Source organism: Pristis pectinata, chromosome 10 (genome assembly GCF_009764475.1).
Source record: "Pristis pectinata isolate sPriPec2 chromosome 10, sPriPec2.1.pri, whole genome shotgun sequence".
Taxonomy (NCBI): Eukaryota; Metazoa; Chordata; class Chondrichthyes; order Rhinopristiformes; family Pristidae; genus Pristis; species Pristis pectinata.
Window position 1 is genome coordinate 38995768 of NC_067414.1, and position 288358 is coordinate 39284125.

Genomic DNA, 288358 nt, shown 5'->3' on the forward strand with positions numbered 1-288358 from the left:
TGAGAATGAAGTGAAATAAAACTATACCTGGAAGAAAGTGTATGTACTGTTTATACATTGTGCCAATTATATCATCAAATATAGAACAGTGTAGAAAAATATTCATATTCAAAATCTCTGCAACTGTTTCTGTAATGTCTCTGTTGATTTCTTATAGAGATCATGCTGCAGGGGCTACACTGCCCTCTACCCTGGTCACCTGTGTGACTGAATCCTTTAGTTCTAAGGAGAAGAGGCAATCTGTCAATGCTTCAAACTGGAATTAGATGAAGAGAATATAATTTGTAAGAAGGAGGTATTTTTCCATCCAACACTTTCCGAAATTTTAAATGTGAATTAACCAAAGATTTGGTAGATGCTTAAAGTTGCCAAAAAAATTATTTGTCTACGTTTGTCATTTAACAACGTCACCAGGAAAGCATCATGTATGACTTGTGCTGCCAGTAAATGTAATAAATGCAGACAGTGCAAGACTAAGCACTGACCATTGTGGTGGCTCCATTCTCAGAACTGTCGGACTCCTTGATGACTCATGAGTAAGTTCTTGTCGTGGTGAGATGAGCCAAACAGATCACAATTCAAAAACAAAGTACCGTGGGTGCCAAAAATATGAAATGAAACAGAAAATACCTGAAAGACACGATAAAGTAGACAATACGTTTGGAGAGAGAAAGCCCGAGTCAATATTGCAGTTCAATTATTGCATTTCTTAGACCATGCTCTCATTCGGGTATTTTGCAGTTGATTCGGTTTTACCAAAGCATAGGCTAGAAGATGAACAAATATTGTCCAAAGCAAAACAAAATTGTAGATGCTAGAAGTCTAAAATAAAATTAGTGTGCGCAACTTCTGCTTGTTATCTGGTGACCTCTGTTTCAAGATAGGTCTGCACTGGATGTCGGGGAAGGTCTTGGTACTGACACTTATTGACTGGGCGTGCTATGGGGATTGGGGTACGGTAAGGGGTAATTGGCCGAGGAGCTGGAGGATAACATGTCTCCTTGTTTTCGTGGAAAGGGGAGAACTAAAAAAAAGAAATGTGATGCAAATCCAGTCCATTCACCTTCCCCATACACTGCAGGGACTGGCTGCACTTCGCCAAAGTAACAATCCAGTAGTTCTCCCCGCCCCACTCTTTCACTGGACAGCTTTTTGAAACTGTTCAATCTCTCTCTCTCTATCCTACTTCTGTCGACACGATCCCTGGACTGACGCACTGCAAAGACCTGTTTTATATCTTTCGCAGTTTCAGTTCTTTGTGCACACTCTCTGGAGTCACTTTTTAAATTCTTGCTAACTCTATGAATCTTTGTCCCGGTTCTTATACAGAGTCAGAGGTGTCCCCGATCCTAAACCCTCCTGGAGGCTCACCATAACCACCCCGCGTGTCTTTTTATGTCTTGGATTTCTCCAACATAAAATCCCCTTTTAGTTCTTTCTCGCTACCACGCGAGTTACTGTACAGACTTGGATTTATTGGAGAAAAACAACCCCGCCCCTTTCGCCCTCCGATTGGTGGCGCTCCTCCTCCTTTCGGGCCAGTCCTATCCTCAAGTCCTGTACGTGAATGGGCGACGAGGCTGTCATTCAGCGCCGGAATCGTGTGATTGACGTGGCGGCTGCCCGGATCTCCGCCCTCTGCAAGCACCGGGCTCTATTTGAGTGTGTGGAATAAGCATTGCTGCCAGAGCCTGGGACTTAAAGCATAGAGACGCGGCGAGTTTGCTGCAAGAGCAGCAGTTAATAAAAAAAAGACCTCCAAAATCTAAGCCACCGCTTACACCATGGGCTCCAAGCTCAGCCACGCTCTCTGGATTATCTGCTGCTGCATTTCTGTACTCAGCACCATTCTCACGCATCTGACGCAGGCTGCAAGAGAAGGTAAGAAACAGAAAAGTCTTCTTTCCCCCCCCGCCCCCCCCCCCCCCTTTCCTTTAAGGTACTGCTTGCTTGACCGATTCGCTACTTCTGGACAGGACATGTGGGAAGCTCCCCGCCGTCTTGTCCCCGTCAGAGTCCAGACTCCATCCCCTTCCCAGTAAAGACAGTGGAGCATCTACCGAGGGTGCAGCTCAATGGGAGTTCCATCACTGGACGCACCGAGTTAGGCGCGCACTGCACACTTTAGATCTACACGCAGATTTGGTGCCACGATTTTGGGTAAATGGCAAAGGGAACACAAAACACATTGGAATAAATCCGTTTTAATTTAACCGTGCAAAGCGGTCGAATGTTTCTGCCTCTTTGGACGCACGGCCCGCTACATTATTCATTCATTTCGTTTTTTTAAAAAAAATCTGCGTTGCCTTCTGTCGCTTGAAACCGTTGCAGTAAGCGATTTGGAAATCTCTCCGACCGACAACCGCGCACTTCCAGATAAGTCAGACGGCAGCAGGGCCAGTTTCTGCAGCTTGGAAGTCGCATCCCCGAGCCGCCGAGTGCCCGATAACGTTGCAAATGCTGAACTGCAACCGGTGAAACGTGGGCATTTTAACGTGGATGCTTGCATCTGCGGGGAAATGTGACATAACAGTTGCTAGAAACAATTGCTGGCGGCAGAGTTTCGGAGCAGCCGGTCGTCCGAGTTCCCCAGTGCTGGGAACGCCGCTGAAAAGTTTTTTTGTGAAGAGCTGGGTTACATTTCGCTTGCTCTGCTGCTTCGAGGAGCGCCGCGTTCTTGTTACAAATCGGCCGCGCCGTCCAAAGGAAAAATCCAACGGTGCCATGCAACGGGAGCAGAAAGTTAGTTTGATCACTATTAAGGAAGAACGGGTTGGCGAAGATGAGAGAGAATTTTACAAATTGCCAAATAATCCGGCCGCCTTGTTGGTGAGAAGACGGCGCTGAGTCACAGTCTGACCCTGATATTTGTACCCGTCTTCACTCCCAGACAGATCCTGTTGATAAAGGCTTTCTCCCATCTCTCTTTACGAATGCAGGTGTCGCAGTGGTACAGTAACGGAATGCTCAGTGGCAAATATGGAACATTGCCAGTTTTTAAAGAGACTATAAACTTGCGTGAAGTTGGTGTACGGACCCGAGCGGCATCACAAAATTACCATACAGTGGCGACTGTTCCCTTCCACTGGCTCGGCACTTTTACTACATTTCAGCATTTCAAAGTAGCGTGAAACACCAAGCACTAAACACTAATTTAACACAATCCGTAAACCGTGCCTGTTGTTTACTGATCATGGAAATGATTTGCTGCCAAATTTACCATTAACACCAAATGTTATTACTCTGCTCAGATGGGGACGATGCGCATACCTTTGCATTAGACAAAATCGTTCAACACTAAATAAACGCGTGGAATAAACGTAACACCTATTTCCGATATTTTTTAAAATAGAACAGTAGTTCCATGAACTGATAGCCAGGTTTGTATTTTAGGCGCTAGCCTGCTGTCGGTGGGACTGTGCGAGTTACCTGTCGCTTGGAGGCGGGCTCCAGTTTCTGTTCGCACATTCTTGCACCTGAAGAGAGGTGCAGAGCTTTCTGCCATCCCCCGCGTCTGACCTTAACTTCCCGACGATAGAGCGATCGTCAAACATTTCGCTGAGAACTGATACTCTCCTGATACAAATTGACGCTGGTTAGTTGCATGCCATTTTCATCCGCTCAGAACTAACTGGGGCCACCCCTGCATTGATCACACATAAAGAGATGCCCATGCAAACCTAAGTAAATAAAATACTCTCAGAGAGGGAGACAGCATAGAACAACATGAAAAGCCAGTGGCAATACATTAATCCTGGTTTATACTTTAACGTGAGTTTATAACGATGCCGGAATGAAGTACAACTCGGCTTTAAGGAAAATCAAGACTAACCTGACTATCGATAGATGAAAAAAATCTTTTACAAATTCAAATACTTTGTCTTTTGATTTTAATAGACGTCAATGTTAACAAGTAATTGTGCAATTGACAATGAAATAAGTGTACAATAGGACGCGAGTTATTGCTCAGGTCCGTTCGGAGACTGTTGTAAACTCCCTACAGTGTGTAAAACAAATTCCAGTGGAGAGTGTCTGTGATGGACACCGCTCGAACGCTTGCTAGCAGACGCCAGAATCGGACTCGAATTCGATCTGCAGTGAAAAACCGCGTCTAACTGTCCGCCCTAAACCCTTGTTCCCAGAAGAAGAATTGACAGTGAATTCTCGTCAATGAGACCAAAGTTAAGAGAGCGAGCAAGTCCTGGCTGAAACCAGAGGCTGTGACATCTCCAGTTTCCTGCAAATGCATCCCGATGGCTAACCACGCACTCACACACACTGTAAACGGTGCTGATATTTTTATTTCGGCCCGATTAGGCAGCCGGGCACCACTGTTAAGAATATTTTACAAGTCGGTGAAGAAACGTATGAATTTATACCCGGTTCATTTGAATGGTCATATTTAAAAATAAAAGGAGGGCCGAGTGGGAATGGAAGGCGGTTCCTTACAATATGAAAAAAATAGTTTTGAAAGCACGCATAATTTCTGTTAAATCGCCAGATTTGGAAATACTGCTTTAATTAGTCCCGTTTGCTTTAAATAATGTACTCTGCGTTTAGGTACCTTACAATAGGTTTTGGGGTAAGTGTTGAATTGAATTTTATCGTTTGATCCCACAATAAACCTGTTTTGTGTTTATGTAATTAGGTGACAACAGTTGCACTTTATTCGTTTGATTTCTCTCTCTCTTTCCAGTAGTTATTTTGCTGGATTCCAAAGCGCAGCAGACGGAGTTGGAGTGGATTTCTTTTCCCGCTGACGGGGTAAGCCTTCAAGGTTTCCAGTTCGTTTTCCCAATATTTTAGCCAAGGCTCGCAACCCTAACCTCAACCTCCAGGATCACATCCTCGCCGTTGGATCTACTTTTCGATTTCTTTCATTACAACATTCCTTAGTGACCACACATCACCGCCTCAATTAGTGAGAAGATCCACTGTTTAAAGCGATTAGCACTAATCTACAAGGGAATGTTATATCAGAAGGTAACATAGATCACACCTTCCATCATTTAGATAGCTGAGACCTGGGACAAATGGAAATTTAATAAATAACAGTCAATTGATTTCCAATACACACACACAAACAATAAAGCTAACATCGTTCTTATCCCTAGAGTGATCTGTTGATTTCGCCTTTCTCTAACTGTTTATTTTGTCAGAAATAAACGTGCAATTTTAATTGCCTTTGGGAAATTTCCATGTAAGTAACTTTGCTAGACCTGCACTTTACTTAGGGCAATTAATACAAATGTATCCTGCATCAAATATATTAAATACTTAAAATAAAAACCTAATTTTAAACAAGCAAACATATTTATATAATATCACACAGGATTTATGAGTAGCTAATTCCATAACAATGGAATACATGAAAATATTTTGAAGTTTTGAATTACATGCAAGATGATGGGGAAATAGACACTTCAGTTGCCAGAGGAGTGTAATATATAACCACGCTATCTGAGTAAGCTGTTTAGACCTTTGTCCTAAATATTTTCCCCTGATAGAATTTTGTCCTGTTTATACCGCTTTCAGTGAGTGGGTCAGAGAGAATTCTATATTCATCCTGGAGCTAAACCCAGATCACAGGCTGGCTGGGATCAACTTTTTCTGCAGTGGTATCTCTGGTATTTATAGGATAATTCAGGAACTGGATAGCAGCTGAAATGGAGAATGTTGTGGTTTGAAAATTATCATATAAATTATGTACTAAATAATGAAAGCAGTAACTATTTACACAAAACATCATTATGAATAATATTTTTTTCAATTATGTGTTTATCTTTCTGATGCAAAGTAATGTAATAAGTGTTTTGCTTTCATTTTGTGAGATATTCTTCTGATGTTAGTTATATGTTTGATTTCACTTTACATTTCTTTTTAAAATTTATACCTCACTGGAACTTACTTTAAACAGTGCAGCAATGCTCCTCTCAGTTTTTTTGGGGGGCCAAAGGGTTGACAGATATTTGCATGTAATCCACAGATAATAACTTCCTGAGCAAAAGTTTCAAGCACATTAGAATAATTTGTTTTGATTAAATCAGGACGTGGATCACATAGTTATCACAGAATTTGTGCAGAAAGAATTTCTGCTAGGCTATGTGTGAAGTTATTCGTGTTTCAAAATTGCATAGTTCTGAAAAAAACCTTTGGAATTATTCCACACAAATATGTGATGCTAATAAATTAAAACAATCAGGATGAAAATGGCAAGAATGAATGTCATAAGAATGCTCTGAAATATACAGAGACTGGTTATTCTGTGATACTGTACCATCTCTACATTCACCATCGGAAGACAAAACTGTCTATAAAACAAGATCAATGCTGTGTCAGAATCTGTAAGAACCAAATCTCCATTTTTATACTTGAGTTGTCTTTGATGAATTTAATTAATATTTGTGCTCATTCGAATGAGACATTTTAATACTGGGAATGGAACATTAAGTATCAGTATTGATGACTCCAAAGACAGGGAAATCAAAAATACAATAACTCTGCTGAGCAATATACTTTCACCTATTCAGCAATTTCCTCACATTCCATCTTTTTATCTCCTCCCAGACAGACTCCCAATTTTGCCAGTTTTAGCCGCTGGTTCCTGTGTTCCTTCAGAATTCACCAAACCTTGCAGCATTTACAATACCCACAATTGCCAAAAAGCCGGTGTTTTAATCTTGTCTGATTGGACTATATTTAACGTCTTAGAGAGGAAATGGCAAAGTTCTGCACCACTTGAATCCATGTAAATAATACTTGAATATCAACAAATCCTATTCCCAATCCATACAGTTTTCAGCATCTTTTCATGTAGTAATCATATTTGACATTTCTGATGGTTGGATAAGTTCCACAACTATTTGCAGCATACAAGGAGTTAATTTACCAGGTACTGCAACATAATAAAGGCACAACTTTCCCTTGACTGGAGTGCCCTGCAGTCAGTTATCCAGCAGAGGCTTTTGTGTGAGCCTTGCAAATCTTGTGATATGGAAACTGCAGAAGGACTTCAGTAACAGGGTGTTTGTCTGAGGTAAATGAATATCAATGCTTTGCACATTCCAGAAGTTGTCTGCACCATTACAGGGGGCTTTTCATAAATGGGATTTAGAAAGGATTGTTACTCAGCTCTTCAGAAAGGTTTCAGTTTATCTTTGAGGCAATCAGATAAAAGAGATGCAATTTTGGCAAAAGGTGGCTATATTGAGTGGCTTTGTTGTCTGAGCTTGTCTCTTTAGAGTGTCTTAGACAGAACATTCTTCTTTACTTGCTCTGGTTCACACAAAGGCTCTTAATGCAGCTACTTTTCTTGCTACCAACAGGTATTACTTGGTGCTGTCATTGTCCTCAACTTGTCTGCCTTCGTTTAATTTGAACCTACCTCTCATTAAAATAATCCTGGACTATAATAGCAAAGGGAGTGCTAAATAGGTCTTTGCATTTTTGTGGTGCAATAAAAGAGAATGTCACCATACAGGTACCCTGCAGAAAATAAGTGAAGATAAAGTATAAATTGTCTATGTACAATATACCACAGGGTGGTAATATTGTGATAACTTAAGAAATGAATTTGTATCATCCTTGATACTGAATGTAAAAAGTCAATTGATGTTTACTGAGCAAAATTATGTTGCCACCCTCAAAATAGAAGAACAACAACAAAAAGATTATTGCCTGGGTATTGTGGGCAATTTGGATATCCATAGGCTTTAATTAGAATATTTTGTTTTACCCAGATTACTTGACCATCTTTCTAAGTTTCCGTAGTTATTTTCTACAAGTATTTTGTTTTGCTGATTAATGACGTAGTATATATTTTAACAGCTTGAACGTCTGTCAGACCCTTTATTAATCACATTGATCATTAGGGAAGGGATTTTGTCTTTTGCCTTTACATTTCAGTTGGCAACTGTGTTCTGGGTTTACTTTTAAAGCAAATATTAACAAACGTTTGAGTATTGGGATACAGAAAAATGGATCTGAAATCAGGTCTCATACAAATAAAGTAAGTAAATATCTTTACCATGAGCAGGGAGAATTAAGGACATCAGGCAACATGTGTCTGCAGGAGAAATTAAATCTGCACTGATTCATAAAATACTTCTGTCCCGATAGAGGGACAAACTGTGAGAACATATGTTCCATATCTTTTCATGTTTTAAGACTTTCTTTTATTCTGCTAAGGCACAATGTGGCTTATACGTTTACTACACTTCTTGTGTAGTTTTTGGAAATTAGAACAGAAAATTACAGCACAGTACAGGCCCTTCAGCCCACGATGTTGTGCCAACATTTTATTAATGAAGAGCTATGTAAAGATGCCAACCATGCACTCATCAAGATCTTAATCAAGAAACATATGAAAATGTGACTGTTCAGGCCATGAATAAAACATATATAAAGTATAGTTTCGCTTCTGTTTCCCACTAATGTCTGGAAAATAAATTGATTATGAAACTTTTTCAGGCTGCAGTTAAAGGGAAGCTAATGAACCTTGAGCCTGTTACACTTGATAAATTCATCTAGCCAGGGTTCAATCCACATTAATATACTGTGAAATCAGAAATAAAAGGCACTTTATCCAGTTCTCTAGTTTCAAAGATAAAAGGATTAGAATTTTGTTTCAAATGACATAGAAAATCCTTCAAATGGTCCATTTAATTTCCTGCTTTCCTTTCTTGCCAAACTTTTCACCCGTTCTTTTGCACTCTTTTTCAGCAAACATTAGTGTGGATTTGCTCTTTGCTGAGCCTATGATTGGGTGCACTGCAGGTGAAGTTAAAATAAATGGGGTGCGTTAGATAATGTAGAGATTGTCTCAAGAGGAGATTGAGTGGTTTAAGCCTGTATTTTCTCGTGTTTCAAGGAATAGGAGAGGATCCTATTGAATCATTTAACGTCTTCAAGCGGCTTGACTTGGTATATGCTGAGCGTCTGTAGCCCGTGGCTGAGAGGTCTAGAATTAGGGATGATAGTCTCAGATTAAAAGACTGCCAGTTTAGCATTGAGATGGGTAAAAATTATTTCACCCAATATGTTAAGAATCTTACTGTGTGAAAGAACATAGAACATAGAATTTTACAGCACAGTACAGGACCTTTGGCTCACGATGTTGTGCTGACATTTTATCCTGCTCTAATATCTATCTAATCCTTCCCTCCCAGAGGGTTGGGGATTCTCAGTCCATGACTCTATTCAGGGTTCAGATAGATAGAATTTTGGATACCAATGAATCAAAGAACCTGGGGATAGTACAGTATTTTAAGATTGAAGTAAAAGATTAGCTATAATTTTATTGAATGGCTCAAAGAGTCATATGGCTTCATCTTATTCCTATGTCCTGATTGTTTAGTTCCAGAATCTCTTTGGGGATTGATATCAGTGGGCCTGTTGCTTATGCAGTTGCCCCCCTTTAATAAGGTATGAGCAAGATAGGATCCCATCTCACTTTCAGCATCACATATTCATTGAGGATTATTGAGGATTGAGGTTACCAGTGAACCAGAGATTCTTCTGGTATCTGGTGGACAGCCCAAAAGCCAAAGGACACAGTCAAGTTATGAACTCCAGCCTTCATGTGTCTCTCATAGTTGCAGCTGCACTCCAATTTCTTTCCTCATTTCTCAGTACAAAGGCAAGTGAGCAGCTGTCTTGTGGGGAGTGCATTCTTGCGATGCAAATAGTCTGTTCAGAAAAAATTCACCTGATCCTGTTTTCTGACAGCTGCATTGCATTCTAGGGTATCCCATAACCCTCAAATACCCAGCAGATGCCCGGGGGTGACCACGGGACTTCCTTAGGCACCAATTGCTCTTTAGTACTCTGCTTAAGTGGCCATGTGTCAGGTTTGACAATGAATGTTGACAAGGGCTTCAATTATGTGGCATGCAACAGTTCAACTCTGTCATCTGATCTTCACAAGAACATTTTCCATATGGAACTTTACATAAGCTCCTTAAAATACAAATGTTACTTAGGTTAATTGTAGTCACTGCCAAACTGATGACCAGCTGATTGAGTTATACCAGAGATCCAACCTTGGTTCCCAACAGCTCATGGGTTAGGTTCAACTAGCCAATGGAAGAGCCATTTACTGTATTATAAACAGCACTGAGTTACAATTTCCAGTCATTGATTTTCCAAGATAAAATATTGAGCAATATATGGACAGATCCAATAATCCTAGAAATCAATTGACCTTTCCTTATTGATCTTGTTGTTGGCGAGAGAAGAGGATGAGTTGCTTAGGTGTAGTGAAGATGATTGATATAATGAGCAGGAATTGCTTTCTGCTGTCTTGGACCAGCAACTACATGTGAATGTTCAGGTAGTGACATATTGGAGTTTTATTAAGAACGTGCACTTTTGCAGAGTATTGGAAATTGGAAACTTAGGCAGGGAATTTGACATAACAGCCCATGGATCCTGAAGGATTTACTATTCTCTACAGTTAATACTGGGAAATATTATAGGCGGGTTAAGCTCGAGAATACAAACCAGTGTTTAGAGCAGACCAGTTTGTTGCAACTGCTAGTCTGTAGTATCAGACTGGTGGTTGAACCCCCATGATATAAATTTATCCTCATGGTGTTTTAAATGTGTAGTACCATGCCTTAGGGAGCTGTTAAACTAGCTGCAAGTTCGTATTACCTGGTAGGGTCTCAAGTGGAATTGAATTAATGACATCATTTCATTGGCTGTGATTCTTTTGTTGAAGGACATGGATTCTGTAGAATAGTTTGATGCAGCTGACATTCTCTTTGAAAGCTTTTGTGTAATAACCTCTCTTCTGAATTCATAACACATTGATTGTATCTCCAATACTCCAAAGCTGTCCAATCTAAAATATTCCCTCGTTTGTCAAGGATAAAAAAATAAGTTACAGTGTCACACAATAGAACAGTAACCCTTGATTTTTTACATTTTCCATTGCATTTGAATGAATACCTTTAAAAGTAAAAAGCTTCTGAACCAGTCTTTACAAACATGGAAGTGTGTTTTCAATATTTTTGGTCTCTTTTTTTTATATTCTGCATTGGGAAAGTTATATCTTGTTCTTCTGCCTTTCAGTGGGAAGAGATCAGTGGAGTAGACGAGAACTACATCCCCATCCGCACGTACCAGGTGTGCAGAGTAATGGAACCTAATCAGAACAATTGGCTGCGGACTAACTGGATTGCAAGAAGCAATGCCCAGAGGATATTTGTAGAAATGAAGTTTACCCTGAGGGATTGTAACAGCATTCCAGGAGTCTTGGGGACATGCAAGGAGACATTTAACCTGTATTACTTTGAGAGCGACTCAGATGCTGGCAGGAACATTAAGGAGGTACAGTACCTCAAAATAGATACCATTGCAGCAGATGAAAGTTTTACTCAAGGAGACCTTGGAGAGCGTGTCATGAAGCTCAACACAGAGGTGCGAGAAATCGGGCCTCTGTCGAGAAAGGGATTCTACTTGGCTTTTCAGGATGTGGGAGCCTGCATTGCCCTGGTGTCTGTACGTGTTTACTATAAGAAGTGTTGGTCGATCGTGGAAAATTTGGCGATTTTCCCAGACACGGTGACAGGATCCGAATTCTCATCCCTGGTGGAGGTGCACGGCACTTGTGTCAGCGATGCAGAAGAGGAAGCAGAAAACCCTCCCAAGATGCACTGCAGTGCTGAGGGTGAGTGGTTGGTGCCCATCGGCAAGTGTATCTGCAAAGCCGGATTTCAGCAGAAGGGGGATGATTGTGATGGTAAGTACTTTGATTTAGATGGAAATGCTACACATGTAATTTATCAAATCTCTTTATAAGTACTTAACTCCAGGGGTTAAATATTATAAAGGTGAAACAAAGCATTATTTAGAAATAACCATAAGCTTTCAGATTGTAAGGCATGGATCTTAAATCAGCTCTTAAGTAGTTGGTGTCCTTGATTCTCACCAGGAAATTATCCATAGGTAGTAATTTTGGTTCTGCATGTCACATGAATGTGTCTGCTTCAGTAATATTATTTTTTATCAGTTTCCGATTAGTCTGCCAAAGGATTCACAGTGTTAAATTAGGAAGAGCGTGGTGTGTGGGTAATTCTGGGAGCATCGAGTTCATTTCAAGCTTTCTTAGATTGTGTTTTTTGCTTCTGTTCTTGACCATGGCTAATTGGGTGACCATGCCGATTCCTTAAACCCTTTGAATGGATAAAAAAAAGTGAAGAAAAGCAATGCATGCAAAAAAGCAGATTTTTAGATATCAGAAAACAAATCTTTTAGGCTTAAATATTTCTTTTGATTACAACCCTTATTAATTATCCTCTTCCTCGAGCCCCACTTCAGACTTTGCCATTTCCAGTGCTTCATCATGTCATTTCTCATGTCGAATGCTGAGAAAGTCCGTAGCAAAAATGATATTGCAAACGTGATCAGTATTAAAGATATTTAAATATTTACAGTGCCATCAGGAGAAACATGCATGGCTGACACTTTCTGATCTCTGGTCCTTGCCAATAACAAAGCAGCACCTAAGGGAGATGAGTGAAGGGCACTGTTACATGTAGACACACAAGTGTGTGCTTCTTGAAGTTGATCCTGCACAGCAAACTACAAAATAATCTTCCAAACAGATCAAGGTTGACCAGAACACCGACTCTTTTCAAAGATAAGCTTCTTTAGCTCATACCTTAAGCTGTAAAAATGTTGCTTTGAAGCACTGCAGACTTAATGTTGCTTGGAATGACCAAGAAATTTCCAATGATTTTAAATCGAAATAGATCACAAGATCACAAGATCACAAAACAAGGGAGCAGAAGTAGGCCATTTGGCCCATCGAGTCTGCTCCAAAGAAAGAAAGGGAAAAGAAAAAGAAAAAAGAAATGAGAAATGGAGGAATGTTCATGAGAGAGAAAAAGAAACTATTCCTTTCTAAACCAATTTCCGGCCTTATCCCCATATCCCTTGATACCTTGACTAATTAGATAACTATCTATCTCCCCCTTAAATGCCTCCAATGATCGGGCCTCCACTGCTGTACGTGGCAAAGAATTCCATAAATTCACTACCTGCTGGCTAAAGAAATTTCTCCTCAACTCTGTTTTAAACCTGTATCCTCTAATTCTAAGATTGTGCCCTCTGGTCCTGGACTCACCCACCAAGGAAACAGCTTGGCCACATCTACTCTGTCCGGTCCTTTCAACATTCTAAATGTTTCTATGAGGTCCCCTCTCATCCTTCTGTACTCCAGTGAGTACAGTCCAAGAGCCGACAAGCGCTCATCATATGTAAGCCCTTTCATTCCGGGAATCATCCTCGTAAATCTCCTCTGAATCCTCTCCAACATCAGCACATCCTTCCTAAGATATGGGGCCCAAAACTGCACACAGTATTCCAAATGAGGCCTCACAAGTGCCCCGTAGAGCCTCATCAACACCTCCCTACTTTTATACACTATGCCTCTTGAAGTGAATGCCAACATAGCATTCGCTTTCCTTACCGCCGATCCGACCTGGTGGTTAACCTTTAGGGTATCCTGCACGAGTACCCCCAAGTCCCTTTGTACTTCTGTACTTTGAATTTCTCCCCTGCTAGATAATAATCTGCCTGTTTGTTTCTTCTTCCAAAGTGTACAATGGCACATTTCTCAACATTGAATCTCATCTGCCATTCCCTTGCCTGTTCTCCTAAACTATCTAGGTCTCTCTACAACCTTCCTGTCTCCTCACTGCTCCCTACTCCTCCACCTATCTTGTTGTCGTCTGCAAACTTAGCCATAAAACCATTTACTCCATCATCCAAATTGTACATTAAAAGTAAAAAGAAGCGGCCCCAACACCGACCCTTGCGGAATACCACTAGTAACCGGTAGCCAACTAGAACAGGATCCTTTTATTCCCACCCTTTGCTTTCTGCCTACCAGCCAATTCTCCATCCATTCCAATATCCTACCTGTAATTCCATGACCTCTCATCTTATTAGCCTCTTGTGCGGCACCTTGTCAAAGGCCTTTTGAAAGTTTAAATACACAACATCTACAGCTTCTCCCTTATCCACCCTACCTGAGATTTCCTCAAAAAACTCCAATAGGTTGGTCAGGCAGGATCTTCCCTTCACGAAACCATGTTGGCTTGGACCTATCTTGCCTTGCACCTCTAGGTATTCCATAACCTCATCCTTGAGGATCAATTCTAATAACTTTCCCACCACCGACGTCAGACTAATAGGTCTGTAATTTCCTTTATGCTGCCTCCCACCTTTCTTGTACAGCGGACCTACATTTGCGACCCTCCAGTCCTCTGGAACCATGCCGGAGTCTATCGATTCCTGGAAAATTATCACCAGTGCTTCCGCTATCTCTAAAGCCACCTCCTTCAAACCCGGGGATGCTCCTCATCCGGTCCTGGAGACTTATCTGTCTTTAGTCCATTTAGCTTTCCTAGCACCTTCTCTCTAGTAATCTTAACTGAACGCAGTTCCATTCCTTGAGACCCCTGACTATCCGGTATATTGCTGATGTCCTCCACAGTGAAGACCGATGCAAAATACTCATTTAGTTCCTCTGCCATCTCTTTATCATCCATTATAATCTCTCCCGCACTGTTATCGATTGGTCCTATATCAACCCGTGTCTCTCTTTCACTCTTCATATATTTAAAAAAAACTTAGTATCCTTTCCAATGTTATCTGCCAACTTCCTTTCATAATTCATCTTCTCTTTCCTAATGACCTTCTTAGTTTCTTTCTGCAGGTTTTTAAAAGTTTCCCAGTCTTCTGTTTTCCCACTAATTCTTGCTTCCTTGTATGCCCTCCCTTTTGCTCTTATTTTAGCCTTCACCTCTCTCGTTATCCACATTTGTGCCTTTTTTCCATTCAAAACCTCTTTTTTCTTGGAATGTATCTATCCTTCATTTTCCTTATTTCTTGTAGGAATTCTATCCATTTCTGCTCTGCCGTCCCTCCAGCTAGCTTACTCTTCCAGTCAATTTGGGCCAGCTCCTCTCTCATGCCACTGTAATTTCCTTTGTTCCACTGAAATATCGATACACCAGTTATCAGCTTCTCCTTCTCAAATTTGAAACTGAACTCAATCGTATTGTGATCACTAGTTCCTAATGGTTCCTTTACCTTTAGTTCCCTAATCACCTCTGAATCGTTACACAGCACCCAATCCAAAACAGCCGATCCCCTGATGGGCTCATCAACAAGTTGCTCCAAAAAGCCGTCCTGTAGACATTCTACAAACTCACTCTCCTGAGATCTACTGGCTTGCTGGATTTCCCAGTCTATTTTCATGTTAAAATCCCCCATAATTATCTTAACATTGTCACTCTGACACGCTTTTTCTATTTCTAACTGCAACTTATGGTCCACATCCTGACTGCTGTTAGGGGGCCTATATATAACTGCTATTATTGTCCTTTTACCCTTGCTATTTCTTAGCTCCACCCATAAGGATTCCACTTCTTCTGACCCAATGTCCTTCCTTTCTATTGATTTTATATCATTACTCACCATAAGGGCCACACCACCCCCTCTGCCTACCCGCCTATCCTTCCTATACACTGTGTACCCCTCGACATTTAGTTCCCAATCACATCCGTCATAAAGCCATGACTCGGTGATTGCCACAATGTCGTATTTATTAATCTGTAGTTGTGCCACTAGGTCATCCACTTTATTCCTAATGCTACGTGCATTTAAATAATAGTACATTTAGGCCGGTATCTGCTACTGATTTTGTTGTGCTTCTATCGTCTAGCAAATTATCCTGACTTTTCACCTGCCTGTCCTTCTTACCATCCTCACTGCACACTATCTTGGACTTGTTTCTATAAACCTCCTCCTTTACCCTAACATCTTGTATCCTAACATCCTGGTTTCCATTCCCCTGCCAGATTAGTTTAATCCCTCCCCAACAGCTAAATTAAATATTCCCGCCAGGATATTGGACCCCTTGGAGTTTAGGTGTAACCCATCCTTAGTGAATAGGTCATGCTTCCCCCAAAAAAGGTCCCAATGATCCAGAAATTTGAAGCCCTTCCCCCTGCACCAGTCATTCAGCCACGCATTCATCTGCCAGATCTTTCTATTCTTACTTACTTTAGCACGTGGCACAGGTAGTAATCCTGAAATTACCACCTTAGAGGTCCTACTTCTCAACTTTCTTCCTAACTCCTTGTATTCCTCCTTCAGGACCTCTTCTCTTTTTCTACCTATGTTATTGGTATCTACATGTACCAAGACTTCTGGCTGATCACCTCTCCCCTCAGAATATTCTGGACCTGGTCCATGACATCCTGTACCCTGGCACCAGGGAGGCAACACACCATCCGGGATTCATTGTCGGGTTCACAGAATCTGTTATCCATTCCCCTCACTATAGAATCCCCAATAACCACTGCATTACTCCTTCCCCTCTGGACCACAGCACCAGCCACGGTGCCAAAGTCCCGGTTGCTGTGGTTTTCCTCTGTCGAGCCACCCTCTCCAACAGAATCTAAAATGAGATACCCATTTTCGAGGGGGACTGCCACAGAGGTACTCTCTACAAACTCTTTATATCTTCTGTCTGTTTCCTGCTCACTCTCCCTAATCAGCCGAAGGTCATCGAGCTGCTGCTCCACAGTCTCAACACGTTCCTTGAGGAGCTGCATCTCGATGCTCTTTGTGCAGATGTAGTCATCGGGGAGGCTGGTAGTCTCTCCCAGGGTCCCCACATCTGGCACTCCAAACATAAGACCAATCCCAGATGCATACTGCTATGGCACTGTCCAATACTATCTACTGAGATAAGTAAACCAGTGACTTACACCCGCTCTATAACTCTCGCCTATTACCCGGTCTCGCTGAAGCCCGTTGAGCCAAAGCCCAAATCACTCTGCTCCCTCTCACTCCGCTGCCTGGATGAAAACAGAACTGATAGTACGAACATAATCACAGTCTGTATTTATTGCAAAGCATTGGACCTGTGGAGTAAGCACATGCTACTTGAGGGAAGCTTTTAGTTTTCACAGCAAGGAATTATGCATGGAAGAGCAAGTGTTTCTGAAACCATTTTCCCTTGATTCATGAATTGTCAGTGCTGGCAGTGTTTGCTTTGAGGATGTTCAGTGTATTGATATCATTGCATTTGGTGGTCTGCCCATTCTCACCAGTGATTTGGTCCACTTCAGGTCTATGCACAAGTTTGAGTTGGCCACAGATTTTAAAAGAACTTCAAACCTTATGTGTTCGTTGTGTACAATTCTTGCAAAAATAGTCACAGAAATCCTACAGAAATAAGGTGCTAAGCATCAGGCTAATAATATCTAACAGAAATCCATTCCAACCAACTTTCTCTTTGCCCTTCAGTTATATATTGTAAATTCACATTCAGAAACCTTTGGTTGAAATCTTCATTGTCATTAGCTTGGGGAAAATGAGAGTAAAGCTTTGAAGCAGCACCCAGAATGCTATTGATTAGAGCGCCCACTGTTCAAGAAGTCTTGATCATTTCCAGCTTTGAATTTAGCCGGAGAGTGAATGGTGTCAAACAGATGCCTTTCTCCAGCAGCCCGTTAGTTTGATAAGGCTTCCATCTGGGTGGAACAATCAGTGGGTTGGGCTTCTTCGGCTGATGATGGAGAGGTTGAATATCGTAGAGCCCATCCTGAGAAAGGTAGAGATGGTGAGGGTGGTGAATGTAGGCTGGTAGCAACCCAGATGATCCGTGTTGTCCATTGCTTACACAAAAAAATCCTTTAACAAAATCAAAATCTCACCCTTCCTAAGTAGCTTGCAGTGGTTCATTAAAGGGCAGCCAATTACGCCCAGCAAACAGGAATGAGAAAATGAATAGATAATCTGCATTGGCGATGTTAATTTAGGGATAACTGAAAGGCGAAGCATATGTCAAAGATTTCAAAACACTGTTTTGAGGAAGAATGTAAAGGTCTCTGTAATTTCGAGTTATCATTACTAAAACTTGCCAGATGCTGCTCGACCCGTTGAGTTCCTCCAGTAGATTGTTGCTCCAGATTCCAGCATCTGCAGTCCCCTGTGTCTCTAACTTGCCATTCAACTCATTTGCTGGTTATAGGATTACAGTGCAATTTTTTTTATATGTAAGATCTTTATTTGTCACATGTACATCAAAACACACAGTGAAAAGCAACTTTTGCATAGAGTGCTCTGGGGGCAGCCCGCAAGTGTCACCACGCTTCCTGCGCCAACATATCATGCCCACAACTTTCTAACCCGTACGTCTTTGGAATGTGGGAGGAAACTGGAGCATCCGGGGGAAACCCACGCAGACATGGGGAGAACGTACAAACTCCTTACAGCGGCGGGACTGCAGCATTTGTCTACAGAGTAAACACAACATGGAGAAACAATTCATTATAGGTGAAGTGCTTGAGATCATTCAGTGAGATAACAACAAGTACTTCTTAAATGTCAGTCTAACTTTTGAAAAAAACACTATTTTATGGTTGGCAATTAGGAAGTGAACCTTTCTCAAATTCAGCCAAGTTGCCTGAGTTGAAAGTCTTTTAGCTGTAAATGTCAGACATTAGTTTAAGCCGCTTTAGTAAGTTTCTGACCTGATGTATATTTCCAGCATGTTTTTGTATCTCCTTTATGTTTCTAATTTTGTGTTATTTTGCCTTTGTATCAGCAGAGTTCCCGCTGGCAAAGGGTCCACAGCATAAAACTCTCCTCACTAGCAAATTAGCACATCATTGATTGCGGGGAACAGCTTTTAGGAAAAGATTCTTGGTCTCAATTTCAGGGTGGCACCTCTATTGCACCAATATAGGGCATTACCATCATCTTTTGTTACAGTGTCTTAGGTGTGATTGCCAAATTTGTGCTAATTTACTGTCTAGCTTCCAAAAAAAATGGTCTGAATGACCTTCTGAAAATCAAGGTGAATGATATAGTGAGTTGAATAATATTAATTTTAGGCATTCAATGCCAGCATCAATTACTTTCAAATCAAGAAGATAGAAAGTCATTCCTGCTTTTTGTAGCTGCCAGAAATGTCCTCAGAGTTGCTTTTCCTGCACAGTATAATTCATCAGAAGTGTGGCTTATGATTTCTTTTGCACATAGTTTTTTTGGGGGGGAGGGAGATTTGGCATGACATTGGCTTTGGGCCTGAAATACGAGTTGGTGTAATGTGGAACTGATATATGCTGACACAGTGTTGTGACACTATGTTCGATTTTCCCTTCCTTACTAAATTCTTGCTTCACTTGTGTCACTCAGGTTAATGCTATGTGTGTTAGGGACTTCCTTGTGAATTGTGCAGGATACCACCATAAACAGTAGAGCCTGAGGAACAGATAAGGAGCAACTTTAGAAGGAAGGGTGTGGGGCAGCTCTTCCAATCCCCCTGAAAGTACCCTTGGTGCCTGTCTACTCTGGCCCTTGCTGTTTAGTTCGGCATGCCTGTGGGTGTAGTCTTCTGCTGGGAGCCAGGCTCCTAGCACTTTGGTGTGGCTGAGTGCAGCACTGCACAGCATAGGGACTGTCACTGTGCAGATAGACAGCTGCACTTACAAATCAGTTGGTGAGGCCCCATTTTCCCACCTACCCAAACACCTACTGTAAAGAATTTTAGAGAATATCTTTAGCAATTAGAAACATTTGAAATCACTAGATACCAGGAAAATAGTAAAAATAATATTTAAAGAAAATAAAAGCATTAAAATAATACACACACACGCGCGCGCGCACACACACACACACACACACACACACACACACACACACACACACACACACACACACACACACACACACACACACACACACAGAGCAATTGAAGACATAGAACTAATTAGAATAGCTGTTGTGACCTTTCTTCTAGCAGCTGATTTCTGCCATTCAGTTCAATAGACCGACTGCAGCCATTCTTCCCAGTCTGAAAGCTGGAAGGTTTGAAGCAGTTCATGCTTCACCTTTGGACAATGAAGAGTCCACCAAGTTGTGTAATGGCTGCCGGCAGCACAGGTGCCAGGTTGAAGATGCTGGCTTGGTTAGACACTGGTGCTGGAAATGTGGGTGAGTTCCTGTGTTATCTCTTGTGTGGAGTTAGAAGATCCAACTCAGTACATTGATGCTATGGAAGTTAAATTTAGAAGCTGTTAGACCAAGAAAAAGGAAGCTTTTTCTCTTTTCAATGCAAAGGATTCAAATGCACATAAAATTGTTGAAAGTTGTAAAAATGCAATAACTCATTAAAGAGATTTCAGAAAAAAATTGCAAAAAAATCATTAGAAATACTGAGGGTTTTCAACTTTCATCGTCATATGCGCAGATATGATCTTCACACCAGAACAGAATTGAATTTGTCTGTGGCACATGGCTGAAATGACTGCAATAGCTTAAAATGGGTGGTAGTTTATTGGTGGTCTGTTTTACAGTTGTCATTTAAGTAGATAGAGGTTTGGCAATGTAATTTAAACAGCTTAAATGATTGTGGCAATTCACATGAGGTGATATTTAACATACAATCCATGCAAGTCAATTACATGCAGATTTTCTCAAAAAAAAGAACTGTACTCAGAATCAGGGTTATTATCACTGACATATGTAATGAAATTTGTTGTTTTGTGGCAGCAGTACAGTGCAAGACATAAAAGCATAAAAATTACAATGTTACAAAAATATAGTGCAAAAGAGGACTAATGAGGTAGTGTTCATGAGTTCATAGACTGTTCAGAAATGTGATGATGGAGGGGAAGAAGCTGTTCCTGAAATGTTGAGTGTGAGTCTTCAGGCTCCTGTACCTCCTCCCTGATGGTAGTAATGTGAAGAGGGCATGTCTCGGGTGGTGAGGGTCCTTAATGATGGATGCCGCCTTCTTGAGTCACTGCTGATGGTGGGGAGGGTTGTGCCCGTGATGGAGCTGGCTGAGTCTACAACCCTCTGCAGCCTGTTTTGATCCTGCACATTGGAGCCTCCATACCAGACTGTAATGCAACCAGTCAGAATGCTCTCCACCGTAGAGATTTGCAAGAGTCTTTGGTGACATACCAAATCTCTTGCGCTGCAGTTACATTGCAGCTTCCCAGGAAATTCCAAGGCATTACGCTGTTTCACCCCTGAATAAGCCAGACAATTCTGACAGTTTGCACAATGAAAACAGCAAATGGTATGGTGCATGAGCAGTTAACAAAACAGCAGATCTCACGAAGTTTAGTCAGACATCTCTGCAGGATATAGTACAGGGAGTGGGAATCATTTATTTTGAGTACTTGATACCTTTAAAAATAAACGCATAATTAAAGATGCTGACCTTGAGTTAAGGAGATGTAAAATGTGCTTTGATTGCACTGTTTCACTGAGTGCACAGGTGTGGCTGCTACTGAGATGCTTCCATATTTTAAGCTTTTCTTGGAAGAAAATTCTTTTGAAGGATTATAGCAACAGCAGCCACCATAAACCTCGCAGCTATTGTGTTGTGTCCCTGGAATCACTGTTCCAGCTGCATAAAAGCAAGTTTCTATTTAGGTGCATTTATGCTCAATGGGCCTCAATGAATGAGTCATGTTGTGGGAATCTTCTTGTTGTGCTTCAATAATTTAATTAACCATGATTTTAACATTAAACATTGTTACACTTTCTGAGTCTACAAATAACCTAGTAGTCTTGGTTTAGTCATTTTTTGACCTCTTCTAGTATAATTTATTCATTGGAAATTTCTCTTGCTAATTCAACAGGATCTTTTAGTTTTACATATGCTGAATATGGATGTATCACATTACTGGTTCCCCATTTCCTGATGGTTTACTTAACAATTAGAAAGACAGACTTTATTTTGGGTGAACAGCTTTCATGGTTCTATTGGTAAATTTTCCACTTGCTCTGTTACTAAGCCGCACAAGTTTGGAAAGTCACTGAGCAGATATGTTGTCTATGGTGAGTTAGGGCAGCAGTGGGAGCCAGCAATTGCCATTCAACTTATAGGTCCTCCCAAGCTTATGAATACCCAACCTATGCGTAACCCATACATAAAAATGAGTGTTTGGGAGACCGGTGGTACGGATTTGCCAGCTGCTGCGGTGCTGCAGGCAACTCCTGCTGCCTGGGAACTTGATTCGTAGTTGCATTTCCAATTTGCGAACTGTTCAGGTTGCAAACAGTTCACAGGAACGGAACCCAGCTGTAACCTGGGGATGATCTGTACTATCCTCATCATAAGATGCACAGATATGCTAATCTCACCAGCACAGAACTGAGCTTGTCTGCAGCACTTTCCATGGCTGAAGTGATTGCATGCATTTGCTGTCTAACTTCACACATGGAGGGTGGTTGCTCACATACGGTAGGAAGGGATCCTCATGCTTATAGATGGTAATCATACTTGAATCAACACCTCAGGAATGGAGGGGAGGAATGAATAAAAATAAATAAGCTGAGTGCTCTAATTGGATTTTTGTGTAAATTATTTTAATAACCCAGGGCTGTTAATTTAAAACTACAGTTTTGTTGACATTACTATTATTGCAGAGGAATGTTGTCTTTGCACTTGAGTATAGCAGTGTGCAAGCGCACTTTCCATCCTTGGCACTGATCCAAGACAATCATTTGTGGAATACGCTATTCTGGAAGCAAGCCAACACCTTGTTTACAGCAATTCTTTCTTTTAGTAATCCTGTTAACATTTGGAAATGGATAAAAACACTGACTGGGAAATGACAAAACGTTTTTGGAGATTGTACTGAATAAATGCTCATAAGGCAGTGGGATAGACAAACTGCAAAGGCAGTTGGAAAATTAATAGGTTATATTACTTGATAAATTCAAAAGTTGCTTTGATCCATTTAATCTTCCTTGTCAAAGGAATGTTTTTACCCTGTGTAGCGTTGTTCAGGATCTCTTTGAATTACATGTAGTGCACAATGGCATGATCAGAACCATGAGATCTCATTTCATTAGTCGTAGTTTAACAATGTACTGTCATCGCTTTAAAAGAAAATCCTGCAGTACTGTAGATATAACTAAGACTGCAGTATGAGGGTACTGAGGCGATGGTTCAACTGAGCAATCAGACCTGATCTTACACTGAAGCTTCTGAGACATGCTTCGCACCTGAAGCTTGTCCAGATAAATGAGGCATTTCCTTGATTTTAGACACTGCTTTATGAGCATCGGCACTACAGTGCATTCTGGCTCCAGGCTTTGAACTGTTGGCTGAAGCTTGGCATGCATTCCCTACTGTGAAAAATAGAAGAAAAATAGCAAGACAATTTAATGCGAAGGACCTGTTTAAAAGCAACTGAAAATTATCATATTTATTCTGCCATAAATGCACTCTGAAATTTACTGTTTTATCTTGGTGGGAGGATCATAGATCAGCCCTGAGTCTTGTTGAAGACGATGGGAGTTTTATGTTTCTGATTCTTTTTTCATTTGCCTTATGGCCTGATGCTTTCCTTGTACACAGTGCTTAAGACTGCCTTTGTAGATTGCTATTAGTGAGTCTTCAATGTTGTACTTTGATTTTTTTCCCTGCAGTATGTAACACTGACATGCTGCCTGTTTCCACCTCCCCCCACCCCCTATTGAAGGTTTTATAGAATCAAGTAAATCCTGAATCATTCCATCTCAGCAGCAGGGGTGAAGAGTATGCTGTTGTGAAGTAAAGAGCCTTTTGAAAGTTGTACTTCAAGAAGACATTTTAGCTGAGGATAAAGAAAGTTATAAATGGTGGAAAAAAAGCACTATCAAAACATCAAGTCATTCCGAACTGAAAAGTTGCAGGACTCTTTTCCTGAACTTTTATCATCGGGGATGGGGGCATTTTAGATTACTTTCAGGCTCATCAACTCTATATGTTATTAAATATAAACTTCTCCATTTCTTAAATGGCTTGTAGTCTGTATGTAATCATAAATTTCATTCTTAACCTTTCTTTAATATTGGTGCAATCAACTATAGCAACCTACATAATTCTTTTAATGTTTTTATTGGAGTTCTCCAATTATTTTGCTTAAATTTGGTTTTGTGGTAGCCTTCTTATCCCACTTCACTCAGACTTGTTTGGATTGAATTTCAAGCCTGTTTATCAGCTGTTGTTCATTTGAAGTGTCTCAAGTTCTTAAGAAAAGCAACAGAACTGACAGTGTGACTTCCCTGTTGTTAATGTGGATTGAGAAGGTGGCACCAGGTGGAAGTAGAGAATGGGCTGGAGAAAGGGCTGTATGTTTAGCCTTTGGACGTGGAGTAATAATGAACAAGCTTCTACTGAAGGATCTTTGACCCCCACAGCCCAATCTCATTTGGTGCTGGTTGATCTGCTGTGTGCATGCAAAATTTATTCTTATTTCCGATTTCTGGCGCCTGCCATATTTTTCTTTTTGATGAACAGCAAAGTCATAATCAGTTTCTCGGGCCCCTCCAATATAATGATTATTTGCAGAATGCATTCTGCTTTCAGTGCCAAAATCTTAAGAAGTTTCTTAAAAATGTTATTGTGCGATGGATTGTTTGACACCGTGAGTGGAGAGCATTGTCCCTTTGCTGAGATTTCTTGTGAACTGTATTTGTGAAAGTCTATCATTTTCCACTTTTTTATTTTACTATGCTGGTGAAGGGAGAAGAGGAAAATTCCAGTCTTTACTTCTGGAGCATAGGGTCCAATGGAATTGAGGACTTCCGTTTGATTCTTTGATTACTGCCATGTGAAGTGAGTTTGAAGAGTTTCAAATCACTTCCAAGTTAACATTTTCATTTATGTAAGCTTTTTTTCATGTGGCAGTGAGCAGATTTGTTAATGATTTAAGCCAGTGGTTCTGTAGAGAACTACTTGCTATTTGCCATGTGTTGTTCAGCTTATCTCTGACTTCTGCACCTCTGTGTTGAATTGTGAAGTCTGGGGATGAGCTAGACTCACTACTGACCTGATGAAGAGTGGGGTCAAATGTATATTGCATCTGGCCCCTCAGCTTTATGCTGGGAAGGACTGATGTAAGAAGTAGGACTCCATTCACTAGAATAGGTTTGCCCACCCTGAGTACAAAGTGTAGGTAAGTTATTTATTTTATCTTAATGTTTCTAATAAACTAATAGTATGCCATTCAAATTTTTTATTTCTTAACAGATTTTTAAAAATTGTTTATGTCTGTGTAAACAGTTTAAAATACCTCTATCAGTAAGCTTTCAAAAGGATGTTCGAGATTGCGATTCACAATCCGTTACCTGAGGCCGAGTCACTGATTTCAGCCTGCTCCATTGTGAGCTGGTATGGAGGGTGAGGTCGGGCAGCTCTTCAAATCTGGAACACATTATGCAGATGGATGGCACAAGTTCAGGAAGTGAGATAAATCCAAGTCAATCCATGTGTTGCTATTCAGATTGCTGATGGCATAAAATTCATGACCTTACCGTCATAAATTCCGTTTCCTAAAACGGAAAATGTTATTATGCAGATTGGAGTACATCGTGGACAAAGATTGTTGGAGAGAGATTTGCTCTGGATTAAACGATGAAGTATGTGACACAATAGTGTTTGATGTTCATATTACACCTCTTGTGTTTATGAAAATGATAGGTGGATGTGGAAATCGGTTATGGCTAATTTTCAAGAAAGTTGCCAATGGGATCTAGACACAACTAGGAGGCAAAGGTTAACCATAAATTATGTTACAGAGCTTATTTCAAAACTTTGGGTGAACTGCCAGCTGGCTGATTTCCAAAAGATCACTTTCTGTCTGCAAGCCTTGCCGGTATTGCCTTGGGTAAATCCCAGGTGATGGAGGATAAAGTGGAGGATTGGGGCTCAGAGAACATCATGAGATGGGAGAAAATCATGGAATGGAAGGTTAATTTCAGGATTACATGTAATCCTAGAGCTACAAATATTTGATATTCAGGAAAAGCATGAGCATCATTTTCTAAAAAAACATAAGAACATAGGGATCAGGAGCAAGAGTAAACCATCTGACTCTTTGAACCTGCTGCTCCATTCAGCAGAGTCATGGCATTCATCCTGTTGATCCCTGGATGAATTTTTAAGTTTCACTGAGGTCACCTCTCACTTTTCTAAATTCTAAAGAATTTAGGTCTACAGGTCTAAGTCCCTCCTCATAAGGCAAATCCACCATCCCAGGTACCAGTCCCGTGGATTGCCATCCTTTGTTTTCATGTGGGTGAATCCTTTATTATTATAGCAAGTGTCGATTATCCTGGTGCAGTTCCTTTATAACAATTATCGATTCCAATTGTGCCAGCAAATAAAAATTGACTGCCCCGTTTTAATTTTTTTCAATAATTGTTTGAATGGGCACAGTATAATTATTGGAATATGTCAGTATTGAAGTGGTTTAACGTGTCACTGATTGAAGAGTCTAATTTCAACTATTGGTCAGTATGTAACTTCTTTTGAGAAAGTAATTTATTCATAATAGTTTACTGGGATATGTGATAAGAATGGGAGTGAAATTACCTTGTCTGAAACAATTAACAGCAAATCAGCAGCCCAGTGTAATACTTCTCTGATTTTTTTTCCCACTCACTTTGGTAAAGAAACATTTAAGTTTGTTAAGTAGGTTCGCTGCTGCCATTTTAAGTTGCCATTTAAGTAGAATGTCTTCCCTTGAAAGCTCACAAATTAGTGACCCATCTAAATCGTTTCAGCTTTTCTCCTTCTTTCAGTTTTTTCCCCAGCTCCCTGAAGGTAGCATCTTGCATCGGGCTGCAGAGAAACAGCAACCTTCCTGTGGTATGCTCATATGGTCTTCCAGTTTTTATGCCTCACCAGTATTGAAAGGCTGTTTAGTCAAATGTGACATAGCAACTGAGCCTAATTTAGCCCTGATCTCTTCAAGTTTCCAATAGGGATAGGGATGCCATGTTGGAGTTAGGAACCCTGGATAATTCTCCATTGCTACTCCTCGCCCATGGCCTTTGAATACAATTATAATGTTGCTACCACTCAACAAGTTTCAGGAACCAAACATGAAAACTTCCTCACCTGTGAGTCTCATTGTCACATTAGTTGTTGCTTTTAACCACAGAACAAGTACAAGAGTCATTTCATTTTAGAGTCAGTCCAGATAAAAGGTCTCGACCTGAAACATTGACTGTCCATTTCTCTCCACAGATGCTGCCTGACCCTCTTGAGTTCCTCCAGTATTTTTGTGTGTTGCACCAGATTCCAGCATCTGCAGTCTTTTGTGCCTTCATTTCATTTTTCCTTTGTTGCCTGATTGATGTAATATTTACCAGAAGGCATGCAATCATGGGAAATGAAAATCAAAAGACAAACTGCAGATGCTTGAAATCTGAAGTAAAAACAGAGAATATTGGAAAAAAACTCAGCAGTTAGGCACCATCTATGGAAAGGGAAACAGTTTTGATGAGTTCTGACGAAAGGTCCTGGATCTGAAACACTAGCTGTTTCTGCCTCCACAGATGCAGTCTGGCATCCAGTCATAGGAAGTGTGCTGACTTTGAACCAGAAGCTGCCATTTCGGTAGCCTTCAGGTGCAGCATTACATTGGTTGCTAACTTCTTGTTTGGAACAAGTTAAAGTTTTGGAATAAGAGAAGTGTATTCTTTCCCCCATTTAGAGGGATCTTGTGTCCTTGGCCTTGCAGAGATCCAGTGTAGAATTGAAGGCTGATTTATTGAAGAAGAAAAGTTGTACTAGTTTTCTAATGGATGGATGTGAGCTTGGCCATGGTTGAGGCCTTCCAGGGATTATATCCTGGAATTCTCGTGAGGAGACAAGGGCATAGTTTGGAGGTCCACATGGCAGGAGGGCCACTGATGTATTTTTCTTTATCCCCAGCCTGCCCAGCAGTGACTGGCTTTGTGGATTCCGTGTGTGCAGAAATCCACTGGGCCCATGCAGATAGGATGACCTTCCACTTGCCCAGCATATGTTGGCAAGGTTAGTGGTAGAGGTCACCATAGGACTCGCCCTCAGCATCAACTATTAGATCCAATCGATGAAGCAATTTTGTATCCATTGCTGCATCTTAGTGCTGTGTGACATAACAATTTCAGATGAATGTAATACTGTGCCATATTACTTTTCGCAGTTTGCTCTATGTATGCAGGATGTTGTGTTAAAACATCCCACAATCTGTTACATATCTCAGCCCACTAAATTAAACCAGTTTCAATAGTTGAATGAATTAGCACTTTGTTTCTTCACGTTTATACTGAGTATACATTGAGAACAAGTGAATTAAAAAAAAACTATGAAGTAGCAAAATAAAATAAATAAAGGGATTTATTTTTCATCTTCACCATCAGCAGAAAGGGGGATATGAGGCAGGGTTCAGTATGTAGCTGTGAACTAGCTGGCCCGTTCCTTTCCATTTAATTTAAAGGATGGGGATTTGAACAGTTCTATCATAACCAGTTGATTCTCCCAGGCTGGTTTTCATCTTTGTATTCTGGCCAGGAGATGTTTAAAGGATTGGGAGCCAGTAGTAACATTCATTTTCTTGAGTTAAAAAAGACTGATAGGAATTTCTTTGTCCTTTTGAAAAATTAAAAGGAATAATTGTAATAAGATTTTAAATATGCTGCAAATCAGCATAAAGTTTGTAACTTATAACAAGTAAGCAAATGTTTTTCCAGTATCTTTGTTGAATGATTAAACAAATACATAGAGAAAAAAAATTACAAGAATGCCTATTTGAGTCCCGTGAACCAATAATGCACAGTGAATCAGTGTAACAGAAACTGGAATCAATAGCTTTTAATGTTTTACACAGACCAATAGTATAGGTTTCCTTCCTGGAATAGGCAGTGCATTCTTAAGCTTGGATCCTATTTAAAACATTGAGCGGAAGATGACTTGAGCTCTGTTTATTGAACATGTAGTAGCGTCTTCCCAAAATACGAGCAATGTCATTAGATTCATTTTGCCTTTCAAATACATTCAAAGGGAAATAACAAAGGGGTGCCCAGTGGTGAGATTTGTGTTCCTCCACAGTTTCTTCTCAATTGTGACTTTACCGTCTGTGAGAAAGGAGAATTGTCATTTCCTCCAATGTAGAAAGGACAATTGGAGAGTCAGGCAAGTGGAATTCTTGCCTACTTTATAATGAGCAATGACAGAATCATGTAAACAGGCAGTTTGCCTGAGGTTTTGTGGGGAGATTGAATGGAAAGAAAGAGATAATGTACATTTAAGAAAAGGTACATAAATGAGACAAACAAGTGGAATTTGACTCCAGTATAACCTGGTAAAACATGGGCATACATTCAGACAATATAGCAAAATAATGATTGATAAACTAAAATAGGAAGGATAACTTTTTTGTCATTTACATATTATTATATCAGAATATAGCTGCCATTTTGACATCAATATGTTTCTAATTGTTATTGGCAGATTGTAATTCAAAATCTATAATTTGAGTATCTGATCCATTATATAATTTAAAATGTCTGGTCCTGTGTCCATCAACAGCTTGAATTAAAGTAAATGTTTAATGATCATTCTAGCTGATTGTAGCAATAAGTTGAAGATGCAAAAAATCTGTATGGAATGGATCGTTGCTTTACAGAGAAAAAAAATCTTGAAAGGAACTGCAGGAGATTTAATGAATCAGCATTTTAGTCACAGAACTTTTGTTTTAAACAACTGCCTGAAAACCAAATGCAGCATTGTGGAGTCGAGGACAGAATTAATACAACTTTAAACATGCTGCCTAAAATATTAAACGGAAATGAGCTGTGAGTAAATGAGATGGGCTGCCAGTCATGTCACTCGAGCAGTCTCCTCTGAGCTTGGCTTCAGCTTTCACCAAAACGTGTTGTGATCAGCTCATTCATCACAGTCCGTGGAAAGGGGCCAGCTCATCTTTCACTGCTTCCCGTCTTCTGTCAACCTCTTTCGCACAGAACTGCTCTTTGTACTCAAAAAAACTTTCCAAAGTATAACTTCTCCTCCACCCCCCACCCCCCACCACCCCACCTCTTTCACCTCTGTAAAGTAGAAGGGATACTAAGGAACATGGGGGAATAAGGATGTGGTAACAATTTGCACCAACCCAAGTTGTAACCAGCAGCGGGGGCACTTACTTAGCATGGCAGCTGCTGTGAGCCATTAAATAATATAACGCTTGAAAGAGTTTAAATGCTCTGGCTACCGGTCAGATTTTCTTTTGACATTTTTGAAAAGAGCCTTGAAGATTTGTATTTCATTACTTTTGTTAGAAATTGCCAAGTGGGTGAAATTCCATTGGACATTGTTGAGTAGGTAGGATATCACTGTGTTCAATTTTCCCAAATGGGTGGAGAGCCACTGTCATTTTAAGTATTATCAATTGGGTGACGTTTCAATGCCATGTTGGATATTTCAATATGATTGAACTTCTCTCATATTAGACATTCACAACCTAGCTGAAATCTGCCTGATAACAAAATGCTATATGAAATCTCTGTATTGTGGTTGATGAAACAAAGTTTTTCCTCTCAGAGGTTTAGCCAGTTATGAACAGCCATAGATTGTAATTTGATAATTACATACAAAGCATGTACTTTCAAAAACCTATTTTCGCTCTTTCCATCTCTTCCTTCTACCTCGTCTGTAGAGTGTAGATAGCATAGGTCTGCACTTTATTCCAAGTCCTGTGCACATGCTTCTGGGATGACTGCAGCAACAAACTCACAGTCATTTGGAATGTAAAAAGTACCATTATCCCATTTAAGCATGAGTTTTAAGGAAGTGGGGTGTAATGGTTTTTCTAATAAAACAAGAAATATAAACCACTTGCTGAGCACTGAAAGAAAAACAGTCCAAAGGGAAATAAAAGTATTTAGTGATCAAATCCATCATTTATCTGCTGATCGGTATTTATGCAGAAAGCCATGTCACTGGCCCCAAGTGTGGTCTAGATTGTTACTGAGATAACTCATTTCTCCAACCAGTAAGAGCACTTTACTAGCTTAGCATTTAAACTTTATATTTAAAGAGGAGTAGGCCATTCAATCCTCAAACCTGTTCTGCTACTAAGTGAATCATGTCTAATCTGTACTTTAAACTCTATGCATCTTTCTTTTCTGTAAGTATTAATACATCTTAATTCATCAGTTTGTTTTTGGAGGGGAATGATTTCTTGCTTTCCACTAGGGTTTCTGACCTGCCTCTTAACATCATCCTTTAAAAGCAGGGCTCTAATTTGAAGATAATAATCTTTATTTTGGTATTTCCCCCCAGAAAAAAATATTTATTTCAATCCACCATATCTAGTCTTATAAACAGCTTAAAGATGTCAATAAATAACATCTTAGTCTTACATACTCGAGAAAACACAAGCCTACTTTCTACAGCCTGTTTTCATAACTTAATATATTTAGCCCCCATTTTGGGTATTATTTTAGGGATTGGGTGGTGGTGGTGGTGGGCAAAGAGGTGAGCTTGTGCCTTGTCAACTACTCCTGGTAAGCAAGGGGTAATTAAAAGTCCCCATTTGTAGATAGTTATGCTTCCACTGTGATAGTAAGAGTTTGGTGAAAGATGTTTTTTTTATACAATACTGATCAGGGGCAATAAGCAAGCTGTACTGAGATCACCTTAGTTTATGCCTGAGAAATGTACTTTGAAGTCTACAGTCTTGTCAAGGAATGGTGCAGGATGACCCAAAAGAAAGAATAGTTAATTGAGGGCAGGATATAGCTCATTTATTAAGGGGCTATTCTGTACAGGCTGAAATGTTATATATTTATTACGTCAGCCTTGACTCTTGTTTTTGTAAATGACAAAGAACACCAAATGTAGGGCACATACCCAATGGGTCGTTTGAACACAAAACCTGAATCGACCTCCCAAATCATTAAGTTGTCTGTGGAAGTATTTATCAATGTCTATTTGAAAACCTAGCATTGTGTGAAATATTTCTGGATTGTAAAGGGTTAACTTGCTGGATCTTAAAATGCAGGATAGTAAGTCTGTTTTACATATAAATAAAATGGAAATTCTGTCTCCACCTTCCAGAGAATGATTGCACATGCAGAAAGGCTCTTTCAAATCAGAATTTGATTTACTATTTAAACTCTCTTCTCTTCCTGGTTATCTGTTGGTACTAAAATATTTCTGCTTGAACAGTATCAGTCATGTTATTACTAAGCCCTATATAAATGGCTTGTGTTCTCTCATCTGTAACCTGTCTTTCCATTGTATTTGGGACTGGTGCAGTTAAAATAGTGGTGGGTACATGAAATATAATTAGCAGATGAACACTAACTATTTTAGCAATCAACAGAAAGCATCAAATAGCATTTCACTATATACTTGAACCTCTGAAATAATCCTGTTACAGATGATTTTTTGAAAGTCTGCACAGTGTATGAAATTCCCTAGTGAAAAAGGTTCAAGCACTAATTGTCATTTATCACTGAGTGTGGCCTTTGAGGGAATAAGCCAGAGAAGTGTCAGAACACCATGCTCAGTGACATAGTGTTCAGCTGCCTTGCCACAACCTATGCAGGAGACTGCAGTAAGCAAATTTAAAAAAAAGCACTTTGTGGGATTTAGTTATTTGAAGCTTGCAGATTTAAAAGGGGTGGAGCTTAGTTCATGAAGATGTCTGGACCAGTTAGCCCCAATAATGATGAAGGGAACTGAGAAAGTTGGAGAGTTCTTTTGTTGTAAAGAGAGTGGCTGTGATGGTGATGTACACAGGGCCAAGGTCAGCCAGCATCATCATCCATCTTCTTCAGTGGCAGCTTTCTGTCAAGCCCCAGCTAACTTCCCCCTCAGCCAAGGCAGTAGGGCTCCTATTGTTGACACCAGCCAATTCCCAGCCAAGTGTAAATGAAGTTAATATCCACTGACCTAATGCAAAGCCAATGACAGCCCCCAGTGTAGCCCTGGAAATAATGGAATTCAACACTTTCAATACCAAATCTAAGTGGTTTGACTAATTTTACTAAGGAACAATTGTAGTTATTTTCAAATTCTCTTCAAGGCCTAATGTTGTATCTTGTGTTCCCTTAAGGATCTGAAAAACTAGCAATGCTGAAGCAACATGATCTCTACTTGATATTGTTTCTGTACAAATTTTACTGGTAAAGGTATATCAAATTCTTCAAGAAAGGAATTTGATATGTGTTTCTTTCTCTAATTAATTATATACTAAAGTGGACTGGGTAAAGATTTTAACAAAACTCTTTAGTATGAGTAATATCACAGAATGCAAACAAACATGTTTAACTGACTTTGACTTCTCGTACAATAGATTCCTAATCTCATTGAGCCTTCATTTGGAGGCATTGGGAAAAGATTAATTGGCAAACTACAAAGTGGGTGAGGGTAAAAAGCAAAGCTCTCAGTACTCCATGATACTGTCACTTATCATTATGCAGTTGGTCAGAGTCTGCATATGTTCTATGTCGAGGGACTGCTTTCAGAATCAAAATCAAGAGCAAAAAGAGATAAAACAGAAAATAAAAGTTGTTGACTGTTGTTCTGATGAACCCGGGAGGATAGAGGTTGTAGAATTGTGTTCTTTGAAACAGCAACATAAGTTATTAATATAGGGGTTGACAATGAATTGCCGATGGTGTTTCAGCAAAAGTATAGGCAAAAAGAGAAGAGGGTTTAAATAGTAATTCAGATTCTGATTTGAAAGACCCTTTCTGCATGACAGCTATTGCCGGGAAGGTGGAGATGGAAAAAAAAGTTATGTGTTCATGTAATGTGTCTGAGAGCACCAAAATGGTTGGATATTTCCTTGGGACTACACCAGCTTTACCAGTGCAACATCACTGGAAGTTGTTTAGACATGTAAGTGGTGTTTCTGCTAAACTTCCAGCGAAGTTGCAATATCTTAAAATCTCACAGAGTAAGAAGCGGACTGCTTGTCAATGCTGAATTGCAGCTGATTATGGGGTGAGAGCCTGTATGCACAGAGCATTGGGTTAGCACTGTTTGAAATAATTTAAAATCAGCTGCACAGCTGGCAGGGAGAGAGGAGACATTTCATGCTTGCAGTCTAGGCTGGATTTGAACTTTGGTCTCAGAGGTGAAAGGGTTACGTGGTAAATCATTGCACCACCCAATCCCTCATGTCCTTATAGTTTTTAAACATGAGCAGCAATTGAAGTTAGAAACTTGTTGCTAGCCTTCCAGAAGTCAAACAAAATACCAAATTCAATTGCTCCAGAGTTTTATGTTAATACAGAAGTTTTTGTGTTATTAATTGAAGCTCTCAACCTCTACTCCAGAATGGCAGACTGTTAACCATGAGTCAACCTTGTTTAATATACAACTGGCAGCTGTAGCCAGCTACTGCTTCCTGCTCAGCAGACCAGTGGGAAGAGGTATGGTCTGGGCATATTTTAAAGAAGAAAAACGTGAAATAAAATAATCCATTATTTTAACTTGAGATTTAACTTAAATAGCTAGAGCATTGGATTCACTTTCCATTTCCTGTGATATTGTGTTGTTAACAGATTCAGAGTCACCCATAACAGGTTCTGTTCCAAATAAAAACTCATTTTATTTTCACATGTGAACAACATCAGAATTAATTCACATCAAAATTATATACAATTTTCCTTGTAAACAACTTCAAAATCACTTCTTCGGAAAACACATATTGATTTTCTTCACCTCATTGAGCATGTTTACTTGTACAAATTGAGGAAATTTTCTTTCAGTTCAATATTCATTTGAAAGAAACCTTCTGTTGAAATAATTCAAATTAACATTGTATGAAATCCATGAACATTTTCCAATGAAAGGAAGACTTTTATAGAATTACATTGAGGACTTTTAACTCCCAGAGGAATGGGTGGCTTAGGGATGGGTATAAAGTAAAATATTTTTAAAATCTTGACCGCCTCCACCAAACCAGCCACATCCAGTTTCAACAGAGACAAGATGATGTGCACTTGGCCAATCTCTATTCCCCCATCTCCCAGTCTTCATGATTTCCCTGCTGATTCCCTCCGTCCTCTATGATCTCTCCATCACAGATCTGCATCTGAAGACCTTTCCTAGTATTCTCCTACAACCCTACCCCACCACTCACAAACCTCTCCCTTCTTTGTCATTATTTCCTATTTGCAAATGAAAAAAACCAACTGCAGATGCTAGAAATCTAAAATAAAAAAATTAAAATGCTGGAAATATTCAGCAGGTCAGGCCACATCTGTGGAAGAGAAACAGAATCAACGTTTCGTCTTGGACCTTAAAGGGGCCACCTCCAATAGTGTGGTATCTGCTCAGTACCGAGGTACTGCTTGGACTGGTAAACTAAATTTTGTCTCCAAGTCTCAAGAGTAGATCTTAAAACACTGTCTTCTGACTCAAGAGGTGAGACTGGTATCAGTGAGCCATGGCTGACACACATAATGAAGCTTGATGTCAAACTACAAGGCAAAGACAGATGGAGAAGAGGGGAGTGGGTAGTCCAAAGGAGGTACAATTGTTGACATAGAACAAGTGTGCAGAAAGATGCAAAAGAAAGAGGCCGACGAGTGAAACCTTAAAAAATAGGTGAAACCAACTGAAAAGAGTGGAAAGAAAATCTGAAGGAAATGCAGTGTGGTCAGTGACTCGCATTGAATTGTCTTACACTTCCACTCCGAGTCAAGGTGCCAGGGAGTTGATGTACTGAACTGGACAATTGAACTTGATGTTTATTTTAATGAAAAGTGTTACTGGCTGATATTTATTTATAAATGAGACACAAGGAAGATAGGCATGAGATTAACCTAAAAAATCCGAAGGCTGCTGTTTTAAATGTGCCACAGCCCACCATTAAATTCATGGAATTGATGTCTCTTTGCCAGGATCACCATTATATTCCATTGAACATTTCAGGTTGAAAACTCTTTTTATTTCAGATTTCCAGCAATCAGAACAGGGTCTTCATCCTGAAACCTTAACTGTTTCTCTTTGCATAGACGGTTCCTGATCGGCTGAGTTTTTCCAACATTTTCTGTTTTTAATTCGATTTGATTTGCTGTGGTGGTAAATGGTTGTTTAGTGCATTCAGTCAGGTCTCAGATGCTTAGTTTTGTTTTGCACTGAAAGTTATCAGCTCACAGTTTCAGCAAGTAGCCATGCAAAAAAATCTAAGCACCTAAAGCTGCAAGGTCAAGCCTGACTAGCCAGAAGCCCAGCTACAGTAAAATCTGGCTCCTTTGTCAATGACAAGGGCTTAAAAATGTCTGTTGAATTAAATGCCTAAGGGGTTCAGCAGAGAACTCAAACTTTCCCTTGGCTGTCAAAAATGTATCCTTTTTCTGAAAAAAAATTGAAAGTTTCAAAAGAGGCCAACAGCTGGTCTGACATCGTCACTTAGCCCAGCTGTTCCTGCCAGGATGAGGGGAAGGAAGAGTATGTGGTGAATGTATAGATAATATCTTTGGTGGGAGATAGACCCTTTCTCCTGGTGATTAGTCTCAGTGGCAGTGCGGGGAGGGCACAGCAGAACCTATAATCCACTCTTTTTTATTCCGGAATAAAAACTCATTGATATTCCTGCCTCGGTTCTCAATTGTTGTGCATACTGCAATTCATTGCTCATCACGCTGTCAGCAGAACTGTGATAACAGCCCGAATCACAGTTTCCTTTTGCCTGTGGTTCAGAAGGGAACTGCTGCCAATGTCCTTTTTGCAGGTCTGCTCGTTTCTGACTTCCACGCTTGCATGGTACACCGCAGAAGCCAGAAACAAGCTGGAGGGCAGATGTTGGCACCCCACCTCCCCCAACTTCCTTCACCCCACACACAACTCCTCCCTGTCCACAGCTAGATTTACCACAGGGTGCAGTGCAGTGATGGAGCCCTGCTGTCCTGAGCTGAGAGGCTGGATGCACTTTGCATGTAGCTACTCAGCTACATGCCAGGGACAACTGATGTAGTGGTGTGACACCATTCATTCGAATGGAGTCACCTACAGTGATTGAATATGTAAGTGTAGGTCGTGGTTTATTTCTTTTTAAATGTCTCTGGTTATATGAGGCCTTGTCACTGTTAGTGCACTGCTTCACCTTGCAGAAAAGCCTTGGAATGAAGACTCAAATCTTCTGGAACTACAAGTAAAGGTGGCTGTGGGAAAAACACAGACAGGCTTTAAATTGATTTATATCAAAAAATAATCTGTTGATAGGAAAATTCTGCAGGGAAGACATTAAACACGAACACTACAGTAACCAAACAGGTCTTGTAAGAAAGAGAAAAATGAAAATTAGGTTTTGGCAGGTAGGAAATATTTACACCATTTTATATGTCCGAGGAGGCTTGAAATGCATGTGTAGAATTTAACCATTAGTGGGGTGAAATCATTTTGATGTAAATGTAGTAATTAGATGAATCACCAGATGAAAAGGACAAATGATAGAATTACAAGAGCAAAATACAGTGAGCACTAGTAATCTGAAATAAAAAAAAGTTGCTGGAAATACTCAGCAGCCGAGGCAATGCTTGTGGGGAGAGAAACAGAATTAACATTTCATGTTGTTGAACTTTCATTAGAAATAGGAAAGGTTAGAAGTAAACAGGTTTTCCGTAATTCTGTGTTTTAATTCACTGAGTTTGTTGCTTAACTTAAAGTCTTCCTTCCTATGTTATGTTGCATCTCTGTTAAGTCAACCGGAATAATCATGCAGACTTTCTTAACCATATGAAAGCTATGCTACCTTGATTTCATTCATAAATATCTCTGAACTTAAAGAGATTTTCCATCACTGCTTTTTTTTCCATTAGCCCATGTCATAAAATCAAACACATTCCCCACATGATTTTCTGAACATTGAATGATGAAAGGATCATGCAGGGTGGTATCCAAATTTGGGCTGTGATCTGCCAGAGTTAAAACTCCTACCAAGAATGACAAGCAGAAACTTACCCTTACGATGTCTAGCATCCGCTTATCTAGAGCTTACCTATCGATCCATCTGTCCCATTTTTTGTCACACTGAATTATTTCAGCAAAAATATCAATAGCAGTGATTTCATCCTAGCCATGCCTTCTGCTATCTTCATGGCTGAACAGCCGACCATAGGTAATAAGTTTCGGTGGGATAGTGATGTGATAAACATCTTCATCAGTTAATCTGACTAGATTCTGTAACGTGTGATGAAATGAGGATTTGGGTTATGGCCAGTTTTGCACAAGAAAGTTCCACACTCCCACCCATGAGATCTCTACTTACAACTTGTTTAAACTGGAACTTTTATATCCCCAAAATTCAGGCATATCTTCTTTGTTACTTTGATGTTGTATATTATGATTATCTATTTTACATTTTACTATTATCTTCCCACAGTGATCTGAGGAAAATATTATTCTTTGATGCTAATTCTTTCCTTGCATCAGACTCAGCTGGAATTTGAGGTGACTAATTATGTAGCCATTCATTCAACCTGCTCCAACTATCATGGACGCAGCTCAGCTGACCATTAAGTTGCATACGGTGGGGGGAGGGGAGATGTCGACAGAGTTTGTATTCCATTCACTTATACTGAAAGACTTGGCAGAAGCTGGCCCAGTGGCATTATCAATACTGCATCAAGATTGAGATAGAATTGATGCTGGAGAATGAGGAAGTACCACTCTTAGAGTCATGGAGTCATACAGCACGGAAACAGATCCTTCGGCCCAACTGGTCCATACCGACCAAGATGCCCATCCAAGCTAGTCCCATTTGCCCGTGTTTGGCCCATATTCTTCTAAACTTCTGCTATCCATGTACCTGTCCACTCTTATGTTGATATTTGGAGGCTGCCTTAGAGTCAACGGTGATCAGAACATAAATGGCTTTAGTAAAGTAAGTTATATGGTGCCATTTTCTTAATGGTTACAGGTGACCAACTTTGGTGCCAACATGCATTGGTCATCAGTGGGCTTTTCACATTGTTGGGTCATAAACACATTCTTCTGAGATTGGAAATGGTTCGCATTATGAAAATGCATATAAATCCATGTTTTGGGTCATTTTTCAGCCTTCAGTAATATTCTAGATTCCTCTCTACACTGCTCATGGGATAAACTGAGAGTACTAGCAGCCAATACATACCAGAAACTATCGAAGCGAATGCAGTTTTGTAATGTAAATGGAGTGTTAGATTGGCTTATTAACACCACTCATTTCATTATTCAGCAAGTCCCTGACTGCAGCCTACTGTGAGCATATTTACTCAGTAAAGATGATTAACTATGGCAACATAAGGCTCAGTTGTTTGCCAAAAAGCCCAGAGCAGTGGTGATGAAAATATGGGACCATTCACTGGCATTCTGTAATAACTGCTAATCTTTGCAAAGCTGTGGTAGTTCACTGAATGAAGCATTTGTCTGTGGCAGATTGTGATCTGTGCAAATGCACAGTTAATTTAATTGAAGTAGTGTGTAGATTTGGTTTTGAAGGAATATATTTCCTTCTTTCTCTCCAGAACCTTATTTTCAGCTACTGTTAATACTGCTATTTGTTTCTGCCATTTGTTTTACCTGTCCTTGTTCTTTTCCAACTCGTTTCCAATCAGCATTAAGAGAAATCCAGTATTCAATTGATTGTGCTAAACGTCCAGGATAGATTAAAGGGAACACAGTCTATTAATGTAGCAAAACTATTGTAGTCTTTTCTGTCCTGACTTCCATTTGTGTTTAAGGATTAGGTTAAAACATCTTTCTTTTTGAAAGAGTAGTGCAAGTGCCATGGAGTTGTGAATAATAATTGTGGCCCAGCGCTATCTTGAGTTCAATGAGAAGGGCAGCACCTAAAGATGAGTTGCCAACCTGGCAGTGCTGCTAAGATGCAAAAATAACATGAATGGACAGAACTAAGCGATCTCATAACCAAAGATCACATTGAAGGTCTGCAGTCTCACCACATCTAGTTAAGAATGTTGTTGGACACTTAAACAGCCAATGGGAGGAGGAGGTTCCTGGAGCATATCTGTCCTCAGTGATGGCAGAGCCCTACACGTGAGTGTTAAAGGTAAGGCAGAAGCATTTGCACCAGTGTTTAGCCAGAAGTGCTGAGTGGATGATACATTCTGGCTTCTTCCTGAGATATTCATTATCATAGGATTGAACCAATTTGATTCATTGCATATGATCAAGCAATCACAGAAAGGCTATGGGAACAGACAATGTTCCAGCTGTATTGCTGAAAACCTGTGTTCTGGAACAAGTCGTGTGTCCAGCAGTGGGAAATGTGGAATATTTCCCAGGTATGTCCTGTCCACAAAAAAGTATGGCAAACTCAGTTCAAGAAGTTACAGCTCAGTCACTCTATTCTTGATCAACAAAGAGATGGAAAGTGTTGTTCACAGTGCTATTGAGTGGCACTTACTTTCCAATAACCTTCTCACTGATGGCCAGTTTGCGTTTTGCCAGGAACACTCGGCTCCAGACCTCATCACAGCTTTGGTCCAAATATGGACCAAAGAGCTGAATTTCAGACGTGAGTTAAGAGTTGCTACCCATGAGATCAAGGCAGCATTTGACCAAGAACCCTGGTGAAACTGAAGTCAATGGATAGTGCTCCAATTCATGCACAGACAAACAGACCATTTTGGTTGTTGGAAGTCAATTATCTAAGCCCCAGGACACTACTGACCATTATCTCAGGCCAAACAATCTTCAGTTGATCCACCTCTGGTCTTCCGTTCCACATAAGGTCAGAAGTTGGGATGTGTATTGATGATTATGCAATGTTCAATTCCTTTTGCAACTCCTTGGTAAATTAGGTTGTCCATATCTGTGTGGCAGCAAGACCTATTCAACATTCAGATGTGTGTTGATTAGTGGCAGGGAACGTTCATGTCAAAGAAAAGCCTGGCAATGACCTCTAACAAAAGTGAGTCCAGTTAGCTGCCCTTAATATTCAATGGTAATACTATCACTGAGTCTCCATCGTCAGCACAGTGGGAGTCACCACTGACCAGAAGCTCAACTGGAAGAGCAACATAAACACCATGAATGTTAGGGGAGTTCAACAAGATGAATGACTCACCTCCTGATATCACATCTAAAAAGCACAAGTCAGGAGTGTGATGGAATACTCTCCACTTGCCTGGATGAGTCTAGTTCCAGTAACACTCAAGATGCAAGATCTAGGAAAAAGCAACCGACTGGATTGGCACCCAGTTCACCACTCTGAACGTTAATTCTCTCCAGCAATGGTGCATTCTGGCTTTGGTATTCACAATCGACAGCATGCACTTAATGTCACTGCCTAGGCATTGTTCATTTCCGACGGCACCTCTCAAACTTATGACCAAGAAGAAAGACGGAAGCAGGTCCCTGAGAACACCACTACCTGCAAGATCACCTCCACATTCACACCAGCCTAACTGGAAATGTTTCGTCAACCTTCATTATCATTGGGTCTGTATACTGGAAATTCCTGTCTAAATGCATTGTGGGAGTACTTTCACTGGGAGGATGGCAGTGATTCGAGAAGATGGCTTTCCACCACCTTTTCAAGGATGGTAAGGGGTATGCATAAATGTTGGCCTTGCCTGTGATGCCTACCTGTTGACAAAAAAATAAAGAAATAACCAAACTCTCTTGATATGGTGGAAGGTGCCAGGAGGACAGGCAGAGAGGTAGTTTTAAAGTGGAAATCAGTTTTCCAGTCTCTATCATTGTGTAGGAAGGCCAGTGGGAATGTTGGATGTACACTACCTCTGATGAGGTTAATATTTGGCATGGAAAGATTAAAATGGAGATGGTGAAGGAAATTGGTATTATTGTCATCTTTTCAAAGACACATAAAAGATACCTGTTAAGCTAAAAATCTAGTTTGTCCAGCTTCCTTTTGGCTTTACAGTATTACAACTTAAACATTGGCATACTGTGTGTGGAGAGGGGAATGTAGCCAGCACAGTGATTATTAATCCAGCGTCTTTCAGAGAGACGTAGTTCTAGCTTATCAGACCACTTGGATGTGTTTGAATTGATTTCACGAATTTCATCAATGCTCCACCCTCAACCTCATCTGCCTGATATAGCAGTTTGATTCAACTATAATGGCCTCAAAATCCATTCGCCTTCAGTAGTGCAAAATGCACTTGCGCTAAGTAGTAGTAGCAGTGCATTGTACTCTACCTCTACAATTGGATCTATTGAAGTTGACGGAATGAATTTGGGAGAGAGAACACAATGCACTATCACACTGAGCTGATTCAATGTAATATACAGTTTTTAAAAAAAACTACTTAGCAAAAGGTTCTCAATTTACTTCAAAACATGAAAGAGGGACATTTTAATTAAATTTTTTTCATGTACAAAATGATTTGAAAATTATTTCAACAGAACCATTATGGAAAAGGAAAGCAAGTAGTTTTTTTTGAAAATGGTCACACTAACAAAACTACTTACTGGGCAATTGTAGTAACCTGAAAGATTTATTAACCTAATGATTCCACTAACTAGTGATCATTTGGATTTAATGATCCTGCTAATTGAATACTATATGATTTCACTAATTAGCAATGACATGAACCAGATGGTTTTGAAAGCCATTGATCAGACTAAGTACATGACTTTGCTGATTTGTGGTCAGACTCATCAAATGAAGCTCTGTGACACCCTGGAAAGTGACACCTGGAAATGCTGGAAAATGATGGTGTGAAATACTGCAAGAAAGAAAAAAAATGGGATTTGAGGATGTTATTGATTTTGTATCAGGCCACTTTGAACTGAAGTGCCTCAAGCCTGAAAATGAATATCCTGCCAAATCACAATTTTTTTGTGTTTTTTTTCTGATGAAAATGACATTTCTTGCATTGGTTCAAGTCTGTCTGAGCTCTGAACTACTCATAGCCTGTCTCCCCACAGACTTTTAAATGCAACTTTAGAAGAATGGGGAAGGACAGAATCAGAAGATACAGCTTTCTATTATAGTGTGGAAGGCAGCTCAGTCAAGGTGTCCTTAAGCAGAACAATGTATAACCTTGTGGCTCAGAAATGGATGTAATAATAATGAACATCGATGAGTTTTCTGGAAAGGATTTTTTTTCTTAGCTCATTGTTTGCAACATTATCATCTTCCCTAACTGCTTCTGCATATAAATGTAGTGAGGCATCTTGCTGCTTGGAAGGCAGTTTGTGCTTTCACATCACGGCTGGTAGAAGATTAAGGAAAAAAGAACCTGCTGGCAACTGACTAAAAGCAAGGTGCAAAAAGAGAAGTGTTACCAAAATTTTCCTAATTGTTGCTGCTGCTTTTGCAGCATGAGCTTGGATCACTCTGCAGTTGGCTCGACTTCAGTGGAACTGAATTTCAGGATTGCGTTTCTCTCTATTCTTGTCTTTTCCCTTCATGATTTTAAATCCCTCTAATAGATCCCTTTTCTACCTCCTCTGCTCCAAGGGAAAACAAAACAGCTTCTCCAATCCATCCATGGAACTAGAGTTCCTTATACCTGGAAGCATTTTAGTAAATCGTTTTTGTACCCTCACTAAAGCGTTTCCTAAAGTGGCACTCAGAACTTTCTTACTCTTGTACTCTGTGCCTCTATTTATAATATCTAAGATTCCATATGCTTTTGGAAGCATTTTTACCCTGCCACTTACAATGTACATATACCCCATCTCTCTCTGTTCTTGTACCTCTTGGAATCATGCCCTCTTGTTTATGTTGCTTTCTCATTCTTCCTGTGAAAAATGTGATACCTCACATATCTCGGCATTAAGTTTCATCTGCATCGAACTGCCCATTCTACCATCCTGTCTATATCTCCTTGAAGTCTTTTTATTATCCTCTTCACTGTTTTTTGAAATCTGAAAATTTGGAAATTGCTCTCTGTAAATCCAAATGCATATCATTAACATTTATGAGGAAACCTATTGGTCATGGTACTGACTCCTGGTGAATATCGCTGGACTGAATATCGCATCCTCCATCTGAAAAACAACCTTTCACTATAGCTGTATTTTTAGTAATTAAAGCCAATGTTTTATCCATGCAGTTACCATTTTATTTATTCTTTAGGCTTCAAAGACAAGCCTGTTATGTGGCCCTTTATCAAATATCTTTTGGAAGTCTATGTATATCACGACGACTACATCTTGCTCATCAACCCTCCCTGTTAATTCATCAAGTTCAAGTTTATTGTCATAGGCACACATACACAGCATATAAATGCCATGAAAAATTAGCTTTCTGCTGCAGCACAGTACATTACAGACATATGTTTAACATAAACTTAAATTAACGTAAATTAAATACAACTAACATGATAAAATAAACATAACGATAACGACACTAGTGCAAGTTGAGAGAGAGAAAAAGAAATATAGTCCAAGGTAGTATTAGGGTTTAACACTACGCTGAAGACTCTACCAAGTTAGTTACTCATGATTTCCCTTCAGCAAATCCGTGTTAATTTTCTCTCAGCAATACCTGCTTATCCAAGTGATTGTTAATTGTGTCCCTGATCGTTTTCTAGTACTTTCCTCACCAGTGAGGTTAAACTGACAGGTCTGTAGTGATTGGATTATCTCTACACCCTTGCTTGAGCATGGGTATAATGTTTGGAATTATCATCAGGCACCATCCCTGAAGCTATCAATGCTTGGAAGATTATAACCAAGGCTTCTGTAGTTTCTTGTATAACTTCCCACAGCAACCAAGGTTGTACCCCCTCTGGACCAGGTAGCCTTGCGACTTCAAGTGAATCTCCCCTTATTCTTTACCACTTTTTATTATTTGTGGACACTCCAGCAGCATCTTCTTCCTTGGTGAATACCAAACTATTGCACCACTGTGCTGCTCTACTTTGATTTATAACATTAACTCTGCTTCTCTTTCTGCAGATGCTGTCTGACCCACTAAATTCTTTCAGCGTTTTCTATTTTTATATTGGAAGTATTATATTTGGTGTTGTCACCAGTCCCTGTGATACCCACTAGTCACGGCCTGCCAAGCTCAGAATAACCCATTTATTCCTATTCATTATTTTCTATCTGCTAACCAACTCTCATTCTACTCTAATATATTCCCCTAATTCCATGTGTTTAACTTTGTTCAGTAAAGTCCTGTGTCGGTCATTCTTGAAAGCCTTCTGAAAATCCACAAATACCACATGCACTGGTTCCCCCTTATATACTCTACTGGATAGATCTTCAATGATCTCTAAAAGATTAGTCACACATGACTTCCCTTTCATAAGTCCATGTTGATTCTGCTTGGTCACATAATTGTTTTCCAAGTATCTTGATATCACATCCTTTATTATAGATTTCAGCATTCTCCCAACCACCAGCATCAGACTAACAGATTGGTGGTTCACTACTTTCTCTCTCCCTTCTCAAATTGTGTGGTTGTATTTGATACCCTCCAATACCATGCCACTATTTCAAGTAAAGTAGGGAGTTAAACAGTGTACCAGCTAAAGTTCCTTCCTCAGCCAAGACTCCCAATAAAAGGAGATCATCCAGTCATTCATTTGACATGTTTTTTGGACTGCCATGTCCAGTCCCTTACCATTTTAACTACTGTATTTCAGTGTAAAGTGCTTTGACACTTTTTAAGGAAGTGACAAGATGAAATATACATTTAGTTTTTATCTGTCTTTTCCTCTCCGACCCATACACAATAAAAGATGTTTCTTTGATATTCTTCACAGATTTCAGAACGTTATTAGATTTCCAGTGGTGTTTATTAATGGCTGAGGAACTTCAATGTCATCAAAAATTGCATTTTTCCAAAATTTAAGCTCTATTCCCTCCATATTTATTTCCTAAAGTTAAATTAAAAAGTCATTAAATAATTCAACAATAATTTGTGGCATCAGCTAATTTTAGTCACATATCTAGATATCTAGAAAAGTGCTGGAAGTTATGATGATAACACAATTGTATATGTTTTTTAATTTAATGTTTTAAACTAAATTCTGGAATTTATTCTGTTTTAACAAAACTAATACTTGAGCTTGAAATCAAATTAATAATCCACAAGTATCTTTGTATATTTGATAAACCCTTTACTCCCTTCCCTACTGATTTAATGCAAATTCTCTGCAAATCAATTTGCTGTAGACAAAAGGTACAAAACATTTCAATCCAGTGGGAATAAGGGATTTAAATTCTGTGTCTTTTCTTTTTACATAGTGCCTCACAGTTTGCAAATTCCAATCCGCATTCTGTAACTATCAAGCTAGTGGATGATTTGTTGCTTATAAAAATGTGTATGAAATAAGAAATGCTAGTTCTATGATATTTTGGTGCATATTTCTCTGGCTAATTATGAAATCCTTCTGACTTTTTTTCTCTTCTGCATTGCCCTTGGTAATTCTGCCTAGGGAGGTGAATGTTAGTGAGGAAGATGAAAGAGGGCTGTCGCAGTACCAGCACATGGAAAATTATCTGTTGGACTTTTTGATAATGGCAGGTAAAACAAAAAAAAACAGGAAAAAGAAAGTCCTTGCTAAAAGCATTGAGAGATGTTCAGTGAAAGTGGTCTGCCAGGTAATGAAGCTGTAAGTGGTTCTCTGAATGCTTCCCCTAGTGTCCATCAACCTGTATCAGGGATGCTCTCAGAAGTAACCTTGCTTATACATATCATTCACCACAGAGGCAAACCACATTAAAAGCAGCTCTGTGGTAGTTTCTCGGAAGGAGCAGCCTTACAGAGTTTTTTCCAGGGGTTTCAATAGGAATGAAATGTTACCTCCTGAGCAAAGATGTTGAAGTTTGGAAATTACTGGAAGGAAATCAGAGATGTCTATAAAAGAGTTCGTGAACCAATTGTAATTTGAAAGAAGTTTCCAGGTAATTTAATGCTCTTCTCATATTACTCTTGTAGTCACTTAACCAGTTTTCTTAAATGCAACTTAGTCCTTTACTGAGAGGATGCTGTGTTCCTTTGGTCTGGACACATGCTTGGCAAAGTATTGCATTATGTAAGTGATGCCATTACTAACTTATGTTCCTGATTAAGACCTCTTTCGAGTAAAGAATGTGGAGGGCTTAATTTTTTTTAATTTTTAATTTTTAAAAATTTTTTAATTAAAAATATTTGGGAAAAAATGTTTATTTTTTCATGGATAAAACTTCACACCCATTATAATTGACAACAATGCAAATATTGCAGCTTGTTTTCAGAATTTTGCATGCAGCATTCAGAGCTGGCATATAAGCTACAGACCCATTTCACTTGTTCATGAGATGCACAGTGGCATGACAGTGGCGAATAAAATAAAATACAAACGAATGGTCGAAAGAAAATGAAAATTTGTGGAAGTTACACAGGGTGAAGGATTTCATTCCAAAGGCTGGGTTGCCGAGCAGAAATTTTATGAACGATCTCACATGCTCAACCAAGCAGCCAATAGCCTTGGTAAAAGAACACCAACAAGATATTGTAACTGACAGGATCACCTTTAGTGCTAAGTCCTTTTCCTGCCAGATTGTAAAGTAGGCTCGCTTCAACTCATGTGTCTGTTTGAATAAGGCATGAATAATGAAATCCAATATCTTCTGAAAGGGCGCAAAGATAAGGTCAGCCTTTATCACCGTGTCTAACAAATGGCAGGGATCCTGCACATGTATTTCTGTAATATCAAACCAGGTAGATCTCAACTCGCAGAACAGCTATATTATGTAACTTTCAGAAGCAGTCCACAAATGTGTCATGTCAGCCCATGACTTTGTTGTTATTTTGATTTAGCTGCATATACAGAAGCTGATAGCTAATTTTATTTAATAATTGAAATTCATCAGTTTTGCTCAATACAAACAAAAGCTAACAAAAAATGCACCCTCAGGCTGAATCAACAGTAGAAACCAAATAATTCAAGCTCTCAGTACACAGTACTTCAACAAGCATGAATAACCTAATCAAATAAGAAGTAAGTTTAACTGAGCTTCGTCATATTTTGCACTGATTTCCACAGGATACTGTACATAGGAATGGTGGGGATGTTTAGAGTGGGGTTGCACAGTCATATAGAATGTGCTCTTCATATGTCTGCATTTTGATTAATTGTCCAGCTTGTCAGAAATTGTGTGTGTGCGCGCATGCGCGCGCATGTTTGTGTGTGTGTGTGTGTGAGAAAATCAGCTGCAGCATTAAGTGTTTGCCCCAGGAGTAAAAAAGGAAAATAAAAATAGTGTAAGTGAAGCAAAACTCTCTTCTAAAGATCATTATCAATGCGCACCATTCTTTAATGGGGTAAAATGAACCTAAAACAAAGTCACTGCTTGGCTGGATGCTGCTGTATTCCCACTGGGATAGGGGACGCTATCTCCCTCTCATTCTTTTCAAGGTGTCCCTGATTTTTCAAACCAGTCTACACTGGGCTGCTTGGACTTTTTTTTACACACCAAAGTCAGTGCCTCAAGTGTTTCTTTCTTTTAATCCCCTAAACTACTGCTGTATGGACTCTTCCAGGGTTGAATAATAGCTTTGCAAATGAGACTTTTTCGCATTAAGCGGCTGCTGCTTATTTTTTTAACAACTTTTCACAGAAGCCTTCATCTCTGATGCTGCAGTCAATTATACTGTCACTAAAAGAAAACTGTTGACATTAATGTAAAGGACCAAAAGGTAACAATAATCAATACCTATCCAGTAGCATGAATATATACAAAGGCAATTTACTTAAACTGAGATAGATTAATTTAACAACTCAAGACTGGAGTATTTCAACCCCAACAATTTTACTTGTTCTCCTTCGTGCGGTTTAATTTACTTAAATTATGTACAAAATATTTCTACCTTGTTGGGCATCTTTTAAATCAACATCTCTGCCATACGGAGCTCTCCCTTTGACTACATGTAACAGTAAAAGTGAACAGAATACTCTTGGCATTGGTGCCATCTTGCAGTGGGAATAAAGCTCAGTGGCAAGGGTACTGGCAGACCTAGGATGCTTCTAGCATTGATTCTTGATCTACCATAGTGTCACTGATTATGGTGGTGAGTGTGATGTAATCTTCTTCAATGTTCCTGGACTGGTGAGGAAAAAGTGCATCCTTCCATGGTTTTAGCTGAGAGTGTATACGAAACCAGCAGTGAATAATCTTCCTAAAGTAAAATGGGATTAGTGTAGGATGAACGTAAGTAGCTGCTTGATAGTTGACGTGGTTTGATGGGACAAAGGACTTGTTTCTATAACTATCTGAGTATTTTGGACTAAAGTGGTGATAGAGTAGCTGTTCCAGTGGTGGGTTGCTGTAAGTAGTTGACGGTATGAACGACAATTTTATCTTTTTCACCTTTAAACCCTGTGGAATGTTTGCTTTGTTCTTTTATTGAAAACAAAGGGGAAGAGTGAATGAGCCCTTGGTTGGCAATTTTTCTAGTACCATTCATTTTCTCCTTCACTGAGGGTGAGATTACATTTTAGTGGGCATGGTAGCAATATTGTTCTAGTGGAACTCCATAGATACTGAATTGGTGGTTTAGTAAAGTTACAGTGTGATGCTGGTCATTAATTTTGTTTTTTCCAATCTGTGCTCTTTACTAAAAGACCAGGAACTCTGTATATTTGGCTTACTGCAGTTTCCATGGTCTGTACTGGGGGTTTCACATCAGCAAATACTCCTGATAGTATTGACTTTATTAGTCACTAATTGCCACATGATTTCAGTATGGATGGCAAGCATTTCATTGAAATCTTTCATGGAAATTCTGCCTTCGTAAGCAAATTAACTTTCCTATCTACAATAACATTTTGCATGGAGCTGTATACTTGGGAATTTCTGCACAGGATCAAATGCTTATGGGGGAGGGGATAGGTGGGGTGAAAAGCATTCTGAGTTCCAAGACATTTGCAAAAATCCTCATAGTTTCTGCCCAGCATATCTTCCTACTTAATCATAATTTTGCAGCTCGTGGAGGAGGAATAGCCTACAGGTCCCATAATCCTTTGCAATCAGACAAACCCTGCTTAAACCCAGCTGCTCCCATGATGCTTCAGGGCTTGGAGTTTGATTAGTTTCATGAAGTGTCTGAGAGTGCAGGTACATGTGGAGAGTTCCAGGTATGGTTAGAGGTATTCTCAGTGTACATTGCTGTACCTTGCCTTGGATAAATTCACCAGGCTTTGTTTCACTCTCTGTAGGTGCAGAATTCTTAACTATTTATTTTAAAATCAATAACATGCTATTTTAAAGGTTTTGGTATTTTACAAAATATTCTGCTTTGTAGGTTTCTCCCCTTGACTCTGGTCACCCAGAGTATGTAGCCAAAATCAATTTTTTCCCCCAGGGTCGGGGTATCAAAAATGAGAGGATATAGGTTTATGGTGAGAGGAAGGAATTTCAAAGGGGATATGAGGGTGAGTTTTTACACAGAGATTGGTTGGTATCTGGACTGCACTGCCAGAGGAGATGGTGGGCTCAGATACAATTACTATGTATAAGAGGCATTTAGACAGACACCTAAATAGGCAAGGTTCATAATATGGAAGTCTTTCTCGAAACCACTGAATGACAAAAAAGGATGGCTTTGGCTTGTTGAGGGGGGAACAATTATCACTCAGAGAGAAACCCAGGCACAGGTAAATGTGTGATTACTGTGCTCCAGTTTGGAACTCAAGTGCTGTGTTCTAGAATGATTACTGATGATTACAAAATGATTACTGGGTTCCAGAGATTGGAACCTGAGTCATGGGCTCCAGTCATATGCCACCATCCCATCCTCACAGATGAAAATCTATGCCTTCCTCTCCATGTATTGTTGATATCCTATCACTGATGTGCCTACCTATTGAAAATGTCTCTCACTTTCTCTCTTTTTTTCACATTCTTCCCCTTCAACTTTTAATTTTCCATTTCCTGTCCCTTTTCCTTTCCATTTTGCCTTCTCCTCCTTTGGCTCTCTCCTTGGCATCTCACCAGGACCCACCCTCTCCAGCTCTCCCCACTCTTGCAATTTTTACACCAAAAGCCATTTAGTAAGGAGTCATCAAAAAAGGGCTTCTTACTTTTCCCCGGTGTCGTGATGAGACGAGCCACTGAGATGTCTTGTCACTTTTTGGACCTTCACACAAGCAGGATGTGATGAAGTCAATGTTGTTACAGAGTGCTTTGCATCTAGTGTAGATCTGCCGTTATACATAAACAACTCTCTCAAGCTGTACTGAAGTTACAACCAGATACTTCATCCTCAGTTGGATGTGTGCTTATTCTTCATCTAAAATACTGTTCCAATGAGATCAATGGAGCTGAATTTCAGAAGCAAAACACAACCGACAGGTGCTACTACATCTGGACATCTAACACACATGATCAAAGATAATTTCTAGGCAAATCTGTTTCAATGATGTTATTAGGGGAATAAATACTGACTAGGACATCAGGGATAACTTCCCTGCTGTTCTTTGAAATACTGCCAAGAGGTCCTCCACTCACACCTGACAAAGCAGACGGAGCTGTGGTTGATTGTCTCATCAAAACTAACGGCACAACACTATCTCGTGTTTTAAATCCATCTGAGAAGGCAAACAGGGCCTCAGCTTCCAATGGAAAGGTAGCACCCCCAATGGTGCAACATTCCTTCAGCACTGGTGGCCAAATCTACAATGCAGAGCTTGAACCTATATCCAACTGACAGATGGATATCTGATCAGAGAATGCTGCCAATAAAAGAGGCTGCTATCGTGGTAGGAGGAATATTTCTAGTATTTATTACTTCAACAGCTGAGTAATATAAAAGCACTGTAAATTAGTAATTGGCAAAAGATACTTCCTTTTCCTATCCTCAGGAGCTCTATTATTTAATGTCTCCTGAGCATGCCATGAGCTGCTCTGTTGATACCAGTGACAAATCCCATCAGCAAGTGGCTCTACTGCAATCCAAACCAATTCCTGATGCCATTCTGTAGGCAGCTGAGACTGGAAGCTCAGCACTGGCTTGTTCTTGCTATGTAATTGGGTCAATAGTAAATCTGAAATAGTGTAGACTAGACAAGACCACTAAGTGGGCTTTCAAAGACCTCCACATTTCAGTTTATTTTGCTTTCTTCTGAGAGGAAAAGGACAGCGAGCCTTAGAGCCATGAAAACATTTCCTGAATAAGAATGTGAATAAGCCGAATGAGTATGTGCCACCCCTTCATGCTTTATACTCCAGTAATATTTATCCTGCTGCAACACTTATCTTACAGTAACATTTATACAGTTAGAATTTTTATTTTGGTGTTAAATACTGCAGTAAAATTTACACTGTATTTGTAAATATATTTTGGTAAGATTTATAATAATAGTATTAATACATGCATAATATTTATGGCACTAATATTTATATTACAGTAATATTTATGCTGCAGGAAATGTTACACCACAGTGGTAATTATGCTAAAGTAGAATGCATGCTATAATATATCTCGCAGTAATATGTATTTCAGAAAAAAATTATACCGCTGTAATATTTATCCTGTGTTTATAGTGTAATAAGATTATATCGCAGTAATATTTTATGTTGCAGTATGATTTTTACCATAAATACATCTCGGTAATATTTATGCTGCCATAATTTTTATACCTCTGTAATATTTGAATTGCAGTAAGATTTATTCTATTGCAAATACTTGTATTGCAGTAGTAAGGACACTACAGCAATATTTAAACTGTAGTAATATTGATCGCACACTAATCTTTGTATTCCAGCAATATTTGTGCTGCAGTTATATTTTTATTGCATTAATATTGCTATCATGGCAATGTTTATCCAACACTAACGTTTATACTGCAGTAATATTTGTGCTGCGGCAGTGTTTATATTGCAGTGATGTTGGTACGTTAGTAATATTTATCCCACAATAATATGTATATTGCAGTGATATTTGCTTCAGTGCTGGCAGGATACTGAGCAAAATAATGGTGCAACGGGACCAACCTCCTGTTCTCAGCTGTAATGCTAAATACACAAGGCTTGAAATTTGCTTTCAGCCTGCTTTCCAATGCTGTTTGATCATGTTATTTTAATCAGAAAGGAATGTGAAAAATGGAGGTTGTTGCACTCTGACTTCAGATGGGGGTTAAATATTATCATTTAATCACTGACACAAACATTATTATACTGTGCTGAGATAGCAGCACAATCATTTGAATTGTTTTGAGTGAACCCTTAACAGCACACTCTTTGTACCATTAATAAAAAAGAAACAGACCATGCCTGTGATTTTTTTTTTGAAAGCCATCTGTGGTTGATCTGTTGAAATTTTTGAAAACTCCAATAAGAAAGGGGGTTCTGCAGCTAACATTACAGAAGAGATGTAGGATATGTTTTCTAGTTGCTTTCTGAGCCAGGCAGTGTTACCTGACACTGCAACTATAACTGGGAATCATACAAGAAGGAAACAGGGCAAGGAAAAGGAAGGTTAAAGTCAACGATAAAGTACAGGATAAAGAAGAAAGATTTTGGTCAATGCTATTCATGTTTTCTGTCTTTATAAAGATAAGGTTAATTTTAAAATGGATAGAAAGTTACTTGAGGTGGATTCGTAACTTACAAGTTACGAATTTATCTCTACTTAGAAGTAGAGATTTATACTGGGGTAAAATTGTAAAATTATTCCTGTAACTGCCAACACCAGTTCTGATAGTTACAAAGTGGATCTCTGCATACGCAGATGACCTTTAATCCAGAAGGATAACATTTAATTTCTGTGAATTTCTGCAGCTTCAAGATGGGTTACTGTTTTGTCGCAGTTTATATAATTCAGTGAACCGCTGTGATTTACCCATTTGTATCACTTATGAACTATGATTTGTTTGTCATTGTATAGACACATGCATATACAGTATACATCCTGACACTGTGTAAGTTAGAGAGGTTCAAAATTAATGAGATAGAAATTCCTGGCATTAGTTGATATATATCATTATTTGGGTTTTAGTGGAGTACTTGGCATTTTTTTTGTCCTGTTTTGAAATTCGAGTGAGGGTGGTTCTTGCCTAAATCTAAAGGAGAAGCGGTACTGTTTGGAAGCCATCTGTCATAATACCCAGCATTTCCACTTTCATTTCCCTTTATATTTTAATGCAGTGATCCTTATCTTACTAGCATTTTGTATTGACAGGAATGGGGCCCGTGTTTACTAATCTTCTGTATAAGTAAATTAATTCCTCCATTGGAATATTCTGCTCCTTAATTAGTGGCAAACTGCTACTCTGAAATTCGTCTTGAGTTGTGAAGGCATACAGTAGATAGCTCAGGTGATTTGCCTCGTGTTCCAGTATCTGGGACATAATCAATACTAGAGCAACTACTAGATGGAAGTCTCAATGTGCAAAACCTGCAGTCCAAAGAGGAACCAAGAATTTTGAAGCTGCCACGGTTTTGCATGTTGATGGACAATACATGTTTTGTGCATGTTAATTTTTATTCATAGCAATCGTTGGTTTGGCTGCACTTGGAGCATTGTGTGCCGTTCTGGTCGTCATGCTATAGGAAGGATGTGATTAAGCTAGAGAGGGTGCAGAAAAGATTCACAGTAATGTTATCTGGATTGGAGAGCTTGAGTTATAAGGAGAGATTGCATGGGCTGGTTTGCTTTCTCTGCAGTGAAAGGGGCTGAGAGGTGATCTTGTAGAGGTTTATAAAATTGTGAGGGGCATAGCTAGGGTAGATAGTCACAGTCTTTTTTCCCAGGCCGGGGAGTCTAAAACTAGAGGGCGTAGATGTAATACACAAAAAGTTCTGGAGGAGCTCAGCAGGTCAGGCAGCATCCATAGAGGGAAATAAACAGTTGACATTCCGGGCCAAGACCCTTCATCAAGACTGGAAAGGAAGAGGGGCAGAAGCCCTCTCACCTGTACTTGCCTATCCCCTGATCTCACCTATCCCCTGCCTGTGTGTACTCCTCCCCTTCCCTCCCCCCATGCCCCCCCCCCCACCTTCTTATATTGGCTTCTGCCCTCTTCATTTCCAGTCCTGATGAAGGGTTTTGGCCCGAAATATCGACTGTTTATTTCCCTCCATGGATGCTACCTGACCTGCGGAGTTCCTCCAGCATTTTGTGTATTGCTCCAGATTCCAGCATCTGCAGAATTTTATGCATCTGAGGCATAGATGTAAGATGGGGAGGGGCAGATTTAAGGGGTATCTGAGGAGCAAGATTATCACATAGAAGGTGGTAGGGACTTGGAATGAGCTGCCAAAAAAGATGGTAGAGGCAGGTACAAATACATCGTTTAAAAGACATTTGGACAGGAGTATGTGTAGGAAAGGTTTAGTGGGATATGGGCCAAATGGGATTAGGTTAAATGGGCATCTTGGTTGGTATAGATGAATTAGGCCAAGGGGCCTGTTTCTGTGCTGTTTAACTCTATAAATCTATAAGAATATGGATTTAAGTTGGGAAATATCACTTGGCACAAGTTAAATTATCTGGTGAGTGGGGGGGAAGTAGGAACTCTTTTCCTGTCTCTCTCTACTCTTTTTCCAGGTTGACATAACCTTTTTTTTGTGGCTCGAGGTCAATCTTTGTTTGATAGTGCTCCTGTGTGGCATTTTGGAACACCTTTTAAAGTTGGAGGTGCTATATAAGAGCATATAGTGGTTGCCTTCATTTCATTGTATTCAATATAAGACCAAGTCCCTTCACCAAGCTCACTGAAGGTATTTGGGGGGGGGGGGGGGGGGGGAAGTGGTGGAAGAGGGGAAGGTTTGCCAAACATTCATTCAAGGAAGCTTTAGATTTTAAGAAAACAATTTGCTGCAAAATGTTTCTGTACAGAGAAGTCCTTGCACAACAGTGCAGATCTGGTTGAGTGGCCATAAAGTGCCACTACAAGCATAAACACAAAAATGCAATGATGATAAAAGAATCATCCTGTTAAGGTTATATGGACCATCTATATAAAGGATCAGTGTCACACAGTACCTTAGAGTTAAATAGAGATTATTTCAGACTGCTAAGTGATTCAACTTGAGAGTGCGTGTCGTGTGTAACAATGCAGCTGCACAAATCACCCAGCATACAGCTACATTGCCAGTGCAGGTCTTCTTGGTAACTCTGTTAAGTAGATGCGTACACTTACTTAGTTATAGGTGTAAGGCTATCAACATTTCCTGATTTTTGTAATGTTTATGAAACTGAGGTATATTTTAGGAAAATTGCATAAAATCAAGACATTTCCTGCAGCATTGTAGCAGGGGTTTGACAGGAGCCTCTAAATCATGGTCAGGAGCTCTGTATAGTGTACTTGCTGCATAGCCTGAGGGTCATAGGCAGCCCTTATCCTTTTTATCTGTGACCCTTGGTGGAAGTGCTATTCCATGGGTCCTTGAACTTACAATCATAGTCCTTGCAGCTCTGAGACATTCCCCATTCTAGGGGTTCAAAATGGAAGAAGAAAAATCACAGGAGTGCTGGTAGAGGCAGATACATTAGGGACATTTAAGAGACTCTTAGGTGCATGGGTGATAAAAAATGGTGGGGTATGTGGGAGGGAAGGATTAGATAGATCTTAGAGTAGGTTAAAAGGTTGGCACAACATTGTGGGCCGAAGGGCCTGTACTGTGCTGTAATGTCCTATGTTCTTCATTGGGTGCTCAGAATAGACTGGGAGAATTGGCGGTCATTGAAATGCTCACTGCATTATAACTAAAGTGGGCCATCATACAGGATAGCACAGAGTGAAAGGGCGAGGGTAGTGCAGCGACATATAAGGCAGGCTCTTAGTGTGAGCACTGCCATGCTTCATAGAATAAAACAAATTGTGACTGCTTAAAGCAGGCCTGCCTTTTTTGATCGAAGGCTATGAACAGCTAATTGATGTTATCACTGCAGAATGATATTGTCACATGGTGAGCAGGCAGTTGCAAGAACAAGAGAATAATTCTCCAGCTCTGAAATAGAATTACAGACTTTGCATATTATGAATAGAGGATACAGATTCAGATATTTTTATCCAACAGGGAACCTGACTAAATAATGCATGTAAGCTGAGGCAATATAATGTTGAGACCAAATGCTGGATAAAAATTCAGTTCAATAGATTTCAATTATGTCATGCACTTTTATATTTAAATATATATTTTTTGTATGTTGAATAGATCAGACTATAAGGAAAAAGGGACAGGCATAGTATCCAGTAAGATAAACCAGAAGTCTTTCATTGAGGGGGAGAAGGAGGGCCATGGGAAAATTGAGGGCTCAGATTTGGTAATGGCCAATCCATAATGTATACTTTATTTCTGGAACCATACCCCTGATTTCTCAAGCTTTCCTCTCTGCAGAGGGCACTATACCACATAATCATTACTAGCAGGACTATGGCCATGAGGATTTCCTTTTGTACTTTTTAAAATGTTCCCCCCTATCTGGAAGATGTTGCTGTTTGGTTTCTCTGACCACAAGTACCTCAGTGTAACCTTTTTGGTGTGACTACTGGCAGAACAGCTGGCAAGTTGCATCTTGTTTTCATTCACACAAATGCACTTTTTGTGTTAACAGCAACTACAACAAATTCAACACAACCAGAACATAATAAAAACAATTCAAGGCACTGCATGGGGTATTACTGAACAAACAAAACAATAAAACCTTCTATTTAAGTGGAACTTCAATACAACAAAAACAACCTAAGATGCGCCACAGGAGTGTTATCTTCTAAAATCATGCTGAACCCACCATGGGGATGAAGTGACAAGTGAACTTGTCAATGAACTCATTGAAAGTTTTCGATGAGTGAATTATAGGATAAAAGAGAGGCAGAGAAATGAAGAGGTTTAGGAAGCAGATTCCAGTGATTAAGACCTTGGAAGCTGAAGATATAGTTGTCAATGATGAGTAATTAATTTCAGGGATGGATAATAGTTCAGAATTGGAGAACTATGTCACAGGTCCAGGGCTAGAGCAAACTGGATAGGACGAGACCATGGCGGTGCCAGGAGTTGGTGAGCAAACACAAATGTAATGAATGATTGGAACCTGTGCTGACAAAATCTAGACTCAGGGATGTTGAGGCCACTGGTAGGACGAGCACTGTCTTCAAACTGATACTGGCTATCAACAGGTGGTGGGATTGCATTCTGACTGCTTCACTGTCTGGTCCATTTAGTAACATTCTCAATTTCCAAGTGACATCACCCAGGGTGAAATTTCACAGGGGTACTTTGATAATCATCAACTTTGGCCAGAGAGCAGAATGCTGTCTCTCTGTGGTTTGTTCACCACTATTGTTGTGTTGCAGTGAATAAATGAAGGATCCTATGGATGCTCGCCAAAGAGTGAAGCAGGATTAACGAGCAAATTCAGTGGTCTTCTGGTGTAAGCAAGTCCACAGTGCCATGATTCAAAGCTAATGACACTGATGATTTAGATAGAGGTACCACTTTGACGTGAAGGGGGTGGGGTACAAGAGGTTGGTTAAAGTTGTGGAGACATTCAGATTTTTACCCACATCTGTGCAGTATCTGACCCTGGTCTACAAAGCCATATTATGGAATAGCATGTATATGCAATTGAGGGAGCTGGTGATGGATGAAATCCTGCTATTCATTTGGTAGGCTCCTGGTTTTGGAAGGCAAGTCAGGAAAAAAAAGTGCTGCTCAGAGTTATTTATAACATCAGTCAACAAATTAGTACATATGCTTTTTATATGCCATAGAGTTACACAGCACAGAAACGGGCCCTTTGGCACAGTTTGTCCATGCCGACCAAGTTGCCTACCTGAGCTTATTCCATTTGCCCACGTTTGGCCCACATCCTTCTAAACCCTTCCTATCCACATACCTGTATAAATGTCTTTTAAATGTTGTAATCCTCCCCTCACTCCTTAAACCTATGCCCTCCAGTTTTAGCATCCCCTACCCTGGGGAAAAAGACTGACTATTCACCTTATCTATGTTCTTCATGATTTTATATACTTCTGTAAGGTCACCCCTCAGCCTCCTATGCTGCAGGGGAAAAAAGCCCCAGCCGATTCAGTCTCTCCATATAATTCAAGCCCTTCAGTCCTGGTAACATCTTTGTGGTTTTTTTCTGTACCCTTCCTAGCTTAAGGATATCCTTCTATAGCCAGGAGAGCAGAACTATACACAATACTCCAAATGTAGTCTCGCCAAAGTTTTGTACAGCTGTAATGTGACGTCCCAACTCTTGTATTCAGTGCCCTGACTGATGAAGGCAAGCATGCTAAATGCCTTCTTCACCAAGCTGTCTACGTGTGTTGCTTCCAGGGAACTATGTACTTGTACATAGGCTCAAGGACAGCTTCTATCCTGCTATTATAAGACTCTTGAACGGTCCTCTGGTACTATAAGATGGACTCATGACCTCACAGTCTACCTTGTTGTGGCCTTGCACTTTATTGTCTGCCTGCATTGCATTTACTCTACAACTGTAACATTTTATTCTGCATTCTGTTATTGTTTTCCCTTGTACTACCTCAATGCACTGTTGTAATGTATGGATGGCATGCAACACAAGGTTTTTCACTGTACATCGGTACATGTGACAATAATAAACTAATTCCAATCGTATCCCTAGGTCTCTCTGTTCTACAACACTCTCTAGGGCCCTGCCACTTACTGTGCAAGTCCTGCCCTGGTCATAAATGCGACACTTTGCATTTGTCCGAATTAAATTCCATCTGCCATTCCTTTCTCAGTTGATCTAGATCCTGTTGCAATCTTAGATAACCTTCTTCATTGTCCTCTTTACCACCAATTTTGGTGTCATCTGCAATCTTGCCAACTATATTCTCAGTTATATTGTTAATATAGATGACAAACGACAGTGGACCCAGCACTGATCCCTGTGGCACACTGCTGGTCACAGGCCTCCAATCTGAAAAACAACCCTCCACTATGACCATTTGATATGATTAAATATCTCATGGAAGCTAAATAGTATTACTCACAAGAGGAGTAGCAGTTTTGATTCTAATGGCAATATGGAGACACTAATATTATAATTGGTTAATTTGTCCTCAACTTCATTTGGAACCACTCTGAATATAGAACATTGTTGACTAATATTTCCAAATACTGATATAATTCACCTTAAAAATATAAAAAGCAGGTGGTCAACGTTTCGGGTTAGGACCCTTCTTCAGGACACTATGAACATTATGCAATTATGAGTAAACATCCCCACTTTTGACCTTATGATGGAAGAAAAGTCACTGATGAAGCTTTGATGGGCCTGGGATGCTGCCTTGAACTTCCACAATTAGATCTTAGGGCTGGAATGGTTGACCTCTAACAACCACAACCATCTTCCTTTGTAGTGGTACGATTTAGTCACTGAAAATCTTTTATAAGAAAGTAATGAGAAATCGCCACTGCCCAATCAGTTTATCCTATGTCCTTTGCACTCGTGCCAAATCCTGCTACCTTGCACTTCTTCTATAACTTTGTGCCAAACTCATGCCCATTAATATGAAAATGATGAAACTGCTGTCTGTTTTGAAAGGATCACATCATCACTATCACACAGTAATGTTTTGGAAGTTGTAGCTCTTGCCACAATCCACTTTGTCTGTCAGGAATTCAAAGAGGGAATCAGCCTTGGAGATATTGTGAAGTTAATTTTTCATCAGTCTGTGTTGCCAATGTGCCCAAACACTCAATGGGTGGGTTATCTGAATATTTTAATCAGCCTAGACAAAGTTACAACCATAATTTAACAAAAAACATTATTATACAGAAGCCACCACTAGTGGCGCAGAGTCGTACCTCCACAAAGGAAGATGGTTATGGTTGTTACAGGTCAATCATTCTAGCCCTAGAATCTAATTGTGGAAGTTCAAGGCCCGTCAAAGCTTCATCAGTGACTTTCATTCCATCATAAGGTCAAAAGTGGGAATGTTCACTCATAATTGCATAATGTTCATAGAGTCCTGAAGAAGGTCCTGACCTGAAACATTGACCATGAAACTTTTCTTCATGGATGCTGCCTGGCTTGCCGAGTTCCTCCAGCATCATTCGTGTTTTTCATACTGTTCACTTCCATTTGCAACTCTTCAACAAATGATGCTGCCCTTGCCTGCGTGCAGCAAGACCCAGACAATGTTCAGATACATGAGTGAAAGTTGTTCAAATAAATAATTTAATCACTGAAAATCTGGCCATTTTGCCTCATGCTGAAAGTATTCTGACTGATTAAGTAGCCAAATTTAATTGATGAAATATTTCACCAGAAAGATATTATGTTAGGATAATGTAAAACAAAACCTGAAGCAAACCATCTCTCAAATCACAGTAAGTCTGCCATTTGCAACGGAGCTGGGGTAACAATACAGGCTGGCATGTTGCAAAGAGATGTAAAAATCCTAAACTGCCATTCTTTTGTACATTAGATTGGAGCCAGCAACACACATTGTTTACTGACTCCTTAATCGGCTAACTCATCTCTTTAGTGCCAGTTCCTCATGGCCCTCAATTCCCTAATCTTTCGCAAATTTATCTACTTCCTCTTTAAGTACTCCAAATGATCTAGCCTCCACAACCCTCCAGGGTAGACAATTTCAGAGATTATGCACCTTAGTTTTAAAGATTTGAGGAGAGGAAAGATCAAGGGAGGGGGGCTGAAGAAGAAAGAAAGTTATGATGTACCTATGACTACACTTTGGAATGTCCTAAGTTTATGATAATATGCTGTAAACATGCAGTCTATTGTTTCTGAGCTAGACAGGCCAATAACGTGACATTACATTATATGACTTTATATATGCTCATACCACCACTTAAAGATGCAAGCAAACGTGTGAAGTGTGGCCACTACTCTCTAGCCTAGAAATTACACTCATTTTTGATAATAAATTTAGTGTTTTGAGACACTCAAATGGTACTTGCAAAAGTTGCAAAAAGAATGAGTACTTCATTTGCAAGTTAACAGAACATCATTGTTAAATTTGCCTGCATAAAGCTGCATTGAAACTGATGTAGTTGGCTTCAGCGCAGTGGTCCCTGTTGATGCATTGCAGATTCTCACAGTTGGCAACATGTTACATGGAAAATATGATCTTTGCGGCCAGTTCTTATGGGGATAGAACACAAAACAGGGTGCAGTCTTCTAGCTGCACATGAGTGGTTCTGTGGAGATAATAACAATGTTGCAAGATGGTTAGGAGAGTGATCTCAAAAAGTCAGTAGAACCTGGACAAGCTGGTGAAGAACAGTGTTTGTAAGAGCCATGTTCTATGTGAGTCACAGGGACCCTCACTGACTACAGCCAAGTGTTTCCTGGCAGGAGGTTGCCAGGGATGTTTGCATAAGATCTTTGTATTATCATATACTAACGTTTATACAGAAGAGGTCATTTGGCCCATTGGGCCAATGCCAGCTCACATTTTGTGGTTCTTTAACTAGAAGGGTTTTGGGCAAGATGTGGTTAATAAAAGCTGGTTATTCTGTAAGTAATTGTTTGTTACATAAATGTTGATGCCATTTGGGATGGTTTTATTCTGGGGAAAAAAATGTAATGGAGAATGAAAATCTTATGAGAGGAATTTTCTGATGGGAGCTGAGCCACCCAGAAATTTGTGTAAAACTGCTTTGCTTCAGGTTAAACCGGGTTTTATAACAGTAGATGTGTGTTTTTTGGAGTTGAGTTCTGTCCTGTTGTGTTTAATATATAATGGATAACACATTTTTATATTTTAGTGTATTGCTACACAAATAGCACTTCCTGTTCTGTTTGATCAAAGCAATTATAACTGGCATAAGCTTTGACTATTTTAGTATTTGCATCAAGATGGTTACATTGTTCTCCCATTATTAAGAGCTTACATATATCTTGCCTTCCACTATCATTGTTGTTTACTTATATTTTTGTAATTCCAACAAGATCTTCAAAATAGATGGTTTTAAGATGGGTGATGATGTGGCATAAGAATGTATGAGGTAGAAGCAGGAGTTGGCCATTCATTCCCTCATGCCTTCTCTCCCATTCAAAAAGATCTCAGCTGACCTTCTTTATCCCAGTACCTGTACTGACTGTATATCTCTTGATTCCTTTAATATCTCAAAAATCTATCAGTGTCTGCCTTAAATAAATTAAGCACCTGAGCCTCCACAGCATTCTTAGGTGAATTCCAAAGATTCACTACCCTCTGCTTGAAGAAACTTCTTCTCGCCTCTATTATGATTGACTGACCCCTTATTTTGAGATTCTGTTCCCTGGTTCTAGACACCCCAGCCAGGGAAAACGTCAGCTCTGCATCCATCTTGCCCAACTCTAACAATTCTGTATATTTCAATGAAATTGCCTTTCATTCTTGCAACTTGGGTGCATAGACCCAGGCTGCTTAATCTTTTCTTATGTGACAAATCTTTCCTTGTGTGAGTACCAGGCTATAGGCTACTTGCCTTCTTTATGCTGTAATCAACACCATCTCCATGTAGGTGAGCAGAATCCTACTCACCAGCTGGAGCCCTGCTGCTCCCATATCTCTGTCGTGCAGCAGTCTGCTGTCAGCTACAAGTCTGAGAACTCTCAGCCATTGGCAATCAACTTTCAGCTCAAGGATTTTGAAAAACAGCGTTGAGTGATGAAGGGATAATTGATAGTCAAAATACATTGCTAATCTATGTCAAGTACAAAAGAGTAAACTTGATTCATTTGGGGAAAACCTGAAAAACGAAGCTGTAAAATTATTCCTTGAGAAGGAGCTGAATGGCACCAAAGGACTCAATTGTTGAAAATGTCTTAAGTTTCTCTGTTTATTACTATTTTGAATTAAGTGTTTCCAATAATGTTTCATAAAGAGTTTTGAAGAAATATGCCTTTGCAGCATTGAATGAAATTCTTTCTATTGCCACCTTGTACCACTGCCATCCTGTGGCTGTCTCCCTTCGCGACTGTGAGTGGTTACGATCTGAAATCCACTGACTGAAAGGGTAGTAAAAGCAGATGCTATGGTAACCTTCAAAACTGAATGGAATAAGTACTTGAAAGTGAGAACATTGCCGGGCAATGGGAAAAGACCAGAGGAATATGACTAATTTTTTCTGAGGTGGCACAGCCACAAGGGCTTTCTTCTGTGGGGTGTGGGTGCAGAAGCACGTCTTTTTGGCATCTTCATCTCAAATGAATAGTTCTTTTGTATCTTTCTGATTTATCCCAGATCACTAAGTAGTTTAAAATACAGCTTGTTTTCACTCTCACAGTTATTCAGAGGCTTCATTGCCAATTTGTCTTGGTTCCCACTAAAGCAATTAATACAAAAGCATTGGATAGGCAGCAGCTTTATTACACTCATGCACCTGTGGTTTCAATAGAAGCTGGGTGTTACGTAAATAAGCCATTCCAATGGGCAGTTAATGCTGAGCAAATCAACACTGCAGTTGTTTGGTTAGGGGCGTGATGCTTAAAATTGCACAACTGCTATTGGTGACATTTAGAGGTATTTCTTTGATTCAGAAGAACCGTAACTTTAAGCAATTTGTTAACTGAACTTGGAATGCTTATTTTTCTTGTGGGATTTATCATTGTCAGAAAGTAAAAGATTGCCTTCTTTTTTCCATCTAAGTGTTGCTCTTGACATCCTCCATGGGCATGGTTTGCTGAGTGTGTTTGCCATTTTTGGTGGAGTGTTTTTGCCACTTGTGCTTTGCATCAGGTTGGTCCCAGATTTCACCCATATTCTGTGCTGAGCTTGCTGTTGTTAGGAGGAGCAGTGGTGTGGACTAGTTTCAGCATCTTGAGCAGAGACTGGGATAGTGTAATGAGAAAATACCCCCTCCAGATCAAGGGTCTCAACCCAAAATGTCAACTGTTTAGCTACCTCCACAGATGTTGAGTTCCTCCAGCATGTTGCCAGAAAATCTTTGTTGCTCAAAGTGAAAAGACATTCTCTCTTCAATCAGTAAACTTTTAGAACAGCATTTGCATTGCAGAAATGCTCACTGACTACATTCACGAAGTTACTGCCTTAGGTCATGTTAAAGTGTTTGCGTGTGTGTACACGTGAGACGGTGTATGTATTTCTATTTTTACTTCAGCCTGATTTTTTCCAGTTGCTTAATGGAGAATTTTACTTAATTTTTTTTTGTATCTGTGAAGTCTGGCATTACTCTGTCTGTATTAAGGTGATTGCCAAATTTATAACACAGAGCAATGTTTGCTGTAATTTGGGTACATTGGTCTTTCAGTCCAATAAAGTTTTCAGTTCCATTTTAATGTTTAGAAAATCCTAAGAGATTACTGAGATTGAAATAAGCATGACATTGCTTATTTGGCCATTATCGGAGTGTTTTAGATATTATTAATGAGGAATTGCAGTGTTTTATCAATATCTTAAAACTTTTATTTACATTCTGGTCTTAACATAAGAAACATATTAAAGCATTCTACAGATGAAGAGAGGATACAAAAGGTGAAGGAAATGAGACAGTTACAGTAAAGGGAAAGTTTATTTATGGGGAGCTTCAGAACCAGGTAAGGATGGTGTAGCAGAAGGATTTGGAAGGGCCACCGCAGCTGAAGGATTGGTTGGAGCATGAGTGAGAAGTAGATTAGTGGAGGTTGTTTTCAAGATCATAAAGCTTGGAGGAGATCAGAAAACCAGGTCAGGCATGATCATAAAGAAGTTTAACATGAAGATCAAGGATACTTGAATCTTTGTGATACAGGAAAGCAGCAATACATGGTTGGGAGGATTGTGAGGGAGGTCCAGGGCTTTGTGTCTCATGCAGACTATGGATTGGATCTAGAGTTAGAAGCTCAGCTCAAGGACAAGCACAATACTTGACGTTTGAACCTTGGGGTTAAGCAGTCTGGGATAGTAGCCTGCAGATGATCACACAAGAGGAGGAGGATTTCCCTCATTGGTTATCATCACACTGATTATTTCAGTACAATGACCAAGTCAATTATTTTAACAGGCAGATATAGTGATGAACTCTGATGTTAATAAATTGATTTTTTGCCATTAATTGACATTCAGGAAAATTATTGAATTAAAAATCTGAATTGCTCTTGAACTTCGTTGGTTAACTTCCACCAGCCATTTCAACCATTAACAGACATTGCCAGAAGCAACTCCATCTGTATCTGAGGGTTGGCTGTTCTGGAATCCAAATACAATTGTCTTCAATCAGCTGCAGCCTTTGTGCTTGTTTTCTTTATAATGTGGTCTGTTTTGGAATTTTGTTGGTAAACCCAATCATTTTCCAACTTCTGCCTTCCTATAATTATCATAGGAAATGCTCTGTTTCTGGCTGCTTTGGGATGATGCTCTTTATTTTGTGATTGACGGATGTTAAAAAACTCTCGTGGAATGCAGTGTGACTGTGCAATGCATTGTTTCTCCAGTTGTTAATCCCTGCTTCCTCGTTCCATTGCTAATGATCCAAAGTGAAGTGGGAGCACTTGGACCATTCTGTTCTCTGACTTCCATTTCAGGAATATGACATAAAATGCAGACCCCATGATTCCAGATGATATTTTCTGTGTCCAGCCCATCGGTGTTTAGCCTGATGTTTAGGAATAATCAAAAATAAATACCACATCCTGAGAGCTGGAGATAACATTGTGACAGCTCTATTGGTTGCCAACCATTTTCAGATTTTTGGAATTCTTAAACCTCTATTTTGCATTCTGATGATTGTTGCAGGGTAAGTCCTGCTTTTTGATAATCCCATCAAATGTTTTCTCTACTAGCGCAGCCAGTCACTGGAAGAACCAACCAACTGGCAACATCTTTATCTCAGTATTGAAGGAATTGATTTCAGAGTATGGAAAGCAATTAGAAGTGGAAATCTTTGTGGTGCAACTCACGCTGTATTAGATAAAGTAGTTTTATAACATTGTGTTTAAAATATGACACCAAGGGAACAGAACCCAGAGCAGAACAATAGGGATTTTAAACCTTCTGTGGTTGGAGATAATCAGCAAGAATGATTGGATCGGCAGAGCTCCAGATAGTCCCGGAATGTGCCACGGAGCATTCTCGAGCTTGTTGGTCCAAAGCTTTTGGAAGCCCCCCCCATTCCTTTTAAAGCTAGTTTAATATAGTCTATAATCCCTGTATGTAGTAGCTGAAGAAGCAAATCATATTGTTGAACTGCTTTATTTTTCATTTTACATTGTAGAACATAACTAATGAGATGCTGAGTTCCTTCAAATGACCACAAAGTAGGCAAGTAGAAAAAATTGTAAAAGGCACATTGATGTAAGAAAAATGGAGGGTTATGGGCTGTGTAGGAGGGAAGGGTTAGGTTGATCATGGAGTAGGTTTACACAGGTTGGCACACCATCGTGGCCCGAAGGGCCTATACTATGCTGTACTGTTCTATGTTCTATCTGAGAATGGTCCCATTGATGAGGGTGTCTTATTGAGTGACTGATTAGCTGCTGACCACATTTCAGCAATGTGTTCCAGTCAATTCCAAAGGCTAGTTTATTCAGCAAATTAAGAATTAATATCAGTATCATATTTATTATCACTGACTTATATGATGTGAAACTTGTTTTGCAGCAGCAGTACAGTGCAAAGATAACAAATTATGATAAATTACAAAAATAATGCAAGAAAAAAGAAATACTGAGGTAGTGTTCATGGATTCATGGACCGTTCAGAAATCTGAAGACAGAGGGGAAGAAGCTGTTCCTGAATCGTTCAGTGTGATTCTTCAGACTCCTGTACCTCCTCCCCGATGGGAATAACGAGAAGAGGGTATGTCCTGAATGGGGATGGTCCTTTGTGATGGATGCCACCTTCTTGAGGCACCGCCTCTTGAAGATATCCTCAATGGTGAGGAGGGTTGTGCACGTGATGGGGCTAGCTCTAGATGGAACTAGCCTTAAATAAAACATTTATTTTATTTGAAAGGAACAGTTTTCTTGTTTCTTCTTGACCTATTGATAAAATCTAATTTGCAGAAACTGCTCATTTTGGAGCCTTACATTCTTTTGACTTCATTACCATCTTTTAATTACTGAGCAATGCAAGCAATCTGTTCAAAGGATTTCATCTCTGATGCTAAACAGTAACTTTAGGGAGAAAAGTATTTACACTCAGCATAGAAAGGGACCAGAATAATTGGTTCACTTTTAGGTAGGGCAGAATAAAATGAGAAGCTATGTCTTTTAGCATAATTTTGTAAAAAATAATACAATTCTAATACATTGACTTTAATCATTTCACATCTTCAATTGTATATTCTGTCCTCAGCTGCCCAATTATTTGGTGAGGAACAATATATTTTGGACATTTTTATTGCACTTTTTTCTGTGTAATAGCCCTACTAACCAGGTATATTTGTGTTTTCTGACATGAAGATAAATATGGGAGCTCAGATAATTAAGTGTGTAAAAAAAACATTAAGACAAAACATGTCATTATTGATCTACATTGTAGTGGGCCTGAAGAACAAGTGATACAAAGTTCAGCAAAAAAGTCAACTTTTTTTTTAGTGACTTAATTTCTTTTGATAGAAAATTGATGATGAACTTGTTTGCATGAAATTCCTTTATATGCTATTTTAACCTAATTATTTAAACAGGTTAATGACTGCGCTAAAATAAGAATGTTATGTGAATTAGCAATAGTACATTCCCAAAGGAGACTAACCCCTTAGTGTTGAAGGATTTCATGCTTTTTTTTCATATGAAATACTTGTTGCATGATGTGTCAGGCATGGGGCAATGGATAATTGGGTCAGAGGAATATAAAATGTACTAAGCACCATTTACAGAGCAAGTGGTCTCTAGCAGTGCCAGAACTGCCTTTGCTTCTCTGGAATGGAGTCCTTCACTGCAGACTGATAGCAGCAAGTGGGAAGCAGACTAAGAGGCTCTCTCTTGTGAAATTTAAAGTGCTCATTTCAAAATATGTGTAGGGAACCATTTATGTACAAAGATAAATGGACATTATTTCGTTAAATCATTCAGCCTAATCATCTTGTAGGGATGAAATAACAAATAAAAGAACAGATTAAATGAAGTATTTTTCTCCTAATATAGAGGACTTTCTGTGTTGAGAACTTCATTGATAATCCTCACTATGAACATGCATTTTGATAATCGGTGAAATATCTGTGGTGGAGCCATTGTGTGGTTTAGTTTCATTTCCAGAAGTCTTAATTCTATTGACTTGTCTCGTATTATTAGTTCCTCCTGTTTCCCTCCACTATCTGTTTACCCTGGTTGCTATGTTAGTGACCAAAACTCCAATGACCTTTGGCCCTGAATGTGAGGCAAGGTCGTGATCCATTCAAACTCAATGACATGTTGGTATTGCTCTAACACACACACACATCTCTTACAAAAAATGTGTTGCATTGCAAAGCTGTGGTGCACAAAACAGGGTTATTTTCTAGCTTTTATAATTCATCTATTGAATGCTTGGATGAGGTTGCACAAAATGCTGGTCAAAGTATCGGTCAACGTTAGCTGTTTTCATCATATCGACCATTTCTCATTGTTTTTCTCCTTTTAAGCTTCTTTCATACATCACTTGGTGGCTCATAAAATACAGAAGGCTTAGCTAACCTGCCTGTTATTTGCAAGTAGTGCACATCAGGACCAATTGATGGGGGGGCAGGGGAGGCAATGATTGGGCTGGTGGAGGGATGTTGAAGGTGGATTTGGGGTGGTTGCTTGTTAAATATTATTTTCCTTTTTAATGCATGACACCTGCTGGATCTCTACACCCCCACACATATCCCTGATCCTAAGAAAAACAGCTATTAAATCCGTCAACTGTCACTGTGTCCATAATTCATATTTGATTATTCTGTTATTGATTTCTCTTCCATATCACCATTAGACCACCTCCTTTAGGGAAGAATAGTTTTCTTCCCGACCGCAGAAAGAAAAGAAAATCTACAGTGCAGTTAAATATTTCAAACTCTTAATCCAAAGTAGCTATGGTAAAGGGCTAATAATTCAAAAGTCTGACCTCAAATTCAACTAGTGTGATGTGATAACTAGTGCATGAAGTGACCATAAGAGCTGCCATGTCGCACGTTTTGACCAAGTTTACCACTAGCTTATTCAAAATGCAGGTTGAAAAGAAGTTTTGAGGAAGAAGGCACATTTGTATTTTCCAGTTGAGCATTTTCATTCTTTAGAAAATATTTGTTATTTTTCAACACAATTATTTTCAGTGTTGATTTTAATACCCATTGAGGAATGGATTTGTTTTGGGGGTAAGGTTAAAGTTAAAATGATAAAAATTTGAAACAAGAAACTCACCAGGTCTACTTCTAGTTTTAACAGAACCAGACAAAGGCAGGCCAGTCAGTCATGGAAGTCTTCAGATGAAGCTGGGAGCCAGATCTATCGGGTGGTTGTCTCACAGCACATTTAGTGGTTAGGAGTGGGTATGTTTCCTCCGAGTGTGACAGGCAAACCTGCAAACTCTACCTAGCACACATCCACTACCTCCACAATCCCAAACCCTACACCCTGAAAACAATATGATCAATCTCTTTGCGAGTACTAACCTCCAATCTCTTCACTCCCTAACATGCTGCTGCTGCTGCTCCCCCTCTGACCTTTCCCTTCCATCTCCCCTGTCTCTCCACAATGTTTACCCCCAAAAATTATTTTATGTACTTCTTGAGTTGCAGGATTTCTCTTTCCTCTTCAAAGCCTGACAGTCAAGCTAGCTTTCAGTCAATGTATGTGTTTTCTTTAAAAGCATGCATCCACTGGAGTTAAACTCCAGTAATAAGTAGTATTGCCATACCTTCAAGGCCTAATCTTAACGAGTATAGGGACTTTTTCTCATATTATTACTCTCCACACTTGGCCATTTAGAGGGGATTCTGAAATTGCTCTGTAGTGGTTAGTGTTAACTTGAGTAAAGGAAGCTTGCCTAATGTAGAAGATTTTCTTTCATTAACCTTGGATAATATTTTTTTAAGTCAAAAATAGATGAAAGGAAGCCGTAAACTCTACCATTGAATTGGTCTATCTTGTGTTACTTGTGACAATTTCTTTATTGTGGTAATGCAACATGTTTTGATTTATATTGATTTATGTGGATCTAATAATATGGTTAACTCTTACTAATTTCAAGAGTCATTCCCAATATTTCCCTCAATTCAACAGCCTTGATGGTAATCCTTGAAGCACCAATAATCCTGCAGAATATGTTTGCTGCTTGTTTCTTACTTCTTAATGCCGGCTTTTTTTTGCTTCCATCATTTGGTAAGTATAAGGCAGTTAGCCACAGAATGACATGCCTGAAACTGGGAACTCAGTGGAGCAGGAAATCAACCCACCAATCTGTGGTACATTATACCACTGTATCACCCCTAGGTGTGGACCTGCAGAAAAAAAATAAGAGGCACCAATGCAATCTATTTAACTTCAAAGAGCCCTATTTCTGTTCAGCAAGCTTTTCTGAGAGCTTTTCTGGTTTAGACCATGTAGCATTTTGCTTGCTGCATTTGGTGGGCTGAAGGGCCTGTATTGTGCTGTATGGTTCTATGGTTCCTCTTCACTGTTGTAGAACGGGACCACATTTATGAGAAATCTTGACCACTGCATTGAGGGCTCCCAGATTTGAGATAAAAAGCCAGTGAAAGTCAGGATGGATAAAAAGCAGTAGATTAGAAATTGGATTGCATAGCCCTGAAAAAAAAATCAGTGCATCTGATCCACTTATGATTGCACCTGGAGTAAATCATGTTAGCCATCATTTCCTGGTGACATTATACAAATTATGAAATTGGACCAGGCTAGTGGCACAAATCTCAGTGCTTGAGATTTGTCAGCATTGCTGACTTTCGCTGAGTGCAGGCAGTCTTTGACTATACTCATGAGTCCACAATTATTTCCCCATTGACCTGAACCTTTTTTTTTAAATGGAACCAGTTCCCACTTCCCCAATGTGCAGATGGTTGTGGATCACTAGACGAATTTTCTGATGGTGAATGTCAGTAGACATGACTTCATCTGAGGGAGTCAGTTGTGCTGGATATTTTCAGTGCTGACACTGCCTTGAGGGAAGAATCCTGGGGAACAAAGACTTCGTTCCACACACCATTGTACTGTCTAAACACAGTAGCTCAACACAGGTACAGGTGATCCACCAAATACCAATACAGCAGTGAAAAATGCTTTATATCTCAGAAGACTGCGATTTTGTTGCTTGAATCAGTGTGGTGGCATCCAGCTATACATGCCAGGCAGCTGCAGAGACTTTGCCATAGCGTGCTGTATTCTGCATAACCTTTGCAATCAGAGGATGAGCAGCAAGGAGACAAAGAGCCTGCAGAGCAACAAGATCAAGCAGAGCAGGAGAAAGAAGAAAAATACCAGTGGAATTTCCTTTCTTGGTAACCACAGCCTTGGGTTCAAGTGAGTGGAAAAAGAAAGCATCATCTATTTAAAAAAAACTCTGTAATAAAGAGACAAAATCATGGTTCCTAATGCAAATTGTGAACCCTACATATTTCAATCTTTACCAACCATATATTAGGCAGGGAAGCCATGGCTTACAGTGGTGTGAAACTCACACAGATGTATCATATGAGGGCGTAAAGTTTGTTTCTGTAGCAGATGGGTTTTCTCATTCCTGGAGAAGATACCTGGAGCTATTGCCATCCATTTCCTCTTGTGATGGTTCTGGTCGGTCTCCTAGCCCTGTTGGTGCAAGGATCTCCCTTGTGGCATGCATTTTGTTGACTTGTATGCCCCCTTGAGTGAATCTAGTAACTCCCCACCTCTTTCCTGCAGCCTTTCTCTCCTCCTTGGCTGCCATAGAGAGTGTTGCTGCTCTCTACCTGGCTCATAGAGTGAGGGTTTCTTAAGGGTTGACATTGGAAGGTGTGCAACAAAGTGTTGCAAACCAGATATAATTGGACTTGATCCCATCGAGAAACATACCGAGACAAGAGACTGCAGGTGCTGGAAACTAGATCAAAAAAAACAAACTATGGAGGAACTCAGTGGGTCAGGCAACATCCACTTGATGGAGAGCCAATGTCACAGGTGAGTTTCATTCTATCCTCCAATGATGTCCATAGAAATTAAGCTTCCAGGAAAGGACTTCTGACAATCATCAGGAAACTTTGCCTAAATTTTCCTCAAACATATTCTATGGGAATTGAAGTCAACTGTAACCCCAGGATTCCAGTCATGTCTGGCATCAGCTGCCTGGGGATTGAGTTACAAGACCTTTTGTGCCAGAACCTGATCCTTGCTGTGCCAAAAAATCTTTCCCTGCTATTATTGATGTGCACTCTTTGATTTGGAGTAGTCTTGAAGACCATTCCTCTTACTGGTGTGCAAGTAGACTATTCCATTAAAATTCATTTTTGATCACCATTATTATTAAAACTAATAGAAAGTAATCCAATTGCAACACCAGCTAAAATTTGGTATTAGTATTCCCAGTCACACCACGATGACTCAACTGTGTATGAATATTGGTGACTGTAATGTGTTGTGAGCATTAATAACGCAGCACTTTAAACATTTCTAATATATATCAGGTCATGGAATTTTACAGTGACTCGGATTGTTCATCAGTGTACTTTCGGAAGTAACGCCACAGTCATCAATCCTCTCGTGTCAATAGCATCACACTTGAAGGACAAGGTGTGCATTGGAACTCAGCCAGCCATGTACGAGAAAAGCTCCACACACTAAGAGCTCAGGCACAATGACATTGTGAAAGTTTTCTGAGATAAAGGTTAATTCCAGAAGGATAGATCTTTGAACTTGCATGGATTTGACAGGCTCTGTGCAGAATGTTTCAATAATGACTGAACATTACGTTCTAGGCACTCACTGGATAGTAACTCTGATCTTGAATCCTTGCTCATCCAGTTTAGTGTTGAGCTATGCAGTTTTAAAAATTATGGTTATCCCTTATGGATTCACAGCAAATTTATCTTTTGAAAATCACAACAAAATTGGAAGGTAGAAAAAAGATATACAAAATTAAGCATTGAAGATGATAAATAATTAAATACTAACACAATCTGCAAACTTAAACTAGTATTCAGATAATGGTTGTAAATTGACAATTTGCATATTTTGGGGTTTCATAGAGAGAGATAATAAGACTTGTATTACAATGTTCATGATGTCAGTTTTCACAGCTGAAGGGGACCTATCAAAGAGTTGTCACTGATGTAATGTAGGAAATGTGCCAGCAATTTGTTTTCAACAAGATCCCAGAGAACATAATAACATAGACAATTGGATAATTGGCTAGAAATTTATTTTGAGTCAGTACCACTAAATGTTATAAATAGTACTTGTTTGATCTGGGAGATGGAAGAGACTCTAGATGCTGGAATTTGGAGCAAAGTATAAACTGCTGGAAGAACTCAGTGGGTCAAGTAGTATCTGAGGAAGCAAAGTGTTGGTCAGCATCTGGACCTGATGCAGGGTCTCAACCCGAAATGTTGACTGTCTCTTTGCCTCCACAGATGTTGCTTGACGCACTGAGTTGTGCCAACAGTTTATATTTTTTTTCTCCTAAATGCTACATTCCACTTCAGATATTCAGTTCCATTGACTTCATTGGAACCACATTTTGGAAGTTGAGTAGAATGTGAGTTGAGTAATATAGCATGTTTAGCATTACTGGGATTGAATTTCCAGGTAGATTAGTTTCAGTGACATGTATGCAGGAAATGGTGGAAATAATTAACAGGTCAGACAGTATATTTGAAAAGAGAAACAGAAATTATATTTCATGTTGATGACCTTTCATGAGATAACCCATCATTCAGCTCATTGGTCTTAAACGATAGCCTTTTTATTCTGGCAACATAGATGCTTCCTGACTTACTGATCATCTCCAACACTTAAAGTTTTAATTTAAGATTCCGGCATCCCCGGTATTTTGTTCTGCTTCTTCTGAGCTGAAATTTGGTTAAAATATTTGCAGGGACTTCCCAGCTCATCATCTTCAAATTATGATGTAAATTTTTTTTTTTGTCATCAAGAGTTAAAAATCATAATTACATAAGAGCAATACCTCCATTACTGGCTCATCACTCTCCCTGTTCTATACTAAAGATTAAACCTGGGATGTGTTCAGTTCTGTGGAGAATCAGTTAAACCCATGGCCATCAAATCATTCAGAGCCAAGAATACTACTGCTGAGCCAAGCTTGACAGCCTTGTTTCATTGCTACCTAATAACCATTGCTTTGTAGGAATAGTCCATTATTCTGTGTTTACTCACATGCATCAAAGTTTAGAAGTAAACAGTGAGCAAACAAGGTACCATGAGTTAGTGTCAATATCTTCCTTACTACAAAACTCTTAGCAAAACATTAGATATTCAAAGGTAGTCATTTTATTTCGAGGTTAGTTGGATATTTTTATAGTATAAAGGGCTGCTCAGTGATTGGGCTAATATTTGTCTTACTATTTACAAGAAAGATATGGATATTTAGTATTGATTATTTGTCCCAATGATGTCAACGGAATATTTCACCAAATATTTCTTGCACACATCCCAATAGGCAGAGCTTGGCAGAAAGAAATGTTTTATTTCTCCAGAATATCATTTTGCAAACTAAGTATTGGCCTGCTGCATTCTCTAATATTTTCTGCTTGTAGCCTGATAGAATATTGTATTTTGATATGGTATCCAATATTCTTGTTACTTTAGCTGTTACGTTTGAAGTGATTGTCAATTCTGAGCATGTATAGCATCAAGTTCAAATCCTGTAAGGTTTAGAATCCTACCGGTTTTCCAGTAAAACCACAGTGAGGGATTTGTATTAATTTATTTTTGGGAGAAAAGAGATTCAGCTATTGTAATGTCAATGGGCAAACCACAATGAAGTGAGAGGATTTTGCTACTGACCTAATTCCTGGCATGAAGTGATTTATTTTCCCTACATTAATGGTGAACACTGAGGCATCATAATGACCATTAATGAGCTGAAGGGGTGTTAGTTATAGGTGATGAATGCATCTTGTCTTGACTTCCAGCACCTTACCTAGTACATGAGCTATGCCCTGATTTGTATTATGTGGCCACCTTTTCTTGTTTCTCATTTATTTTTCATGATGTTCTTAATGAAACCCACGCTGAACTTTGACCATATACCTCTGATGAAGAGGCTGACATTGAAATCATGTATTTCCTTTTACAGCTTGTGGGTGGGGATTCTATAAATCATCGTCACAGGACCATCAATGTGCTCGCTGCCCAGCTCACAGTCACACAGACCGGGAAGGCTCCTCACGATGTGAGTGTGAGGATGGCTACTACAGAGCCCTTACTGACCCTCCCTCAGTACCTTGTACAAGTAAGTTCACTCATTTTTCCTTGTGCATCATGGTTTTCAGATACATCATGGATATGACTTCCTATTCAGCTAAAGGGCCTGATTTATGGCTAGTAATCCAGTTAATGGGTTATTCACTTTTCCAGTTCTAATAGTCCATTACCTGACGACAAAAGCAAGTAGTGTTTTTCCTATGTTCTTGCAAGCTTTTGAGACCTGCATAAATTCAACATTGCTGCATCCATTGAACAGGGGTGGAAAGACCATAGAGCTGGGTCCTGATATCTAGTTTGGTGCTGCATGTATCTGCATTTATCTCAGTTGGGACTTCAGGTGCCCAAGCCCAGCATGGAGATCATTTGGTATCAGTTGTTACTGAATTTAGCACTTACTCTTTGAGTGGAGAGGAGGAGAGTGGGAGACAGGTCTTATTCTTCTGTGTTGCATTACGCATTGGAATTACAATGATTGCACTTGAATAGGATATCTGGCCCATTCTCTGGAGAGCCAATATATCAATTCATACATTCCATAACCTAAAATACTTCCTAATAAAAGTAAAATTTTACAAGTGCCTTTGAGTGATTCATGTAGAGCTAAAAATATGATAATTCACATCATGGCCAGTTAAAGAACATATCTGTGTTTGATGGCTTGCCTTTAACTGATGTTTGTTTTCTGATTCCTAAGGACCTCCTTCTGCACCACAAAATCTCATTTATAACATAAACCAGACCACAGTGAATCTCGAGTGGGGCCCGCCAGCAGATACCGGAGGCCGAGACGATGTCACCTACAGGATAATGTGCAAACGATGCAGCTGGGAACAGGGCGAGTGCATGCCCTGTGGCAGCAGCATTGGCTTCATGCCTCAGCAGACAGGACTGGCAGATACATATGTGACTGTTGTAGACCTACTGGCCCACGCTAACTACACATTCGAGGTTGAAGCCGTGAATGGTGTCTCAGACCTGAGCCGCACCCAGAGGTTATTTGCAGCCGTCAGCATTACCACAAGTCAAGCAGGTGAGATGGTGAGCCAGTAAGGGTCAAAATAAGACTCATACACAGTCTGTGTAATGATTAGTGCGGCAGAAGTTATTTTGCACTCACAAATGAGGGGTTAGTAACTTCTCTTTACTCAGTTGTATTAAATGCACAACAAAGTAGTGGTTCCAAGTTTTATTGAGCTTCTAAAATTTAGCAGCTGCTGCTCTATTGCAAATGACTGTGGATGAATTTCCACTCTGTGGCGTCTTCACAAAGCACTTAATGTTTATCTTTTGCTTAATCTCCAGAAACCTCTTCACAATTTAAACGTCTGCATTGCTTTTACTGGTTAATTCTTCTTTGCATCAATCATCCAGTGCCAAGCCTATAAATTTTGTATTATTTACTTGAAGGTCAATTTTAGGTGGAGCTGGTGGTTTTTGAATTTTAATTGCCATCAATCATAGTGTTTTTTGATACCTGAAATTAAGTCAGTTATTTTGAGTATGAGGGTCCTTCAACTAACATATGAAAAGAAAATGAGTGTCACCGTGATATTATGCCTGAATTCTCCTCAACCCACTCATTTAAAAAAAAGAGGCTTCAGTTTCTCTCTTGATTTCTCATAACTGTGAGCCTCTCATAACCACTTTAGCAAATCACTTCTGAATCTTCCTGCAATCATCATAAGCTCCTAAAGTAGCAGCAGGTGTACAATTTTGATACAAAAGCAGTAAGATGAACTCCACCTTCTTATCATTTAGATTCTCATAGGGCCATTCTCATTTTGTAACTGTATTGGCTTCTGCTCAATCCTCAGTGCTATCTGCAGAATTAAGAATCTGTCACTTGTATTTGTGAATATTCGATTTGGACCATCATTCACTGTGCAAAGTAACAATAGTTAAATCAATAGATCTAGAAATTCTAGAGCCCCGGGTAAGTCTGGGTTAGGTGATTGTAGCATCAACTTGCTGATAACAGTTTTGGTCGGCTTAACTTGGTAGTGCCTGAAGCCCAAACCTTGGGCACGATTGTACAGGCATTCTGCTTTCTCAGGAGTGAAAATGTGCCACCTGGGGAGAAAGGACTTGTAGTTGTTGGCCCAGTTGGGGCACAGGAAGAAGTCAGTGATCAGAAATCGGAAGACGGGGATTGGGGGCAGCAATTAGGTTTGTGGATGGAGGAGTGTGGGGCAATGACTGGTAAGTGGCCAGAGGATTCTGGTGAAAATCAGGGCATCAGGTCTTCAGGAGGTAGAAGTACAGATCAGTGAATGGAGGATTTTAAGCCAGGGCAATTGGAAGATTGAGGTGGCAGCTGTAGCTGGAGTGTGCTGACTGACACCAAACACTTACAGTGTTAATCACCTTAAGTTCAAGATTGGATAGTCACTTTAACTTGTTTTTGATAGAATATTCACTTGGAGACATTTTTTTTACAGCTCTTCCTAATTTCTGAAGTATCTGCCTCTTGACAATTTCAAATTGTTTGTGTTTTTCTTTATCTACACGATTATTAAGCATAGTGAATATTAAAGTAGAAATGATGGATAGACACAGTAATGTGTTTACATGACGTTCCTCTGTGAGCTGTTTAAATGAGAGTATATATTAACAACATTTGAAATTGAGGTTTAATGCAGCTTTTCTGCTATTGGTGAATCACAGGTTAAACTGGAAATCCAATTTATAATCAATTGGGAACAGCAAATGCCCATCACTGAAAATAGTTAATGTTGTTTATCTTAATTTCATTTGGTGAAGGAAGTTTGTAGTTTGCCAAGTGTTTGTACTTATTTATAGCACATAGCATTTGTGCTCTTATAAGGACAAAGCAGCCTTACTGTAGCCTTCCAATGTAGCAGAAAGTTAACAGCCGTTATATGGTGTAATGCTCCAATTGGTGTTCCATTAGAACTGCTGTCCTGGACGTCACAGAAGAATTACTAGTTTACATAAAATAAATCATTCACAGTTCTGTTTTACATTTGTTTCTAAAGACACACTGCAAATGTAAACCATATTGAAATGCATCGATACGTATCAGAGAGTGTTGTAACTGTGACAAAGAAAGATACGACTATCTTTTGTCTTCACAATCAATAAAAGATTGTAACAAGGTTTTTTGGATGGAAGCAACAGAGCTTTAAAAGCTGAGGCACCAAAACTATTTTTATAGTTCTTTTTCCCTCTAGTCTTAATTGTTTTAACAGGTTTAGTTTGTTACAGGACATGGTCTGCTGCTTACATTAAATACAAATATAACACTGTTGTCACCATAGGGATTATGTATTGGTTATTCAAAACACGTAGCCCTTTGATTTTGCTATTTACCAGTTTGGTTTGAAAGTGTTTAATCTTAGCCCATTTCAGCTCACTAGAGATATGCAGTAGAAGTGTGCTGGAGACCACCAGACTATTTTCAAAATGTCCTTGGCATGTGTAAATAGTTTTAAGCCAACTCTCAGATATGCACTCTCCATAGCTTAGTCTCCCCAACCTGAGCCAATGTGGGCTCAAGTCATCTCACTCTATCAGGCAGGGCAAAGGGCTAGTGTTGTCTTGGCAACTATTATTTGTATGGGTAATCCAAGTACCTATTTGGGCCACCAGAAAGAATACAGTCTAGTTATAAAACCAATGGAGGGCACCATTGTAATCCACCCAAAGATTTATTTCAAGAATTGTAAAGACATGATAAATAAAGCAATGATCAGCATTTTTACAGTGCTGATTTGATTTATGTTGTTGAATGTCAAAATCAGGACCCTGGTCAATAATGGCATGATAGAATGTGCGCAGCTAAGGAAGCAGAGGATTTTTAACTGGCACAAGCTGATTTATCATTAAGCTAGCTCAGTGAAAATGTTTCTGGGCAGCCAAATGGAGATCAATTAACTGCTAAGTCCATGGGAAAAAAATTAGCAACCTTGCTGCACTCCATTTGCCGAGAGGTCAAGCACTAAGAGAGAGATAATTGCTGTGAGCAAGCAGAATGAATCAGGGATGAGCAGAAAGTGATGATGTATGTTCAGTGACAAGGTACGTGACAGAGATTTACGCCTGGGCCTGTGACTGCTAGTCTCGGCAAGGACACAAGGACAAGGGAAGGAGACCTGTGAAAAACAATTAGTGCTTCTTCCAAGCAAGCAGTTCTTAATTAGCCATGGCATGTCAGCAACAGTATATTAGTGTCCCCAATTTTTAAAAAAAATATTTCCCATTAATTATATTGCAGCAGTAAAAATATTTGACAGAAGTGCCTATTTTGCATTCTCTACTTGTGTCACAGATAACTGAAACACAATGTTTTAAAAATATTAGAAGATGGCAGCTTCTGTAACCCTTTATTGTATAGTCACTGAGGATAGTAATTAGATTCCTAATTGATATAAAGGATGTAGAGTTCACACCTAACTTGATCTGCAATTAAAAGATGTATGGATCATCCATATTAATAATCTCAGCAATGAAAGCTCTTAACAAAGTGGTATACACTATTATTTGGGGTTGTAGAGGAGTAATACTGGTACTAGAGTGATAAGAAAAAACTTAACATCCATTGTCCCATCTTATTCCTACATATATTGGCCCTGATGTTATCTTCAAACATTCTGCATAAACATGGTGCTTGATAAGGCTTTCTAAGTCCCACACACAATTTATTTGTGATAATTCCACGTGTTTAAGGCTGTCTCAAGTATATGAATTACTAAGAAGAAATAGACAATATGGAAATAAGTCTGTGTAATGACTGTGTATTATCTTTTTGTGCTCTGGTAAAAATAGTATACCAAAAGGAACCAAGTTAGTCCCTGATATGCCATTATAGGCATAATTAGTCACTAAAGCTATCTCTGAACCTGATGCCACTGGGAGAAAAAAATTCCTTCTTCTGTAATTTTAGTAAAAAACGAGTGAGGACCAGGAAATGCCATTTTGCTGCAAGCATTATAGAGGAGAAAAATTTATTGACGGGAGGGATTTCATTCCCAAATGTTGATGTGTATTAAGGCTGATGTTCTCTGCATGGGAGCTAATATTTTGTGACTTCATGTTAAGTAGTCAAGAATATTAGTCCTAGTTATGTGTTTATAAGCAGATCGCAGAAAATACTTTTAATTTGAAATAAATAATGTCGTGGGTTTGGAAGAATTTGATCTTGGAGAACAGATCTCTCTTCCATTACACTTCTTTGGCTCTGCCAGTCAACATAGTCTGAAATTTGCTTGGACCAGTGCTTTGCTTGCATATTCTGCTCAACTAGTTCATGGTTTGAATAGGGAGACCCAGCAAGAACTTCCTCAATGAATCAACCATATCTTGGTGCGGTCCAACACAACACAGAAACCCCACACAGAGAGACGAGACTGCAGATGCTGGAATCTGGAGCAAAAATCTGTTGGAGGAACTCAGTGGGTCAAGCAGCATCTGTGGAGGGAAGGAATTGTTATCATTTCAGGTTGATTCCCTGCATCAAGTCCTAATACAGGGTTTCGACCAGAAATGTTGGCAATTCCTTTCTTCCCACAGATGCTGCGTGATCCGCTGAGTTCCACCAGCAGATTGTTTGTTGCTATAAATCCCACAGAACTGCCTTTAACAGCCAGTGAAGCTGAATCTGCTGACAAGGCTGTCAAGCAGCTTAAAATCTTGTATCTCTCGCACTCATAAACATTCAAAAACTATTGAAAATTGAAACTTATATTAAAATATTTTCAAATGTATTAACTTTTGTAAAAGAAAACAATGGTTGCACTGCAGAACTGCCAGAAAATGGCAGGCAGTTCATCTTCCACAGATGGGTCCCATGAGGGGTGAGGTGTCTGGGTGTAGGCAGAATGATTGTGCCAGTTGGCCATGAGGAAGTTTGGAACTACACATTTGGTCACTATTGTCTGGATGTCCAGAATCCCCAGGCACTTACTGTGGTTAAATCTAATAGTTGCGTGCAGAGCTGCCTGTTTTATTGTCAGGGGATATTTTAGTCATTATCTTTAATCCCAGATGTTGTTTGCTTGTTGAATAGCTGTGATTTTTTTTTATTATATCGCATACCACAAAAGAAACAACAAGCAATGATCTCAAAAAAAAATTAATGAATGTCACTGGTTCATTAGCTGTTGTGCCAGGTGTAAGAGTCTGGTTAGACATTAACTAATCCCTCAGAGGAAGTGTCTAAGTCCCACTCAAGTCTCATTTTCTCGAGGCTGGGGAGGAAACGCTTGAGTGATTTTTAATTGCACTACCTTGCTGACCTGGCAGTGTTATGCTTCCTGACTAGAGGTATAGTTTGTAAGTTTGAGAACGCGTATATATGGTGGAGAGAGAAGTTAGATATGTGGGAAGAGGTATTGTGTTCAAGCAGGTCACCTTTTTTTTACTGCCATGTGTTCCTTTTTCCTACACTTGCATTTTTCTGGGCTTGTGCATACCCTCAAAATGCATACCCTCAAAGGAAGATCTGCAAAGTTAATTTTAAGGCTATGTTAGTGTTAATTTTCCAAAAGTAATAAGCAAACTTAAAGAGACATCGCAGCCTTTTAAAGTTTCTGTGAAACCAAGGTCAGCCAAACAGTACAACTAACTTGTATAAAGATACTTTACATCTTTACTTAATGAAAAGAAAGGAACACTTCTTTTCAGGTGGTGAGATACACTTTTCAAGGAGATTCTGCACCATATTTAAATAAAAATACTTTTGTTACTTAAGAAAAAATGCCACAATCTAAGTAATTTACTGCCCAGGAAAAGGCATTCAGGCCATCATTTCTGTGCTGGCCAAGGAAGAGTTAATCCTGTTAAAACTGCTCTCTGAATCCTGGTCCATAACCTTGGGAATTACACCCCCTTAACCCCTCAAGGTGGAGGCCACAACTCTCAAGTATTGAGACTTGTGGCCTCCACCACTGTCTTTAACCACTGAGTTCCAGATTGGACATTTTGAATAGAAACAGGCCCATTGGCCGAACTCATTCATGCCAACCAGATTGCCTACCTGAGCTAGTCTTCATTTGCCTGCATTTGGCCCAGATCCCTCTAAGCCTTTTCTATCCACGTACCTGTCTAAATTCCTTTTAAAAATTGAAATTGTTCTTGCCTCTACCACTTCCTCTGACAGTTCACACTGCCAGGCAGTAGAGGCAGGAACATACCCGCCACCCTCTGTGTAGAAAAACTTGCCCCTCATGTCCCCTTTTAAATTTTTCCCCTCTCACCATAAATCTGTCTGCTAATTTTAGACTCCCCTACCCTGGGAAAAGGACTGTGACCATTCACCCTATCTATGTCCCTCATGATTGTATATACCTCTATAAAGTCAGTCTCCTACACTTCAGGGGAAAAAAGTCCCAGTCCATCCAGTCTCTCCTTATAACTCAAGCCCTCCAGTCCCAGTAACATCCTTCTGAATCTTTTCTGCGTTCTTTCTACCTTAATCAGTAAATCATTTACTTTAATTTTGAAATATCAACAGAAAATTCTGGAAATGCTCAGCAGGCCAGGGAGATAGAAAATTAATGTTGATTTAATGTCAGTGAAATTGTTTCTTCACATATATTTTCCATCTTGGGTCAAACTCCTTTAGGGAATTAGTTAACCAGGACACCAAGAAAACTTTCTTCCCCTTCCTTAAAAAGTATTTGAGTTCTTTTCTACTTCTCTGAGGTGGCGGCTAAGCCTCAGATTAACATATCACTCTTTCAATATTGCACTGGATTGCTAGCTATATTATGTACTCAAGTCTCTCATGAGAAGCTTGATCTCATGATCTTTTGGTGAACAGGCAATCACATTGTCACTGAACTACTATAGAACTGTATTCATCTTCTGGATAACAACAGAGTAAATTTTAACAACAAGGCTGGGCTGCCACTCAGTGTTTCAAGAGCAATGCCAATTTTCTCCTTGAAATATTTAACTTGAAAACTATTCAGTGACATTAACATTCTTTGGTTATCTCTAACATCAATATGGCTTTAAATTTGTAAAGTTAAATAGCAAACTAGCTGCCAGTAGGTTGAATCCGACATTTTTACTTTCTGTGGGTTCAGATGTAGCACTTGACAAGAAGAATTAGTCTGGCATAATTACATGCAAGGAAAGAAAATTGATCCAAAGTATAATCGAAACCAGTTTGTGTGCATTATGCCAGACAGATTTATCATTGTGTACTGATGCCTCCCAAGACAGAGGGACTTGCATTAGGAATGTGTAAGAATTCCTGAATGCATGTACAAATGTGAGTACAATCTTTTTATGGCTCTAAAAACAAACAATAACCATTTTGACTGAATGTGTGATGGACGTATCCTCAAGCCTTGAGACCGTTGGCTTATCTACGTATACCCTCACCATTACTGTTTGTGGGTTCTTAGATTTGCGTGGAATAAAACACAGAATGTGCAGAGCATTACATGGGAAACAAGAATAACTCCAAATGATGCCTCTGGTTTATTTGAGGTTCTTCTTAGACTGCACACATGCATACCATAATACACACACAATCAAATACATCATGCAATGGTATCACACCTGTCTACATATGTGACACTACTTTCTCCTTTTAAAAGAGTGAAACTAGTTTAAGAACATTTATAAATTTACAAATTTAATCAATTCACTGGGTTTTGGATTCTCTTTGAGCATTATAAATGTCTTGATGTTGCAAGTGTTGATTCAGGAGATCCAAAGGAATGTTAGCATTCATCTCTTGAATCTTTGAAACTATGACTTATAGAAGCTCTTGGGTCACTGAGGTCAGGTAATCTACATGAACCTTTTGTGAATCTCCCCACAATACTTGCAAGGTAAACCTTCAAATTGTTTGTTTCCACAATCTCAATACCATTTTCTCATCTCCAACCTGCTAAATGGTATCAGCACACAGACATTATCATCTAATCTGAACCTTTTCTCTTAGTATGTGTCGAGATGTTTGCTTTGCTTCAACTGCCTTTCTTCCACCTTCCCTTCCAGATTTTGCTGAATTTGACCGAGTCACGTTCACACTGAGTCTTCTGTGCATAATTTCTGCAGGAGTGCAGTGTGAGTCTGTAGCTCAGAAAAACATCTGCAAGTTGATGCATCATAAGAAGGCCTGATCTGTCTTGTATAATTTATTCCTTTAGTGTCTCTTTCACTGTACGTTGTGATCCATCTATTTGAGGTTGGATGATTAGAAGATATGAAGCAATGTTTGATCCCATTTGATTTCACAAACTGTTCAAATTGAAGTGATTGAAATTGTGGACTAGTATTCCAAATAATCTTCTCAGGAAGACCATGTGTCATGAAACTGGATCTGATTCTTCTGTGCTGGGATTGTATGACCCCAAGTGCCTTACATTAATCTGTTTCAAAATAATTGCCCACCAGTACCAGAGAGTTAGCCATACTTTTCTCTCAGTAGCTTGTGACACATTAGAATGGCATTTTCAGCCACTACCAAAACTGAGTGCCACTTTCCAAGGAAACAATCTGCAGTCTTGGCAACTGTATGCTTGCAGGCTAGCCCTTATGCACCCTTATCTCTGTTGGGTCAATATATAAAGCTATGACCTGCTGCTTTAATGGAAGCAATGCTCCAATGTTCCAAGTCAAATTTCTGTTATTCTACTTTGTAGTTCTTTGATTATAACTTTTCTGTGACCCCATTTGATGAAGCCCTGAGATGTATATAGATCACAAAATCTGTTTGAATTAATCCAGCCACTCAAAATATATTCTTATAATTGCTTTAATACTGGATCCTTCTGCATTAATGTTGTCATCTGAACTGCTGTTACATGAAGATAACCCTCTGCTTCCTGCAGGATATATATTGCATTCCCATTGTTTACAAGAGTGTCTTTGAGCACGAATCTAGGTACTATATCTGGAGGCACAAGATAGTGCATCTACTGTGGCCCTTCTGCTTCGATGCACAACTACCTACCGAATATTGAAAGGCCTGGATAGAGTGGATGTGGATAAGATATTTACAGTTGTGGGAGAGTCCAGGACCAGAGGGCACAGCCTCAGAATAAAAGGATGTCTTTTAGAACAGGGAAGAGGAGGAACTTCTTTCGCCAGTGGGTGATGAATCTGTGGAATTCTTTGCCACAGGTGGCTGTGGAGGCCAAATCATTGGGTATATTTAAAGTGGAAGTTGATAGGTTCTTGATTAGTAAGGGAGTTGAAGGTCATAGGGAGAAAGCAGGAGAATGGGGTTGAGAGGGAAAATAAATCGGCCATGATCGAATGGCAGAGCAGACTTGATGGGCCAGATGGCCTAATTCTGTTGCTATCTCTTATGGTCACAACAGGGGAAACTGCCTGTAGTAAGTGGCACATTGAAGGAGGAAGAGAGAAAGTAAATTTTTATGGTGGCAATGGGAGCAATGCCAGAACAAGTATTTCAATGTTCCTTTTGAAATATCTACAGTGGTCTCTTTAAGAGAATCATTATGGAACAAAAGGAAGCCAGTCAGTCAGGCCTATTCAGTGTCTTTGTCCTGTTCTTTCCCCATTTCCCGACAAATTACTTCCCCTCTACTGCTGTTCCAATTCCCTTTTGAAAGCCGTGGTTAACTGTTGTTTCCATCACCCCTACAGGCACTGAGTTCCAGATACTAACAGGATTTTAATTAGAAGCACTATTAGCAATTGGTAATGCAATTATTTATTTTACACTGACATATGATATGTGAAGATCTCAGCCCATTTGTCATTAATCAACATTCTCGTCTGCTGGTAGGAATACTAGGATTCAGAAATCGGGGGTTATTTTGCTGTACTGTTAAGTCCTAAAGCAACAACTCTCAATGGACATGACTGCTGCAACTAGTCAAGCTGAATAGGCTGACATCATATGCCAGGAGTGGTGGAATGACTAAAGGAGCTGGAATCCCATTTCTTCACTAACATATTATAGCAACGGATGTGCTCATCCGTTGGGGATGAGTGATTGGGGATGTCTCCAAAGAAGATAGAAAACCTGACCAGCAGAATGTGATGTTATCTGCTCTACTGTTGCAATGGAGAAGAAACCAAGTTTCTCTTTAGTGGCAAACTCCATGCCAGTGGCTCAACTAAGGACTTTAACACTGGAGCAAAACACATTCACCCTACCATAAAGACCTCCTTCCTCAGTGGAGGCCACAACATTTGCTCATTACGTATGTGCACTTCAGGGCGGCACAGTAGCCTAGCGGTTAGTGTAATGCTATTACAGCGCCAGCGATCAGGGTTCAATTCCCGCTGCTGTCTGTAAGGAGTTTGTATGTTCTCCCCTTGACTCTGTGGGTTTCCTCCGGGTGCTCCGATTTCCTCCCACATTCCAAAGATGTACAGGTTAGTAGGTTAACATGGGTGTAATTGGGCGGCGTGGGCTCGTTGGACCAGAAGGGCCTGTCACCGTGCTGTATAAATAGAAACATAGAAAACCTACAGCACAATTCAGGCCCTTTGGCCCACAAAGCTGTACTGAACATGTCCCTACCTTAGAAATTACTAGGCTTGCCCATAGCCCTCTATTTTTCTAAGCTCCATGTACCTATACAAGAGTCTCTTAAAAGATCCTATGGTATCCACCTCCACCACTGTTGCCGGCAGCCCATTCCACGCACTCACCACTCTCTGAGTAAAAAAAAAACTTACCCCTGACATCTCCTCTGTACCTGCTCCCCAGCACCTTAAACCTGTGTCCTCTTGTGGCAACCATTTCAGTCCTGGGAGAAAGCTTCTGACTATCGACACGATCAATGCCTCTTATCATTTTATACACCTCTATCAGGTCACCCTTCATCCTCTGTCATTCCAAGGAGAAAAGGCCAAGTTCACTCAACCTGTTTTCATAAGGCATGCTCCCCAATCCAGGCAACATCTTTGTAAATCTCCTCTGCACCCTTTCTATGGCTTCCACATCCTTCCTGTAGTGAGGCGACCAGAACTGAGCACAGTACTCCAAGTGGGGTCTGACCAGGGACCTATATACGGTAGCTGCAACAAATAAAGTTTAAAGTTTAAAAAAAAATGTTAAACATGTGTAGCATTTTGAAGGCTGCCAGTGCATCAGCCATAGCGACCTTGTGCTTGGGCAGGACTGGTACACCGCAGCACACATTTCAAACACAGTTGAGTTCTTGAAAATCATGTAGCACATAAAGGAAAGAATGCACTATGAAAATGAATTTCTAGATGAGGTGCTATGCTGTACAATGGAAAACAAGCTCATTGTTTGGATCATATATATTGGTGTAAATATAGCATGTGGTATTATTTCTGATATATTGTTCCAGACAGTGACGTTAGTTGGGAGTTGTTAACTTCAAAAAAGCATTTCTGTGGATAACACTGCCTGTAGGTTGCATATGCAGGTAATGGCACAAAAGACCTGGAGACATTGCAGCAGTATTATTGCCATCAGAGTTTTTGCTAAGCCGTTTTGTTTTTTTTTTGCAGCAGTTAAAATTATGATATCTCAAAAGTGTTTTGAAGTTGTGATATTATGAAAACTTTGTATCAGGAGATACGAGTCAAAAGTCTTCAGAAAAGATATTTTAAAATCGTTATATCATGAGAATAATGAGTTTAGAAACATAGAAAAACTACAGCACAATTCAGGCCCTTCAGCCCACAAAGCTGTGCCGAACATGTCCCTACTCTAGAAGTTACTAGGCTTACCCATTGCCCTGTATTTTATTCAGCTCCATGTACCTATCTAACAGTCTCTTGAAAGACACTATCGTATCCGCCTCCACCACCATTTCCGGCAGCCCATTCCACGCACTCACCACTCTCTGAGTAAAAAAACTTACCCCTGACGTCTCCTCTATACCTACTTCCCAGCACCTTAAACCTATGTCCTCTTGTGGCCACCATTTCAGCCCTGGGGAAAAGCCTCTGACTATCTACCCGATCAATACCTTATACACCTCTATCAGGTCCCCCATCATCCTCCGTCTCTCCAAGGAGAAAAGGCCGAGTTCCCTCAGCCTGCTTTCATAAGGCATGCTCCGCATTCCAGTCAGCATCCTTGTAAATCTCCTCTGTACTCTCTCTATGGCTTCCACATCTTTCCTGTAGTGAGGCGACCAGAACTGAGCACAATACTCCAAATGGGGTCTGACCAGGGACCTATATAGCTGTGACAATACCTCTCGACTCCTAAATTCAATTCCCCGATTGATGAAGGACAATACATCATATGCCTTCTTAACCACAGAGTCAACCTGCGCAGCCACCTTGAGCATCCTATGGAATGGCTTGTACTGGTCAGCTGCAATTTCTGGGCTTTCCCTTGAATGAAAGGCCCACATTTGGAATGCAATCTATGTCCAAAGGTGGCTGACTTGCATCAGTCAGTACAAAGCAGCAACTTCAGTTCTATTATCCACTAATTAGAGAGGTTATCTAGAATGGTAAACACAAATTAGGAACACTGAATTACAACCACTTTAAGAAGAGGAAATATTACATTCTGACAAAAAGAATTTTGCGAGTTCAGTACTTCTTGAAAAAGTTGCTTGTTTTATGGAAGGGATTGGATTATGGAGTAAAGGTAATGAAACACACTTTTGTGCTGGGCATAATAATTCAATAAAACTTCAATACATCTTGCATTAAACTTAATAAGGAACTGTCACCACAATGAAACTTTGTGCACGCAAAAATAAAACTGATCTTGAAAAAGGAATTTGGAAAGTTAGTTATAAAAAGCTTAGATACTTTCGTAGTCTTGAGATTCTTCACAGTCTCTAATTTTTACACGTGCTGCACTGAAGTTCAGGTGCTGTATTTCATTGCTGTTTACATTTAAATTTCATCTTTATTTTTACATCTTACTGACACCAATTTTCTGCTGTCTAAAGGATTTTATTCCAAATTTTAGTCTTCGGACTTAGAATTCACATTTTCCTTTTAGAATTTAACTGAAAATAACTTGGGGACTTGTAGGGCTTTATAACACTCCTTACAGGTAAATGACCTTTATTTTAGGAGGGTGATCAAGATCTGGGAGAGGGTGCAGAAAAAATACACACCGCAGGATAAGAGGCTTGGGTTATGAATGGAAGAACTAGAATTGCTCTCTGTGGAACAGGGAAGGTTAAAGGGAGATTCAGTTGAGATGTTCAAAATCTTAAGTAGTTTTATTGCAATTTGTACAAATAAGTTGTACCTAGTATCTGAAAGGTCACTCACCAGAGAAGATAAATTTAAAGTGATTGACAAATGACTTGGGCAACTTTAGAAATGCATGTTTCTTTATGCTGCAATTTATTGTCACCTACAAAGCACTGCATGAAAAGGTGGTTGAAGCAGACTGAATAACAATTTTCATAAGGGAATAAGTAAAATATGGGGGGAAATATGGAGCAATGGGGAAAGAGCTCTGTAAAACACTGGCATTGGCAGGATGGGCTCAGTGGCCTCTTCTGGGATGTATTATTTGGATTTTGTTCTTTGACAAGTATACATTTTTAAAGCAAATGCTAAGTTATTACCAAAAATGCTGCTAAACCTTAATTCTTTTCTTGGGTAAAGAGAAAAAGGTGGCCTACAATATTTGACGGAGTTTCACTGTATGACTTTAAACTGCTCTGCATCAAGAGTTTAAGAAGTATTTTGGAAAGCTTTGGATGAAATGGAACAAGGGGAACATCTGAAAATATTAAATATTTAATTGACCTGTACTGCTTCTGCTCTTGGGTAAATTATCTCCATCTGATGCTCTCCAGGTGGCCTTAGTAGCGCAGACCCAGGAATTGGAACATAATGAGGTTCCCCTTTTGGATCTGGAGCTCTGATGTGATTGGCACTCAGTGACGTTTTCTGCGAGGTTCACAATATATTGGTTCTTGAGCCCAAGTGTGATGTCCCTGCAGTCGAGTAATTCACCAACTCTAATGTAAACTCAGCTTGAGAAAATAGAAGTTACCTATCAAATGGAATCATACTTTGGCACTCACAAGAGGGGAAAAACATGGGAAAAATCGTAAATCCAATATAATTCAATTTTTTTTAAACTTCAGCAGTATTTTGTTTTTTACATTGAAATCATATGTCAAAATATAATTTGACATCTATTAAAATGGAGTCTTGAATTTTTTTAAGAGCATAAAATACATTTCATTATCATGTGGTACTAATAATATTATCACAGAATGAGCTTGCTATGGAAAAAATATGTGGCAATTCCTGTTTAATATTGGAAGAATGGGCCACATACCTAGCTTAGTGGCAGTAACTGAACTACTGATCAAGTTTGATATTGGTCACCGGTAATTGCACTATATTAGTGAGTGAATGTGCATCCCATTTAATGATATGCATTGATAAAGATGGGGAGATCATCTTGTGGGTTAAGGTTTTCTGAGATACTACATCATGCATATACCCACTTCATGAGAATAATAGTCTGTCCTTTTGAAAGAAACATCCCAACTGTTTACTGCATTATTACCTGCATTTGCCCCTCTCGCTAACATCCCTCTGCATACTCGGGGCAATTCTTTCAACTGGTGTAGATTTCATGAAACAGAATTGAAGCACAGAAGGTGGTTGTTTCACCCACTAAATCCACATTTCTATGTGGAGCAATCCCATCAGTTCCACTCTCCCACTCTATCCCTCTAGCCCGCAAATTATTTTCCCTCGTCTATTAGTTCCTTTTCAAAGGCCTTCATTGACTGTTTTCACCCTGAGAAGCAATGAGTTCCAAATCATTGTTCTTGTAGTGCTTTTAAAAAAAATCTTCTCACACCCCTCTTTTCTCACTTCTCCTTCACTTTAAATCTGTGTCCCCAGACATTGAATTATACGGCTAATAGGAGTAATTTCTCTCTATTTACCATATTTAAACTCCATAGTCTTTTACACCTCTATCAAATCTTCTGCAAGCCTTTACTCCAAGAAGAACAGCTCCAGCTTCTCTAGTCTAACTTTGTAGCTGACATCCCTTATCCCTGCAATCATTCCAGTAAATCTACGCTCTAGGACCTTCATATTCTTTCAGAAGTGCAGTTGTCAGAATTGGAAGCAACAGTCTGGTTGTAGCCCAGTCAGTGTTTACAAAGGTTCAACATAACCTCTAAGTCATGTGTGCAGAATACCCTTTCTCAATTGCAGCTCTTGACTCAATAAACCACCTGCCAACACCAGTCACCTTTCCTGACTGCAGTAACTCTGGTGATTGAGGAGGTCTTACTTTAACTCCACTAGCCATAAACAATTGTGATTGCAGTTCCCCTTTGACCTAAGACTCAAGTTTCACACTACTCCCTACCTACAGAGTTCAGCATATTTCCCTCCTTCTGTACAGTTTCCATGTTAGCTGTTTGATATATTTCTTAATGCGACAAAGTCACAACTTCTGAATTACATTTTCAGGTGGTCAAATACAGTTGCAATGGAATTACACGTTACTTCAATAAAGGTAAAAGTGGGAAGTCAGTTTCAATTACAATGGGGCTCATTCTAGCTGGGGAATGAAAATTTAACAAAATATCCCAGTTTCTGCTCTCTGTTCATACATACAGCTTTCATGTAGCAGTTTTGATTATTTGCATAGCTGTTATTTGCATAGCTGGGGTGATCTTTCTGAAGGCTTTCTTCGATGAGCTACTGACTCAATAGTTTTTGACTACTTAAAATCTATTTTACAATGGTATTCTGCATATTACAACGTTCTGGATGGTCAAAAACCATCTGGGTGACAAACGTGTCTTCCTCTGTTCCCTCAGCTTGTTCATTTCACACAGCCTTGGTTCAGTCAGGACATGTTGAGGTGATAAACTTCTTGGACTGCAAACTGTGTCCTGTACAGCTGACCAGCCCCATTAATGTAGGTGGTTAGTCACTCTTCCGACTGGTATTGCTATAGTGTTTGACCAGACCTCTGTTTGCATTTTGTTAGAACCTGTCAGAAAATAAAACTACGGTGAATGTGAACAGAGGGCTTGCTGCATGTTGTTACACGAGGAATTGACTGGCTCCACTTGGAAATCTGCAGTGTGACTGGTGTACAAGTAGGAATCCAGGTTTTTTGTAGAGCTGAGTTCCATTCGATCAGAAAAATAATCACTTCAGGCAAGACAAAAAAGGATAATTTTATTCAAATACTGAGCCGTTCGAGCAAAAAGGATATTGTCTCTTTAATCTCTAAGCATTATTCACAGGGGAGACACAATCATATTGATTTATCACTCCCATTTTGATGGACACAGTTTCAATAATATAGCACTAAATGGTGTAGAATGATTCAGTAATCTAGAACCCCATGGCTGACCGCTTCTGCTCCTGCTCACCTCCTTCCTAAGCAAAGTTGTGGACTGCTTTTTCACAAACATTTATTTTAGTAGTTTTACATTACCTCATCCTTTCTCTCTGCTTTTAAAGTGTGTTTCAGTGAAGTAATTTGATGAGCACTGTCCAGCATAATTCAATTCAACAGCTGCAGAAACTGCCATGCTCTCACAAGGGAAAGGCCTGCCTGCGTTAACCTGTAGCTTTTTTTTAAACGGTTTTTGATTTATCTGTCACCTGATCCATCAGCAATGAATAATTTTCATGGAGGGTGCACTTTAATTACTTTCCCATTTAACTTGCATTATCATTCCCTATCTTGGTAATTAATCTCCCCTCGTATCCAATTTCGGCCTTTATTGCTGGCAGACGGGCCCCCTGAATCGTGTGTGCTCGAGCGGGCGCTTGAGTGTTATTTGACGGAGAGGTTTTCAAACAAGTTTTCACTTCGTTAAAGTGCTCAAATCAGCGTATCTCCAGTTTGTTGGGGTGGCATCTCCTAAAGTGCACATATGACTGGCACTGTGTGGCTACTTTTGAGCATCTTGGCTACCATTCAGATTTCCTTTCAGAAGGTAATGGTGTTTACTGTTATCACTAATGTTCTCTCACAACATTGACAGGTGATCAATCTATTTTCCAGCTCTTGATGTTTAATGAATTTGACTCCATGTGCTCCAATTATGTAGTTTGTTGTTATTTAATTTCAGACTTTGACTCAACGTAAACATTTTTCAGTGATTTTATTTTTAAACCTGTTGGTATATTGTAAACATATTTAGAATAATTTCCTTCCAAACTAGCCAGCTGCTGTTGTTTAGTTGATGCATCGTAGAGATGAGTGTTAACTGGCCAGATTAAGAAAATTGGTTCCATTCAGTTTGCTTTGGTTTGAAAGAATACACACCTAATTAAATCCTAATCTGAAGGATGTTCATCATGCATAGTTCAAGGCATATCCTAATAACGAGATACCAATGTTCAAATGAGAGCATTCACCAATTCAGCAGTGCTGGTGAAGTGTCCCAGTTGAGGGTCACCTGCATTTTCCTGAATTTAAGTTTCTCTTGTGTCCTCGTGTCTGAACTCCATTTTGTCCTCCATGGTTCAGTCTCTTCTCACCTACATCTGTGACACTTCGCATGCCCTCCCCCACTTCAATAACTTCCAGTTCCCTGGCCCTGACTGTTTCATTTTCGCCATGGGCGTCCAGTTCCATCCCCCACCAGGAAGACTTCAAGGCTCTCCGCTTCTTTCTTGATAGCAGACCCAACGAGTTCCACTCCGCTGCCACCCTCCTCCATCTGGCAGAACTGATACTCGCCCTCAACAACTTCTCTTTCAACTCCTCCCACTTTCTCCAGACCAAAGATGCAGCTATGGGCACTCACATGGGCCCCAGCTATGCCTGACTTTTCATTGGCCACGTGGAACAATTCATGTTCCAAACCTACATTGGTAGCACTCCCTGACTCGTTCTCCGTTACATTGATGACTGCATTGGGGCTGTTTCCTACCCATTGCAGAGCTTATCAATTTCATCAACTTCGCCACCAACTTCCACCCAGCCCTCAAACTCACTTGGTCCATCTCCGACACCTCTCTCCCCTTTCTTGATTTCTCTGTCTCCATCTCTGGAGACCAGATTATCTACCAACATCTTTTACAAACTTACTGACTCCTGCTGTTACCTTGACTACACCTCTTCCCACCCTGTCACTTGCAAGGATGCTATTCCCTTCTTTCAGTTCCTCCGTCTCATGATGAGGCATTCCGCTCCAAGACATCCGAGATGTCCTCTTTTTTTATCAGAAAAAGTTTCCCCTCCACTGCTATCAGTGCAGCCCACACCCGCATCTCCTCCATTTCCCGCACGTCTACCCTCACCCCGTTTCCCTCCACCCCCTGCCCCCTGCCCCCTCCCCCCGACATAACAGGGACAAGGTTTCCCTCGCCCTCGCCTACCCACCCAATGAGCCTCTGCATCCAACACATCATTCTCCGTAAATTCTGCCATCTCCAATGGGATCCCATCACCAGGCACATCTTCCCCCCTCCCCTCCGCTTTCAGCAGGGATCACTTCCTCTGTGACTCCCTTGTCCACTCGTCCCTCCCCACCGATCCCCCTCCTGGCACTTATCCCTGCAACTGTGCTAAGCGTTGCACCTGCCCCTACATTTCCCTCACCACCATTCAGGGCCCTAAACAGTCCTTCCAGGTGAGGCAGCTCTTCACATGTGAATCCGAGGGTGTCATTTATTGCGTCCAGTGCTCCCGGTGCAGCCTCCTCTATATCGGTGAGACCCGACTCAGATTGGATCACTTTGTTGAGCACCTTCGCTCTGTCTGCTGGAACAGCCAGGATCTCCCAGTGGCCAGCCATTTTAATTTCACTTACCATTCCCACATTGACATGTGTCTCCAGGCTCCTCTACTGCCAAGTTGAGGCTAGACGCAGATTAGAGGAACAATACCTCATGTTCTGTCTTGGTAGTCTCCGACCTCCAACATTAATTTCTCTAACGTAGGATAACCACTCCCCTTTGTTTTCCCTCATCCCTCTGGCCCCTTTGCCCCTTCCCTTTCCCCTCCCCTGCCTTCGTGACCTGCCCATCACCCACACCTTCCTCCCTCTGGTTCCCCACCTCCTTCCCTCTATTCCATGGTCTACTGTCCTCTCTTATCAGATGACATCTTCTTCAGCCCTTTGCCTCTTCCACCTATCACCTCCCAGCTTCTCACACCATTCCCATTTCCCCCCCCCCCAATTGCCTACCATCCCCCTCTCATCTGGATTCACCTATTACCCACCAGCTCCTGCCCTTTCTTTCCAGTCCTGATGAAGGGTCTCAGCCCAAAACGTCGACTGTTCATTTCTTTCCATAGATGCTGCCTGACCTGCTGAGTTCCTCCAGTATTTTGTGTGTGTTGCTTCAGGTTCTCTTAACTGCTTTGTGCAGTTGAAATATATGAAGAATTTAACCTGCATTTCTATAGTACCTGTCATAAACTCATGATGCCCCTGAGCACTTTGCACCCAAAGATGTACCTCTGAAATGCAGTCCCTATTATAATGCAAGAAATACATCAGTCAAAAAGGACACTGCAATGTCTATATTCAACAAACAAATAATCTGCTTTAGAGTTGGTGATTTACCAGGACACTGGAAGAATTCTGATGTCCAACTCGTACACAGATGGCTGCATAAAAACAAGGATTTGCTATATCCAGTGCCCACTTGCCAAAATGGCAGCACAACAAGTTGAATTCCACACTGGTCCTTTTGCCTGAAAATTTGGCTGTGCAGAAGCTTTTGTGTATATATAACTCCTCCCAAAAAGAGATCAATAGATTTCTGGATATTGAAGAAATCACTGTATCGGGAAAGGGCAGGTAAATAGTGGTTGAGGAAGAAGATCAGTCATGATCAATGAATGGCAGACTTGGCTCATGGGACTGAATGACCCCATCCTATTCCTATTTCTTACGTCATTATAAATGGGAAAGATCTCTGTGCAAAGCAAGTGAGCACAAATGATACTTGTGCTGAATAATGTGTTAATGAAACTTTACCCAAGCAGAAATTGTTTTTAAGCTGAGACTTGCCACAGACTGATCTGTCAGCTTCCTTGAAATCAAACTGTTAGCCAATTCCATCAAAGCAGCCAGGTTCGGGTGGCTTTGACTTTGGTCCAGCAAAGTGCTCACACTGTGCAGGTGGGTAGTGTAGCATGTTTAATGCGGTTCCCAGGTTCCCACTTGAGAGGGAGGGTTAGGAAGGCTCTGTCATAAAGCAGTCAACTGTTTCACAGATTAAGAAAAGGTAATTTGAGCTAGTTTAGGTCAGCTATAGATACTTTAAGAATTGCTGCAATCAAAGGAGGGGAATCCAAATAATTATTATGTGTATATAAATAGACAGGAAAAAATAAATAGTTTGTCTGGTATTAATTTAGCAAATAAATAAATGCACATATTTATGAATTTTAGATGTCAGATATATGGTACATGAACAGACAGTTATAATTCTGTGAACAGCAAAGAAATAAATTCACATACTGCTTTATTTCAAATCATATTTCAATTCCTGATACCAACCATCCATCTGAAAAATCCTTATTTCCCCTTTGGGCTTACAGGGTAAATTTTATGAAGTAGTCCATTAATTTTAATGGATGAGAAATTGGCAGGCTATAAATTGAGCTGGATGGCCATATTGGAGATATGTGCTCCAATTGCACAAAGCACCATCCCAAACCATAAACTTTACTGTGCTGAATTTTTTTTAAAATGGAAAGCAGTTAATATGTACAATAACACATAAAGAATGGGTTTCAGTGATGCTTCACATATTACAACAACTTCGATCTTACGGACACTGGCAAGTGCAACATTAGGGAATGTCATCATGTGTCCTCAGTATATGCTCAGGTTTGGTACATTAGCAGTAAGGTTGCTACCTTCTGCCTATGCTTATCATTATGACAAGAAGGAGGCCATTCAGCCCATCTGGTCAGTCCCATTCCCCCAGTTAGAACCATAGATTAATGATACAGTACAGAACTAGGCCCCTCAGCTATATGTCCATGCTGATCATCAAGTACCCATTTGTATTATTCCCATTTGCGAGCACTTGGTCTGTAGCCTTCTATGTCTTAATTATACAAGTGCTCACCTGGATAGTTTTTAAATGTTTTAGAAGTACCTGCCTCCACCACCTTATCAGGCAATGTTTCCAGATTCCAACCACCTTCTGGGTGAAAACATTTTTCCTCAGATCCCCTCTAACTTTTTTTCTTCATCTTAAACCTATGTCCTATGCTGTTAGACGTCTGCTATGTGGAAACATTTGTCACTGTTCATCCTTTCCATATTTGTCATAATTTTGTATATCTCTATCAGGTCCCCATTCAGCATTCTCCACTTCACGGAAACCAAGCCCACCCTCTCCTGTCTCTCCTCATAACTGAAATGCTCCATCCCAGACAACATCCTGGTAAATCTCCTCCACAGCCTCTCCAGTGCAATCACGTACTTTCTATAGTGTGGCATCCAAAAACTGCACACAGTAGTCCATAGAACATAGAACATTACAGCACAGTACAGGCACTTTGACCCACGATGTTGTGCTGACATTTTATCCTGCTCTAAGATCTATGTATCCCTTCCCTCCCACATAGCCCTCCATTCTTCTGTCATTCATGTGGCTATCTAAGAATTTCTTCAATGTCCCTGATGTATCTGCCTCAACAACCTCTGCCGGCAGTGCGTTCTACACACCCACCATTTTCTGTGTAAAAAAAAAAGAACTTGCCTCTGACATCCCCCCTATAACTTCCTCCAACTGTACCCTAACCAGAGTTTTATAAAGTCCTTCCATGACCTCTGTGCTCTTATATTATGTGGCCTGACTAATAAAGGCCAGCATCCTGCTTGCTGCCTTCACCGCCTTTGCTACCTGTGCTGCCGTCTTTAGGGATATATGGACTTGCACAACAATGTTCCTCTGTTTCTCAATACTCCCTGGGGCTCTACCATTCGAAGTGTGGCTCCCACTCTTATTTGACACCCCCCAAAGTTCATCACCTCACACTTATTGGGATTAAGTTCCATCTGCCATTGTTCTGCCCAACTTGCTAGCTGCTTAATATCATTCTGTGACCAAAGACTATCCTCCTCATTATCAACAACACCATCAATTTTTGTGTCATACTTACTGCATTCATATGCAAAATCATTCATGAGCATGATGAACAGTAAGGGACCCAGCATCAATTTTTGTGGTATATCAGTGGTCACAGGCTTCCAATCACAAAAGCAGCCCCTCCACCATCACCATCTATCTCCTATGAGCAAGTCAACTTTGGATCCAGTTTGTCAACTTGCCTTGGATCCCATGGGCTCTAACCTTTTGAACCAGCCTTCCATGTGGGACCTTGTCAAAGACCTTATTTAAGTCCTATTATCTTCCTGCACGCTGAAATTTATCATCTCTAACATTCCCCATCAACATCCCTTTGATTCTCTCGCTACTTACCTATGTGAAGGGGTAATTTACAGAATCCAATTAACCTTCAAATGTAACAATCAGGACCAATGCTAGGTCTCAACCCAGAAGGTCACAAATTCCTTCCCCCCCCCCCCCCCCCCCCACGGATGCTGCTCCACCCAGTGAATTCCTCCAGCAGATTATTTGCTGCTCCAGATTCCAGCATCTGCAGTTCACTTGTGCAGTCTTCAACTGCATCTTTAGGATGTGGAAGGAAACTGGAGTGCCTGGGGGAAACTCACATGGTCATAGGGAGAACATGCAAATTCTGCATAGACAGCACCTGCAAAGTCAGAATTGAACCCAGGTCAATTATGAGGCAGCAGCAATAACTGCTGTGCCATCTCTGTGCACTTGCAATTCCTCTGCTTTAATATACCCGAAGCCTTTCCTCTGCAAGAAATAACTTTTCACCTGTTGGTTGGTTGCTTGCTTTCAAACCCCAGTCTAGAATTTTGTCCAAAGATAAGATCAGGGACTGGGCTGCAGAGACTCAAAAGCTACCAATGTACTTACCTGTAAACCTTGTCCAGAGATTGAATTATGATAATGATCATTTATAATCCAGGCCTCTTGTGTCTTCAGACGTTTTAAAGACCCTTTAGTTTCTGATTCTCAAAGGCTCACCTGCATTGATGGGAAGGCTATTGAGAGGGGTGCTTTAGCTGTGCTCACTGATTTAAAGGCAGTCTTCAGAGCAGAGAACTCTTGCCTCGCCATTGGGTGGGTAAACTTTTGCTCCTTTTCTCTTAATCTGTGGTACCATGCAGTGGAATCAACTGGACAATGGTAATACCTTCTATTTGCATTGGTAAAAACTGCCACTGGCCATTAGAAACAAATTTTCCCTTTGGATGTCAGTGCAATATTCTGAGCTCCTTTCTCTACAGAATCCGATGCTTCTGCTTCAGGTGGCTAAGCTAGTGACCACTCTCTCTTCTGAGTAACTTTATAGGATGCCTAACACTTCTCAGAAGCAAATTTATTTCCAATAATTCAACAGCTCATTCTTACCATTTGCAAACAACCCTTAAATTTGGAGAAAGTACCAAATGTGAATTTAATCATGGTCACTTTATTCAACTGTATAAAACCCTTAGATAGTGCTTTTCAAACCCATGACCTCTGCCAGCTAGAAGGACAAGGGCAGCTAAGATATGGGACCACCAGTGCCTGGAAGTTGCCCTCTAAGCCACACACCTTCCTGACTTGGAAATATATTGCCGTTCCTTCACCGTCACTGGTCAAAATCCTGAAACTTCCTCCCTAATAGCATTGTGGGCATACCCACACCTCAAGGACTGCAGCGGTTTAAGGTGGCAGCTCACCATCACCTTCTCAAGGCCAGTTAGGGACAGGCAATTGTATGTTGGCCTAGACCAAGTCCATTTCCCTTGTATATTTAAAAAAACTACCCAGTGTCCAAATGCTGATGTAACTATGAATGTTAGTCAAGTGCTAATCATCTTGTAAGTTACTTTAATGATATTAGGACTCTAAAGGTGATCAAATTTGTCAGTTTAAAATGAATACTCAACACCCATTGTAGTTATTTTGCAGCCAGTGAAGATGGAGAGTAGCAATGTACCTTCTTGAGATGCATGTCATTCAAGCAATAACAGAGGACTATTTTTCCTTTGGTTTCAAACCGACCAAGTCTGAGTCATTCAGGGAAACTAATTCAAGCCAGAGGGCTCCATATTTTTAAATGATTTTGTGACCCTTTTGCTTTTATTCCCGAAAACACTGGTAATTGTACACAGAGCAAATTTTGAACATCTATGATGCAAGTGCAGGGGAGTGCAATTCCACTCAGTGCTCAGGATGTGTTCTCAGGAATGAGAATTCTCATGGAATCAGTGTTAAAAGGGGTCATTATGGCATTATATACAGAGAGGGATGCATTACTGACAGCACTGCTGTGTGGGGAACACAATGTGAGCCCTTACCATTTCTGCTGCTGTACCAGAAACCTCTCATGAATCGACCCATGAAATGCCCCATGACTTATGGTGGAGAGGCTGCCTTTGAAGATGGGCCAAGGCAGGTAGTGCAGTCACTCAGCACTGAGAGGAGGACTTGGGGTTGTATCCTGGCTCACAGTGTGAGTGTGGGCCATTACTAGGGACTGGCAGCACTTGTTCCTCCAAATCGTACCTGGGAGAGGCACAGATCACCAGCTTTTGAATGTGATGGAAGCTGCTATCTCCTCGCCTCTTTCCTTGGCTGCACAGCTGGTTTGGGAAGAGTGCTGAGTTCACAGGCAGCCTGTGTTATAAAGGGAACACCAACATTTGTGTCAGGTTCCCGGCTAGCAACACGTAGCCTGAGCAGACATCTTTTTAAAATATAGTGGGGTTACAAACCAGCGAGCGCTTCGACTCCAAAACCAAGAGCTGTAATGAATCAGTGCTCTGCAGGGTAGCCCTAAGCAGAAGTACCCGTGTAATAGGCTTGATGTGTCAAAGGGATGGTGAACTGAATGGTTTCTGAGTCTCTATCTGGTTCTGTGATAAGCAAGACAAAGGACAGCTCTATATTATGCAGCAACAGAACATTTTTCTTTTCACCTTGATTATAATCCCACACTCCTACTGTTCTCCTGGTGTTGGCAGCTCTGTCACGTACTGCAGATTTTGCAGGTTTGCAATCTGTGCTTGCCTATCAGTGGGGAAAAAATATAATTGGTTTAGTGTGATGTTTATCGTAAGGTAGTCTGATCTGCATAGATACTCATGAGCTAAACAATGTCTATATCTCTGTGGATGTCCTAATACTGTTGTTTAGTTCTAATTCAAGGAGACTGCAATCTATTGAAACTACTCAGTGTTAATCTTGCTATATGCACTTACTTTCTCTAGCAGCAGGTGACCCATAAAACTGTACCTATTGGACTGCTGCCGGGATTATGGGATCTGTGTCTGGCAGTGTAAATCCTGGGACAAGGCTCAATGACACAGGTCTCCCTTTAAAATATCCTAAAATAGTGCCAATCTTAATATAGCTATTACATCATTAACATATGCATACATTCTCATTGTCCTGGAATTCATGGTGAGATCTCGACGTGTGTTTGCTTTACGCTAAATAAATGTGCTCTGTTTCAAGAAAATCACTTTGCAACTATGTGCAGATGTTGAGAGCTGGTGAAGAAAGACATCTGCGCTCTGGCTAAGTGCCATTTCAAGTGATGTGTGTGTGTATATGAAAATGTTTGATTTCATTTGTTGCAGTGAATATGCTGATAATTGTGTGCAAATCAAAACAAATCAACAGCAGCCAATTTATATGTCTTGTACCATATGGAGGATTTTTTGCTTTCAGGCTTTTACATTTAGAATAAACAGCTTTTCATGTTGGAAGGAGCATTATTGGGTTATCTGTATTTGTGTTAATGGCTCAGATTTTGCTGGCTTCCATGCAGAACTGCCAGCATTTACCCTTGTAAGTGCTGGTAAAAATGGGATTCCCAAGTGAATCCAGCCATCTCAGAATACCAGCTGAACTCTGCTGGTGATTTCCTGACTGTCCTCTATTACTGGGTTCTGCCTGTAAGCACACTGCTCAACATTTGTCCTGGGGTATCTATACTTGCATAAGGTTGAACTGATACAGGATCCCAAGCCCATTTCTTTGAATGGAAATTGTGTGGATCTGAGCAAGAATGGGTGAAGCTATCTTCATGTGGTTAATGCTTCAGAGTTTTTGATTATTTAAAATTTTTAAGGGTTTTAGGTGATTTTGTTATGTTTTATTTTATCTTTAAAAATTTTAATTGTTTATTTCATTTTTAATATTCTTAAACATTTCTGAATATAAGGGGTATTCAGGAGCATTGAAAAAACCTTATAGCTCTAACAGACGGCAAAGTGGGTGCATGGCTTTGCTGTCTGCCACAGTTTCAGCCGAGATTGCTCTGACCCATCCGTGTTACCTGATATGGGATTCCAGGGTACTCAGCCCCATAACTTATCTCCTGGCCTGTGATCCAGATCCAGACCTGGTAGGTTTGACCCAATTTTGATTGTGAGTGGTGAGTGCAGGCAGTGGCAGCTTTACTGATCCAGGTCAGTTTGCAGGAGCTAAGCCAAGCACCCCTTATTCACATAACACACTTGACTGTGGGCATTAACATAGAACAGTACAGCACAGGAACAGGCTCTTCGGCCCATGGTGTTTTGCAGAACTAGTTAAGTAAGTAATCAAATGCCCAACTAAACTAATCCCTTCTGCCTACACAATGCCCATATTCCTCCATTTCCTGCACATTCATGTTGCCTATCTAAGAGCTTCTTAAATGCTTCTGTCGTATTTGCCTCCACCGCCACCCCAGGCAGCACATTCCAGGCACCCATCACTCTTTTTATTTATATATATGTATAAAACTTGCTCTGCCCATCTCCTTTGAACTTGCCCCCCTCACCTTAAATGCATGCCCTGTGGTATTAGACATTTCAACCCTGGGAAAAAGATTCCGTCTGTCTACTCTATCTATGCCTCTCATAATCTTATAAACCTCAATCAGATCTCCCCTCAGCCTCTGCCGCTCCAGAGAAAACAACCCAAGTTTGTTCAACTTCTCCTAATATCACATGCCCTCTAATCCAGGCAACATCTTGGTAAACCTGTTCTGCACCCTCTCCAAAGCTTCAGCATCCTTTCTGTGATCAGGCAACCAGAATTGAATGAAATACTCCTGATGCAACCTAACTAGAGTTTATTGAAGCTGCAACATAACTTCCCGACTCTTGAACTTAGTGCCTTGACTAATAAAGGCAAGCATGCCATACACCTTCTTTACCACCCTATCAACCTGTGCGGTCACTTTCAGGGAGCTATGGACTTGGACCCCAATGTCCAACACTGCACATCAACATTGTTAAGGGTCTTGCCATTAACTGTCTACTGTCTTATTGCATTTAATCAACACTTCATATTTGGCCAGGTTAAACTCCACCTGCCAATTTTCTGCCTCTATCTACAACTGATCTATATCCTGTTGTATCCTTTGGCAGTACTTCTACACTATCCACAATATCACCAATCTTTGTATCGTCTGCAAACTTACAAACCCACCCATCTACGTTTTCATCCAGGCCATTTATACATTATCACAAACAGCAGAGGTCCGGGTACAAATTTCTGCAGGATACCACTAGTCACAGACCTCCAGGTAGAATAAATTCTATCAACCACTACTCTCTGTCTTCTATGGGCAAGCCAATTCTAAATCCAAACAGCCAATTCACCGTGGATCCCATGCATCTTAATCTTCTGGATGAGCCTCCCATGAGGGACCTTGTCAAATGCCTTATTAAACTCCATGTAGACAAAATCTATAGCTCTACCTTCATTAATCGCCTTCGTCACCTCCTTGAAAAACTCAATCAAGTTAGTAAGACTCAACTTGCCCCACACAAAGCCATGCTGACTATCTCAATCTATTCAACAAGGGGAAGATCATAGTAAAGAACATTTTAACATTTAATCCAGCTATAGAATGCCAGAGACCTGGACAGTAATCAAGAGCAGGAACCCTGTCTAATTTACAACATCTATTGAAGCCCTTCTCCCACCATGTCAAGTGACGATAGTAGACTAAGGATGGATGTGGAATTGAATCTGGGATATTTGAGCTCTGTAAGGTTGCAGCTAATCACTAGAGATAGGTGATAATTTAAACAAACATTGATGGCAGTGTGATGGGATAGAATTGGCCATGTGGAAAGCCACCTGGCCTGATTCCACTTCACTGCACAATTACTTCACATGCCCGGCTCACTTGTAAAAGGCTTTCCTGGAAGTTTTAGCACAGAGCCTCAATAATGAGAATCACTGGGGTTTTTGCGAATTTGGAGTAAACTCTGGGTCACCTATCAATGTCACACCTGTACCTAATGCTGGGCTACATATTGCATCCACTTGGAATTTTCAACTAGACATGTCTCTGGATTAACCAAGTGCTAAAGTTCCCCAGTTTGGTACAAAACGGTGAGCTGCCTAACCAGTGGTTCTTAAACAGAGAGCTGGTAACTGCCCACAGAAAAGCCTAGAAATAATTTGGGTAGGGTGTTTGTGGCAGCAGGGGAAGGTAGTTAGCTGATCTCCTCCCCTCCAATAACCCGGTGAGAAGCAGCATGGAACACTTGCTTAGCAGTGTTAGGCAGAATTCAACAAAGGCCAAACCCAAAAATAATTTGATCCTCCTGTTTTGGGTAGAAATACGAAGAAGATCTGAGCTAGCAGCCTGGCAATCACATTGGTAGACCTGGTATAAAAAAGTGAATGTAGGTGATATCCAGAAAGTCTCCTGTAAAACAACAGTCCATTTAAAAAAAATCGCAGTGCATAATCCTGGGTCATTAAAATGCATGGTGACTGTGAAAATGTAATAGAGTATAGGGAACTGGTTCCTGGTGGCCTTACAATGAAGGTCCAACATTTTAATCAACTCATTCTGAAGGACTCTTAATCACCCTCTCCCCTTCCCCACAATGAACGTTATTTAACATTTCAAATCCCCAATCGCATACTTCAAAACAAGCTTTGTATTGTACAAACTGGAGAGTTCATTTATTTATAGAAGTGTAAGGACAGGTCTCTCAGTGGCACCATGTTGGTGAGAAACATGAAACTCAACTTACCATTCATTTAATAACGTCAGGATAATTGGCCAAAGAGTTCCATAAAGAAGTGAAATTCCATACCAAAATTTTAAGTGCTTAGATTTCTCATGTTAGCTTAATGAGAAATTAAGATTTCTTCAGAACTTACGTCTTCTGGTTTTCCCAAATGAATCAGTTGAGTCTCCCTTTGACAGCTGTCTACCTGACAATAACTGGATTGCTTTACGTTACCTAAATGTGAGGATTAGGCCCATTATGTACAGCTCAACACACAGCTGGAGACTGCAACAAAGCTGCAAAGCATCAAGCTGTTCACATGTTATTATATTCCAAATGAACAAACTTGAAAAGCTTATCAAAGTCATCTGAACCCAATGATAGGTTGCTGCCTGCAACCAAGTTGCTCTTCTATTATTTTGTGGTGTGGCTGTCTAAGTACATTGAGTTTACAGGGTGAGTAGATAATGGAGGACAAAATGTTTCTGGAATGATAGCTACATGCAAACATGTCGCTGACCAAATGTGCAGCAGTATTCTCAGATTATCTGAAAGTTTAAAAATTTAGTGGCTTTTTCCCCCACATTGACCATAGTTGCATTATGTGGAATAATTTGGAGTGGTGTGACATTGGACCACATGTATTTGATTGTGATGTTATTCCACAATCTGAAGTGGATGTAGTGACAGTATACTGTGCAAAGTTATTCTGGTAACATAACTGTGCAGTTCTAATTGTGGTAGCATTAGACTGTGCAAATCTAATCATGAAGGCATTATGCCGTGTGAAGTGAATATGGTGATCTATTGATGTGAATCTGATTGCAGTAATACTAGATCGCATCTCTCACTTTGCACTAATATTGCATTACGTCAGTTAGACCATTGTAATATTGTGTTGAGACAATCAGCTTGAGATGATACACCATTTTATTTAGGTGGTTGTAACAGTTTACCACCTCAGTCGATTTATTAGGGGTATTGTAGCATGTGAATGGGATTACATTGATGTGTTCATTAATCAGGTTGTGGTGAAATTATCTGAATTGTGTGATGATGATCTAGAGAGTCCTGAGCAGGGGAGACCAGGCACTGTGCATCAGTGAATAATGTTAATCCTCTAATAAACTATTTGGCCTCTAATTAACCTAATCAAGTAGTCTTGTGCCTGTTTTACAATTCCACCCCTGGAAAATAAGCCCCATTTATTTCATAATGGGCCTTTGCAGATTGAGGGCAGACTTTTGCTCTGTGATATTGGACTGGTCTGTACCATAGAACGGACCTGCACATACCAGTTTCCTTCCTGGTCACACTCTAAGGCAGCATTGTATACTTGAATGTGCCTTCCATCACTAAAAGATTCCAATTATTTTCAGGAAGCTATAAAACTTTATCTTTTAACCTGTGAGTAACCAGTGTTCAATCAATCTTGACTTCAAGAACATAACTCAGTATATGTGCTGTTCAGGTGTGACTAATTCTTTGGCCTCTGTGTGTGAACACATGTGCATACTTTGCTTCTGAACATATGTTGTACGTTTGGAAGTAGACTTATTTTGCAGAGATTTGATCAGGTTGAAGTAGTCAGAGTATTTTACGTGTTTCATTTCCTGTAAAGACCTATAAGAGAGTGACAATAGAAATGAACTTCTGATGTGTTTTGATCCCATACAGTATTTCATTACAATGTTACCTAGATTAATGGTCAGTGGTACAATGTACTCACCAGTCATAAATGACATAAATTTCCTCCTGTCTGGCCCCTGTTTCTGATGTCAGAATTGCTGTGTATATTAGCCAAAATATACTTAAAAAAACTGAGATGTTTTGTCTTTGGAGCAAGATGAGTTTGTAATACATTTTGTATTTTTGTTACAGGCTCAGGCTAATTTTTACAACCATGACTGGTGTCACTGCAATTAGCATAGCAGAACAAATTGCAATAACATAAATGCAGCCCAACAAAATTCAATGCAAAGATGAGGCACCAAGTAATAGTAATTTATTTTAGAGCCTTGGCCAGACCCCATCTGGAGAACTGTGTAGAGCTTTGAGCGACAGACCACAAGGAAGAGGGTTCCATTGCAGATTTACTCTTAATTATACCAGGGCTTAAAAGGTTCAATTATAAGGACACGTTACATAAATCTAACTCGCAATCCCTTTTGCACAGAACAGTATGGGTGATCTTATTGAACTGCTTAAAACTTTCAAAAAAGAAACCTTTTTAGAAAAAGAGAAACTATTTGAATTTGAAGGCAGAATACAAGGTTAATGGCAGGACTCTTAGCAGTGTGGAGGAACAGAGGGATCTTGGGGTCCACGTCCATAGATCCCTCAAGGTTGCCACGCAGGTCAATAGGGTTGTTAAGAAGGCGTATGATGTGTTGGCCTTCATTAGTCGGGGTAATGAGCAAGAGCCATGAGATGATGTTGCAGCTCTATAGAACTCTGGTTAGACCACACTTGGAGAATTGTGTTCAGTTCTGGTTGCCTCATTGTAGGAAGGATGTGGAAGCTTTAGAGAGGGTGCAGAGATTTACCAGGATGTTACCTGGATTGGAGAGCATGTCTATGAGGATAGGTTGAGTGAGTTAGGGCTTTTCTCTTTGGAGCGAAGGAGGATGAGAGGTGACTTGATAGAGGTGTACAAGATGATAAGAAACATAGATCGAGTGGACAGTCAGAGACTTTTTTCCAAGGTGACAATGGCTAACATGAGGGGACATAACTTTAAGGTGATTGGAGGAAGATATAAGGGGATGTCAGGGGTAAGTTTTTTTACACAGAGAGTGGTGGGTGTGTGGAACGCACTGCCTGCAGAGGTTGTGGAGGCAGATACATTAGGGACATTTAAGGGACTCTTAGATAGACACATGAATGATAGAGAAATGGAGGGCTCTGTGGGAGGGAAGGGTTAGATGGATCTTAGAGCAGGATAAAATGTCGGCACAACATTGTGGCCAAAGGGCCTGTACTGTGCTGTAATGTTCTATGTTCTATTGTTTCTCTTTGGGAATCAAGACCACAGGACTATAACCTTAAAATTGTTGGCCCATTTGGGGACAAACTCTAAAAGCACCTTTTCACACAAAGATTTAGTGCAAATCTAGAGTTGTGTTCCTTCAGATATGTGTCGATGCTGAGGCAATTGGAGCTTTCAAAAATATCAAGACATATGGGACAAAGGCATTAGGGGCAAATCAGCAATAATCTCTGGAAATGGAAGAGTCGGCACAAGGAGCTGAAGGATCCACCTGTCTCTAATATTTGCTACTTTCCTACTGACACTTACTATCAGTTACAAGTTCTTAAATTGATGGAGATTATTTTGAAGTTTAAAGAAAAGGTTTTCAATTACCAAAAAGGGCTTGTTGTTCTTAAACTGAGTTACTTGAATAATATGTGAACGACTCCCTTACTTCTTGGCATTTTGTTATCAGTTGATTTAAACACTTAAATTGAAGATTTAAATATTTAATTTGCATTGGGCAACAACATTGCACAAATCTATCTAAAAATTTAGCAACTGATTTTTTTTTTGTAAATTACACTTTGTGATGTTTTTAAATGGGCTAACAGCTTTTTAAAGTTTAAGGGAACCAAATAACATTTGGCCATTTGACACCAGAGTATTAACTGTTCCCTATGAAATTTAAAGAAGCAAACAGTTTTCTGATAAGCCACTTGCCTTGGGCTAGGTTTTGCTATTGGTGGAGGACCATGGAAGATTTTGATCAGCATGCATTAGTTTCCTCAGCCTGATGTTTTTATATTGATGAAAGTACAATAAATGCAAATCAACCAGATTATACATTTAAAGAAATGGGGTTGAGTGCTAACAAAATCACTACCCACAGACTATGCAAGTGTGTATTCTTTTTTTGTTGTTGACTAATTTTTAAAAAAACACAAGGTATAACAAGGTTTTCTTCTCATATTAAAACAAATGAATAGAGATATGCAGACTGGTGGAAAGAGAAAGTCACCACAATTAAGTACTTCACCACTTTCCTTACTGTTATCTTTTCCAGTAAAAAGCTGAAGATACCATAAGTACACAAAAGGCTTCTCAGTAAATGTTAACATTTCGGTTTCACTCCCTCAATAATACATTAATGAATAATTATAAACTTGAATTATGAATTCATTTTCTCTTTTTATGATGATAACTACTTTTCATTTCAGTATTTTTCATTTTTACATGCACATCCAGAACACCTGAATTTTATTTTTTTATAAGTTAACATTTCTTTTATTAGTTTTAAAATGTTATTGGTCATTTTTCTCTGCCCTGTTCTATGAAGAACGATAGCCATTAATAATATCAATTACATTTCTGTTTCTGCTATTTATATTAGAAATCATGCATTGCTGATATTATTACAAGAATGTCTGACTATTTATATCATGTTCTTTGCTCTATTTTACTGCAGTCAAAAAACTGTTTTTACTCCTCTATTAAGTAATCAAGACAAGATTTTGATACATTAGCCATATTTATTGAAATGACTCATGATCTTTTGAGGTTGATAGTTAAACCATCTTATATTCTTGTTATTTGGTTTTACTTTCTCATACATTTTTCTTCTTTGTGGTATGTGGTCCTGTACTGTGGATATATATATCAATTGAAAGTTGTGGAGGAAATTCCTGCAACAGGAAGTTTCTGACCACAGGAAATATTTGCAACAGGAAATCACTGTCCACAATTGCATTACTTAATCAATTAGCCTCTCTGATGGCAGCCCTGTTTCTAGCACTCCCTGAGTGAGCGAAGAACACTAGCTGTCGATTTGCTTTAAATTTATGAAATTGACCCCAATTGAAACTTCTTATAAGCTATTCTGAAGGTTTAAATGTTCCTCATGTAGGTCATAGAAACGGGGCAGAGTTAAAATGAAAACATGTGTTTTTCTGACCCATTCAAAATGTGTTGTGCTTTGATTCTATGGGTAAGTTTGTTGCTTAGCATTGCCTGCAGAGATACAATCCTATAACTTGTAATCCCTGATTTTAATGACTGGGAAATGGAATGGAAAGACATTTAACTACAGACAGGTGTGCAAAACAATCCCTCTATCTGCTCCTATTACATTTGCTGCAGCAATCTTGCTTTTGCAATGTCATTTGGTTAAAAAAAAGGGTCCATTTACAGTTGAGACTTTTAAAAATTCCCACCACCGAAGTCAACATCTAGACTCATTTCTGTTACTATGACGATGGGAATGAGTCTGTCTGTCCCAGAAGATGACACTTCGAGGATGACTTTTAGAGCTGGATTGATTCTGAAAAGACAGAATCATAGGAAGAGATTTTCTGATGCTTTGTGCTGATTGCACTTGCCACACAAGGAAGGCCTTGTGTTTAATGTGTGGAGGAATAACATTGTTGCATTGTCCTTGATTTACCAGAGCTTCAAATTGCACTGGAATTTCCAAGGCTTAAAAAGACGGAAATCATACTAATTTGTGCTTCCTACATTTTTGTGTTTATTTGTCCCAGAAGGTACTTTTTTGTGCTTGCAGTGACCATGAGAAGCAGTGGACTCTTGGCCTCGCACTCTTGAATTCAGAGTGAACTGTCGAAAAACACTAGAGATCTGTTAAGGGAAAAATAATCAAACGTGTGCAGGCAAGAGTCATCCCCAAAGAGAGAGATATAGGAGGTAACAATTGGCTAGGTGCCAGGTCCATCGGCTACCTCCACCTGTACACTGTGACTGTACACTGCATGGTGGAAATTGAGGTCAGTCCAAGGGCATTCTATAAGTTACTGAGCTGAAAGGCCAGGATAACTTTGTATCCAGGAGACACGAGACTACGGATGCTAGAATCTGGAGCAACAAACTAGAAGCTGGAGGAACTCAGCGCGTCAGTCCAGATGAAGGGTATCAACCTGAAACATTGACTGCCCATTTCCCTCCACAGATGCTACCTGACCCACTGAGTTTCTCCAGCTCCTTGTATGTTGCTTCACTTCGTATCGAGCCACTCAGTTTTACATCAGCTGGTGTGCATCTTGCATGACGCTATTCACTTGAATGGAGTCTCTGACCTTCGTTATGTTTTTAGAAAAGATTGTTGCTTGTTTTTCTTTATTTCAATATATATTCAAGGCTGTAATTAAATAACAGGTTTAATATGTTTCAAATTTATTCATCATGTTCAATTGTTTTAAATAATTTTTTCTACTGCTTTTGATCATCAGAGACATTTTTACCAAAGTCTTTTAGCAGCACCATCTGTCAGCAGACCATCAGGATGGGCAGCACCTTTCTCTCTATCACCTGGCTCCTAGTCACCACTCATGGCTGCTATGCCTTGTGGAAAGGTCTTGGCAGTGAGGCCAGCAGTGTGTTGGGAGTCACATGCCCAGAAAAATCAATGCTCTCACAAGAGACTACAGATGCTGTAATCTGGAGCAAAATAAAAATTAACTGCTGGAGGAACTCAGTGGGTCAGGCAGCATCTGTGGAGGCAGAAGAATGGTCAACATTTGGATTAGTGCCCTCTCAGTGTGCAAGTGGTGGCTACAAGTGTGAATTGAGACCAGTGCAATCCAGTCTATTAAAAATTAAATGAAAAGGTTAATAAAAGAAATTTAGAGCAAAGTGAAGAAATATTAGTGGCAGTAATCTAGATAATCACACAATACTCGATATTTTTTCTTTGAGATCACACTGATGCGCAATTTTGAGTCATAAACTTTCAATGAGTATTCCAGGACTAGTAAGTTAGAGTCATAGGGTACTACAACACAGAAACAGGCACTTCAGCCCATCTAGTCCATGCCAACCTGATCTTCTGCCTAGTCCCATCTACCTGTACCCAGACCATATCCCTGCAAACCCCTCCCATCCATGTACCTATCCAAACCTCTCTCAAATGTTACAATTGAACCCGCATCTACCACTTCTGCTGGCAGGTCGTTCCACACCCACACCACCCTCTGAGTGAAGAATATTTCACTCTTCACCCTAAATCTGTGTCCTCTAGTTCTAGTCTCACTCAACCTGAGGAGAAAAAGCCTATATGCACTTGCCCCATCTATACCCCTCATAATTTTGTACACCTCTAAGATCTCCCCTCATTCTCCTACACTCCAGGGAATAAAGTCCTAACCTATTCAACCTTTCCCTATAACCCAGGCCCTCAAGTCCCAGGAACATTCTTTTTAATTTTCCTCTTCACTCTTTCAAGCTTATTGATATCTTTCTTGTAGGTGGGTGACCAGAACTGCACACAGTACTCCAAATTTGGCCTCACCAATAACTTCAACATAACATTCCAACTCCTGTACTCAGTACCTTGATTTATCAAGGCCAATGTGCCTAAAGCTCTCTTTATGAACCTATATGCCTGTGACATCTCAGAGCCCAACCGTTCACTGTTTAAGTCTTACCCTGGTTTGTCCTCCCAAAGTGCAACACCTCACACTTGTCTGCATTAAATTCCATTTGCCATTTTTCAGCCCATTTTCCTAGCTGGTCAGGTTAGCAACATTTAATTCTGACCTCTGAACAAAAAAGGGCAAGGATTAGTTCTTTGGGGTAAGTGTTCAAATGTCCCTGGAATACACTCTGAGCTCATAGATACATGTTTGTATGTCTTAACTTCTCATGAATCATTTTGAAGCTATTATAAATCATCATAAATACATTATAAAGTTTGGAAAGTATTTTAAACATTATTGAGATTGTTATGTAAAAGCTTCCACCCCCACACATTCCCCCGATATTGGACAGTTGAAGGTATCGCTGAAGTGTAGGTGGGTGCTTCAGAGTGTAGGCTGCAACGTGCATAATAATAAGTGGGAAGTGATGTGGTCATTTGCTTACCTTGATACTGAGCAAAACACCCTGCCTATCTCATGAGTGCCATCCTGACCAGTGTAAGCAAACCATTAGCTGCCAATGCTGTATTTTTATCTAGTTACTGCCTGATTTTGGAGCAGTGAAATTGAGTGCAAGCCCTGTCTGACTGGAAGTATTCTGCTTTTGTGGTGCAATAGCCATCATTTTACGTTGTTCTTGGATGTGGTGGTCAAACAAAAAAGTAACTAAAATGGCTATAAATATCCAAAAAGTTGTGGAAAGGACAGTGTAAAGGTAAGTGCATTTAATTCTTGTTGCCACGTCTCTTCTGCACTGTTCTGAAGCAACGATCTTGACTAAGTGCTTGTGTGGAACATTCTGTAGAGTTTGCCATTGCTGAACTATGGCTGACATTATTTATAGAGGCACCAGCTGTCTCGCAGCTCCAGGAATGAGGGTTCAATTCTGACCTTGGATGCTGTCTGTGTGGAGTTTGCACATTCTTCCTGTGATTATGTGGGTTTCTCCAGGTGCTCTGGTTTCCTCCCACATCCCATAGATGTGCTGGTTGATTGGTAATTGGCCACTGTAAATGGGGTGATGGGAGAATTGATAAGCATGTGTGAGAGAATAGGTTACAGGGAGATAAGTGGGGGAGTGGGATTGCTCTCTGTGGGCTGGCATAGACTCAGTGGGCTGAATGAAATCTTGTGTGGTAAGGAAATAAGTGTACCTAAGAAATAAGAGGAAAATCAAATCATGACTATGTTGTTGCTTCATTGTCAGATTGTGTTTAACCATTACTAGCTTTCAAAATAGAAATTGGGATCATTGGTGCACTCAGACAAATCAGCAGTCTGTCCAGTGAAGTTTACCTCCATGTTTTAATCCCCTGTCTCAGAATTAGATGTTGGTCAAGTATTTGACTATGCAGTTATCATGGCGAAGAATTGATAAAATGCTATATAATAAGCTATTCATCATGATTGATGGTCGTGAAATAAAAAGGGTTATAGTAGAACGGATAGAAAATTAGCTGTGTGACAGGATACAGTGAGTTGCAGTGAGAGGTTGTTTTTCAGACTAAAGGGAAACATACAGCGGAATTCTGCAAGGGTCAGTGCTAGGACAGTTATTTCTCTGAATATATATTAAGGACCTGGACATGAACATCTGGGCACAATTTCCAAATTTACAGATGACACAACACTTGAACATTTAGTGAACTGTGGGAACACAAGAAAATAAGAAAGTGGAACTAGGAGTAGCCCACTTGACTTCTCAACACTGCCCCAACATTCAATATGATCATGGCTTATCTGCACCTGGCAACAACTTTTCTGTGACAGTTCCCCATTGCCCCCAGTTCCCTATTTTTTTTTAGAAAATCTACTTTCTCTTTAAATTTCCCAAGTGATGTAGTCTCCATAACCCTCCAGGGTAGAAAGTTCCAGAAACCACCATCTTCTGCAAGAAGTTTCCATGCACCCCAGTTTTAAAAGACCACCCCTAATCTTGTAACTATGCCCCTCATCTGAGGTTTTCCCACAAGTGGAAAGATTTATCTTGTCATGCTGCCTCAGGATCTTATATGTTTCAGTAATATCACCCCTTATTCTTTTAAACTCAAAAGAATTTAGATCCATTTTCTTTAGCAGTTTGTAGAAGGACAACCCTGTTATGCCAGGAATTAGCCCAGTGAATCTCATTTGGACTGCTTCCAATGCCAGTATATCCTTTCTTAAATAAGGGCACCAAAATTGTGCACAGTTCTCCAGGTGTGGCGTTACCAACACCCTGTATAATTATACAATAATTCCTTATTTCTAAACTCAAACCCTCTTGCAATAAAGGCCAATAAGCCACATACTTTCCTAATCACTTGCAGTACCTGCCTATTAACATTTTGCAATTGATGCACAGAAGCAGCTACATCTCTGCCCTCTGCTCATCTGTATTTTTTTCCTTGTTTTGATAATAGTCTTCCTTTAGATTCCTCTTAGCAAAGTGATAATTTCACACTTTTCAACATTAAATTCCATTTGCCATGTTCTTGCCCAATCACGCAACCTATCTATCCTTTTGCAGAGTCCAAATATCATCTTCAAACATGCCCTCACACCTATTTTCATGTCATCAGCAAACGTGGATGCATTACCCTCTGCCCCCTCCTCCAGATCATTCACATATATCATAAGCAATTGAGGGTCAAGAACTGTTCCCTGGTGAACTCCACTAGGGATATCCTTCCAGCCCAAGAAGGACCTGTCTATTCCAACTCTCAGTTGTATATGTGATAACCAGTGTTCAATCCACTCTAACACACGTCCCCCAAGACCCTGAGCTTTCACCTTGTGGACCAGCCTACACGTGACACCTTGTCACATGCCTTCTGGAAATCTGAAATATTGGCTCTGCTTGGACTTCATGGAGATATGGAGAGGCAGGTAGAATGGAAGCATGGGTGGCAGATGAAAAATCCTTAGAACTGAGTACGGTGCAAGGAGATCTGATAGATTTTAAAATGCTGGGATATTGAAAAGTGTTGATGTTCAAAGGGATCTGAATGTCCTTGTGCACAAGTCACTGAAAGTTAACATGCTGATGCAACAAACAGTTAGAAAGTCAATTGGTGTTTTTTATTGCTCGAGAATTTAAGGGCAAGAGTAAGGATGCCTTACTTAAAAGTATATTGGGCCCTGGTGAGGGTTGGTCTCCTTACCGAAAAATGGATAGACATGCCATGGAGGAAGTGCAGTGAAGGTTCACCAGATTGGTTCCTGGGATGGCAGGTCAGTCATGCGGGGGGGGGGGGGGGGATTGAGTAGGCTAGGGATAGAGGATTTGTCCTGTGATGGGAGATTAAGCAGATTGAGCCTAAACTATCTAACATTTAGAAGAATGAGAGTTGACCAGATTCAAATGTGCAATGTTCTGAGAGGATTTAACGGAGAGAATGGGGAACATGTTTCCCCTGGCTGAAGAGTCCAGAACTAGAGGTTACGGTCTCAAAATTAGAGATTGGCTATATTGGGCTGAAATGAGAAATTTCTTCATTCGGTTGGGGTTGAATTTTTGAGTGTTGTACCCAGAGTGTTGTGGAAGTTCAGTCACTGATTTCAATACTAACTAAGATTGATTAATTTTTGGATATTGGAACAATCAAGAAATGTAAGGATAGGGCAGGAAAATGGCATTAGAAGTCCAAAATTCGTCTTGATCTTATTGAATAGTGGAGCAGGCCCTAGGGGCCGAATGGCCTGTGTTTTCCTCTATTCCTGTGTTCTATCTCATGTTATTATATAACCATTCTGCAATTCTGTGAAGGCCAGTCATTTGTTCACCACATCCAGGCACATTTATTTACAGTAGAGGTAGTTGGAGAGTGATTAGGTATGAGAACTGTGGAGGAATTGCCTCTCCCTAATCCTAATAGTAGTGCTTCTATTTCTGCCCAAGCTAAAATCAGTTAATTAAATATGGGTTTCAAAGTGGGAGTTTTCCCAGAGGAGCTCTCCAAAGGCACTGGAGTAAGAATTTTCTTAATGCATATATGCAAAGCTTCAAGTACGTAAGCAGTGCAATTTGTGACCTTTCCTGCCATTGCACACATTAAGTGCGTGTGATCTTGGCAGTTGCACACATCACAGTGAATGATACGATGCTTGCAACTCTTAAAATGGGTGCATTCAACTGGAACAATCCAATAAGCTTCAGCCATAAGGGGAAGCTCCACAGCAGGATGGATATGCAATATAATAGCTGAGTTCAGAGAAGTAGATCGACATTGGTTATGAAACCTTACCTTGTACCTGAGCCCTGGAGAGCTGGGCTTTCTCTTAAGATGAGTGCTGTATATTACACATGCATTCCTTGCATCATTGCCAGGGTTTTCAGGGAAGCAGGTTGGCAACTCAAGTGAGGCATTTGAGTTGGGTCATTTTTCATGTCAAGGCAATTTAAAAGCAATCAGTCCAAATGTGAATTGTGTTTTGATTTCTGAAACACACAAACACACATGGCCATTTGCAGAGATCAGGAAGATTAAAATCTTACTAGTTCTCCCCCTTCCCCTCACCCCTCCTCCACTACTCCATCCAACCCTTTTTCTTGACTGATTAAATAGACCAAAACAATACAAAAGCCAAGATAGTCATCATAAAACAGCGATTTGCTAAGATATTCCTGTGCCTGTTGAACTTTGCATGCAGTGGAGCAACCAATGCCAGAACACAATTTTTCAGGCTGATATTTTCCCCCCAAAAACTCTAAAAGGTGGAAGTTCCTTTTTTCATTCATGTTTTCACCAGCATGAATATTAAGCTGGTTTCCCTGGTGCATACTTATTGCAGGCTTCAAGAAATGCATGTTTTTGTTAAAGTGCTGCAGGATTGAATGGCTAAAAGCAATTAGTACCTCAAAGTATGCAGAGCCCACTTTGAAACTTCCATTTGTGAGGTTCCATGCATGTTCTGCCCAAATGGCAGAAGCACGTAGGTACACAGTGGTGATGCAATCATTGCACTGCACATTTGATTCAGTTGCTGACACATTGGTACTTGTATTTACTATATTAGTAGGCCACAAGCAAGAAAGCAGGCAAGAGCAGGTCTGTTTGTCCATTAGTGAAAGGGATGTGCCATTATTTTTACCTTTGTTGGGGAAGTCTGTTGCAGCAGACATCAATGGGTTCATCTGGATTGTATGACTGGAACAAGTATCTGCTTGTTATTCAGCTAAAGTTTTCTATATTTTATAGAGAGTTCCTGAGTTATCCAATTGTCTTTCCCGCCATGATCTTGAAGATCATAGTGAGACAGAAATGGGTTACCCACTTCCATCTCGCTGGTTTTCCAAATGGCTCTCCTAAACTGCCCATTAACTTTGCAGCAGTGGTTGGAGTTGTGCACAGCTCCTTTAAGAGGTCTAACAATCACTGGATATGCACAAAATACAAATGGTTCATATGGGCTACTGCAGAAGGTTAGCAAATTGCCCCACTTACCTGCACAAAGCCCTGCAAAGTACACACTGGTAACCATATTTCTTCAAAACTATGGGATCACAATATAGTTATTCCATGCATTGTCATTTTAGTGCATGGCTTTATACATGAATGCATTTCTTTGCCAAAAAACTGGCCACGTGCAGTGGCTCATTTTATGTCCATTTAATCCAAACCCACTTGAGAATGGATTGAAGGTAAAGGCAACTTTTGGAAATAAAGGGGACAGCAAGTCTTAAAAGATCAGTTGGTGAAATATCAGCTCTCGTTCCATGTTAACTATTGTAAGATGCTAGAAAAAGAATGAGTCCAGTTGACAGATTAACTTTAATGATAAAGTTAGGTGTGCTACAGATACATTTAGACCAGAAGTATTTTGGATTCAGTAACACACTTGTATCCTATTTTCATTGCTACAACTGGTGCCATTGTCTTTAGCCTTTTTTTTTCTTCATTCATTCATTCATGGTACATGAGTGTTGTTGGTGAAGCTAGTGTTTGATATCCCTCCCAACGTGTTTCTGAACTGAGTGGCTTGCTATGTTATTTTAGCGAGCACCTATGAGTCAGCTTAGGTAGCTGTGGGTCTGGGGTAACACTCATGCCAGACCGAGCAAAGGTGGCAGATTTCCTTCCCTTAAGCACATTAGTGAACCAAGTAAGTTTTTAAGACAATCCACTTAGTTTCATGACTGGCATTGCTGATGCTATTTTTCTTCATTGCAGATTGATTCAATTGGATAAATGTAAATTCCCAATTTGTCATGGTGGCATTCAAACTGTATCACTATTATCAGTCATCCAGCAGCAACCACAGTACTGCTAAGAAGGAGAAATGCATTATCCAGGGAGCCAGCATCATACCTTTAAATGTTCATGCCACTCTGTAAGGTGAGGTCCTTATGTCCCCACAATACACCAGTTTTGAATGCACTTCTGTTTTACTAGATCCTGCCATGTCAGTGTGGTTCTGGGAGAGAAGCCCATTTGTAGATAAATGTTTTGTACAGAGAGCACAATCAATACATCAGCATCAATAACTTGAATTTATACAACACCTGCAAAATAGTAAAATAACCCATAATTCTTCATAAGAGCATATTCAAACAATATTTAACACTGAGCCACATAGAAAGATAATTGCATTAGTGAACAATAGAAGCATCGACTTACCTAGCCATAGACACAGAGTGAGGGTTAATTACCCATCAGAGCAGAGATTTGAATTTGTTGACAGTTAATAGCTGAGCAATCAGCTGTTCAAAAAGGACTGCCTGCAATTAATGGTGATTTGATTGACTTTGGATGATTAATAGTTCATAGAATAAAAAAGACAGTCGGAATCTTTCATGATCTCATGCACACCTCCCTTCACCCATCAACCTGTGCACCAATTTAATTTATTGCTGCTGCTAATTTAAACAATTAGCTACTGCAGACTAGAACTTTGCAGATACAGTATTTTTTTCAGGGCTGCCCTTATGATTTTTTTCCTGGAATGGAACATGATTACAGTTGTGAAGACATGTGATTATATGATTACAGTATTTTTCAAGTCAAATGTGACCAGTCACAACTCACATTTGTGCTGATGATGTGTCTTCCACATCAGATGACGTCATCGCCTAATGATGCATCGCCTAATGACATCATTCCCCATGAAAGGCCCCTTCAGAGGATTGCTGGGACATGTAGATCAAGTTGTTTTGAAATGCACCTGTTTTGATCACTCTCTAAACAATAAGGTTTTGATGGCATTGCTGGATCTGCAGTAGTGTGATTTAAAGGTGGCTTTCCTCAGCGGGTCACAGAGTGAAGCTGGAATCTGCTCAAGTTAGTTTCCCTTTAATATAATTGCTGATCTGCCTTGTGCTTCCCCACTTCTCTCCTGTAGCGATCCTCGCCTACCAGTTTGTGACTCTCAGCTAACCCATCCTCTGTCCACCGATTTCCCAACCCAAATCCCTTCCACACTCACCTTCACCTCTGCTGCTTCAGGCTCCCTACTGATGACAATCTATTATAAAACCCCACAGACCTGCTGGGTGTCCGATCTTATCTGCTGTTTTCTTTTGCATGATGTGCCATTGCAGAGCACACAAAAGCAAATGTTCAGGTGCCATTCAGTGGTCACCTGATTCCTTGGGCCTCGAGAGCTACTGAACAGCAATCCCCTTGACCAAAGTAGAGATGCTGTGCGCACTCTGCAATGCTGTCAGGCACCAAGACCATTTAGGTTATTGGACAAACGTTAGCCAAGAAATTCTTTGGCATGGAGAGCAGGCCAACGCATGGGATCTGCAAGAGACCATTATGACAAGATTCTTTTGTGCATGAGACCCAATCCATTCTGCACAAAAGAACACACTTGGTATTGGTATTGGTTTATTATTGTCATTTGTACCGAGGTACAGTGAAAAGCTTGTCTTACAAACCGATCGTACAGGTCAATTCATTACACAGTGCAGTTACATTGAGTCAGTACAGAGTGCATTGATGTAGTACAGGTAAGAACAATAACAGTGCAGAGTAAAGTGTCACAGCTACAGAGAAAGTGCAGTGCAATAAGGTGCAAGGTCATAACAAGGTAGATCATGAGGTCATAGTCCATCTCATTGGGCTTTACATAATTGCAGATGAAAAACATGATGATGCTGGAGGGACTCAGCAGGCCAGGCAGCATCCATGGAGAAAAGCAGGCGGTTAAAGTTTCGGGTCAGGACCCTTCTTCAGGACTGAAGACAGGAAAAGGGGAAGCCCAATATATAGGAGGGAAAAGCAGAGCAGTGATAGGTGGACAAAAGAGGAGAGGTGGGGTGGGCACAGGGTGGTGATAGGTAGATGCAGGTAAGAGGTAGTGATAGGCAGGTGCGGGGGAGGAGGGGAGAGCAGATCCACTGGGGGATGTGTCAAAGGTAAGGAGAGAGGGAAAAAAAGTAGAAAAAAAGCTAGAAAAGGGAAGAAGAGAAAAAGGAATTAGAGGAATTACCTAAAGTGGGAGAATTGCGGCCCCATTGCATCCCTCTGCTTGCTCCACTGTTTCAGAGGAAAAAGATAGGTCTCATTGGGGGAGGGCGGAGACTGTATATACGGTAAGAAACCTGGCTTGAGGTGTAGAGAGTGTGGACATCAGTTGTGGGGGAAGGATGCAGAAGCTCTTGGGGCAGATCAGTGCATTGTGAGTGGACTTGGCTGCTATGGAGGTGGTCAATTACAATTGAGTAGGGTAGGCGCCAACATTGAGATGTAATTGGGGAGGCAGAGAATTGAAAGAAATGAAGAGTTGCTGAGAGGGATGAGTTCTTAAATTAAAGGGTAGCAATTGTGTGCGGGCTCTCCGTGCTGGGACATGCTCATTCAGGTACATTGTAACTTTTGGCAAACAGGCCTTATGCTTGTTGTAAAGGCATGTTTCTGATTGGCCCTTATCTTTAGGCCACATGAGTACATTGTAAATGCAGCTAGTTGTGCACTGCACACAATTGGAAGCTATTGTGTGTCCCAGGGCACTTCCCATGTTAACCAGTTTATATGCATGAGAGACTGGGAAGTAGAATGAAGACCTGAAGTCAATGTAATGTCCTTGATTTTGGTTAGCAACCAACTTTCCAATGAAATTGTGTTGTCTGATACATGTGAACATTGTGCTACCTGATAGAATTTCAGCAATATTGTTTTCAACTATGCTCCAGTCACTTGAAGCATATGCAGAATTATAGTTGAATTTTACCATTGAGAAAGATATTTCATTTTAAGTGATAAGAATGACAAATTCAATTTAAAAATGCCATTTCAAAGAGGTGTAGTTATGACTTCCATTGATCTTCATGCATAAACTGCTTTCTTTGATTTAGGTAGGAAAAAAAACAAATTCTACCTATGTATTTTGCACACATGGATTATTAAATTATATTTATTTAAAATGAGTTACTTCATTACAATTAATTTGTTCTAAGAATGAAAGAGGAAGGTAGTGGAATACTTACGTATTTTGTATTTTTCAACATTCCTTCAGAAATAGCAAAGGAAATGAATTTATTGAGTTTTAATGTAGATTAAGTTACAGAAGGCTGGCATGGCACAGCAGTCCACCAGTCTTGAATTCGAACTGGATTTGCAAAATGCTGTGCAATTTCAGCCTCTGTAGATTGAGGCATTAATTAATTAAATTTAGATTTGTTAGTTAGTTCAGTTTTCAGGTAGAACCACAAGATTGGTGATTAGGAATATTTTAATTTTTGCACTACAACATATTATTTGTATGAAATTGAGTCCCATAAAAGCAGGCTTTAGTAACAAAGTTTGAACAAATTTGATCCCAATTTTGTTTCAAGAATTCCTTTAGGTAGACCCACAGGAAGTGCACCACACAGGAAGTTGTGTTTACAGCAAAAGGATCTCAGAAAGATACGGCATGCAGTCCAGGCAATTCTGCACTTTTCTTCACATAGATTTAGGGATAAAGAAACTTCACAGAGACAAATTATCAGAGGCTACGTGTAGACAACTAATTGCTTCTCTAAGAAGGTTGAGTGGTTGCAGTGGGTTAGATTGTATCTAGAGAGACAATGGAAAGCATGGACATGGGCAATTATCTATTTCTCTTTATGCCCTTTATCCAGGTGGGGAATTCAGGCTATTTTTTTGTGTGGGCCTCCTTTAATTTTGTCCATCAACATTCTCATCTGCTTCACAAGAAAGGTTCCATTGTAATGTTGGAGCTGGGGATGTCCCTTTTGTTTCTGAGCTCTACAAAGGTAAACATTGATGTTCTCCAATGCTGTTGGCAAGTATTTAGCACAAAATAAACACTTACTTTTTCCCTACTAATTAAAAGATATTGGTGGAAATTTGTAATAATCCTCTAGACTGGCCTGGTAAGTGATTTCTTTATACATTAACATTACCATTATACACTGTCACCTTTTCTTTCTTCTGCTCTGTAAAAATGACAGCATCACAAATGCTGCAATAAAAGGAAGTGTGGTCGGTGTGGGATTTCATATTCCCTTTGCAGGTTAATTAACCACAATTACCAGTGTCCTCAAATAACAAACGTTTGACTTTCTGAGGGTAGGGTGGAGTTTGGGGACAAGTGAGAGCCCGGCTTCTGATTTATCTGTTCATAAGAAAAGAATCAATCCTGACACACCACCCTCCGCCCCCAAGCTGACCATTACACATTTCAGCACTGTTAATTCACTTGTTAATTGATGCAGCAAATTGTAAATTTAAATTGGAAAAGAGAAGGTTGTAGTTTAAAATACAGTTCACGAGGAACAGCAAAAAAATAGGAATTAAACCTACAGTATATTTTTTTGTTATTTTTATTTAACAAAAGAATGACAATGGAGATCAAGGGACTGTATTTCACATTAAGTATGTGTGGACTAAATGAAGTTGCAGACAACAACACTTGATCTGCAGTAATCAATCAGACACTTAAGTATTCTGTTGTGGTATGCAGAGTAAAGTTGCAAAGGAATTGCATTAAACTATTCATGACCAATCTAAAATATTTATATGCCTTGTGGTATCTGTTTGTTTGTTTGTTATTGTCGATATCTTGTAATAGAGTTTTGGATTAGACCTATCCAGATGCTTTCTGACATAAAGGGCTTGATATTTCTTCTCACCCAACATTCTGAAGAGAGAATGACCAAGAACAATCTGTTCCCATTCATCAGGCCATCCAGTAACTCATTCCACTGTTAATGATGTCAGTTTGATTTACATAGGTGTTCAACTCCTGATGTTGTGAGTAGTTAATCCTGGATTATGATTTGGGATTTAAGGGATGCTAGTGTGCTGCTGTTGAACCTTTGAGGGGCCAAACAAGGTAGTAATCTTTTGCATGCATAATTGGAAAGTTCTTTGGTCAAGAATATCTGTAAAACAGTCCAGTTCTCTCAGGCTTATAGGTAAAGCTGTGGATGTGAATACATCAAAGCAGACAGAGAAGTGGGGCCTCCCAGGAGGGAGTGGTGAGAGGCCTGAGGGAGGTAGAAAATGTTGGGATGATAAATGTCAATGGGTATCCGTCTCTACTTCTTTGGGGGTGGAAGTTCATATACGTCTATCCCAGTGACTTAGAGAATGGGTCAGAGTGCAGTGCATTGGGTGGTGCAATGATAGTGAGCAGGGGGCGGAACATACTGTTCTCTAAAATGACAGCAATGTTGAAGAGTCCGGAATCTATAACTCATGCATTTAAAGGAGGATAAATCAAGTACCAGAGAATGTATCCTGGATGGTAGAATGAAAGGTAATGTTGACTATCTGCATATCTGGCACCGTGTAGCTTCACTGCACTGTGATTCAGTGCAGGGCTACGTGAGAAAGAGTGCCCACAATAGATCCAAAGACCAGTGCTCAGCTTGTTGCCACGTTAGAGAGGGATGCTTCATCCGACATCTAAATTGTTGTACCTGATCTGCACACAGATGTTTCACTAGACTTTTTTGTTCATTCAAGGGATGTGGGCTTCACAGGCTGAGCCAGCATTTAATTGGCCATCCCTAATTGCTCTAGAGAAGGTGGTGGTGAGCTGCTTTCTTGAATCACTGCAGTCCTTGAGATGTGGGTATACCCATTATGCTGTTAGGGAGGAAGTTCCAGGATTTTGACCCCGTGACGGTGAAGGAACAGGGATATATTTCCAAGTCAGGATGATGTGTGGCTTGGAGGGCAACTTCCAGGTGGTCGTATTCCTGTGCTTTTGTTGCCCTTGTGCTTCTAGTTGCTGGAGGCCGTGGGTTTGGAAGGCTGTCGAGGGAGGCTTGGTGAGTTCCTGCAGTGAATCCTGGAGCTGTTTGCTCATTGGAACTAGTGGTTCCCAAAGGCAGAAGTCATTCAGGGAAGGTGACCAGTATGAATGGCTTGACAGGAGTGTGTCAGCTCATACTGTTCACCATCGTAGCTAAGTATTTGCAAGTTCTCCAGTTCATACAGTTGAAGGGTCTCAGGTTTAAGAGAGCTGTGCAAGAAGTGAAGCCTACAGCAGGTCCATGCCTGGATTTATTTTCAATATGAAAAAGAACAGCTGAGACTAGGTCTGCTCTGGAGAATGTAAGAACTAACACTTTTTTGTTCCTACCACTGAGATAGCACCTAAAAGAAATGTGAGACTGGCTCCTGGGACATTATCCCAAGTGGACTGGAATCGAAGGAAAATAATATTTTAAATCTGCAGTGCCGATTTAAATTAAAGATCTTCAGAAAAAAATTATGTGATTATAATATCTAATTCAGAACATCCCAAGGCACTTTCTAACCAATAACGTACTTTTCAGGTGTACTTACTTACTGCTCTAATCGAGGAAATGAATCTATAAATGACAAGAAGTTATAGACAGGATCTTTCGTGCAGGGCAAGATGCAGCAGCCAAGGGAAGACCTTTCTTGTATCAAATTGACAGGAATAGCTCTTGAAGGTCACAGCTTGTCTAATGCACTCTCTTCAAACTGCCATAGTTCTCACTGCCCAAGAGAGGATTTGTTCTTAGGGTGCTTCGCTGTGCAGCAAAATTGTACACCATGTTCTATGCAGCCATGATCTCTATTACTCCTGTTGAACTGCGCTGCAGGGGATTTCCAGACTGATGCAGGCACCTGAAGTACAGTTTGCTCTATAGTTACAAAATGTTGGGAAACTGAACTATACACAGAAAAAGCTGGAAATTAGGCATCATTTGTGGAGAGAGAAACCGAGTTAATGATTCTAGTCAATGCAGTTTCAGCAATGATAAACTGAGCTGGCTCTGTGAATTGCCTTAAAGTTAAGGAATAAAGGCAGTTTCATGGAAATCCACTTACACTAGATGACGGTGAGCTTTGAGAATGTGATACCTCTGGTGTATCTGTCTACTGGTGTAGGACACCATCATTCTGCCAATACAATTGATGGCCTCTTGGTGAATGGAGTTCGTGCCATTCGATAAAACTTAACAGTCCTGTCACTTTTGGTGTTGAGTTCTCACATTGAAGTTAATGAAATTGCCATTGCAAGTCATACATGTGTGAGTTGTTTGATATATTTGAGTAAAGTTGCAGATTTCTCCAGTGAAGCAATGGCAGAGAGGTGAACGAAAGTGACAACCTTGATATTTTGATGTCCTCCTTTGTAAAGCTAAGTCTTTTTTGTACTGCTTGGTCAGATAAGGTAGTAGTACCTCTATAATTTGGCGAGTAGGTATTGATTGTTTTGGGTGTAATGTCATGTTATGTCCTTCACCCTCCACTCTACCCTCTCTTTATACATTCTAGCTAAATAACATCATCAAAGCTCCTCTGATTACCTCGTTGAGATAAGTGGGCAAAATTTCAAAATCTCCACTAACAGCTGTCCACATACAAAGGTAACATATTCTGAATAGGCCTGTCATAAAATGATGACTTTTCATATTGATTTTAAAAATGGCAGTCAGCTTTCATTTATATCACTCTTCAAAATATCCAGTTCCATAAATTTAAACCATTTTGCATTTTGTGTCACATCTCCCCTCTGACTTCCCTGAGGCAAAAAGAAAGATGATTTGCCTTCTCCATCTTTCAAAGACGCACTAACCTTTTCTGTAAGCTTAGCTTCTCAACTCTTTGAGGGTTAGGCATTTGATTGGATTTAATTTGACTGCCTTAAAGTGTGTGAACAAGCCAAAATTGCATGGCTTCATTGGAGAAAAATTCAGTAAATCTTCAACACTGCAACTGTGGTCTGTAGTACCCATCAGATCAGTACTGACTACCACTTATAAAACAAGTTTGCAAAATCCCTAAAGGAATTTCTTCTAAATGCACACCCATTCTTTTTTATATCAAAAGCAAAAGACATAGAATAGTAACAATTCAGCTCATTCAGCCCCACACAGTAAAAGCCAAGGTAGATCGGATATGGGATGGTCTTTTTTTTTAATATATAATTGCATATTTGGATTAATGCCACTTGCACAAGTCAGATTTTAAAGGAGAAAATTAAACCCCTTTCAGAGCATTGACCAGAGATTAGTTCCACACAGCGACTGAAGAGCGGCTTGCCAGCATAGCCCGTCAAACACTCTTGTGTTTCGCAGAGACTGCACACATTATTTTCTTTCAGTTACCAAAAAGTCAATTTGAAGAAAAAACTAGCACGGTTTTCTTTTTATAGTAAATTGTAAAGGGGGTGTGAGGCAGGGGATAGGTGGTGAAAGGCAGTGATTTGAAACTCTCTGCATAGTTGGCAAAGTTCCAAGATTTAATCCGTATTCTCTACCTTCAAAGGCCCCATCTAGACTCCCAAATCAGTTTTTATATCTGTAACCTTTCCCATTCTCTTCGCCGAATAAAGTCAGTATGTGAAAGAGAGAATTTAACAGGATTATTTTTGTACATTCAAGGTCAGAGTGATTCATTTTTCTAACATGTATCCTACAAAGTGGTACTAAGTCACTTCAATTAATTTTACTTCTGTAGTACCCATCCAGTCTTGCTTTGATCTAAAGTAAGTAATCATGCATGTGCAAATTGGTCAAAGTTCATGATGGCCATTATAAATTACAATACTGTTTGGGGGGGAGAAAGGTTTCTTAAAAGCATTTCCTTACAAAAATATCTGTTACATGATCTCCTGCTCATAAAGCCTTTATAGAACTTATTAAACTTGTTGCTGGTGAATTGGGGGAGGGTGGTGAAGACAAAGTGGGTGCCACCATGTTTCTGTTAGCTTGTCAACTTGCCAGCTGTGCTGTTTCTCAGTTATATTTTAAAAGCAACAAAAGGAGTGAATAATGAATTGTGTAGAATGTTATATTCTAGTAGCCTGTCATTGCCACAATTGAAATCACTAAAAAGGCAAAGTTCTCCACAGAAATTTCAAAATCAAAAGCTTAGCCTGATCTCTCTGTGATTGGTCAGTGTTGTTACTTGGCAACAGAGGACCATTCAGTCATTAATGAATGTAAAGGTACATATTGGTGTCAAATAACATGCCAGTATTCATTTGGGCACCTGATGAAGTGCAGTGGATGAGCAGTGTTTTGCTCAGTGTGTCAAGAGCAGTGACTCTATCTTGTCAGAATAACAGTTGCTATTTTGTACTATGCATTGAAACTAAACTCGCCTTTAAATCAAATGCACTAAAGCACTTTTGGATTGTGTGATACAAAGAACATTGCCCATCATTATCTGCTGCGCCAACCATTGATGAATCAGGAAATGAAGTCTTGTTAAGTATGGATTTGAACCTGGCATATATATATATGTGTGTGTGTGGAACACAATCTGGTGCCTTTCAAAGGGATGTAACCTATCTCAGAGCTTAGTCAATATTATTTTATTGGTGAGTTGTTCTATGATAATAATTGTATTTTACCTGAATGTTTATACTTGCGTATTTGTTTTCAGCATGTGTTTGACACTGCCAAGGTCAGATTTATTATCCATCCCTCGTTATTCTGAGAATATATATATGTGTGTGTGTGGAACACAATCTGGTGCCTTTCAAAGGGATGTAACCTATCTCAGAGCTTAGTCAATATTATTTTATTGGTGAGTTGTTCTGTGATAATAATTGTATTTTACCTGAATGTTTATACTTGTGTATTTGTTTTCAGCATGTGTTTGACACTGCCAAGGTCAGATTTATTATCCATCCCTCGTTATTCTGAGAATTTGGTTAATCACTTCAGAAATTTGGGAAGATCAGTAGAGAGAGAGCCCATTCACTAGCTCCAAGAAAGAGCTTTTCTGGTCAGGTGTAATATGGTGCTGCCTCACAGCTCCAGCAAGCTAAATTTGATCCTGACCTCAGTTGCTGTCTGTGTTGAGCTTATATATTCTCCCTATGTCTGCATATGTTTCTGATGGCACTCTGGTTTCCTTCCACAGACCAAAGACATGCTGATAGATTAATTGAGTACTGCAAATTCGCCTGGTGTAGGCGGGCAGCAGAAGTGGGAATGAGGTGATTGGCATGAGATAGAAAATAGGTTGCAGAGGAATAATTGGAGGCAAGGATTGTATCCTGGGAACTGGCATGGACTCAACAGGCTGAATGGCTTCCTTCTGTAATGTGAGATGATATGAGTTCCACTCCCCATAACCCTTTTTGCATCGCCCTGCAAATGTTTCCCCTTCAAATGTTTATCTAGTTCCTGTTTGAAAAATATTATTATATGAGCTTTAATCTAGCACTTTCAGATCATAACAAATCACTGGTAGTATTTTCCCTCATACCATCTCTTGTTCTTTTGCCAGTTATCTTACATCTAGGTCTTTCTAACTAGAAATAGTTCCTCATTGATTAAACCTTTCAATACCAATCAAGATTTTGAATGGTTTCCCTTAACCTTTTCTGGTCTAAGGAAGACAATCCCATTCCCAAACCTAGAAATCGGATCAAACATCACCATTTTTGGGCACTATGTTGCCCAGTTTTGACTTTAACCAAAAATAATTCACAGTGAAGATCATTTCTGAGTGAAAGCGAGCTAGATGCAAAATTGAAGCAGGCACTCCTGTGTGCTATTCACATTGGCATTGTTCATCAAATTACATTCCTATTTGCATAAACTGCACTGTTGCGCATATCAAAATAAATTGAGTAGAAAGCTCCACACTACAACAGTTATGGAATAATCTCAGTAGAACTGGGACCACGTTCCCTTGTCTATTGCCTTTCTTATTAAGGGGATCTGCTGATATCGAGATACCTGACTGGACACCTTCAGAAGTGACTACAGGCACCTCAAACACCTGCTGTAACTCATTAAAGTTGAACCTGTTATCTGTCATGCTCAGGACTTCGATGGTGCTGAACTGGTAGATTTTCCAGACAATTGGACGTCATTCCTATTAATACTCCAATCTACTTTTAATTTACTTTTTTTTGATGTTACACAGCAGTATAACAACTTTTCCTGTGAATCTGGTGAGTTTAAAGGAAGAGAGTGAGAAACGTCACCTGGTGAGCCAGATGCCAAATCACTGGGGTTTCCAGATAGTCAGATAGCTGACTGTCAGAATTTTACTGTAGTTTGCTAGCCTGCTTTAGTGGGGATTAGGGTTAATCATATTGTATGGGTCTAAAGACTCAAGAGCAGCGCCAAGAAGTGATTATTGGAACTCTGCCCTGACCTTTATTAACAAATTCATGGGGCTATTAAGGCAATCTAACATTAGCCCACAAATTATTCATAATTTTCTACCACAAGATTTGAGGATATGAAGTGGAGAACTAACATATTCTTATCAGCCAGAATGTAACATCAGGATCTTTTGGCAATGCGGTTCATATAACAATGTACAACAGCCTAATGTTTGCACCAGTTTATTGTCTTGAGTATTTTTTTCTTTCTTATTCTTGATCTGTTAATGATTTTTAGAATGTTGCATTTACTGCCCATCTATAGTGTCCTGAGATGTGATGGCAAAACTTTTCCTCGAATTGCTCTAGTTTTTTTAGGTGATTCTCGCACAATGATGTCAGATTGTGAGATTCAGGATCTTTTCCCTGTTGAGAAGAACGACCTCTGATATAGCTCCAAGACATGATGGTATATGCATTTGTGGAAGACATGGTAGTAATTGTGTTCCCATAACATTGTGATGCATGACTTTATTGACTTCAGGAGGAATTAAATAGACCTCTTGCAATGAACACAGAAATTGTTATATTGGTGGACTAGGTTTCTTGGATCTACACAGTGGATCTGTCAGCACTCTAGAAGAATTTTAAATGTTTTGCATGGGACTGGTAACCAAGTACTCAGTTAATCAGCATAGACTGATACTTTCATAATGAATTTAAGTTTGTTTTTTTTTGCGGGGGAGCCCAGTCTTAGAAAAGACATAAGGGGCCTATTTTACAAATACTCCCTGGAGGTGAGGCACCTTGCCAGAAAATTCTTGCTCTGACGATAGCCTCTACAGAGTACTGTATACACAGATTGAAAATGTAAAGTTATATTTTGCACAAATTGTTATCTGTTCTCTTTCTTCTACGCTCCTCCACACCACCACCTTCCCCCCCCCCCCCAAAACCTCACCAAAGCAAATTATAAGCACAAGCTTAAACAGTCCTAAAGTACTACGTTTGTGTGATTGTCTCTAACTTCAAAGCTGGAGTGACGTAAATAGAAATTTAATTTTCTTTCCTTCATAAATCCATGCCAGCAGCATATCTCTGTTATAATTCTACTTTTATAGAACAGTATCGTATAAAATATAGTGGGCTAGAAATTTGACTTTAGTGACTTATGCCAATATATAGAGAGAGAGAGAGAGAGAGAGAGAGAGAGAGAGAGAGATAAATAAATTTTAAAAATGGCTGCAGGATTGTACTTCACATCTGAAACTCAAGTGCTGAGGAATTCCAAATCTATTATTATTCCAGAAGGAAGGTTATCACAGCTAGACTGTAGAAGACAGAATTTGAGTGATCAGTTAGATCACGCATTTTATGCTGACAGAGTTTCAGCAAACTGCTGTGTAATTTTGGGTTCGCCTAAATTGAAGACTTGTCAGTACTAACTGGTTCAGGTGAATTTTGGGGCTGGAAATTGGAACTGTCTGGTAACTTTGTAAACTTCATATTTTAACTGTTTAATCCCTCTAATGTTACAATTGTGTGACCTCTTCCATCTCTACGGACTCCTCTAAAATCTCATCTTTTCCGATGCATTCAAACTTCTTCTCACCCTACCATTGGCAGCTGAGTCTCCTCACACTCTACAGCTCCCTTCCTTAATCCCTCTTCTCTCTTCATTTAAAATCATCCTCCAAATTCACTTCTTTGATCAAGCTTATCACCTTGCCTTCCAATATCTCCTTTAACCTGAGATTTTTTTTCTCTGATTATTTCTTTATAAAGCATCTTTAGTTTCCATTAAAGGCACTGTTTAAATGAAACTTGTAACAGTACTGAGGACCATTGTTCTTCCTTTAATAAACATGTTGATAATTCGGTCACCTGTTTTAATATCTCTGTATGGCTCAGTGAAATGCCTTGAAATGTTTTTGCCATTTCTTATGGACAATATAACAATGCAAGTTCTGGCAAAGGGTCTCGGACTTGAAATGTTAATTCTTTTTCTCTTTCCACAGGTGCTGCTTGATTGGTTGAGTGTTTCCTGCATTTTCTATTTTATTTATTTTGCAAATTGTCGCAAGTTGTTGTTATAGTGATATAGATATAGTTACAGTGACATAGAAGGCAATCTATTCCTCCTCCCTGTAACAATGAACATAGTAGCCAGCAGACAGAAGGCAATGAAGTGAACTCTGGATCTGCAGGTAGTCTGGAGTTCAGCTCTGCTTGACCATTGAGCAATGCAGTAGATTATATAACACAGTGCTGCCAGCATCTCATCCATCTAACCAGGCAGTAGCCTGCATCAGAACAGTATTCTTACTTTAATAAGATCTGTGACAGAATTTGCATGAAAAATGGCCTAAGTATTCGCTCCAAAGAATTAACTATTTAAGTGTCAAAAGTAACAATAAAATGCATGTTACGTGTATATTGAAATAATAAAGATTTTATGTCAAAATATGTCACACTTTCTTGTGCGTCAGATCCTATTGATGCAGCTGCCCTAAGGTGCTGGAAACTGTGTAGATATTTAAATAGCCACAGCATTGGCATCAAATGCAAAGCACGACAAAGTTAATCCACAGAGCAGAATCTGGAATGCAGTCTCTCAGAGTCAGTATGCTTTTAATCATTCCTACTTTTGTGTCCCATTGGATTCCCGATTGTTTCATTTGTTCCAATCGAGTGTTAAATCTGCTTTTCTGCAAACGTTGAAGAATTTGAAAACCAAAGCTTTTTGAGTACAATTGAGTGGGTCTGAGGGGTGTCCTGCCATGCATTTATTTTGTTAAAGAATAACTAGGGGACTTATAAAGTAACTTTTCAACTGATTTACTTGATGAGGTCAGAGCAGATCACATCCTGAATTTATTACAGATTAGTCCTGTTAATCCCTAGCCTGGATTCCACTAACTAAGAGCTTTGAGATCTTTCAGGAAACACCAAAAACATACAAAATGAGGGATTTAAGGGAAAGAAAAAAAATGAAGAATCGGCTCTTTTTATCTGGCAATTAATAAGTGACAGCAATATTGGGGTCCTTTTGTTGCCTTGCAGTAAATGAGAAAACCTCCCACTGCAATGATGAGTGGAGCTCGGGGTTGGATTTGAAGAGAATTGAGGTGCCCAGGCGGTGGGGTTAGTGTTGTGAGTTCTGCTTTGCTTTTTAGGGCCTTTTGCCAACAAGTAACATATCACTCACCAGAGATTAACTTGAGGCAGTTACTCAGTGACTGCTGTTTGTATGTATAGAAAGGGAACAAGGGAATCTCTGTCTGCCAGTGAAGCGGATAGCCTCTCCCTACACACTCTCTCTCCTAATCTGAGAAGTCCTGTACTCAGGTACAGAATTCCTCAGCCAAAATTTGGCAGATTATTGCACACTTAATACACCTTTACAGTAATTAAATTATAATTTTTGTCAGTGGGGGATCTGCAGTGAGTACAGGTTAGGGTTACAATATAACTTACAATTGCAAAGTAAGATCTACCTAATGACTTCCTTTCTTTAAAATATAAACCTTTAAATTTTAGTATAAATTCACACTTTTAAACAGTCACCTAAAGCCTGTAGTGCTGCCATTTTGAATTTATAAAATGCTCACCTTCTTTAATTATATTCATATGAATGAAAGCATGGAGCATTATGGCGTAGTTGTCAGTGTCTCAGCAATGATATCTACATTTAGAATTAGGCGAATGGTCTCCCAAGTACATAATTTTATGCGAGTTCTTGTGTAACTCCTTCGATTTAACGCATAGACTGTATTCAGCCTCTTTAATGCCCCGCTCACACTGGAGACTCACAGTTACCTTGCCACAGAAGCCACCTCATTCATATAGCAGGATGTCATCATTTTGGCTCAGTGTTTGCTTTTTCTATTTTTATAGTTTACCTGCTGGGCATGTCCCATAACCATATAATTAGCAGCACATTACACAGAGAAAAAAGCTTAATCTGATGCTAACTGCCACTTAACTGGTCTCACCCCATCAGAGATATTTTCTTGGTTCCATCCATCCCTTCCCTCCTTTCTCTGTTACTGAAAACTAACTTGTTTTCTATCTTTTCCAGCTCTAATGAAAAGTCCTGGACCTAAAACATTAACTGTTTAATTTTCCATAGATGCTGTCTGACCTGCTGAGTGTTTCCAGCAATTTTGTTGTTATTTCAGATTTTTAGCATCTTCAGTGTTTTGATTTTGATTTCTATGAGGACCAGACGTACTTTCAAACAAAAATGCATATGTTGCTGTTGCAATTTATATTTGCTTTATGTAAAGACTGGGGAAAATTCACCTTTGTCATTAATATTGACATTTCCCTTTGTTTTCTTTAGAAGAATATTCATCCAGCAATATATTTTTACTGCATTTTACTCCAATTATGACATTAATTTCTATACAAATTGGTTCTGCCACCTAAGGCGTGGTTGCAAGTTGCTTTCTTAGGCAATAGGCATTGCTTCTAGCTGCAGCAGGAAAGGTACACTTGTATCAAGGGTTAACTTTCAGTTAAAGGAAGTTAGATTTCAGCAACATGTGTTTTTATTCATCCATGAAAATAAATCTACTACTCACATAATGTAGGGCCCAAATTGCACTTATTCTCATCCATACATAAATTTTATCACTATACAAAAGTGAGTTTGTTCTGTGGGCCACTGATTTATTTTTTTAACTCACTTACAGTGGGAAACAGAAGTCAAAATTGTCCTGGAATTTAATTTATTTGTTACAAAATCCTGCTCACATTACTGATTATGGACGGGCATTGAAGTTACAAGGGTAGTGATCAAGGTGAATGGAAATGTCCTGGCAGTTCCTCTTTGCACTTGGTTCTCTTTTCATTTGTCAACAGATTCTTTCTTCCTTTGCTTCAGCAGCAAGGTTGATGATTCACATTTAAATGGGTGGTTCTAGGAAAAAATTATGATTTTCCCCCTTTACAGCAAAGTCATAAATACATATCTGAAATTCACAGTTTTGCCCTGAGTAGCTAAGCAGCAGAAATCATTTCCTTGTATTGTTTCTTCCAATTTCTAGTTAGCAAATTGAGAAGGGTGTAATCTTATAAAGAGATTAGTTTGCCATTATATTTTAACTTTATATATTAATATACATTTAATGAGGAACTATCGCTACCAAGACCTCCAAAGATATGAACAAGTTTTACATTTAGTCTTGACGTACATTGCTTATTTTATTGATTTCAAAGAAGCTTATTTACCTTGTAAAGAGAAATGGAGTAAATAAAAATCCAGCATCTATGACTGCTTTAACCTTCATATTAATTTTGGGATTCTGTTTGAGGATAATGACTGTGTAGTTTTCTTCCTTTTCATCAGTAAGTTATTTTCTTACTCATTCACAGAGAGTGGTTGATACTGGAAAGGCCAGCTAGTCCTTTTGACTTGGGAGATGTTGACTGCAGACAGTGAACTACCTTCTCCATATACAATCCAAGTGATAAATGAATATTGTTAGTTAGGGAGTGCTAGGATTTTAATTCAGCGATAAAGAAGGTACAGTGATATGATGCCTGCAATTATATGGGTCATTCAGGGCTATGTGTGGCTTGGAAGGGGACTTGGAGTCAATATGTTTCTCATGTACTTGTCGTCTTGCCATTCCAGATGCTGAAGGTTGTAGGCTTTGCTGAGGAAACCTTGCCAAGATACTGTCATACATCTTGTTGACTGCATGCAATGCAGCCATGGCACACTGGTGTTGAGTTGAGTGGATGTTTAGACTAGTAGGGGAGGTGCTGATCAAGTGGAATGTCTATTGCTGGATATTGTTGAGCTTCTTGAATGTTGTTGCAGCTGCACCCATTCAAGTAAGAAGGGAATATTCCATCACTTTATTATACCAATGAGCCAGCCTCTGCACATTGCAGAGACCTAATCCTAGATTTTCATGGCATTACTTTAATGCCAAGTTGAAAATCCAGGCTCTAGGCTGCAGCCGCATTGACTGCCTCATTGTGTTTCACAGAAATGGCTCCCTTAATGCTCATATAATCTTGGTTCTTTGAATATCATAAAGTGCATGCAGCAGAGCAAAGACCAGAGCTTGAGGCTGCCTTTTTGAATGACCACTCCCTGCACATAGCTCATATTCATAAAATCAGCCTCTGCGGTTTAAAATGCCCTAAATTTGGAAGCTAATTTTCAGAACACAACCATGATCAATCAATCAATAGGCTTCACAAAAGATTTAAGACTACAATGTTTGTGGATTTCTTCAGTGAGTTTGAAAAGCAATTAAACCTTTGTGTGGTGCTGGAGTCGTACACAGTCCTTTCTACAGAGGGTCGTGCAATCATCTTATCAGTCATGTCCTGGAAACACCACTCTTCAACCCAGCTCTTGGTGCTTGTTCTTGGTATCTCTTTTCAGTAAGAAGATAATGTGTGTTTCTATGCCACTTTTCCAAAGTAATGGGTGCTCTTTAGTGTTCCTACTAATGGAATTCTGACAGAGTATTGGCCTCTGTCAGTTTCCAACAACCTGTGCAAGTCTATTTAAAATTGTTGTTTGATGTGGTTTGCCTTCGAGGAAAGGGAATTAGATGAATTGTTTCAGTGTTATGCTCATAGATTCTCGTCATATATATATATAAAAATAATGGTTGCATGTTGGTATCTAACAATATCTCGTAGAGTTGTATTAACTAACTCCACCTAAGCCATCACTTCTGGCCTAAAATGGTCACAGTTAATATTTTGAATGTTACTTTATTTCACCCTGTTAAATGCATTCAAGATTACCTTTCCTCAAGTAAATATAACACGATAGAAATTGAAAATATTATCATAGATATTTTATATTTTTCAAATATTAAAATTTCAATAATATTTCTCTAATGACTACATGTTTTTATTTTAGTTTATTTTCATTTGCTTGTGTCATGGGTTAAAGAGAATTGATATATTTATATCTGGTGTCAGATACAGTGGTGGATCTGAGATGTGTGGTATTATTTGCAGTGTCTGTAGATCAGGGATGCTCTGTCCATGCACCAATTCTCCGTAATAGCTTTATTAAAATCAACTCTGTTCCTCACATGGCAGCATTGTAGGCTCATAAAAAATAAGGGAAAGAAAGGTGATTTTGATGATATTAATGTGGGCACCTGGGTGTAACTCTCCCAAGGTCCAAATTCCAAATGTAAACCTATTCCAAATGTAAACCTATTCCTACTCCACAGATTACTATAACCCAACTATTGAAAATGTAAGCCCCACTATTTCAAAGATAAGAGAAAGAGGGAACAAGGTACTGCAGACCACTTAGCTTGACATCAGTAGTAGGGAAATTGCTTAAATCTATTGATAAGTGGTAACAGGGCACTCAGAAAGTAGCAATTGGACGGGGTGAGTTAACATGGATTTGTGAAAGTGAAATCATGTTTGATAAATCTGACATGCTTGACAATTTTTTTGCGGTTGTAACTAACAGAATAGATAGGGGATAGCCAGTGAATGTAGTGTATTTGGATTTCAAGAAGGTCTTTAATAATGTGCCGCACAAGAATTATTAAATAAAACCAGAGTGCACAGTATTGGGCTAAATTCAGGCAGAACATCGAGAGGGGGAATAGATTATTTTTGAGTTGGGAGTTTGTGAATTTTGAAGTGCTGCAGTGATTGGAGATGGGGCCCCAACTGTTCACGTCCATTTCAGTGATTAGGATGAGAGATCAAGTGCAATATATTTAAAACAAGAACAGAAAATGCTGAAAATACTCCATAGGTCAGGTTTCATGATGATACAAAGCTGGGCGAAAGTGTAGAAAGATAGAGACTTCAGGGGATCTAGACAAGCCAAGTGAATGGGTGTGAACATGCAGACGAGATCATCCAGTTTGTGAGAATAACTAGAAAGATTTCATTTTAAATGGTGAGAGCTTTAGAGATATTGGTTTACAGAGGAACAAAGTACACAAATCACTGCAAGTTAGCATGCAGGCATCGCAACCAATTAAGAGGACAAGCTATATGTTAGCCCTATTGCAAGGAAATTTGAGTACAATGATGGCGAATTCTTCCACCAATTATGTTGCTAATAAGATTGCTTCTGGAATACTTTGTATAAGTCTGGTCTCCAAACTTAAGGAAGGATATACTTGCAATAGAGGGAGTGCAATGAAGGTTCACTAGACTGCTTTGTGAATTAGCAAGTTTGTCCTCAGAGAGGAGACTAAACAGACTGGGCCTATGTGCTCTTGAATTTAGAAGAATGAGAGATGTTTTCATTGAAACATGAACATTACTTCTGGAGCTTGACAGGATAGATGCCAGGATCGTGTTTCCCTTATTTGGGGAACAAAGAGTCACGGTGTCATACTAAGAGATCACCCATTCAGGACAGGGATGGGAAGAAATTTCCTTACCCAAAAGGAGGTGAATGTTCAGAATTCTCTGCTCAAGTTCAGTCAATGAGTATATTCAAGGCAAATATCAACGGATTTTTAGATGTTAAGAGAAGCAAGAGATATTGCAGGAATGTGATGCTGAGCTAAAAGTCAGGCACCATGTTATTGAATGGCTGAACAGACACAAGGGGCCGAATCCTGAAAACCTGCATCTATTTCATCTATTCTTGCGTATTTGCAGAGCAAGGTGTCGAGGCTCTAAGATTGTGTCAAATTGTGTAACACTTCTAATGTTGGTGCCTAGGTTAATATATCACAGGTGGAATTCCAATATTAGCCGTTCTTTTTAGCCTGATGTGTATTTGAGTGCAAAATCCTTTTTGTTCTGGAAGCCTTCAGCCTTCCAGAATACTTTTATAAATACATAAACTAAACACAAATGACAGATCTTAATAATTGGCTTTTACTGTTTATTCTCCCCAGTCTCCACTGTTCTGAAGTAGGTTTACTTTGTGATTAAAAGCTATAATGATAATATCCAGACATAGAAGCTGAATTTCCCTGTGGTTTTCCCCACTCTTACACCAGACCTGTACTCACATATGGAATACTGAATATCCGCGGAAGTTACAGAAATAATGGCTTGAAGGAATGGGCCCTGCAGCTGCATGTAATTAGTTATCCTGATTGGGGAGATGGGGGTAAGTGTGATAGCGGTGCATTGAGATTCAAGTACCTTGAAATTGAAAAGCTCCTCTCTAGGCCGATTAAAAGTCGGTTCACAGCAGGCTTGTGGCTTGTTTGAGAGTCCACCACTGGGAATGTCAGAGTAGCACAAGGCAAAATATCATGCACGGTGGAATAGGCCTTGCTTGATCACAACTTGCTCAGTGGGGCTGGTGGTTGGGGCACAGGAATTGAGGGTTCTGTGACTGGGGAAGGGAGTAGGTCAACAGATTGGTAACTGTATGGGTGTCGTTTCAGCAGATCGGTGGATTGTGGGTGTGTCGGGTGGGGTCAGGTCAACAGATTGGTTTTGGGAAGGTGTTGGGCTGGGTCGACAGATCAGTGATGGAGGGGTGGGGTTAATGGGCCAAAAGGAGAAATGGGTAAGTATATTATTTAAAGAGTACCTACCTGGGGCAGATTCCCAACACCAACTTCCACAGGCTGGGCTCTGTCCCCTTTAAGGTGCACTGAAGCAGGTCTCACAAACACTGTAAGGAGCTGCCACTGCATGGGCAGTTTGCAAATATTTAGTGCCAAACGTGTGTGAATAAAAATTATGGAGGTAGTGTCCACATGTGTATTACACACTATTGATTATCGCTGCAGATGTTCGAGCTCTCTGTGTCTTAGTGCATCAGTCACGTAGAGGATCAAATCAGAAAATCACAGACTTACTGCAACTTGCAGTCAATCTCCAGTTTTCATTGACGTTTTATTTTCCATTGAAACTGACTTACATAATACAAAAAGGCTTGGCTCTATACAATCCAATTTCTAAGTAAAGATTCCTCAGCTGCATCAGTCTTCTGATCAGGCAGAGCTAGATCATGCATCTGGCAAAATTGCAGTTGAAAGAATAATTTCTCAGTTCCCATGACATGTACATTTGGGGCTGATTTTCCCTTCTCTCCTGCATCTGGGTGCTAGCCAAATTGAGCCTGTTTGATGTTGAAACTGTCTGTAATTCCAGGCTCCATTCCTGGCATGGTCTAACAGCTGGAAGTGAGAAAAGAAAATAATGACCACTAGCTTCAGTAAACTGCAACTCTGCAGGGAAAGTCCTGTATTTGAAATCATCAGTTACAAATTCTTTTGCAAACCCCATTTTGTTGCAGCTAATTTCCTTCCAAATTCCCCAGGCTTGTTTTCTGCATAGTCAATCATCCAACATTCTCAAAACAAGATGAGGCCCAGCCTGCCCTTGTATCACACACATGCCTCAGTTACATAGGTACCCATGCTGTATTTACAAGGTTCCTATCCCACCACTCTAGGCAAACCATAAAAATCTCCAGGCAGTACAAGGAGGGTGGAGATCTAACTTTACTGATTATAGAATCACAGAATGGCTCTCTTGACATTTTTTTCTCTATGACGATTCTTAATAAATACAGACAACTCCTATGTTATAGCTGTTTGGGTAACAGAAATTTGCCCTTACAGAATTAACAAATCACCACCCAAAAATTTGAAGTACGGAATAAAATTTTCTTTTACAGAATTTATATGGGAAAAAAAGTAAATAAATACAAAATGTATTATTTTTCAACTCGTGTGTCTTGACACATTCACAGATGATGTGGCGATTTGTTACAGAAACTCACTATACAGACCGTTCTCTAGGAACACAACCTCCCCTGTAATGTGGGGGTCGCCTGTATCAGGTTCCAGGTTCACTATTGTACATCAGCTTTGGCTCAATGTTGTGCTCTCACCTTTGAGTCAGAGGTTCAAGTCTCCCTCCAGAGACCTCAGTGTGTAAGCTAATTGACTTTGCTGTGGGCAAATTGGTTGCTTTGCTTTTCACCCTACTCTCTTTCATTGATGATGGACATCATTGATGGTAAAAAGCTTTGGGATGTACTGATGTTGTAGAATTTGCTATAAAAATTCATTTTTTTTCTCTCTTTAGGTTAATTATTGGCAGCTTTATTTACCATACTATCTTTGTTCTTGTAAAGGTCCATACGGTGGTTAGTGAAACATATGGGATTCTGGATTCATAAATGGAGGCATCTATTTGTGACTGCTTGTAATGTGTAAATTGCAAATCAAAATGTTTTTTGTGCATGTTTTGTAGTCTTTGCTTCCGTTTCCCGTTGAAGCCCCATCCATCAAGAAATTGATTTCCTGTCATGATAAATCCTTATGCGGATATTATTTCTTATGTGTGCACCAGTTTCTGACTTACCAATAAAAATTGGGTCATAAGACTACAACCCGTGCCCTTCAATGTTAACACAGTTAAAGCAAAGAATACATTGTGCGGGAAGTCAGGAACCATATGTGAATTAGAGGATCCCCACAAAGACATCAATTTTATTTTTACAAATTCCTCTAGGTTGCTTTTAATGTGTTGCCTTCTGCAGATGATTGCACTTCTAAAGGTAGTAGCATGGTGCAATCTGTGGCTCCTGATGGCCACAATGGAGTGGTCCAAATGCAGCACAGGACCCTTCCAGGCTGCTCAATAACATGGGGGTTCCCATTAAACTGCACTGTTTAACCACCCACCTCCCCATTCCCCCCTCTCTTCTTGATCCCACTCCTCCTCACTTTTCTCCTTCCCTCCATAGTTTCCCTCATCTCCATAGCAACCACAGTGACTTAAGTTATGTCCACCTTTGTGTGTCCCCTTTTCAGCAGTACAGTGCTTTAAGCTCACGGAGAGTCATCATAGGATACTCATATAGTCATGAGCTACCATGACATTTGCCCAGTTTGCTTTTGAATATGTTTTTCAGCATTCATAACAAAGTATGAAAGGCAGGGAGTCACCAAAGAGTGATCACATTTGATGTATTCCAACTTTCCAGCTTTGTCATACATATTTATTAATATTTTGCTTCAGTTGAGGGAATCTATCATAATTCAATCTCCATCAGAGAGGAAATGTAATAGAAAGTGACACATTGTTTATCCCAGTTCCATTGCCTCATTCTATATATATATTTGTTGTAATATACCAGGTTGTGATTACCAGTTGCTGTTTCCTATAGCAATAAGAATAGCCTTATATAAACAGGTCTGTACAAAATGGGACACAGCATGCTGTGTGAGGCATCATAAGTGGACTGAATGTGGGTTTCTGCTGTTGCCCAATTTGCATTTAGTAAAACTGCCATGTGATGTAAAAGGTTTTGTATCGCTAAGCTGGCAATCCTTACCACCCTTGTTTGGCAATTGCAAACAGAATTGATTTTATGCACTGAGGTAAGGGGATATATTGCTGCCTTATTCAACAATGTTGACTACAGTTGTTCATCCATGGCAATATTTTTCCATTTTCTCTTGTTACATAGAAATCCACATTTAAAAATGACCTTACATTCAGACATCTAGTAAGAATTTAAAAAAAAACTCCCTTTCAATTCTATTAAGCAGTATTTTCATTAGAGACAGATCTATTTCCTAATTATGGATTTATTTTTCAATGCCTAGCTCACCAAATAGTGTGCAATTGACTCTGTCATCTTCTATCTAGTAGCATATGTTGCCTATTTAGGTTCACGACAAAACATTGTTTTTATTAAGTTTACAGTTGCCTTTGTTTCGACTGAATTGAGTGAATGATTAAATAAGCTATGATACAAAGTTTCACAATTTGGCAGTGTTTATCTGCAGTTGAGAGAAAACCTGATCCAAGCATAATTCTGATCCAAGCATCACATTTCTTGGCAAAAGTAAGCATGCGTTTATCAGGAGTCAGCTGTACCTACAGTAAGGTCTAATTAGTTTTGGTTTTCTTTGGCAAGAAGTCAAGCTCAATCAGACGTGATGTGCTTACTGTTCTTTATTCAAAGCACATGCAATAATATCATAGGAAGCCCCAGTAAAACTCGTATAGATTCATGAAAGGTAAATATGGAGCAATGGTACACATCTGGCTCATTTTATTTTGTTAACTACAATTATAATAGAATGGTGATGACGTTAACGGGGATCTGCTTTTAAAAAAAAGCATTGTCCCTTCTCAGCAAGGTTACTAAAACAATTACACTTAAATACATTTAAAATGGCATGATTGCAGAAGTGCCCTGGATTAATTAGTTTCTTTACCCTACAACATGTAGCAGCGGTTCTAAATGTAAATGCCCTGAACAGTCTCAGTGGAAAATGAAAAAGCACAAAATAACAAAAGGGCAAAAGCTTTAATCATTTTTTCATAATAACTTGATTTTTAAACAAGATGCTGGAAGTGGTATTTTCTCTGGGGAAGTGTCAGTCATAATATTCCTTGGGGAAAAATTTAATCTTTCCTTGTTTTAAAATTAGTAGCATGTTGCAATAAAAAGTGCTAGAGAATCCCAACTGTTGCAGGCCTGATTACATTTGTAAAGGGATCCTTTAGTAGGCATTGGGTTATTCATTAACATATTCAAAGCCATCTAAAAATAGGTCTCTATAGATTTAGAGGAACAAACTCCTGTGCAGTTTGAGTATAGGTTGTTTTAACTGGAAATGGATATGTTTATATACACCAAATATGTCCATTGTTGATACTAATTTATTTCATTGAATTTAATTCCTTGCATACTTTCCTTACTTTGAATCTTTAATGCTGAATACATTGTAATCTATGACAGTTAAATATGACTTTCCAGAGGTGAATTGAAAAACATTTGTGCACAACTTCTTTCTTAATTGGTTGTATTAAGTATGCTATATTGTGAAGTAACATCAGCATTATACTCTGAATTTCACTATCCTGATGAAAGTGCAAGTCCTGTAGAGACCAGTGTTGAAAAGGTAACTGAGGGGAGAAAAGCAAGGTGAATTAAAAAAAAGTTTAGCTGTTGACATCATTGAGTATTACATGACTGTCAATTGTTGGAGGAAGGGAAGACTAGGGAAGCCAGGGATCAGACTCGAGTAAGGAATGTATTCTAAGTATTGACTGCCAGGTGAGTTTCCCAGATGGAATAATATAAGGAGCAGGAAGGGTAAGCAACTACAATATCTGGAGTCGAGGAACAAGGGAAGAAAGAAATCCAGCCAGCAAAGGTGAGAGTGGTGCAGAAAAGATTTTTTTTCAATAGAAAGAAAGATTGGAAACTAAGGTTGGGTTTGAAATTTCTGATAAATGGCAAAGTGTTTTGTATGTTATTTATAGCATAAGGAATCTTTATGGTGCATATAACAAGATCCCAGTTAACTTGAAATTTATAAAGAAGGGTAAAGAAGTGTTTGACAGAAAAATAGAACCAGACCTTCCCAAATCTGCCTCAACCTGATTCTCCCTTATTCTACAAATGAAACATTTTCTTTTCCCACATGAGCCATTCTTTTGCTTTTAAGTGAGGCTGACAATTTATTGTCAATTAGTGCCCAATTAGAAGCACTTTTATATCATAGACTTATATCTACTAGTTTCCCTTAAGGATATTAAAGTGAAGAACATTGATTCCTTCAGTTTGAGTTGGATTCAAATCGAAACAACAGAAGTGCAAATTCAATGTTCTGAACCACACTAAAGCTCGGTTCAAAAATATAATTATCACAATTAATTTATCGCCACAATCTATTTTGGCTTTATGATGGAAACATTTGGAACATTCAGCACAGTGCAACCATTGGCCTGCAACCTACGGTTGGAAGTATAATTGTTCCAATGAAATAAAATCAAGTCCGTACTAATTTCTGAGTTGGGTGGCATTCTTGCTCTTCTCTACTCTCCAATCGTGCCACCGATATCAGTGATGGAGTCTGCGTTCAGCGATCTTTAATGCCTGAGGAGAAAGAGAATTATAGAATGGGTAGTTGACTTATTATAGGAATTATTGCAGGGGTCCCAATGTAGTATTAAGTTTCTCCTGTTGATATTATGGTCCAGAATTTACGGTCAGTGTTGACCCATCACCTTGTGCAGATCTCCTGAGCCTATTTTACTGGAAAGTGCTGGCTCCAACCCTGCAACTGTGAGGGCCTGCACCATTGCAGAGCTTCCACTAATAAGCTCCGTGCCTTTGGAAAGCCAGCATAAACTCCACTCACAAAACTGCTGAACATTTTTTGATAGCCATCTCAGATCTCAGCCATACTATCAAATGCCATAGCTTTCAAAACAATTCCAAAACTATTAAAACTGAGTTAAACAATTGAATAAATTTGAAATTAAAACAATTTTAAAAAATTTCATATTTTTAAAACACCCAAATGAACTCAAATAATTTAAATTGACTTGGTTAAAATAATCAAAACATACTAACACTTGAATCCTTCACAGCCACTCCCCTCCATCAACTTTGATGGAGAACAACCTTTCCACCCCCAGCTACAACATGGCGCAGATCCCCAAGGCAAGTCCCGGCCAATTGTTGCAACTTCAGCTAGAGAAATGTCTGTGCTTGAATTAGCTCCTTGAAGAAATCAGCCCTTTTCATTTCGAACCTCAAATACCTTCCCAATGCAGAGAAGACTGTCGTAGAAAAATTCACACTCGTGAAACTGTCATCTTAAGCCAAAGATGATCTAATAATATACACGTGAAATCTATTGTGCATTTCTAGTCTTAAAACCTTGGGAACAATCTGAATGCTATCATGAATTGGGAGTAGGGATCACAATTTATTCATCCCAATACAAGCAGACACAAATTTGACAGTGTGCTCTTCATAACAATTTCAATATACAACCAGTATTTTGGTTCATGAGCTTGTTAAACATAGAAGAGTACAGCACAGAACTAGCCCTTCGGCCCATGATGTTGTGCCAAACTAATTAAAACAATGACTCCTAATTAATGTAATCCCCCTTTCCTGCACATTGACCATATCCCTCGCTTCTCTGCATATTTATGTGCCTGTCCAAGAGTCTCTTAAACACACCACTGCTATCTGCCTCTACCATCACCCCTGGCAGTGCATTCCGGTCCCCCACCAGACTCTATAAGAAAAAATCTTGCCTTGCACATCTGCTTTGTACTTTCACCTTAAATACATGTCCTCTAGTACCAGACATTTCGGTTCTGGGAAAAGGATACTGGCTATCTACTCCTCACATCTATGCCTCACATAATTTTATAAACTTCTATCAAATCTTCCCTGAGACTTTGTCACTCTAGAGAAAACAGCCCCAGCTTGTCCAATCTCTCCTCTTAGCATGTGTCCTCCAAACTAGGCAGCATCCTGGTAAACTTCCTCTGCACCCTCTCCAAAGCCTACTGAGTTCCTCCAGCATCATAGTGTTTTCCAGCCAAAGCCTCCACATCCTTCCTATAATGAGGAGATCAGAATTGAACACAATACTTTAAATGTGGCCTAATCATAGTTTTATAAAGCTGCAACATAACTTCCTGGCTCATGAACTCAGTTCCTCAACTAATGAAGGCAAGCATGCCATACGCCTTCTTTACCACCCTATCAACCTGTGTGGCCACTTTTAGGGAGTATATACCTGGTCCCCAAGATCCCTCTGTTAATCAATGCTGTTTAGGATCCTGCCATAAACTGTGTACTCTCCCTTTATGTTGGATCTCTTAAAGCACAGCACCTCATAATTAAACTTATCTGCCATTTCTCCACCCATATCTGCAACTGATCTATATGCCACTGTATCTTTTGGCAATCTTCTACACTATCCACAATGCCACCAATCTATGTGTCATGTGCAAACTTACCCATCCTACCACATTTTCTTCCAACTAGTCACAGACCTCTATCCAGAGTAAGGCCCATCCACCACTACCCTCTGCCTTATATGGGCAAGCCATTGTTGGATCCAATCAGCCAAGTCAGCGTGGATCCCATGCATCCTAATTTTCTGGGTGACCCGACCATGTGGGACCCTGTCGAAAGCCTTACTAAAATCCATGCAGACAACATTCACTGCTCTGCCTTTGTCAATCACTTTCATCACCTCCTCGAAAAGCTCAATCAGATTAGCCAAAGATGACCTGTCCCACACAAAGCCATGCTGACTGTCCCTAATTAGACCATGCTTCTTCAAATGCACATAAATTCTATCCCTAAGAATCCTCTCCATTAGTTTCCCTACCACTCACTGGTCTATAATGTCCGGGATCATCCCTATCTCCCTTCTTGAATAAAGGAACAACATTAGTTACCCGCCAGTCCTCTGGAACCACACCTGTGGCTAGCGGAGATACAAAGATCTTGGTCATGGGCCCAGCAATCTCATCACTTGCCTCTCTCAATAACCTGGGGTATGTCCCATCAGGCACTGGGGACTTATCCACCTTAATGTTTTTCAAGAGACCTAACACTACCTCTTACCTAATCTCAAAATGCCCTAGCATCTTAGCATGATCCACTCTGATTTCACTATCCTCTACATCCTTCTCATCGGTATATACTGACATAAAGTACTCATTTAGGATCTCACCCACATCCTCTGTCTCTAAGCACAAGTTTGTTTATCCTTCAGCTGTCCTACCCTCTCCCTAGTTATCCTCTTGCTCTTGATGTATGTGTAGAATGCCTTAGGATTCTCTTTAATCCTAATTCACCAAGAACTTTTCATGACCCCTTCTAGCTCTCCTAAGACCCTTCTTGAGTTCCCTTCTGGCTCCTTTATAGTCCTCAAGTACCCTGTTCAATTCCAGCTTCCTAAGCCTTACATATGCTTCAAGTCAGATGTGGATTTGCCTGAAAACAACTCTTCCCAATTACCTTCCCTAGCTCCTGTATAATGTCCTCATAATGTGCTTTCCCGCAATTTAATACTTTCCTGCGAGGTCCACTGAAAGGTCAGACACCTGGCCAGGCTCACTCCCCAGTACAAGATCCAGTATAGCCTCCCCTCTAGTTGGACTATCCACATACTGCTTCAAGAAACCCTCTTGAACACGCCTAATAAATTCTATCCCATCCAAACCTTTTGCACTTAGGAGTTCCCAGTTTATGTTGGGGAAGTTGAAGTCACCCACAATGAAGGATTTGATAGTAGTTTATAAAATTATGTAAGGCATAGATGTGAGGAGTAGATAGCCAGTATCCTTTTTACAGAAGCAGCCCGGCAGCCGTTGGAGCAGCAGTTCCCTTTCAGGTCCGGTGAGTGTATTTAAAAAGCTTGTGTGTTTCGCAGGCTTTTCTTTTACAGAAGCAGCCCGGCAGCCATTGGAGCAGCAGTTCCCTTTCAGGTACGGTGAGTGTATTTAAAAAGCTTAATAAGTGGAGGGCAACTGAAGGGTTAAACAGAGTGTTGAGTGCTTGATTAGAGGGAGTGTTTACTTGAGGTAATTGGCAGGAACAAATATAAGGAGGAGTAACTGAAGAGGAGCAGCCTGTGTGTGAGTGGTTCAGGGTAAGAGTGGAGATCTGAGGCTTTGGTTTAAGAGGCTTCAGCGAGCAGAGGCTGAGGATGAGCTTGCTCCCAGAGAGGTAAGGCCGGTAAGTTCCTTTAATTAACTTAGGAGCAGGTAGTGGTGGCAGCAGTTAGGGCAGTCGTGTGCTCCGTATGCAGTATGTAGGAAGTCAGGGACTGCACACTTGTCCCTGATGATGACAACTGTAAAAGGTTCATCCAGCTGCAGCTCCTGACAAACCGAGTTAGGGAATTGGAGCTGGAGCTGGATGAACTCTGGATCATTTGTGAGGCAGAGGCAGACATAGACAGGAGTTTTAGGGAGATAGTCGCCCCTAAAATTCAGGAGGCAGGTAGCTGGGTCACTGTCAGGAAAGGGAAGGGGTATAGACAGAAAGAGCAGAGCACCCCTGTGGCTGTTCCCATCAACAATAAGTATACCGTTTTGGATACTGCTGGTGGGGACGACCTACCAGGGACAAGTTGCAGTGGTCGCATTTCTGGCACCAAGATAGGACGCTCGGCTCAGAAAGGAAGGAGGGAAAAGAAGAGAGCAGTAGTGATAGGGGATTCGATAGTTGGGGGGACAGATAGGAGGTTCTGTGGGAGAGGTCGAGAATCCCAGATGGTCTGTTGCCTCCCTAGTGTCAGGGTCCATGATATCTCGGATCGAGTTCTTGATATTCTCAGGAGGGAGGGTGAGTAGCCAGATGTCGTGGTCCACGTAGGGACTAATGACGTGGATAGGAAAGAGGAGGAGGTCCTGCAAAGATAGTTTAGAGAATTAGGTGCAAAGTTGAAGGACAGGTCCTCCAAGGTTGCAATCTCAGGATTGCTACCCGTGCCACGAGCTAGTGAGGCTAGAACTAGGAGGATCATGCAGCTAAATACGTGGCTAAGGAGATGGTGCAGGAGGGAGGGCTTCATGTTTCTAGACAATTGGGCTTTGTTCCAGGGAAGGTGGGACCTGTTCCGACGGGACGGTTTGCACCCGAACTGGAGGGGGACTAATATTCTTGTGGGTAGGTTTGCTAGTGCTGCTCCAGGGGGTTTAAACTAGATTTTCAGGGGGAGGGGAACAGAGTGTTAGAGCAGATAGTGAGGTGGAGGAGGAAAATGGTCATGTGAGGACTGCATGTGTAGACAGAAATCAAAGGTTTGTACGTGATAGAAATGTTCTCAGATGCATCTATTTCAATGCAAGAAGTATTGTAGGTAAGGTAGATGAGTTTAGGGCGTGGATTGGCACATGGGATTATGACATTATTGTTATTAGCAAGACTTGGATGCAGGAGGGGCAGGACTGGCAGCTTAATGTCCTGGGGTTCCGTTGTTTCAGACGTGACAGGGGAAGGGATGAAAGGGGGAGGAGCGGCATTACTGGTCAGGGAACAGATCACAGCTGTGCGTAGACAGGACATCCCGGAGGGCTCATCTACAGAAATCATATGGGTGGAGCTGAGGAACAGGAAAGGTGTGGCCACACTAATAGGGTTGTGTTATAGACCGCTCAAAAGTCAGAGAGAATCGGAGGAACAAATCTGTAGTGAGATAGCAGACCGGTGTAAGAAACAGAAAGTTGTAATAGTAGGGGATTTTAACTTTCCACATATTGACTGGGACTCCCACACTGTGAAAGGGCTGGGTGGCTTGGAATTTGTCAAATGTGTTCAGGAAAGTTTTCTAAATCAATATATAGAGATACCAACGAGAGAGAATGCAATAATTGATCTCCTATTAGGGAACCAGACAGGTCAGGTGACAGACGTATGTGTAGGTGAGCATTTTGGATCCAGTGACCATAATGTCATTAGTTTCAAGTTAATTATGGATAAGGACAGGTCTGGTCCTCGAGTTGAGGTTCTAAATTGGAGAAAGGCCAATTTTGTGGAAATGAGAAAGGATCTAGGAAAAGTGGATTGGGATAAGTTGTTTTCTGGCAAGGATGTGCTCAGTAAGTGGAAGGCCTTCAAAGGCGAAATTTTGAGAGTGCAGAGCTTGCATGTTCCTGCCAGGATTAAAGGCAAAGTTAACAAGCATAGGGAACCTTGGTTTTCAAGGGATATTGACGATCTGGTTAAGAAAAAAAGGTGTATAGCACGTATAGGCAACTAGGAACAAATGAGGCACTTGAAGAGTATAGAAAAAGTAAGAAAATACTAAAAAAAAAAGAAATCAGGAAGGCAAAAAGAAGACATGAGGTTGCTTTGGCAGTTAATGTGAAAGTAAACCTGAAGGGTTTCTACAAGTATATTAAGAGAAAAGGATAGTAAGGGACAAAATTGGTCCCCTAGAAGATCAGAGTAGTTGTCTATGTGTGGAGCCTCAGGAGATGGGGGAGATCTTAAACAGTTTTTTTGCATCAGTATTTACTCAGGAAACTGGCATAGTGGATATGGAAGGAAGGGAAACAAGCAATAGAGTCATGGAACATATAGAGATTAAAGAGGAGGAGGTGCTTGCTGCCTTACAGCGAATAAAGGTAGATAAATCCCCCGGGTCTGATAAGATATTTCCTTGGACATTGAGGGAGACAAGTGTAGAAATTGCAGGGGCCCTGGCAGATATATTTACAATGTCCTTAGCCACAGGTGCGGTGCCAGAGGACTGGAGGGAAGCTCATGTTGTTCCGTTGTTTAAAAAAGGATCTAAAAGTAAACCAGGTAATTACAGGCTAGTGAGCCTGACATCAGTAGTGGGTAAATTATTGGAAGGTGTTCTGAGAGATCGGATATACAAGTATTTGGACAGCCAAGGGCCGATTAAGGATTGTTGGCATGGCTTTGTGCTTGGTAGATCGTGTTTAACGAATCTTGTAGAGTTTTTCTAGGAGGTTACCAAGAAAGTAGATGAAGGAAAGGCTGTGGATGTTGTCTGCATGGACTTTAGTAAGGCCTTTGACAAGGTCCCACATGGGAGGTTAGTTCAGAAGGTTCAGACACCAGGTATCCATGGAAAGGTTGTAAACTGGATTCGAAATTGGCTATGTGGGAGAAGACAGAGAGTGGTAGTGGATGATTGTTTCTCAGACTGGAGGCCTGTGACTAGTGGTGTGTCTCAGGGATCTGTGCTGGGGCCATTGTTATTTGTTGTCTATATCAATGATCTAGATGATAATGTGGTAAATTGGATCAGCAAGTTTGCTGATGATACTAAGATTGGAGGCGTAGTGGACAGCGAGGAAGGCTTTCAAAGCTTGCAGAGGGATCTGAACCAACTGGAAGAATGGGCCAGAAAACGGCAGATGGAATTTAATGCAGACAAGTGTGAGGTGTTGCATTTTGGAAGGACAAATCAAGGTAGGACATACACAGTAAATTGTAGGGTACTGAGGAGTGCAGAGGAACAATGGGATCACAAGATCACAAGATAAGGGAGCAGAAGCAGGCCATTCGGCCCATCGAGTCTGCTCCAAGGAAAAGGGAAAAAGAAATGGGGTGGGAAAAAAAGAAGAGAAAAAAAAAATATTCTAATCCCATTTGCCAGCCTTATCCCCATATCCCTTGATACCCTGACTATTTAGATATCTGTCTATCTCCTCCTTGAATACCCCCACTGATCTGGCCTCCACTGCTGTGCGTGGCAAGGAGTTCCACAATTTCACCACCCTCTGGGTAAAGAAACTTCTCCTCATCTCTGTCTTGAAACTGTACCCTCTAATTCTAAGATTGTGCCCTCTGGTCCTGGACACGCCCACCAAGGGAAACAGCCTAGCCACATCTACTCTATCCTTACCTGTCAACATTTTAAATGTCGCTACGAGGTCCCCTCTCATCCTTCTGTACTCCAGCGAGTACAGTCCAAGAGCCGACAAACGCTCATCATACTTAAGCCCTTTTATTCCTGGAATCATTCTCGTAAATCTCCTCTGAACCCTCTCCAACGTCAGCACATCCTTCCTAAGATGTGGGGCCCAAAACTGCGCACAGTATTCCAAATGAGGCCTCACTAGCGCCCTGTAGAGCCTCATCAACACTTCCTTACTTTTATACACTATACCTCTCGAGATGAATGCCAACATAGCATTCGCTTTCTTAACCACCGATCCAACCTGGTGGTTAACTTTTAAGGTATCTTGTATGAGTACCCCCAAGTCCCTTTGTACTACCGCACTATCAATCTTCTCTCCTTCTAGATAATAATCTACCTGCTTATTTCTACTTCCAAAGTGTACAACTGCACATTTCTCAACATTGAATCTCATCTGCCATTTCCTTGCCCATTCTCCTAAACTGTCTAGGTCCCTCTGCATTCTTTCTATTTCCTCTATGCTCCCTACTCCTCCACTTATCTTGGTGTCATCCGCAAACTTAGCCACACAACCATTTATTCCATCATCCAAATCATTGATGTACAAGGTAAAAAGGAGAGGCCCCAACACTGACCCCTGCGGCACACCACTAGTAACCGGTAACCAACCAGAACGAGATCCTTTTATTTCCACCCTTTGCTTCCTGCCAACCAGCCAATTCTCCACCCATTTTGCTACCCTGCCCATAATTCCATGACCTCTCATCTTATCAATCAGTCTCTTGTGAGGCACCTTATCGAAGGCCTTTTGAAAGTCTAAATACACAACGTCTACCGCCTCTCCCTTATCCACCCTACCTGTGATTTCTTCAAAAAACTCCAATAGGTTGGTCAGACAGGACCTTCCCTTCACAAAACCATGTTGACTAAGTCCTATCTTGCCTTGTGCCTCTAGGTATTCAGTAACCTCCTCCTTGAGGATAGACTCCAATAATTTTCCCACCACTGACGTCAGACTAATAGGTCTGTAATTGCCTTTGTGCTGCCTCCCACCTTTCTTATACAACGGAACTACATTCGCTACCCTCCAGTCCTCCGGAACCATGCCAGAATCTATCGATTCCTGAAAAATAATCGCCAATGCCTCCGCTATCTCCACAGCCACCTCCTTCAGAACCCGGGGATGCACCTCATTCGGTCCGGGAGACTTATCAGCCTTAAGCCCCTTTAGTTTTCCAAGCACCTTCTCCCTATTAATCTCAATTGAACTCAGTTCCAATTCGTGAGACTCCTGACTAACGGGCACATTGCTTATGTCCTCCACGGTGAAGACCGATGCAAAATATTCATTCAATTCCCTTGCCATCTCACTATCATCCATTATAATACCTCCTGCACCGTTATCAATTGGTCCTATGTCAACCTGTGTCTCTCTTTTATTCCTTATGTATTTAAAAAAACTCTTAGAATCCTTCCGAATGTTGTCCGCCAGCTTCCTTTCGTAACTCATCTTTGCTTTCCTAATGACCTTCTTAGTTTCTCTCTGCAGATTTTTAAAATCGTTCCAACCTTCTGTTTTCCCACTAATTTTTGCTACTTTGTACGCCGCCCCTTTTGCTTTTATTTTATCCTTCACCTCACTCGTTATCCACATCTGTGCCTTTTTTCCATTCAAAACCTTTTTTCTTGGAGTATATCTGTCCTGCATTGTCCTTATTTCCTGTAGAAATTTCTTCCATTTTTCCTCTGCCGTCCCTCCAGCTAACTTACTCCTCCAATCAATTTGGGCCAACTCATCTCTCATACCTTTGTAATTTCCCTTATTCCACTGAAATATCGATACACCAGTTATCAGCTTCTCCTTCTCAAACTTGAAACTAAACTCAATCATATTGTGATCACTTGTTCCCAGTGGTTCCTTTACCTTTAGTTCCCTAATCACCTCGGGTTCACTACACAGCACCCAATCCAAAACAGCCGATCCCCTGGTGGGCTCCTCAATAAGTTGCTCCAGAAAAACATCCCTTAGACATTCCACAAACTCACTCTCCTGAGTACTACCGCCTTGCTGCATTTCCCAGTCCACCTTCATGTTAAAATCCCCCATAATTATCTTCACATTGTCACTCTGACACGCTTTTTCTATCTCAATCTGCAACTTATGGTCCACTTCCTGACTGCTGTTCGGGGGCCTATATATGACTGCTATTATTGTTCTTTTACCCTTGCTATTTCTCAGCTCCACCCATAAGGATTCCACCTCCTCTGACCCAATGTCCTTCCTTTCTATTGATTTTATATCGCTACTAACCATCATGGCCACACCTCCCCCTCTGCCTACCCTCCTATCCTTCCTATATACTGTATACCCCTTGACATTCAGTTCCCAATCACATCCATCATGAAGCCACGACTCAGTGATTGCAACGATGTCATATTTATTAACCTGTAGTTGTGCCACTAGGTCATCTACTTTATTCCTGATGCTACGTGCATTTAAATATAGTATGTTTAGACTGGTATCTGCTATTGATTTTATTGTACTTCTATTGATCAGCAGATTATCCTGACTTTCTACCTGTCCATCCTTCTTACTATCTTCGCTACCTACTATCTTAGACATGTTCGTGTAGACCTCATCCCCTATCCTAACATTCGGTATCCGAACATCCTCATCTCCGATCCTAACATTCTGTATCCTAACATCCTGATTTGTTGTACTTCTATTATTCAGTAAATTATCCTGACTTATCACCTGCCTGTCATTCTTGCCATCCTCAATGGATTCGTTTCTATACACTTTCTCCCTCACCTTAGCATCTTGTAACCTAGCATCCTGGTTACCATCCCCCTGCCAGATCAGTTTAAACCCTCCCCTACAACTAAATTAAACATTCCCGCCAGGATATTGGACCCTTTGGAGTTTAGATGCAACCCATCCTTAGCAAATAGGTCTTGCCTCCCCCAAAAAAGGTCCCAGGTATCCAAGAATCTGAAGCCCTGCCCCTTGCACCAGTCACTCAGCCACGCATTTAACTGCCAGAGCTTTCTATTCTTCCTGTCATTGATACGCGACACGGGTAGTAGTCCTGAGATTACTACCCTTGAGGTCCTACTTTTCAACCTTCTCCCTAATGCCTTGTATTCCTCCTTCAGGACCTCTTCTCTTTTCCTACCTACATCATTGGTACCTACATGTACCAAGATTTCTGGCTGCTCACCCTCCCCCCTCAGAATATTCTCGACACGGTAGTATCCCCAAAACTCACAGGTAGTTTGGGGGATAACGTTCGAGGTTTAACATTTTTGAATTCTAACATACTAACATTTTTTTTTACTTTTATTTTACGTATTATCATAAGTAGTGATTAATAAAATAGTTTTTAACACTGAATCATGCTCAGTGTGTTTCTTTTGTTGCTGGTTTGTGACAAAATTGGGGGCTCATCCGGGATTTGAACCCGGGACCTCTCGCAGATACATAATTCAGATACATAATTCGCTGAAAGTGGCGTCACAGGTAGACAGGGTTGTAAAGAAGGCTTTTGGCATCCTGGCATTCATAAGTCAAAGTATTGAGTAGAGGAGTTGGGATGTTATGGTGAGGTTGTATAAGACATTGGTGAGGCCAAATTTGGAGTATTGTGTGCAGTTCTGGTCACCTAACTATAGGAAGGATATTTGTAAGATTGAAAGAGTGCAGAGGAGATTTATTAGAATGTTGCTGCGTCTTCAGGAGTTGAGTTACAGGGAAAGATTGAACAGGTTAGGACTTTATTCCTTGGAGCGCAGAAGAATGAGGGGAGATTTGATAGAGGTTTACAAAATTATGAGAGGTATAGACAGAGTTAATGCGAGTAGGCTCTTTCCACCTAGATTAGGAGAGATAAGTACGAGAGGACATGGCTTTAGGGTGAAAGGGGAAAGGTTTAGGGGGAACATTAGGGGGAACTTCTTCACTCAGAGTGGTGGGAGTATGGAACGGGCTGCCATCTGATGTAGTAAATGCGGGCTAACTCTTGAGTTTTAAGAATAAATTGGATAGATACGTGGATGGGAGAGGTCTGGAGGGTTATGGACTGGGTGCAGGTAAATGGGACTAGCAGAAAAACATTTCGGCACAGACTAGAAGGGCCGAATGGCCTGTTTTCTGTGCTGTAGTATTCTATGGTTCTATGATAACCCTGCAGTTTTTTTGCTCCTTTCTATAATCTGTCTGTATATCTGCTCCTCAGAGTCCCTTTGGCTATTTGGGTGTCTAAAGTATAAACCCATCAGATTGATGACACATATATAGACTCAGTCGATGAGCCCCTCCATTTCTTCCCCTCTGAGTGCAGCTGTGATACTGTTCCTGACCATTAATGCAACTCCTCCCTGTTGCATCATATAGTTACTCCGCTGAACAGAAGGAAATGCCATTGTGCTTTTCCAAAAAGAAGGTGAGTTAAGTCAGACTCTGATCAATATTTAACCCTCAATAACCATGACCAGGAATGGATAAAATGAAATCTGTTGCTGTGGATATTATGTGTTTCAATCAGATTTTTTGAGATGAACAGAACTGCATTCAATAGCGAGTAGAAATAGGATGATGTAGAGTAGCTTTATTTAATTAATATCCACAAAGCAATGGCTTTAAAATCTCAAGTAACTGCCAATATTGTTAGTTCGGGAATAATTGTGCAGTTTGAAATATTGCATGTAAGCTAAAGCACTTCAATGTTGTGCTAATGGTTTGTAATGCTTTTGGTTTGCCACCTCAAATTACTTTCACTGCCATTGGGAATTATAGTCACTGACATTACTTCAACCTAGTTTTGCATACAAGTCTAAGTTTTGTTCAAACACAAATCTTATCCTGTACCAAAATCTATAACTGTACTGTCTGATATTTTCAGATTTGAAGTGGAAGCATAATATGGTTTCACTCATTAATCCACTCAGTACAGTGAAACACTCATTGAAACTATGGGAAATAACATTAACATATATTGCTTCTGCTGAGATTCCACTGCTTGTCCATCAATCTTATGATACATAGGTAATCCTCAAGGAAGTTCACTAGTTAAGTATATTTTTTTCTCTAATTGTCTATTTCCTCTGCTGAGAGCTGAAGACTAAATAGTGTCTCAGCCTATTAGTCTCAGGAAAAGTCAAAAAATCTCACATAATCACCAAGATGGGAGTATTGATTATTGGTTCCATAGTTTTGTGTTTGCAGATGCACAATAGTACCCTCTTAATGAGTGAACACATTTCCAAAGTTTTGCTGATGAAAAACATGATGATGCTGGAGGAACTCAGCAGCCCAGGCAGCATCCATGGAGAAAAGCAAGTGGTCAATGTTTCAGGTCAGGACCCTTCTTCACAACTGAATATAGGAAAAGGGGAAGCCAAATATATAGGAGGGAAAAGCAGAGCAGTGATAGGTGGACAAAAGAGGGTAGGTGGGGTGGGCACAGGGTGGTGATAGGTAGATGCAGGTAAGAGATAGTGATAGGCAGGTGCGGGTGAGGAAGGGAGAGCAGATCCTCTGGGGGATGGGTTAAAGGTAAGAAGAGAGAGAAACAAAAAAGGTTAGGAAAGGGAAGAAGAGAAGGATCATGGTGGGGGCGTTCTCTCTTCTTCCCTTTGACCCATCCCCTGGGGGAGCTGCTCTCCCCACCTCCCCTGCACCTGCCTATCACTGTTTCTTACCTGCATCTACCTATCACCACACTGTGCCCACCCCGCCTCCCCTCTTTTGTCCACCTATCACTGCTCTGCTTTTTCCTCCTATACATTGGGCTTCCCCTTTTCCTATCTTCAGTCCTGAAGAAGGGTCCTGGCCCAAAACATTGACCGCCTGCTTTTCTGCATGGATGCTGCCTGGCCTGCTGAGTTCCTCCAGCAGTCCTTTGCTTCTCCAAAGTTCTGCTACAGCAAATCCTAAAGTCTCTAAGACATCAGCTCACCCATAATTTTGCTGGAATATAAACATCAAACTCACTCAACACTTGGCATTTGCACTGCAAATCAATAGTTAAGTTTTGAGATATTTAGTCACCATGATTCATCCATTTAAAGACTTGCATCCATTTAAACATATGTTCTGAGTCACTAGAACACATTCCAGAATGATTAACTAGGCAGTAATTTTGTTCCTGTTCAGTAACTTTCCTGCTTTTTTGCTGCAAAGTTAAAAGTAAAAGTTTACAAAATAACAAGCAAGAAAGTCTGAATGTGGGCCTGAGATTAGTGCTGATTAGGGTTTGAAATTGGTATTTTCATCGTCTTCACCCTGAATTTACCTGACATGATTGATTCTCCTCAAGAAACTAATATTATTTGCTTCCAAACTCTACAAGGTTCCTTTAAGTTTCAGAATTATCATAATGTTGTGACTTAGTTAAATCTCCTGTTTCTCTGCTATTTTTCAGTGGGCGTTCTTCATATTCTGCAGGGGAGGGGTGGGGTAGTCTTCTTGCTTTTGGAGCCAAGAGCCTCACTCATGGATCTGTGAGTCTGTTAACAGTCTACACACAATCTCATTTAACAATATAAATGGCAAAAACTAAAAGAAAACCAATAAAAAACATCTTTTCTCCTGTTTCTCTGCTATTTTTCAGTGGGCGTTCTTCATATTCTGCAGGGGAGGGGTGGGGTAGTCTTCTTGCTTTTGGAGCCAAGAGCCTCACTCATGGATCTGTGAGTCTGTTAACAGTCTACACACAATCTCATTTAACAATATAAATGGCAAAAACTAAAAGAAAACCAATAAAAAACATCTTTTGAATACCATGAGGAGACAAAGGAATTGAGGATTCCCGTAAGTGTTTTACACCTAATAAACTATTTTTGGAATGCAGCCATTGTTGTTTTCTATACACAAATAGTAGCAAATTTGAACATAACAAGATCACATAAACAGCAATGACTTGTTCATCAGTCTCTGGCAGTGTTGGCAGGAATGTTGGTCTTGAAATCAGAAATCCTCCTTTTAAGTAATTTTACAGCATCTTGAAAATCCATCTGAATATGAGGTTGCTGGCATTAATGCAAATATGGCCGTCTCCTGTAATCTGAGTTAGTACTTTGGCTGTTCATTTAGAATGGGCACTAAAAGGGAAGCTGTTGCAACAACATTTTTTAAGAAAGAATTCATGTATTCCAGCCTCATTGCAGGATATTCCATACCCTCTGGAAATCTTTGCCTATTAGTAAGAATGCATCCATTGGAAAAGAGGCAGCCAGGTGTTTATTAATTCCTGATTAGGCAGCCTCTCAGTGTCAAGGATGACTTGCTTCTGCTCCAATTCTAGGAGTAGGAGTTGTCTGTGCATGATTTCTTCTAAAGTGGACTGGCCCTCACCTACATTGTGGGTTTGGTAGAGCAAAGGTTTGGTCCGATGGCAAGGAGGTTCATGATTATTGGAAACTAGACTCCGCTGCACAGACTTAGCATGTACACACGCATAAACACATAAATGCACAAATGTGAAGCCTACCTACATGATTCAGCCCATACTCTTTCTTCACCCTCCCTCACCTAATCTACCCTAACCCCTCCCTCCTTCTCTCCTTCCTTCCCATAACTCCCTCCCTCAGTCCCCCTCCCTGTCAGCTTCCTCCTCACTTCAGACCATTTTGTCTCAGTTCATTCCTGTTGCTCTCAGCTTCCTTGTTTCTTCATCCACTCTTTCCCTTGCCGATCGTCCACTTTCCTAAAGTTCCCACACCCCAGTCTCCCTCAGTTCCCGATATTCTGGCCATTAGGTGAAACAGCATCCTCAAAACCACTTGCCTTCCCCAGCTCTTCCGCTCGATCTTCCTTCCCCCAACCCCTGGCAGCTATATAATTTCCTAATCTTTTACATTTAAAAATAAGCTCTAAAATAATATATAAAAATATATCTTATTGATGTGGAACATCACTACTTTGACAGAGATGCTAACTTGCTTAACATAACATATAATAGACAAAGAAAGTTAGTCCTAATGTGTCATGCAGTTTGATAGAGGAGTGGTTTTTTTTCCCCTGGAATGGTGAAATCATGATTGTGTTTACATGATACGAATATATAATCAAAAAACACTCTGCAGTGCAATATTGAGGAGAGATACTTTGCCAGAGGTTTTATCTTTTGAGCAATGTGTTTAGTTACTACCCCCTTTCTGCTGACCATGTTGTAATACATGAAGCAGTTCAGGTGCAGGGAATAGGAGAGGAAAATGGGATTAGTATGGGTAAGTGCTTGATGGTTAGCAAGGACACAGTAGGCTGAAGAGACTGTTTCTGTGTTGTCTAGTTCTATACTTTAATGACTGTTACAAGCCTGTGCCATCTGAAATGTTGATCTAATCCATCCTTCTATGTAGTTATATGAGCATTCATTATAAGTCCATTTATGCTTTTGCAATCCATCCCACAAAAGGAATCTTGGATCAAAACAAAACTGAGTGATGCCAGTTCAACAGTTTGCACATCAAGCTGCACATTGGTTTGGCCAGCTTGCACCATTTGAGCAAACATCAGCTCATAAGAGATGACTTTTGCTCAAATAACTCTAGATATTAGTAGAAGTGTTCTAATTTTTCATTGTTTTTGAAGAGGTTTTATTTTTTAAGTAGGTACTAGGGGAACATTATTTGATTAAATATGTCTTTTTCTGCATTTTGTGACTGGCACTGCTGGCACGGTTTGTAGGTATAGCAGTATAAAGGAAGGTTTTAAAGGTTGTTGTTTTATCTCCTGATGCAACTTCCATGTGAATGGCATGTTAATGACAAGTTTCATTAGGGATGGATCAATGCTATGTACTCAATATAAAGATGATTAAATTATTGGTTAATTTGAATTGAAATTTTGTGTAGGGGAGGATGAAAGTGCCCATTTCAGGAGGGGGGGTGGAAAAGACACCTCTTGTGTTATTTTAGATTTCCTTAATTGCATCAGCATAGGATGTTTTAAATCAAATGGTAAGGCATATAGGTACTTTTAAGGGTCATTATGTAACAGATGAGGAGGAAAGGAATCGACAAGTGAGATGATACAGTTAGATAAAGTAAAAAGGGAGAAAGATTTTGTGAACATAAAAATATAGATGAGTTGGACTGAATAACTGGTTTCTATGCTGTAACTTCTATACAATCCTATGTAATACTGCTAGATAATACTTCTTTTAATACAAAACAACTTTGAATTAAGCAAATTTGGAGTTTACTTCAAGTTCCAGTTACGAATGAACCAAGCTGTGTTATTTACTAAGCTCTCTTGCTCTACTTTTACTATGATGTAACTTTCTGTCTGCTTGGTTGTAGGTGAATGGCCTGACAAGAGGGAATAAGAGCACACAATGTCATGGCTAAATCTGCAGCATAATCCTAGGAATCAGGGAACAACTTCCCTCTCCCCTCCATACCGTGCAAATAGGATTATTATTTATCGCATTGTTGAACGAGTTAAAAGTGTCTTAAACCGCACACCGTGATTTGATCAAAGACACCTCCTTATGAATCGGCTGATTGATGTTGCTTCTTAAATCACTTAACCCTCCCAAAGATATAAAGTGCAAGTGTGATGAGTTGCTCTATTTGAGAATTCCTGCCAGTCTGCCTGTCAGATTGTCATACTCGTGTTAATCAATTCCTTATCAGGGCATGGGTTAGGTGTCACCCTGAGACCTGTATCTTTCCATTCTCATTGATCACAGTTTCTTTGCCAACAGCTCAAAGGCTTCCTTTTACTCCTGTTTAGCTTACTTTGCATATTATTCCTCTGTGTCATTAGATCACCTGATAAAAGTTTCGGAAGTTCTAGCGCCGAGCACTTCGACGCTCCAATTCCTCGTCATTGCTGGATGGCTTGATGCGATTTGCCTTTTTTTGTATAACCACACATTCGGCAGTGGGCGTCGCTGTCGAGTCTTGTATAGCAGGCAAGAGGCTCGATCAAGCTTCATCAACCCTTTTCACCCTGCAACAGTCCCACTTCGTAGGAAAGCGCCGTGGTGTGGAAAATACCCTTGCGTCACCAAGATGTAATGCGCTCGAGGACTGCAGATGTCAACAGAATACGTAAAAAGTCTTTGCTTTGGTTGATTATGGATACATTCAAAACTGCATGAGTGTAAGAATATAAGGTACTGCAAGGTCATTTATAACTTTCAAACAGTATTCGATATTTTAGGACTGTGGGCTCTCCTGCAAATGGCTTAAAACCTTAATATTGTAGAGAGCTGCATTATAATAACCCTTGCAATACGACAGATGGTTTTATTCTTTCATCCCCCACAGTGGCCAGCTCCCTCACCCCCATCCACCACTGGAGAATCATAGAATCAGAGAATTCCAATGGCATAGAATGAGGCAATTCAGCCCATTGAGTGTATGCTGGCTCTGAGGAGAGTAATCATATCAGTCTCATTTCCAGCTTATTCCTAATGGTTCTGCAAATTGTAAGTGTCCATATAATTCCCTGTTGAAGATCATGATAAATTCTATTTCCATTAGTCCTATAACCAATGAATGCCAGATTACAACTACCCTTTGGGTGAAAACTCTATCCTCTACATCTGCCTCTCAACCTTATCCAATCTTAATATAGTTTCTGAAGATAATGATTTTATTTTTAGCTACAGGAAGTCCCACTCATTGCATTACCTGCACACAAGTGAGCTGCAATGTAGTGTCTGCAGGTAAAAGCAAAATATTGCAGTTGCCGGATACCTGAAGTAAAATCAGCAGTTATTGGAAATGGTCAGCTGATCAGGCCAGTATCTGTGGATAGAGAAACAGAGTTAACATTAAACAGAGAATGCTGGAAATACTGAGCATTATCAGACAGAATCTGTGGAGAGAGAAACAAGGTTAAGATTTAAGGTCAATGGCCTTTTGTCAGAAAAGAAGGAAAAAAGATTTTTGATAAAGCATTGGAGGTGGCAAAAGATGAAGTGGAATAGTGAACCTTTTGACAGTTACCGGAGAGAGATATCAAAGAAGATTCACGTGCCTATGCATGGCATTAAGTATGGATCTCAGGATGCAATAATGTGGTGAATTTGAGAAGCACTGAATAACTTGAAGGTATCTGTAACTATGGATGGATCTGAAATGTGATGATGGAACTTCATTTGGAATCCATGTGGAAGAAGTTGAAGCTGAAGACATTGGCTAAGGAAAGAGTTTTGGTCAGCACATTATAAAAGAGAAGAAAAACTCAAAGAAATAAAGATTAGGTTAAAAGAGAAAAAGAAACTCCCTGTGAAAGAGAAGGAGGGGTTCTTCAAACTGGACATTCCTGGAAGAGAAGAAGCAACGCTTTTGTATTAGTGTCAGGGGACATTTGGTGTGATAGACATCACAGCCAAGCGCACTTGTCCAATATATACATAAACATGCATACCACTGGTTAATGATCAACAGCGAGTCAGGCTGACTTTTTTCTCTCTCTGGTTTAAAAACATTGAAACCATTTGTGGCTCTCCCATTGTCACCCTGATTGAGAGGTTTTTTTTTCCTATTCATCCATGGGATGTGACTGTTGTTGACAAGGACAATATTTATTCCAAAAACAAGTTAACTGGAGGTGCTGAAAATCTGAATTAAAGCAAAGTGCTGGATTGACAGAATCTGGGGAGAGAAACATAGTTAACTTTTCAGATTGATGGTCTTTCATTAGAACAAATATCCAATTAGACAGGTATTTATTCTTTATTTTTAATTCCTTTTTAACTGAGTGTGGAGTAGTTTGCCAAGGTTATGCAGTTATGTATCAAACACTGTGGTGGGGCTGGAGTCACAACCAGCCAGAGTGGGTTAGGATTGCCAATTTTCTTCTCTGACTGACATTAGTGATTTTGCTGGGCATTTACAATAATCTACTGGTTTCATGGTCACCTTTAATGATCTGGTATTTCATCCAAGATTTATTTAATTAAATAATCAGCTGAATCTAAATTTCTCAGCTGCCACGAGAGGATCATTTTAATCACCTGCCAGGCCCTTTAACTTGTGTCCAGTAATATAATCACAATGCCTCCCCAGACTAACAAGAAAAATATCAACCAGATCAATTTACTAAGTGAAGGTTGAAAATTTAACCTGACATTCTTGACGATATATTTTGTTATCCCATTGGCTAGTGTCTAAACTCACAAAAACGAGGAATTATCTGTTTATTTTTACGAAAAGACTGTAATACTACACAAACTGTAATATCATCAGCTGCAAATATAGCAGGGGAAGCTCTCATTTATTATCCCACCTGAATTCCAGTGGAATTTCAGTGAACCATGTGGGTATAATTCAGGAGATAGCGACTGTTGTCATCTCATTGGCCAACTGGAGTTTTCTTCTAGCTCCCCACGTTGGCATCACCACTAGCCACACCTTATCCCTGGTGACAGAGCAGGGTGTGCATCTGTTCTGACCTGAAGCTCAGAAGTGAAAGATGCCTCACATGTCAGCTGTGAGCAGCACTAAAATTACTTTAATAAGTTGTATGTAGTAGTTCAGAGTTTTTTGACAAAATTTCTGGAGCAGGTTAGATATATTGATTGGCATGGAGGCGGGGATGGAACTGTCTGGTGAGGATTTTTCTTTAATTTGTTTGCTCTGTCAGCAACACTGTGCCAAAACAAATGATAATGAGGCAATACTTAATTTTTAAAATTTCAGTTAGATGCATAACAGTAGGTTTGGAGCGTTAACTAGTTTTAAACTCATAGTTTTGCATTAATTAGTACAGAATTCACAGGGCCATTAATTAAAACTGGAATGTAATCCTTTTGTTACAACTTCATAGATAATATGTTGACAATTTATGTACCTCTCACATTTTAAACTTGGTTAAGTGATACTGAAACAAAACCATGCTTAGTGTTGACTGACCATGGCGACAAGTGATGGAGAAATGATAATTTGCCCCATAATACGCTATCTAATACACGTTACAAGTATGTCATTGACTTTCAACTGCACTGGGCCTTCTTGAGGCTGTGAGAGGTGCTACATAAAGGCAAGTCTTTTTATCTCTACATCAATTGTCTTCCCTCAAACACACAACTTGCATTACATTAGTAATTCACCCACAGCAGTATGTGCAAAACGTAGGGGCTGCATATTTTACTCCATTTTTGAAATTTAGCTCTTAACTTCTGGACATGAAGTACAACATGCACCTGTTGTGCATTTTCTGCAAGCAACTGAAGATAATTTACTCTCCATAACCGATGTCATTTCGTAGAATTGAAAGATTTTTGTTAAAGTGCAGGAGAAACCTCAAATAAGATAAAACAGTATTGATTGTTATTTCAAAATTGTAGCACCCATAGTATTTTGCTTATGTGCCAACTTTTCTTCATGAACATTCAACAACATTTAAAGCTTTAGTCTTAACTCACTAACCACATTTACAGCTCTGTGGCAGTTGCACTCAACAGAGTACTCATTCTTGGTCTGAGGGGGAATCACGATGAATCACAGGGAATGCAATCAGCTCTGTCTGCCCTTCACAAATTTTGATTTTATTCTTGGAACTGATTTTTTTTTAACTGAATCTGGTTGGGATTAAAATGACACAGAAAGAGCTTCTTAATTTAAATTTTGAATTATGTAAAATTGAGAAGATTGATGGGCAAAAATCAGAAGATTATACAGTGGTTGTAACACAGAAGAAGTCTTTGGAACTATCAAGGTTGTGCCAGCTTTTTGTCAGAACAATCCAGTTAGTTCTGTTTCCCGGTTCTTGCCCTTTGTTTTCTGGTTCTTGCCCTTTGTTTTCCCTTGCATGTTTTTTTTTCCTTTGGTACTTAAAGAATTAATTTTTGAAAACCATCCTTTCAGGCAGATCATAACTACATGCTGCATGAAAATATTCTTCTCGTGCCTCTTCAGGCTTTGTTTGCCAGTTACCGTGAATTTCTGGTTCTTGACCTTTCCACCAATAGAAATAGCTTTATTTTGTCTAGGCTTTTCATGATCTTGAGCTCTTTTGTCTGGTATGTGACCACAGGCAACAAATCGTGCTGATCTATGACCAGTTTCCTGACCACAGGCACAATACTTTTATTCTATGGCAGTCTGCCGTGTCAGCCACAGCAAACCATTGGGGGTCAGTGGCTTTTGCTAGTGACTTAGCAGATGACTCCTGTTCACATCTCATGCCCGCCGTACATGTAATGAACAGCATATTGATGGATAAAATCTGTTAGGGCAGTCCCTTAGCATGGTGAAGCAATGCCATCGCTACCTCGACTACTTGAAGAGCTCTAAAGTAATCAGCAGAGAAGGTGACAAGATTCATTATGGTCTCATCTGCACCTTGGCAGAAAAATCTCTTGTCACAAGCTTTATGCCAAGGATCAGGAGAAAGTGAAGGAAGAAGAAAGATGGTGAAAGCCTAGGCAGCCTCCTTCTGTTTGGGCTGTCCAGATAGAACTGATCTCAGTGCAAATTCACAATCCCAATTGCTCCCTCACCATCAATCTTATACTTTCCCTTCCCTCTGTCATTGGCCACAATGTCAATATAAAAATTAGGAAAGAGTAAAGAGAGAAACAAAGGACTGCAGATGCTGGAATCTAGGTGAAAAACACGATGATGCTGGAGGAACTCAGCAGGCCAGGCAGCATCCCTGGAGAAAAGCAGGCGGTCAACGTTTCGGGTCAGGAGCCATCTTCACGACTGAGGATAGGAAAAGGGGAAGCCCAATATATAGGAGGGAAAAGCAGAGCAGTGATAGGTGGACAAAAGAGGGGTGGGGTGGTGGGCACAATGTGGTGATGGGTAGATGCAGGTAAGAGATAGTGAGAGGCAGGCGCGGGGGAGGAGGGGAGAGCAGATCCGCTGGGGGATGAGTCAAAGGTAAGGAGGAAAAAAGCGGGGTAGAAAAAGAGGCTAGGGAAGGGAAGAAAAGAGGCATAGTTGGGGTTGGTGTGGGGGGAGGTGATTGTGGGGATGACTTAAAGTGGGAGAATTCAATGTTCATGCCGTTAGGCTGCAAGGTTCCAAGACGGAAAATGAGGTGCTGTTCCTCCAGTTGGTGCTTGGAATTCTCCTGGCAATGGAGGAGGTCGAGGAATGACATATCTGTGATGGAGTGGGAGGGGGAGTTGAAGTGACTGGCAACGGGGAGGTGCAGGTCGCAGTTAAGGATGGAAAGAGCAAACTTTGCCAACCATATTTGCAAATATATTGCAAACAACATTCTACCGATTATTCTTGGATGTTCCCTTGTTGCCTCACTTCCAGAATCAGAATCAGGTTTATTATCACTGACATATGTCGTGAAACTTGTTGTTTTGTGGCAGCAGTACAGTGAAAGACATAAAGATTACTCTAAGTTACAAAAATAAATAAATAGTGCAGAAGAGAAATAACAAGGTAGTGTTTATGGGTTCATGAACCATTCAGAAATCTGATGGTGGGGGGGAGGAAGTTGTCCCTAAAACATTGAGTATGGGTCTTCAGGTTCCTGTACCTCCTCCCTGATGGTAGTAACGTGAAGAGGGTATGTCCCGGATGGTGAGGGTCCTTAATGATGGATGCTGCCTTCTTGAGGCACCAACTCTTGAAGATGTCCTCAATGGCGGGGAGGGTTGTGCCGTGATGAAGCTGGCTGAGTCTACAACCCACTTCAGCCTCTTTCAGTCCTGCACATTGGAGCTTCCACACCAGGTGGTGATGCAACCAGTCAGAATGCTCTCCACCGTACATCTGTAGAAATTTACAGGAGTCTTTGTTGACATGCCAAATCTCTGCAAACTCCTAATGAAGTAGAGCCACTGGTGTGCCTTCTTTGAGATTGCAACAATGTGTTGGGCCCAAGGTAGATCCTCCAGGATATTGATGACCCAGAACGTGAAGCTGCTCACCCTTTCCCCTGGTGACCCCTCAATGAAGACTGATGTGTATTCTCCTGACTTCCCCTTCCTGAAGTCCATAATCAATTCCTCCGTCTTGCTGATGTTGAGTTTGTTGTTGTGGCACCATTCCAACTAGCCGATCTATCTCACACCTGTAAGCCTCCTCAGCACCATCTGAGATTCTGCCAACAACAGTGGTGTCATCCCCGAATTTACAGATGGTGTTTGAGCTGTGCCTAGCCACACAGTCATGAGTGCTGAGACAGTAGAGCAATGGGCTAAGCATGCATCCTTGAGGTGCGCCTGTGTTGGTTGTCAGCGAGGAGGAGATGTTACTACTGATCCGCACTGACTGTGGGCTCCTGACAAGGAAGTCGAGGATCCAGTTGCAGAAGGAGATACAGAGGCCCAGGTTCCTCTGTATTGTTGATTAGTACTGAGGGGATGATGGTGTTGAACCCCAAGTACTTTGGCTGGGCTTCTCTTCCTACATGTTGCTACCCCAGTGACTGCAGTATGGCTTTTCAGTGAAGGGTGCTCGCTTTTAATGGAGGAGGCTGCAGATTACTTTGCAGAAGCATTTCAGGTAGCTCTGGATCTAGATGTTCCAGTACAGAGGACTGCTGGTTGTGGTAGCTAACCAACTGCAAGGGTGGAAGTCAAATGCAGTCATACCAGGAGACAACAATAGACTTGGCTTCCGTGAAGCAGCTGCCACATTTCAATGCTCCTGGTGATCTGCCGGAGGAGGGACTTGATTGGCTGCAACATCCCACAAGTTCCTTTTAACATTGGAATTCCCACCCATGATGTCAGCAGGATGCTTGCATGGCAGGAGTCTAAGCCTTCACTGCAGTCCCAATGCACTGAAGATGCAATGGAAGTTGGCTGTTGGATGATACTTTACAGTTGGATCCACAAGGATGTGAACAGAGCTGAACACTTCATGCATTCTAGAAAGAGAGAGCTTATAAACTACACCCAAAGCTTTGTGTCATCCACTTTGACAGTGAATACAGTCTCCCTGGAGGCCTCCCAATGGATTGTGCATTTCATTTTCCACAATGCTGCTTGACTGGCTGAGTTCTTCCAGCATTTCTGTTTTTATTTCACTTTGTATGTTCATTTACCTTTTCTGTGACCTGCTTCATTATATTTGGTATTGTTTTTTTTATAGTGTGGCAGTTACAGAGAAAGTGCAGTGCAAGTAGACAAATAAAATGCAAGGGCCATGATGAGTAGAGTGGGAGATCAAGAGTTCATCTTTTAGCATGTGAGAGATCCACTCAAGAGTCTGATAACAGTGGGATGGCAGCTGTCCTTGGAGCCTGGTGGAAGATACTCTCAAGCTTTTGTATCTTCTGCTCAACTTCACATCCGAATTATCTGAAGCAGAAATGTGCGATGTTGCCATCTAGTGAGCTGGCATCTTTGTCCCCTGCCCTGGCTGCAAGCCACTCCACCCATGTGGAGATCCAAGCTCTGTACTGTTAGTGTCTGCGTCAGTTTACCTGCATCATTACTCACTTTTTGCTGTTCCTCCATAAGATAAGATATCTTTATTAGTCACATGTGCATCGAAACACACAGTGAAATACATCTTTTTGCGTAGTGTTCTGGGGGCAGCCCGCAATTGTCGCCACGCTTCCGGCGCCAACATAGCATACCCACAACTTCCTAACCTGTATGTCTTTGGAATGTGGGAGGAAACCGGAGCATCCAGAGGAAACCTACGCAGACACGGGGAGAACGTACAAACTCCTTACAGACAGTGGCCGGCTTTGAATCCGCGTCGCTGGTGCTGTAAAGCGTTACGCTAACCGTTACACTACTGTAGCTGGGTGTAATTTGTGGGTATTTGAGGTTAACATTGTGGGGAAAAGTTAGTAGCTGCAGTTCATTAATCAGAGTAGTGTGTAGCTTGAAGGGAAGTGGGAAACGTGAAGGAAGATTAGTGGTGAGGATATTGTCTCCAATGGTTTCATATTGCTGCTAGGCAGAGCCTCAGCAAAGGTTATCCAAATGGTCAGACCAGCTCCTCCACTGGGTAGTTAGGCCACATGGGCACATTGTTCCTTCCATTTCACTTCTGTGGTTTCTAATTGTGTGCTCCCTTATCCTGCAGGAGAGAAGGAAATGTCAGTGAGCATTGTACAGTCTGCTTTGATGTTCTGGCTACATCATGGTTGAATATTTGGCAATGCATGCATGCTTTGAGTTACGCATGTTACCCTTGCAGCACAGCTAGTGTACCAGGGTATGACGAAGTATCTATTTATTGGAAATGGGGACTGACTGTTGGTTGGTGAGCGGCCTTTTATTCTTGTGGTGCTCTTTGTTGGAATAGGGACTTAAGGTTCACTGATCTTGACCATCCATGTGAGGCTATTGAACAACTTTCAGCACTATATCTAGTCCACAGGCTAGTGATTACACAGACGTCTGTTCCAAGTATTTTCTGAATGTGTGTTGGATAAGTTTCCTGCTTCGTTTGGAAATAATGAAACACTCTCCTACTTAATATTCCTAGCACCAAGGTCTCTAATGCAGCTTCTGAGAATGTTAGATCCAGTGCTTTCCCATTTTATGGTAATCCTCACTGCTTCCAAGGCCAGAATTCACTTCCTGCACGACTGCTAGTTCCTGCTTTATGTATATTGTACCAGCCCTTAAAATGTGAAAGTTAGCTTCAGGGCAGCACAGCACAAACCACTCAGAATATTGACCCTGCTGATTAGTTAAGAATCAACAACAAGGTATGAATGCTGACTAGGTGTGCAGCCCACATGGTGTTGCCATCTTGCTTATGTTTCAATGAAAAGCTACAGGTTAATTTTGCATTACAGTCCTACAACTAATTTTGAGGACTGTTGATTTTAGTTTCCAGTACTTTTCAAAATATTATTTATTTAGTACTATGGATTCACATTGAGTTTGGTTATTGAATGAATGTTTGCAAGACATCTGATGTAGAAATTTACAACATTATTGTCTATTTACAAGAAGAAGCTATTAGCCCAATGTGTTACTAGGGAAAATATTTCTAAATTTTTCAAGATTCACTTGTAAGTTATTTTTAAGGTAAAAATAGGCATGGCAAAAGTACAATACATCTTCAGCTTGGTGTTTGGGATGATTCCTCTTTGTTCCCACAACTTCAGTTTTCCAAAAGCAGAGCTGGCTTTTGCTATCCTGTTGTTGACTTTATCGTCAGTGTTGACTGATCTTGAGAGAGTGCTGCCAAGGTGTCTGAACTTGTCCACTACCAAAAGCCTCTGACCATTCATAGGAATGTTTGGTTCTGTTTGTGTGTGTGTGTGTGTGTGTGTGTGTGTGTGTGTGTGTGTGTGTGTGTGTGAACGTGCGCGCGCACGTGTTGGGGGGGTGTTGTTTGATGCAGGTTGGAGCATAATTTCTGTTTTCTTTGTGCTAATTATGAGGCCAAGGTTGTCACAGGCACTGGCAAATTTGTAAAAACTTTCCTGCATATCAGCTTCTCAGCTTGCATTGAGTTCTCAGCAAAGTTGGTTTCTCATACTTTGGTTTTGGCTGGGAGTCTCCCTAGGTTAAAAAGAGCACCATCAGTCCTGTATTGTCTTTATCAGGGTAAGCATCAGGCAGCATTGCAGACAACATCAAACTAAACAGTGTGGCGGCAAACATACAGCCTTAAGAGACATGGACGTTGTACAGTAGACATGCCAGACAGCTTAACCACTTCCACATGACCTGTCTGAGCAGAATACTTCACATCAAGTAGCAATTCAAGATTCCAGACACATAGATTCTGTCCTATACAAACCTCCCCAGCATCAACACATTGCTGAAAGAATCATAGATCAGGTGGGCAGGACGTGTCAGAAGAATGATGACAGAATACCAAAGCAGCAACTTTATCAAGAGCTGACTGAGGGCAAATGGTCATGTGGTGGACAGAAAAAGAGATTCAAAGACTCTCAGAACATCCCTTAAGAGTTTCAACATTGACACATATCACTGGGAACAACACTGGATCGTCCTGTTTTAGCATACCAGCATTAAAAGCTGTGCTCACTCATACGAGGAAACTAGAAAAGAGGAAGCAAAGAGGAAAGGAGAGTCTTTAAAATCAAGAACCACTGATGCTACAGCATCCCTACACCTCTGTCACCTGTGTGAAAGGAACTTTAAGCCCAGAATGGTCTAATCAGCCATCTCTGTACACATCGCAACGCTTTAGACTAAACGTCATGATCTTGACAACAAGTGATGAACAATAAATTTTTGAGATAGAGAAGTCAGTTTTAATTTTGTAACATGGATATAAAATGATATACTATCACAACCCTCTGGATCAACAAAACAAAGACTGAAGGGTGTGTAATGAAAACTGTACTGATAATCATTTTACACAATTGCTGTGTTACCACTCAATGATAAAAAATGCATACGTAGAACAAAAAAACTGAACTAAACTTGAAGTTTGCATCATTGAACTATGTAGCTAATTGGAGTTAATAACGTTTAAGCACTTAACAGATAATGTGCTCCCACTGATATTTCTATTGATTTTTCTGTGGGTAGCAATGGGCTATTTGTTTTGCACTTTTGACACAAGTAGCTTCTGTGACTGTCAGCTCAGTTGTTCCCAGGTGGGCAGACGTTATCTTTTGGTCAGATATTGAAATGAACCTCAAAGCTAAAGCCTTGTCATAATACATGGAAAGAATTTCTCAATGTTTATCAAAGGAAGACCCCACCATCATCCAAAATTTTATTTTCCAGCTTGCTAATCCACTGCTGCTGACAAAATGTGGATTCTTTCAATGCGTTTGAATGTTTGGTTTGTGTGTGCAGCCACTGATTGAAATACCTTCACTTTCTGGCTGATGCTACTTTTAGAAAGGCGCCTCATTCAACTGCTGAGAACTTCATTAGTATCTTGCAACAGAAACTAAGTAGCAGAGAGCCATGAAGTAACAGGCCTGAGGCAGAGTCATGGATCCCCTTGTAGATTTTGTTATCTGGCTTTGCACAAGAAACATGCTTAATTATTATTCTTGTGTATTCTAAGTTGCAAAGATTACTTGATTCATTCCCAAAAGACTGACTTGCTCATTCAACTGGCACAATTTAGTACAACCCAAATGAGAAATTAATTATCCAATAAGCTAGGACAGACCACAGTTTGAGAGATTTTTGTTTCACTGCTGCTGCTTTACTTCAAGTTCCAGGAGAGCAGCAACTTTAAACCAATTTTCCCAATGCCAAGAATATTCCACTGGCCTTCCCAACAACAAGGTGACATGATTTGGCTGCGTGGCTTCCTAGAGAAATTCAACATAATGTATTCCAACAGGCCAATTGAAGATAAGCAACAATTCCTTTATGGAGCGGTAAACAATCCGCTGGAGGAACTCAGCAGGTCAAGCAGCATCTGTGGGTGGAAGGGAATTGTCGACATTTCGGATTGAAACCTTGCATCGGGACTCCATGCGGGATTGCAGTCCTGAGGCAGTGTTTTGGCCCAAAGCGTCAACAGTTCCTTTCCCTCCACAGATGCTGTTTGACCCACTGCCTTCCTCCAGCAGATTATTTGTTGCTCCAGATTCTAGCATCTGCAGTTTCTTGTGTCTCCTATTCCTTTTGGGGTCTGGATTGTAGACAGGGGCTGGTTATTGAGGGCCATTAGCTCATTCTGTTAGGTCAAGTGTCGGGGCACACTGTTTCTGAGAGGACCTTCTATGCTAGTTTTTTATGAACGATAAGACTGATGTAACTTTACAAGCTTGATGTGCCCTCTATGCTTTTAATGGAAATGCTGTCCCTACACTTTGAGATTGGGCAAAGATGCCATTCAAGATATGGATTCTGCTCTGTTGCACTTTCAACAGCAGAGTTTATGGAATTATGTCTACTTTGCATTTTTCATTGCTCCACAATTTTATATTAGCTAGAATTTGCATATTAGTTTTCTCAATCTCCCAGTCTAACTAATAAGAACCTTGGAGAGAAGTATTAATTTATATCATTTATTCATAGTTTCTACTGATATTCTGCTCAAAAAAAAGGGCAGGAGAATTGGGACTCACATTCTCCACTGTAACTGGAAAACCAAATGCAGGCATCAAAAAGTAGATGACATGAGTCATCAGAAGTTATGTCTTCAAAAAAAATAACCAGTTAAAAGCTGAGAAGTTTTTTTTGAGTTCATTCTGAGTTCTCAGATTTAGTTAGATAAAGAACAGCACAACTGTGTTATGTGAGATTTATGTTACTCACATTACATTCAATTCCATTTTAGACAGAACCTAAAAGTGACAAAACCTATTGAATCACGTTACCTGGTTTTAAGCAGAGCAGACTACTTTATTGTTTAAAATTATTTTGTGAAAAGGGTTGAAATTAACCCTTTGCAGACTTAGTTCTAGGAGTTGAAATATAATCTTGTCTACAGAAATACTGTAGCGATGGGCTATGCACTGAGCTAGAAATAATGACACACAGTCTGTAGGTTGCACTCAAGACTGGTTTATTCAGAACTTTGCCGCGCTGGCTTTAAGCAGACAAGTTCCCGCCCTCTCCGGGTGGCAAAGACGTCAGAGGTGCATCACAAAAACCTCTTCCCGCGTGCGGGCTTTCTCCCCTCGCTGGTGAAGAAGAAGGCCCAGCGCCATTTTGTGGCTTGCCTGTCTGCCAACGCGCGCGCCTTTTTCTGAGCTGGTTTGCCTGCGTCGAAAGTGGGTCGCCACAATACCGCATTTTATTTAGATAACATTCCTGTGTATGCTATTTTAAATAGTTAATGGTTTGGCAAACTTAAAATTTTAAGTGCAAGTTGTTACTTATAATACATTATGACAACATACCCTTCCTCCATGTTCTATTTCTGAGATAGTCCTTGGGATGGAAGATGACCTGCTTCCCATGGTATGTAGGTTCTGAAGCAACTAATGAAGCCAATGTGGGAATCATAGACTCACCACAAATGGGGCAGTAGTGCCTGATGGTACAGACAGGTGGTGCACTCTTTCCTGTATTCACCCCTAGCTTCCATGCACTACCAATGCATGGATGTGAAGTTCTCAGTGCCACCCTGAATGTTCCTTCTCCACTTGGAGTGGCCAGAAGCCAGGGATCTCCAGAAGTTGGTTGGTTTGTTGCAATTTTTCAAGGGGCTTTTGAGAACATCCTTGAACCTCTGTTCATTTGGTAACCACTTCTCATGACAAAGCTTGGAATGCAGTAATCTACTGTCAGGCATTGGAGCAATATGATTTATTGAATGGACCACCTTAGTACTGTGGATATTGCTCTCGGAGAAGATGCTGATATTGTTTTGCTTATCTTTCCAGTGGATTTTGAGGATTTTGCAGAGGTGGTGGAATCCTCCAAATCCACCAAAAAGGATAAGCGGATCAATTGGATATCAATCCAATACCTTCTGCTGCATACTTTAGAGAGTTCAAGTCCCAAAAGCAGATAGAAGGGAAGAAATCACTTGTGCCCAGTAAGACTATGAGTTTTGTGCTGGGATGGAGGTCTTAATTTTCAAATACACTTATCTTCAGTCAGCCAGAGGTTTTGCTAGTGCACTGAAAATGAAGGTGAACTTCATTATCAGTGTCTGCCTTTACTGAAGGTGGCTCCTGAAATATGGGAAGAAACCACTTCTTGCCAGGGTCTTGCCGTGAGTCTTTAATGTCAGAGGGCAGTGTGATACAACAGGGGGAGTTTACTTCCCCAGCGAGATAACACTGTAAAACAAAAACCAAGAGGAAGTTTGCAGAAGACCTTTGTTTTGCAGATGTTGAACGTTAGCTCCATCCTCTTGTGTGTTTGAATGAATCAGCTTCCGAACATGTGCAAATGCAAATATTGTCTATGGATTGCAGCTTGACTGTGAGGTTGGGGTGACCATGTGAGCACTGGGCTCAACAACATTTACCAACTTTTTTGTGTTTGAAAAGAATTTTTGTTTCATATTTCTGTTCTGTTGGAAATAAATATTTTAGTAGTTTTAGCCTGATAAAGCTTCATGTTGTGCATAATACCCACCAATTTGAAAACACATAGCATAGAACAAATTACAGGAAGTAGAGCAAGTACTGCTTAGGGTCACGTATATTAGCAAAAGTGCAGTGCTTAATGGGTTGCAGCCATCCAAAGTGTTGAAAGTTCAGTTTTTGTTGTTTAGAAGAACCAATTGTAACACTCACCAATAAACTCCAACTTTATTGGCATATTTGTTACATCAGAACTGATAGCAGGCGTGGTTTAGGTGTTGGGTGCCAGAATACAACTGGTCAAAGCACAGTGCACCATGAACCTGTTCCACTACAATGCAAGTTGGAAGCCTCCCTTCAATATGAAAAGGACACTCAAGCAGCATATCAGATGTGGAATGCTTATTTGCATGGAGTGCATGGGTGGCACTTCACAAGTGGAGAAAAGCCATTCATTAGGCAGTACTTCTCTAACATTTGGCCCCTGAGCCCCTTGGTGCTCCACCATGCCTGGACTATGTGCTGAAATATTTCATTGAACTAAGAATAATAATTATAAAGTACCTTGTATTAACAGGTCAATGCAAATGCAGGTAACTCTATGAAATAGAACATGCATTGGAAGTACTCAGCATGTGAGCAACATATACGAATAGAGAAAATCATTTTAACATCTTTGGTAAATGACCTTTCATCAGAACATTGACTTGAAGTGTTAACTCTGTTTCTCTCTCCATAGATACAGCTTGACTTAGTAAATATTTCCAGCATTACATTTCTTTTATTTCAGATTTCTGCCAAACCCAATATTTTGCTTTTGGAGACTTTTGAAGTCACACAAACTTTGTAAGATTATGGCCATGTGACAAAGGTCAGAATTACTAATTTTTAGTGTTAACGATTAGTGACTGAAACTTAAAGTACACCGATGCAGTTTCAGAAGATTTGAAGCCTCTCTTGAAAACATTTGAATGATGAGCTCGCAGACTGGCTTCAAGTATACAAGGTGGACCAAACTTCAGAAACTGCAGATCAGGTTACTCCAAGGCTTTGAAAATTCACTTGTGCAAAACTGTAATATAAATTGTATTGACTTCCATTTGATTTTCAATTGGAAATCTTGTGTTTCTTTTAGGAAGTACAACTCAATAGGAACTGATTGAATCCCTAGTCCATACAGTTGGTTTAATGTTCACTTTTATAAAATGTGATCAATTACTGTAATGGAATCAAGCAAAGGTGATTTCTTTTTCCCTCATGACAGGCAAGATGATCCTCTCTGTTATCAGTATATCCATTTAACATGTTAGCACTGATAGAGCATGCAAACAGTCACATTTTGGCCAGTATGTTTTAATCTTGAATGACACAATTTATCATTGCAAAATACTTTTAGTACTGCCACAGTGGTGACTGACCTACAACCACCAACGCTTCACCCTGATTCACCTACATAAACCAATGATTACATTTCAAAAGTAATTCATTGCTTGTGAAGCTCTTTGAGACATTTCAGAGGGCCATGATGAAGTGTTATAGAAATGCAAGTCTTTCATTTTCCCATTCATTCCAGTTCAAAAGGCTCAACCAAGACATGAATCAAATTTTGATCATTGCATTGTTGGGTGTTTTTTACAGTTTGGGTTGCACATTGTATGAAAATTTCACTGTTGCTTTTAAGTCCTAACTTCCTGACTGGGAGCTTCCAGTATGGAATAGCACCTCACATGGAGCACTGCTTGGAAAATTACTAGCCCTTAGATCAGAGTCAGATTTATTATCACTGACATATGACATGAAATTTGTTGTTTTGTGACAGCAGTACAGTGCAAAGACACAAAAATCTATAAATTACAAAAATAAATAGTGCAAAAAAAAAAGGAATAATGAGGTAGTGTTCATTGGTTCATGGATTGTTCAGAGATCTGATGGCAGAGGGAAAGATGCTGTTCCTGAATTATTAAGTTTGGGTCTTCGGGCTCCTGTACCTTCTCCTTGATGGCAGTAACAAGAAGAGGACATGTCCCCAATGGTGAGGGTCCTTAATGATGGATGCTGCCACCTTATTTTCGTTCGTTGAAATTTCAGAAAAAATTATGTTCTTTGGACTCGCATTTTCCCAAGCAGGGCTCCCAATGAGAATGCCTCTCATGTTGAGAGAGTCCAGCTGAAAACCTTTGTCACAGTGCAGATGGCTTTGTGATGCTTTGGTTGTGCTATATACATGTTAGGATGAGGTATACTGCAGGAAATTGACATCTAACCAGCAACTGGATCATCTGGCATTCTCTGTGATATGGCAAGATTCCGTAGTGAAACCAGCACGTGGGCTCAAAGCAATATTGCAAATCCCAAGGGTGGCCTTTTAATAATGTATTCCTACCGGGGCCCAGGCAGAGTGCATTTCCTAAATGTATTAACCTTTAATAGAGGGCCTGGGGTTGCCAATACAATTTCTAATGTCTCAGTAGTCATAGATGGTTTTGTGGAGACAGGTGGTTTAGGAAAAGTATAACAATTAAACCATTTTCTGCTACAATGACTTGCTCAGTTACCTGTCAATGTGTTTCTCCGCTCGACTGACTCCTGTTGAATCTGTGAAGATGTTAAAATGATGACTGAAGTCCTGATTTAAATGCATGCAAAATACCTCACATGCAATGGCATATTTAAAATGTTGGACAAGTGGTTTTGCTGTGGGTTAGGGCAAATAAACCCTTGATCAACATTGTCAGGTTTAGGTCTCTGTATTTACAGACGGGTTCTAGGATTCTGGTTTATCATTTGTAAAACGTATGATCATTACAGATGCACAGGAGGCTCCACTATATGTACGATGCTGGTTTCCAATTCGTCACATAGATAAATGAAAAAAATATCTAGATTGCTGCACTTCCTTAACATTGGCATCTTGAGAATTCACGATTTTAATCACATTGCATTGGTCATATCTTCAGCCTTTAAGCTCTGGAGTCCTTCCCTAAACCATTCTGTCTTGCTATCTCTCCATATTAAAGATACTCCTGAAAATCTACATTGAATAAACTACTATTTATCTGAATTGATATCTCCTTTTGAGGCTGGGTATCAAATTTTGTTTGTCAGAACCTCTGTGAAGGACCTTGACATAGTTTGCCGTTAGGTGCACTGTAGTCTTGAATACTCTCTAAACTGCAAGTTCATGGTAATGGCATCCTGAATACCCATATTTAAACCATTTATATATAAATCATTATGAAATTTAAAAGTTGACATTAGATGAACAATTTTTTGTTTGCTCCTATGATTTTGTTTGGACTTCATGTAATGGTTACAAATATCATAATAAGAACTGAGTAGAGAAATCCCTGTTGTAGAACACTGAATTCTAAACAAAATATAAGAAGGTAAAATAAACTTAAATTTAGAAAGCAGAGAGAAATACACTGGGGTCATTTTCAATCTTGTCTGCGTAAGATCCCAACAGAATCCATCACCAGGCCTATGTCAAATCCATCCTACGTTCTGCCAGCTAAATAAAACCTATTATACACAACATAATCAAGAATGATTCTGGACAAATTCTCTGATTTGATGCTAAAAACGGGAGCTCCTGTCTTTCTCCCCTTTCACAGCAGCTCTTATTTTGATCAAACAGTCAAAGATACTATTACTCTTTCATATTCACATTAGTAATCTTTAGTATCTCTCTGCATTCCACCTTTCATGTTTTGGAAACCAGTTAGAATTTGCTTTTTTTTAATAAAAAAAAGACTTGAAACTGTCATTTTAGAAGCAAGGAAAATCTTTTCATCTTGTCTTCACAAGCCAGTGCTTTGAGTGTCAATGGCCAATAGTTTCTAGTTGTTGAGCTACTGACATTGCTCTCTGAAGACAATTACTTCCTCACATCAATTAGTGGCCAGACATGAAAACTATTTTCTCACATGAGGTGGCTGCTGTGCCAATCTCTGTTTAGTGTTCCAGACTAAGTATACTGAAAGGACCCTACAGGAGTATGCCAAGCTGTTTTTCAACCCAAAGGGTTGCTAATGGGATCCTTTGGATTTTCTGATGAGGGAAACACTTAAATTAATTGGTATTAAATTGTCAAGTCAACATTGAATTCTCTTTGTTTTTTCACTTTACTTTTGGCTGCCTGTGTTAACAGCCCTGTAATTGATGTGAACAAGTGAATAAGTAGTCAGCAGCAAGTATTTCAATTACAGCAAGGAGTCTCTGTCATTGCCACCTCGCCTACAGCATAGGAAATGAACTTAAAATGCATTATAGGTCGTCAGGTCATGAATCTTCGGGAGAAAATTGGCAGCTGTCACCAAGAACGGATGACAGTAGTTGCAGCAACGGAGATTAAATGAGCAACCCATGAGGATGCTCCAGTCTCAGGAGAGATGAAGGTGGTGGGGAGGTGGGAGGGTGTTGGGGAGGTTGTGTAGTAATCTAGGAGTAATTTCAAACCTCTCGTACCCATAGGATATGATTTTTATAACTGAAACAGATGGTTATTGTTTACTTCAATGGAAGCTAAAGGGAGAGAAAATTAAAACATTAGCATCAAATAATTGATGAGGAGAAATGAATCTTAATACTCATCACCCCCAAAGCACTCTCTTTGAAAGGCATTGGTATGAAATCGTATCAAAGGGTGTTTTTTTGTCTATGGACATCCCACACTTGACAGAGTTTTCAGACTTTTTTTTATTGGAAATAGAGTTTAAGAGACTCAAAGAAACTTAAGAAAGAAGCCTTAGGTTTTTTCCAGCAAGGCAAAAGTTCTTGATTTATGTTGTGGCAGTACACCTCTCGAACTATATCTATTCCAGTTCTCCACAAAGCTTGTTCCCAGATGAACAGCTAACATTGTTACAGAATTTTATTTTGTCATTAAATACACCTCTACCAGAATTCATTAAAAATAATCCTGTATATGGTGTATGCTGTCCTTTGATTTGGGCAGAATGGGCAAATGATGGTCAAAGTTCACATGAAAGCCTAGATTTTAAATAATGGAATAATATTATACTATTTATTTTGTAAATTAAAACAATTTAATAATTTAAAGAATAATTTATTAGCTTTTTATTTTGCTTTTCCCCTTTTGCTCGATTCTTCTCTGAACATATTCTGTTAAATGCTACTCTTTGAATAGTATTTGTAACTGAACATGTGAACAATTTACTATAAACTTTGCCAGGTTTAATTGTACAGCATTTTATTATAATTCATTCACATTAAACATCTGGTATAACATAGCACAAAATTAGTTATTTAATTAGTACAATATCTAGTTTTATTTATTGAAATAATTGCGTCTGTACCTGGAAGAAGGTTGGTGAATGATTTTATTACCAATACCTAGATAAATTTGAATTGAAGGCCAAGATGCAATTTTAGAAAGGCTTTCTGTTTAAAAAAAATTCTCTTGTTCTAACCCATTTTATGAAATATTTAAATGGGTCTGAAATTCCATGTAGTTTTCTCATTCCTGCTGTGACTTCAAGGGGAGGTGACCATTGCCACTTCCTCTGCAGGCTTTGCTGATTTCCCATGAGAGGAATCCTCTTGCAGTTTTCAAGCCTCTTACCTAGTGCACACAAATACAGGTTCCTTTTAAGAAATATCCACATGGGGATACAGGGTGAAGTCGATGTCACCTTTTTACACTGCCATCCCCAAACTAGTTTGAACCACACTTTTCCAGGGTGTTGTAGGCGATGATGCACATTTCTCATCTGCCACAGAAATGTTTCTGTTATGATTGTAATTATTTTAGAAAGTTAGGAAAGTATTATTAGAATGAGCAGAAAAGATAAATGACTGTTGGGCACTTTTGAGATGCAGATTTATTTATGCAGAGAGAAAAAACATATTTCAGAGCAACAATCCTTTCCTCTCTTCTTTACTATAACAATAATCTGCAGGTATTTTTGCTGCCTGAATTTAAATAAATTTACATAATTTTCTCTCAAAACAAATCATTGTTATTTTGTATTGTGCTGAACGAAACCATCTTCCCGTATTTGCACTTTAATTTAAATTTCTATTATGGCTATAAACATTAACGGGCTCTGATTTGAATATTTATAAGATCCCAAATGAAAATAATAGGAAGTGTTTTAATGAAACTGCAGAGATATGCGACTGATTGCTTTTGACATTTGATTTCAGTCTTGGAGGGAGTTTGTCTAATGCTTATTGACATTACTTGTCCAAATAGCTCCCTCACAGGTTAGCGGTGTAATGAAGGATAGAGTGCAGCAGAGGACTGTCAATCTCTCCTGGAAGGAACCAGAGCATCCCAATGGAGTCATCACAGAATACGAAATCAAGTACTATGAAAAGGTGAGAGCTGCACAAGCATGCAAATACCTGCATCCACCCTCCACTGATCCTTCATTACCCACAAATCAAAACATCTAAATCTAGTTTCAACAAAGCAATGTTTTAGTTTTGTTCAGAGAGTAGTATTTTATTAGATAGCTCTTGGGTTGCCTTTGACCAGCAACCTCCTCCTGATGATGAAAGCAAACTAATCTCACCTTTCTCTTCACTGGGTTTAAATCATGTAATATGGGAGTCTTTTCACCGGGGGACTACAGTGATTCAAGAGGGCGGTTCACTATCATCTTCACCACCACAATTAGAAATGGGCAATAAATGTTGGCCTTGCCAATGACATCCATCTCCCATAAATTAAAATGATGTTAATGAAGCCAGTGGCTGAACCATTTACGTACCAAAGAAGGTCCTAAAGCTGGTTTCTCGCGTGTGAAATATTAGCTGACCTCAGCCAGCGTATTGGCTTCATACAAAATTATTAAGGGCAGTTTCCAATCTCCAATTGCTTTTGTGTCATCTCTGCTGAAATCTGTATGTTTAGATAATGTATCAGGATAGTATTCCCCTTATGTTTAAGTAAGCAATGGTGATACGTGAAAGGTGGCCATTGACTGAAGTACCCGGGAAGATCAGATGCAATGCACTTTCCACTGTAAATTCCTTACCAAGGGGAGGTGCTCAATCACTTGTCTTCATCTTAAACTAAATGTTCGTATTTATTGTTCAGAGTGAAAATGCCATTCCCAGCATGTAGGAGAAGATAGAAATAAATGGCAAAAATCATCTTCCATTGCCAATCAAAAGTTAAAGTTGTAGAGTGAACTTTTGCAGTGGAATGGCTATTCTGAATGTAAATAATGTGTTACAGACTGGAAAGGGACATTATCATGGTGACAATTCAACCCTTTATGACCCACAGTGAATTTCAAAGGTTGTGACTGATGCAGAATGTTGTATGATTACCCGTGCGTGTTGACTTTAAATTTAAGGTTGATTGGATGGAAAATAGGTAATTAAGAAGTGAGCAGTAGGGACATGAGATGAAGTTCTAAAGGGACATGTAAGTCAAGAGGGAATCCATTGTGGGAAAGGTGCTGGCTTTGTTCAGGCTGATAGGATTAAAATCCAAGTGGTACCTGAGAGCTAGACTGTGGAAGCAAGGTAATGGAAAACAGGGAATGATGTACTGTGCTGAATGAGGGAGGAAAGGCAAAACACAATTGTTGCCATCAAAGAGGGTGTAGTCAGTGATATTGTCTGCTGATGACCACTGGAAAAAAAATAGATTCACAGTGATGAGCTGGCACTGAGTAGTAAGATCTTAGGGAGAAAAAAACCTTCAACTGGAAAGCTTGAGCAGTTATTGGGAAAGGTATGGGCCATTTGTGTTTGAGAGATAATGGCAGCTTTGAAAAGCAAGAAAATGACTTGGTTGTGATATCTGCAGGCTTTGGACTATGGAATGTTTGTCAATTGTATTTCGCAATTGTGTCAGAAGTAGGTTTGGAGGAGGTGTATCTAATGAGGTCTTGTGGAATAGAGCAAGGGGAAAAACGCTGCATAGTAATAGGATATTTAGTTCAACTAAGGGGAAGCTTGGTGAAAAATATCATGGACCAAGGAGGAAATGAAGAAATCTGATATAATATAGTATCATTTAGAAGTTTCTCATATGGTGCTAGACTTAAGGATGGAGTAAGAGGGGGCATGGATTGTCATTAATTTTGGATTGTATTGTATGTAAAAATGTGTTTGAAAAGAGATAAATGAGTTGGTTCTGAATGTGATCTAGCCTACCCTATGTTGTTGTGCAGCAGTTGGGTTTGTCTGTAAGCCTCAGATATGAGGACAGGAGAATGATAACTATTCCAGGAGAACAGGATGCTTGGCTGAGCTTAATAGAATCACTGGAGAATTTGGAACAAAGGAAGCATTCATTCAGGTCAAAGGAAGTAGGAAAATATCACAAACCGGGCACTAAAAAAAACTTGAAAAATTGGATGATAGTGTCTCTGCATTTTGCAAAACATTTTCCTTTGTTTTCAATCAGAAACAAAAAAAGTAATGGTGACACCCATTCTCGTACACCGGTAATGAGCAAATCCCCATGCTATTGCTGTAAAATTAGGTTCTTCCAGTTTAATATATTACACGTAGACACTGGGATTTGCATGCTTTATGCCCATTCAGATTTCTATGCTTTCTCTTGCGTTCTGGGATTTTTCATTTGTTCCTCCCAATCGCCTCATTGCGCCCCAGTATTACACGGAGGACAAAAGAGGTGAGCAGTGGTTCCTGATGTGTAAATGCAGGATGTGGCATTTTTCGTCCACTATAAAGAATCATTGCTGTCACAATGCCACTGTTGAATTCCGCACTATCTGGGAATTCACCCATTATCAGGTAGAGGACCCACAATGTGCTGGCACTCTATTGGTTCTTTGCCTCTTCTTGCAACAGAAATATTATCACTAATCAACTAGACCACAGAAGATCTCCAGGGCTGAAAGCAGTGTGGCCTGATGGCCATTATAATGGAAAGGAAGTCGTAGTCATAATAGAATGACTGGTAAGGCAGTATCAGTGTAACATAATCGTGGCCCCAAACATTGACGTTAACTAATCAGATTAAGATCACAGGTAGTTCTCGATATACCAATAACAAAACCCCAGAGAGTAATTCACTGGGCAGCAAAACACTGCTCACACTCCCTCCACAGCAGTAAATGACTTCTCAATGCTAAGTGGAAAATATTCACTTTGAAGTTTGTTTTGCTGTGCAGATAAAGTGATAAAAATGAATTAGTGCTGGAACAAGATACTGGAGCCAAAATCTGCACGTTAAGCAGAGACTATTTGAAGGCTGAGTTCTTCCTTTTGAGAGATTTAATCTGAACAAAGATGAAAGTATTAAAATAATAGACTGAAATAAGCTTTAAAAAGCCTCTTTTAACAAGATGGGATATGACTAGATAGAATATAATAGGTTCCCACGGGTAAGTTTCAAGACTATAATTTAATCACGAGGTTCAGGTGATGTCATAAGCTGCATGATCGAAGCTCTAGTGGTTTGTGGATATTATTTGAATCCTTCAATTGAATAAACAGCCATTAACTCATTCCTGGATATGTCATTTACCATGATACATACAAGAAAAATAGCTTTTGGGAAATAAAATGTTAATTTCGATAACATAGGGTCGGAAATTCCGGTACACTCTAAAGAATGCAAAACTGTGAGTGAGGTGGGCACAGCACTGGGAGAGCTGTTGCAAACTTCAGTTCCATACTTCTGAGTTGAAAATGTTGTCACCTGGTATTGTGATCTGAGGTTGGGTTTGGTGGATTGGGTTCCACCAGTATCGATGCTTGGGGGGGGGGGGGGGGTGGGGGGGTGGAAGGAGTCTCAGGAGCTAGTGCTGACGGTTGGGCGTGGGGTGCAAATCAGAGGGAGCCTGGCACTGATAGAAACATAAGCATATCAGGAAATCAGGCCTGGGACTGAGGGGAAATTGCAGCAAAATTGTGCTGGGAAGACCAGGTAGTCCTGCATGGAAAACAGTTCAGGGGTATCTGTGCTTTTCTCACTACTAAGTGCTTTGTCAAAATTTCAGCATTTACTTATTTCAAAATGATGTAGAAATGGTCAATGTCACATTTCACTCTGGCAAAAAGAAATTGATTTTCAATTGTAATTGAATTACTAAGCAATAATTACTTTAAATACTCCCTCCCACTTCTTAATCTCACTGCAGCCTATAATATAATTTTTTTTTCCAGAATCTAAAAGATCGCACTTACTCCACAGTAAAATCTACCTCAACATCAACTACCATTAATAACCTGAAACCAGGCACAGCCTATATATTCCAGATCCGAGCCTTTACCACTGCTGGCTATGGAAACTACAGCCCCAGGCTAGAAGTCTTAACCCTAGAGGAGAGTACAGGTAAGAGTCCTGAACATAGCTCTTCTGCATTGTAAGGCAAAAGAAAGGTGCTCAAAGCAGATTAAGTCTGATTCGTGCCTTTTGCAAAACAAAAACAGATGCGAGGTATCCCATGCTGTTCTCCATGGACGGCCCAAGAATAATTATGGCAGAGGCCCAGGAGTTGATCATCTGACAGATTTATTTGCTAGTTAGTTTCCCACAGCAGTAAAGAATCATCAAGTGAAGGGAAAATATCTGCCTTGAGAATACAGTGTAATAAATAAGTAAGTAATGCACTCTTCTGCGCCAGCCTGCATCTTGCCACAGTGTTGATAACCAGTGCATTGTGGAATTACAGATGTTGATGACAAGCTTCTTTTCATTGAAGGTGTAGTTTCATGTCTGTCCCCTCCATCACCCCCAAGGCTAAATGCATTTATGGGGATAATGGGGGGTGAGGGGGGGAAAACTGAGCAGTTTGCTGAATGAGATACTACAGCTGCATATATTGGCACAGTTGGCTTTGCAAGTCCTATGCCATGGTGTGAGATACTTAATATATAATGTTTCAAGACCTACTTCTGTTGGCTCTTTGTCATAACGTATGTCTATGAATATTGGGTAAAAATAGAACTAGCATGATCTATAAGATGGCTTTACATCAACCATACTGTCCTCACAAAGGAATAAATCAGTACATTATGTAAACCCAGTTCTTAATGACATGTGAAGTGCAAAGAGGTTAACAAATGCAGCAGAATGGTAAAATTCACTAAGGTTTTTTTTTAACCAAGGACGATGTTTTTACAGCGCTTTTTGTACCACAAGGAAGTAAACCAAATCTCATTACATGAGGTCATTTAATCAGCTCTAAATATCTCGTCATCTCAAGTCTGATTCCATAGATTCCTTTGAAGGTTGATTCTTTTGCCCTGTGGTTAGTTTAATTTTTTGGCTGTGGCTTTGATATTTTAAGCACGTGCCTCCACAAGCAGTCATCACCCAACAGCTATTTAAAAGATGGCTTGATTTTAATGAATAATAAACATGACTTAATGCATACTGTTCAATTTATTTTTTGGATATGTGCTGGCATAAACTGACTGCTGCATGATAATGCTTTTCTATTCTGTTTTTATATATTTATAGATTTGCTGCACATGGACTATTACCTGCACCAACAGGTGCTCTTGTACATTCTGTGGGCACACAGACTGAAAATGCCATTATATTCTAGTACACACAGCATTGTATACATATTATTTGTGTTGATATGTTACCATATACCAATAATGCTATTATATATTAACTTTCTGTCATAGAATCATGCAGCATGGAAAAGACCATTCAGCCCATCACATCCACGCTGAACAATGGGCACCCTTTTGTATTAATTCCATCTTCCAGCACTTGACCTATAGCCTTCTATGTCTAGGCAATTCAAGTGCTCGTCTAGACACTGCTTCCACCACTCTCTCAGGCAGTGTATTCCATGTACTTTGCCACCCTCTGGGTGAAAAAGGTCCCCCTCAGAACCCTTGTAAATCCCTTGCCTCGTATCCTAAATCTATGTCCTTTAAGTTTTATCCCTTATTTATGTCCCTTCTTAACCTTGTCCACTCCAGGGAAAACAGACTTAGCTTCTCCAGTCTCTCCTCATAACAGAAACACTTCATCCCAGTAACATCCTGGTTAATCTCTTCTGCATTCTCTCCACTGCCATCACATCCTTCCTGTTATGTGCTGACCAGACTGCACATAGTACTCCAGCTGAGGTCTGACCGATGTTTTGTCAAGTTGGGGCATAACCTCCCTGCTGTCATATTCAATGCCCCAACTGATTAAGGCCCATATCCCATATGCCTTCTTAATCATGTTATCTACCCATGTTGCCACCTTCAAAGATCCTTGGACTTGTACACCAAGGTCCCCCTGTTCCTCACTACTCTCTAAGACCCTAACATTCATGGTGTATGTCCTAGCCTCGTTAGTACTCCCAAAACGCATCACCTCACACTTCTCAGGATTAAATTCCATCTGCCATTTCTCAGCCTATTTCACCAACACATTGATATCACCCTGTAGCCTGACTACCCTCCATACTATCAACAACTCCACCAATCTTTGTGTCACTTACGAACTTACTGATTATACCTCCTAAATCCACATCCAAATTATTCATGTATATTGCAAACAACAAGAGTCCCAGCACCGATCCCTGTGGAACACCATGAATCACATGTGTGCAATCACAAAAACAACCCTGAACCATCAGCCTCTGTCTGCTATTGGCAAACCACTTTTGGATCCAATTTACCAACTTGCCCTTGATCCCATGGGCCCTCACCTTTTGGACCAGTCTCCCATTTGGGACCTCGTCCTAGGCTTTACTGAAGTCCATATAAACCAAATCTACTACATTGCCCTCATCAATGCTCTCTGTTACCTCTTCCAAAAATTCAGTCAGATTGGCCAGAAGAATCTTCCCTTGATAAAGCCATGCTGGCTACCTTTGATTCGTCCCTGCCTTTCCAAGTGGTCATTATTCCTCTCCCTCAGAATTGCTTTCCAATAATCCATATTACTGATGTTAGGCTCACAGGTCTGTAATTACCAGGCTCTTTCCTGCCGTTTTTCTTTAAATGGGGAGGGCACATTAGCCATCCTCTAGTCATCTGGTACATAACTTGTCACCAACAAAGATTTAAAAATCTCAGCCAGAGCCCCAGTAATCTCTTCCCTTTTTTTATATACAAAATAAACCTTATTCATAATAAAAGACAAACAATATACAATTACAAAACAGTGCAAACCTTTACATTCTTGTACAGATCATACATTAGTCTTACCTTTTTATGTAGAAAACAGCACCGATGCCACATGTGTGGCTCTAGTAATCTCTTCCCTTACCTGCCATTGCAGGCTGGGATAAATCACATCCAACCCTGGGGATTTATCCTCTTTTAAGCCTGCTAAGGCATTGAGCACCTCCTCTTTATTTATGATGACTTGAACTAGAATTTCCATAGAACCATAGAACAATACAGGCCCTTCGGTCTACAATGTTGTGCCGACCTTTAAACCACGCCTAAGACTATCTAACCCTTTTCTCCCACATATCCCTCTATTTTAAATTCCTCCATATACTTATCTAACGATTACTTGAACTTCACCAACATATCAGCCTCCACCACCACCCCAGGCAGCGCATTCCATGCACCAACCACTCTCTGGGTGAAAAACCTCCCTCTGATATCTCCCTTGAACTTCCCACCCATTACCTTAAAGCCATGCCATCTTATATTGAGAATTAGAGCCTCGGGAAAGAGGCGCTGGCTGTCCACTCTATCTATTCCTCTTAATATTTTGTATACCTCTATCATGTCTCCCCTCATCCTCCTCCTCTCCAACGAGTAAAGCCCTAACTCCTTTAGTCTCTCCTCATAATCCATATTCTCTAATCCAGGCAGCATCCTGGTAAATCTCCCCTGCACCCTTTCCAACGCTTCCACATCTTTCCTATAATGTGGCGACCAGAATTGGACACAGTACTCCAAGTGTGGTCTAACCAGAGTTTTGTAGAGCTGCATCATTACCTCGCGGCTCTTAAACTCGATCCCATGACTTATGGAAAGCTAACATCCTATAAGCTTTCTTAACTACCCTATCCACCTGTGAGGCAACTTTCAGTGATCTGTGGATATGAACCCTCAGATCCCTCTGCTCCTCCACACTCCCCAGAATCCTGCCATTAACCTTGTACTCTGCCTTGGAGTTAGTCCTTCCAAAGTGTATCACCTCACACTTCTCCAGTTTGAACTCCATCTGCCACTTCTCAGCCCAGCTCTGCATCCTATCAATATCCCCCTGTAAGCTTCGACAGCCCTCCACACTATCCACAACACCACCAACCTTCGTGTCGTCTGCGAACTTGCCAACCCACCCTTCCACCCCCTCATCCAAGTCATTAATAAATATCATGAAAAGTAGAGGTCCCAGAACCGATCCCTGTGGGAGACCACTAGTCACAGCCCTCCAATCTGAATGCACTCCCTCCACCACAACCCTCTGCTTTCTACAGGCAAGCCAATTCCAAATCCACACAGCCAAGCCTCCCTGGATCCCTTGGCCTCTGACCTTCTGAAGAAGCCTACCATGTGGAACCTTGTCAAACACCTTACTAAAATCCATGTAGACCACATCTACTGCACTACCCTCATCAACCTTCCTGGTCACCTCCTCAAAGAACCCTATCAGGCTTGTGAGGCAAGATCTTCCCTTCACAAAGCCATGCTGGCTGTCCCTAATTAGTCCATGATTCTCTAAATGCTCATAGATCCTATCTCTTAGAATCCTTTCTAACAGCTTGCCCACCACAGACGGTAAGACTCACTGGTCTGTAATTCCCTGGACTATCCCTACTACCTTTTTCAAATAAGGGGACAACATTTGCCACCCTCCAATCTTCTGGTACCATTCCCGTGGACAACGAGGACTCAAATATCCTAGCCAAAGGTTCAGCAATCTCCTCCCTAGCCTCGCGAAGCAGCCTGGGGAATATTCTGTCAGGCCCCGGGGACTTATCTGTCCTAATGTTTTCTAACAGCTTCAACACATCCTCTCTCTTGATATCTGCATACTCTAGAACATTAACCTTACCAACACTGTCCTCAGCGTCATCAAGACCCCCCCTCCTTGGTGAATACTGAAGAGAAGTATTCACTGAGAGCCTCACCCACTTCCACAGCCTCCAGGCACATCTTCCCACCTTTGCCTCTAATTGGACCTACCTTTACTCTCGACATCCTTCTGCTCTTCACGTACGAGAAAAAAGCCTTGGGATTCTCCTTAACCCTACTCGCCAAAGCCTTTTCATGTCCCCTTCTTGCTCTCCTCAGCCCCTTCTTAAGTTCCTTCCTTGCTACTCTATATTCCTCACGAGCCCTATCTGATCCTTGCTGCTTACACCTTATGTATGCTGCCGCCTTCTTCCTAACTAGTTGTTCCACCTCTCTTGTCACCCATGGTTCCTTCACCCTGCCATTCTTTTTCTGCCTTATCGGGACAAATTTATCCCTAACATCCTGCAAGAGATCCCTGAACATCAACCACATCTCCGTAGTACATTTCCCTTCAAAAATGTCATTGCAATTTACAATCTTAAGTTCTCGCCTTATAGCCTCATAATTTGCTTTTCCCCAATTAAATATCTTCCCGTCCTCTTTGCTCCTATCCTTGTCCATGACAATGCTAAAGGTTAGGGAGCTAATGCTCACCCACAGAGAGATCTGTCACCTGACCCGGTTCATTACCTAATACTAGATCTAATATGGCATTCCCTCTCATCGGTCTGTCAACATTCAACATACTGTGACAGGAATCCATCCTGGACACACTTAACAATCTCTGCCCCATCTAAACCTTTGGTACTAAGCAGGTGTCAATCAATATTTGGGAAGTTGAAGTCTCCCATGATGACAACCCTGTTATTCTTGCACCTTTCCAAAATCTCCCTCCCAATCGGCTCCTCAGTATCCCCGCTGCTACCGGGGGGCCTATAGAATACTCCCAGTAGAGTAACTGCTCCTTTCTTGTTCCTAACTTCCACCCATACTGACTCTAGAGAGGATCCTTCTACATTGTCTACCCTTTCTGCAGCTGTAATAGTATCCCTGACCAGTATCGCCACCCCTCCTCCTCTTCTCCCCCCCTCCCTATCCCTTTTAAAATTTCACCTTTACTTTTGCTGAATCCTTCCGACTACAAAGTCTATTTCCTTTGTGAATACCAAAGAAAAGTGTTCATTTAGGAGCTCACCTGTACCTTTTGGCTTCATGCACAGATTGCCACCTGCTTTTCTTTATGGGCCCAACTCTTTCTCTGGTTATTCTTTTGCCCTTAATATACTTATAAAATGCTTTTGTATTTTAACTGTGCTGAAGAATGCATGGTGACAATGTTCTTTTATAATTATTGGGTTATATTTCTTAAAATCATTGCTAAATTGCAAATTATGTATTTATATTTAACCAATTTTATACATTGTTAGAGTTATTATCTTTAGCACTTGACTGTTGTATTAGGTCTGGTAATGATGCTGCTAATGTTGTTACATGATGCGTAGTGATATTTTTAGTATACACGGGGTGTGTTGGATGATGTACATCAAAAACATTGAAATGTAGTCTGTCCAGCATAGTAGTACTTAATTGACTACATTTTACATTATCCATTGACAGTCCTTTAATATATTTGTCATATTTCTGGATACAGACTGGTAGCACAACTGCATATTGTCTGTGCTTATAGGATGTTCGCTGTGCGGTTGTATGCAAATGCCAATTTGGTTTCCTGCAATTAGATCGTTATCATTTGATAAATTTGCTTTTGTCGCATCACATTCATTGAACAATGTGTTTCTGATAACCACAAGGATCCAGGAATAATGTCTATAGTGTTTTGCAATATTTAATGTGAATAAAGTATCACCAAAGATGAAGAAATGATTTCAAGGTCATTGAATCTTTTAGGATTCTAAAACAGTCGCATCAACAACAGAACACATGATGATTACATTGATATTAATTAATCTACATTTATTTCACTGATAGAAGTACATTTCAAAGCTAATAAGAAAGGTTTTAAAACAGTTTAAAAGTATTTTATTGGATGTCTCAGAATTTATCCTTATGAGAATATTAATTTATATCCTTTCGTATCAGCACATGAAATAATGAATTGAGTAGACTCTGAAGCCCCTCAAGCATGCACTGTCGTTCAGTAAGGTCATAGCTGATCTTCTATGTTGTCTGTTTTCATTATCCAGTCCCTGAATTAGGTTATAATATTATATTAATTCCATTATTGATTACCTCATCTTTTCATGCCATTTTTGATACTCATTTTTAAATAGCAAAATTCCATTGTGAATAATAAATAAATCACTAGGAACATCTGAATTATACAGAGAGATTGATTTGTTAAACATTGGTTAATTCAGGTTTCCAAACAAGCGTAATTAACTCCTGCTGAAGTTTTCATTACTACATCCTCATAGGCACCCTCAATCGCCCACCAACTAAGTAGATTAACTGTATAATTTTCTGACCTTGCCTCAGGCTCAACCTTTAACTGTACTGTTGGGGTCATTCCATTTGGGACTGAAAGAGCCCTTAAGATTGAATTGATGCCCTCCTTTCTAGTATTTCAGTGCACTTGCACATAGACATATTATTGACTTTCCAATCAGCTCAGATTTTCTTAATGAGATAACACTGTTGTAATCGCTTAGTTTATGATAAGTGCTGTACTTCATTACTCCCTAACAGTCATTCTGTGCCTTGAATCAAGCTAAACAAGGAGCTGGGATTTTAAGAAGTTAGTATCAGTGGTGAATAGTTAAACTTACTATTGGTATTGGTTTATTATTGTCACTTGTACCAAGGTACAGTGAAAAACTTGTCTTGCATACTGATCGTACAGATCAATTCATTACACAGTGCAGTTGCATTGGGTTAGTACAGAGTGCATTGACGTAGTACAGGTAAAAATAATAACAGTACAGAATAAAGTGTCACAGCTACAGAGAAAGTGTGGTGCAATAAGGTGCAAGGTCACAACAAGATAGATCGTGAGGTCATAGTCCACCTTTACGTATAAGGGAACCATTCAATAGTCTTATCACAGTGGGGTAGAAGCCATCCTTAAGTCTGGTGGTACGTGCTTTCAGGCTCCTGTATCTTCTACCCGATGGAAGAGGAAGAAAGAGAGAATGACCTGGTGGGTGGGGTCTTTGATTAGGCTGGCTGCTTCACCAAGACAGTGAGTGGTAAAGTCAGTGTCCAAGGACGGGAGGTTGGTGTCCGTGATGCGCTGGGCTGTATCCACAACTTTCTGCAGTTTCTTGTGGTCCTGGGCAGAGCAGTTGGCATACCAAGCTGTGATACATCCAGATAGGATGTTTTCTATTGTGCATCGATAAAAGTTGGTGAGAGTCAAAGGGGACAAACTGAATTTCTTTAGCCTCCTGAGGATTCATCATTTTGACCATGCTTGAAGCTTTAGTCCCACTAGCTTGGCTTTCACAATTAACTACCAAGCACCAGTTGGACTATGTTGGAAGAAACCCCAGATTTGGTTGTTCCTAGAATTATTCAGCAACTGCAGTTCGACCTACTTTCAATAGAATTAGCAACAGACCAAATAATCCCATGCCCACAATTACAGTTGCTTTAAGAGAAACAACATGCACGAATTCTGTGAATATCTCTTTATTATACTGGTGTAAAAGAGCACTTATTTAATGATCTGTGCATTACAAACATGGAACTATTTACTGATAACTAAATTGACTCCAGTACATGAATATGACACTGCTCAAAGATTCTTTCAGCTATAAATAAACAGATGCCTGCTGCACTGCTGTCAAAGCTCCACAGAAGTACATTAACATTTGTCAGCAAAAGTGTCCACATGTATGCCATCCTTACAAAATGTCAGTCGTTCACCCTACCACATTTGAAATTATAGATCCTTTAAACCAGAGTCTGAACATCCTGATCATTTTCTTTCTCTGTGGTATTGTTAGGTGGGTAAGATGGAGCATTTATGGTTTATCGTTTTATAATTTATAATTTCAGTCTGTTCAGACTATATTCATCTAAATAAGGAATTGAATCCCAGTGGTCAAAATAATATATAGTTTTGCTTGTGTTCCCTTGCATTTATTATTCCCAGGATGTTTATCATCTGTTTTTAATCATTTACCCGAGGAAAACCATGCTCACTTTTTGACGCACTGAGGTTTTGATGACCTATATTTTTGCCCTATAGGTTACAAGCAGAAAATATATGAAGTTAGGGATAGATCTTTTGTGAACTGCATTCTGAGCAACGTCAATCTAATTACTGAAATCTGCGGCTATATTACTCACCCTGAGTTTATACTTATGGCAACCTGGATTGAATGCTCTGATTGAAGAAAATGAGAGAGATGAAAAATAACACACTGGTAGTAATCAATTACAGATAAATACAGTAATGTAATAAAAAAAGTTTGGTACCATTCTTTGGTTATACAGGCTAAAATATTTATGATTTAAATGGAACAATTCAACACCACTTTATTCACTAAGGGTAACAGATTTCTCTCATTATGGTGATCATTCCTCTTTAAAATATATATTTGGTTAGCATCATTTTATTTAGGAATTTCTGATTGTGGAACATCAAAGCTCAGCCCACTTCAGTCTTCCCTGTAGCAGTTAAACAGATCAGTTGAAATGGCATGATTATAAGAAAGAAGGTTGAAGTGCAAGATTGAGCATCCTTCAGATCTTTGAATGATATCTCTGGGATGCTTGTCAACACCATTTCCTTGTTCTCCTGGTCAACTGCATCATGACATTGCAGATTTGAGCATCCATTATGAATATATTTAAATTATGGGGAATCTGTTGCAGATCTGGAAAGGATTTGAGGTGTTTTTGAACCAGATTCTTTAGATTTCACAGCAGCTGCTTTATTTTACTGAGAAAAGCTACATTGACTGAACTGAGTCATTTTAATTACGTTTGAGCATTCGCTCGTCTGGAGATTTCCAATGCTCTCAATGGTTTTCTTGAAAATTTGTCCTGTTGACATGTCAGCTAATGTTGATTTGAAATTCTTTGCATTCTGTCCCTAGCTACAGCTGCTTCCACTGAGCAGAATCCTGTTATTATCATCGCTGTGGTCGCTGTGGCAGGGACCATCATTCTGGTCTTCATGGTGTTTGGCTTCATTATTGGACGAAGGTATGGAACTAAGGAACATGCCGAGCCGGGTCACACACTTGAGGGGTACGTGATCGTGGTATACACAATTACAGGGCACCTGGTTGTGGGAGAGGGGAGGACTGCAAAGTGAAGAATTGCTGTATAAAGAGAGACAGTGCAAAGAATATGGGATCCTTAAATCTTCAGCAATTTTGCTGCAGTAGTGGAAAATAAAGTCCACTAAATAAACTAACAGGTGGTCAGATGAAATAGTGATGTTCACAGTCTTTGGTGAGATACAAATGCAAAAGATAAACCATTGACTAATCCAATACACCTTCAATTCATTCAACATTTTTTGTTGTATATGACATATGTCCTCTGCAAATCACTTTTGTGACATGATTTTCACATCTTTCAACTCAAGTCTGAAGTAACAGTAAGCTGATCTTTTAAAATGATTTCTCCTGTCATACTGCACAGGTACCACAGGTGTATCTCAAGACTCCATCCTTGCTTCCCTTTTCTTAGTAATTCATGTCACTAATGTGCAATCCCTTGGTAACATCTCCTGCAAGCACAGAGTCAAGTTCCACACAAAGTCTAAGAGCACCCAGCTACACTTATAATGCCTCAGCTTTGGGAGATACCTTGTATGTGAGGTGCTATGTAAATGAAAACCTTTCTTTTTATTTAACTCTGCATCAAACATCAACTCCTTTAACTAGTAATAAAACTTAAAGGAGTTGAAGCTTCCTTCATCTCACATTAGGTACAAAAGAAGCCATCCCCTGGCCGTCACCGACATCTCCATGCCACTGACCTCTGCTCCATCATCTTTAAAATCCTTTGTCTTGGCAGCTGTTTCCATTTCTTTAAAATGCCATCTATAAAACCCACCATGCTTCTTGCCCTCGCCCCTAAACTACTGTTTCCCTTTTTCTCCTGCTTGATGTCCATCTTTCTTCCATCGTGTGAAGCATTCTGAGATGTTTTCCTTACGTGAGGAGAGCAATAGAAATGTAAGTTATTGTTGTTGTTGTTGTTGTACTTTTCCTTCCCTTTTTTTTCTGTCAACGGTAATTGTCCGGCACAGTATCCGAAGCTGCCTTGGAGAAACTGATACAAGGGCAGAAAACTGGGTGAATGGCATGGGGAGAAAATTGGGATGTCTGGTGTCAGTAATATTCCCCTTGAAGAAATATCACCATTCTTTCTGATTTGTAGACATTTACCCCACAGGCATACAGAGTAAATATGGTAATTTGGTATAAAGAGAATGATATAATAATAAAAAAACTATAATACATTATAGTGATATAATATACATTAACTATAATACTATAATACATTATATAACTATAAAACTATAATACATTATAGTCATATAACTGATATAATACATTTTACATTAAAGTTGTCACTTCCATTAAGGTGAACAAGGGTCGTGATTGGAAAAAATAATACATTAGTAACTTATTAAAAATGATTGAGCCAACCTTCTTCCAAGTTCCATATACACCTGCTGACAGATAAGCCCAAAACTATTCCCAACCTGAGGCTATAAGTAACCATGTGCTCAGGAGAGCATTTGTTGAGGGTCACTTGCTGTTGGATGCCTCAGAGAGTCCAGCAGACAGACATGAACATCCACAGATTTCCCAGCTCTTAAGCTGGGAAATTCCTCCACTGAGCCCATGCCAGACTAACCTTGTGCAAGCCGATTGAAGTGAATGGGAGAATCTGTTATTTGATTTAGTTGTTGGTTTAAATTAATTGAATTGTTTTTAAGTGTATATGAGTGTGGTTCTGTTTTGTAGTCTTGTTTAAGATATTTAATATTTTTTAAAATGTTTTTAGTTTTTTTTAAACTGATCCAAAAAGGTTTTTAATGTTTGTGAATAGTGGAAGCTTTGACAGCTGTTGAGCCTTGGGGTTGGGGGGTCTCACTAGCTGTCAAAGCCATTATGTCAGTGCAGCAGGCCACTTGTGCTGGGAGAGGCCCTAGGCAGCCCTGGTCCATACTAATGGGAGCTGGCCTCTCAGTTAAGGACCGTGCACTGGACCATACTGAAGAAGCAGAGTGATCCAAGGTGTAGGCAACTAATGACCTTGGAAAGGGGAAAGATTTGAAATTTTGTCCAATATTAGGTTTCGAGTCCACAAGATGAGATACTTACTCTGCTTGGGTGCAAGCAGCAAATTTCTATATTAGGAAGTTTTGATTATATTTCTCTGTGATTTTGTAACATGCTTCAGATGTCCCATTCTTTTCCTTTATTCACTCCATTCAGTTATTTCATCAAATGGCATGTATGTCTCAAAATTCATCACCAGTCAGTAGTGCTAACCACACTATTTGGTAGTGACAGAGTGTTCTATTTTGCTTAAAAGATTCAGAACTTGAGCTGTAGTATAGTGTTATCCCTACCAAGTAGCAGGGGTGTATTTCCAGGCTGTAGTGAAGCAAAGCAAATTTAATTTGTAAAATCAGATTTTCTGTGTGTTAACTTAGCATAGGTCAGGCATTACTGCCCCACATTATACACTGACATCTAAATCAGTGTGCATTACAACTGCAAAACACTGCACCACTCAAAGATGTGCAATGCAAGCAGAATGTCTCCCTTGCTTGGTTGACTGTATAAGCACAAAGTATCACATAAAACACTAATACACAGCTTAAAAATAAAATAACGTGTTGCATAATATTTTTACTAAAAGGAAATAGCTGCACAGTAATGCACAACATATTGCACTCAGCAGTGAAGTACAAATACAGATACAAAAAGAATGAAATTCAGCTTTGGCCGAAGTAGAGGATAGTAAATTGTTCCCTCGTTTAATGTTTCCTTATTTTCTTTCTGATTGACCTCAATGTGCAGTTAAATTAAGCACAACATGGAATGGGCAGCTCATCTCCTACCATCTTTTATGCATCCTCCTCTAGGCTGAATTTTACCCTCAAAATAAACATAGAATACACAAGTATAGAATCTTCAAGATAAGCATGAACATGAACAAAAAAATGGAGTACTATACAGTCATGCATGAATAAAGACTGTCCAAGATACAGTGTCTAGGATTGACAATGAACAACTACTGTCTAGATGCTGCATGCCCGAATTTTATGCTGAACAGTGAATCCAATCAGTTAGTCCTGTAGCAAGCGCAGACATCTGTATTAACCAGTCAAACTAAAGCATATCAAAGCTGTACTAACTTTGATGAGTTGTCTCATTTTCTTATTCAGACACTGTGGCTACAGCAAAGCTGAACAGGAAGGGGATGAGGAGCTCTATTTCCACTGTAAGTGTCCTAATTATGCCTCTAACACGCAGAAACACTTGGGCCTTTTTCCAATTGGTCTTCATTCTCTGCAATGCTTTCTTACTCTTACTCTGTACTATTTTGTCTTTCCTCTCACCCTCCAGCCCCACCCTTTCGACTTTACACCCTGCAACTACTTAAAATGGCAATAATGTACTAATGTAATGTGGAAAAATGTTTCTGACGAGATAAGTGTTCTAGCTTTATTTTTATTGATTAAACTACATTATTTCATTAATCCTGGCCTTAAAAATTTATACATTGAAATTGACAGTTTAAGAGGTGTATAAAATGAAGGCTTGTTACTCTAAAGAAGGCAGGAATATATGTTTTTATCTAGTGGATCAGTTTCAGATAGTTTGTACTGAGTAGCTGATTAATTTCTATATTCAAACAGTACAAGCTGCCATCAACGTTTAGAGATGCATTGCAGTACATATCTGTGTAAATAGAAAATGCACCAATAGCCCATCAGAGAGAAATGATGTTAGATTTTCCAGTTTCAATACATCCTCTACAGTTGATGGAGCATCCTTGCCTGAAGCACTTTACATGGATCCTGAAGGTGATGTAGTGTATTCCAGTATATTTTGTTTTCATTTCAGCTTTCCAGCATATATAGCTTTCTCATTTGAATCAGGTTTGAAAATCATGTGCAAGTTTGGTGAAATAGAGTGTAGATGAAATTGAACTCAAATTCAGAGGTAACAGCACTGGACGAACAGTGTTCTTGTGTTGCAGACCAACTGTACTGGAATTGTGCTGGATGCCTTTTTTGGTTTGAACCACTTCTTGGTGAACAAGGTGGCTGCCTGACATAGCAATTATGCTCTTCAATGTTTAGTTCTTCCCCTATACTTACTTTATCCTTTTAACAATGCAGGAAGACGACATTTGGCCCATTGGTCCATGCCAGCTCTCAGGGAAGCAGTGCCATTAGTCCTATTCTCTTTATTTCCCTGCACCCTTGCAACTCACACATACCTATCAACTTCCCTTTGATTCTTTTTGCCATTAAGTACACAAAGCGATAATTTACTGTAGCCAACCTGGGATGTTAGAGGCTAAGCCCAAAGCAGGAGCTCAATGTGACAGGTTTGTTCTTTTCTTATGTTGAACTGGAGAATGTTCTCCTATCCAAATCTTGACATGATCATGAAATTAGGGTGGCAGTAATTATGTCAGCAGACAGCCATGTTTGTAGATGATGTTGCTGACAGACAATGGCAAATAAGTGACGAAAAGCAGTGAATGAAGGAGAAACCATTGCTAGGGAAATGGTGGCAATAGAATTAGAAACAATAGGGGCCAGATGTCCACATATTGGCTATGGAAGAGGATGGAGTGGGTTGACTGTGTTGAACCTCAAACAACAAGATAGGACAGATCGACTTGTGTTGTTATGCATAATTCTGGTATTGAGTGTCGGACCGGAGTCTCCCCCACCTTCCTTGTTTACAATGGGCTGGAAATGTGACAAAGTATAATGTAAGGTTTTAGGAAACGTGATTATTGTCAGTGTAAAGAAGTCCTGAACAGGGATTTTTTTTAGTAAATGACAACAAATAGAATTCCTTAATTATAACAATCTTAATTTAACAGCTGACACCAGAATCTTCTTTCTGACTCTCTAACCCTCCTTGCTATGAGCTAAACCCTGCATCATACTCATCACCATAAGCCAGTAGTTCATCCTCAGCTGGACACCATGCTAGAGAAAGTTCTTCTGATGCAAGGAACATTAAGGGGATGTTTAATAGAAGTGTTCAAAACTATGAAGAGATTTGAAAGAGAATAAAGAGACAAACTGATTGCACTGGATAGCCATTTGCTAGAGGTCACAGATTAAAGGTAATTGAGAAAACTCCAGAGGGAAGATGAGGAAGCTATTTTAATTAAATGTACACATTTGAGTTCTAAAAATAGAATCATTTGCAATTTTACACTTGTCTAAAGGTTATTGTATGTCTTTGCTTTAGTTAGGAATTCCCGTGAAAATTAATCAGCAGGATTTCAGTGTGCATATGTACATAAATGTTCTGTGTATATTAATATGGACCGTGGTTAAGTGAACTGCCAAAGGAGCATATTGTAGGAAAATATGAAATTGTCCATTTTTCTAGGAAAAATAAAAGTGTATATTGTTTAAATGGTGATAGATTGCAGAGCTCTGAGATGCAGAGGAATTTGGGTGTCCTAGTTCATGAAACGCAAAAGGCAGAGCAAGTAATTAGGAAAGCTAGCAGAATATTATTATTTATTGCTAAGGGAATCAAATGCAAAGGTAAGGAGATTATGTTTTAGTTACATGGGGCATTGGTGAGACCCCATGTGGAGACCATCAGCTTTAAATTCAGCCTGATGGTCCCCAGTGATTCTCTGCCAAATATTGTGTAAATGATGATACCTTGGCTAACCCATAATACCTATACCATAAGAAAAGCAAGGGTATAAGGCAGAGTATTGTGGATAAGGCAATCAGCTTTGGACAGTTAAAGATTGGGAAGTAATGGAGGTGTAGAAATAAATGTAAACAATTTCATTCCTGGTCAGCAACACTAAAAGCATTATATGACTGCATTGGCATTTGTACTCCATCTGCGAAATTCATTCCAGTGAAGTGCTTGTATGTAGCACATTTAGCACTGCCAACAGAAAATGGATTTCTATGCAAATCTCTCTAATACCCAGATTCTGCAATCACGAGTAGCTCATGACAAATGGACAGTTTATTCACCTGACTGCATTCAGCACAGATTGCCTTTCTTAGCAATAGATTTAGCCAACATACAATATTACTGGAAGAATGGTCAGCAAATTGACAGCAGGTAGATCCTATAAATAAATTCCACTTGAAGACCCAATTTGTCATGGACATTGCCACCTGGGTTTTGATAAGATTTCCCTATCTAATTCAGCAGCAACCTTGTGAATAGACAAAGCAATAATAAATGAGAACAGGGAGAATCAATTGACGTGTATTCAGTGTAATTTTGCAAACTTGGCTTGTAAGTAATGCATAGTGTAAAATAGATTTTTATTTGTGCTATAAACCTCATGCACTTGGGCCTCATTGAAGCGATAAAAGTTCTTGAGCTTATTCTATTGTGAAAGCATTTGACTAATGTTAGAGTACACCTCATCCCAGGGTTTTTATATTTTCCTGTTTTGTGTCACGTCCTAGAGGTACCCACCCCTGCTGCCAATTCCTGTAACTATCATATTTATTAGGCATTTTATCTGTAAAAGTCAACAAATTACAACAGTTCACAGCTATTTCACCCTGAACATAAACAGTTTCCAGATGAATTTCTAAATTCCTACCACTCCCTGTGTGTGCCCTTGTGTGGTAAAAGTATGGATGTTTCCCTATGTAGGCAATGGTAGGCATCCTTGTTAACTCCTTCATCCTTCTACATTTCGCACAAGGTCACAGAACTTTCATGCTACGTGGTTCCTTCTCCATTCTGGGCTTTGTTTTTATTTTAAATTTCCTTCCAAACCCCCTCAGTCATCCTGAACTATAAAGTATTGAATGAAAGCAACCTGAAAACGTTGTCAAATTCTTTTTCTCTTCCCTAACTTCCTGCTCTTGATTCACATTTGCTACCACAGCAAACTGGCCGTTATTTGTTTGTGAGGTTTTCTATTAATTATTTCACCTTGTGCAAGGGATCTGGGATGGGCATCACAGCCAAACCCAATCCTGCCCTGGTGTGACAGGTATGTGGATCCACCCATCACAAGAATCACAGGAGAATGTTATGACCAGGAAGTCCTGCAATTTTTCCCTAACCCAACCAAAGGACACTGAGCATAGTTGTAATACTACTTCTGCTTCAATAACTGAGATTAGGACAATGCAGGGATTGAATTTAGAACACTCCTGGTAGGGCATGCTTCACTACTGATGGAAAACAGACTGAACTCTCATTTTCCATCATGAACAAGCACTGATTTTGGTCACCATATGCAGGGCTAATGATTTTGAATTAAATACCTTTTATTTAAAGGCATTAGAAGACTGTTCTAGACTGGACTAAAATACTAACTCTAGATAACAGTTGTTTATTTATAGCATGTAGGGAAAATTGATTAAGGAATTATTGTGTCTTTAGTGTGAACTTTGAAGAAAAGTTGATACATTATTAGATCCAAATACTGGCAAGGAAACTGATACAGAAGAGGTTAAAATATTGTTTAAAATGTGTACGCTGGAGAGTTGAAATAAAAAGATGCTGGGTGTTGTGGGGCAGGTTTTTTCCACAGAGAGTGTTGGATGCCTGGAATGGGCTGCCAGGCGTGGTAGTGGAGGCAGATACAATACAGGCGTATAAGAGGCTCTTAGGTACGCACATGAATATGTAGTGAATGGAGGGATACGGACATTGTGTAGACAGAAGGGATTGGTTTAATAAGGTATTATCAGCTTAATTAGTTTGGCACAACATTGTGGGCCGAAGGGCCTGTTCTTGTGCTGTACTGTTCTATGTTTCTCATTGAGATTCTGCCACAGAATCATAAGGAAGATGCAAATTCCCTTATAAACAGAGAAATGAGAGTTCTGCAAAGAAACATTTTAATGACTGTTGCAAAGATGAAATTCAACTGGATGATTTGCAATGGCCATCCTAATCAAGTTTTGTTTTTTTTCCAGCTCCAATGAAGGATTTCTAAACGTTATCCAATTGTGGGTGGACTTGATGTTCATTTACACAATTTTCTGTGCCGATAGATAGGGTATTCAGAATAGACTGATCCAGTCTATCCCAGCTTTAGTAACAACAATGTAAAAGGCTAATGGTGCTTTTCCATGACCCAACTATGAGTTTACATTTTTTCTCTCAGTCGCTTGTCTTTGCCATGCGTTTGCAGCTAATGCCGCATTTCTGATTATTTCAAAATTAAAACTACCCCTAAAAAGTCAGCCTGGGTAGCAATAAACGGTTGGTTGGCATCTCTAAATGGCACAAGTCCTCAGGTTACTGACAATGTATCACAGCAGTTAATCTGGTTTTAGTACTTTGTTAATAGCATCATTTTTCAGCCATTCCTTGACACTGAATGGACTGAATTGGTGCAGATCCAGAGACAAGTGCAGTTTTGTTCCATCACATGGCAACAATACATTGCAATTCATCACAATCAATCTTCCCTCACTTTACTACAGTTAAATTACCAGGTTCAAGAACATACATCGATCCAGAAACTTACGAGGACCCTAACCGGGCCGTCCATCAGTTTGCCAAGGAATTAGATGCTTCCTGCATTAAGATCGAAAGAGTGATTGGAGCGGGTGAGTCTATAACTGATGGGTCATTGAACTATCCACTTGAGTAATTATGAAAGTCATGAATCTTAGGTGATAGTACTGTGTCCCAGAGTATGAGAGCCTTGTGATATTTTCCCATCTGTTGTCATTTTGAACTGTGTTTCAGTGGATATCAAAAGACAAGACTGAAGCCTTTTCTAGTCTGTACATTATAAGAGTTCCAGTGTAGAATACCAGATTTTATTTTAGGGACATGCAAAGTGCCATGAACTCAACAGCCTTTGTCTTCTTATAAATCTTTAACTGCATCTACTTATCTTATGCTTTGATCTATTTCTGTTCTGAAAGCAGACCTAATTCATTATTTTTTGGACCTAGTTATACACTGCTATTAGACAGAAGCATGTTGCTGGTAACTTATCCAATATAGCCAATAAACTGAAAATAATTCATCCCACTAGACTTTTATTTCTACTTATATTTATTCTCATTTCTAATTGAAATGGAGGTGTGGCAGTAATTAATATTAATCAGAATTCTGCAAAAAATATTGAAGCAAATTTCATTAAGACTTTGATGTGCTGAAATATTTACACTTATTAGTAAAGGAGAAAATACATTTCCAAGTAATAATATCTTGTTACCATGAGAATAGGATTTCATTCATACCTTTTGCCCTTCTTGTGGAGTTAACATTTCATTTGTAAACATCTAGAGCAAATTCCTACCAAGGGACAGACATGACCACATATTCAACAGGTGGCAGGGTCTGTGACCTAATGATGCTATTGAAGATAACAAGTATATATACATTATATACTGTTGAATGGGGAGTAATCAAAGTGACCTCAAGAATCATTGGGTGCAAGCTTCAACTGCCAGCTTACAGATTCTTACCTGGAAAATAAGTGAACAGCCATTGAAAACCTTGGGTGTGTGGGGATGGAGCTGGGGGTGGTGTTGTCATGGTTGGAAATCGGGAGTAATACATGGCCACCTCATTGATAGCTAAGACAAACCTGCCATTTTTGTTCCAGTGGGTCTGTAAATGTAAACTCTGTCTGTTTGTACCAAATATTTAAGTGGTCTAACCAGAGATCCTTAAAGAGGCCACAGGAAGCTGGTAAATGACCAATGAATTTTTTGATTTTGCAAAGATAGGAATAATAAAAGCCCATAAAATTCTAATACCGACTGCAAACACTGACAAGGGCCTTGCCAATTCCTCTTTCCTCTGAGAATGATGGGCTATGTGTAAGGAGAGATCTCTCACCCTCCCTAACTGATAAACTGCAACTTTACCAGAAGGATATAAATGAGGAATGATTCTCCAAACAATTGTGCCTCTCAACACTGGCTTCAGAGCTGAGGAGGTATTCAAAAAATTGCTCCCATTTTTCTATGCAATGAGGCCTTGAATCCATGTTCTCACAAATCATTAATGATATACCCCTGTACAGAAATAGTTCAACATTTACGAACTGGGTCAGTTTTATAGGTTGGGCTCTTTGATGGGGTTACAGTTTATTTTTATTTTCAAAATGTCACTACTCGTATATCACTGTTATAACCCTTAACACTGGCCCTGGATAAGATTGGAAACAAACTGAAGGCTCAAATTTCTTAATAAATGATACCGTGCTGTCGTTTAACAGTGAGACCACTCTGCCTTATTACAAAACAAGGCTGTTAACCAGGCAAATCCCTTGCACAGTATAAGAATCAGCTTATGTCTGCATATGGTTAATTAAATAACGCAACTGCTTGTAAGCACATTTTAGCATTGCCAACTTGTAATGGAACTGAAAATGATACATTAACTGGGGAAAAACTCATTTTAGGTATTAAAGATCAAGAGGGAAGGGGATCTTTGCCCAGATTCCATCACATAATATGTCAATATCATTTTGAATTTCATCTCCATTTTATTAGGCAAAGTCATTAGGCATTGAGCTGAAATAAATTCAAGCTTAAATTCTTAATTAAAGTCAATATTCAGATGACCTGCAAGTAATTACCAGAAAAGAAGCGATGTTTTCTTGTACATATCTCCACTCCAATTGAAAGCATCCCTCCCTCTTCCACAGGTGAGTTTGGAGAGGTGTGCAGTGGTCGCCTGAAGCTGCCTGGAAAAAGGGATGTACCAGTAGCGATTAAAACATTGAAAGTAGGTTTCACCGAAAAACAAAGGAGAGACTTCCTCTGTGAAGCAAGCATCATGGGACAGTTTGATCACCCCAATGTCGTTCACTTGGAAGGAGTCGTTACCAGGGGTAAGAGTGATTTGCTCATCCGTTCAGCATCAGATCTTTCAAAGTTCAATTCTGTTAATCCCACTCATTTGCTCCTCCTCTATGTCTTTGCAACTTTTCTCCTTCAAATGTTGATCAATTCCCTTCAGAAAACAACTAATGATTCTGTTTCCAGCAACCAAGCAAGCAATACATTCCAAATCCTAATACTGTACTTGCGAGCATTTTTCACATCAATGCTCTTTTTTACTTTCCAAACTAATCCTTTTATCAATTGTTCAGCCATTGGAAAGGATTTTTCTTTATTCATTCAATATGAAACCTTCGTGATTTTAAACACGTTCAGCAAAGTTCCACCACAGTTCTAATGAGAACCACCCCAGTGTCTCCATTCTGTCCACATGACTGTAATCTCTTATCCCAGGAACCAATTTAATAAAGTTGAATTTGTAGAGCTCTTCACATTTTTTACTTTTACTTCAAGGTCAACCACAGTTAAATCTGGAGTATTTTCCTTTCCTCAGTTTCAGAGAAGAAGCTTATGTTTTCCCAGTCTGTTTTCTATCATCAGTCATCTTTTACCTTTTTTTTTTACAGTCTGTTTTCTATCATCAGTCATCTTTTACCTTTTTTTAGAGTGTTATTGCCAAGTTAGTGCAGGTTTTGCACTCTGAGTTCATGTTTATTTTGAAGTTAGGCCCAACCTATTTAACCACAGTGCCCACAGCATCTCTGGATAATGATCCATGGACTTGCTTGGGTGTAATTGATCCAAGGCCCCTCCACCACAATAGCATTTCTAACACTCACTTGGATATTTAGGGTTATTTAGAATTAAGATTTAAAAGCTAGAAGATTAGTTTCCTATCATAAAAAGAGAAATGGTAAATAATTGACAATCAAGAACTGATCCTTGGGGTCCTGGTAGTATCCTTCCAGCCTGAAGAAGGCCCATTTATTCCAACTCTCTGTCTTCCATGTAATAACCAATCTTCAATACACACTAACAAACTTCCCCTTAAACCATGTGCTCTTGTTCACAATTTGTCTTCTGAAAATCTATAGGTTCTCCTCTATTGACTTTGCTTGGTACATCCTCAAAGAACTCCTGCAAATTCATCAAACAGGATTCACCTTTCATAAAACCATATTGATTTGGTTTCATTACACTAAGCTTCCCCAAATGACTGGCATTTTATATTAATGACCAAAAGGAGAGAACAAAGTGTAAGGTATGCAAGTTTTCCAATGACACAAAAATATAGGAAGGCACATTGTGACAAGGATATTTGGATTCTATAACTGGATATAGATAGGTTTAGTGGGTGTGCAAAAACTTGGCAAATGAAGTTTAATGTGACGAAATGTGATGTTAGGCACTTTGGTAAGAGGAATTTAACAGCAGACTATTAAAATTGGAATTGATTTATTATTGTCACATGTACCGAGGTACAGTGAAAAACTTGCCTTTAGTACAGATCAGCTCATTACACAGTGCATTGAGGTAGTACAGGGTAAAACAATACAGAATACAGAATAAAGTGTCACAGCTATAGAGAAAGTGCAGTGCAGGTAGACGATAAAGTGCAAGGTCATAACAAGGTAGATTGTGAGGTCAAGAGTCCATTTTATCGTACTTGGGAACTGTTCAATAGTCTTATAACAGCGGGATGGAAGCTGACCTTGAGCCTGATGGTACGTGCTTTCAGGCTTTTGTATCATCTGCCCGACGGGAGAGGGGAGAAGAGAGAATGTCAGGGGTGGGTGGGGTCTTTGATCATGCTGGCTGCTTTACCGAGACGGCAAGAAGTGTAGACAGAGTCCATGGAGGAGAGGCTGGTTTCCGTGATGTGCTGAGCTATGTCCACAACTCTCTGTAGTTTCTTGCGGTCGTGGGCAGAGCAATTGCCATACTAAGCAGAGATGCATCCAGATAGGATGCTTTCTATGATACATTGGTAAAAGTTGGTGAGTGTCAAAGGGGGCATGCCAAATTTCTTCAGCCTCCTGAGGAAGTAATTGATCCAAGGTGAGCTTTCTTGGCCATGACGTCTACATGATTGGACTAGGACAGGCTATTGGTGATGTTCACTCCTCTCGCCCTCAGCACCGTCGATGTAGACAGCAGCATGTGCACCATCTCCCTTCCTGAAGTCAATGCCCAGCTCTTTTGTTTTACTGACATTGAGGGAAAGGTTGATGTCATGCCACCATGTCACTAAGCTCTCTATCTCCTTCCTGTACTCCGACTCATCGTTATTTGAGATACGGCCCACTACGGTGGTATCATCTGCAAACTTGTAGATGGAGTTAGAGCAGAATCTGGCCACACAGTCATGAGTATATAGGGAGTAGAGTAGGGGGCTGAGGACACAGCCTCGTGGGGCACTGATGTTGAGAATAATCGTGCCAGAGGTGTTGCTGCCTATCCTTACTGATTGTGGTCCGTTGGTCAGGAAGTCAAGGATCCAGTTGCAAAGGGGGGTGTTGAGTCCCAGGTCTCGGAGTTTGGTGATGAGTTTGCTTGGAATTATAGTATTATCTAAATAGAGTAAAATTGCAGTTGAGCAAAGTAGTGGGTTCTAGGTATTCTTGTGTACAGATCACAAAAGTTAGTATGCTGGTGCAATAAGTAGTTAAGAAGGCATATGGAATATTAGCCTTTATGGTGAGGGCTGGAGTTTAGAATTAGGGAAGTATTGTTACAGTTGTAAAGGGTACTGGTTCTCAGGACTGAAAAGGGTCACCGACCTCAAATGTTGACTGTTTCTCTTCCCACAGATGCTGCCTGCCTTGCTGAGCTTTTCCAGCATTTTCTGTTTTTGTTTCAGATTTCCAGCATGTGAAGTTGTTTCGATTTTTCACTTTAAAAATCCCACTTCTGCCTCTCCAAACAAAGTCCAGGACATGATTGCTTTACAATCAACCCAATCCAGTCCAGTGATATGGGCATATGATCCTGTAGGGCTAGTTTTAAAATAGTACTTCCTTTCCTTTTACTGGAACAGAGGGAAAGAATTGTGGTTTCTTTGATTTGTGTAGCAGAAACATAGGATCTACAATATCGGTTATATCAGAAACCCTTCTGACTTTATATGATGTGATTACATCAACACATTGCTCAGGTCTTTAAGTGCTACTTAATGAACATCCTGGAATTACAGACAGTTCCAAGCAGCAACAGCAAGCTTTGCCAAGCACTTTAAAAAGTATCAAATGAGAAACCTTATGCAATCACCCAGAGGAATTTGTCATTTACGGTAAGCTTGCTTTATTTCTGCAGGTAAACCAATTATGATTGTAATCGAATACATGGAGAATGGAGCGCTGGATGCATTTCTCCGGGTAAGTGACAAAACAAACAGACTTTTACACATTGTTGTAAAGACATGTAATAGAAAATGGACAAAGATTTTGCATCATCTCGAAGAATATAATAACGTTTTTATCAGAATGGACTAAAAATTTGTTTGTACCGATTTATATAAAAAATGTAACAACTAAATTGGTACAATTTTCCATAAGCTTCAGCTGGTTGTATTAAAATTTAAATTTAAATGCTGTTCTTGTTCACTTGTTAAAATATTTACTAGGCCTTCCATGGTAATAGAATAGAATGTATCGAAATAAAAATTCACCCACAGTCTCGTGCACTGAACTTGCAATAGATCAGTGGTACCATTGCTAACTCCACTTCTGTAATTCAGTTCTGTTGACGACAGTGGAACCAAATTTTGGAAGCAGATGCAATGGCCAACTAGTACCACAGTGTTTATTCAACGCTACCAATCAAGGATGAATTTGTACCCTGAGGACTTTCATTTTTCTGAAGCTGCAATAGCAATGCAGCTAGAAACAGCTGATTTACATCAATCAAAAGTTTTCCAAAATTCACTGTGAAACACTGTCATTTTCACCAACATATGCTTAGGACAATGAACCATTCTTATCAAGGAAGAAGCAAATTATTTTCTTATTAAACCTCTGTGGTTTAAAGTGGGGTTGACAAATCTGCATGGTAATTTTTGTCCCATAAAATTCACAGATTCTCAGTGCTTTTCCATTTCATTTCCCAAGCCATTTGCTGAATAGTAGCAACAAATGGGATGGTGGGGGTGGGGAATAGATGTCTGGGTTATATGACTGGGAGGTCAGAACACAGTTAATGAGCCAAGCTGCATGCCTGAGTGTGGAAGGAAAGGCTTACTGACTTGGGCTCTCTTATTCTCTGCATTATTGGTGAAATTAGTCTGATAGTTTCACAGTTAAGACTTGATGTGATGAATTAAATGCTTTTAATTAGACAACTTTTCTTCTTAAATTTTACATATAGTCATTGTTTTGTCCCACTAGAAACATGATGGCCAGTTCACGGTGATTCAGCTAGTCGGAATGCTGCGTGGGATAGCAGCTGGGATGAGATATCTCGCCGACATGGGATATGTGCATAGGGACCTGGCAGCTCGTAACATTCTGGTCAATAGCAATCTTGTCTGCAAAGTTTCTGATTTTGGCCTCTCAAGGATTGTGGAAGATGATCCAGAGGCTGTCTACACCACAACAGTGAGTTAAATGTATCAGCTCATTTGTAGCAGTTTTAGAAAGCCATTGCTGTATGTTCTCCTAACTCTTAAAGTTTATAATGTATTCAGGTTCTGCAAAATATTACTTACTTGCAGCAGAGACTCTTCATAATCATTCAAAAGTAGCAGCTGTTGTAGGGAATATTATTAATGGGGGAACTGCTGGAATCTTTTTGAAGACTGATTTTTAAACTGCAAAGGCATTGGAGATGAAATAGATTGGATTGTAAAATCTGCCCCACAGCATCATAGATGCTGTCTTCAAAAACACTGCTAGTCAACACAATTTACTTAAATCTCATCACTTTGTGCACCCAACATTGTAATTTCAGCTAAGGTGGCACATAAACTCTTAACCTGTACCTTCATTGTCGTTCCCACACCCATATTTCCAGTCTTCATATCAGCAATTAATGAAAAGCTCCCCTTTCATACTAATGCCCATTGAGCCCATACTCTCATTTTTATTGGCCTTCATTAGCTCCAGCTTTATATCCAAGCCTTTTTTCCCAGCATATCCACCCACTCCAACCCTCTACCTGTGTATTGATTTCAGAGCCCACAGCCATATGGCACCATCACTATTTTTGTGACATCCACCAGTATATTACTTACTCCCTGCCACTTTCAAAGGCTTCCTTGGAACCGATTTTCTGACTTGTCTTTCCATCATCTTCCCTACTTGTTCAATGCTATATTCCATAAAGTGCTTTATTAAAGGGGTACTCTGTAGGTTATCTTAACCTAGTATGCATTTTAAAGGATAAAACACATGAGTCTTTTTCAGAATAGTTGTACTTCCTTAGCTTTATACTAAAGTTAACTTTGAGTAATTGAAAGTATGGCAATGTAACTATTTAAAAATTATTTTACTTATGGCATGGAGCAAGAAAGCTGCCACAGGCTGGAAGTAAGTAAGTCTTCAGTAAACTTTTAACTTACTTTTCCTGGTATTGCAATATATTGTGGCAAAAAAAATGTCAATAAGATTTTCCTTCTGTTGCCAAAGGGTTAAATTAAGAGTATTTTTAAATTGTATCTTTCTAATTGTAAACAGGGGTTCAATCACATGCACAAGTTTGGTCTTCTGCTTGTAAATGTGCTACGAAATGACATTCACAAATTATCCTACTCAGGAACTGTCATGTCATCGGAATCACTTAATGTATCACTGGTTTATAACGTACCTCTAGGTATCTGTCATCCTATATATGTGTGCACACACTGAAATTGAGTTCACTCAGTCTATTTCAGATCAGAACCTATGCCTCTGACACCTGATCCACCTTCTCAATAAATTATGATGGACCAAAACACCCTTCAGCAAGATTTAGTACGTGCCCAAGCAATCATAACTTGCCATTTATACCACAGTGATGATCAAAGTCTAAAACACATGGCGGTTACAAAGTCACACATTATTTCAAGCGTATCTCAGCAGACAAACAGCTGATTTTTGTTAAACTGTAGAGTAGTGACTGCTTTTTCACTCACCTGACTTTCTTTTTACTGATATCAAAATCCTTTATTCAATATGTCACTGATAATATCTTTGTCCACAACAAATCAGATCAATCTTGTGAATTCATATTGTGGCAATACATGACTGGGGTTAATAAACACAAGACATACAGTAAGTCTTCATGATGCTTCAGGTGATTACTCACATGCAGGGGTGAAAGATAGTGTTTTTTGATGTTCATTTACAATCCATGGTGATAACAAAGAAGGATTACATACTACTGTTGAAAAATCTGCCCAGTAAGCATTGTCATTGGCTGTGGTTACTCTCATTGAGCATAATAGATATATTAACAAAACTGTTGATAGATAACCTTAGATCATTGAAATATCTTGAAAAGTTAAAGGAATCAAAAACGTAGAGGGAATTGTACTAAATGAGGCATTAAAAGATCAGCAATAAACAGTCTGTTTATGGAGAATAGCAAGTGGAATCAAAAGAAATTTATCAACTGTTTTGAGTTGATATTTAAGTTAAAAAATTGTGATAAACTGAAAAGAACATTTACATGAAGAATTAACTAGATTTTTTAGTGACAAAGGTTGCTGAGAGATGTTGGCCTGAAATTTGCAATCCGGGATGAGCTGCATTCACCTCATCTGTTCCCCAAACAGGATTCTGCAGCAGAAACCAACTCCATTCTTTGCCGTAAGTTCCTGGAAGTCCACATGGCCTTCTGCAATGTAAATATTGTCACATAGGAGGTGATGACAGAAGAAATCCATCCCAAAACTGCTAAAAAAAATAATCTTTGAATGTGGGCTAGGCCACAAACATGCAAATTAGAAGCAAGAATCAGCCCCTCTACTCCACCTTTTAATAAGGTCATGAATGATCAGGTTTTAACCTCAAATTCACATCTCTGCCTGTACCCTCAGTAATCTCTCACCCCTTTGGATTGCCAAGAATCTATCTACCTCTGCCTTAAAAATATTCAGCCTTTGAGGAAGAGAGTTCCAAAGAGTAACAGCCCTCAAAGAGGGAAAAAAATCATTTCAACTCTGCATTAAGTACGACCTTTTACTTTTAAGTAGTGACCCTGTAACCTCCCACAAGAGGAAACATATTCTCGAAATCCACCTTCAGGATCTTGCATGTTACTGTGAGGTCTCCCTCTCTGGTAAATTAAAGTTGTGACAAGCCTAGTGTGTCCAACTATTCCTCATAAGACATTACAGTGTGTTAACATCCTTCCTTAAAAAAAAGGACAGCAGAACTGTACACAGTACTCCAGACGTGGTCTCATCAATGTAACTCACCACTTTTATATTAATTTCCCAGGCAATAAACAATAATGTTCTGTCAACTCTCGCAAGTACTTGTAGTACATGCATATTAGCCTTTTGCAAATCATGCATAAGGACACCCAAGTTTCTCTTCACATCAAAGCTCTCAAGTTCTCTCACCATTAAGATAATGTGAACTGAAAATGACGACACCTGTGAACTCTAGTTCAGTGTGTGTACACATATATACGATAGCTAGAGATGCGTAATCAGCCACTCTGATCGACAGGCTTTTCCCAGGGCACTCACTGAGACAAACATTGTGCTGCTGGAAGATCATCAACTCTGTGAAAGATGCACTTTGGTCTGCCCAAAACTTGTTGGATTTCCAGTATAATGAGACGTCCATAAGACAATGCTGCCGACTGGCATATTCCATGCTGCAGGAGAATGTGCTGAAAGATGCACTGAAGCTTGATGCAATATGCAAAGGGTTTGTGGGGAAGGACTGCAGTCTAAGGTTCTTCTGCCACTTGACATTGAAGGGCTAAACCCTGTGTAAAAGCCTATCAAACACTAAAAGTTCTGTAATCGCCCAAAGGGGGGGTCACATGGGTGGCAATGCTGCTCTGTCTATAGAATGTGCTCTCACTACAAATATATAGAACTGATAACACTATGACTGTATAGACTGAATAACACTCAATGTAAAGAAAGCCTTGTAAATGTTTGTGTATTTCAAAAATAAACTTTAATAAAAAAATATAAGCCAGTGATATATTAAGATGACCTTTGAAAGAGGTGACAGGAGTGGACAGAGTGGTGAAGAAGGCACATGGTATGTTTGCCTTCATTGGCCAAGGCATTGAGTATAGATGTTGGGATGTTATGTTAAAATTGTACAAATCATTGGTTAGGCTACATTTGGAGTATTGTGTGCAGTCTGGGCACCACATGAGAGGAAGGATGTGATTAAGTTAGAGAGGGTGCAGAATGATTCACAAGAATGTTGCCTGGACTGGAGGGCTTGAGTTTTAAGGAAAGATTGCATTGGCTGGATCTGTTTTCCCCGGAGCGAAGGAGTCTGTGGAGTGACCTTACAGAGGTTTATAGAATTATGAGGGGGAGAGATAGGGTAGATAGTCACTGTCTTCCCAGTGTGGGGGGTGGGGGGTGGAATCTAAAGCTAAAGGGCATAGGTTTAAAGGGGACCTGGGGGGTTGGTGTGGGGGCATCAGGTTTTTCCCGTACAGAGGGTGGTGGTTATATGGAATGTGGTGGTAGAGGCAGTTACAATTACACTGTTTACAAGACATTTGGACAGTTTCATGGATAGGAAAGGTTTAGAGGAGGGATATGGGCTAAATGTAGGCAAATGGTATTAGCATAGATAGGCACCTTGGGCACAAGGGCCTATTTCTGTGCTGTATAACTCTACCGATCTAAGATAATATTTAGACAATTGCATCTTTTCTATTTTCCTCATTTTCTTCCCTTAGCAAGAATGTGGATGAAACTTGTAACACCATGGTGTGCACAGTTAGTGAGGCAATAAAGTGGATTGAACTTGCTGGGATGTTTGGGATGGGATGATGCTGGAAAAACTGCTGGCTGTTTCAGCAGTGCTCAAAGCTGCCAAAGATGAAAGTAAATTTTAAACACGTTCCCTTATCCTTGGTAAGATTGCGAATGCAATGGCAATGTACCATAACAAATAGCCTCGCATTTCAATGAAGCGGCATAAGTACCAAGCCTTAGCATTAAACTTATTGAAGTCACAGAATCTGGACAGATTCAGTAATTTCAACACTTAAGTTCTTCACTGCTCTGTTCCAGATGTGACTGACCCCCAAAACCTTGCAAAAGCATTGTGGCAAAAATGTGTAAAATCAAGCCAATTCCTTTGGATGTGTCATGTACCTTTAAGCCTGGGTGTGGTTTTCTCTCTTTATCCGTGCTTGTTCATTTTGTGATCTTATTGGATTGGAGAGTCATGTGATGTGTTTGCTTTTGCAACAATATGACAGTCATAGTTTGAAGCATTTCAAACTATAAACAAGTTAAAACTTTATATATGCTGCCTTGCATACAAACCATTGTGTTCCAAGATGAATATATGTGATCTCAAAGCATTCATGAAGACATTAGTGTGTATCTTGACCCTTGGAAGAACAAAATAGAACTTGAATTCTGGATTTTGGTTCAGTTTTTCTATTTTCATCTCAGTAAATGCCAATGGACCCATGTAATAAGCAAAATAATTGTGGCATTAAAATATAGCAAATTCAAAGTCATTATAAAATTAAACTTTGGCAATTCTTTCTTTTCTTAGGGTGGTAAAATTCCAGTACGGTGGACTGCTCCTGAAGCCATACAGTACCGCAAGTTTACATCAGCCAGTGATGTGTGGAGCTATGGAATAGTAATGTGGGAAGTCATGTCCTATGGAGAGCGACCTTACTGGGATATGTCCAATCAAGATGTAAGTTGCCCTTTATTATGGATGGAACAATTAGCACAGCACTTACCTTGTGTGTGGTTGAAATCAGATCCATATTGAACCATTGGGCGACAAATTTGAAATTCCATTGCTGGATAATTGTTGTAAATACTCACTGTTCCAAGCTTGACAGAGGAAATTATCTCTAAGGTGAGAGGCACTTCTATCAAGATGATTTTTAATCAATGTATTCACTTGTGTAAATAGATTCCAAACATATGTCAGGCCCTCAATTAGCCTTAACTAAAGAAAAAAAAATAGCAATTAATTCTATGCAGCCCACACACTCAAAATAATTGAATTAGTTCTCATTGTAAATGCAAGTCATCTCATGATTTGTTAGCTCTGTTGATTGGAATGACAGACATCAAAGATATTGTAAAACACTGGGAAAAAAAAATCCAGATTTGAAGTCGCTGTGTAGCATGGCACCTCTACCTTGAGACGATCATCAGCTATAGGCCCATAATTCTCTCATTATCAGGTCACTGACAGCTGAATCTTGCTGGCCTCCAATGAGCTAAAGGCAATTTTTTTTTTTTAGCTCTGTGATTCAAAATTTACTTGTAGTTTGCAAAGTTTATCCAAAGCCCAATTCTAGATGTGGTCAGCTACCTTGTGAGAATCATGTACATAGAATAGCCATCAAGCAATTGCAGTGACTTCAAGCAGCATGCAACCCATACTGTATTACATCAACACTTGCAGACAATTCACCAAGGCATAAAAGGCTCATGAATGGCGTGGATTGTTCACTGAAGGTGGCCTTAACTGGAGAGTTGAGACCTGCTTCAGCTTTAGTTGAAGGGGGCCAAAACTTGCTGTTGCCCACTGCTAAAACATCCAAGACATCTGACACCTGATTGGTTAGGTTTTCTTAGTTTTTAGTCCCACCTCATGCCTTCTCTCACTGTCAATGTCACCAGGACCAGCAATTCCTAGTCCAAGCCCCAGTCATATTTCTGGTCACCTGATCCATCCCCCAAATGAAATCAACTGCTTCACCCACCTGTGATTTGTAATGGCTTGAGCTGATGAAAGGAAGGCTCCTTTTCACTGAAACTGTTCAAGGTCTGTTCTCAGGTGGACAATGCCTTGAGCTGCATGTGAAATAGAGGTTAAGAATAGGTGAAACCAAAGACTGCCACCTGCACTGCATTGCTTTACCTCTGAGTGCAGCAGAATTTCCAGCCCCTTTTGTGTCTGCTTTCAAAACCAGGGTCTCAAAATACATGACATTTAATTAAGAATAGCAGTTCCACGAGGAACATGTCCAGCACTGCACTACAGCTCTAAATATTCAAGCCTAAGCAAGGTTCAGTAGGAACATCTAACCAACCCTTTGCTACCAACTATCTGAAGCAGTACCCAGGCCCCTTGCAGAAACTGATTCAGAACCCCCTTAAAAATATTGGAACTCCTCTGGCCTATCCTCAGCACACTAATGCCCCCATCCCCATTGGAGGCCACATATGTTCTTAACTGAATATGCCAATCTGCAGGATTGGGTAGGGATATCAGAACTCTAGGAGTGTAGAGGTTAAGTCACTGGAATGGCAGGCAGAGTTCGAGGCTAAAGATGCCATCCTTGCCTGGTATAGTCTTTATGTGACCTCAGACCCTACAGCATGATTGCCTTTAAATTGTCTCCTCAATTCAGGGACAGTTAGGGATAGCAGTGTCAACCTCTATCTCACGTAGATCTTGATGGACAAGAGGTTTTTATCTCTCATGAGACTGTTTACAAACTATTTGTTCCTTTCTAAACTGTTTCTTTGGAAACTTGGTCCCCATTTGGGGATTCCAGGCCACATCAAGCTCCTTGTATCAATGTGTCTAAATGTGCTTCATTCAGGATTTCCAAAATCTACAGATTAGTTAATAACATGTTGCATACACTGTCTGGGAAAACAAAGGAAATGGTGTAGAGAAACCTAGTTTGATCTAGGCAAGATTTGAAGTCACACTCTCTCTTATTTCTTTATACTAGCCATCTCCCCTCTGCACTCAGTCCCGATGGAGGGACTCAACCTGAAACATCGACCACCCCTCTGCCTCAACAGTTGCTGCCTGACCCACTGAGTTTCTCCAGCAGATTGTTTTTTTTTTCCAGACTACAGCATCTGCAGTCTCTTTTGCCTCTATTGAAGTAACTGTTGATCTCCTTAAAATGCAGAAAGTTGCAGACAATTATATCTCATCAGGGTTTAATTAAGTTCCTGGAAATAATTGTATCACATACATTGTGTTACTTCAGGAATTACAGTCTGATAGGCAGTCACTGTCCCTTCTGCCCAAATCAGATTTTCCCTCTAATTACTTCTGTTGACTTGTGGTAATCTTTCTCCGTTAAAAGTAAATGCACAAGCAGTCAATTTTGTGCACTGATTATTTAGGATTCATTAGGATAAGAAAATACGAGAAACCATTCAGGATCATCTGTACAGTTTCCAGAACTCTGCTATCCTTCTCTTGTGAGAAATGGATAAATCAAAAGCAGCTTTGTGTTTGAGAAGCAGAGCAGGTTTAAGGTGAGGCTGCATCTTATTCACCAGAGACTCAAAGCGGAGCATCTAGCAACTGTCTGGGGATATGCCAACATTCTCAGTAGGCCTAAAGTTGAATCCTGTCAAAATCTGCCTTAAAACCTTCTTCTCGTTCAGTCTCATCATATCAGCCTCTTACCTCCCCCTTTGTACTCCTTAAGCTGCAATAATGCTACTTGTGCTTAAACTATGAATCAAAAAAAAACACTGTGGCAACAAGTGGACCTTAATTTGAAATGGTTCCGGAGGAAAATCAAAGAAAGGAACATGGCTGTAGGTCTCCCGATAAGTACTGCTCTCTTGGGATTACAGTTTAAATGTAACAGTGTCTGGTGTCACTGTGTGACAGTTCTTGGTGTTGAAGGTAACTCAGACTGTCAGAAAGGGGAACAGAGATAGTTAGCAAAGCAGCAGCAGAGAAGCAATTTCCATTCCCTCTTCAGAGCCAGTGAAGTGGGAAGTTTCATTCCCTGCCACCACTCTTCCACACTTTGTTGTTAAATTACTCTGAGAAAAATGTTAAGACTGACTTCTAGGTCAGTCAGGTGGGCTCCTGTCCTCTTGAAACAAGGCCTGTTTCACTCACAAGGTTGATTTCAACATGACTATGCCCACAATATTCCTCTGAATCAATACTGTACTTAAAAAAAACAACCAGGAGTCAAGCTGATCTCCTCAATGGAATAGCCGTATTCTCTATCAGTGCTGCTGTCAGCCAACAAAATAGGAATGGCAATAAAAGTTATTTCTAAAAAGAAATGGGAAGCTTGTCTACATAGCATGAACGAGCCATCAAAAGCATCTACTAAGCGCAGCATGGCTTTTCTTTATATTGCCGGTAAATTCTTCTAGAGTGGAGGAAGTGTTTGCTTTGTTAATGCATTAATCCACTTTCACCACTTCACTGTCTAGGTTATAAAGGCTATTGAGGAGGGTTACCGTCTCCCTGCTCCCATGGACTGTCCACCTGGTCTTCACCAACTGATGCTCGACTGTTGGCAGCAGGAACGCAGTGAAAGACCCAAGTTTGATCAGATAGTTGGCATCCTAGACAAAATGATCCGTAATCCAAACAGTCTGAAGGTTCCTGTGGGTACCTGCAGTAGGTGAGGAAAAACATGCACTTACACTTACTACACATAAATGATGGCAGGAAAAAGCGAGAGGAGGAGGATCAAATTTTTGCATAACTGAAAATGTTATGAACATTGACTTTTCAGTGTTGCATGTTGTGTCATGGTGGTTTCTGTTCTTAGTATTTCAGATCCCTGAGCCTAGAATCTCAATTCATTAACACAGATTGTTTCAAAGTTAGAAGAGTTCAGCATAAAAACTGCAATGACCATGATGCCAATCTAAATTAATCCCATCTGCCTGAGAAAGGTCCATATCCCTATGTTCCCTACCTCTGCCTGTTCATATGTCTGTTTAAATACTTTGTAAATGTTGCCATTGTATCTGCTTCTCCTATTTCCCCTGGCAGTGCGTTCCAGACACCACCACCCTCTGATTTAAAAAAAAATTGCCGTGTAAATTTCCTTTAAACTTTCTGTCTCTCACTTTAAACCTATGTCACTCCCATCCTGGGAAAAAGACTCTAACCTAACTACACCTGTCATAACCTTATATATTTCTATCAGGTAGCCCCTCAGCCTCCTGTGCTCTAGAGAAAATAATCCAAGTTTCTCCAATCTCTCCTTACAGCTAATACTCTCCAATCCAGGCAACATCCTGCTGAACCTCTTCTGCACCCTCTCCAAAGCCTCCATGTCCTTTCTGTAATCGGCAACCAGAACTGGACCCAATACTGCACATGTGGCCTAACCAAAGTTTTATACAGCTGCATCATGACTTGCTGACTTTTATACTCAGTGCCCCAAACAACGAAGACAAGCAATGGTGTCGTCGATTATTTCTAGGCACAAATCACTATCATAAAATGTGGCTTCATAGATGCCTAGAAGCACCAAAACTTTGCATACCAGACAGAAACAGGGAGGGCTCGATTTAATTGCCCACTTTATACTGAGTTTAGTTTTGCACTGCTTTGAATCCTGAACCAGTGCTGCGAGAGACGGATTAAAAATCAGAACTGGTATGTTGAGGATATCAAATGAACATGCCTGATGATCATAATTTTGCCCGTGGTGTCAGCAACAGATGATTATTATGAAAATGTATCCTGACTATTGCTCCAGTTCCTTTATGCAGTCTTTTCAAGAATGTATTGAATCTGGCTTTACAAAGTCACAACATAGTTCAGTAACGTTATTTGTTGAAGCAGTCTTAAAGTATTTATTGAAATAGGCACTTTTAATGTAGAATTTCATATATTTTGGAAGATTTAGTTTCCTTCTCATCTCTCCCCTTTTGGACCTCCATGGATTTGCAGCTGTTTTCTAGAACTACACAAATATTCTCACTCCTCTGCAATCAAATGAGTGCCAGCAGGAATGAACTGTGAGCAACATCAGAGTCAAGTCCAATTTTGTTTCTGAACGTATATGGTCTTCAATACAGGTCACTGGATACTACATTGGAGTATGAACACTGCCTTTGGAGCCTCCCTGCTCATAACAACTTGCCTTCCTTCTAAACAGAGGATATCTTAGCATGCTAGCTCACACAGTCAGCCACACATTTACAAACTGAACCACCAAAGGGTGTATTTTGAAGAAGCTTAATTTGGTTGCTCCAGACTTCAATTAGTATTCATTAAGCTGTCAATTAGACTATTTGCCATGTCCTAGTGTTTTCTTTGTAATGTGACTATGTGATCTGCTTAATTGCTACAATTTGGGGAGTATATTAGTTGTGGTAATTTTATCCCTATCTCCTCCATATAGACCAATCAATCCGCTTCTAGATCAGAATACTCTGGACTTCACATCCTTCCGTTGTGTAGGCGATTGGCTTGAGGCCATCAAGATGGAGCGGTACAAGGACAACTTCACAGCTGCAGGGTACAGCACACTGGAATCAGTGGCAAGGATGACCATTGAGTGAGTTTAACACTGAGCATCAAAATCCGACTCCATTAAAAAACACTTTTGCTGACCACACAACAAAGGAGTGAAAATAAAGCTTACTATTTTTCTTTCAGTAATTAAGTTGGAAACTCCTTGCCCTAGAAATTTGTTCTCACAGCTACAATGAAATCCACGTTGTGCATTCTCTGGTGAAATTTTTCAAACTTGCTGGTCTGAAATATAGCAGCTCGTAATTACTCACAGAATAACCAAGTTTTACTAACCCTGTTTCTCCTGAAATGTGCAATTTCAAGAGCTAGCACTCAAATTGCATTCATTGTCCTCACTCCCATTACTTCCTGTCCAGCCTCACACATGTTGCCTGGACTGTCCTGTCCATGGAGGTCAAGGCCAAGATCATTGCAAGCTAAAGGCATTGACCTCGACCACATCTCATAGTTTGTTACTGCTGCACTAGGGAAGTCACCCAAACTCCATACAGTACTCAGAAAGAGACTTTATCTGTTTTTTCTTCAGCCCACAGGATCAGAGAGCAGAGACGGCATCTGCTTGCAGTTCTTGGGTGTAAACCACCCTAACTCTGTTCCAAACTTGTTTTTGGAAAATTTCCTAATTTTTTTTTCGCTGAGTGGATACAATTTGGCGCCAGTGCTAAGTGCAACACTGTTTTAGCACACCATAAATGAATAAAGTCCAATTTCTTGGCACTCAATCTTTGAGACATTTACAAACAGTATTAGATGATCACAGTGCTGTTTTAATGCCATTAAAAAGTAGTAGTGCAGGTTCTAGCCCCTCGTTTTGGGGAAAAAGTCAAACCCAGGGATTTTCAAATTTTACAAGAACTGTAAGGGTCTAATCCTTAAAACACCAGTAAAGATCCTGGAATCCCTTGTGGTAAGAACACTGTTTGCTTTATTCAGCCATAATAAACGGGTGCAATGATTATAGGAAACAGCAGACCATTGTATATTAGAAGTGGATATTAATTTTCCATTTTTATAGAAAATTGCAGTGAACAACCCCAAAAGACTTTAAGAATACCATGCAATAAAATGTAATTTGATTTTGGCTATAATTTGTTTATTTCAATTTTTTTTTGGACTTTGTGATTTGAATCTAATTAAATTGAAAGCTATAATAGAGGGTTTTACCGAAATGTAGTTTGTGGCCCCACAATGGCAAAACTGCCCTTGCAGCAGAGGAAAGGAGTGCTGGGCGGATAGAGGCACTGAGCTGTGACATACATTTTGTAGTCAATCCCTGTAGTTCTTTGTGTTTTTACCACAAACATTTCCAAACCACAGATGCCATGTTAAAGTATAGGAGTGTAAATTAGTAGTAATATACACAAGCTTGCTCTAAACAATGAACTACATAATGAAAAAAAACAGACCAGAGCTAAAAAGTTATCCCAGCAACATTAACCTCTATACAACAAAATATATGATGTTAATAAGTGCCTTCCTAGGATTGTTGCAGCTTGGAAAGAAGCATTTGGCCTTTTAAGTCAGTGCCAGATTTCTGTAAGATCAGTCCAGTCAGTTCCATTCCTCTGTTCCTTCCCTGGAGCTTTACATCTTTTTCTCCCTCATGTATTAAAATCCCTTCTAAAAGTGACAATTAAATCTGCTTACACCACCATTTCAAGCAGCGAATTCGAGGTCATGACTATTAGTTATGTGAGAAAGGTTTTCTTCCCTTCATACCTGTCTCTTTTGCCAATCATCTTAAGTCTGTGTCTCTAGTTCTCGATACTTCCATCCAAAGGAAATTGTCTTTGCCTCAGTCCTTGATGATTACCAGTAAATCACCTCTCCAGTTTTTTGTCCCTCTAGGAGAATAATTCCAGTTTCTCCAGTCTATCCTCACAACTTAAGTCCCTCATCCCCAAGACCATTTTACTAAATGTCTTATGCACACTGAAATCTTCACATCCTTCCAATTGTGTTATGACCAGAATTGGATGAAATGTGCTAGTTGGGGATGAACAGGAATTTTACTGAAGTTCCCTGTTATTTATTCTAAGGCTTTATTTATAAAACCCTGGTGCACATTTGCTCCTTTAATCACTTTGTCAACCTCTTCTGACATCAAAGGTTTGTGCACAGCCCATTTAAGATAGTACCCATTATATAAAATTGCCTTTCTCATTCTTCCTACCGTTACCTATTTATTTGAATTAAACTTAATCTGTCATATGTTTACCCATTCTACTGGCCTCTCTATGTCCTCAAACTTTATCACTGCCCTCCTCCCTGTTCTACATACCTTCAAGTTGTGTCAACTGGAAGTTTTGAAGTTTCCAAGACATTAATAAATATCAAGAAAAACAGCTTTGATACTTGGACACCACAGTTACACAGCTTCCTCTAATCCTCAAAACAACTGTAGACCAAGGCTATTTCTTTCCTAAGCCAATTTCATATCTTCCTACCTAAGCCAACTTCAGATCCATTTACTTCCTTATTTATTCAATGGGCTTCACCTTTGTTGACTAGTTTATTAGGTGCCATCTTTTCAAATATCTTTTGAAAATGCAAGTACACAATCTCAACCATGTCTTTCATCAAAAACTCAAATTAGAAAACTACATTCTTCTGCTTTTATTAAGCAGTTTTTCTGAAGAAGTATTAATTTTAATTAATTCCAGCATTTATCCCCACTGCCACCCAGGTGAAATTGCCTATCCTGTCATTGGGTATCAATCTTTACAGCCTTCATTCCACAAGAGTGTAACATCTACAATCCTCAAGTTCTCAGGAAACACCCCAATCTACAAGGAGGATGGGAAGATTAAGCCCATAGTCTCCACAATCGACCTTTACTTCCCTCAGGCAGCCTAGACTAGATCCCATTCAGAGCTGGTGACATCAATTTTGAGGCAGCATTGCCAGCATCTTTATTAACTGTTAAGCCTCTCCAGTACTTCATCTGTCTCTTCTGATTAAAACTTTGCTATCATCTTTCTTGATAAAGGCAAGTGCAAATTTTGACTCAGCACTTTTACCTACCAAAGAAATTGAACAATATCTTTCTACAGTATACAGCTCACACACTCTCACCATAAACTACACTGTCAATTTTGGTGTAACTTTTAAATCATGGCTCCTACTTCAATTCATCGATATGTATCACAAACTAGGGACTTGGAATTTCTATAACTTTTTAATTCTTGTTTTCTCACGTTTGACAGTTTCAATACCAATAGCGGAAGCTACTCAACAATTGCCTGACTCATAAACCATACCATGCAGTGGAAAGCAACACTAAGTAAATCTCCAGTCTCATTTGGACTCTTACTCCTTTCCTATTAAGCTGCATTGATATTTTGTTACTGACTATCTGGTTAATCAGGGAATTAAGAATATAAGAAATAGGAATAGGTTATTCAGTCTTACATGATCTACCCTTTAAAAATACATTTCAATGACATCATTAGATTCTCCACATGAGATCTGAACCCTGGTTGCATTCCTACTAAGGCAAGTATATCCCTCCCAAGGTAAGAGGATCAAAATTATGCATAGTATTCCAGGTTTGCCTTCATAAGAGAAATAAGACTTAATTATTTTTTATACTTCAGTCCCTTTATAATAAAGGATAATGTGTAATTAACAATCCAAGTTTCATGGACAAAGACATCCATGTGCCACTCTCACAAAATTAACAAGTCTTGACGTTTAAAAAATTCATTTTTTCCAACCAAAGTCTATAATTTCACATTTAATGTTAGTTTCCATCTTATACATTCATGCCCACCTAACCTTGACAATCTCAATGTCCTCGCTGTACTGGGCAACACAGTAGCTCCACAGCTCCAGAGACCTGGGTTCAATCCCAAACTCTGGTGCTGTCTGTGAGGAGTTCTCATTTTCCCTCTGATTATGTAATTTACCACCGGGTGCTCTGGTTTCCTCCCACTTGCCAAAGTTGTGCAAGTTGGTAAGTTAATTGGTTAATGTAAATTACTGATAGAGTAGATGGGTGATATAACAGTCTGGGAAGATTTGATAGCCATGAGAGAGAAAATGGGCCACAGAGAAATATGAATACTCTGGGTACCAACATAGACTCAATGGGCCAAATGGTCTCCTGCTATGGTGTGAGGAAAGAAATGTTTTACTTCCTCTTCTAGATTGGTATCATCGTCAAACGTAAATACTTACTCTCTTGACTAGAGTTATTGATGGGGAACATCATTAATATCATCCCCTCTAACTTGGAAAACCATTGTTCACCACCACTTTATATTATATCCCATAGCAAATGTTGTTTACTAGTGCCATGATCACTGTAATCCAATGGGCTTCAATTTTGCAAACTCATTTCATGGCCTGGATTTTCCTGAGGGAGGTCCACTGTTCCCTGCACACATTCCCCATTCCCTCAGACTTACCTTCACCATGATGCTCCAGAAGGTTGATCTCACTATCTCAGAGGCAAACTCTAAGGTACTGAATATCAGCAGAGCCTCAGTTGATAAAATGAAGTGATGTGGGCACAGCAGCATCTGACATCTACTGAGTCCATCAGTGGAGTACTGACATGCTGAGCTGAGGAACAAAAGTAAAAAAAAATGCAGATACTTGGAATCTAAAATCAAAACAGAAAATGTGAGAAATACTCAGAAGGTCAAGCAGCATTTGTGGAGAGAGAAACAGTTGACTTTTCAGATCAAAGACCCTTCAAGCCTGAAATATTACCTTGGTTTCTCTTTCCATAGATGTTGAGTGTTTTTAGATTTTTTTTTCTGTTTTATTAGATTAACACTGTGCTAAAGGACAGGATGCACTTCACATCCAGCCTGTGGCGTGACCTTATTCATTTGAATAGAGTCACTGAACTTGAATAAAAAATGCACACGAGTTTCTTTTAAGTTACTCACTTTAATGTTGTTCATTAATTTCTTTAATTTTAATTTTAGGGTGGTTTTAATTTAAGTTATACTTAATAGCTTTTTTTAAATTTAGTTAAGATCATGCAAATTGTTTTTAAATGTTTAATTATCAGTGATATCCATAAATATTTCAAAGCTCATTGACATCAGCAAGCTGTCGAAAGGCCAGTTGGGCCTTGCAGGGGCAGGTGTTCAGTATGAGTCTTCTCTTGCAACCAGCTCTGCTTTATGGGAGCACTCCAGGACACAGAGGGTCAGCTCTGCCAGTTCTGCATATCCAAATCACATTAAGGTGGCTTTCCAGGAAATCTAGCTCAGTAATTTTCCACTGCCTTTCATTTATTCGCTAATAGTTTTCCAAATGTTGATTAGTTTAATTCTGGATTTTAGTTTCAATGTGTCAAAATATTTCTCTATCACCAACGTTATACTAACTTGCCTGAAGTTGACAGCCCCACTCCTCGCACTTATTATTTATGTATACACACATAAATCAGTGTCTTTTGTTTAAGAAGAAATTCCATTTAGTGCTTTTTGCTTCTATCACTTTATAATGGCTTTTTCCTAGTCACAGCCATTAAAGCCAGTTATGATTAGTCATATTCCCTTGCACATCTTTGTCCCTTTCTTCCTTTTCCAATTTTTCTTTTATTGCAGTTTATTTTGCCCGCTCTTTCCATAAATATTGAGAGTTCTTTTATAGCCTGTCCAAGTGCCTACACTTTGAATATATGCATCATGAAAGCTGACAAGCTGCTTGGCTATTAGAGCCAAACTGAATCCTACCCTTACCCATCATTTGGCCATGCAATCCAGCAACTATGAGTGGAAACATTAACCAATTTATCCACTCTGTAATCTTGTGATACTGAAGCACTTAATGTCTTCCAACCAAACTCATAATGATCGGTTGAACCTGGAATTTTCTGGGTTTATATGGCCTACTCACCACCATTTTGCTTGTTGCAATTTCTTATGGATCCAACATGGGAGAATGTATCTCTGTGTCAACTAGACAAGGGATGTTTGTTGCAGAGAGTGGGAACAGTAAGCTCAATATACTCTTAACAGTTTTCACTCTGGAAAACATTGTTGATCTTTGATTTAAACTTCTAGATTGCATCTGCATCTATAATGGCCATTAAAAATTTATTATGAAATTTTCAGTGATAAGGATCAAAGTGAATTAATCTAAATCTCCTAGGAAATTGAGGATAGGAGGAGCAAGTGGCAGGAAACCAGTTGATATGGAAGTGGGAAAGTGAATCTCAGTGAATAAAGGAACCACTAGCTATGGTCTTGAGAAATAGTCTGAAGTAATATCCTGCCAAATAAATGCCTGATAAGATATATTAGAGGCCTTTCTTAAGAAAACAATTATATTTTAATAAGAATAAATGCAGTAGCTTCAAATCAATGCAGGGAGGTCATGGCTAACAAATTGATAATAGTTATGAGGACAGTGTAAATTCTCTGCTTCAGTGCTCTTGACGCAGAACTGTGATTACTGGAAGCATATAGAGGGAAATTGTTCACCCACAGTCCACCAGTCCCCATCCATTAAATCTTAGGCATAGTTTCTCCAATGTGTACAGATGGAAGCAAAATGCAACAATTACCCTTGCATTTTTGACTTTCCACAAGCATTCAAAACTTATGACTTCACTAAAAGCAAGATGTAATAAATTTGATAATGAATTGAATGGAAAATGGGAGCAGTTATTAATAGCAGCACTTCTAATTGGGTAACAGTGATCTTTGGAATACCCCAGGGATTGACCGTTGGGGATCAGTGCTGTTCATAATGTGAATGTGACCTCAGTAAGCGTATTGGAATTAAAGTCCTATGTTTGGATAGATTGCTAGTTTGTCCGGGAAAGCAGGATGTGCAGAATAAAGAGTGAAATTCAATGTGACCCACAGAGGCACAAGTACAGGAGAGTGAATGGTAAATGTATTCAATTTTGAGAGATCCAAGGTAAAGCTTAAGCATTGTTAAAAATAGTGAAAGTAATTATAAAGTGATATGAATAACAGCTGACAAAATATTGAAAGTGTGTTCCTGCTTGTAATGACAAATAAAATGTTGTACAGACAGATTCAATAAGTAAATGTACTCTCACTGAAAAAGAATAGGGAAGAAACTTTAACATAGTGACTGAATGTAGAACTGGAGAATGAAGGTGCTGATATTATGGAGCGTCACTATGAACCATCTTTACATGATGAGCTAAATTGAACTGAAGGAATAACTTTTTCACGGATTTGATGTGGTGTAGCAAAGTTCCTGAAGGAAATTCCTGAATAGGTAGGCACCCCGGAAATTTTAAATTGGCAAGTGCAAGTACAGGGGAGAGAAATTGGTCAGAAACATTCTGAACTAGGACCCAACAAAATAAGCCACTCGCACTTACTGTGTGGACCTCACTGTACTTCTTATGGCCTTTAGTTTGTAATCCTTTTGCATAAACTTTGCTTTAACTTACTCCATTGTTTTAGTCTCGTGCTTTCATTCACTCTGCTTTGTGTTATACAGGGATGTGATGAGCTTGGGAATCACATTAGTTGGCCACCAGAAGAAAATCATGAGCAGCATTCAGACTATGAGAGCCCAGATGCTGCACTTGCATGGCACAGGGATTCAAGTGTAACAGACCTTTTTCTCCCTATGAGCAAGAGGGAACAGACTTTGGGGGAAAAGATACCATCTGCTGCTAGTACTGTCAGTACCAACATTCTTCTAAATTACTTCCCGAGATGGATCAGAGATTCAGGGGAAGGTGTGCAACAATGTTCCTCCAAGTCGTTGAAAGAACAGAGGTCCTTTAACAGCACGCAATGAGAGTGGCTGGAACATGCACATTATGAAGAAACTACCTGCAACGTTTAGAACTTTACACAGAAAAAAAATACAAAAAAAACCCACAAAACTTTGAGAGTTCTAACCTTTTTTGTCTACTGGGCTTTTTAAAAATGTACATATCAATTTATGTAGACTATATTTGTCAAAGACACTCACCATATTATGGTTTATCAATTAAATTGTTTTCAAGACTTGTGCTTGCTGAATGGTGTTCGTTCAGCCATCTTCTTCTTACTGACCTGCAATATTGGAAAGCTATCGCTGCAACCCCAGTTCTTAAATATTCATCCATTCATCTCTATCTACCCCCTTATGATACCTACGTGATGATATTGAAACTGATATGCCACTTATAGGCAATAGACATTGTAGTTTAAATTTAATAAGCTTTCATTTTTGGAACTTGGTGTTCTCAAGAATTCCATCCATCGTTAATGAGAGTAAGATCATTTACAGAGACTTTAGAAAGGAATTTTCCAGTTTCTAAAACTTCCATTGTCCTTTAAGAATTTATGCAGAAAAACCTAAACATTTAGGGAGTTATTATGAAGAAAGGGTTAAGGTTCCTTGAAACAGATCATTATTTTTTAAGTACTATGTTGGCTTTTCAGACCTCGTAAAATAGCATGGCACCTTAGCAAATACAGTGATGACAGAAACATTAAGAAAAACAATAAAGTTAGGAGAGAAAAAAAGACTGCAATCAGTGGTCAACTGAATGGTAAAAGTTATTACTTACCTATGTAGTTTGACCTTAGACCAAACAAAAATATGAAATATAAAATGGAATATGGCAGGAAAGAGAATTGAGGTACTGTAGATCAGATATTAGATAAAGGTTTTCAAATGAGCTGTGGTGATCACAGAGCATGGTATAAATATGAGCCTATCCAAAGGTTTAAGGCTTCAGTTTGTAGATCCACTGAAGAATTTAGAGATGACTGAAGCAATCAAACCTATTAAACTCTGATCAAAGTCTCTTTTCTGAGAGAGGTGGTTAAATCCAGAATGTTATTGACACAACCCAATCCAGTCTTCTCATCACTTGGATTTTTCGCATCTGCATTTCTACTCAACCATAGCAGAACTGATGGTTAACTGGTCTGCAAAGACTGACAGAAGATTCCAAAGAGTGGAGCTGTTTGCTTTTGACCGTGTCATGAGAGATCCCACATATCAGATCAGAATTCCATTCTTATGTCCTGACTATGTGGGATGCGACTGCTTCTATGTAAAAGTTGTAATTTATTTATACTGTCTTTTTTGTTACGCAGGTCTGTCTGTAGTGAACTCAGTACACACTGAAAATGCACTATATTTTTCTATTTCACTGACAGAGAATCACAGACAACTCATTTATTTTCAGTTGTACATAATATTAACTAATATTAATAAAAAAAAATCACATTTAGGACCAAAGAAGGTTGTAGTTTAGCAAACATCAAAAATATCTGAAGAGATGCCATTTTTCTGACTTTTTTCCAGATCATGTATAGTGTTTTTATAATTGCTTTCCTTATTTTGTGTTTATATAGTCTATTATTTATTTCTGTTTGGTTTAGAGACAGTGACCCTGAAATTGCAGAGGGTTTACTAGTGTCTTGAAGGAACTCCAACAGAAGACCAGGGGATTCCCAGGAAAATGGCAGAGATAGATAAGCATTTTTACCATTTCCTTTTGAGTATACACCAGTATCCTGAAGTTACAGTAGATATGGTGGAACTTCCACAAAACATCAAGAGACCAGTATAATTTCAAAGTGTTTCTTTTTATCACAAGAATACAATGAATTCTGTTGAGTTGGAATCAATATAAATATTTCATTAGAAGTTTCGTGATTAATCTGATGGTCTTATTTTTCAATTGTTTGTAAAAGACTGTAAATATATTTTTTTGAAAACTATCACCATGATTTCCAGTGGGTTTTATTTTGATTGCTGCAAATGGACTTCCTTATTGAGTTCTGTTTAATCTTTCTGAAGTTCAAGTTATTATACAGTCACCATTGAATAAATTATCTGGCCAAAAAGATAAGTAAGGCTTACGTTTATAAATTACCTTTCAGAAACTTGGTACATAACAAATCACTTTACAGTCATGGAAGTACTCACTTGAAGTGCAGTCTCTGCTGTGGGAAAAGTGGCTGATACTTTGTCCACAAAAGGCTTTCACGAACAGCTGTGTGATGATGGTTTGAAAATCTTTAAGAAATTTTGATTGAGAGATAAATATTAGCCAGAATACTGAAGAAAAACGTTTTGAAACGTTACCTGCAATCGTAGACCCAAGGGAGCAAATGGGTCCTCAGTTTATCATCTCATTCCAAAGGATGGCTTGGCACCTCCAACAGTGGAGTACTCCCTCAGCACCACATGGTGAGCCAGTGTTTTTGTGTTCACATCTCTGGAATGGGACTTGAATTCACAACACAAAGGCAGAAAACACAGCTTAAGTGTTATGCTTGCAAACCAAATGAACATGCACAGGATTTTGTTTTAAAGAAAACCACAAGCAGCTGGTATTGAATCTGTATTAAATTCAGGTGAGTCAGTTTGTGGTCAAGATTGTCACAGTTGATACGTACGTCAAGTTAATATAGGAGGGTCGTTCATCTCATGCCAAGAAGATTATGCGTGATGAGCACCAATATAAAGAACATTATTATCTTTTGGTCACTGGGTAACAAAAGATTCACAGCCTTTGTGAGCATTTCTGATCATATGAATCATATCATCTGGTACCCACAGTCAGAATTACCAAAAGGGAGCGGTCTCATGTTAGGAGAAGGCTAGGTTTAAAGAGGTATATGTTTACATACAGGACTGGAAAATTCTGCTTAGGATGATGGAAAGTAGTGGCAATAAAACGGAATTTGGTTCACAGAAGGGCCAGAGCAAGGGCTTTATGTCTTTTCCCCCTATTCTGAGGTGAGAAATGAGATTGAATAATGAAATCATCAGCAGATTTTAGTCAGATTGAAGGAGCACAAAGGTTCATTGTTAGCACTGCAATACAAGACAAAAATCCATCAAGATGCACAAAAAATAAAGAAATGAGAAGGGTCTAGAAGCAGCTCAACATACTTTATGGTACATTTCATTATGATACTGATTGTCCTCACATAAGGAAATAACAGTATTCACGCAGATACAGGAAAAAAAATCCATCTGTGAAACTGGACGCATTTGTTTCCTGAAAGTACAAATTAATTTCAATTTGGATCCAGCACATGTTTTATTTATTGAATTTTAATGGGATTATAGTTTTGTAACTCTTGCTATATTCCCCACTACTCAATAACAAAATAATCAGTCCCAAAGGCCACTGCCTGTCAGAAAATGATGGCTTTATTCTAGAAAATATTCTGCAAGATTCAACTTGTGTGGGTGGAGTTTGGCGCAGAAGCAAGCAGCAGGCACCCCATTAGGGATGCAGTTTGTTCCATTACTCCAAGGCTGCAGCACATAAGGGGACTCGTATGAGAATATACGTGACATGATTGCATGTATAAAAGTAATGCTGACAGGCAAATAACCCACTACAAAAAAGGTAAAAAAAAATCTATATTGACACAACCAGAACAAATGGGTGTCATCTTAAAACTGGGGCATGATTTGTGCTTTAGATGCTTTACCCCGAGGACATTCATAGGATTATGCCAGATGCAGGGGTTTTAATAAAATATAGCAGATTGCATTTTAGCTCCTTGGTTTTTACTGGTGTGTCATGTTTAAAGATTTGCAAAGAAAATCCATATGAATCTTCTTAAAGAATGTCCTGACTATCACTGCACTTTCGGATCATGAAAACTGTTATAAGGAGACATTTTCTAACCTGTATTTTTCCATCCATTTTCACAGACTTTGTCACAGGATAACCATATTAGTTGATTAAAATTACGGTACTATAATTTTGTACATTTTAAGCTTTGTCATTCCCATTGAATTATGTTGATCATCATTAAAGATGTGTGGCTTTATTTTTTTTGTGCATTGTTTCCAGACCAGTATTTTTGAGCTTGAACGTATTCTCTTTTATTTCATATTTAATGTGTCAAAGGTTCAGTCGCCTCAACTTGACACTGTGACTAGGTCAGCCAAGGATGACAGAAGTAATACCACATGTATCTGATCTGACACTTTGTCACATGCTGCCGGGGATTTCAGGTAGGCTGCTGATGGGCAGTATAACCAGTAACGGCAGTACATTAGCTGGCTTATTCTGTGCATGTCACAGAAATAACAAGAGGATCATCATAATACAAGTTGGCACCTTCCACCAACTTGCCCAGAGTTGCTCAATTTAGGTTCCATCAATATCACTTAGCTCCAGAACTCACCACTAACTTGTTTCCAATATGGAGGGGGGTGGGGGTGGGGAAAGGAGGAAGAATGAATTCCTAGAGGTGCCTGATCCTGACATCAAGGCTGCATTTGATCAAGAGATCAAGGGGCTTTATAAACTGAAGTCAGTAGAAATTACTTGTCATTGGGTGGAGTTATATCTGTCATACTGGAAGATGATGGTGGTTATCAGAGGTCAATCATCTCCCCCTTAGTACACTGTGCAGAATTCCTTCAGCCATACCTTAGGTCCAACCACCTTGAACATAGAACATTACAGCACAGTACAGGCCCTTCAGCCCACGATGTTGTGCCGACATTTTATCCTGCTCTAAGATCTATCTAACCCTTCCCTCCCACAGAGCCCTCCATTTTTCTATAATTCATGTGCCTATCTAAGAGTCTCTTAAATGTCCCTAATGTATCTGCCTCCACCACCTCTGCTGGCAGTGTATTCCATGCACCCACCACTCTCTGTGTAAAAAAAAACTTACCTCTGACATCCCCCCATACCTTCCTCCAATCATCTTAAAGTTATGCCTTGTGAGAGTCATTTTCACCCTAGGAAAAAGTCATCTATCTATGCCTCATCATCTTGTACACCTCTATCAAGTCACCTCTCATCTTCCTTCTCTCCAAAGAGCAAAGCCCTGGCTCACTCAACCTCTCCTCATAAGACATGCTCTCCAATCCAGGTAGCATCCTGGTAAATCTCCTCTGCACCCCCTCTAAAGGTTCCACATCCTTCCTATAATGAGGCGACCAGAACTTTATACAATACTCCAAGTTTGGTCTAACCAGAGTTCTGTAGAGCTGCAACATTACCTTGTGGCTCTTGAACGCAATACCCCAACTAATGAAGCCAACACACCATACACCTTCTTAAAAAGTCTATCAGCCTGCGCGGCAACCTTGGGGGATCTATGGACGTGGACCCCATGACCCCTCCGTTCCTGCACACTGGGAAGAGTCCTGCCATTGACATAGAACAGTACAGCACAGAACAAGCCCTTTGGCCCACAATGTTGTGCCGACATAGCTAATCCCTCCTACCAACAAAATGCTCATATCCCTCAGTTTTCCTCTCATTCATGTGCCCATCCAAGCCCCTCTTAAAAGCCCCCAGTATAGAATATAACCTTGTATTCTGCCTTCAAATTCAATCTTCCAAAGTGTATCATTACACACTTATCTGGGTTGAACTCCATCTGCCACTTCTCAGCACAGCTCTGCTTCCTATCAATGTCCTGTTGTAACCCACAACAACCTTCTACACTATCCACAACACCACCAACCTTCATGTCATCAGCAAACTTACTAATCTACCCTTCCACATCCTCATCCAAGTAATTTATAAAAATCATAGTGGAGTCTGAGTAATATTTGATACACAAAAATGCCTGATAGTGACCATCTCCAAGAAAGAGTTTAACCATGTTACCACCTAACAGGTTGCAGTTGGCCAGAAGCATAGATGGACCAGTTCCATAATACTGTAGGTACCAGAGCAGATTAACTGGACAACCTCTGGAAAAGACCTTAGCACCCATAATACCAATGCCTTTCCCATCATCTACAAGGTAAAATAGGTCTGTGGTAGGATAGGACTGTCCCCTGCCTAAAAGAATGCAGCTCATCAACTCCCATGAAGCTTGACTCCATTCAGGACAAAGCAACCTGCTTGGCTGAAATCCAATCCACCATGCTTAACTTTCATTCCTTCCATCTCTGGCATACTATGAAAGTATATAGAACATTACAGCATAATACAGGCCCTTCAGCCCACGATGTTGTGCTGAACTTCTATCCTACTCTAAGATCAATTTAATCATTCCCTTCCACGGACCCCTCCATTTTTCTATCATCCATGTGCTTATCTTTAGTCCCTTAAATGTCCCTAATGTATCTGGCTCTACCATCACCCCTGGCAGCACGTTCCACGCACGCACTCTGTGTAAACAACTTACTTCTGATATCCCCCCCCCTGTACTTTCCACCAATCATCTTAAAATTATGCCCCCTCGTGTTAGCCATTTCCACCTTGGGTAAAGTCTCTGACTGTCCACTCGATCTAAGCCTCTTATCATCTTGTACAGCTCTATCAGGTCACCTCTCATCCTCCTTTGCTCCAAAGAGAAAAGCCCTCAATCACTCAACCTATCCTCATAAGACATGGTCTCCAATCCAGGCAGCATCCTGGTAAATCTATCTGTACCCTCTCAAAAACTTCCACATCCTTCCTTTAATGAGGCAACCAGAACTGAACAGAATACTCCAAGTGTGGTCTAAACAGAGATCTATAGAGCTGTAACATTACCTCGTGGCCCTTGAACACAATACCCTAACTAATGAAGCCCAACACACCATATGCCTTCTTAACAACCCTATCAACCTGCATGGCAACCTTGAGGGATCTATGGACGTGCACCCCAAGATCCCTCTGTTCCTCCACACTGCTAAGAGTCCTGCCATTAACCTTGCACTCTGCCTTCAAATTTGATCTTTCAAAGTGCATCATTTCACACTTTTCAGGGTTGAACTCCATCTGCCACTTCTCAGCCCAGCTCTGCATCCTATCAATGTGTTGTTGTAATCTACAGCAACCTTCTACACCATCCACAACACCACCAACCTTTGTATCATCAGCAAACTTACCAACCTACCCTTCCACATCCTCATCCAAGTCATTTATAAAAATCACAAAGAGCAGGGGTCCCAGAAGAGATCCCTACTGAGCATCACTGGTCACCAACCTCCAGGCAGAATACGCTCCATCTACCACTACCCTCTGTCTTCTAAGGGCAAGACAATTCTGAATCCACACAGCCAAGTTTCTCTGGATCCTATGCTTCCTGGTTTTCTGAACGAGCCTTCCATGAGGAACCTTATCAAATGCCTTACTAAAATCCATGTACCCCACATCCACTGTTCTACCTTCATCAATGTGCTTGGTCACATCCTCAAAGAATTCCGTCAGGTTCATGAGGAACAATCTGCCCCTCACAAAGCCATGCTGACTGTCCCTAATCAGCCTATGCTTCTCAAATGCCCATAAATCCTGTCTCTAAGAATCTTCTCCAATAATTTTCCCACCGCTGAAGTAAGACTCGCTGGTCTGTAATTCCCAGGGTTATCCCTACTCCCTTTCTTGAACAAAGGAATAACATTTGCCACCCTCCAATCATCTGGTACTGCTCCTGTGGCCAGTGAGGATACAAAGGTCATCATCGAGGGCTCATAAATCTCTTCCCTCGCTTCCCATAGTATCCTGGGATATATCACATCTGGCCCCGGGGATTTATCTATCCTAATGCTTTTCAAAAGTTCCAGCACATGCCCTAGCATATAAGCCTGTTGTACACCATCCTCACAAACATCAAGGTCTCTGTCACGGGTGAATACTGAAGCAAAGTGTTCATTAAGAACTCCCCCTACCTCCTCTGACTCCAGGCACATGTTTCCTCCTCTATCCCTAATCGGTCCTACCTTCACTGTGGTCATCCTCCTGTTCTTCACACTTTGGAGTTTCCTTAATTCTACTCACCAAGGCCTTCTCATACCTCCTTCTAGCTCTCCTAAGTCCATTCTTAAGGTCCTTCCTGGCTACCTTGTAACTCTCTAGAGCCCTGTCTGATCCTTGCTTCCTAAGCCTTAGGTAAGCTTCTTTCTTCCTCTTCACTAGATATTCCACATCTCTTGTCAACCATGGTTCCTTCACCCTGCCATCCTTTTCCTGCCTCAATGGAACAAACCTATCCAGAACCCCATGCAAGTGATCTCTGAACAACCTCCATGTTTCCATTGTGCATTTCCCCAAGTACATCTGCTCGCAATTTACACTCCCAAGTTCCTGCCTAATAGCATAATTCCCCCTCACCCAGTTAAATACTTTCCCTTATTGTCCGTTCCTGTCCTTTTCCAAGGCAAGGGTAAAGGTCAGGGATTTGTGGTCACTCCCTCCAAAATGCTCTCCCACTGAGAGATCTGACACCTGACCAAGTTCATTGCCTGCTACCAGATCCAGAATGGCCTCTCCTCTGGTCAGCCTGTCTACATATTATGTCAGGAATCTTTCCTGGACACACCTAACATATTCTGCCACATCCAAACCTTTTACAATAAGGAAGTGCCAATCAATATTAAGGAAGTTAATCAATATTAAGGATGCTTCCTGACCAGTTGACAACAACCCTGTTATTTTTGCACCTTTCCAAAAATCTGCCTCCCGATCTGTTCCTCAGTGTCTCTGTTGCTATTGGGGGTTGTGTATTGAATACTCCCAATAGAGTGATTGCTCACTTCCTGTTTCTGACCTCCACTCACACTGACAATAGATGATGCCTCCAGGATGTCTTCCTTTTCTGCAGCTGTGATACTATCGCTGATTAGCAATGCCACTCCCCCATCTCTTTTACCTCCCTCCCTGTCTCTTGAAACAACTAAACCACAGAACATCCAGCAGCCATTCCCGCCCTTGTGACAGCCAAGTCTCTATAATGACCACAACATCATGGTTTCATGTACTGACCCATGCTCTAAGTTCATTACCCTTGTTCCTGGTACTTCTTGCATTAAAATAGACACACTCCAACCCATCCAACTGACTGCAATTTTGCTCTATGAACTGCCTATCCTTCCTCAGTCTCTTTACACACTGCATCAACATGTACACCAACTGCCCCATCCTTTGACCTATCACTTGGGTTCCCATCCCCCTGCTAAACTAGTTTAAACCCTCTGCAACAGCTCTAGCAAACCTGCCTGCAAGGATATTGGTCCCTCTCGAGTTTAGGTGTAACCCGTCCCTTTTGTACAGGTCATACCTTCCCCAGAAGAGATCCCAATGATCCACAAACCTGAAACCCTGCCGCCCTGCACCAACTTCTCAGCCACACGTTCATCTGGCAAATCAACCTATTCTTACCCTCACTGGCATGTGGTACAGGCAGCAAGCCAGAGATTGCTACCCTTGAGGTTCTGCTTTTCAGCTTCCTACCTAGTTCCCCATGTTCACTTTCAGGACCTTATACTTTTTCCTAACTATGTCGTTGCTACTATGACTTTTGGCTGCTCACCTTTCCCCTTTAGAATGCTGTGGACCTGATCTGAGACGTCCCTGACCCTGGCACCCAGGAGGCAACATACCATCCAGGAGTCCCTTTCACGTCCACAGAATCTCCTGTCTATCCCCCTAACAATAGAGTCCCCTATCACTATTGCTCTTCTCTTCTCCCTCTTCCCTTCTGAGCCACAGAGCCAGACTCAGTGTCAGCGACCTAACTGCTGCGGCTTTCCCCGGTAGGTCGCCACCACACCCCCCAACAGTATCCAAAGCAGTATATCTGTTATTGAGGGGAACTACAGGGGTACTCTGCACTAGCTGCCTATTCTCCTTCCTTCTCCTGACAGTCACCCAGCTACTTGCCTCCTGCAACTTAAATAAAAGTTACAGGGAGGTAACCACACCTATCACCTCCTCATTCTCCCGTAGGAGCCGAAGGTCATCCAGCTGCAGCTGGATGTACCTCCCGCAAATGTAGTTATCAGGGAGACTTGAGATCTCCCACATCTGGCTGAAAGAACACACCACTGACCCTGGATCCATTGTCACTGCTTTAGCTAGGCACTAATAGACAAAGAAAAAAAAGAAAGAAACTTACCTTAGCCTCTTCTCGTCAAAGTAGTATGACCATTTCCAAGTACACTGCAGCACATTAATAAGATTCTTTCAATAGCAACTCTCAAAAAACCAATCTTTTACCACCTAGAAATACAAGGACAGCAGGTCCATATGAATGCCACTACATATAGGTTTTGTTCTAAGTCATACCCATCCTAACTTGGAAATAAGACGTCATTCCTTCATTTCTACCAAGTCTAAATGCTGGAACACCACCCAACACCATGGGAGCGTCATTCCCAAAAATCCTTCAACAGTTATTTGGGGTGGGTAATAATCATTTGCTTGTGACATACATATCATGTCAACAGATAGAAAAATTTTGAAGATAGAACAAATTACAAAATTATTAATAAAATAAAATGTATACTCATTCCCATTATCTTCTATAGAACTGCTAACTTCATTCATATGAGACTTCCTACTATCTTACATATATTGCTTTTAGAATTATACCTACTGTTTATATTTAGTGCAAATAAATAAAAGGCATCTGAGAACTAAATGGGCTCCAAAATCTTTAATAGATATTTTGTATAAAGACACCGAGGCCAAGCTGCGCCATTTTCTTTACATATGAACTAGTAACGATCTTATTCCTTAAAAGTAATGATTCTATTAATTAGAGCTGTGTTGCTTTAAACAGCACACACAACTCATTTCCTCTCAGTTTATCAGCCCATATCCCTATTGGCAATAAAACTAACTTTCATCCAATTTAATGTGTGCAAGCTGCTGGTAATGCAGATGCAGTAACAGCTGATTCCCGTGGGCAGTTGAGAGATACGTATAGTCATTGCATGAGGCCGCTGCTTAACGGGATAGAACACAATGTGCTTTGCAAGTTAATTTTGATTTCATCTTCAAATATCATAGAGATTATATCTATATCAAAGGAATGTGCTCTTAAGGTGCTTCTTAGCAGGTAAAATGACAGATTTAAATGGTGTTTAAATGGTCTGTAACCCTCATTATCTCCTTATGAGCCTAGTTTTACATTGCCTCTAAAAGTGCCTTACAACTGATTTAAACAAAATGAAAAAAAGCTAAACAGAGTTAAGATTATTTGATATTTTTCCCTTGCTTTTTTCTGCAGAAGTGTCATAAATCCAACCTTTGACCCAAGAGCTTTGCCAAGCTTTGAAACAGATACTGTGAACTGTAAGTTGATAGCAATGATGAATTTGTAGACTGTGACAACAACAATGGAGCTATCACTTGTAGACTCTGTCTGATTCACTGTGTGTGTAGCTACCTGCGTGCACTCAAGTGAGGCAGACAAAATGAAGGCAAGTTAATCTGAATGAAATACCCCACTACTGGTGCATTGCCAGTGGGTGAAATTATGTTGTGGTTGTCAGAGGTCAACAATCTCACCCTTAGAACACTGTGCAGAATTCCTTAGGGCAGTATCTTAAGTACAACCATCAGAAATGGGAATGTTCACAGATGATTACAAAAGTTCAATTCCATTTGCAACTCCTTAGAAAATAAAGCAGTCCCATGTCTGCTATGAACTAATTCGGGACATCATATTACAGTTGTACAAAAACATTGATTTGACCGCACTTTGAGTATTGTGTGCAGTTCTGGTTGTCAGGCTAAAGGAAGGGTGTGATTAAGCTAGAGGGGGTGCCTTTAAAGATTCATAAGGATGTTGCCTGGCTTGAGTTATAAGGAGAGATTGGAGAGACTGGGACTGTGTTCTCTTGAACAAAGGAGACTGAGGGGTGACTTCATAGACGTTTATAAAATCATGAGGGGCATAGATAAGGTACATAATCAGTCTTTTTTCCCAGGGTAGGGGAGCCTAAAACTAGAGGGCATAGGTTTTGTGTGAGAGGGGAAAGATTTAAAGGGGATCAGAGGGGCAAGTTTTTCCACACAGAGGATGGTGGATGCATGAAATGAGCTATCAGAGGAGGTAGCAGACAGGTCCAACTACAATAGTTAAAAAAACATTTAGACAGGTACATGGATAGGACAAGTTTAGAGGGATACAGGCCAAACAGAGACAAATGGGATTAGCTTAGATTGACATTTTGGTTGGCATGGATGTTGGGCAGAAGGACCTGTTTCCTTGCTGTACAACTCTTGGAATCTAAACTTTCGCTGAGCTCCCTGGGTCAGCTCTGGGGAAATGGTTAAAGCTGCTGAACATTGTTCATCATCGAGAGTGGTCACGTCCAAACTAACAATTTGCTCTCTATTCAGTGCTAAACCTCAAGACCAAAATATACCTTATAGTTCTAATACCTTCCTCATGACTTGGAAGGAGATCATTCAGACCATTGAGTTGTTGCCAGCTCTCAAAGCAAGCCCATTAGTGCCATTCCTCTAACTTGTATCCCTGTAACTTTTTCTGGTCAAATCTTCTGGTATAGCGAAGCTGGAAGAAAGAATTTAAACAACTGATAAACCCAGTAGATGGAAGTTTTGTCAGTCTTCTTTTCACCCTGATGTATGCAAGTTTTCTTCAAGTATGGAGTAAGAGGGTGGAAGAAATTGGTACTAGTTTGTGTATTGATGTCATTTGTTCCATCTTGTACATGAGAATGTTAAAAAATTATCTGGGATAAGTTCCAGCCATCAATTTGGAAAGTGAGAATGCCAAAAAAAACAATGAGCAAGACTGAAGAGCCTACGGCTCTTTCATCCAGGACGGGAAATGACTGAAAGATGACCTGATGATCAGATCAGATCAGTTTAGTTTATTGCCATATCCACCAGGGTGCAATGAAATTCCTTGCTTGTGTGAAGCTCACAGAGTAAACATGGTAATAATGAATTGAACAATAAATACAGTGAAAAAACAACAGAATATTGCAAAGTATAGTAGTGCAAACAGCAATGCAAAAGTGACAATAACGTAAGAGGCAGAATTAAGGGTTCGAGAACATATCAGTACCACCTGGAAGGGTCTTTGAAATTAAGAAACAGATTCAAAGAGTAGACATGGAGAAAATGTTGTGGAAAGTTGTCGAGAGATTCCAAACCAGGAATCATAAATATAAAATAAAAACTGAAAATGCTGGAGACTTTTCACAGGCCAGATGATAAATGTGAAGAGGGAAATAGAATTAGTGTTTTGGACTAATAACATTTTCATCAGAACTGGGGAAATTTAGAAAGTTTATGTGCATGTTTAAATTTGAAGAGAATGAAAAGGGATAGAAAGAACAGAGGGAAGGTCTGTGATAGGGTGGAGAAGGCAGATGACACAGATTGGGGTGGACTGAGGCTGCTGATTGTTGCAGCTAATCGGTCTGGAGTAGGTGTGAAAAGAGGGAGGACAGAGGAGCATTCATGGAAAAACATTGGAACTGTGGGATACATAGAACATTACAGTACAGTACAGGCCCTTCAGCCCATGATGTTAAGCTGACATTTTATCCTGCTCTAAGATCTAACCCGTCCCTCCCACATAGCCCCCCCATCTCTCTATCATTCATGTGGCTAAGAGTCTCTTGAATGTCCCCAGTGTATCTGCTTCCACCACCTCTGCCGGCAGTGCGTTCCACACACCCACCACTCTGTAAAAAAACATACCTCTTATATCCCCCCTACCTTTCTCCAATCATCTTAAAATTATGCCCCCTCGTGTGAGCCATTTTTGCCCTGGGAAAAAGTCTGACTGTCCACTCGATCTAAGCCTTTTATCACCTTGTACACCTCTATCAAGTCACCTCTCATTCTACTTCGCTCCAAAGAGAAAAGCCTTCGCTCACTCAATCTATCCTCATAAGACATGCGAAAATCTATAACAATGGAAATACTGGGAAACCCAGTGGGCCAGGCAGCATTTGTGGAAAGAGAAAACCCGAGTTGCATCAGAACTGACCAAGAATCAAAAAGCCTAAAAAACTACAGCTCCTGGAAATTTGGAACAAAAACAAAACACTCCGCTCAGCAGACCAGACAGCATCCGCGGAGAGAGAAACAGAACTAATGCCCAGGCTGACAATCAAGCCCTCTCCTTAGCATGAGAGGTCACCTACAGAGGCCAACTCTGTCACTAATAAAGTTGGTGAAGAATTTAGGAGAAACATTTTTACCCAGAGGGCGAATTCTCTAGAATGTGAAATTTGATATTTAATGGGAATGATTGGTGACTGGGACCAGATGTCTTCAAGGCGAAACTGGATCAGCACAAGAAGGAAAGCAATTAAAGGACATATTCTATCAGAAGAAGCAGAATGAGTGAAACTTTCAGAGACCATAAGCACCATGGTAGATTGGAGACACAACAGACTATAGGTGCCGGAATCTGAAGCAATAAAAAATCTGCTGGAAGAACTCAGCAGGTCGAGAACCATCTGTGGAGGGACAGGAGTTGCTGACGTTTCGAAACCCTGCATCAGGACTGAGACTGGAGAGCGAAGGTAGCCAGAATAAAGATGACAGATGGAGAGGAGAGGTAGGAGGTGAGACAGGGCCTGAAAGGTGATAGGTGGACCATGAAGGCGTGAGAGATAAAGGCAGATAGAACCAGGTGGGGGAGGGGATGGATGGAGTTGGGAGAGCACAGAGGCAGGTGGGCCATAGGTGGAAATAGGAGGCTGGAGGGTGATGAGTGGGACACTAAGGTTACAAATGCTGGAATCTGATAAGGAAGGAAAGTGATAATAGGAACCATTAAGGGAGATGGGCAGATGGGATCAGATTGGGAGGGGGGGGGAAGGGGTGGGGAAGAATCTGGTGGGCGATGAAGTGTGTGGGTAGAAGATGGTTGGAACCAGGATGGCGAGGGGATGAAAATGGGTGATTGGTGGTATCATGACTGGCAAACCCAATTGAGCTATGATTACTATTCTCACATTGCCATGCTGCTTTTCATGTTGGAACTTGAATTGCATGACATTCTGTAAAGAGGATGCATTTGAATAACTATCTCCCTTTACAACTGGTCAGGTTTCATGTTACATCATTAGTAATGGGTGAGGTGGTCTTAGGAATTGAACCCCTGCCTGCACAAACCCTGTTCCAAACAAGGTGTGTGGACCTCTCTGTTAATCCACTCTCAAGATACTGACAGATGGTCTCAGAACTACTGTAATGAAAACACACTTTTTGTCTTATCATTTTCTTCCCTTCAAAATTGCTCAGCTGTACTGGATTACACTAAACTAAGGGGGGGGGGGGGGGAATGGCTGCAGCAAAACTGCTATAAAGTCTTCTGAAAAAGTAAAGAGCAATTGAAAAAAGAAAATAAATGTTGTGAACAGGAATGGCCTTAAAACTCATCAATAAATCTTACTGTTATCTTAAATGAGATTTTGTATCCAGCTGCGTCCCTGAACAACCAGTGCATCCAATAATTGCATTCAGTACTCTGCACACTCAACATGGAAAATAGCAAGTAGGGCAAAATGGTGTCAGCCTTCTCTAATTAGAATATTACTGACTGTCACCAGTATTTTTGAAAGTAAGATACATGTACAGTGCAAACCTGGAAACAATCCAATCCAGTTGAACTGCACCATATACCAGTGCTTCCCAGCTGTAGGCTTTTCCCTTGGAATTCTCTGGGATAAGTTGCCTGGTGTCTCAGCAACGGAGCCTCCTGACATATTGGCTGTGACTGAAGGGAAATCACTGCCTTTCCCTATCCCTACCTGACTGGCAATGGCAATAATCAACTGGGTTTAGGAGCATTCAGTTCATCTGGCAAAACAATTTGGGAATGGGACTCGTCTTGCTGAGCCTGTCAGAGGGGCAACAATCTTATTGTGTCTCACTTAAATTCAAACGCTTCTATAAAATCATTCCATAAAAATGTCCTTCCACAAACAACTGCACTCATTTTAGAGCTGTGTTTGGAAACAGAGCAATGAAGATTGCTATTATTATTACTTTTGAAGGTGAGAAAAGCTTTATATAAATGGTGTAACACACCATTCCAGCATCTATAGTCTCTTGTGTCTTTAGATAAATGGTCACTAATCAAGTTATAAGTGGTGGTGAAATAGAAGAATTATTTTTTCCCCAATTTTTGCTTTCTTCTGGTGATTACATAACAATTTCCTCTGAAGATAGCAATATGGATCCCTTGTGCTTGGAGAGACCCCCTGTAAGTTTTCTCCTATTGAGCATGTAGCCAGGTCCTAATAACATAATACAGGTGATGGTCCATTTATGAAGGTTTATGAACCAGCCTACATTTTGGTAAAAGATGGTGATGTGGTCCAGACCTCTACTCTTTATTTTGGAGACTTGGCTGTAAATTCATCCCAGGAATGGATGACAGAAAAGGTCACATTTTCTGACAGCTGTTATGAATCACAGGTGAGATGAGACTCAGCTAGCTCTGATCTAGTGCACACAATTCCATAGCTAAATTCAGCCCACAAAAATCAACAACTTACTAGATGAACAAGCCAGGCAAACCCATTGAGAAATCATGCAACAATCTGCCCAGACTCAACAGCTGCTGCTATCAACTGATTGCCATAGAGGAAAAAAAACAAAAGACACACAATCTCTTTAAAGAAAATCAATCATTCTGTGTGGGTGATGATAAACTGATGAGTTGGAATAACTTTCCACCCCAGCAAATTCAGTGCTGTAATTCAGTGCCCATTATTGTTCTGATCCAGGTTTTGCTGTTTTTCAAAAAGATACATTTGTTTGCAAAATCAGCACAGTACTGCTATTATTTGTGTTCATTGGGTTTGATTAGCAACTGGCTGAATTTATTTACCCTTACGAGGCCTGGCTGGTGGATTCTTCTGGATTTGGACAGGTTAGGATAGTGGGCAAAGAAGTGGCAGATGGAATACAGCATAGGGAAGTGTGGGGTTATGCACTTTGGTACGAAGAATAAAGGTGTAGACTATTTTCTTAATGGGGAGAGAATTCAGAAATCAAGAGGTCCAAAGGGACTTGGGAGTCCTAGTTCAGGATTCTCTTAAGGTTAACTTGCAGGTCAAATCAGTAGGAAAGAAGGTAAATTCATTTTGTGCAGGCTAGAACATAGAAGCGAGGATATACCGCTGAGGCTTTATAAGGTGTTGCTCAGACCGCATTTAGAATATTGTAAGCTATTTTGAGCCTTGTATCTGAGGAAGGATGTGTTGACTCTGACAAGAATGAAAAGCTTAACATATGAGGAGCGTTTGATGTCTCTGGGCCTGTACGTGATGGAGTTCAGAAGGATGAGGGCGGATCTCGTTGAAACCTACAGGACACTGAAAGGTCTGGATGGAGTGGAGAAGATGTTTCCATTAGTAGGAGAATCTAGGACCAGAGGCCACAGCCTCAGAATAAAGAAATGCCCATTTAAAACTGAGATGACGGGGAATTTCTTCAGCCAGATGGTAGTGAATCTGTGGAATTCATTGACACAGAGGGCTGTGCAGGCCAAGTCACTGAGTGTATTTAAGGCAGAGATTGACAGGTTCTTGATTGATAAGGAGGTTAAGGGTTACAGGCAGAAGGTGGGAGAATGGGTTGAAAAAAAATCAGCCATGACTCAATGACAGAGCAGACTCAAAGGGTGAAATGAACTAATTCTGCTCCTATAATCTTATAGAATCATTTGCTGAACGTTGCCATTTCTTGAGGCAGTCTCTAGATGGGAAAGGGGCAATGAAGATGCTTCTAGGGGGAAAGGATAAGTTCGATTACAACTTTTCACGTGCCCAAACTTTCATCACTCGACCTCATAAATTAAGTTCATTCAAAGTTTTGCGGTCCACATCCTCACTCCCACTGTCTGATTCATCCATCACTTCTGTACTTACTGATCTGCATTGGCTGCCATTCCATCAACCCATTGGTTTTAAAACCTTCTTGCTGGCATCCAAAAGCTTCAATAACCCCACTCTGCCCTACATCTATAACCTTCCCTATCCCTACAATGCTCTGGAACCGTTTCATCCCTCTAATTCTAGCTGCTCATACAGTGCCCCATTTCCTTCACACTGTCATTTGAACTCTAACCTACACCGTTTACTCCTTAAACCTTTGCATCTCCCTACCACTTTCTTTTCCTCAAAGAGCTTAAAGAAGACAAGATATCTTTATTAGTCACATGTACATCAAAACAGACAGTGGAATGCATCTTTTGCATATTCATTCATGCTTTTGTCATCTTTCCTCAAACTACCTTTTTTAGTTCAGTGATTACCTTTACCTGATTATACCTTGGGGAATATCTTGGGGAAATTAATTAGCCTGAAGGCACTATAAATGCAAGCTGTTGGACAGTAAGAACATAGAACAGTATAGCAGAGGAACAGGCTCTTCAGCCCACAAGGTCTGTGCCAACCAAGATGCCAATTTGAACATATCCCATCTGCCTGCACGTGGTCATATCCCTCCATTCCCTGCCTGTTCATGTGCCTGTCTAAATGACTCTTAAACATTGCTATTTTACCTGTTTCCACCACCCGCTGGCAGAGGATTCCAGGCACCTACCACTCTCTGTATATAAAAAAAATTGCCTCATAGATCTTTAAACTTCCCCCTCTCAACTTTAATCTATGTCCTCTAGTATCTGACATTTACACCCTGGAAAAAAGACCCTGACTATTTAGCCTATGCCTCTCATAATTTTATATACTTCCATCAGGTCATCTCTCAGCGTCCAATGCTCTAGAATAAATAAATCAAGTCTGTAAAACCTCTCCTTATTGCTAATACTAATCCAGGCAGCATCCTAGCGAACCTCTTCTGCACCCTCCCCAAAGCTTCCACATCCTTCCTGTAATGCAGTGAGCAGAACTGCACACAGTACTCCAAATGTGGCTTAACCAAAGTTTTATACAGCTGCAACATGACTTCCTGACTTTCATAATCAAGGCCCCGACTGATGAAGGCAAGTGTACTGTATGCCTTCCTTACCACCTTATCTACTTGTGTTGCCACTTTGAGAGTTATGAACGTATCCCAAGATCTTTCTGTACGTCAGTGCTCCTAAGGGTCCTGCCATTTACTATATATTTTCACCCTGCATTTGACTTCTCTCAGTGCAACACTTCACACTTATCCAGATGAAACTCCATCTGCCATTTCACTGTCCATATTTCCAACTGGTCTATATCCTGCTGTATCCTTTGGCAACTGTCCTCACTATCTACAACTCCACCAATTCTTGTATCATCTGCAAACTTGCTAATCAGCCCACCTATATTTTCATCTAAATCATTTACATATATCACAAACAACAGAGGGCCCAGCACTGATCCTTGCAGAACACCACTGGTCACAGACCTCCAGTCAGAATAACACCCCTCCCTCTACCCTGTCTTCTACGGACAAACTAATTTTGTATGCAATCTACCAAGTCACCATAGATCCGATGTGCCTTACTCTTTTGGATCAGACTGTACTGAGGGATCTTGTGGAATGCTTTACTAAAGTCCATCTATACAACATCCACTGCCCTACCCTCATCAATCACCCTCATCATCTTCTCAAAAAAAAACTCAATCAAGTTTAAAAGACATGAGCTCCTCCATGTAAAGGCATGATGACTCTCCCCGATAAATCCATGCTTCTTCAGATGTGAGTAGATCCTATCCCCAAGAATCTTCTCCAATAATCTCTCTACCATTGATGTTAGGCTCACCAGCCTATAATTTCCTGGTTTGTCTCTATATTCAGGGTCTCAGCAGCCAATCCAAATGAGTATTTCACCATTGATACAGACGTCACCAGCAAATATGTAGAGGACCATGTACCAGAGAAGTCAATTCGGGTGTTCCCCAACCAGAAACCATGGATGAACTGAGAGATCCAATCCCCACTGAAGCCCAGGTCTACGGTGTTCAAATCGTGTGACCCTGACCTATACAGGAAGTTGAGGTACAATCTTTGTACAGCTATCAGGGATGCCAAGAGACAACGTCAGTCCAAAATTGAGTCGCAGACCAGCCATTAGCTGTGGCAGGGCTTGCATGGTATAACAAGCTCCAAACCGAAGTCAGGCAGCATCTCTGACAACAATGAATACCTCTCTGATGAGCTCATGCATTCTATGCACATTTAGAACAGAAGGGCAATTAAATGACATTACCTGCCCCAACAGCCTCCAATACACCTGCACCTACAGTCACTGTTGCAGATGTCAGAACAGTCTTCCAGAAAGTGAATGCTCAGAAAGCATCTGGCCCCGATGGAGTCCCCAGCCATGTCCTCAGATCTTGAGCAGATCAGCTGGCTGGAGTATCTGCTGACATTTTTAACCTCTCCTTACTCCAATCTGAGGACCACTATCATTGCGGTGCCAAAGAAAAATAGGATCACGTGCCTTAATTATTATTGCCTGGTGGCTCTGACATCCACCATCATGAAGTGCTTCAAGAGGCTGGTTGTGCCACACATCTCCTCCAGTCTCCCAGACAAACTTAACCCACTACAATTTACCCACCGCCAAAACAGGTCCATGGCAGATGTCATCTCCCTGGCCCTACACTCATCTCTGGAGCATCTGGGCAACAAATACACTTACTTCAGATTCCTATTTATTGTCCGCAGCTCTGCCTTCAATACTATAATTCCAAACAAACTCATCTCCAAACTTCTAGATCTAGGATTCAACACCTCCCTTTGCAACTGGATCTTTGACTTTCTGACCAACAGACTGCAAATCAGTAAGGATAGGCAGCAACACCTCCGCCATGATTATTCTCAACACTGCTGCCCCACAAGGCTGCAACCTCAATGCCCTACTTTATTCCATATACACTCATGACTGCGTGGCCAGATTCTGCTCTAACTTCATCAACAAGCTCACAGATGACACAACCAAAGTGGGCTGGATCTCAAATAACAAGGAGACAGAGTATGGGAAGGAGATGGGGAGCCTAGTGACATGGTGTCACGACAACAACCTCTCCCTCACTGTCAGCAAAACAAAAAGAGCTGGTCATTGACTTCAGGAAGTAGGAGCGAGCACATGCCCCTGTCTGTATCAATGGTGCTGAGGTGGAGATGGTTGAGAGCTTCATATTCCTCAGTGTAAACAACACCAATAGCTTGTTCTGGTCCAACCACATAAACCAGCGCCTCTACTTCCTCAGAAAGCCAAAGAAATTTGGTATGTTCCCACTGACCCTCACTGCTACAGAGAGTTGTGGACACAGGTCAGTCCATCATGAAGACCAGCCTCCTGTCCATGGACTCCATCTACACTTCCCTATGTCTTGGGAAAGCAGCCAACGTAACCAAAGACCACTCCCACCCCGACATTCTCTCTCCTCGCCCCTTCCATCAGGTAGAAGGTACAAAAGCTTGAAAACACTAACCACCAGGCTTAAGGATAGCTTCTATCCAGTTGTTGTAAGACTCTTGAATGGACCTCTTGCACGATAAAGGTGACCTCTTGACCTCACAAAATACCTTGTCATGGCCTTTGCACCTTATTGTCTACCTGCACTGCACTTTCTCACTTAGTTAACATCCGGACTGCATTTGTCTAAGTCATTGGTTATGTCAGGAACTACTTTCCACCAGCCACAGCAGCTTCAAGAAGTTTGAAGAAGAAAACATTCCTGGATTGCTCTTTAGGAAGAAAGTTCACACTCTGCAAGGGCCAGTGGCTGGTCCAGTGATAGACAACTCCCACTCATTGACAACAGAGAAGAATCTTTACCTGGGCACCTCACCATCTGCTTATTGTTCCTTCACTGAGAGGAAAGTGTATCACACAGCTTTGTACCGTGAAACATTTATCCCCAGCTCGGGCAGTGCCTCCACCATATCTGGAACCTTCAGCATCTGTAACGTACCAATGCAGCCTTTTGGTCATTTGAGGAAAAGAAAAAAAGTGATTAAAGATCAAGACCTCAAACCCTTGTCCCTTGTTTACAGGGCAGCAATAATACCCACACTCCTGTTTGCCTAACAGCCTATAAGCAGGTACACAAAAGCACCAGAGAGGTTCACCAACACCCGAGAAAGTACTCCAAATCCACTGGCTAAGTGAATAACAGTATAACTGAACCAAGGTCCTCTCCCTGGTCAACAGCCCTAGCAACAAGGCCCTAATTATAACCAGTCAATACTGATGGGCAGGTTTTTGTGTTGCTGACAAAAGAAACTATCAGTGGCATCCTTATACTGGTTTTCCACTTTAAGCAGTCATAGGTCAGTGACGACGCTACACTTTTTTGAGGAGATTGAGAGCATGCCTATAACCAAACTCTTGCAACAGACACTCTACTCTGAACTCTGGCAGGACAAGATGTTACCAGGTGAGCAGAGAACAAATTCAAGGATGTTCTCAAAGACACCTTGAAAATGTGCATCAGCCCTGCTGATTCCCGGGAATCTCTGTCCCATGACTGCTCAAACTAGAAAGGATCATCAAGGTTAAACTGAGAACTTTAGGAGTCTTTTTGCCAGCAGCACATGGGAGCCCAGTATAAAGGGCAGAACAAGTGCATCACCTCTGATACTATCAATCTATCCGCCCCATTAAGCAACTACTGCCTCACCTGTGACAGAGCCAGTAGGTCCCACGTCAACCTCATCAGAGACCACAGAACAGGAGTGGGAGCAAGTAATCTCAAACTCGAGCCCCTGGGAAGAAGAGAAGACCATGAATATGTGGAAATGGGCAGTTGTTGTATATAATGCTCAAGGTTATTGTGGAGGATGTGGCAGCTCCTGACACAGGTTTGTGCTATGCTTGATGTATTCCATAAGGAATGTGTTTTAAAAAAAATTGAGGAGGATACTCATCTTGGGAGCAACAGCAGAATGCTATTTGCTTTACAACCCCACCATTTTCTACAATGGAAACATATATAATGCAAGTGGAGGTCCATTGCTGTCTCATTTTTGCCTATTGTGAGAGAATACATTTCAAGCTCTGCACTTCTCATTTCTCCACTGCCCTGTATAGATTACTGCCTTGCAGGATAGGCTTTGGGTATAAACTGTGTTGTGAAATTGTGAATATTCTTGTACCCACTATAGCTGCTCATCCCACCCACAAAGATACTTAATTGCTTTGAAAGAGTTTTGCATTTCTTTTGTACATGTGTAAGCAGTGAGGCATTGTCATAGTTGCTCTCTGACTTCTAATCTTCTAAGGAGCTTACTAACTTTGATAGAAAAGTACAAGGAAGGAAGGTGAATATACTTCAACTATTGTGAAGCCTGATGGAGAAGGCCGGATATTCTTGCTGTGAAAGGGTTTATACCTGAACAGAATTCCAGCCTTTCAGAGAGAAACAATAATGGGGAATTAGTTGAAATTCTTTTTGTTTCAGACAGATAGAATTAAATACAGCTTGTGTGTACTTTGTGTGACAAATATTAGAACGTGCAGTGTTAATTGAATCAGCTTTGATAACAACTTGTTAAAAGTACTGCCAGGTTTGTGTGACCAATTTTAGATTTAGCTTGGAACAAAATTCCAGTGTGCACCCTCGTTCACAAGACGTGGCAGACAGCATTAAGTTACCAGTCACTGTTTGCCAGATTGACTCTTCAGAGTCAGCAGAGTTGAAAGGTACAATTCAACCATGGGAGTTTGCACTCCTCATTAGTATAATAAGCCTGTACATTCTCGCAGGATCCAGTAAAGTTCCTTACCTTGTCACTTTCTACTATTTAAATTTTCTGATCTTGTTTGCTATGGTACAACATTCTGTGCTGTTAAAACACAAGAGCCTCATTTACCAGTTCAAACTAGATTCCAAATTCTGATTAATAGGGGAGCCTGCGATTTTCACCATCTGCAATTCTTCAATCATCCCATTTTAAATAGGTGGTAAAGGACAGCCACATTCTGTATGCTGGGGGACAGATTTATTGAAGCTGCATTTTTTTTCCTGCCATAACCCAAAACCAATGGGAATTACTTTTAGATATCACTGTTATATTTAACAAGTAAAGACAGGAGTAAAAATGGCCAGCAATATCAGTCTACATGATGGCCTCACACAACATTATGTCATCTACCAGGCCTAGCTATGATGAAGGACAATCACCTCTGCGGGATTTCATTTCACAAGGAATCTGTTGTAGAGCAATGTCATCCTTTTCAAGGGCAGATCTGTGGCTCAGGATTGCTTTCAATGCTGGGGGTATTGCATAAGAGATGTAAAACTTTCCTGCGAAGATCTTTGTACACTTCAATAAATTTTTTACTCACCCAAACATAAAAGGCATTTTCATAATCTCTACCATAGGAATGATGTTGCATGTGATTGTCTAAATAAAACATGCTCTCAGTTTTTACATCTTCATCTTCTTCTAAGCAAGCACAGCCCCAAATTTGGTGTTGTCTGCTATCTCAAATACAAGGGTCTTCAAATTCTTTGTTGTTGGGTGCAGGTCCATCATTTTGCATGGCAAAGAAGCCTGACAATGGATAAAGAGGAAAACCTGCAAACTACACTAGGGAAAGATGCAGGTACTGGTCAACATAATGCTGCTGTGGAAACATCCATGTAGCTAAGAAGACTGGTGCATCAAGCTGTCATTCATAAGACATTAAGCAGAGTAACTGAAATTTCACATGAAGGAAACGTTAACAAAATTCACTGGAAATTTGATTGCATAGCACTGTTCTTTTCATCAATTTGTGACCCAAGGTCAACACAACAATGAATAAATTGCATCAATGACCATTTCCAGTTGTCATTGAGTGAAGTGTGAAATTAGACCAGGACCCTTTAGTTGGGATCCATGTTATTATAAAGAATGTCTTCCCTGTGTTAGATGCTTATCAAATGGAATCATTGCGCAATACACATTTGAAGCCATCCTGACATCAATTGGAACTCCCAGGTCCAGTAAGTGACTATTGCTTTGCAATTACAAAAAACAAACACAAGAGCACAGCCTGTTGGGTACTATGGCCAGGTAATATTTCTATGCTCAGTCAGCTCATGATGGGATGATTTATTAGGCAGCTCCAGAATTCAGTGGCAGCTGCTCAGACACCTCCCAAAATGCTCAGATTGTGTTCAAACAAGAGGTGGATACTTTTTGGATAATTTAGTCTGTGAGGAACCTTTAATGGACAGGGATCAACAAGAAACCCATGAAGAGCAGGCACAGTAGTGTAGTGATTAGCGTAACGCTATTACAGCACCAGTGACCTGGGTTCAATTCCGGCCAGTCTGCAAGGAGTTTGTATGTTCTCCCCGTGTCTGTGTGGGTTTCTTCCGGGTGCTCCAGTTTTCTCCCACATTCCAAAGACGTACAGGTTAGGAGCTTTGCGCATGCTATGTTGGCGCCGGAAGCATGGCGACACTTGCGGGCTGCCCCCAGAACATGACGCAAAAGATATATTTCACTGTGTGTTTCGATGTACATGTGATTAATGAAGATATCTTATTTCCTTCAGCCCGACATTTCACCCAAGAATGCCCCCTCCCCCTCAGTGTGGTCTATTCCTAAAAATTCCATATCAATGGAGGATATAAGGCAAACAGCTATTTTTGTTACTAATTTATGGACTCCATCTACATGTGAGGGTGTAGTTGCTCTACTACCTACAGCAGGGGGGATATAGGGGTAAAGGTTCAAATGTGTAGAAAGGTGTGGGAAGGAATGGTGGAAGGGGAGTGTTTGTGAGTTTCAGCATTGTAGAGCACCATGTAGGAGGGCTGAGGAGGTCACCTTGACATGTCCATCGACCTCATGATTGTATTTGCTACTGTTGGTCCATTGTAAGTGGTTCTCACTCCTGACATGCATCTCATTCACTGGCACTTTAATCTCTCTCTTACACAGAATCTTTGTTATTCGCTCCACATTATCTACAGCCTTCCTTTCCTCCATGGCTGGGGTAATGTGCATTACAGCAGTTCGACCTTCACGGGGAGTGCATTGTTACCAGCTGGTGCTACTCTCTGATTGCTGTGCATCAAAGAATCAGCAACCACTATAAATTGGGACCCTCTTGGACCCGTGCAGGTCACAATTGAGCACATCTTTTTGGGTGATAATCGGGCTATTTCTACTGCATTGTCAGGAAACTTCACAATCATTTTTGAGAGGAATGGGACTTGATTTGGCACTGTTACAACACACAATGATATATCATTGCACCAAAGGAAGGTGAAATCTAGTTTCTAGGTGCACATGGGACCACAGCAAAGACTTCAAGCTCTTTCCACAGCATCACTTCATAACTAACAGCAATGCACACCCTCCACTGTGATGCTGAATTCATTTACATAAAGAAGAAATTAGAAGCCAACAGGCAATCACAGACCAACCAAACTGTTCTGTGTTGTTACTAGACTGGATTTTCTAATTGGCCATGAGAATCGTCTGGAACAGGGAATTTTACATCTGATTATGTTGAGTGAAGACTTAATCTGTGAAATCTTTTGAGTTCAATCTTCTTGTAATATTGAGAGTTAGCTTCAGCCATTAAATTTGTTTAATGGCCGCATTTGAGTGGTAGCTTGTCTGTTTTAGAGAAGGGAAATAAACTAAAGCTGGCATTTAACTGATTAAAGGAAAAAAAAAGTGTTAAATCAGGCTCTATCCACAAAATGACAGGCACCCTCCCTGCAGAGAACTAACATATAATTCAAGTGGTAGAAATTTAAAATCAAAAAATTGTTGAAGGGTCTTTGATCTGAAATGTTAATTCAGTTTCTCTTTCCACAAATACTGCCTAACCCATTGTGTGTCCTTCCAGCATTTTCTCTTTTAATTGGCAAGTGGCAATCAGCTGCTTAATGATCCCCTCGGCATCCACCCCTAGCATGAGCTTCATTATCTTTCCTTTGATGATGTCTTGTACTAAGCTTGGATAAAACTAGCATTCCAAATTATTATTTCAGTTTTGTCACCTCACAATGTTCTTTATCGCTTTAAGTATTTTGGGAAAAAAATAATCATCACCTTAATATTTCAAGAAGTGGAGTTTCAAGTGTAGCCTCTGCAGTGAGAATATGGATGTTTTCAAGTGCTCAGACTAACCTTATCATGAGTATGTTCTGCTTACCCATCAGGTTTTCCACAACCACTAGAAGGGAAACAGGACATTGACCAAACCATGCTGAAGCACTGGCAGATTTTAAGGAGGTGATTCCTATGCTTTTCTGCCATCAGTTTTTGTCATCATCCTATTATACTTCCTCAAGCAATGTTTCCCTTTTTTAATCTTCACACAGTGGCTGCAAAAATATTTATTTGAAAACTAAAATAATGGAGACAAATTCACTGACATTCATTCACATTCACCGGTTTTCCCCCACTATCCCCTTACCCCTGCTATCTCCCTGATGGTACATTATTCCTCCTGATGTTGACTTGCTTCTTTTCTATGGGCCATGCTAACCCATGGACCTGCAAGTTCCGGTCCATTTTTTTCTCCTCTTTATCAGGGATATTGTCCCACATGCGGTAGATTGTAATGATTTTCAAGCAGCACTCTGCCTGAAGATACAAAACAAACAAACCATCTTTTTAGCATTCTATTAAGCTTTCCTCTGTAGCTTGTATGGTGCAGATCTCTATTTTTTTTCTGTACAAATTTAGGTCATTATCCATCATTCTCAGTATGCATTCTTTCATTTTCTCCAGATCATAAATAACTGTGCTTCTCTTAACTACTGCACAATAACACCATTCTTCAAACTGCCTGAATAATATGGCATTAATATGCACTATCAATTTTCTGTGGTTTGAAACCACACAAGCATTTATAGAGTGATCCCCATCCTTGTTCAGGTGGACGCTCAGACTAGTGCATGGCCATAGGCTGTTAAGATTTCATGGATTCTTAGGAAGTTGGCCTGTTGGTAAAACATCTAATATTATCTACGATTTGTGCAAGATATTTCCCATCATTAAGATGGCATCAGATATCTTCTTTTTGTGGTATGAGCTACAAACTCTTATCATCTCATAGGTTTGACTTGGAAGAACGTTGCTTCATCCATCTGCTGGAGGAACTCAGTGGGTCATGCAGCATCTGTGGGGGAAAGGAATTGTCAATGTTTCGAGTCGAAACTGCATCGGATTGTTTGCCTCCAGCAGATTGTTGGTTGCTCCAAATTCTAGCATCTGTAGCCTCTTGTGTCTCCTGCTACTCCATGTTCAGTGTTGAAGATCTTTTCAAGAGCGGTGGAAAGGACTATTTTTTTAAATCTTAAATTAATTGCATTCATGTCAGAGGGCTAATTCGTTCACTGTCTTTGCAGTGATGTGGAGGAGCTGAAGAGGAGTATACCTTGAGACATCCAGGTATAACTAGTATGACCTACAAAAATAGCTTCTTGGATGCAGCTTCTATACATTATGAAGCTGACCAAACATCTATTCCATGATGCACAACTTAAAGCATGGTCCATATGATGTTCCAACCATAGTTAGAAATTAATGGTTGGAGCAGTAGAATGCACCAATTAGTCAGAAGAGAAGACTCCTTTCCAGCTGTACAAAATCAGAGGATTACCACTCAGATTTTGTTGAGAACAAATATACTACCTGAGACGTTGTTAGAGCTTGAGATTTTTCTAGAGCAAATATCACACAATATGTTGGGAAGAGAGAAGTATGTATTGGTTGAGGGCAAGGGGAAGGAGAATGGTGATGGAAACTAGATCTGTTGGGTTTCTGTCCTTTTCTGAATCTGACTCGAAAACTCTGATGGAGGGGGCTGACACTTGGAGACAATGCTGGCAGAATAACACGATTGTAATCAGTTCTATCTCTGTCAAAGTCAGTGGAAAGCAAAATCAAGTGGGATTCATAATAGGTAGTAGATCTATCTTATGCCACTTTGACAAAAATCACTTCACTATTTGCCTTCAGGAGGACATAACAAATAAGGATTGAATCCCAATGGAAGCAGGGCTTGACAGTGTTCTGAACTTCGGTTCCTATTCAACAATGCAGCAGCCAAAGAAGAATGGGAAATTCAAACTCGGGACTTCTTTTTGAGAACATTATTTAGCTTGGCTTGGTTGGTCACATGACAAGATAAAGCTGCACAATGTAGTAAGCACATATCAGGGTCAGGTGTTGGGCCAGATTTGGGATTTTCAGCATGACTGACGGTTTACACAACTTCTAGGGGAAAGCATGGTTTTCATTTAGCCTTTGGGCGGATTCCTCATTCCATCCATAACTGTGCCTCTGAAACTGGCCAAGTTAGGAAGTGTGTATGTATTTTCTGACCCTTGTCTGCCACTGGGGAGCTTTTTCATCTTTGGATGTTTGTCCTTCAAATGAATTTTTTAAAAATTTAAAATAATCAAAATCTCACTGAATCCTGCAGTTAGAACATATAACAGTGTAATACAGGGCAACATGCCCTTCAGCCCACCAAGTCTGCACCAATCATGATGCCAATCTAATTCATCCCATATATTTGCACAGGGTTGGTATCCCTCTATTCCCTGCCTACTCATGTGCTTGTCTAAATGTCCCTTAAACTTTATCGTCATATCTGCTTCTGCCATCTCCCTGGCAGCACAATCCAGCCACCAACAACCCTCTGTGTAAAAATTCTTGCCTCACACATCGCCTTTAAATTTTCACCCTCTCACCTTATAGCTATGCCCTCTGACATTTCCACTCTAGGAAGATTACTCACTCTCTGCCCTATCTATATCTCTCATAATTTTATATACTTCTCTCAGGTCACTGCTTAGTCTCCTACACTCCAGAATCAAGAAAAAAAACCAAAAAAAAATAGCTAATCCACTTCAGTCCAGGCAACGTCCTGGTGAACCTCCTCACAACCTTCCAAAGCCTCCACATCCTTCCTATAGTTTGGCACCCAGAACTGTACACAGTACTTCAAATGTGGTCTAACCAAAGTTTTGTACAACTGCAACATGACTTCCCAGCTTTTATAAGCAATGCCCTGACCAATAAAGGCAAGTATGTGGCATGCCTTCTTTACCATCCTTGTGTTGCTACTTTCAGGGGGCTTGAATCCCAAGATCCTTCTGTACATCAATGCTCCTAGGGGTCCTGCTATTTATTGAATACTTTCCTCTTGCATTTGACCTCCCAAAGTGCAACACCTCATACTTGTCCAGATTGACAAAGTAATTTCTCCATATTTCCGATTGATCTATATCCTGCTGTATCCTTTGACAACCTTCCTCACTATCCACGTTTGCCAATTTTTGTGTCATCTGCAACCTTACTAATCAGCCCACCTACATTTTCAACCAAATCATTAATATGTATTACAAACAACACAGCTCCCAGCACAGATCCTTGTGGAAAACCACTGGTCACAGATTTCCAATCAGAATAACACACCTCCACCACTACCCTGTCTTCTATGACCAAGCCAACTCGCTGTAGATCCCACTTGACTTAATCTTCTGGACCAGCCTACCAAGAAGGACCTTGTCAAATGCTTCATTAAAGTCCATGTAGACAACACCTACTGCTCTACCTTCAATCATCTTCGTCACCTCCTCAAAAAAAACTCAATCAAGTTCATAAGACAGGACATCCCCGCACAAAGCTATACTGATTATCCCTAACAAGTCCATGCTTTTCCAAACACAAGTAAATCCTGTCCCTAAGAATCTTCTCCAATAATTTCCCTACCACTGATACATGACTCGCTAGCCTCTAATTTCCTGGATTAGCCCTGTCACCCTTCTTTAAAAAAGGAAAAACATTGGCTTTTCTCCAGTCCTCTGGGACCTCACCTGTGGCTAAAGAGTATACAAAGGTCTCTGTCCAGGGTCCTCCTTTGCCTCCCTTAGTATCCTGGGATGGATTCCATCAGGCTCTGGGGAGTTATCCACCTTAATGTTTTTCAAGAAGCCTAACAGCTCATCCTTCTTAATATTGACATGCCCTAGAATAGCAACATACCACCTCCCCCAGCCCCCAATCTCACCATCATCTATGTCTGTCTCTTTGGTGAAAACCCACATGAAGTACTCATTTAGGACCTTGCCATTTCCTTAACTACATGCATAAATTCCCTCTTTTGTCCTTGACTGGATCTATCCTTTCCCTGGCTACCTTCTTGCTCCTAACATATGTATTAAATGCCTTAGGATTCCTCTAAATACTACTTGCCAAGGACACTTCATGGCCCCTTTCAGTGCTCCTAATTTCTTGTGTCAGTTCTTTCCTGCTTCCTTTGTATTCCCCAAGGGCCTTGTCCAATTCCAGCTTCCTAAACCTTACATATGCTTCCTTGTTTCTTTTTGACTAAGCTTACAATATCTCTTACTGAGATCTCTCTTATTACAATATCTCCATGAACCTGTTCAAATGTCTTTTAAATATTGTTAATGTACCTGCCTCAACCACTTCCTCTCTTCTTTGCTAGAGTAGAACTAGCAAACCTTACTACAAAGATATACACAAGCACACTCAAAGGTCTTCTGAATTGTTAGAGGTATTAATTTCATCATGGTAACAACATTTATGTTATATTCTCTGATTAATACACCACATATTCCTGCAGAAACTCTAGTCCTTTTGATTCAAAGTTCAGAAATTCAATTATCTGAGAATTCTTTAAGCACTAAATTTCCACTTACCTATTTTATTTACATCATTTCATTGCAATCATTGAATAACTCAATTCTTGTGAGAAACATTTTTAAATTATTAATAGACTTTATACGACTAGCTTTTCTGATTTGCATTGGTATATTCAATTACCATAGAAATTACTTGAGCTGATGGTAAATATTTACATCATTCTACCACATATTTACTCCAAATATCTTGGTATTTAGAGAGCTGGAAGGTAGGAGACAGGAGAGTGAGAAAAGGAAGATAAAGGGAAACAATAGACTTATCAAAAATCAGTGACTGCAAAGACAGTGGTTGGGAAATTACAGAATCTTGATTGGACATTCATTTAACTGACAGGAAAGAAAATTAGGATGTGTGAACATGTGTTTACATTAGCAGAGTTCTATGTGACTGTGATTCCATGCGAGGAGCCTTCATTCAGCTAATCATCAAGCACAGCACAGATGGAAGCTACACTACCCATAGTCCCTGTGCATCATCGTTGGTAGACTTATCTCTTTTATCCCACTGTACTTTTCTCTTACAAACCCCTGCAAATATTTCCCTTCAATTACTTATCCAGTTCTCTCAGCATCTTGATAATCAGGTGATGCTTTCCTGCAAAGTTTCTTGTTGGCTACTTTATCAAAATCACCAATGATTTTGTACACCTATCAAATCTCCGTTTAATCTAAAGAGCTCAACAGTTTCTCCAATCAACCCAGTATAACCAAAGTGTCTAACCCCTTGCCCCTTTCTAGTAAATCTCATGGATCCTCTCTGTTGTGACAGTCTTTTCCAAAATCTAATCACCCTCTGCCTAACATCTTCCAATTATTTTCTATTTCCATATTACCAATATAATCAAAGGATCATTTTATACATTCTGATTGTCCCACAGGAAGTTTCACCAACCAGAGGTGCATGATGACAATTATTTAAGTACCAAGTACCAATTGTACTTTTGCCAATTCCCACAAACTTAGACTCTCCACCTGGAACGTAATATTTTCTGCAGCTTATAGATCCTTCCAAGATAGCCACTCAATTCTCTGTTTTCCATCTTTCCTGCTAAACGAATTTCTTTGCTGCTTTCCAATTTCATTTAACCATTGTCATAATATGTTCTAGAGCCCTTTGACTCTCACCAACTTTTCTTTACAATATTTTTATTAAATCCATGAAAAAAAATACAGAGTACATGCATCAAGAAAGAGAGTAAAAAATATTAATGAATACATTGTGTTAAATCGTACTTAGGATTACAATACTCTAAATCAATAATCACATATAGTTAGTTAATAAAGGAAGAAAAAAATTGAAATATTTTATTACAAAAAAAAATCTACCCCCACTACCAAAACCCAAAACTGTTAGATAGAAGAAACAAGGAAAAACCTTAAAAACATAACAGTGTCAGCCAATATCTGCGTTTTAGTCCCCAAATCAAAGACTTTGAAAATAATTCAAAAAGGATCCCCACAGGGTTTGCAAGTCTAGGTTATATTCAAAAACTGAACAGCAAATCTTCTCTAGATTCAAATATGACATAACATCCCGTAACCATTGAACATGCGTAGGTGGAGTAGCTTCCTCCCATTTAAGCAATACGGCTCTCCTGGCTATAAGAGAAATAAAAGCCAGAATATGTAAATCAGAAGCCTTCAAAGTTATATCTTTTTCTCCAACAATCCCAACTAATGCAGTCAAAGGATTAAGTTTAAAATTTATTTTGAAAAGTAAAGAAAAAGTATGAAAGACCTCTGTCCAATATTTTAAAAACTCTGACACATCCAAAACATGTGAATTAAGGAAGCCACTTTGTTATTGCATTTATCACAGTAAGGAGATATATCAGAATAAAAACGGGTTAGTTTATCTTTAGACAAGTGAGCTCTATGGACCACTTTAAATTGAAGGAGAGAATGACGAGCACATAATGAAGTATTAACCAACTTGAAAATTTCATTCCAAGCTTCCTTGGAAACTGACATCTGCAAACCTTGTTCCCAAGCGTTTTTTAATTTTATCTAGTGGCACCTTACTCATTCCTAATAATCTGTCATAAATATTAGATATTGAACCATCCTGAAAGGGTTCCAAATTAAAAATTACATCTAATAAATTCTTATCAGGACACAAAGGAAAAGAATTTACTACATCAATGCACTCTGTACTAACTCAATGTAACTGCACTGTGTAATGAGCTGACCTGTACGATCGGTTTGTAAGACAAGCTTTTCACTGTACCTCGGTACAAGTGACAATAATAAACCAATAAATAATAAATAGTGATCTGAGTCTTATATGTGTATCAACCTCCTTATCAAAGATTCACCTCCCTAATGTCACTGCCCCCATTGAGTACAAAAATTTAGTGATTAGGTTTCAAAGGTAGTGAATCGGTATCTGACATGTACATAAAGCCACGCCTGAAGCTATCAATTAAAACAAAGCATGGAAATCTGCATGTTCTGGAAGTATTTCTATTTGCTGGACACAAAATACAATTTCTCTCCCCATAGAAGCATGGTCATATTCAAATCCAGGGAGAATAGCCTTGCATCCCGGACCAGTTAGGCTCTCTCCAGTATACACAAGGGTGTTGCTGGAGTTTATCCAGTTAACACCCAGTAGCATTTCATTGAATTGTTAAACTCATCCCGTGTAAACATAAGTTGTTATTCCATATGTAATCATCTATCATGAAAATGAGGTGAAATTACAAATATAAACAAGATAAACAAACAAAAGGCAACATATATATACTCCCAATTGATTTTAGGGAATCAGTAAAAGTCTATAAAAATCCTTTTGATACATCTGACAACGCAAATCAATGAGATGACATACTTTGAGCATACAGGGGAACATGGAAACATGCATCTCATTTTGAATGATTCATCCAAATCAGTGAAAAAATTTATATTCAAAAAACCAAAGGTTTGTATAAGCTGAAGTTAGTTCTGACTCTGACTTCTTGCTCTCTTCCCTTGGTAATCTGGAGCATGTTTCACAGGAGATCTCAACAGCCTGTTAAGTTTGTAAGATGTAAAGGCTTACTTAACTTTGTGGCATTCAATTACTGGTTATCTAGTTTCTTGTTGGATTCAGCAGAGACTACTCTTTACATTCGTTACTATTTAATTTTACGTTTTTAATAAGAAAGGTAATGCACGAGTTTTGATTTCAATTTGTTTAGATCCAGTCATTGTTAACAAATCCAATGTAGGATTAACTTAATCATTGATTTCAGTGACTCACGTCAAGGACATGTCAGGACGGACTTTCAGAAGCAACATAAATTTCCCAATTACATGAACAAAGTGCTTTCACTGCAACGAACGTTACCTTACTCCATTTCATTTTGTGCCTACGCCTCTTTTCATTAACTTTTTTTAAGTGACTACATTATCTCCCTGCAGGGAAGACAACTGCTACGGGATCTAACATGACAGAGCAATAAAAAGTAAAATTGAAAACAAAATACAGAACTGGATTAGCTGATTGACCCCTTATGTCAAATCTCTACACAGAAATATACCATTATATTATTACCACAGGACAGGAATAGTTAACATCACCATCCAAACAACTTTTCAGAACTGGTGAACTGCCAATCATTTCCTATTACCACATTACTCTCGTGGTCTGAAACACCTCTGCAAAAGATAAGTGCCATATTAGATGAAGGCTATATAAAATTACAGGTTTGTGAACTTGGTGTAGGAAATAAATATTTAAAGTATTACTTCTAATGAAATAAATTGTCTTTACACTGCTGATTGCACAAGAATAGGTCAAACCTATTAACCAGAGGGCTGCGAGTTCATGTCAGTGGCTACAGTCAGTCATCAAAGAATTTAAACTTCAAGTCCAATGATGTGGCTGCATTCCAAAATAGCTCATTTGACTTAACTTCAGAATTAAAATCAAATCTGCAAAGGCTGCATTATGGATTGATGCTGAATATCAGTTACCAGCATTAGGTTTAATGAGGACAGACCTCAGCAAACTGGAACTTATTCAGCTAAAAATCAGCCATTTAGATAGGGCTATCCTTGCAAGCTTCTCAAACACTCTAGTCTTTTAGCAGACCCATTAGATTGAGAGAGATGAAAAAAAAATAACTCTCTCCTGAAGAGAATGATGTATAGCATTGGCAACATTAAAGTAAAACCACCAGAAGAAGATGAGTAATGATCACAGTGTTTGAACTGAGGCAGTTTATTATGAGAAGTGAATGTGTGTTTTAAGTGATCGCACAGAGTGTGTATGACTAAGGCATTACAAAAATGGCAGAATGAAGTCAAGATAGAATGAAGACAATGAAGAGTATTTGCTATGTAGACGTTTATGAAGGAAAAAAGTTAGGCCATAGGGACATAGAGCAGTACAGCATGGATACAGGCCCTTTGGGCCAACCAGTCCATGCCGACCATGGTGCCCACCCAGCTAGTTCCAACTTCCTGCCTTCGGCCCATGTCACTCTAAGCCCCACCCCTCCATTTACCTATCCAAGTACTTCTTCAATGATACTATTGTACCTGACTCAACCACTTCCTCTGGCAGCTTGTTCCATATACTCAACACTATCTGCATAAAAAAGTTGCCTCTTGGGTCCCTTTTAAATCTTTCTCCTCTCATCCTAAATCTATGCCCCCTAGTTTTGGACTCCCCTACCCTGGGGAAAAAGACTGTTGCCATCGACCTTATCTATACCTCTCATAATTTTTAACACTTCTACAAGGTCACCCCTCATTCTCATACGTTCCAAGAAATAAAGACCTAGCCTGGCCAAACTCTCCTTATAACTCAGACTCTAGTCCTGGCAACACCCTCATAAATCTTCTCTGCAATCTTTCCAGTTTAACCACGTCTTTCCTATAACAAGGTCACCAAAACTGTACACTGTACTCCAAGTGCGGCCTCACCAACAACTTCTACATCTGCAACATAACATCCCAACTCCGATACTCAATGTCCTGACCAATGAAGGCCAGCATGCTCAATTCCTTTTTCACCACCCTGTCAACATGAGATTCTGCTTTCAATGAACTCTGCACTTGTACTCCTCGATCCCTTTGTTCCTTTACACTCCCTAGTGCCCTACCATTCAATGTATATGTCCTACACTGGTTTGACTTTCCAAAATGCATTACCTATGCCATGCAAATGCATCACATAAATGCATCACACAATGTGATACAAATTTTGCCTTTTGATAAAAAAAGCTTGTTAAGAAATTTACAAGAATAGACATCTGCAAGGAGATTAGGTTCAGGTTGCCAGTCGACCTTGAGCATGGACCATCAAGTATCCAAGCAATAGAACAGGACAATAAAGGAAAGATTTCATGAGAAGCCAAGGGAACCATGACACTGGATAGACTGGTTTGTAAAAACAGCAATAAAACATTTGAAATTACCAGAGGTTTTTTTTAAAATCAGACCAATACAAGATACTGATAATGAAAGACAAATGAAATAAGGTGGTTGATTTTAACTTGGTGTTATATATCCTACCCTAATTTAATTTTTATTTGAAGTTAATGGTATGAAGAATAAAATACAGTGCATAATGGATAACTAAATCATTCACAAAAGTTAAATTAATCCTTGGGATTCAGAAGACACAAACCAGAAAAACAAAGACGTTAACTTTGGCCAAGCAGCAGATTACACTCATAGGGAGATTCTAGTCATTGGGAATTCTTTCTCCAGAAAGCAAGTAGGGAAATGCGCCAAAAATAGTCACCATTACTACCTGCAGGCTTCTGCTGATCTCTCACTGTAGCTTCAACAGAAGGTCAGAAGAAATGCCAAAAGGAATGTATGAGAGGTAGATCCCAAGTTATAGCAGAAAGGCAGAGAATCTCTATGGATATTCTACTCCACTACCTGTAAACTGCTGTCTAACTAGAGTTATTCTAGTTATTCATAGTAAATTCATGCACAGGAGGAGACAATTTGGCCAGCCGATCCCAACTTTCAGTACTATGCCCATTATCCTGCAGGTCACAGCTCTTCAATTGCATAACCAAATACAGTTTAAAAACAGCAAGTTTCTGCCTCTACCATACTTTGTGGCAGTGAGTTCCAGACCCCCACATCTTTGAAGTGTAAATGTTTTCCTCTTATCACCTTGCTTAATCCTTCTATTGTTCACTTTAAAACTGTATCCCGTCGTTTCTGACCATGCTGTTTATTTCTCTGATAATTTTATAGATAATGTCTAATTTTATCATTTTATATTTAAATTAGAGAAAGCTTAGTACAATTCCTAAAGTGGATAAGTGTTGGATGTTCGCACCAGAATACAGATGTCATTAAAGTTGTAATCACGAGGATGGTCTCAAAATTCTGTTTGCAGTAATCTCTCTAGGTACATCTTTCCACTATCTTCTAAGAAATTTTGGAGGCGACAGAATCTCCTTTTTGGGAACTTTATCGCCAATGTTGAATCTTTCAGAATAGAACTATCAGAAATTGCAATATACAGTATCTGAGAAGTACAGTCTGCCTTGAAGTGGGATCAAAGATGCCTTCTCTCCCTATGTACCAACAGATGCAATGACAACATACAACATGGACAACTGCGCCTTTACAGTCAGTCCTGGTATCAATTTCCCAGATTCCCAGCAGACATAATTGAATTACTAGGCCATCGAGGAAAACAGTGACATTGAACATAAAAAAACAAACAATGTTAATGGAACATACCAACTGACATTCTTTAGACTTTGAATAGACTGCACCAGGAGCTTTTAATTTATCTATTGATTCTTCAAAAATTAACTAGTTGAGTCCTTACTCTTACAAGTTCTGACTCCTATTGGGCCAACTACTGAAGGAACTTGAACAAATTCCTTTTCATGAATCAGATTAGATTAGTTAAATAAATCATGCAGAAGCTTGTTGAAATGAAGGGAAGTTCCACATAGAGTAGCTTTATGTTTATATTATAGAGAAATTGCAGTAGAATTACAATGGCCAATTTCCTGGATTAAGGCATGAGGGATGAAAAGTAATGCGTCCACATACCAATGGCCAATTAACTTCAGTGATACACAATATCTCAGCTACTTTTTGGGATGGAAAGAGAGATCATGATGTGATTGAATTCCAGGATAAAACTGGCTGTATAAATGCAGCTGAATTACACATCCCATAGAGTGGGTTTCATATAAGCATCAATCAAGAGATACTCCTGTGTAAAAAGGCAACTTGTGGTTCGAGGCCAAATTTTCTGATTGGCATGGAAACTGACAGAGGCCATATTCCTGACTGTCAATCAGTTTTACCAGAACTATGTAATATATACATATGACACACATTTATTCTGCTCCTCAGTGTGCAATTACCATTCATTCTTTCTGTTCATGTCCATCAAATTAAACAATATACTTTTTCTTTGAACCTTTTTTTTTTAACTATTTCATTAGTAATAATGTGACAATATTCTTTTTTTTAAACAAACAGCTTGCTACTCTTTTCTTTTTGAAACTACTGCCATCCAATTCACATTTCCCAAAGGCAGACCAATTTGTGACAGTCGGATATTAGCAAGAAGAGGCGGACTCATCAGCAACAGAAACTAAATCATGGCAGCTCCATTTAAGATGAAAGTAAATGCATGAAATGACAATTGTTCAGGGGGAGCTTCCAGGTTGGAGGGGAAATTGCAACACCACACAATTGGGAGGGGGACAGATCTTATTCTTGAAGAGGGGATGAGTTTGGGTGTGGACAGAGGCCAAAACCAGAAATGTGAGCAAATCAGGAAGCCAGCTCTGCTCCAATGACTTCCACAGTTAACCCAAAAACATTTGGTTGTTTCTATGCAACCCCCTTAGGAGAAATTGGCTATGCAGAGGCACCTAGCTCATTAGATGATGCATCATCAGTTAGTGATTGGAAGAGAGGTACTAATGGAGAAAAATTGAAAAAACTTTGCACTGGGCCTCTTATCGAGACATTTTCTTTCCCATCTGAATTTGAAAAGCACAATGTTAATGGAACATGCTAACCCCCCATTCTTATGATTTTTGAAGTGGCCTGCATCATTAGCTGTTAATTTATCTATTAGTAACTAAGCTAGCTACTTCACAAAGCTCTCCACTGTTACATTTTCCATCCTGTCACTTCTGGGCCTGTTGCTGACAAATTGTTTCAGATGTATTCCAATAATACCTCAACAACGCCATTAACATTGTATTGTAATTTTCAATCTCTAACAAATCCTAGGGAAGGGAAAAACTATTAAATGTGTTGGTAAAGAAAATATCAAGATTTCTAGGTTATGATTTCTGAAAATACATTGAAGTAGTAAAATGCTGCCAATTCATTAAAATTCCCCATGTTATGATTGTGGTGTGGACCCCTACAACTTCAAAGAAAATTCTGTTCTAAACCCAGAAATTATATGAATTATTCTAGACAGAGCTTTTACCAGATTAAAAGATATGCACCATTCACAAGAGGTTGTGATGTGCTTTGTTGCATTGTGGTCTAATAGACTGAAATGTCATTAATTGAAGAGTTAATAGATGTGTCAAATGCACACACATTGTCGCCCGAATCTGTGGTTTCTCTTCTTTACTGTAGAACCTGGCATATAATTTAAGTCCACCTGAGAGCAGACTGTGCCTCAGTGCACCATCATCTGAAAGGCAGCCCCTCTGACAGTGCAGGGCTCCCTCAGTGATGCCTAGATTTTAATTGTTCCATGTCATAAATGGGACTTGAACCGGTATTTTTGTAATGAACATCATATTATTTAAATGTTGAAAGAGCAGAGTCTTGAGATGCAGAGGAATATATAGGCACCTAATTCACAATTCGCAAAAGGCTAAGATGCAGGTACTGTGCATCATTAAGAAAGCCTACAGAAGGTTGTTGTTTATTGTTAGGGGAAATTGTGTACAAAGTTCTATGTTGAAGAATAGCAACCACAGGTTCAGACATTTAGCTGAGGAACTAATGGCACAAAGCAGCCATCTCTGGAATTAATGACAGAATAGCTCCAAGACAGAATTCTGCCTAAACATTATCCTAGTATTTTTGCCAAAGTTTATCCTTCAATTAATACCACAAACCAGATAACTTGATAATTATGCTGTACTTTGAGGGAAACTACCGACAGTTCTGCACATAACCAACAGTGTTTTCCCAGGTAAATATTAGCAACTTCCAAATCTCGTGACAGCTATTCACCAGCATTTCCGTGACAGCATTCTGTTGTGAGACTCATGGATGGCTCCTGTAACCCATATGGACTACACACCATCACTGGATTGCTCAGAGCAATGAAGTCTGGCATGCAGTGCAAAGGTGTGGCAATTCCCCAGCTCTTACATTGAGGAATATGTTCAAACAACCTAACAGTGGGTCTCACATGGAATTCCACCAATCCCTCCCCACCGCTTACACCAGTGAAGAAAAGCACCTTCAAGGAAGTTGTACCCGTTTGCATTTTTAGATTTTGTAATTATTTGAATTCTTTTAGTGTCAAGTGCTTAAAGTGTTCAGATTTATATTCTGATTTTTTTCGATAATTGTTCAATTTTACTTAAAATCTTTGGTTAACTTTTATGGCTGAATGGTTAAGGTGTTGGCCGTGAAATCCAATGGGGATTCCCCTCGCAAGTTCAAACCCTGCTTGCAGCACTAACACTTTAGATACCAGGGTAGTTTCTTATGGGCAGGCACAGTAGTGTAGCGGTTAGCGTAACACTATTACAGCGCCAGCGACCCAGGTTCAATTCCAGCCGCTGCCTGTGAGGAGTTTGTACTTTTTCCCCGTGTCTGTGTGGGTTTCCTCCCACATTCCAAAAATGTACAGGTTAGGAAGTTGTGGGTATGCTATGTTGGCACCGGAAGTGTGGCGACACTTGCGGGCTCCCCCAACACACTCTACACAAAAGATGCATTTCACTGTGTTTCGATGTACACGTGACTAATAAAGATATCTCATCTTAATAGCTTTGGAAGATTCTGGAATGCTATTTTGATAGTCAACGAAGACAAAGGGTGTGGTTTTACTGGCTTTCAGTTTTGTTCCCAGCAGTTTCAATGGGCAGAGCTTGTTACGATAGTCATAGAGTTGTAGAATCATACAGCCCTGAAGAATCAGAGGTCTGTCAGCCCACCAATTCCAGCCACCCCCCCACCCTCCACGTGACAAGATGAACATGTTGAAGGTTCAGCCTCATTATTGGCTGCAAAATATGACCTATCATCACATTGGTTGTGATAGTAACTTAGATAATGTGACATTGATAATTGGACCTATTATCACATTGACATTAGTGGGAGATTGCTGTGCACGATCTGGCTGTCAGATTTTCTCTACTACAAAGCGCCAATAATACTTCATGGACTGCAAATCATTTGGGGACATCAGATGTCATGAAAGGCATTATATAAGTGCAAGGCTATGCAAGCCAGACATACAGGAGGGCAGCACGGGTTTTTGAATAAAAAGAACAGTACTTCCAACTCATGCCTAAACCTATTCCAACATGAAATAATAATAGTAGAGGGGAGATGACCAGGTGAAGAGGAGGGGTGAAGCAAGAGCCAGGAAGCGATAGGTGGATTCACTCTCAGTCCAGATGAAGGGTCTTGACCTGAAACAATGATTGCCGATTTCCCTCCACAGATGCTGCCCGACTGCTGAGTTCCTCCAACAGCTTGTTTTTTTTTGATCCAGTTTCCAACATTTACCGTCTTTTGTGTCTCCATAATAATAACTCTGTATATCCCTGAGCCAGTTGGTGACCAACTGTGATGTAACTGGCTTTAAATCATTCCAATATAAACAATCTGGTTTTAATCTCCACCATATTCCAAGTACCCCATGATAATCCACAGCATGTGCATCAGACTGTAATCTGATATTGCTCCACAACAGGTGTGTTCTGTATGTTGCTGGCTGAAGTTTTAGGGATGTGAAAATAAACCAGGCCCTTCACTTTCTGTTATGGAAGACACTTGAAACATTAACATATTTTAATATGTTGAAAAAGAAAAGAGCTATGTTTCAGACCTTGAATAAAAACAATATCAAGTGGTAGAGGTTCTGGGCCAAAGCCAGAGTATACATTCAGATTTATTCATGAAATGTCTTTTGGAAACTTTGGCACCATCTCCTTGTTAACTTATTTTTTGAGGGAGAAAGGTAATTTCCTCTTCTCCAGTTATTTGGATTTTGTGGGTCTCCAGAATGCCAACAGTAATGCATCAAGTGGAAAGCACAAATAATAGATAATATAGAATACAGCAGGATATAGATCAGTTACAGATATGGGCAGAGATGTTGCAGATGGAGTTTAATCTGGGCAAGTGTGAGGTGTTGCACTTTGGGAGGTCAAATAAAAGGAGAAAGTATGAGGTTAATGGTAGGCCCCTTAATAGCATTGAAGTACAGAAGGATTTCGGGGTCCAAGTCCATAGTTCACTGAAAGTGGCTACACAAGTGGATAAGAGGTAAAAGTGGCATATGGCATGCTTGCTTTTATTGGTAGGGGTGTTGAGTATAAGAGTAAGGAAGTCATGCTGCAGCTATATAAAACTTTAGTCAGTCCGCACTTGGAGTATCATCTGCGGTTCTGGTCTCCCCATTATAGGAAGGATGTGGAGACTGTGGAAAGGGTGCAGAAGCAGTTTACCAGGATGCTGTCTGGATTAGAGGGTATGAGCTAGAAGGAAAGGTTGGACAAACTTGGGTTGTTCTCCCTGGAGCAGAGGCTGAGGGGAACCTGATAAAGGCTTTTTTTTAAATTGAGAGGCTTAGATAGGGTAGACAGTCACAATCTTTTCCCCAGGGTAGCAATGTCAAACACCAGAGGACGTGCTTTTAATGTTAGCAGGAGTGGGGGGGGGGGGGGCAAGGGTGGCAGGGGGAGTCTTTTTATGCAGAGAGTGGGTAGGTGCCTGGAATGAGTTAGCAGGGGTAGTGGTGGAAGCAGGCAGTTTCGTGGAGCTTAAGAGGCTTTTAGATAGACACATGAATATGAAGGAATGGAGGAATACGGATGATACACAGGAAGAGGACATTTAGTATAAATTGGCATCAAGACCAGCACAACATTGTGGGGCGAAGGGCCTGTTCCTATATGCTGTACTGTTCTACAGTACAGCATATAGGAACGGGCCCTTCGCCCCACAATATTGTGCTGAACTAATTAAGCTAATGATTCCGAATTATACCAGTCCCTTCTACCTGCACATGGTCCATATCCTTCCATCCTCTGCGTATTCATCTGCCTAAGAGCCTTCTAAATGCCTCTATCACATTTGCCTCTACCACTACCCCTGGCAGAGCATTCCAGGGATCCAACACTCTCTGAGTAAAATACCCGCTCTGTACATCTCCTTTGAACTTTTCCCCTCCCACCTTAAATGCATGTCCTCTAGTATTAGATATTTCAGCCCTGGGGAAAAGATAATGGCTGTCTACTCTATCTACGCTTCTCATAAATATGGGAAGCTAAGAACAGGACAAGGCCACTCCTTTCCCCAGCCTGCTTTGCCATTCAATTTGATCACTGGTGCCCTGTATCTCAACTTCTTTTATTTGCCTTTGCTCCATATTTTCTAGCATTGGGTTTTTTTTTTAAGCAGTTTTAGCTTGTCTGGGACCTCATTCTCATGTACATCAAAAACCTGACCCTTGGCTTGCTAGTCTTTTTAAGGGATGACATGCTGTTCATGCCATCCCTCATGAGTACTTTGACACAGTTATCATTCAGAATATTTGTCATCTTTTCTTTCTCAACAACAATGCTCATTTATACACCAGCTCTCACTTAGGAAAACATCAAAATACTTAACAGTTTTATCAAACAATATTTGACAGTGAGCTACACAAGGTCAAAAGCGCCAATTTAAGAAGCAGCCCCGTGCGCGGAGGACGGTTTAACGGTCGGGCGGGGGGGTGGGAGGGTGGCGGAGGAGGCGAGGACGTGGGTGTGAAGTCCACCGGTCACCTCACAACCCATTGGGATCAACACTGGGACCCGCCACGGTGTCTCCTCCCCATTCACTGCCTGTCCGGGACCGCCTCCCTCCCCCCTCCCCGACTGTAAAACCGAGGAGGGCAGCAGGTGAGACTGCGCTCAGTCTGTCCCCAGGGTTGGGGAGTCAGGAACCAGAGGACACATGTTTAAGGAAACTGTCAGATTGAGAGCAATGGACCCTCCATGTCAGAGGCAGAGACAACATCTGGTAAAAAGCCACAGCGGAAAATTGAGCAACAGATGGAAACAAGGCCGAGAGTTGTCAGCTGGTATCCTTTTACCTCTGCAGACAAGAACACATCAAAATAGGAGCAGGACTAGTCCAGACAGCCCCTCAAGATTACCCTGTCAACCTTGACATAGTGCTGGTGTGGGGGATTTCTCTTGTGGATGGTCCCTCTCTCACCCTCTCCGTCCTGGGCAGGCATGGTAGCATAGCAGTTAGCATAATGCTTTACAGCGCCAGTGACCCAGGTTCAAGTCCAGCCGCTGTCGGTAAGGAGTTTGTATGTTCTCCCCGTGTCTATGTGGGTTTCCTCCGGGTGCTCCGGTTTCCTCCCACATTCCAAAGATGTACAGGTTAGGAAGTTGTGGGCATGCTATGTTGGCGCTGGAAGAGTGGCGACATTCACAGGCTTACCCCAGAACATTACGCAAAAGATGCATTTCACTGTGTTTCAATGTACATGCGACTAATAAAGATATCTTATCTTAAAAGAGAAAAGAGGTGCAGTTTAGTGAGTTAATTTAAGAGCCATGAGAGTTGAAAACATGGCTGCCATTTGTGGAGTGATTAAATTCAGGCTGAAAAACAAGCCAGAATTGGTGGATCCTACTTTTATTATGAAGGATAAGAATTTTTAAATCAAGACCTTGCTTAACTGGGAACCCAGTGCAGGTCAACAAAACACACAAGTGATGGGTGAATTACCCAGTGCAAGTTAGGATCCTGCAACAGAGTTTTAAATGACTTCAGGTTACCAAACTGTAGGACAAAGGAGGTGGTCAGTCAGATCCAAAAGCAATAAAGACATGGATGAGCTGAGGAGGTGTGACTCAGACAACATTGAATGTCTGGAAACAGGTGCTCTTAATGATTACACATTTCTTAGTGAGGGCATGGTTAATTCCTCTGAGTCAGATGTGACAGTAAATCTTCAGTCTCTTACAACTGTCAAGGATTTGCATGGAAGATGACAAAGACTGAAGATGGTGGCTCCTTCATTCCCCCACTAACTAGTTAATAGAAAATTCTGCACATTCACTACTGGCTAACAGGCAGCAGAGGTCAGGTATGGTGGTGTTGACATGAATCTTCAACAACAAGCAAACTTGCATATTTAAAAAAATGTTCTCACTTCTTGGTGACAGTCTAACATCTGATCATACTACCATATGATTTATTAGCAGGAATAAGCCACTTGACCTTCAATCCTGCTCTGCCATTTAATAAGTCAATGACTGATCTGATTGTAACTTCAGTTCTGCATTTCCATCTACCCAAATACAAATATTTTTTTAAGAATATTCAAAGAACACATTGAGGAAGAGATTTACAAAAATTCATAATCTCTTTCTATTGTGGTGCCGAAGAAACATTTCAGTTATATTTAGACTCTGATGAAAAGCTTTTTCTTTGATCTCTCTTTGCCACAGATCAATCTTTTAATTTATTTCTCCGCAATCCTACATTCACCCCAGCAAATCAATCCCACCCCAGCCCTGGCAATCCTTCCTCACAATACTTATAAAGGTGATATTTCTTCTTTTAATGACACTTTTAGAGCCATTGTTTTCAATTGGATCTTGACCTTAAAGTACAAATTGCCATGGTGGTTTTAGATGCATATTTACCAAATGATATCCTGGACATTTCAAAACAACACCCACACAGCAACTTTCATAAAGCAAGTGCAGCGAACTACTCTCTGGTGGTGAGCAACACCAATGAGAAGCAAAGTTATGTGAAACAACTGTTTAATTAAATAAGTTAGAATAGGAACTAAATACTGTAAAAACTATAGGGAAATAAACAGCAAGATATATGAATACACAAGCCAAAAAAAATTAATGGGATAGGAGTAAAATAAAAAAAACAACAGAAAATAGGAAATAAAAAGTGGGAGAAGGAAATATGTGAGGTGTCTTGCACAGAACCTACCTTTTGTTCTTTATTTTTCACAACATTAATAATATTTTTGTATGTGCACACTCTTATGGATCTACACTTGCTTTTCTTATGTATCTATGTAAATTTATGTCCTCAGGTTGCATTTGGTTAGGTACAACTTAAGGAGATAGAGGAGGACGAGTAAAGGAAGTGGCTACATCGGGAGCCAAGTTTTGGTTAGGAAGCCAACATAGCATTACAATATCACCAAAGAGAAACTTTAATCTAGCTAAATGAAGAAGTCTAAGCCACAATTAGCAAGACCTGAAACATCCAGGATTGACCTGAAAAGTAACAAACGATAGACACAGCATCAAAGTGCCAGGTGACCATTCTGAATGGATCGAGTCTAAGTATTGAATCACATTATCTTCACTATCAACAACCTTGAGTGTGGTGGTGAGGTGCTCCATTGATTAGAACAGCCACACAATTGTTGGAGCAGCAATGGAAGATCAAACATGAAACAAGATTCTGGAAATGCTAAGCAGATAAGCAGTATCTTTGCAGAGAGAAATAGAGTTTATGTTTCAGCATAATGAATACACCAGTTCAGAGGACGGATATGCAGGTATGGGGGCGCAGGGGGAAAAGAAGCCATCTGAATTCCTGAACCCCATTTATGATCTACAAGACAAAGAAAGGTGATTGAATTCTTTCCATTGGGCTAGATGAGAGCATTTCCAACAACACTCAAAGAGCTTGACAAACCAGCCTACTTGATAATTCTCGAACTCACCACCTAACAACGCTGTGGAAGTACCTTTGCAGCAGCTCATTGCCATCGCTTTCAGAACAGCCAAGGATGGATGCTGCATCGTCATCATCTCCTACCTTGCTAGTGATAAGTGATACATGTAACACGTTTGAAAGTTTGCAGGTGTTTATCAGACTGGAAATTTTCTCTACAATTTTACATTGATTTAGAAGGGAGACAATGCAGAAGATATGAAAAAGATGCAACACTAGTGAGTAATCATCACTTTTTCTCATTTTGAATTGCGTTTGTGTAGATCTGCCACAACAATAGAAGGAATGGGAGGGAAATGAATAGGAGTTGAAAGACTATTTCGAGGAATGAACACAAAGACTCAGCTGCTTGCTTGTCAGCTGTAGAATTGATGAGAGAAATGAGAATATTGAACACAAAGATGAGGATGATTAGGTGGGGGTTTGGGATTTCAGAGATCTCTTGCCTTTTGCTTCATGGTAGAAATTCCTCTGCTGTGACTCTTGCCTTCTTTTGCCATGCACCAGCTCAAATACCTTCATCTGGGGGAGTAGGTAAAGAACCAATGATTCATAGAGTGGAAAAAACTTAAAGGTGGTGCTTGTTGGATGTTGTACAGATACATGCACAAACACATGTCTATTTTATCCACCTTTTAATTTATGGTTACTACAACAGCTTTCTTATGTTCTATTGATTCATTGTCATGTGCCCAGTGACGTTCATATAATCACTTTCAGTGCCTCACACAATGTGTTCCCTTGCCCTTACCAGAATTCCCTATCATTACCAACTTACTTGTTATGACCACCGAACCTGTGTATCCTTCAGGAATCTGTCCAAATTTTCTTCAGTTTGTACAGCTCCATTGTTAGCTCCCAAGTCACAATACTATTGCTATTATCACAGAGCTATTGCTTTTTTGACACGTGACTATTGCTTTTCAGACCAAAGATGATCGATTGTTACTTTGAGCATCAAAAGTTTGTGCAGCCAAATCTTATCTAATGTGGACACCTAGGTGATGTGCAGTGGATGGTCAGCTTTACAAAGGCTGACTGGGGCAAGTGCCAGTGAATAGTCCTGATAAGCCCTATGGCTTAACTAGTCCCTTAGAATGACCTTGTCTCTATAACATCATAAAAGATCTATGGCCAAAAATAGACTGATGAGGATAGCAGACAGCAGCATTTCAAAGAAGCATACAGTTATTGTGTGACCTACTAAGCAGGCTTAACTTCTGAAAATGGATGGGAAATTACTTGGTGTGTTGAATTATATATTAATATTGTTGGATTGTAAAGTTTGACTGCAGTAATTATTTCCTTAGGTAGAGTCTGTGTGGAGCAAGGCGAAGAAAACATTATAGGGAGGGAAGTCATGAAGCCGGAGACAATCTAACTCATAAATAGCTTTTCAGTGTGGCTTTGGTGTTGCCTGACATTGTGGAAGCAGACACATGGTAGTTATTGTGTGCATGTCAGGAAAAGGAAGGAAAACCTCCAATCAAGATATGTAAATATCTAAAAGGTAATCACTGCATATAAATGAAAAACAGACTAATCAAGTAATTCCTGAAACAGGCTTTCTTAGAAATCTTCCACAACACTCTCTAAATCTGAAAGCAAGAGAAGCTGCAGATGCTGGAATCTGGACCAAAAACCAAACTGCTGGAAGAACTCACGGGTCAAGCAGAATCTGTGGAGGCAAAGGGATGTTCGATATTTCATGTTGTGACCCTCCATTAGGACTGATGCTGCTCGACCTGTGGAGTTCTTCCAGCAGTTTGTTTTTTCCACTCTAAATGCCTACACAGTTAAAGCAGGTCTTACTCCACTTCAGGTTAATGAGAGGAAGTACTCAGCGGTGTGAAGGAATAATCTATGGATGGATGGATATTTATTTATTAGTCACATGTACATCAAAACACACAGTGAAATGCATCTTCTTGCATTACTATGAATGTGCTGGGGGCAACCCGCAAGTGTCGTCACTCTTTCAGTGCCAACATAGCATGCCCACAGCTCCAAAACTGTTTGTCTTTGGAATGTAGGAGGAAATCAGAGCACCCAGAGGAAACCCACGCAGTCCTGAAACAAACTGCCAAACAGCACTGAGGAAGCATCTTCAGAGGACTGCAATGGTTTATGAAAGTGACTCACCACAACCTTCTCAAAGACAATTAGGTATGGTAAATAAATGTTGACCTTACCAGCAACTCCCAGATCCTGAAAATGAATGGGAAAGAGAAATCCATCATGGTGACATTTGCCAAATTCAAATTGTACTTGTCAAATATACTAGTCAAATTGTTCATGTGCCACTATTTAAAATTTCAACAAAATTGTAGAATGAAATTAAAACCTTATCTTCATTTCCCTGCTCATTATTTTATTACGATGTAAAACAACCATATAAACAAATGGTTTCCTGTTCCTTCATGTTTCAGCAAGCTAACCTCCATGACCAATCTGCCCCCACCACCATATGCTACACACTACCATCAGTGCCATCTTCCTTCTCCCACCTTTTGTTTTCTCTATTTATGTTTAAGCAAACTGAAGATTCTTCATCTGTATCATGTCAACTGAACACACAAGAAACATCCTGGTGTTGTAGTTATGTTATTGCACATGTAATCATGAGACCCACACAAGCAACAGAGAGATGGGTTCAAATCCCACCACAGGCAAAGTTAATTAAATAACCTGGCTCTGGATCTGAAAGTAGATTCACTGGTGAAATACTGGGGAGTCTCAGGAAGCTCTTGCTCCATTGGAGCTGAGCCAGGAAATTCATGTGCAAGTCCAGTAAATCCCAACACGTACATGGGTAAGTTCCTGCAGTTCCATGTGGAACTGTCAGCATTTACCAGCAAAATCTGGGCCATTGTATATGCAGCTTCTATATTGAGCGAGTGGGTGAAACGTTTTAAAATAGCTCTAACATTAAGATTACAACGTAACATAAAAACATAAAAAATAGGAACAAGAGTTGTTCAGACAATCACCTAAAACTACTCCTCCATTTAATAAGATCAGACTGATGCAAGCATTGGCTTCAATTTCAATTTCTTGCCTGATCCCTATAACTCGATTCCCCTATACTCCAAGTATCTTTCTATCTCAGCCTGAATACATCAATGATTTGTCCTTCATGTCTTTCTGGGTTGGAAAATTCCAGAATTCACAACCTCCTGAGAAAAAAAATTCCTCCTTAGCTCTGCCTTGAATAGTTGACCCCTTTTCTAGATTCTCTCAACAGGATAGAGTATCGCAGGGTAGGAGCATCTAGTGCAGTTGAATAACCTGGAGTTTGAACTCACAACCTTGGCATCTAATGTTACCAGTTGAGCTACCCATCCAGCAAAACCCACTACTTGTTATTTTTTTTGGAATTAATTAATAGGACATAAAGTTAATATTTTTCTGTGTGAGAACATTTTAAATTGTGTTGTCTTTGTTAAACAAAGCCAGGAAAGGCTCCAGAGATATTTGGAGATTTTCACACAAGATTCTTATTTATATCTGGTGCATGCCCCAATTATACCTAGTTGTTAGATGCTCAGTTATAGAAAAGTGTGCAAAAAGCTTTCACACTACATTGTTTCCTAGATGCTTATACCTGGAGTTAGCTTTGGAAATGAGGTGGGAAATACTTAATGGTGTTTTCTGTCACATCTTCTTCCACTTTGTAAGCATTTGGACAGGTCATGAGGAAGTTAGCAATAAGCTTTGAGGAATGTTGAGTCTACTCAACTGTAAATCGTTTAGGTGATGGCAAAAAAGATTTCCAAATGCCATTCCTTTCATAGTTCAACCTATTAATTAACCCATAGGTTAGTATTGGGGCCTGCTCAAAGTGTTTCGAGAGGCTGGTTATGGCACACTAACTCCAGCCTCCCAACAACCTTGATCCACTGAAATTCACCAACTGTTGAAATAGGTCTATGGCAAACGCCACCTCCCTGGCCCTACACTCATCTCTGGAGCATCTGGACAGTAAAGATACCTACATTAGACTATTGTTTATCGACTACAACTCTGCCTTTAGTACTATAATTCCAAGCAAACTCATCACCAAACTCTGAGTCCTGGGACTCAACACCTCCCTTTGCAACTGGATCATTGACTTTCTGACCAACAGACCGCAATCAGCAAGGACAAGCAGCAACACCTCCACCACGACTATTCTCAATACTGGCACCCCACAAGGCTGCATCTGCAGCCCCCTACTCCACTCCCTATACAGTCATGACTGCATGGCCAGATTCTACTCTGATTCCATTTACAAATTTGCAGATGATACCATTGTAGTGGGCCATATCTCAAATAACGATGAATCGGAATACAGGAAGGAGATAGAGAGCTTAGTGACATGGAGTCAAGACAACAACATTTCCCTCAATGTCAGCAAAACAAAAGAGCTGGTCATTGACTTCAGGAAGGGGGCCAGTGCACATGGTCCTGTCTACATCAATGGTGCTGAGGTCGAGAGGGTTGACAGCTTCAAGTTTCTAGGAGTGAATATCACCAATAGTCTGTCCTGGTCCAACCACGTTGACATCATGGCCAAGAAAGCTCACCAGTGTCCTCTACTTCCTCAGGAGGCTAAAGAAATTTGGCATGTCCCCTTTGACCCTCAACAATTTTTATCAATGAACCATAGAAACCATCCTATCTGGATGCATCACAGCTTGGTATGGCAACTGCTCTGCCCATGACTAAGAAACTGCAGAGAGTTGTGGACACAGCTCAGCACATCATGGAAACCAGCATCCCCTCCATAGACTCTGTTTATACTTCTTGATCCCTCAGTAAAGCAGCCAGCATAATCAAATACCCCAGCCTGGACATTCTCTCTTCTCTCTCCCATCAGGCAGAAGATACAAAAGCCTGAGAGCATGTACCACCAGGCCCAAGGACAGCTTCTATCCCACTGTTATAAGACTATTGAACAGTTCTCCAGTACAATAAGATGGACTCTTGACCTCACAATCTACCTCATTATGACCTTGCAGCTTATTGTCTTCCTACACTGCACCTTCTCTGTAGCTGTTACACTTTATTCTGCATTTTGTTATTGTTTTACCTTGTACTACTTCAATGCACTGTGTAATGAATTGATCTGCATGAACAGTGTGCAAGACGAGTTTTTCACTATACCTTGGTACATGTGATAATAATAAACTAATTCCAAGTTTGGTTTCATCTCAGTCTGTTATGCAGCATAATTTAATGAATGCAGATTAAAACATACAAGGAGGACACAAAATTGCAGCTTGCGAGTAGCTTGTATAATATGCACTGGGGTCGTGGCAATCAGGCATGCTATGTTTTGGGCACATTGGCCTTTGCAATCAGGGTGGAGACTTGCAGTTTTGTAGCTTTAATTCACACAACCACCTCCACTTGACAATAGTAGAACATAGAAAAAAAAGAAACAAGTGAATTGTATATTTTCTGCAGCTTTCTCCTCTCCTCTCCTGTACCCATTGATTCCCAGAGCTATGTAGTTACATAGTGATTGGTAACCCTTGACCAAATGGGTTTTCTTCACCCAAAGTCCCTCTCCCCAGACAGCAATATATACAAATTATAGCAATCAGAGTGGGAACCTGGTAGCTTTGTCCTTCCTGAGATCAAATATGTTAAAAAAAAAGTTCTGTAAAGCTCCTGCAGCTCACCATCACCGAGGCACACTGTTGGCCTGAATGGCTCAGTAAAACATCAGAGTATAATTATTCACTAAGCCCTTGGGGTTGTGCACTACAGTCTAAAAGAAAAGTACAGCAAGGAGACAAGTGTTAGCCTTTGAAGAGACAAAGCCAGGCTAGATGTGAAACTTCTGGGAGGAAACTGTTTAGAAGTGAAACCTTTTGAGAATAAATACTAGAAGATAGACACTGAACAGGAATATAAACAAGGATGTTTGGAAAAAAAAACAAGAAAATTGAATACATTCAAAGTACTATGAAACAGGAAAAAATATAATGATTTGAAACAGAGAATAGATTGGGACTTCTGATTTTGAGATTTTGCTTACATTAAGCAAATTGTACTGAAGGTATAAACCCAAGTGCAATAAGAATGAGATGCACTAATATTCATTGGAAACCAAGACTGCTATTGCACTGGAAAAATAATTGCAGTGATTAGGGTAGAGATTGTTATAATAATAAGAGATCATTTCTCTTACAGCTCCAGCAAAAGATCTCATTTACACCATTATGATAATTAGTGGTAAGATTAGTCAGACACAGGTTTACAAGAACCAGCTTTTAAACATGCCCTAACATGACACTGCCAAATATTGCCCTGTGGAGGGTCCACTTGACTGGAGAGATAAACTAAAAGCTCTTGGAATACCGCAAATCTTCTGATAAAGTCATGGAAATGCACAGCAAGGTAATCACAGCTACCGAATATTAGTTCACAATCTCACACTACAGCAGTGATTATATTTGTCTATAAAGTGTTTTGGGGCAACCTGGGGTCATAAAATTTGGTTTCTGTGTCAGTTCCAAAGCAAATATTAACCAACTTTTCATTTTTTAAGCTATTAGGCTTACTTTTGATTTGCAGTTTTTAAGTCTGCTGAAAACCTTTGACTAATTGGATAAATCCTATCAAAATTTATGCAGCTTGCAATCAAGTTTTAAAGATTGTTGTGTGTTGCTATCATTTTGGTCTGTTTGAGGTAATGGTAGCTACACAGAGCTAGCATAAAACATTTGGGTTTTGTCTCTATTTATAGTACATTTTAATATTCTATTGGGTAGAACACAGAATTGAAGCTGTAACACTACCAAGCCTCTTGGGAAAGGCAGGCAAAGAGGGAAAAAGGTGCTATTTTTAGTTAGTAGGGAAATGTGAAATATCGACTCTGCCAGAAAAACTAATTCTGGTGAGTGAAAGCATAGCAGGTAGCTGTGCAGAGTATCAGAAGAGCCATTTGCATCAGGATATCTGATGAAGACAGACTCAGGTTGAAGTATAACATTGAATTAAAATAAATGACCACCAACTGCCTGAATTTATGGACACAAGATCTATTCAGGTGAATTATTAGCTACCTGATGAACTCTTGGTTCCCTAGCAGGTCACTTTCTCTAATTCAGAGAATAGATAAATTAGGTGATGGCACAGGGGGTAGGGGAGAAGACCAGGGAAATTGCTGCATGTAGATTCATGTCCAGAGCTCTCATTACAGTATTATGGAAATAAGGAGACACTGAAAATGTACAAAAATTATTTACACAGATGAGAGAATATACTTACCAGAAAAGACTGAAAATCCCACATCAGGAAGAGGAGGCTGAAGAACAACCTCACATTTGAAAATGATAACATAGGAAAGTTATTTCTCATATGTAGAAGGCCAAAACAAGGGATAATAAATATGGACACTGATGAATCCAATGAGAAGTTCTTTGGCCAAAACAGAGAAAGAATGTGGAAGACTTCAACAAATAGCATGCATTAAAAGAAAGCCTACAAAGAACATAACTGATAAAGGTAGAATTGGATGACGAGGAAAAGCAAAAATAGCACAAATTTCAACCAGCCCATACACACTAACCAAGAAACAACCTACTTCTATGCTATTGGTCATTCTAAATAAAGAGGGGAAAAAAAAGTTGGGCTTTAAATAGGTGTTGTGCTCACCACACCTGTTTGAAAGTGCTGATCTTTTTAATGCATGATTTTGGTCCTAATTGCTGATTACCATCATTTGAACTTTCCTAAGAGCTGTTAAGAGAGCAGCTGTATATGCTTACTGGATGCAACCTTCATAGATCAGTATGAATGGGCTATCCAGACTTAATTCCACTGAAGATAATGGTTAACACACTGTATCATGGTTCAGGGAACAGGACAAAGTGATGTTTGAGCATGGCTGTGGAAGGGAAATGCCTCTGTTCTCTCCTGCAGCAACTGATAACTTCTGTAAAGTAGAGCAGCTCTGTACTTGTTCAGCTGAAATCTTTAGAGAGTTTCCATGATAAATCTTGATAGTGTCGGAGTCCAGAAGAAAAATGTGCCAAGTATTTCTCTGATATGCTTTAAATGTCCTCTTTGAACCTCCAGCAGTAAATGGATAGCAGGAGGTGACATAAGTTACTGGTGGGGATCAGGTACCTTAGATCTAGCGTTATGTAATGAGACAAGCCAATTAGAAAGGTAGGTTGATAGAGATAGATGGGAAAAGTAGATTTTAAGTAAGCACTAATACTGATTTCTTTTGGTGCTGGGTATGAAGAGATATGGGCACAGGATGGGAAAGTGGAATTACATGTGATAGTTCAGCTATCATCTTAATTGGTGAAAGCAGCTCAAAAAAACCCTAAAATTACCTACACCTACTCATGAAATCCTTTAAAATGACTCGTATACTCTGAATTGGTCAGATAATGTTAATTACTCCCCCAAAAAGCTGATCAAGCTGTTTAACAAGCAATCTAGCCAGCAGTTTTAGCTGTAAGTAGCTGCTTGGTTACTCTCAGTCTTTGGCTTTGTAACTTGGGTGAATTACAAACACTGAGATGCAGCCCCACTGCCCAAACTCAGGCCAGTGGTAAAGACCTGGGGAAAGCAGGGCAATTAGAAGAGTACTGAAGGAGTTTACCAGTTTTATTTTAATGGACAGTGTAGGAATTCCTTCTGATTTCACAAAACAGGACAGTCTCCTTGAAGGAAAGAAATGTGCCTGCCTTACCTAGGATCATTAATGCTATCTCTCTGAAATGACTGAACAAGGCTATTGGTTCAGAAGACAATTAGAGGAAAACTGGCTTTGTCAAAATTTCCCACATCTCATGAATGAATGGAGGAAATAAAAAATGTTGGGGCCTTATTTTGAGTGACACATGGGGTTCATTTAATGATTTCTGGTTAAGACGATCAAGACCCAAAGATCCTGCAAAGATGTGGGAAGTCAGGGAACCTCATGGTCTCCCTGATGACTATATCTGTGGGAAATGCACCCAGGTGCAGCTCCTGACAGACTGGGTCAGGGAATTGGAGGTGCAATTGGATGTACTCAGGATCATCCGGGATTCTGAGGATATCATGGATGAGAGTTTTAGTGAGGTGGTCACACCACAGGTGCAGGCTACAGATAGATGGGTGACCACCAGGAGAAGTAAGGGGAGTAGGCAGACAGAGCAGGGTTCCCCTGTGGCCATTCCCCTCACTAACAAGTATACCCTTTTGGATACTGTTGGGGCGCTGGAGCGCTGATCTTTCAAAAGCCAGCACCAGCAGCTGTGTCAGTGGCACTGTGCCTGGCTCTGAGGCAAAGAAGCAAAGAATGAAAACTGGCAGAGGAATAGTGATAGTGGACTTGATAGTAAGGGGCACAGACAAGCATTTCTGTGGCCGTAATTGAGACTCCAGGATGGTGTGTTTCCTCCCTGGTGCCAGGGTCAAGGATGTCTCGCAGTAGGTACAGTACATTCTGAGAGAGGAGGGTGAGCAGCCAAAGCTTGTAGTACATATAAGTACCAATGAAGTAGGGAGGGATGAAGTCCTGCAAAGTGGTTTTAGGGAGCTAGGTAGAAAATTAAAAAGCAGGACTTCCAGGGTTGTAACCTCAGGATTACTACCCGTGCCACGTGCCAGTGAGGTGAGAAATAGATACATAGTGCAGTTCAATATGTGGCTAAGGAGCTGGTGCAGGAGGGAGGGCTTCACATGTATGGATTATTGGGCTCTCTTCCAGGGTAGGTGGGACCTGTACAAACAAGATGGTTTGCATCTGAACTGGAGAGGAACCAATATCCTCACTGGAAGGTTTGCTAGTGCTACTCAGGAGGGTTTAAACCAGAGTGGCAGGGGGATGGGAACCACAGCAACAGGGCAACAGGTGGTAGCGTTGAGGGCAAGAAAGATGGTCTGACAAGTAAAACTGAAAGGAAGGACACCAAGGGACAGGCTAATAAACACGGTGGGACTGATGGGCTGAAATGTGTTTATTTCAACGTGGAGTATTATGGGTAAGGAGGGAGAACTTAGAGACTGGATCAGCACATGGTATTATGATGTTGCTGCCACTTAAAAAACCTGGACGCGTGAGGGACAGGACTGGCAGCTCAATGCTCCTGGGTTTTGTTGTTTTAGATGTGATAGAGAAGGGGGTAAAAGAGGTGGAGGGGTTGCACTATT

The 288358-nt window shown here is 40.1% G+C and overlaps 1 protein-coding gene across 10 annotated transcripts; it reads left to right on the top strand.

The window, feature by feature from the left end:
* The first annotated feature begins 1697 nt into the window (after positions 1–1697).
* Positions 1698–232709, top strand: epha7 (eph receptor A7). Of its 10 annotated transcripts, none has more exons than XM_052024281.1 (18): positions 1698–1881; positions 4697–4764; positions 11074–11743; positions 75877–76032; positions 76702–77037; positions 183024–183148; positions 186926–187094; positions 196762–196870; positions 197812–197853; positions 200085–200140; positions 205332–205457; positions 207521–207706; positions 210969–211030; positions 212039–212248; positions 217349–217498; positions 220975–221168; positions 222909–223064; positions 230489–232709. In XM_052024281.1, exons 1-18 carry the CDS (start codon positions 1785–1787, stop codon positions 230601–230603), a joined length of 3027 nt encoding a protein of 1008 aa, XP_051880241.1. In that variant the 5' UTR covers positions 1698–1784; the 3' UTR covers positions 230604–232709. The 10 variants fall into 10 exon arrangements, with proteins under 10 accessions (XP_051880241.1, XP_051880242.1, XP_051880238.1 ...); XM_052024282.1 differs by having other exon boundaries at positions 205344–205457; XM_052024278.1 differs by lacking the exon at positions 197812–197853 and having other exon boundaries at positions 196762–196915.
* Positions 232710–288358: the final 55649 nt, after the last annotated feature.

Bases quoted from the DNA above. Each gene is read 5' to 3' on its own strand.
- epha7 (XM_052024278.1), top strand. From the start codon at position 1,785: ATGGGCTCCAAGCTCAGCCACGCTCTCTGGATTATCTGCTGCTGCATT. The intron at 76,033-76,701 runs GTAAGTTCACTC...CTGATTCCTAAG, and splicing joins TCCCTCAGTACCTTGTACAA to GACCTCCTTCTGCACCACAA. The intron at 221,169-222,908 runs GTGAGGAAAAAC...TCCTCCATATAG, and splicing joins CCTGTGGGTACCTGCAGTAG to ACCAATCAATCCGCTTCTAG.